Below are 242,500 nucleotides of genomic sequence, written 5' to 3'. Positions count from 1 at the left end.
ATCGTGCGTAAACGTATGCGACATTAAACTGATTGTAAGTTGAAATGTTTGTGTGTGCGTGTTTGTGTTTGTATATATATATATATATATATATATATATGTATGTGTGTGTATGTCTGTGTATGTCTGTGTGTGTACGTATGTATGTATAAGTATCTGTATATGTGTTTGTAAATGTATCTGTGTGTGTATGTCTGTGTATGTATGTATGTATAAGTATCTGTATATGTGTTTGTAAATGTATCTGTGTGTGTATGTCTGTGTATGTATGTATGTATGTATAAGTATCTGTATATGTGTTTGTAAATGTATCTGTGTGTGTATGTCTGTGTATGTATGTCTGTGTATGTATGTCTGTGTGTGTATGTCTGTGTATGTATGTATGTATAAGTATCTGTATATGTGTTTGTAAATGTATCTGTGTGTGTATGTCTGTGTATGTATGTATGTATGTATAAGTATCTGTATATGTGTTTGTAAATGTATCTGTGTGTGTATGTCTGTGTATGTATGTATGTGTATGTATGTCTGTGTGTGTATGTCTGTGTATGTATGTATGTATAAGTATCTGTATATGTGTTTGTAAATGTATCTGTGTGTGTATGTCTGTGTATGTATGTATGTATGTATAAGTATCTGTATATGTGTTTGTAAATGTATCTGTGTGTGTATGTCTGTGTATGTATGTCTGTGTATGTATGTCTGTGTGTGTATGTCTGTGTATGTATGTATGTATAAGTATCTGTATATGTGTTTGTAAATGTATCTGTGTGTGTATGTCTGTGTATGTATGTATGTATAAGTATCTGTATATGTGTTTGTAAATGTATCTGTGTGTGTATGTCTGTGTATGTATGTATGTATAAGTATCTGTATATGTGTTTGTAAATGTATCTGTGTGTGTATGTCTGTGTATGTATGTATGTATACATACATACCAGAGATCGGGCGATTACTTGACAAAAGCAATCGATTATGATTACTTTAGAATGTCACGATTACGATTACGATTACAAGATAATTGAAAGTAATCGATTACGATTGCGAATACATTGTCTAGCAATCATGATTACAATCATGATTACATTCCCACAAATCTACACAAATAATGAAATGATGTTACCACCATGAAGTGATGCATTTTATTTTACAACCATACCGATTTCATTCATTGAAAGACATAATGGATAATTTTGGATTATTTATTAAATTATTTCAAACATTTATAAACGTATGTATACTGCAGGGAGGGAATCAGTTTCCAAAACCGGATTTATTATTCTTAATTTTGGATTATTGACGAAAAGATACCCATAACCATAGGTATAATTATTGTATCAATGCATAACATATATATTTTGTTATATTATTGAAATAAGCCATAATTAGTAATTGCAAATTGTCTGATCACTATTACTTTTTTTATTGTTTGTAGAACGTATACCATTTAATACCATCCACAAATTAAAATATATACATATTTTTTTTTTTTTAAATCTATAAATGAAGAAATAAAGAACGAAAGAAAAGAACAAACAAGTAAATAAATAATTAAATTGATATCTGCATACATATACATGTGCACAAGTTGCTCATTGCATTTAATTGTTGACATTCTAAAAATGACTATTATTAATGAATCGATTTGCAGTCATGCTTGCTTTGTGCCATATTATAAGGATCCAAATGTATCGCTGAAAATGACAAGTATCTTGGTCTGGGTGTGTTTATTTTGGCATCATTAGATGCGCCACGTTTCGTAGAACATCTATTAAAATCAGCTTTCGGGAATTTTTATCAGACGTATTAATATTTTAAGCTATTTTAAAGGAAAATAAACCAAGGTTTCTCGGGATAGACTTCTTTCAACTGGATGTTTGCTTAATTAGTTATGTTATTTGTGGTTGTGTCTGCGACAGGGTGATTATGACTGCCCATGGAGTCAAGCTTGATACGACTGGCTGGCTTCCCCGTCTGCAGTCGTACCCACTAACAAAAGAACAGAAAGTTTGCCACGGTACCATTGGTGGACTTTCACACCTGTGACAAAACGATATATTGTCAAGCGTTTCTTAGTTGAATTCAGACCCGTGATAATGCTGTATATATGTAAATGTACATATATATATATATATATATATATATATATATATATATATATATATATATATATATATACAGTCAAACCTGCCTTCGCGGCCACCTCCATATGGCGGCCACCTGTCCATGGCGGCCACCCTGAGGTCCCCCCAATGAATTTTACTATATATTTTACCTCTATATGGCAACCACCTGCACCACGCGGCCAGCGGCCACACTTTTGTCATAAAAAAAGCGAAAATGAACCTGCTATCGCGGCCACAATTGTTTTTTAGTGCAAGTTATAAAGAAATGTCGGCAATCGTAAAAAAAAACGTAAGATGTTTTTGTTGATATAACCAATTGGCTTGATAAACAGCGGTCCTTTAAAGGTCGTCGGTCGCTTAGCTGTGTTCGTTAATTAACAAGTGTTTTTAATCTGGATTAACGGTGCGATGTACTAGTCATCGGCGGTGGTCATTAAACGCAAGATACGTGACTTCTTTAGCAAGTGAACATTAAAGGATAATCAGTGACTTTAATGCGCAGAACAGTGCTCCATTATTCTGTTTGTTAAATATTCTCTTTTTCACTTAATAAAATTTCATATCGATGATAATTTTTTGTCTTGTTTTTCATTACGTTTTTGCACATGTATATGCCTCCTTAATAGTTCTATTGCAACATACGTGTATTTTTTTTTTAAATTCGGACTTATATATGACCTGCATACGGCGGCCACCTCTCTATGGCGGCCACTTTTGTCATGTCCCACGAGTGGCCGCCATAGACAGGTTCGACTGTATATATATATATATATATATATATATATATATATATATATATATATATATATATATATATATATGTATGTATATATATGTGTGTGTGTGTGTGTGTGTGTGTGTGTGTGTGTGTGTGTGTGTGTGTGTATAATATACGTATTCAAACATGATGTACCCACGTGTGTGTTCCACGTGCCCTACGTACATACCTGTTCGCTAACCAATCGTCATGAATCATCAGTCAACAACATTATATTCATATACTATTAGGTATGAGGGGCGGGACGTAGCCCAATGATATTTAACGCTCGTCTGGTGCGTGGTCGGTCTAGGATCGATCCCCGTCGGTGGTGGCTATTTCTCGTTCGAGCCAGTGTACCATGACTGAGGCCAGTGTACAAAGGCCGTGGTATGTGGTATCATATCTGTGGAACTGGGCATATAAAAGATTCTTTGCTACTAATGGGAAATGTACCGGGTTTCCTCTCTGAGACAATATATATCAAAATTACCAAATGTTTGAAAATCCTGTACCCGATGATTAATAATTTTATGTGCAATAGTGGTGTCGTTAAACAGAACAAACTATTTTTTGTTTTGTTAGGTATGACTTTACCAGACAAACAAAGGCGTAAAAGAGATATTCAAGTTGACATTAAAGGTACTCTAAAGGTCGTTATTAGCGGTCTAGTTATGCATGGAAATTGCTGATATTTTCTACCAGGAACCTCGCCTTTAATCTGTTCATCCCATAATAACGGCCATGCATGTTCTATTAGCTACCAAGATTGTTACATCTGCAATAAATGTGGCCAATGTCTCATTTTGGTTTGGCTGCAACTTACGTCAAGAACGCAACATAGACACTGTATTTAAACCCGATACGGAATTAGTTCTGGTTAATTTAAAAGTTTGTCTAGCCGCTGACTTTAGAAAAAGGAATAATTGCTCAATAGATGTTAAGGATCAGCATTAATTTGATATGATCCCCTCACCCACAACTTAGGAATCTGCTAGACAAAATTACTCTTACGAAGTGCTATCAGTTTTTCTTTTCTTTCTTTTTTTTTTGGCTGAAATTTAAAATAAAGGTATTAGATTTTTTGCTAAAAGTTTAACCTTTCAATTGTGTTGATGGTTAATGGCGCATCAAGACAGTACCTCTCGATCAATTTGAAATGCAGGAAATTGAAAATTTTACGGATCCATTTAGAAAAGTCACTTCACCGTGCGTCCTCCGAATGATAGGCCTACTGATATCGTTATATATGTCTGTCTAAAATATCAGACCTGCATTTTGTGTATAGAATAGAGCATAATAGATGTTTAGCGACACCCCAACACGAAAAACAGTTCTATTTGATGAAAAAAGTGAAAAGGTTTTTAAAAGTTAGCGTTTTTGACACATGCAAGATTTGAAAACTTGATATGATCCTTCAGATACCAGTCCACTATTTGTTTGGGGGTCGGGGGGTGGGACTGAGTAGTTAATAGTCTAAAACTTCTTAAACGGTTAAGAAGAGAATTTTCTTTAAATTTTTATAAAAAAAATCCTGAGTTTTTTGTTTTGTTTTACGACTATACTAGATGATATTGATTTATTAATTATCGGTTATTAGATGTCAAATAATTGTTAATTTTGACATATACTAGCAGCACCATCCCAAACAGGATAAAACATACCACGGCCTTTGATATACCAGTCGTGGTACACTGGCTGGAACGAGAAATATCCCAATGGGCCCATCGACGGGGATCGATCCCAAACCGACCGCGCATCAAGCGAGCGCTTTACCACTGAGCTACGTCCCGCTATATATCAAGTCCGCGGTCTTACACACCATTGCATCTAGTCCTCTGATAAATGATTTTTTTTCCCCAACGCTGATCATAACAATCGTCAAGTTATTCTGTTTCATATTAATTCGGGTTGAATGGGCAGACTTTAGAAAGCCTGTTTATGTCGCGTGTAACTACGTACCTTTACAATGCTTAAACACCTGCGTTTAAGAAAACAGGTTTCGTAAATTAGACCCTATTATTTATGACTCGTCTGTTTAGCCATTGTATGTAGCTCACCGACAGAGCACTCGCCTGAAGTTCGATACGTCATAGGGCAGATCTCCCTCCGTGGATTAGGAATTTTTCCTGTCCCAACCATTGCTCCACAACTGGTATATCAAAGGTCATAAAAGATCCCTTACTGTTTAACAATAGGAGTAGCTTATGTTGCAGTGGCAGGTTTATCTTTCTTGAGAAAGTATCAAAATAAACATGTTTAAACATAGTCTATCGAATTTACAGGCTGTTTTAGATCTATATGTCAACACTTAAACACCTATGTTTAAGCAAAACGTGCTTCCAACATTCAGCCCAGTGTATTGTCTATCATACAGTGCAAGTTTCGCTTTTCTGAGCTAATCTTGTGAGTGGCAGTCCTCCTCCAGCAGAGTTGAACCATCCTGTTACCGATCTCCTAGGAGTGTCAGTTCTCTTAAGGACAAGCACCTGATAGTGGATCTCCTAGGAGAGTGGCAGTTCTCTTAAGGACAAGCACCTGATAGTGGATCAATAAGCAATCACAACTTTGCCTCACATCCTTTGGACTCTGCCTTGTGCAGAGATATAATTTTGATATTGGAATACCATTCTATTGTTCAGGTTTATGAATTGTTAAACTTTTATTTTCATTTTCCTTCATATTTGGCCATAGACACCCAAGCTAGCTGAACCGACAAATAATATAATTTAACCAATAACAAAAGCCCATGGTGTATTTACTATATTTATTTCAAATATTATGAACTTATTTTGAATCAACATTTCAGAGCAGATAAAACAAATATAGATGTACAGTATTTTAATACTTCCCATTCCCCACTCCATCCTTATAACATTAAAATATAGTAAACAATTATATTCTGCCATATAAACAATTAAAGTAGTTCGCCATTTTGATAACTCTAAGTTCGCCCTGAGACCAATAGGTGTAAAATTAGATCTGATTTGGATCTGAATATGGATTAATTCTGTCAATCACAACTGATTATTAAAGTACAGGGCTTACGCGCACAAATGATGTAATGAAAAAAACCCCAGTATTTGCTGAAACGTGTCCATTATTAAAATGCATATCTAATACTAATTAGTACACATTCTCAAATGATGATTATGCAGCTAAGTTTAAATTACGATAAAATAAATGGTCCATGTCAGCATAACATAAATGTATTGATTTTACACCAAAAATACATTTTAAAGACAAAATATATCACAGAAAACATTTTATTATATACAATATCTGACACCACTGTTACCATGAGACGAATATAAATATTAACAGATATTATGAAAACAATATACAACGGTGAGGTTTCATCCACAAAGAACTGGTAAATATATACTGATGGGCAGAAGAAAGGATGAGGACAACCAGAGTAGAAATGATTTTATATCAGACATGTCATCAATACCACACAATGTATGACATTAACTATAAAATGCATAATAACCACATTGCCTGCGAATGACCACTCCCCATTCTATTTTGAATCTGCAGGCTTACAGAAGAACAAACAACACAAGCATGTCTTTAGGAAACAGAATCTTATTATGAAGGTAGTGTTATGGTGGGTAGCAATATTTGTGGAATCTAGAAGATGGACAGTTGTCACTGAGGTCATCTTACAGGCATTAGATATCAAGCTCTTGCATCATCAAGACCTTCAAACACAAGCCAGGCCCATTTCTGCATGGATACACAGGATAGTTCAGAGGTTTAATTCACCAATCTCTTGCAAAATTGAGGTCCTGCAGTCCAGTGCAAAAACGGTCTGCAGGGATGTGATGTTACAATAGAACAGAATAGAATAGATGTTTAACGACACCCCAGCACAAAAAAATACACCAGCTATTGGGTGTTATACTATGGTAAATAGAATAGAATAGATGTTTAATGACGCCCCAGCAAGAAAAATACATCAGCTATTGGATGTCAAACTATGTGATGTTACAAGAGCTTGATGGATGGATAACATATTAACGTGCCTATATCCAATTAAGGTTCAATCAAATCTCTCCCAGGAACACTCTCTGACTACGCCAGTGACTGGGTCTTGGACATAAGAGGGGAAGGTGGGCAGAACTGGAAACGGGTAGAATTTTGGAATTGCAATTACTTGGTAGTGAAAAAGATAATATAATTTTTATTTTTTCAGAGAGCTCTAAAGCTTTGTGAATTAGGTCCAAGAACATTCGGCAAACTGACATCATCAATGTTTGACGGTGGTCCAGGTTGATCTCTACACATATTCCATACTGAACACGGTTGTAATCAGCTCGTCAGTATGTCCGACAAACCGACAAAAAAATCTTCCAGGTTTAAAAATTAACAGCTCGCCCAGGTTTGTTTTGTTTTGTTTAACACCACCACTAGAACACACTGATTTATTAATCATTGGCTATTGGATGTCAAACATTTGGTAATTTTGACATATAGTCTTAGTAGTGAGGGACCTTTATATGCACCATACATGCACATAGTACGGCCTTTGGTATACCAGTCATGGCTGGAATGAGAAATAGCCCAATGGGTCCACCGATGGGGATTGATCCTAGATTGACCACGTATGTGGCGACACCTTCACCACTTGGCTACGTCCCGCCCCTAACTGGCCCAACATGCATTACAGAAATTGTCATGTCATATGTACATGTTGTACTGCTATATTAAGTGATACCATGTCAATATTTTGTGGTTTCATTAAATGTTATACAAAAACATTGCTATTCTTTTTTAATCTATATTTTGTAAGTATGTTTTCTTTTGCCCATCAGTATGTACATGTACATGTATGCCATAATACAAGATTTATGTAATTTTATACATATTTAATGATCACTCAAATGTATTACATTAAAACAAACACGTAGTATTTTTTTAATGAAAATACTCTTTAGAGCAGAAAGATTAGATGTATTCCAATAATAAATTGGAGATGTTCTCACGATGAGGAATGACAGAAAAAACACCACAAAATAATTTCATTAAACTGTCAAAAGGTAGGAGCATTCGTCAACAATGATATAACCATAGACAGAGTAATGAGTAATTTTCTAAAGTGAATCACCATTTAAAATATGTATAAATTTTACTAGTTCATGGGATGGAACACAAGAGAAGTGTGTAACAAACCCTGGCACATTCTTTTTTACTCTTATGTACGAGATTCACATAATAAACGTTAAATATGCAATATTCTGATGATTCTAATATATAACAGTGTAAGGATTCTAAGATTATGGACGGACATAGTTCTGCAATGACTTTATGCATTGCCTTTTCAGACCATTGATAAAACTATGCTGGAGAAAATAGATTCTCTACGTATGAAATCTGTTGATGTGGTATTTCAAATTGTTTTTGGATTGGCTTGAAGTAAGTAGCAGCAGATATGGATTCTTATCACAGTGTCTTCTGTCTCATGGGAAAGTGTCTCCTCCTCCAAACTGAGTCGTGTCGTAGTCTTGTTCCTGGGATTAAATCAATAAAAATTAGTTACCATTCTTACAACTCAATATTTCAACCCGCAAACATGGACACCAAGTACATGTATGGTTGACCAACAAACCTGAAAGACATCTGGATAAAGTTTAAGTAGTGTGAAACTAGAGTGATGTTGAAATGGGGAAGTACCCTCGTAGAGTTTTTCTCCATAGCCTTTTTTTTTCAGACGTACGTGCATTTTTAGAATTATAAAAAAAATGCATTTTGTGGCATTACAAACACCAAGATGTATGGAAATTGATAATTTAAACAATAAACTGCAAGTGATGTCTAATTTCAATTATCAAAAACAGCACTTAATAGTGAAAAATATGTTGTGGTGTTTAAAAACTAGGTTCTGTCACTTATCAAAATTATCACAACTAGAGCTGCATATTTTAAAAGGTCCTGAGTGTGTTGCAACTACGGAAATATTTCTGACCAACAGAGACATCTTAATAACTAAAATTACATATTAATTAAATACATTATCTTGTTGGAAATAGCAGTTCTATATTCATGTTTTTGATTGTACTAATGTTTGTAATAGCTCAAATGTTGCTTTAGTCCTAAAAAAACAACAATTCCCTTCATGTCTGCAAAGCCTATAAAAGTCTGATGTCTGTGAATATGAGCTACAGTTCGGCAAACTAAGTCAAAATTACTCAAATAGCTCTAATTCTTTTCAATGAACCGTTCCAAATTATGCACCAAATTACCTCAGTTAAACTGTGTAATCTTTTGTAATCTTTTGTATTCATCGTATGGACATTGAAAATTGAATAGCACCACAAGTGCCCGTGCCCACTACCAACCCTGGTCGAGCTGCTGGTGCTCTCATGCACTTGCCAGCATGGGCAGTCCCTACTCCCACCCACCCCAAACCCTTTTCCTGTCCTGGTCTAAGGAACTGGCATGGGTCGACACTTGCGTTCATGACAGCCATGCGCTACAACAGCTTTCTATGAATGTGCACATTTAGCCTTATGACCTGACCTGATCTAATAGCACCTTGAGGCATCACCACCACAAAGTATCACTCAATTGGTTGATGTGGGGTAACGTGATGAAATACAGTAGTTTAACATTTTCCACAATATAAAAACCTGGCATGGTGTTACCTGATTGAGTTTCTTGAATTCCACCACTTGAGCGAAGATGTACTCCAGGATGTGTTTGGCATCACGGGAGTCCTGTGGGAGTTTGCTGGTCACCGCCAAGATGTCGCCGCACTCTCTCACATAGTACTCCAGGTCCTCGTCCGTACCTACAACACACATCACAAATACAACGTCAGTTCAATACAGGGCTTCAAATTAATTTTGCGGAATGAGAAGTAATTTTTTTGTATCAAATTTTATTCCAGAAGCAAATCCTATAACGTGAGAAGCAGTGCTAAAAATTGGTCTCAGAATTCTGAAAGCAAATCCTAGAATATGAGATGCAGTGCTAGAAATTAGTCTCAGAATTGTTTTTTTAATTAGACATACAGTGTAACTTTTATTAAACAGCAATGTGGAAGACTTGAGTCAAACACAGATAACATCGTGTGATTTATATTATGACTTGTCAAAGTGAGGATATATCAAGAATCCTGTCAAAATATATCAAAACAAACACTCTGAGAGTACTGCTAAAGCAATACATGTCCCCTACAAATTTTTATATCTCTGACAGGGAACATTTTGTTCAGTATCGCATCGCAATTTGCTATGCAAAAATAAAACTTTAAACAATAGTTGCTAATCAAGTTTCAGTTGATAAAAAATATCACTAATCAAGATCTTAAAAACAAAATGTTTCCTGTTCGAAGTGAAAAATGGGTAAATTGTTATGAAAGTCAAACCTGATCTGTGATAGTACACAGTAAAGCTAAGTTTAAGGGTCATATTTCTGTCATAAAAATGTGTAAATCACCATGAAAGTCAAACTTGATCTGTAATAGTACATGATGAAGCTATACATAAAATGTACCTCAATATAAAAAAGGCATTGTAAAAAAAAAACCATCCGAAAATTGTCAGACAGATGGATGGATGGAAAGGAAACCTATAGTCTACTCTAGTTTGACTGGTAGGGGACTAACAAGCCTTGTGGAATATGCAGCAACTATGACAATGGCTACCTGAGATTCTGAATTTACATTAAAGCCAATCATGCTAGGTCTCAGGCAGTGTAAACTATTTTTGGCTGTTGCAGCTTTTTTAACCATTCATTTTTCTTCATTGTAAGGCAAGAAAGAATGTAACGACGTCAATTGAGATGAGATATAATTTGCCTTAAGTCGAGAGCATCACTGACAGCACTTTTATGTAGCTGGATAAAAATTACTGAGGTAAAACTCCTCAATGATAGAAAAATGTATATACCTGATGTACATTATCTGCCAGTATTAACATCTGAAATATGTCATGACATACCACAAAATAACCTTTCAGTCATATTTACTGACTGCAAAAGACACTGTTTAAAACAAAAACGTTGTGGGTGAAAATTCTTAAGTTTGAGACCTGAATTAAATTACACATTTTTACAAATCCCACACATTTTTGGCAATGTTGGTGTTATAGCTAATTTTATTTCAAACAAAAAAGTATGTACATTAGAACTAAGGTTATCCAATGGAAATGACAGTAACTGCACTCAATAAAAGCCATGACCTACGGCAATTCATATCTCAGCCACAACAAATTCCTGTCAGTGCCGTCATTAAGTTTGAGTCTTGTGTTTCATATTTCAAACAATGACTTTTAAAATAATAGTCTGTAATATTTATGTACAAAGATTTGAACAAGACTGTCATAAAGGACTGATATCAATAATTAATGAAGACATACATTTGTTGGTTATCTGAGCTATTCTGACTTTCTCAGAAGAAAACTGTTCATCCAGATCAAAGAGTTCCAACGAAGGAGGATCTAACTCTTTGAAGTTCGGTGGGAAAACCTAAAACGATAAACAACAGAGGTCACTTCAACATTCTATTGGTATACGATAGCCAGGCAAGCCGCAAAGCAACGAGTCAGATTTACCTATAGATGCTTAATATTATGATGCTATATTACACTGGTATTTACTCAATAGCACCATACACTAGAGACAAGTATTGATAGTCTGTCTATATAAAAGGAAAATAATGTTTATTCAACGACACCCCAGCATTTAGTCTGAATTTGTGGAGATGGGATTTAGCTCAGTTCGTAGAGTGTTTGCCTGAAGTGCTTGGGTTGGATGTTCAAACCTCCTTGGTGGACTCATTGGGTTTTTATTCACATCCCAACCAGTGCCCCAAGACTGGTATATCAAAGGCCATGGTATGTGTTGTCATGTAGAGGGGAGTATTTATAAGAGAGCCTTTGCTGCTTATGGAAAAAATATATATAGCATGTTTCCTCTGATGATTACCTGTCAGAATTATCAATTCACAACTAATAGCTGAGGATTAGTAATCTGTGTGCTCTAGTGGTGTCGTTAGACAGCTTAAATAGCCGAGATGTACGGCAACGATAAGGTGCTTCAACCTTAGGTGCAACTAAAGACAATGCCACACAATACGAGTGCCTTGTATGGGAACAGTCAACTGGTGCTATGCAACAAGCTATTCTCATAGGAGGAACTCTTATTATGTGGCATCATCGTAAGAAAAAACAAACATTAAGCACCTAAGGAATTGTAACAATGTTTCAAGCACTGATAAATGTACCATTTAACTGGCAGTGTTCAATGATGAACCTAAGGTAACACACCACCATTAATTACTCCATACTCCAATACAATTTCTATGTGAGAATATATTCTGTGAAAAATACAACACTGTCGAGAGAAAAAGAAAGAAAGAAATGTTTTATTTAACGACACACTCAACACATTTTACTTATGGTTATATGGCATCAGACATATGGTTAAGGACCACACAGATATTGAGAGAGGAAACCCGCTGTCGCCACTTCATGGGCTACTCTTTCCAATTAGCAGTAAGGGATCTTTTATATGCACCATCCCACAGACAGGGTAGTACACACCACAGCCTTTGATATACAAGTCGTGGTGCACTGGCTGGAACGAGAAATAGCCCAATGGGCCCACCGACGGGGATCGATCCCACCACTGTTGTGAGGGTCATGTGACTACTAATTGTAGGGAGTGCTCTCAACTGACATGTATCATGTAAAAAATTAACATAGGTCAATCAAAACATTTTTCAATTAATGGCCCTATGCCCGACCACTGCCTAATGTTGCTGTTCCCATACAAGTGGCACCATACCACTTGCAGATTTGTTATCAGTTAGTACTACATATAACAAGTTACTTCACACCAATGGGTTATTTAAATACTACAGCGGTCAATCTACATGTAATTATCAAAGACAGATTTCAAAAAGCATGTCAGAATTTTGTAGTATTTGTTTTATGAGGAACTATTTCCTAAACCGAACTATATTAAGCTGCTACAGCAAATAACGACACAACGAATGGTGGCGTATTGCCTTAATTACCTGTCTTTTTGCAATGACAAACTTGCCAGAACATGTTAAAAAGATGATGAATTCAGACTTATTCTTTTGGATAAAACAAAATGTAACTTATCTCATCTCATTAAACATGATAACTCTCAGTTTATGCTGATGTTAAGATGAAAAGACATTTCTGTCAACCTGATAGAAGATATCGGTAACCTGAATGTACTGACGAAGTGAAAGAGAAACTTACCGCGGGTTGCAGGGGAGGTAATGGAGTTTCAAACTGGGGGGTTATTAACGTGAGACCTTCGTGTTTTACACCCAGCTGTTCAAAGGCTCTAAAATAGAACAGGGTCAAACTCATGACATAATCACACAATGAAATGAGTACTGCACAGAAGCAGAACAAGAATCATTAATTATTGTACTGTGGGATCTTTTCTTCTAGCAACTAACAAAAATAAACACTGATGTTACACGCTGATATTGACATCAACAAACTGTTATTAGTCAATGTTGTTGCTTTGTATTGGTTAACCATATTCTGTCAATGCAAATTGATGTTACTAGTATGTTTTTAGTGTCAATGCTGTATGGAATTGCTAGAGCAAGCTGACCATTTTTTTTTTTTTTCGAGTAAGTATGGGGAAGAGTGAAATTCTCAAATGCATTTCATATGTTTTGGTATAGCACACACCCACATCCACCCACACTGCCTCATACCCACCCACACATACACTAACACTGCCTCACATACACCCAAACCCATACACACAACCACACCTACACTGCCTCCCACACCCACCTACATACACACCTACACTTCCTCACACACTCCCACCTATACTGCCTCACACATCCACACTTCCTCACCCACACCCACAAAGACACACCTAAACTGCTTCTCACACCACACACACCTACACTGCCTCACCCATCCTCACACACACAAACACACACACACACACACACACACTGCCTCACCCACCCACACATCTACACCATCACACACACAGCTACACTGCTTCACCCACACAGACACACTCACACTGCCTCAGACAAACGCACAACACTGCACACAGATACACCCACACACAATACTCTACTATCACACAAATATACAATTAAATGTGAATCCCTTCAGAAAGACAGACAAAAGTGATACAGCGTTGAATTCCCGAAAGATGATCATGTGTTTATTTCAGATGTGTTTAAGTCTAAATGTGGTCAAATACAATCTCTGGGCATGGTTAACCACCTGCAATTATCATTAATTATTTAAAATATATATCATATGGCTGACCAAGAAATAAAATGCCTTTCATCAACTTGGACCAGATACTTGAAGTGACAGTAATGTGTTACAGAAGCATGACACTACAGACTATGACCTCATTACCACAAGTAGATGGAGTTAATACAATACTCTTAACCACAGGAATAATAAAACCAGACAAAATCACCGCTAAACAAAATGAATTATTTATAAGTGGAAATGAAAAATATAAATACAGTTAAACCTGTCCTAGCGGCCACCTGTAATCAGCAGTCACCTGACTTAAGTGGTCACATTTTTGCCTCCCAAATGATTTATAATGTAAATGCACCTGTAATAAGCGGTCACCTGTCTAACACGGTCAGCAGCCACCTAAATCGGATCCCAAATTGCTAAAATACCTGTATTAAGCGGCCACAGTAAATGTTTACTATTACCGTATTTGACCGGAAATAAGCCCAGGGGGCCAAGACAACTCATTGTGAGCTTAGCATGGGGTGGGCTTATTCCCAGACAAGGGGCCAGTTTTGTTGAAAAAAAATTTAATAATAATAATTAAAATAAATAACAATACTAGGAAGAAAAGAAAAAACGTTGAGTAGCACATCTATTAATTAGTGTTCCATTTGTTATTAATAAATAATAATTGTTTATTAAATTGTGGGTTTTTTACTAGTATCTAAACACACCTTCTATGTCACAATTACTTACCAGTGCTGTTTATTTACATCCAAAATTAATGCTGAGAAGACTTAAAACAACAGCAATTAACAACAAACTCAATAGCGTATACACACGTTTCTGACACAGGCAGCCAGCTTGCACTACAAAGAATTGTCAATCTAAGGTCATTGTTCTTAGCCAATCAGAATAAGGTATTTGCTTAATTAGCATTAACTGCGGACCCAGTGTGGTGGTAAAAAATAGACATTGGTTTTAATTTTAGTTCATACTTGGGCACTTCAGAGAAATACTGCAGGCATGAAATTGAAAACAATGTTACACACTGTTATTGTTAGACTGCTAAATCTCACTGGTGGTAAAATATTGTGTTACATTTGTGTTTAATTATCTGCAGGAGGTATGACCTTTTAAATTAACTTTGAGCAAACTTGCAATTTCATGTTATTTATAAGGTGACGAAGTTGGGGATGGGCTTATTTACGAATGAGGGCCTAATTTCTTAAATGCTATCAAAACGGAGGGGGGCTTATTCAAAGACATGGGCTTATTTCCGGTCAAATATGGTATATAAAAGAGATATTTTAACAACAGCTAATAACCGATCTCCACACCTTCAGGAATACTATATAGTACCCATTCAGTCAATTAAGAAAGTATGGCTCTGGAATGCATCTAACTGCCTCGATTGCTACAACTGACATTTGTTGATTCACTTACTATGACAATACACTGCATGAAGTAGGAATTAAATAATTAAATGGAAAAAGAAAACAAACTTGTTAAGAACGGTTAATTTAATACATTCCATTTGCATTATTTCTGAAGGAAAAAAGAAAGAAAAAAAAAATGTTTTATTTAACGACGCACTCAACACATTTTATTTACAGTTATATGGCGTCAGACATATGGTTAAGGACCACACAGATTTTGAGAGGAAACCCGCTGTCGCCACTACATGGGCTACTCTTTCCGATTAGCAGCAAGGGATCTTTCATTTGCGCTTCCCACAGGCAGGATAGCACAAACCATGGTCTTTGTTGAACCAGTTATGGATCACTGGTCGGTGCAAGTGGTTTACACCTACCCATTGAGCCTTGCGGAGCACTCACTCAGTATTTCTGAAGGAAAGTTGATTTATAGTCATCTGTGAAGCACACATCCGTAGATTAGCAGTACAGTTGGTAAAACAAGAAACTAAGTAGAAATGTTTTAAAGACTATATATGTGGCAACCTGTAATCAACGGACACCCGTCTACTCCCTTGTGTGACCGATTAAGACAGGTTTGACTGTATCAACTTATTACCTTGATTTCCCGTATATATGTCCATGCAAAATGAAGCCCATGGGCTTAAAACAGAAAATTTTACCGTAATTAACCCATAGCTTAAACTACAATACTATTTTCAACAGAAATTTCCCATAGGTTACCAAAAATGTCATATTACTATTAAAAATAGAAGAAGAAAAACTTTGTACGTCAAATGACAAATCTATAGCCTGTTAGGAACATACTTATCTGCCCTTGATTGGCATAGGGCTAAGTGGCCCCAATCAGCCACTAAATTATTTCCGGCGCGTTCACGCTCCAGTCGCTTACAACAAAGGCCCTTTGTTACTACTGCATTATGGAGTAGTCATCGACTTGTTCTTTTATTTTTTGACGTTAATAAAGTTTTCTAATACTAATATTCTTTGTCAGATTGTGTACAATATGTTTTGTCAGAAAATGTACAATATCTTTTGTTCTCAACAAAAATACTTATGAACACGTCTTGGGGAGACCAAGAAAAAGGGCTCATTGTTGATTGACTCGTTAAAACGGCATCTTAATAAAGTTTTGATATTTGCAAGTAATACGCATGTGTTTGTGTATATACCACTGTGTATGAACGGAAGTGTACATTAACGTGACTCAATGACTACCTGTAGATGTGATTTTCTGTACTGCTAGTTGCATTATTAACGATCGACTATCTACCTGTAATTATTAATATTATATGCACAACCATTAAGCATTCCATAGTATATATATATATATATTATATATATATATATATTCACTGGCATAGAAAGCTGGGGGGAGGCAAGGGGATTATATTTTGCTTTATAATAGTGTAAAAGTGTGTAAATATAAAAGTGTGCCCTCCACGTTTTGACACCTTCCTACACCACCAAAAGAAATGTTTTATTTAACGATGCACTCATAACATTTTATTTACGGTTATATGGCGTCTTACATATGGTTAACTCTTTCACCACGACAGGCTGGTATACCGGCTAGCGATATCCAGTGCCTCTCACCATGACAGGCCAGTTTAGTGGCTTGTAACACCTGTTCATATTTGGCGCCGAGTGACACGTCAATATTATGATTAGACAAAATCTCGCGCGACCATAGCTGCCATGTGACACACTGTAATGGCTGCGCCCATGTTCTAGCGAATTTTTTATGAGTTTTTCCAAGTTTATACTGATATTCTGACTGTAATTAAACATGAACCGAGGTGACGAAATTTCGTCTGTTGAAAACAATGGTTGCGATTCAGATGACGGGTTTTCCGATGATGAAATGTGGGATAATATGGACTTTGGTGCATTTCATTTAATCGAGATTGGCGATCGTGAACGAAATGTCATTCAACATGGCAATTTAGAAGAAAATGATACCGATGACGAGTTACAGTATGACTTGCCACTGTTTTACCACGCGTCTGAGTTTACTTGGACACATGAGCCATATTCGGTTATCTGCAGATCAACGTTTACTAAAAATCCGGGGCCCGTAAAAGTGTTTGACGTCAACACAAACGCCATAGAGTACTTTTCGCTATTTTATTCCCATACAGTGTATGAAAAAATTGTGTAATTTACCAACATGAATGCCAAAAAATAGCGTGATACAGATCCTGCTAACAATAAAGGTGTGTGGTAGGTTTCTGTTGATGAAATGAAAGCTTATTATGGCTTGTTAATTTTGCAAAAGCATTGTAAATATATTTTTAAAATTATAACTGGAATGTTAATTAATTAATTATCCAACAAGAAAAACATTTGTACTGTTGTTTTTTTAATTACCAGTCCTACCTACTCAAATAGGTGAGTAATATGCATATTTTACCTGTAATTACCAGATTTATACCTGTTGAATCTAACATTTTTAAAGTATTATTTTTTTATCTAGACAGCCGTCCATTCACCTTTCTGGAAATGTATAGCCTATAACTAAAATTAATGATAAAACAAGTAGTTTTATCCTTTAACAAACATGATCATAAATCTGCTATTTAAACTCAGTGTGCAGGGAAGGTCAAGGCTGTAAAACTTAGTGGTGAAAGAGTTAAGGACCACACAGATAGGAAACCCGCTGTTGCCACTTTATGGGCTACTCTTTTCGATTAGCAGCAAGGGATCTTTTATATGTACCATCCCACAGACAGGGTAGTACATACCACAACCTTTGATATACCAGTCATGGTACACTGGCTGGAACGAGAAATAGCCCAATGGGCCAACAGACGGGGATCAATCCCAGACCGACCATGCATTGAGCTATGTACCGTCCCTCCTACGCCACTGATATGTGTGTGTGTGCATGTGTGCGTGCATGCGTGCATGTGCGTGTGTGTATGTGTGTATGCATGTGTGTGTGTGCATGTGCGTGTGTGTGTAAGTGTGTGTGTGTGTGTGCGTGTGTGTGTGTGCATGTGTGTGTGCGTGTGTGTGTGCATGTCTGTGTGCATGTCTGTATGTGTCTGTGTGTGTCTGTGTGTGGGTGTGTGTGTCTGTGTGTGTGTCTGTGTGTATGCACATGTCCCCCCCCCCCCAGCCTTGCCTCCTTTGTACGCCACTGATATGCATGTGTGTGTGTATGTGTGCATATGCGTCGTGTGTGTCCCCCCCGCCTTTCGTACGCCACTGATATGCGTGTGTGTGTGTGTGTGTGTGTGTGTATGTGTGCATATGAGTGTGTGTCGTGTGTGTCCCCCCCGCCCTGCCTCCTTCCTACGCCACTGATATGCGTGTGTGTCGTGTGTGTCCCCCCTGCCTTGCTACCTTCCTACGCCACTGGTATATGTACATACCCTGTAGATAAAACGTTTTTTTAATGTGCGTGTTCATCTGGGTTATGTTTTTGGTTGTGCGTGTGTACTGGTGTGTAGGCTTGTTTTGTAGGCTATTGTTTATTTGGGGGTAGATTTGTTGTTGTTGTTACTGGGGTTTTCTTTGGGGGGGGGGGGGTAAAATTGTTGAGGGGGTTTTATTATTAAATATTAAGTTTTTTGTTTTGCCTACCACTTACACTTATAATCATGTATAGAACAATGTCTTCATTTAACCTTAAATAATCGGCATACAAGACTAACATAAATATGTTTACACAAATATTTTGATGTAAACAAAACAAGTACTGTTACTATAAATAGACGTTTTTAGGTTAAATTATATATTTAGCTGTCAAACAGGCGCGTATGCAGGAAATTGTGTAGAGGAAGTCTAGACTGGCTAGTGGGGTTTTTAGGGGAGGGGTCGGGTCATGCGTCGCCGGAAATACATTGAAAAAAATATATAGCACGTGGGGAAGGCGACTGTTCTGATCGGAATATTACATATAGTCTGCCCCATTCTCCTACTAAAATGTTGTTTTTGTAAATAATTGAAGTTTGGTTTGATGTAAAAATAAAAAATAAAATGTTTTGAAAATAACAAAAATATACTATTTTTGTGTGTAATTTAGAAAACAAGTGGCACAGAAATAAATAACTTGCAGTAAATTCCATAGTATGAAAAAATGCGTTCTCCGTGACGCACTATAAACATATGTTTCTATTATCTATTACAACTGTGTTACTGTTACACACAATTCATTAAAACTAAAGGTGTGTTTGTATGTTTAAATGAAATTATGATAATTAATGTGAGGCGAGATTGCAGCTTTGAATTTCTTTTTACAAATTTCCATGCAAGAAAACCAAAACAAAATCAGGGTGGGTGACAGCTCACTAGATTCATCTCTTATATTTAACACATGGTCAGTTATAACAAAATGCAATTTCATCAACTTAATTTTTACCTGTATCATTTTTTATTTTTAAAGCATAGGTAGGGACATTTATGATGCCAGGTAACATTTATACAGGTAACGCCTTTTTTCATACTATAAAATTTTCTACAAGTTATTTATTTCTGAGCCAATTATTTTCTAAATTGCACACAAAAATAGTGGGGGTTTTGTTATTTCCAAAACACTTCTACTTTTTGTCTTATGTCAAACCAAACTGAAATTATTTACAAAACATATATTTCTAGGAAGATGAGACGGACCGCAAGTAAATAACTCGATAATATGAAAATTGTATTGTGTTGGTTACTCGCTTTGTCAAGAATCCTTAGCTACTTTAAGAAAAACAAATACACAATAATGAAGTAAACGCACTGTATAATTAAAGGGACTGCCCTGAGTTTGCTGCCATTATATGCTGTTTTTCGATTATAAATATTTGTACAGACTAAAATTACACATATACTAAATAAAGATTCATGTTCAGAATATCAGTGTCCTGCATTCAATTTGCTTCTCAATGTTCTGCTGTTGGTCAGTAGTCCAAATAGGATTTGGACTCAATTTTGTACATACAAAAAAGTGCATATTGGAAAATAAAATGATGTATCTTATGCAGAAAAATATATTTAATATGTAATTATAATAATCAAAAGTACCTGTTAGTCAACAATATCTTAACAATAGCAGCAAACTGAGGAGTCCCATTAAAATAACATGACACGAACAGTTATACAAGTATTTAGGAGATAACCATATAGTTTTTAGATTTGCGGGTGCTATTGTCTATTTGATTCTGCAAATGTCATTTTGGATCGAAGGCGTTAGCCTGAGGTTAACAATGAATCATTATAATATAGGCATTGGAAGCACTACCCTGTTTCCTTTCCTCAATTATGAAACCGAGGCGACTAGAATGCATGTGTGCATTTCCCCTCCTAAACTGAAAGTCGAGTTAAAAACGGATGCCTCTGATAGTGAAACATATTTAGCTTGTGCTAAGGCTGTCATGGAACGATAAATATTATGTACTCTGTTACTATTCTCTAACTTGCACCTTTTGGCTTTATGATATTTTTTTTCTTTTCAACTTCTTAATTTAAACCATCGGCCTAATTTCAAATAAAAGTTATCTCTTCTCCAAGGTGGTATTTCCGGGGTTTAAATACTGAAAATCCTGGTAAGAAATGCTGACTCTACCACATTTTTTAACTGGGGACAATAAACTTTATCATAAAAAATAATAACAATTACAAAACAAAAAAACAACAAAAAACCCACTCAAACAAACAAAAGAACACACAGCACTTTTGCAATAAAACATTTTTAAGTAAATATTAAAAAGATGAATAAGAATGTTTCAGATGATCTTTACAGACAGAAGGTGGTGATGGTACTTCAATGTTCGAGATTATAGAAACGACTAATTTGATTTTAACAAAATGCATCATTATGTTAGCACACAACACCTACTTGATAGCCTTGGGCACGAGGCTGGTGTCGAGTTTGAAGAGTGAGTTGTCAAACAGTGTGGTGATGTCACGTGGGATGTCGTCACTCTCCTGGAGACACGTCTTCAGATCCTCCGCCAGTTTAGCAATGTCCGGCAGCTGGTTATAATCTCCTATCTGTGGAAGACAAAACAATGTTTGACAATACTTCACGCACTCCGCTAGGGGTGGGATCTAGCTTAATGGTAGTGCTCGCCTGAGGTGATTGGGTTGTAGGATTAAATCAACTCAGTAGAACCAACCCCTGGTTTTTTTCTCCCGTTCCTACCATGTCATAACTAGTATACCAAAGGTTGTGGTATGTGCTGTCATGTCCATAGGAAAGTGAAGATAAAAGATCCCATGATACTAATGGAAAAATGTAGTGGGTTTCTTCTAAAAAATATGTCAGAATAGCCAAATGTTTGACATCTATTACCCAATGATTAATAAATCAATGTGCTCTAGTGGTGTCATTAAACAAAATATCCTTTTATTTTCTGGAGCATGACAGGTGGAACTTCGCATTAACAGTTTAAAACTTATTGACGAAAAGGAAAATCTAGTAACCATTTCTGTAACCAGAGTACCAACACAAAACATTATTTACAATAACGAGTATAAGTGAATATTCCATTTCCTGCCCTCTCTGAAACATAACTACTACTAGTTATTTAACAAAGATTGTTATTCTTACCAAACATCATAACAGGCTGAGTCACTATGCATTTGTTTTTTTACTTTTGTCTTAAACAATTATTAATTGTGACTAGTTACTTCAAATCAGGAAAATAACTTGATGTAAATATCCCAGTTATTTTAATGGTACCAAGTGAGACAACACAACAATGTGTCATTGTATCCAAATCCATTCAGTGTTTGCTCAAGCAAATTATTTCCTTTTTGGTAGAGGCTCTTTTATATGTACAGTAAAACCTCTCAAAACTGGACCCTCTGTAAACCGGAATTCCCTCAAAACAAGACGTTTTTCACAGTCCCTTTTAAAATATCTGTAGAAAAGAAAACCTCTTATAACCGGATACCTCTAAAAGAGAACTTTTTACTTGGTTCCAAGGGTGTCCGGTTTAGATGAGTTTCCCTGTATATGTGTATGTATATTGTATATTGTGCTTCAGACAGGAACATAAATAGGGTTATCCATAGATTATTGGTGTCATAATTTTTATCATATTGAGCCAAATTTACAAAGCCTGTTTATTTCTCTCATGCATGTAACTACATACATTTATGATGATAAAATTTGGCCCATTACCTCAGGATCTTCTGCATCAATATTATTCAACTTGATTTCATCTGTTGTTAGATATCTTATTAAAACATCCTGAAACAACAACAATCTGAGAGGTTTTTATCATCATACATATATTTGTACAAACTCATACAAGGGAAATCTACAGACGTATTAACATTCAAATATTGTTAAACTGAATTAATGTTAAATTACAATTACCAAATTAAAGTTAATATGCTAAAAATAATGTACAAATGTGGGATATGTAGAAGGAGTACTATTCCATTTCTAATTTTAAAAAGTTCCATTTAAGATTTTTCCAATTTCTGGGTTCCCCTTCCCCTCCCCTCCAATTTCATAAAAAAACATTACTGGTTATATTAGTATCAAGTGGTAATCTTTCTACATATAATCTGAATTTCTTGCACAGAACAGACGCAGATTAATAAAGGTAAATCATGTTATCAAAGCAACAAGTCACAATAGTGCTTTAGACAAATGTTTTACTTTCATTAAAAAAAAAACAATAAATAAAATTTTAAATTGTTTTTTTAATTCTGCAGCAATACACTAGTCCATTTCAGTGACTAAAAATTCAGCAAATATCTGTCAGTGTTTACCAAACATTTATTGTGTTACAAAAATGTAATAAAACATTTGTTAGTAAAGTTGAGCCAATCGTACCAGTATTTTGCTATTTTCTTCCTTCTCCAGATATTGGTCACTGAACATGTGAGCGGATCCAAGCACAGCAATCTTACCCTGATTCGACTGCTGAAAAAATTATATGTAAAACACTAAATACGACAAAATAAGCATCTAAATTTATTAAACCCACTACATGTGTATCAGTCATTCAAAGTATTAATTACTATTATTGGGAAAAAACACAAACTATATGGATATAATTTTGACATTTGTCAGAAGCTACACTTATAAAAGAAGTCATTATTCTATTTCGAATTAATGTAAATTATAGAATTAATAATTATAATAAGGTTATGTGGTTTACACACTAATGATAACCACAGATCCAAGTGAACAAGACGGTAAAAACATTAATTTGCAACAGTGATCTACAAAGATCTTCTCGTCCAAATTTCTAAAATTCCTGCAATCTAATTTACACATGCTGGTAACCCTGTCATATATGTTATAAAGATTTTGTTAGTCAGACAGTTCGCTTGAATTTAAAGTTGCGCAACCGACATACAAAGAGCATGAAGATCATAACGAAATATATGCCCTATAAGATGATAAGTTGTTACTGTATACAGTCTTCACCATGAGCACATTCAAGGCAAGCTGTAGAAATGGTGCTCGGTGACCAATCAATGAAGCTTTTAATAAAATGTACTCAAATTTTTACTAAAAGGCAATGAATATGCCGCTCTCCTAAACACTTTCAGGTGAGTGTGGAGGAGTGATAACTCACATTTCCTGGTGAAGGCTGGTATACCAAATGTGTTCACAGGGTATGTGCATCCAAATCTCTTTTCGAAAACTTTGATTAAATGAGAAAAGCAGATACAAATTTCTGAGCACTTGCTAGCAAAATGTTACATTAATCTCTCACACCTGTAAACAGAATCTGGTAACTCTAACGAACCTTTGAGGTGTAGAAAGCACAGACTGGTCTGTTGAGTGGGAAACACACGCTGCCCGTCGATAACACAGCTGATGACGGCTTCATTACATTCAGTGTGGCGCCATACGGATATAAGAAACTCAATGCTCTACAACAAAAACACAAGTTTATACATGAATTATGAATGTATACATGATTGAATGCATGGATGGATGAATGGATGAAGAATGGATGGGATGAATGAATGAATGAATGAATGAATGAATGAATGGAGTAAACAAATGGGTGAACAGTAAACAAACAAAACCCAAGCATGAATCCAAAATTGGATATTTTAATAACCATCTGACTGAATTTAATAAGAGACATTCAACAGTACTCAAGCCTAACACAAAGGAAGCTACTGTCAATCTTGCAATGGTATGACATTGTACTTGCTTGCAGATAAGTCTATAACATCAACAAATTAAATTACAAGTAATATGCAATTTAACATTAAAACAATTTAAAGCTGAATATACATATAAAAATAACTTCAATTTACAGCACTGACCATAGTTAACAGACAGCAAATAATGTTTAGTTTACAAGAATTTACAAATTCTACAGCTATGTCTTACTGTGCATTGTTAGTGTCGTCGTCTCCACCGTAAGTTATGCCTTTACCCGCAGCCTGGCTGATGGCCCGGTTTAAAACTCCATTTGCTATCAACGCCTCTTTGGGGTGAAAATATTTGTAATAGGCGGTTCTCACAACAGCATCTACAAAACCAATCATTTCACATGAAGAATTTGCTTACATTAACTTTTCTGTACTTTTTGTTTTTAATCACAAAGGATAGCACATAGCACAAATTTCATAATGTAATACTAGTCATACTAAGGATAAATAAAGTTAACTCGACCAATTCATTCAAGAAAATAAAAATAAACATTTGTTTTGTTTAACAAAACCACTAGAGCACATTGATTTATTAATCATCGGCTACATTTTCCCATTAATTGTGAGGGATCTTTGATATGCACCATCCCATAGAAGGGATAGCACATACCAGGCTTTTGATATACCAATCATGGTGCACTGGCTGGAATGAAAAATATCCCAATGGAGCCACCGACAGGGATCGATGCCAGATCGACCGTGCATCACGCGAGCGGTTTACCTACCTTATGGTGAACTCAGAATTAACAAGCTGCCCTGCACCTACCACTATTGACAAACACACCAAACTCCTCGAGAAGAAAGTTGATGTTTGTGTTGAACCTGGTTTCACCGCCTTCTCCGATCAACACCATAACACTCCCACCCGATTCGATGTACCTCTTTATGGCTTCAAACTGAAAAACAAAATATCATCACATTCATTTCTGCTTTCTACTGTTGAAAAACAAAACAAATAACAAATCCCAATGAAACCCTTTAAACCAGACATCCATGGGACCAAGTAACAAGTCTGTTTCTTATGGGTATCAGGTTTAAACAGGTTATTTATTGTTCTGATTTTAAAACAGGGACCACAGTAAAAACATCTCTTTTTAAGGGAATTTACGGTTACAAAGTCCGGTTTTGACAGTTTTCACCGTCTTATAATTAACATTTAGAGCACTATTTGCTCCATGAAAAACCATAACATATAATCTCCATGACAAAGTGAATAAATAAATGATACATTATCTACCATACCTCAGAAGCAGTGAATTTATCCTGCGGACCACCAATTATCAGCATTCGTCCTTGCTGCAAACGGTCTTCTGTAATTTCATCTTTATTTCTAAAAATACATACTACATACTTAACTGATAATATTCAGTTCATACAAGTACCTATACACTGTAAAATGCTAATTTTATTCTATATATTCTATAAAATGTTGCCTATAGATCAGCTACGGTTTCAAAAAGTACAAGTTGCCATCTGAAAAAGGCAACAAATTAACCATTTACATTTACTAGTTTATTACATTTGACTTTTATATAACATCATGTTTTGCCATTGATGCAGCAAAACAACAGACATCGCTACTTAAAGGGAGCTATCACTCTCGCTCCCCATCATTCAGACTGAATCTAGTTCAATGAGAGTAATTTTTAACTCCCCTTAGCATGTAACTTTCTTTCTAAAAAAGATCAAAATTTCAGTGTTTAATGTGGTCATTTGCTCCCCATAATCTAAGTTAGGGGAGCAATTAATCACTCCCCTTAAGTTTCTTCAATGGTTAGGTCTGTGTGAAACTGTGTGCCCTACTTTTGAATAATACATTTATATGTACCTATGGAGCTAAATGTGAAGAGTTCAGGCACAAAACGCGATATAAACCATTTTCTTTCTAGTTTTTAGTTAAAGCCATTATTGTATGTCAGTAAGGGCTAATCGTAGGCCTGCTGGGTTTTTTTATATCAAAATGCGATATACGCCAATTTAAAAAATCACTTTTACTGAAAATGAAAAATGGATATATCGCGTTTTGCGCCTAAACTCTTCATGTATATATGTTCAAGTACATGTATCATTTTTCTCAAATGACAATAATTGCATTTTCTTTCCATCTACACACTTTATGCTAATGACTGGTCAAACTGTGGTTACAAATACAATTTAACAGTACACTATAAAAAGGCATACAGTGTGTACATAGTTGTTGTTTTTTGTTCATACTTGTATGAACCAAAAAATAATTACAATCAATCCTTAATTACACTCCAAACATTTACAGGTATAAGTGTACATAGATAAATCTAAAATGTGTTTAAACAGCTAAAGTAAGTGATCATAGATAAAACTAAAATGTGTTTAAACAGCTAAAGTAAGTGTGCATAGATAAAACTAAAATGTGTTTAAACAGCTAAAGTAAGTGTACATAGATAAATCTAAAATGTGTTTAAACAGCTAAAGTAAGTGATCATAGATAAAACTAAAATGTGTTTAAACAGCTAAAGTAAGTGTGCATAGATAAAACTAAAATGTGTTTAAACAGCTAAAGTAAGTGTACATAGATAAAACTAAAATGTGTTTAAACAGCTAAAGTAAGTCTTTAAACAGCTAAAGTAAGTGTACATAGATAAAACTAAAATGTGTTTAAACAGCTAAAGTAAGTGTGCATAGATAAAACTAAAATGTGTTTAAACAGCTAAAGTAAGTGTACATAGATAAAACTAAAATGTGTTTAAACAGCTAAAGTAAGTCTTTAAACAGCTAAAGTAAGTGTACATAGATAAAACTAAAATGTCTTTTAACAGCTAAAGTAAGTCTTTAAACAGCTAAAGTAAGTGTACATAGATAAAACTAAAATGTCTTTTAACAGCTAAAGTAAGTCTTTAAACAGCTAAAGTAAGTGTACATAGATAAAACTAAAATGTCTTTTAACAGCTAAAGTAAGTCTTTAAACAGCTAAAGTAAGTGTACATAGATAAAACTAAAATGTCTTTTAACAGCTAAAGTAAGTCTTTAAACAGCTAAAGTAAGTGTACATAGATAAAACTAAAATGTGTTTTAACAGCTAAAGTAAGTCTTTAAACAGCTAAAGTAAGTGTACATAGATAAAACTAAAATGTGTTTTAACAGCTAAAGTAAGTCTTTAAACAGCTAAAGTAAGTGTACATAGATAAAACTAAAATGTCTTTTAACAGCTAAAGTAAGTCTTTAAACAGCTAAAGTAAGTGTACATAGATAAAACTAAAATGTGTTTTAACAGCTAAAGTAAGTCTTTAAACAGCTAAAGTAAGTGTACATAGATAAAACTAAAATGTGTTTTAACAGCTAAAGTAAGTCTTTAAACAGCTAAAGTAAGTGTACATAGATAAAACTAAAATGTCTTTTAACAGCTAAAGTAAGTCTTTAAACAGCTAAAGTAAGTGTACATAGATAAAACTAAAATGTCTTTTAACAGCTAAAGTAAGTCTTTAAACAGCTAAAGTAAGTGTACATAGATAAAACTAAAATGTGTTTTAACAGCTAAAGTAAGTCTTTAAACAGCTAAAGTAAGTGTACATAGATAAAACTAAAATGTGTTTTAACAGCTAAAGTAAGTCTTTAAACAGCTAAAGTAAGTGTACATAGATAAAACTAAAATGTCTTTTAACAGCTAAAGTAAATCTTTAAACAGCTAAAGTAAGTGTACATAGATAAAACTAAAATGTGTTTTAACAGCTAAAGTAAGTCTTTAAACAGCTAAAGTAAGTGTACATAGATAAAACTAAAATGTGTTTAAACAGCTAAAGTAAGTGTACATAGATAAAACTAAAATGTGTTTTAACAGCTAAAGTAAGTCTTTAAACAGCTAAAGTAAGTGTACATAGATAAAACTAAAATGTCTTTTAACAGCTAAAGTAAGTCTTTAAACAGCTAAAGTAAGTGTACATAGATAAAACTAAAATGTCTTTTAACAGCTAAAGTAAGTCTTTAAACAGCTAAAGTAAGTGTACATAGATAAAACTAAAATGTGTTTAAACAGCTAAAGTAAGTGTACATAGATAAAACTAAAATGTGTTTAAACAGCTAAAGTAAGTCTTTAAACAGCTAAAGTAAGTGTGCATAGATAAAACTAAAATGTGTTTTAACAGCTAAAGTAAGTGTGCATAGATAAAACTAAAATGTGTTTAAACAGCTAAAGTAAGTCTTTAAACAGCTAAAGTAAGTGTGCATAGATAAAACTAAAATGTGTTTAAACAGCTAAAGTAAGTCTTTAAACAGCTAAAGTGTACATAGATAAAACTAAAATGTCTTTAAACAGCTAAAGTAAGTGTACATAGATAAAACTAAAATGTGTTTTAACAGCTAAAGTAAGTCTTTAAACAGCTAAAGTAAGTGTACATAGATAAAACTAAAATGTGTTTAAACAGCTAAAGTAAGTCTTTAAACAGCTAAAGTAAGTGTGCACAGATAAAACTAAAATGTGTTTAAACAGCTAAAGTAAGTGTGCATAGATAAAACTAAAATGTGTTTAAACAGCTAAAGTAAGTGTGCACAGATAAAACTAAAATGTGTTTAAACAGCTAAAGTAAGAGTGCATAGATAAAACTAAAATGTGTTTAAACAGCTAAAGTAAGTGTGCATAGATAAAACTAAAATGTGTTTAAACAGCTAAAGTAAGTGTGCCAAAAATAAAAATAAAATTGTGAAACATCTGAACATAGCCCAGTCCGGATTTTTTCACTTCCACATTTTTAATATACTGTGATAATGCATGTTTACTTCCGTCGCTGAACACGTGTAGACTCTGTCTGATGAACTGATCGCTAGCACATGCGAAGGAAAACAGCATAAAGTTCTTTAGTGTTAGTATTGTTTTATTATCATGTATGTACTTACAATCGTGTTCTTGATTTAAAGTTTTAAACAGCTTTTGTGTTTTGTGGTTTGTTCCGTGACCGGAGGGAGCACCGCTTTGTTACTACTAGCCTCGTACATCGGAAACTAATGTGGTATAGTTGAATGAGACTACATATTTTATTTTATTTTTGTCGGCCTTTATAAAAAGTTTATTTTCGCATGGAATATATTTTCATGAATTTCATTCACACGCGAAAAAACATTCCACGCGAAAATAAAGTATTATACAGTAAAACTAAAATGTATTTAAACAGCTAAAGTAAGTGTGCATAGATAAAACTAAAATGTGTTTAAACAGCTAAAGTAAGTGTGCAGAGATGAAACTAAAATGTGTTTAAACAGCTAAAGTAAGTGTGCACAGATGAAACTAAAATGTGTTTAAACAGCTAAAGTAAGTGTGCACAGATGAAACTAAAATGTGTTTAAACAGCTAAAGTAAGTGTGCATAGATGAAACTAAAATGTGTTTAAACAGCTAAAGTAAGTGTGCACAGATAAAATTAAAATGTGTTTAAACAGCTGAGGTAAGATTTGGTACATCAATTGTCTTTTTTCCATGTAATAATGTCATTAGAATGGTAGAAATTAATGAAGAGAAAATTTAGATCAAGTGAATACTCACGGGATTAATCTCCATGTTGATCGTAACTTTCTGTTGAGGACCTTAAAACCACTGGCAAGGGTGAACAACTCTCGTTTGGAAGCATTCACAATAATTGTATTTCTCTGAATTTTTTCCTCCATGTCCTACAAAGAAAAGAATTCCAAAAGTAATTATCAATTATTATGTCATAATGAAATTATTTAAAGTAATTAGCATATTGACTTTATTTAGTATTTAGTTCATACATGTACATAGCAGATACGTTATACTGAACACTAGAGGGTTACAAGAATCAGTTAACTGAATTCTTCTGATAAAACAGGAAGGAAGGAAGGAAATGTTTTATTTAATGATGCACTCAGCACATTTTATTTGCGGTTATATGGCGTCAGACATATGGTTAAGGACCACACAGATATTGAGAGAGGAAACCCGCTGTCGCCATTTCATGGGAAGGAAATGTTTTATTTAATGATGCACTCAGCACATTTTATTTGCGGTTATATGGCGTCAGACATATGGTTAAGGACCACACAGATATTGAGAGAGGAAACCCGCTGTCGCCATTTCATGGGTTTCTCTTTTCAATTAGCAGCAAGGGATCTTTCATATGCACCATCCCACAGACAGGATAGTACATACCACAGCCTTTGTTACACCAGTTGTGGAGCACTGGCTGGAATGAGAAATAGCTCAATGGGTCCAATGACGGGGATCAATCCTGGACCGACATCGCATCGACTAAAACTTACTTTAATATTACAGCTGGTCAATATAACGTCAGCATAATTTTAGTGATTAAATAATGATGTTGAAAATGACTTATAGCTGAAAATACTTTACACTATATATAAATTAGTAATGTTAGCCTTTGATCACAAATGGCTGTACTGTATGAAGAGCCTTAGCAAGTGTGACTTATTAAAAAGAAAAATGTGGATGTTCAACAATTATTACGTATTAAAGCGTTGTTTTTCGCTATTAAACCCATTTTTCACACATAAAATTGCACTTTACTTCCCGTTTATTATTTAGAATATACATTTCCATTCACCTGAAGTGTTTTTTGGTAATCCTGGTGTTTGTAATACCACAAAATGCATTTTTCGTATTTCTGAAAAACGGACGCACGTTTGAGAAAAAAACGTTGAGTAGACAAGGTCTAATCTATTTTTAGACGGGATATTTCCATTTCAATGTCACAGACGTTGGTACACCACGTGACAGTTATTATTTTGGTTCGGTTTGTTTTCTTGTGCACGGTTCGCGCAATCAACATCCGATTTGTTGTTGTTCATTTGTGAGATTTTTCTTCACAGTTCGTGAAAATTTTCAATAACAATAAAGTTCAGACAAGTAAGTATCTCAATACAATATGTTACAAACCCTTAAAACCAATAATTTTGCTAAGTCCTACGATATCTGGAGAGGGGATACAACCAGGACAGAACAGTTGGAACATGTCCAGGAGAGGTGAAAAGAACGCACCTCAAGTCTGTGAAATTTGTCGTGACGTAGGCATTATTGTGCTTCGAGCGACATCTACCGGTGACATCAGAATACAAACTTTCAAAATTATTTCAAGCAATTGGGACATGGGGATTCCCATGGTATTTATCGATATAAAACCTACTTTTTCACTCCATTTGATAAAAACGTGATCTAAGTGTGTTGCAGGTTTGTAGATTAACCAATTATAATTTATTTTCGCTGGATGGAACTAGGGTGTGCGGCTTTAATACAGAATACTGGCAATTTTTTGGAATTCTCATTCCATATATAAAAAATGAGTGGGGGAAGCAGATGGAGCAATTATAACCATCCAAATATCCATCTGGCTCTCAAACGACGAGTACTCAGGCTACCCGGTACACCTTCTTCTTAACTATTGATATAAACAGGGACCCTAATTCTAAAACTTACAATGGGGGAAGGTTCCAAGAGGATGGGGTTGGGGTTTTTTTTTTGGGGGGGGGGGGGGGTTTCATTTATAATAACACTGAGGTGCGGAATGTAGCCCAGTGGTAAAGCACTCGCTGATGTGCGGTCGGAGTAGGATGGATCCCCACCGGTGGGCCCATTGGGCTATTTCTTGTTCCAGCCAGTGCACCATAACTGGCATATCAAAAGCTGGTGTTACCCTGTCTGTGGGATGGCAGGGTTTCTGCCAGAAAGAAATTTTTGGGTATGGCGCTATGGAATTGAATATTTACAATGTGTGTGCTGAATGCCACTACACTTGACAGGGGGTATGGGGGGCCTCCCCCAGAAAGAAAATGGGTTAGGTGTAGGGTTAGGATTAAGAAAATCGGTAATGACAAGAGTCATTAATTTTGTCAAACGGTAAATTTAATTTTTAAAAATCTGCCAAAATATCTGAGTATGGCCCAATACCCATTTTACCCTCTGGCAGATACCCCAGATAGTGCATATAAAAGATCCCTTGCTACTAATAGAAAAATGGAGCGGGTTTCTTCTCTAAGACTATTTGTCAAAACTGCCAAATGTTTGACATCCAATAGTCAGTGATTAATAAAGCAATGTGCTCTAGTGGTGTCATTAATCAAAAACTCCTTTTTTTTACATTCTTTAACAGTGTTCTCACTGCTCCATTTAAGCAGCTAGGTAGCCTGACCTGTTCTGCTGCCATCCTTTGTTTATCTGTGCCCTTCTATTTTCCTGCATTGTACTATATTTTACAGCACCCACCTCCATTATTTCCAAATGAACACCTCCTAAAATTTTCACACAATATTTTAAAAAATCCATTAGGCTGCATACTTGATATCAAAGAAAACGAGCTGCAGTGTGTATGAAAGTGCAACTGACAAAAAAATTCAGTAGCTTATGACAGTTAACGTAACATAATTTAACAGTATTTTTAACAGCCACTAATTTATCCCATACCTGTATCCATTAGTATGTTTGATATACACAATAAATGTTATATTTTATTTGAGCAATGAAAATATTTTATTTTCATCGATTTGGGTCAAATTTGTCACGTGATCAGAACGGTCATTCTGTCTTTTGTGTCCACTAACTATCGTCTGATATTTTGTCCTTAATTGCAGATTTAATTCGCTGTAACTGATGATTTTTATCCTAACTGATGTTTTAGTAATTCTTTATAAAATATTTTTTAAATTTAATTTTGAGGGGGGATATCACCTCTTATAATTTTAAACAACGGAAGTGGTAGTGTTCATCACAGAGTTCAACACATCTGCTAGCCCAGCGCCTGGGGCTAGTGCTTTTTAACACAGGACTAAGGTTGATGAGTCACTTTTTGTACCCTTGTTTTGGCTTTGTACACAATAAATAAAGCATATCCAATGGTAATTTTTGTGTATGATGTATAAATTCAACAAAAGGTACTTTTTATATCTTTCATCTTTTAAAATTTAAACTTAATATTTTGTCCAGAATTATGCAAAATAAAAACACACCAACCTGTAAACAGTGTCATTTGCTGGTTATAGAATTTTGACAGGGGTCAAGGTCAGTAGACCAGTTTTTATTTTTAAGTGGCAAAGTATTGTAATAACACAGCTAATTTAGAATTTTTATGACGTCAGTATTCCAATGACGTGACTTTACATCTCCTTAAAATAACATTAAAATGGGTACATGACGTTTCCGTTTCAGAACACTGGAAAAATTCCAACGCAAAATTGCTATTGCGATTGTTTGTTTTTTTTAACATTATTAATGCACCTGGATGTGTTTGAAGAAAATCTTGTAAGTAAAAAAATGTACCATTTGCAAAATTTGAATTTCAAGTGAAATTACGGTGAAATATGTTATATTTATTGAAAGTGAAGCCAAAACAAGGGTGCGAAAAGTGACTGTCTTCGAACTTAGTGACAAATTTATCGTCAACGTCGCTAACTGTGTTATGCTTCAAACTCTGTTCAGTTTGTTTTCTCGTGCACGGATCAGGCAATCAACATCTGATTTGTTGTCGTCTGCTTGTCGTCCATTTGTGAGGTTTTTCTTTACAGTTCTATAACATTTTCATTAACAATAAAGTTTTGACAAGTAAGTACCTAAATACAAAACTTTAAAAACCCTTAAAACCATTGATTTTACTAAGTCGTTTTGTTTATTCCTTAAAATTACCGATATCGGGTCCACATGCCTCGTAGAAATACTTAAAATGGAGAAAGATGAATTACCATTCAGTGCGTGTCACATGATCTCACATGTGCCAGATCAACAATGCCAAATCACGGATCAGACCACGACGCTTGACAAACTGAATTTTTCCGTTTAAAAAAAAAAATTAAACTAAGTGTTCGTCAACTGTGCATAGTTAGGAAACATATATTTGTTTATGTAGTCGCCTTAAACATTTTAAAAGACAAACTGCACCTGCGTCAATACGATACTTTTTGCAAACACATGCGCCTGAACAGTTAGAAATGTTGCACTCTTTCCTGTTTACTCGAGGGTGCTTCACTTTTGTTCACTAAAGTCCAAATCAAAATGTTAACAACTACGAAAAATTGCTCTCCTACCTTTATTTTTCGTTAGATTTTACCCACATTTTGTCCATACAGAAATCTTGAAAAAACCATTACAATGACACATATTCCACATACTAGATAATAACCATGTCACCTATATCAACTTCGCCGAGGTCGCATAGGGCATAACGCATGTAATTTTGTGCCAGCTTCCATTTTGACTTTTTATGGAATATTCTCCAAGAGGGGTGAAAGGATATGACTTTATCTAACAACGTCATAACATGTTATGATAAAAAAGCAAACGTGATGACGTCATATATTAATATTATTATTATTTTTATTTTTATTTAACGATAACACTAGAGCAGTGTTCTCGCTGCTCCATTTAAGCTGGGCGCCCCGCCCCGCTATTCCATTTTGCCGCCCTCCTTTCACGTTCCCCGCCCTCCTTTATTTTTGAGCGCCCCTCTTTATTTTCCAACACCTATCTCTGCTATTTCCAAATGCACTTTTTTCCACACAAAAAACAAAGATCAGTCTGCACACTGGACATCAAAGGAAACAAGCCGCGTTGTGTACGAAAAAGCAATTGACGAAACATTTACGACAGTTACCGTAACGTAATTTAACAGTATTTTTAACAGCCTCTATTTTGTCCAATATCTGTATTCATTTGTATGTTTGATAGACACAATAAAAGTTATATTTTATGTAAGCAATGAAAACATTTTATTTTTTACAGATTCGGCAATCTCCGATTGAAAAAAAACCCCTCTTATTTGGCGCCAAAATTTGTCACGTGATCAGAACGGTCATTCTGTCTTTTGTTTCCACTAACTATCGTTTGATATTTTGTCCTCAGTTGCAGATATAATTGGTTGAAACTGATGATTTTTACTTTCTGTTATTCTGTTTATTGAGCAGTTCTTTATAAAATATTGTAAACTTTTAATTTTGAGGGGATATGAACGCTTATAAAAAACAATGGAAGTGGTAGTGCTTATCATTAAAATCATTTATCTTGAGTGCCAAATAATATATACATCGTCTTTACAAAAACTAAACTACTTTTTATCAGCTGGCGATAATATTTTATCACAGCGATCGATTCATTCGATGAAGATGGAAATAACAAAAATGTATCTGACATTAGGAGATCACTTTACAAACATCTTTATTGTTTTTCGTATATCTTGAAATCTTTATTAAAAATAATAATATTAAAACTTTGATCGGTCCAGCAAAACTGGAACTGCCCATGAATGTCAGACGGATATCATCTTCGGTTCAATTAAAAGACGAGGTTTTTTTTATGAACCCCTTTGCACTTTTTTATAGGCAAATAAAGGAGTATGTCTTTTCTCCAAGTCTACCAACACACAATAATATGGTAACTAAACTACTCCCCCCACTGCTACGTTGCTAGAGGTAATTGATTTTATATTAATTATGTCACATACTTTGGAGGCTTTCACCCCTTTTGAAGAGTATTCCATAAAATTTAAAAAATGACAGACGGCAGAAAACAGCTTGTATTTTGCCCTGTGCTATCTCAGCGAAGTCGATACTGGCAACATCGTTACAGTCCCATATGTGGAATCTGTGTCACTGTAATAGTTTTTTCACAACTTGTGTCTGGACAAAACTTGGGGTGAATGTAATGGTAATTAAAGGTAGGAGAGTAATTTATTGTAGTTGTTAACAATTTGGTTCGGACTTTAGAATGGACTTGTTTTATGCAGGCCTACTTTTTTCGCCAGTTTTTAATTCAGGACTTTAAAATGTCATATAATGCTAATACAGAAACCTGATGATAGAACCACCATAAAAATGAGCCCCCCCCCCCCCCCCCCCCACTTTGAAAATCCGGCCTGTTATGTAGACATTGTTGATTTTTAACATTAACTGACTACAGTCGATTTGGTTTCATGTATCGTAGCTGAAAAAAGTACCATAGCATTTCCGTAAATATTGCATTCATATTTTTATTGTTAGGTGAACGCAGTTTGGGACGTCGATAGTATGCAAAACCACTAACCCTGAAGAGTTCAACCCGTAGCCCTCTATTATCTATAAGACTATATCAAAGGCTCCAAGACTACCCCTGACCATTGAAAGGGGTTATGGGTCAAACTTATGCCAGCTAATCGTGGCCTATCCAGCTTAAAAGATCACAGAAGTAAAATAAAAATGGGAAGGTTTTCGATAGTTGTCAGCAACAGTTTTCTGAGTTTAGCCTTTTGCTTTAGTATGTCACTGTGTCGGCAAGACTGGCTGAATATGAGCGAAAAGCGTTGTTCTGCATAATTATTTCATTAGTAACAAGCATTTTAGGGATTTTAACTAAAAAACATATATTATCAACATATAAACAAAATATAATTTTACAAATAAGATGGATTATTATGTCAAGAAATGAAATAATACTTCAGCTCTCGGAGGCATCGTAGCTTCTGTAGAAACTATTTACCGGAAGTTAAGGGCAACCAATTTTGTAAAGCTTTAAGCCATTGGTCAATGGAGGTATATCATGCTACTTGGGAAACAACAAGCATATACTAATTTTCCGCAACAAGCGCAATGATAAATAATTTGATAGTCTTGACTAACGACCCATCTGTCTTGGGAGTGGGAGATGCAGTGGCGTAGGAAGGTCCCCCCCCCCCCCCAAAAAAAGGAAACTTCCGCTAACTTTGCTTGAATATAACTTGATGAAAACAAACTGGGGGAATAATTGTTATATATGCGTTTAAAGAGTGTTCCATGATGCATCGTTTGGTGCAAAAATCATGGCCATAGGTTAACAGAACCTGGGAGAAATTTTGACCAACTGTGGTAGGTGTCACGGGGATCCTATAATACCCGTAACTGAATAAAACACGATTATCCAAATATCTCTCCTAACTGTATATCTATTAGATCTCTCTGTAACGGGCAGTCCAATACCCGCGTGGCTCGGTTCTAGGTATGATCAGAGATAAGATCTTATATAAAGTATATAATATAGCACGTTTAGTTCACTAGAAAACACAACAAAACACAATACACTTTGGAATCTGTATTAACCTTACGCTGACAAATATATTTGCCGCAGTTAATTACTTACAACAACAATAATTATAACAACCCGGAACTAATCACTTAATTAGTTAATCACTAGGTGTCTAGTTTACACAATATTCTAATCACTTCACCGTGGTGCAACACACACACGTGTGATAATTGAGAAACGCTTCCAGGGGAACTTAATTAATAAAGGAATTACAACTCTATTCCTAACTGGTTAATTTTTAATTAACCCTTAACTACTCATTCAGTAACCTTGTAATACAGACTTAATACTGGTACCTATTACAATAAAGACAATAACCTACAGTTTACCTAGGTCCTCTAGGATAACTGGCTAAGCTTTAACTAGAAAATTAATTAATAATAAGTGCGTCATATCTAAACATGGATAAGAATTTGCTGGATAGGCCTACGCTCAGTGTAGTGGAGATTAAGCGAGCACGTAAGGCCGAATTAGTTGAAATCGCGGGTGAGCGAGAAATTGATTTAACATCAGCTAAAACCTTAGTTTTTGGTGATAGGCCTGTTATGGAAGACAGTGAGATTGTTCCAGAGATAGAGATAAATCAGTTAAGTGTGGAACAACAATTAGCTTTTAAAAAACTTGAGTACGAAAGAGAAGAACGTGCATTAGAGAGAGAGAGAGAGAGAGAGAGAGAGAGAGAGAGAGAGAGAGAGAGAGAGAGAGAGAGAGAGAGAGAGAGAGAGAAAAGAGGGATAGAGAGAAAGAAGATAGAGATAGAGAAGATAGAGATAGAGAAGAGAGAGAGAGAGGGAGAGAGAGAGAGAGAGAGAGAGAGAGAGAGAGAGAGAGAGAGAGAGAGAGAGAGAAGAGAGATAGAGAGAAAGAAGATAGAGATAGAGAAGATAGAGAGAGGGATAGAGAGAGAGAAAGAGAAGAGAGGGATAGAGAAGATAGAGATAGAGATAGAGAATTACAGTTAGCCAAATTAAAGGTGAAACATGAGTTAAAGTTGAATACTGAAAAAGTTAGACGAGAAGTAGGAAATGGGTTTAACATGTCGGAGGCTTATAGATCAGTGCCTGTATTTGACGACCAGGAGGTAGATATGTTCTTCCAACTCTTTGAACGGGACGCCAAGCAGCTAAATTGGCGTCAGTCTAAGTGGACATTGTTAGCCGTGAATACGTTTAAGGGGAAGGCTAGCGTAGCTTATAATTCAATGAGTGATGAGCGAGCAAGTCAGTACGACCTAGTTAAGGCTGCAGTGTTGAGGGCTTATGAATTACGACCTGAGGATTATCGTTTACGGTATAGCGAGTTGAGAAAAACGCAGGGTCAGTCTTATAGTGAGTTTGTGGCTACGAAGGCAGGGATGTTTGATAAATGGGTTGTTTCTCATCAGGTAGAGTCATATACCGAGTTACGGGAGTTGTTGATCTTACAGGACATTAAAAATGGATTACCAGTTAGCTTACGTATTCATTTAGAGGATCGTGATGTCAAAAGGATAGAGGAGGCAGGCATAGTGGCAGATGATTACGTGTTAATACACAAAGCTCAGGCAGTACAGGGTAGCTCTTTACAACAGAGTGATAAGAAGAAATTTCAGCCAGGTTTTTCCCGGGAAAGTAACTATCGGGGAGAGTCATCTAGTTGGTCAGCTAGTCAGGCAAGGAATGTACCTGGTGGGCAAAGTAAGGATAAACTTGCATTATCAGCCAATGCACGAACTTTCCGTCCACATTGCAGTTACTGTAAAAAGGATAACCATCTTGTAGGGGACTGTTTTAAAAGGAAACGCGATAATGCGCAAGTGGTCGGTTTAGTGAGGTCAGCTCCGTTAGCGAGAGAGTTATTGGTTAGTCCCATGGCAGAGAAAGTAAACCCGTATGTGTCCACTGGTATGGTTTGTGATGTGAAACAAGAATTGAGTCCTAAGGCAATATCAATCTATCGAGATACCGGGTGTAGTCAGTCACTGATCACATCAAAGTGTTTAGCTGGTATTGAAAATTCAGATACAGGACGTAGTTTGGCCTTAACCTCGGTTACTGGAGAAAATATGGTTGTCCGGTTACATAACGTTTTCTTGTGTTCGAAGTTTGTGACGGGACCAGTCATTATGGGTGTTGTGAAGGACTTGCCTGTTGAAAACATAGGAGTTTTGTTGGGTAATGATTTGACTAGTCAATGTTGTCAGCCGCTATGTGACCAATTGTTAATTGAAGACAGCCCTTTACCCATAGAAGAGTGAGGTTGACGAGACTAGATATCCTGCGTGTGTAATGACTAGGGCTATGGCCAGAAGAGTAACACGAGACCCAGAGGATATTTGTGATTTGTCTGATACGTGTGTGAGCCAAGAAATTGGAGTGGATGAGGTTATCAGTAAAATGGTATATAAGTCAACAGAGGAATTAAATGTGGTGGAACCTGTTGATCTCCCGCAGAGGGGAAATGAACCAGTTGTGTTTGATAGAGGGGGACTTAGCTTGTAATAGACAAGAGTTAATCCTAGAGCAGGGGGCTGATCCAAGTTTGTTGGCAGCTCGCACTACATTGTTAACTGAGGGTGAGATGGAGGATCAGATGTCAGGTTATTATATGGACAAGGAAGTATTAATGAATAAGAGTGTGGAGAAGGTTGTGCCTGATAGTGAGGAATGTGTGACAAAATGTAGAATTGTGGTGCCCTCTAAGTACCGTCCGTCATTGTTATTGTTAGCACATGAGGACGTGTTTGCTGGCCACTTAGGGCGGAATAAAACTCATAGTAAACTTGCCTTAGAGTTTTATTGGCAGGGAATGTTTGCAGATGTCAGTAAGCATTGTATGTCATGGCATGTGTGTCAGGTTGTGGGCAAACCAAATCAGCTAATTCCTCCCTATCCCCTGCAGAAGGTCCCCATAGTTGGGGAAGCCTTTTCAAAAGTGTTGATAGATGTCGTGGGGCCATTACCGAAAACGCGTTCAGGCAACCATTCTTGTTAACAATTATGTGCTTAACTACGCGTTTTCCAGAGGCGATTCCCTTAAGGAAGGTTACTGCGTCTGTTGTAACTAGTGCGCTGCTTAGGTACTTCACGTATACGGGTTTACCAGGTGAAATTCAAAGCGACCGGGGTACGAACTTTATGAGCAAGTTAATCCAGCAAGTACTGTCTATGTTAGATATACGACAGATTCGTTCTTCTGCATTCCACCCTGAGAGCCAGGGCGCAATAGAACGTTTCCACCAGAGCATGAAAAGTATGCTCCGCTGCCATTGTTTCGACAATAGTACTGACTGGGACCAGTCAATCCCTTTCATGTTGTTCGCAGCATGGAATGCTAAGCAAGAATCCCTAGGATTCACCCCATTTGAGTTGGTCTATGGGCATTCAGCCCGAGGCCCTCTCAAATTGATAAAAGATAGTTGGTTAGACAAGGATAATGCCGAAAACCTGCTGATTTATGTAGGGAGAGTTAGAGATAGGTTGTGGCAGGCGACCGAACTGGCTAGGAAGCATCTGAGCTATGCTCAGAGCAAAATAAAATCAGTGTTTGATAGGAAGGCGAAGAGTCGGGAATTTAAACCAGGGGATAAAGTGCTGCTGTACCTTCCCATTAAACGGGGTTCATTACAGAACAGGTATTTCGGTCCCTATGTTGTGCACAAACGGTTTAATGAGACAGGGTATGTGATAAACACTCCTGATAGGGTTAGGAAAAGTAGGCATTGTCATATCAATTTGCTAAAAGGTTATTTTGACAGACTGCCGATAGTTCGAGTGTTACCTGTCCAAATTGAGAGTCACTCAATTTCGTGATGACGTCAAGACTACAGATATCAAGTGAACCAACAGCCAGATTCTAGCAGACTTGAGTTCCTATCTACAGCACCTTGACAGCCCCCACCGAGCAAAGTTGACTACTGACAATGTTTCCATTTGTCAGGACATTCCAACGGTTACCAATACCTTAATCCAGGATGTGCGCTTGGAACCCAACGCTACACCGATTCGACAGCATGCCTATCGGATAAATCCTGTAAAACGTGCGGAACTGAAAAAGGAGATAGATTACATGTTGGAACACGATATTCTGGAACCATCAAACAGTCAGTGAGCATCACCTGTTATTCTGATTCAAAAGGGAGATAACAGTTTCTGGGTGTGTGCTGACCTACGTCGCGTGAATCAACTCATCAAGGCAGATGCCTACCCTCTACCCCGCCTTGACGATTGTATCGACCGAGTTGGACACGCTCAATACATCACCAAATTGGACCTACTGAAGGGTTTTTATGCCATTCTGTTAACGGATGAAGCTAAGGACATTCTGGCGATCATCACACCTGACGGCCTCTTCCAATTCCAAGTGATGCCGTTTGGTTTGAAGACTGCCCCTGCTGCCTTTCAAAGGATGATGAACCAGGTGTTATCAGATTTAGAAAACGTCAGTGTGTATCTGAACGATGTGGTGCTAGCCACCGACACTTGGGATGAACATTTAACCGGGTTACAACAAATATTCAGTCGCCTACAGAAAGCTAACTTGACTGTGAACCTGGGCAAATGTGAATTCGTGAAAGCTTCAGTGACCTACTTAGGTCATACTGTCGGACATGGTTGCGTCGCCTCACTGCAGGCCAAGACACTAAGCATCAGCCAGTACCCTGCACCGACCAACCGTCGTGAAGTTCGCCGGTTCCTTGGTATGGCCGGTTATTATCGTCGTTTCTGTGCTAAATTTGTGATGGTAGCGGCCCCCATCACATCGCTGCTAAAGAAGGAAACGAAGTTCTAGTGGTCAGATGAATGCGAGAAGTCATTCAACCGTCTCAAGCAGATGCTCTCCTCGTCTCCCGTGATGGCAGCACCAGACTACCGAATGCCTTTCAAGCTGGCTGTGGATGCCAGTGACGTGGGAGCTGGAGCTGTGCTGTTCCAAGAAGACGAAAATGGACTGGACCATCCTGTAAGTTTCTTCTCCAAAAAGTTTGACAAACACCGGGTGAACTATTCCACTATAGAGAAGGAAGCTTTGGCCATGGTACAAGCTCTGAAGCATTTTCAGATCTATGTGAAATCGGCAGTGCATCAAGTAGTTGTCTTTACGGACCATAATCCGCTTACTTTCATTCACAGAATGAAAGCCACCAACCAGAGACTTTTGAGATGGAGCCTTCTTCTGCAGGAATTCCCAATTACCACTGAACACATCAAGGGCACATCCAATGTAATCGCTGATGCCCTGTCCCGAAGTTCAACGTTATGATAATGTGTTGACATTCTTGATTTCTGTTTTGTTTTTATATATTTTATTGTATACCAGGGACTCAGAGACTCAGTGCGATTACTGGTAGTCACCTTATTACTATGTGTTATAAATGCCCGGATGCGTCGGTTAACGCACTTTTTGTTTTAATGTAGTATATTTCCCTATTCCTAGAGTCGAGGAAATATCCTTTTTGAGGTGGGGGTGTGTGACGGAACATGCTCTTAATTGTTTTTCGCCTGTGGCGATATTAATTGTTTTAGAGGGCCGTGTGCAGTCCCAATATGCACTTAGACTAGGTGGGCACTTTGTTACATAATACCTCCGCGCGACAGTGGTCGAGCTGTTTCCAATACACACCCAGATCAGGTGCGGAGGCCATGTGGCCAGTAGTTACGTTTACCTCCGCGAGTGCGGTTTTTACGACTGTGATTTTGGCGACTAGGCGACAGTAAGTCTGGCCATCTAAGAGAAAATTGCCGTCTTGGTCGTTGTGGAAATATCACTTGTAGGTATTCGGTACCGCGATGTGCCCCCAGGCGATATTCGGATTTTTTATAATAAATAGCTAGGATTTTTAGAGATATCGGGGAGAAACATATTGGAAGGCTACCAGGGAACGTTAGTCCGTTTGGACTGGTAAATATATATTTCTGCTCTGTTGTATAACCTTGATGTGATTGATGTGACTTTAAATATTTTAATACTGTATTATACCAATATTATTTAGACAGTGTTTCCGGTAAACTGACGAAGTAAATTGTAGGCTTCACTGTTCTAATTATTAAAGCTTAGCCAGTCATCCTAGAGGACCTAGGTAAACTGTAAGTTATTGTCTTTATTGTGATAGGTACTAGTATTAAGTCTGTATTACAAGGTTACTGAATGAGTAGTTAAGGGTTAATTAAAAATTAACCAGTTAGGAATAGAGTTGTAATTCCTTTATTAATTAAGTTCCCCTGGAAGCGTTTCTCAATTATCACACGTGTGGGTGTTGTGTCACGGTGAAGTGATTAGAATATTGTGTAAACTAGACACCTAGAGATTAACTAATTAAGTGATCAGTTCTGGGTTGTTATTATTTGTTGTTGTTAATTAACTACTGCGGTGGTACATTTGTCAGCGTAGTATTAATACAGATTCCAAAGTGTATTGTGTTTTTGTTGTGTTTTCTAGTGAACTAACGGGCTATATTATATATACTTTATATATAAGATCTTATCTCTGATCATACCTAGACGAGCCACTCGGGTTTTGAACTGCTCGATACAGAGAGATCTAATAGATATACAGTTAGGAGAGATATTTGGATAATCGTGTTTTATTCAGTTACGGGTATTATAGGATCCCCGTGACAACAGTATTAAAATATTTAAAGTCACATCAATCACATCAAGGTTTTACAACAGAGCAGAAAATATATAATTATCAAGTCCAGTCGGACTAACGTTCCCCGGGGCCGTCCAATATGTTTCTCCCTGATATCTCTAAACTCCTAGCTATTTATTACAAAAAACCGAATATCGCCTGGGGGCACATCGCGGTACCGAATACCTACAAGTGATATTTCCACAACGACCAAGACGGAAATTTTCTCTTAGATGGCCAGACTTACTGTCGCCTAGTCGCCAAAATCACAGTCGTAAAACCCGAACTCGCGGAGGTATACGTAACTACTGGCCACATGGCCTCCGCACTTGGTCTGGGTGTGTATTGGAAACAGCTCGACCACCGTCGCGCGGAGGTATTACGTAACAAAGTGCCCACCTAGTGTAAGTGCATATTGGGACTGCACACGGCCCTCTAAAACAATTAATATCGCCGCAGGCGAAAAGAAATTAAGTGCATGTTCCGTCACAGTATGGGTTAAAAATTAAAACAACCACTTAATAACGGGTATGGCCACCTCTTGAATTGACCACTGCAGTGCATCGCAGGCGCATAGAATTGACTAAAGTGTTGATTTCTGCCTGTGGAATATTGGTCCATTCCTGAATGAGCGCTTGACGAAGTTCGTTGACGTTAGCGGGTGGGTTGGGACGACGCCTCAATCGTCTGTCCAGACTATCCCAGACATGCTCGATGGGGTTGAGATCAGGACTTTTAGCGGGCCAGTCATCAATGAAATCAATGTTATTTGTCCTAAGAAAATTTACAGCGTCTCTAGCTGTATGAGAGGTGGCATTATCATGCTGAAAAACCGAAATGTTGGCGTTGTTATGGAACAGAGGAATGACGTGATGAGCGAGAATGTCATCGCGGTAAGGTTGAGCATTTAAATTGCCATCAATGACGACTAGTGGTGAACGATAACCACGGGCAATGGCTACCCAGACCATGACAGAACACCCACCCCCGAAACGATCTCGTTCAAGAACACAACAGTCAGCATAGCGTTCATTTCTCCTACGGTAGACGCGCACCCTGCCATCACCACGCTGTAAAGAAAATCTGGATTCATCCGAAAAAAGAACGGTATTCCAGCGTCGCCGTATCCAACGAGTGTGTACGTAAGGACGTCGTGCATGTAAACCGTTCTCCCGCAGATGATTACGAACAGTTTGCCCACTGATTCGGTTATTATGAAGCACAGGTGTGTTAGCGGCAGTAGCAGTGGCAGTTTGGAATCGATTGCGCAAATGCGTGTTCATGATATAGAGGTCTTGACCACGCGTTATAACACGCGGACGTCCACGACGTGGCAAGTCGTTGGTGCTTCCTGTCGTTCGAAATCGCTCGACTAGAACTCCCAACATGCCTTGCAACGTCTTCTGTCGACATGCCAGCATCAAGCATGCCAATCGCCCGTTCGCGTAAATTATTGGGTATTATTGGCATACTAAAAATGCTACAATGTAAAAAACGTTAATTTTTTTTACCAATTTTTAAGCGTTTTGTTCACTTGATAACAATGTCAGTAAGAGAAGTAAAACAAATTGACCAAATACTACACGGGACATGTCGAACCATGCATGCACGTGCAAATTGAATTTCACGTTGTCGACTATTAACAGTGCAAAAATAATCGATAAAATTCATGAATCCTGATAATACAGCTCAAGGCTAATACTACCTATATAATTTCATTACACAATGAATTCTTTAACACAACAAATACTATATGTACAAATCGGAAGTTTCTTTTTTTGTTCAGTATATATATATATATATATATATATGTAAACCATCGCTGCTGCTATTGGATCAAGAAAAGTGGGGGACATGCCCCCTCCCTCTTGCCCCTCCCTCCCCGCTTCCTACGCCAGTGAGATTTCATTTCATTTCAACTTATTTTCGTGCGTATTACCAATTAAGGTTCAAGCACGCTGTCCTGGGCACACATATCAGCTATCTGTGCTGTCTGTTGAGGACAGTGGGTTAGTTGGTTAGTGGTTAGTGAGAGAGAAGAGGGTGTGGCATTACACAGGCCTACCCATCGAGTCGCTAAAACTCGCAGCCTTATGTCCGAGACGTACCGGTCATGGACGTTTTCACCAGTACACCACGACAGCTATATATTATTACATGGATCCGTGTTTAGTGTGTGTCTTATTAACAGTGATAATTTACCCATGGATGACAGACTTTGGGAGAACAAGTTCTGTTCATACGCATTGATGTTCTTGGATAAAGCACAATTATTGCAAACTCTACTGGAAGATCCGTATGACATTATTATCATAACTAAGAGGTTTGTTTTACAAATTAATCATAAATTAATTACTGATGCATGTTAGAGTTAGAAATAATAACCTACGACCTTAGTGTTTCTAACAGAAAGAAAATTTTGGGTATGGCACTGTGGAATTGAGTGCAACCACAGTTAGTATGGGGGGCCTCCCCACGAAAGAAAATGGGTTACGTGTAGGGTTAAGGTTAAGAAAATTATACAGTAATGATAATAGTAATTAATGTTGTTAAAAAGTTAACTTTAAAAAAAATATATGCAAAAACAAATGTGAGTATGACGAAATATCCGTTTTACCTTTTGGCAGAAACCTTGGATCTATATTGTGACTTCTGTTATTCATTTCACATTCCGATAAAACAAACACACGGAAAAACTACACTGTGTTAATACCAACCATGCAACCAAACAAAGCTACAGGCCTCGTGGAATGTTTAACCAGCTCAACACCCAGTGATTTAAAAATATTTTTTTTTTAAAACAAAATTAACTAGTTACCAAAATTAAAGACTGACCAAAATTATCGCATTCTACTACGTTTTTGCTTATTACACAATCTCTATTAAAATTAATTGTATTAGCATGATGATCTGTTACTAAATACAAATAGCAGACATAATTTAATTTTTGATCCACAATTTAAACATTAAAAGTTGCGTTTCTGTCTAGATGAAAAATTATTACGTGCATCAAACTACTTGCAGGTTTGAAACAGAAATTATTGGCTGCTATAGATTGTATTATTCCACCTGACAGTTTTATCACACATTTTATTATGTGTAATGTAGTCTCTTTCAAATTATCTGTGTAAATTGTATATTATATTCTATTGTTAAAATGACAAAACAAAATTACCTACTATATAAAAGACAACTTAGAAAACATCTTTATCATGTCCGTTATTTAGGAAATAACCATATGGAGTTTTTAGATTTGCGGGTGTTATTGTCTATTTGATCCCGCCAATGTCACTTTTGACCGAAGACGTCATAATGCTAATACAGTTGTCAGTTTTTCATAAATCATATGTAATAAGCAAAACCATGGTGGGTGCAATTTTTATTAGCACTTTAAAAGCTAGATGCTAGTATCATATTTTGATTATGGAAAGGTGCGTATCAAAGCCTATTTAAAATAGGAATATGTCGTGTAGAGTATCATATTGTAACCTTCATCGATAGTACAACGATAACCATTGGCTGATTAATGCGAAAGTACCAAACTAAAAACAAAAGGTGTTTTATTGATAAATAGGGCTTAGTGTGTTACTACATTAACGCATGCAGTGTTGCATACTTTATAATTCATATACTGCAGTGACTCCTTAATTTTGTTATTTTAAATAACAGTATGATAACACTTGCAGGACGTAGGCCCACTATTACGAGAGTATTTAATTTCGAGATATTTAAGGGGTCAATAGGTTAAGCGGTCAGGAGATTTGTGGGTGTTTCAGCGTCACATGGGGAAGTTATTCACTTTGGTATTTCTTTATATATTTTCTAATAACTTCATATTTTGATTATCTCACACCATGCTTGTTCATTTAGTCTGTTTTGTTCCTTTGCAGGTACAAGTAATGAAAAATCTGAAACTTCTTTAGACTTTTGAAGTTTTCAAGTTCACAATAGATACTAAGAAGTTACTGAGATAATAATCTAATGTTGTATACTACCCACAAAACGTTTTAAGCAATTTGATTTTATTTTCGTCATAAATCATATTTCCAGATGTATGTAGAGTTATTATATCAGTAATTTATCATACATATATGCCTGTCCAAAAACACCCCAAAATGTTGGTACTATAAATTGAACAAGATTGGAGTTAACAGGTTAAGTTGGCCACCCTGAAAACACCTGTATGATTGATTGTTTTACGTGCCACGGTACACGTTACAATGAAAAAACCTGTATGATTGTTTTACGTACTGACAGTACATGTTACAATGAAAACACCTGTATGATTGTTTTATGTGCCACGGTACACGTTACAGCGAAAACACCTGTATGATTGTTTTACGTACTGACAGTACATGTTACAATGAAAACACCTGTATGATTGTTTTACGTGCAACAGTACACGTTACAACGAAAACACCTGTATGATTGTTTTACGTACTGACAGTACATGTTACAATGAAAACACCTGTATGATTGTTTTACGTGCCATGGTACACGTTACAATCAGCCACTTGTCATATCTGTACACTTGGTATCTCTATATAGACTGTAGACATGGTTGGACGCCATTTAACCAAGTGAGATGACTCAAGCAATAGGAATGGGAGCATGACCCAAAGAATTATATTAATTTGCATTATTGATGAAATAAGAGTGCTGCGTAAGATGTGGAATCATAGATTTGGTGAAAAGTAAATGCAATGTTTGCACAGTTCATCAGAAAAATAAGGTTATATTTAATTAACTCATCTTTCAGAATTTTGACTTGCATTTGCTGACCTGTAGGAATGATACCTGGAATGGTGTGGGTGGGGTTGGTGGGGGGCACAATTTCTAGTAAGGGGACCCCAGTCTTTTTTGCGGGGAGGCACAATAAACATTTGTATCATTATATATTATACAGAATACAAGTTACAACACAGACAATATTTTAAGGAGGGGACCAAGGGCAAAAGTGCACATGAGCTGATTCCCTGAAAATGGTACAATAAAACAAATTGTAAACCAATTGTTCAAAAGAATGGCAGCTTTATTTTTTTTTAGTTGGGTGACAGGTCCTCATGGGTCATGGTCCCATCTCTTGGATCTACAAAAAAGTTAAATTTTCTTCTTCATGTTTTTCCCCAGATGTATGTTTGAATTTTGGACGATGAGTACGATGTCACATGGTGGTTCTGGAGACGGGCTTGGTGACGCACCCATTGTTTCCATATCGGACACACAGACCTGGGAAAAAGATAAAAAATTTGTGGTAAGCGTATAATTATTACAGAGAGGTGAAACAGAACAGAATACTGCTTTACTTAATGACAGCCTAGCACAGTGTTTTAACAAGGTGTTTAATATGCATTTGCAGGCATTGTGGAAGCAAGTAGATATTTGGGGGGAGACTGAGATGGAGGGTGCAAAGCAAAGTGTCTCGGGGGTTTGCGGGTATGTTCCCCATAACATTTTGAAAACTAGATGTCCTGAAATGCAATTTCTTGCATTTACAAATAAAATTAATGTCTTTAAGATTTACTACCAATCATAGTTTTGATTCAGAATTAGCTCCCCAAGCCCCGCTCCGTGGTGCCAGGTTTGTAATATATTCAACAAAGTTAATTATGAAAAACCCATGGGTGTACAATTATTGCTTGCAGCACTGCTCAAAATTTACTCCAACAATGTTTACAAATCATCTGTGGTCAAAACTTGCTAACATAATATACCAAGGATTTATCCAGCATTTTTCACCAAGTCTCTTGGCTGATCGGATTGGGAAAATTAGCTCGATTTTAGTCATAATTGGGAATTTTGGGGGCCATTGAATTTATGCATATTGGTGTTTCTGCCAGAAAGAAATTTTGGAGTATGGCGCTATAGAATTGAATGCAACCAGAGTCAACAAGGGGTATGGAGGACCTCCTCCAGAGAGAAAATGGGTTAAGTTTAGGGTTAAGAAAATCATACAGTAATGATGAGAGTAATTAATTTTGTCAAAACGTTAATTTTAAAAAATAAATTTTTGGGTAATGGCGCCATACCAGTTTTACCCTTTGGCTGAAACCTATGTAATACTATTTAAAACATATAATTAATTATATTAATTTTTTTAATACATTGTTGTTAAATAAATAATAAATAAAATTCACCTATTTTTATTGTTCTTATTTTCAGTTACATACTAGAAAGTAAAAAATCCCCGACCACCACTTCAATATGTTCAAAGCACTTTATAATCACTATTAATAATTATTAACATGTAATTTGTAATATGTTCATTTACCAGTGCAAATAACATTAACTGTTCTAAATAAATTAATATATATTATTTAGTGTACTATTTAAAAATTCAAAACTGGTGGTTGCTAATATATAGAGGATATTCCCCGAGTGTCTTGTGATATCATAATTTATCAGCATGAGTTGATAAAAAGTATGAAATCTGAGGCTTGCCGAGGATTTTTATACTTTTATCAATGAGTGCTGATAAATTATGATATCACAAGACACAAGGGAGGTATTCTTTTTATCATCCATTAGCGACAATTGTAAACAATGTCAGTAACGTGGGTTGAATGTCACAATGTTTGGCAGCAGTAGACTCGTTAACTAGCAGAATGACAATGGCATGATGCCACTAATGATAGATTTAGCACTGAAACATACACAGTGGTGTAACAAAAGAAGCGATATCTCCTAGGAAAATATTGCAGGAGATATAACAAATTATAGTGCCAGCGACATCTCCTACAAAGCCTTTAATAGATGATAAACATATTTATTAAAAAAACAAAAACAAAAAAACATATTCACATTATTTAATTGTCTCAAATTGCAAGTGCTATCCTATTTTTTGCAGGAAAATAAAATATAAGGGAAGAAATTTTTTTGTATGTACTGTTTAAGAAGATCGATACATTGTTTAGATCAGTTTCATTACAAAATGTTAAAATTATCAGCAATGGAAACTAATTTGATGTACAGTACATGACTGATTTCTGTTTGCATTATGCCTACAGTGTGCTACTTAGAATAGACCTCTTTCACATTCCCATTGCACATGTGCGCGAGGAGTACCGTCCCTTGCTGAATTGGATGGTATCGAGGCTATATACAAATTGGGGGGGCATGATCGACAGTTGTCATGAGCATCGTGAGTAGCTTCGTAGGAGCTGTGAATCTCTAGCGACTAACGTACATATTTTGTATAAGCTGTTAAAATGGCTGCAAAAAACGGTCTACTAAAGTTTACATCAGAGTGGTTTAAGAACAAAAGCAGTGAAACATTAACTTAGACGAAGTCTCCGGAGCCGCTGTCAAGGGTATTTTAACAGCGCAAAATTAAAAGATTCATACAATAAAATTAACTTTAGTGGAATGTGTTTGCTACTTTTAACAATTAGAATTATAGTTAAATATTCACGCGGATTTACCAGTGATGCGGATTCTCCACATGTATCAGTATTTAAAATTTAATAAAATATGCCTCCCCTTCCCCCTAAAACAAACAACAAAACCCCTAACTTACATAGACCTTTATCACAGCTCCATTTTCCCCTTATCGTTTCATTAAAAAAAGACAGTCGTACAACTACTAATCAATGTTACATGTCCATCCACAAATTATTTATTTATGTGTCTATTTATTTATTTACTTATTTATTTATCTTATTTTATTTATTTATTATTTTATTTTATTTTCACTATCATTTATATCAGATACTAACTAACTAAGTGTTTTATTTAACGACGCACTCAACACATTTTATTTACGGTTATATGGCGTCAGACATATGGTTAAGGACCACACAGATTTTTTTTTTTTAGAGGAAACCCGCTGTCGCCACATAGGCTACTCTTTTTTACGACAGGCAGCAAGGGATCTTTTATTTGCGCTTCCCACAGGCAGGATAGCACAAACCATGGCCTTTGTTGAACCAGTTATGGATCACTGGTCGGTGCAAGTGGTTTACACCTACCCATTGAGCCTTGCGGAGCACTCACTCAGGGTTTGGAGTCGGTATCTGGATTAAAAATTCCATGCCTCGACTGGGATCCGAACCCAGTACCTACCAGCCTGTAGACCGATGGCCTTCCACGACGCCACCGAGGCCGGTATATATCAGATACATACAACTTCACTTGAAATAATATCTGATATTTATGAAGTTTTTAAACATATATGAGCTGTCACACGCGAAAACCTACAACTTAGCATGACATCAGAAACTGAGTAAACGCGGCTGTTTGCGTTGTTTGTTTTGAAGAATTTAGAAGATGACATCTTCTTTACATGAAGATCAGTTTGAAGTAAACATATATTTGTATGTACAATAGTATTTGGTTACTATTTTGTATTTTGTACCTGAGAACATTGGTCGAGATTGTTAGCGATACCATCAGTACTTTGATACACATTTACAAGCATAAGGAGAAGTCCTATATATTGATATGGTATGCAAGTATCACACGTTTTTATAACGTACATGATTATATATAACATAAAGTTCAGCAACTTTTCCAAAGTGGTAGACCCATGCAACCTGATACGATCCTAATTTGATGTTTGGTCTAACTTATGAATATTGTATATAACTTAGGCCCATAGCCAGCATGATTAGCGGGGTGGGAGGATTGAAATTTTATGTAAACGGAACTCATCAAATGCGAGTGCCAAAGGCGCGGAGCCGTAGACGGTGGGAAGAGGGTTTCGCCAGATTTATATATATATACATATATAGAACCCCTTGCTAAACAATGAGATGACACCGGTTACACTCGAGAATAATACACAAACTTTTGTTGCGAAATATACGTTAACAAGTTGCATTAAGTTGTGGTATGCATGTAAAATGGCCTGGTCACAGAGCCACGACAAGAAACTGTTTATTTTCAGTCGTACCAATGTATTTATAATAAATGATACATGGCATACTTCTTACATCCCACAAACAGGATAGCATACACAACGTCCTTTGATGGATCATTGGTTGGGACGGGAAATAATCAAACGGGCCCACTGAGGAGGATCGAACCTTCAGCAAATGGAACCTCAGACAGACATTCTTGCTATGTTATCCCGGTTATTTGGGGACATGGACTTTTATATGTAAAATCCGATTTTCTTTTCATTTGAGCGGAACTCTCAATCCTGCGTGGGGGGGATTGTCCAATACCCCGATCCTCCTCCTCTCCTCCCCCCCCCCCCCCCCCCCCCCCCCCCAGCTACGGGCCTGACATGGTACTGAATATGTTTGCTTCAAACATTCAAACGAAGTATCTTATGACTGGTTCCTTATGACTGCGCATAATAAACCCTCATGAGTTTATAATAAAGAGACCATCCTGAGTTTGTAGCTATATTATCATGCTGTCAGCTAGTCTAATATGTTATAGGCTAAATAACACTTATATCTTTCTTAGGTTAAATAATCTTGCTTCGAATTTAAATAGCTGTATATGCAATACAGTTACATTTCTGACCATTCTTAGGTTGGTAGCCCCACTTTTATAAACCCGGTTTAAAATATGACTGTGTCCCTCCACTACAGACTGTGCTCCCTCCCCTCCCCCAACTCCAGATATCATTCTTATGGGCCTGATTCTAATGTTTTATATACCATAGCTCAACTTTCATATGTATCATTTTATTTTATTCCAAATACCGAACAAAATTTTTAATAACTCCCGACAAGAATCCTGAATGTATTTATCTGTATAATGCTTTATAAATATTTAAATCATGTTAAATACAATGAATATCTGCATACATACACGCACGCACACATTAATATTATTTCAGCTTATATCCGATATGCCCCCCAACTTGTCCACATGTCTGTTTTTGCGAGATCTCGTGTGAGTTCGCGGTTTGCGTCCTCAAATTACCCCGCAACGGACACATGCGCAGTGGAATGTGAAAAAGGTCTATAGCAAATCATTGAGTACCAGTGTAAACAGCATGAAATAATTTTTGTCTGTTCAGCTTAGATGTGAATAAAATTAAATTGGTAAGTAGATTAATTTTTAGATTCTATATATTGACGATGATTAGATTTTGCTATTAGACAGGTGAATAATTGGGAATTTATAGCCAAGAAATTGGGAATTTTCTGTGACATATGTATTTGGATAGGTTCTGATGTTCGGTACCATACAACGCGTGGATAAATCGCTGTACTGCTATCAAAGACTATCAAAACGTCAACTGGCCCCCAATTAATTCTGTTGAGTATATAATTGTGACATTGGTTAAAAGAATTGGAGAGGAATCCTTCATTTATAATGTTGTATGTTATACATTACTCCTAATTAACACATGGATTTGTTTGGATGTGCTTTACTACAGATAGCATGCAGGTAGTACAGGGTTTTATCACCTATGTTTCTAGACTCTGATAATTGGCACTATTCCCCACCATTCCCCAAAAACTATGTCTTGGAGTAAAAAATTCCCAATCTGAATATAAATAAATCCCATTTTTATTATTATATAAAGATATATTTAGAAAATAATGTGTAACACTTGACAAACACTCCTTCCCTCCCCTATTAAATTATGTAATGCAAAATAAATATATTACTTTGAATAAATTAATACAAGTACATTAATATATAGTATTACTGTTTTAAATTCTAACTTAGCTTAATGAGATATTGTGTAAATGAAACTGAAAATTCCCAATTTTGTTAAAAAGGCTAAATTTCCCAAAGTCAAAGCCATTGGTGTCAAGTCAAATTTGAGAAATAAAACCCTGTACTTTGTACATACAATAATATTTGATACACAACAAATACTGGAACTTTTAAAATTTAAATTTAAATTTTGTTTTTCTAGTAGATGGTCATTGCAAACACCACTTCAGACTGAGTACCTCGATTTTTATCAGAATAAAAGACTCTAGAATTGTACATAGCCAACTTTAACCATTTGTGTTTAAATGGGTGAGACATAGCCAAGTGGTAAACACACGCTTGATGTGCGGTCGGTTTGGGATCGATCCCCATCAGTGGGTCCATTCGGCTATTTCTCATTCTAGCCAGTGCACACTATGACTGGTATATCAAAGGCTGTGGTTTGTGCTATTCTATCTGTGGGAGAGTACATATAAAAGATCCCTTGCTACCAATGGAAAAATATAGCGGGCATGTATGTCAGAATTACCAAATGTTTGACATCCAATAGCCAGTGATTAATAAAGCAGTGTTGTCTAGTGGTGTCATTAAACAACTCCCCCCCCCCCCCCCATTAAAACACTTGACAATATTCTAAATACTATACAGTGGTACCTATATCATGGTGTAAAAGTTCTTATAATATCCTCTCCTAGTGTTTACAGTGGTAACATACACCTGCGCCCATGACAGGCGTGTGCCCATGACAGATGTGCACTACAACAGATTGTTCTGAATTTGCATGTTAATTCCTATGACCTGACTTGACCTGACAATCACATAGCTTATTCGGGTAGGAGTAAACTTGAATATTATGCTGTAAACTCAAAACCTACATGTACAATTATGACTGTATTGATAGATACTGATTGTGTAAATGTATGTAATTCCATGTTGACTAAACTGATTATCTTATTTATAATGGTCACTGATTACTCCATGGTAAAACACCCACCTGAGGTCTCGATAGGTCATTGTCCATTTAACCGTATTAGACCCATTTATTACCAATTCAAGTGAAATACATGTAAACAATTATACTATGCTGTTTCTTAAAGGGATAGTAAACTCAAAGATGAGCCTTATGTGATGGAAAGATGCATACCCGAACCACCAACACATACTGACACTTTAAGCACTTAAAAATGCGTAATTTTAGAGTTAATAAAAAACCATGATTATTCCTGCTAACTGGGGGCAGCCATTTTGTTTTGTTTTCGTTGTGTCGGGAATTCTAGCTTGGGGTGAAGTAACATCAGCTCTGACCAACTCTTGTATGCTCAGTGTAAACAAACGCATTCATTTACGACAAGTCGCTTTGCTTTCATCAACTCATAAAACTAGATAAATGACTTGATAATATAATAAACTATTTAACTAAATATATTTCAGTTTGCATTAATAAAACGAAATGGGGTTATGGTATTTTTCTCTCTTAATAAAATCCAAAGGAAAACTGCATATTATTAGGCCTATTGGTAGGGTACTTTGGAGCAAAAACTACCACTCACGATACCCAAGTGATAATTTTTATTTCTTTGGGACTACATCATTATTGGTCAGTTTTGTGATTTTAGATGGGAAAGTCTACTTAATCAAGGGTTTTACAGAATTATTTACAGTAATAAACCAGGACGGCTGATAATGTCTATTACCATTTTAGGGGTGGCCGGTTATCCTACAATACCCTATGATCTTAATAAAACAGGCACATTTTTTGTGTGTGTCTTAGACACCGTGACTAGTGACCGTCCAAATATACATCTGCAAATCAGGAACCATAGGTACAGACCACATGGGTTAATGTACGGACAAAACATAATACAGTTTATTTTGAAACTTTGACAATGGTGGTTTATTTTGTATTGAAAAATAATATATACTTGGTACTGGCTTACTGGGATGGATATTATTACAGAACATTGCGATGCATCTGCAAAAATCAGGTATGTCTTGTTTCTTCAGTTCTAAGTATTACGTAACTACCAACTCGCCAGAGGGCGTATTCACAGGGATGGTACAAAATAGCTGCGCCTGTTATATATGGTGGCCGTCACATTTAACCGTTTTATTAATTAACTATAAGATTATACTTGTTGATATTAAGCAATAATGTGTATTATATATTGTTGAATATGCATACAAGTCCAAAAGCCTTGTGCGAGCATTCCTTTAAAGTAGGGTTCAAAATAGGAAGTAAATCATGGCCTGTTGTAATTAGTGTTTAAAACAGCAGGCTGGCCTACTGGAAATAAGATAGTATTTGGTGACAAGAGGGTTTAGGTTAGTGTGTGAAAAATTAGGATCTCTAAGATCTGTATTTTAAAGAATTATGAAATTAAAATATAACAGAAAAACTAGCTAAATAGCAGATGAGATAATTGTACTACATACATCTGTTTTCTCATTCCAACCAGGATACAACAACTGGTCAAAGGCTGTGGTATATGCTTTCCTGTCTGTGGGATAGTACATATTAAAAATTCCTTGCTATATTGGGAAAATGTAGAGGGTTTTCTATGATGACTACATCGCTCCAGCCAGTGCACCATGACTGGTAAATCAAAGGCCGTGGTATGTGCTATCCTGCATATAAAAGAGTAGCCCATGAAGTGGCGACAGCAGGTTTCCTCCCTCAATATCTGTGTGGTCCTTAACCACATGTCCGACGCCATCTAACCGTAAATAAAATATGTTGAGTGCATCGTTAAATAAACCATTTCCTCCTGATGACTACGTGTCAGAATGACCAAATGTTTAACATCCAATAGCCGATGATTAATTAATTAAAGTGCTCTAGTGGGGTCTCTTCGGGTAGCTTTAGTGGATGAATTTCTACTTCACATGCCAAGTTTAAAACATGGACTTCTTTTCACATTTCACAAACAGCTATTTTGAGTCCTGTTAGTCAGTGACCCTCAATCATTATTAGCAGTGGAAAATATGTCTATTTATTACATTTTAAAAGAAACATTACACGTTACGTACAATACATTCCTTAAAGTGTTAAATTTGGCAAATCAATGAGTTTCTTGTTCTTCTTGTGTTCACAGCATCTTCCAACGCAAGTTACGTAAAACAGAAAGGGTGCTCCTCAGAATCTAGCTAGGTTCATCATCCTCCTAATCACAATAACCTACCATAGGTGGTAATTAACAACAGGTATCTCTTGTTGTTGATCAGGAATGACAGTTACATTATATTTGATGGGTTTATCAGCAGGCCTCAGGATTTCAGATATTATTGAAAACACTTTACCATGCATATCGCCCTGCCTTTCCTTTAAATTCCACGTTGTGTATAATATATTATATATATATTTTTCCTTGCTCCATGCCCTAATGTTTTTTCTTAATCCAACCCATGTGCAAATAAACAATATGCAGGTATGGAAACCGATTTCAGGGTTAAAATATTCATTTCCTTCTGTTGTTTGTAGAGTGTAGCTTTCCCTTTTTGAGGGCAGTTTGAAGATGTTAAGACTGTTAGGACTGATTTTATAGTACCTGCTTAATCGGACTCGTGTTTGGGAGGTACTGGGTTCATGTCCCACCTGAAGCAATGTCGAGTGTTTCAGTTCAGTACCGACTCGGTACTGGGAATCAGATGACCTTTTGTGATTATCACTCAGTTTACACAAACCAATTAGTGATTGATTAATAATCTATCAAAATATACATCATGCTGTGGGGGTATTAAATCTTCTGCTTTTTGCCAATCAGGGTAGATATGTAGATTTTTTCGCAATTTAAAGGAAAGTAACCCTGTATTGTACTCACTTGTACTGGATCAGGAAACTTGTACTGGATTAATTGGTCAAAATGGTTCAAGTAAGTAATACAGTATATTGCCATGTGTTAGCTGACTCCTTGTGTTAGCCGACCTCTTAGTTTGACCCTAAATATCAAGTACAAAATCATCGGCCTTGTGTATAAGCCGAAGTCATCTTTTGTCCAGTTGTACGTTGTATTGATTTCAATAATACTGTCAACAAATAGACTTTGTGCTTTTCTTTTTCATTATATTTTTTTCCCTTTAATTATTAAAGACATGGTAATCGTTATCGCAATGCTAACGTCTTTCATATGCCATGCAAAAATAATTTAGCACTAATAAATCATAACAGGAAAATAAACAATTCACGCTGTAACAACATATCACTGCACATAAGTAATTAAATTATTCACTGGACAGCAACTAATAAAATCATTAAGGCATGTTTAATCCCTGTTTTCCCCCACACAGAAACAAACAACTCTTTGGTCCGTGACTGTTGTTCACACTAGGGCAGGATGACGAAATTGTGTGTTCCAATCAAATAAGAGCTTACGAAATGATATAGACAGAAGTGTCTGGAGTAAAGGAAAGCTAATATAAACTGATCGAGACTAAAAGTTTCTTTTTTGTTTAACAACACCACTAGAGCACATTGATTTATTAATCATCGGCTATTGGATGTCAAACATAATGTAATTTTGACAGTCACAGAGAGGAAACCCACTACATTTTTCCATTAGTAGCAAGGGATCTTTTATATGCACCATCCCACAGACAGGATAGCACATACCACAGCCTTTGTTATACTAGTCATGGATGCTCTGGCTGGATAAAGAAATAGCCCAATGGGCCCACCGATGGGAATCGATCCCAGTCTGACCCCGCATTAGGCGTGCGCTTTACCACTGGGCTACGTCCCACCTCTTGATCGAGTCTATAGTTCACTTATCATATGGTATGGTCATGTAACAATTGTGGGAGGTAATTATGGTATGGTCATGTAACAATTGTGGGAGGTAATTATGGTATGGTCATGTAACAATTGTGGGAGGTAATTATTGTCGTGAAATTCATGGTATGTTTTGTCAGTTGGTAATGCTAATAATGAGCTTAATTTATTTATGGCATTACTTTACAGTTTGCTCAGTCAGCTCCATGAATGGGAAAATCACTAAATGTATTGCCACGTACACCAAGTTTCAATCAGCTCCATGAATGGGAAAATCACTAAATGTATCGCCACGTACACCAAGTTTCAATCAGCTCCATGAATGGGAAAATCACTAAATGTATCGCCACGTACACCAAGTTTCAGTCAGCTCCATTAATCGGAAAATCACTAAATGTATCACCACGTACACCAAGTTTCAGTCAGCTCCATTAATCGGAAAATCACTAAATGTATCGCCACGTACACCAAGTTTCAGTCAGCTCCATTAATCAGAAAATCACTAAATGTAACGCCACGTACACCAAGTTTCAATCAGCTCCATTAATCGGAAAATCACTAAATGTAACGCCACGTACACCAAGTTTCAATCAGCTCCATTAATCGGAAAATCACTAAATGTATCGCCACGTACACCAAGTTTCAATCAGCTCCATTAATTGGAAAATCACTAAATGTATCGCCACGTACACCAAGTTTCAATCAGCTCCATTAATCGGAAAATCACTAAATGTATCGCCACGTACACCAAGTTTCAATCAGCTCCATGAATGGGAAAATCACTAAATGTATCGCCACGTACACCAAGTTTCAGTCAGCTCCATTAATCGGAAAATCACTAAATGTATCGCCACGTACACCAAGTTTCAGTCAGCTCCATTAATCGGAAAATTCAGTCATCTCCACGTATTTCAGTCGGAAAATCACTAAATGTATCGCCACGTACACCAAGTTTCAGTCAGCTCCATTAATCGGAAAATCACTAAATGTATCGCCACGTACACCAAGTTTCAATCAGCTCCATTAATCGGAAAATCACTAAATGTAACGCCACGTACACCAAGTTTCACCCACTTCACGGGTGCAATTATGGGTATTTTCCCTAAGTGTATGATGCCCTACCTGGGAATAATTACCCAGCAGGCACTGCAGGTTCCATGTACCCTACGCGTGGATGACAGCAGTCGTAGAGAGAATTCTATTAAGTAGTCCCATAGACAATCTGATTAAAATCAGCTCTACCGGTCTACCAGTAGATCTAACAGCATTGCGTGGACTCATCTATTAATTGTCGTGTGAGAGCCAGAAGGACGTAAGTGCATCAAAATGCATTTTTAAAAAGCCGAGATAATGAAGGAAAACTGTTTTTCAGTAGTTAAGATGTCAAATTTGTTTTAATGACAATGAAAGCTGAACATATTTATGATTTATTTGTATATTTACGGTATTTATAGCATATTAGGTGTTTTAGTTATTTGCTTAAATAGTTGTAGTTACGACATTTATTCATGATTAAAGTAAATGCGTCATTTACGACCAACAGTATATCAAGTAAATTTAAATATTTATTCTGAAAGAACCATCACTTCTAAAACATTTCAGTTTTGCAAATCATATATTTATTTTTAAAAAGGAGATAGCTTGAAAATAGAAAATATTTAGAAGCAAACATTCAAAAAGGAATAATAGTAAAAGTATGTATGAATAAAATCACCGCTTAAACAAAATATTACGTGAAAAAAGTTATTTTACTTTTGTTAATAATAATGCGATAAATAAAATGACCAATTGAACAAAATAATAATGTGAAAAAAACTACTCTTGACTCGTGAAATCCTTGTTTTTTTGTTTGACCCACCCCTGATTTTGTGTGACCGTACATGTATCTGGTCACATGGTAGTGCTCCATGTTCGTTGTTTGATGATGGTGCATCAGAATCAGACGACTTGTCTATACAAAACCTCTTTTTCTAGGCAAGTATTCGTTCCTGATGAGTCATCAGAAAAGCTGATGTCATGTTGTGTATAGTGTTCTTTCCGTTTTCTTTGCGCCATGGGAGTCCTTTTAAAGATAATTCCTGGTTCTGCTTCCTCAGGTTGTACTTCACTAGTTTCAAGATTACCTGGTTTACCAGCTAGTGCAATAAACAAACCAGAATAGTTAAGCAAACTGAAACTGGTATCCTTTAATTAAGAAACTATGTTTAGTAGCTTGTTGGTTTGGGATACATCGGTTTCAAGTGAAGCTCATTCAAAGGATATAGGGTTTACATTTCCAATGTACTCTCCGGGTTCTGTTGTGTGGTTCTGTTGTGTGTTGGGTGTACTCTCCGGGTTCTGTTGTGTGTTCAGTGATCTCTCCAGGTTCTGTTGTGTGTTGGGTGTACTCTCCGGGTTCTGTTGTTTGTTCAGTGATCTCTCCAGGTTCTGTTGTGTGTTGGGTGTACTCTCCGGGTTCTGTTGTGTGTTCAGTGATCTCTCCAGGTTCTGTTGTGTGTTGGGTGTACTCTCCGGGTTCTGTTGTGTGTCCAGTGATCTCTCCAGGTTCTGTTGTGTGTTAGGTGTACTCTCCAGGTTCTGTTGTGTGTCCAGTGATCTCTCCAGGTTCTGTTGTGTGTCCAGTGATCTCTCCGGGTTCTGTTGTGTGTTCAGTGCACACACCTGCCTACAACCCACTTTGCCTACAACCCACTTTGCCTACAGCCCACTTTGCCTACACCCATTTTGCCTACAACACAGTATGCCTACACTCAGTTTGCCTACAGTATGAAAAGGTGACATCCCTAGTTAATAGTGGGACAATCCCTATTATTTTGTGTCTCAAACTAATATAAAAACATTGTATTATATAAATAATTAAGATTATAATGAACATAAGTAATGTAATTAGGGCTTAGTTGCGCAAAGGTGATTTCATGCTCTTTATGGTGATTAGTATTAGTCCAATGGTCCCATACAGGATCTTTAATATGTGATCAAAGTTAATGGCCTCCATGATTCTTTGATATGGGATTAAAGTTAAAGTTTGTACAAAACATTTGTTTAATATTTGTGAGGTCATTTTAATAGTTTAATTGTTTTTGTTGTGTAATGTTAATCGTTTTTATAATAAAATATATGTTTGTCATATTATTTTGTCATGTTATTTTTATAGACAGCGTTGGTGGGACCATTCGGCTATTTCTCGTTCCAGCCAGTGCACCATGACTGGTATATCAAAGGCCGTGGTATGTACTACCCTGTCTGTGGTACGGTGCATATAAAAGATCCCTTGCTGCCAATCGAAAAGAGTAGCCCATGAAGTGGCGACAGCGGGTTTCCTCTCTCATTATCTGTGTGGTCCTTAACCATATGTGTTGAGTGCGTCGTTAAATAAAACATTCTTTCTTTCTTTTCTTTTTTTATAGACCGGGACCATATATGGAATGTTACACTTTTAAATGGGGATGACATCTTTTCATACTGGGTGTAGGCAAAGTAGGTTGTAGGCAAAATGGGAGGACACCGTTTTATTGTGTATTTGGTGATCTCCCCGGGTCCTATTGTGTGTCCAGTGATCTCTCCAGGTTATATTGTGTGTTCATTGATCTCCCCAGATTCTGCTGTGTGTCCAGTGATCTCTCCAGGTTCTGTTGTGTTTTCAGTGATCTCTTCAGGTTCTGTTGTATGTTCAGTGATCTCTCCAGGTTCTTTTGTGTGTTCAGTGATCTCTCCAAATTATGATGTGTGTTCAGTGATCTCTCCAGTTCTATTGTGTGTTCGGTGATCTCTCCAGGTTCTGTTATGAGTCCAGTGATCTTTCCAGGTTCTGTTGTGTTCAGTAATTTCTTCAGGTTCTACTGTGTTCAGATATCTCTCCAGGTTATGTATGATGTGTCTTCCGAGATCTTTCCAGGTTATGCATGATGTGTGTTCAGTGATATCTCCAGACTATGTTATGTGCAGTGTTCTCTCCGTGTTTTGTTGAGTGTTAAGTGATCAATCCTCCGGTTTCTGTTGTGTGTGCTAAATTATTTTCTGCATCTGTTGTGAGTGATATGTCATGTTCAAGTTCTCTTATGTGTGCTATGTCATGATCATGGTATGTTGTATGTGTGTTCTGTCATGTTCTTCTTCAGGTTCTGTTGTGTGTACTATGTCACGTTCAGGTTCTGTTGTGTGTGCCACGTCATGTTCATGTTTTGTTGTGAGTTCTCTACTATGTTCAGGTTCTGTTGATGTGCCACATTCTGTTGTGTATGCTATATATCATATTCAGGTCCTGTTGTGTGAGCCATGTTATGTTCATGTCCTGTTGTGTGTGCTTTGTCATGTTCATCTTATGTTGTGTGTGCCATGTCATGTTCAGCTTCTGTTGTGCATGCTGTGTTGTGCTAATGTTTTGGTGTGTGTGTTGTGTCATGTTCACGTTCAACATTCTGTTGCTTAGCTTAGTAACTGGTTTAACATGTCTATAGTCCATATACCACTATGGTTTCGAACATGCCTATCCTGAGTCCGGCCTCCAATAGGATGAGGGGTCTGACTCAGGAATGGGATATTCTGTTGCAAATATGTGTTAACTGTAAAGTTAATCAAAGTTCATAGATCTTGCTATCGTTTATGTTGAGGCCACATTCACTTTATTCGCCTTTTAACCTTACGTCTGATTGCACTGTCTTTTGTTACTGGACTTTGTCCTGGATAACTTAAAATGACGTTTGTATGTGCAATATTGTTAATCCATGCCTACATTAGGGCAATCATGTAGATCTTCAAAGGCAGCTGAAAGGCGGAACTTGATCACCGTAACATATAATTAAATATATGTACATCCAAAATCAGTGTGATTATGCTTGCACTTTGGTCGTATATGCCACATAGAACATTATTATGAATTAAAATTATATCTACAGATACAAATTACATGTTCGAAATTTTGCTTCAATTAAAAACACTTCAAAATAGATACATGTATTTGTTTTTCAAGAAAATTCACCAAAACATGTTTATTATTATAATTATGGTGCACATAAAATAGCAAACCATACAAATATTAATGTTACTGCAATTCTTATTTATATATACAGACACCATTCTTGTCTGTTGCCAAATGGTTCGGTGCATGCAGTACCAAATGTTTTTCTTAAATAGACCGGGCTCTCACAATGACAAAAGTCATATTATTTTTAGGATTCAAGCACATAAAAATATTGACATAATGTATGCTCTATTGTACTTCACATTTGTAATTTCTATCACAGACTGATAACAAAGAATACATATGTGTCGTATTTGGCACATACAACCTATGTCAGACATAATTATATAACAAACTGTATTTAAAAAGGGTGTATCTACCACACACGACCATAATGGACAGGAAGCAAATCGGAGGAAAGTCGTATGTGTCAGTTACGTCTATTTCCATGCAAATTGGTATCTGTGATTCACTTACGACCATTTAAATCCTGTATAAGTGATGCAATTAGAGACACAGCTACAATTTTTTTGTGACAATATGTAATCGGGGATGGCGATTCCGAATATGCAAAAATTACATTTTAGGTGGTATCTGCCACTTTTAGCTCTCACGCTACGAAATAACAATTTAAATATCGACCAATTTCACTTTGCCTTTTATAGCGTTATTCGGGAGCATACAAATTCTAAAAATATCGGGCGAGACTATGCAATAGGTGAACTTGTTGGTCTATTTCAGCATTAAAAAACAAGGGAAAAAGTACTGTAATAATCTCTGGATTGCATACTAGTACATGTATAAACAGATTTTATGGCCATACCATTACGGGGTAGTTTTTTCATCGTGAAATTTTTTTATATAAAATTTTATATTAAAATTAGTTTGATAATATAGCTCAGTGCTCTTATCCCAATTTCTTTGATTATTTATGATAACACATCTAGTTGTTTACAAACGTACGTGTGTTAACAATTTTAAGACATATGACTAGCTGCTCCTAGGTGATGACCAGGTGACCAATGCCATATGTCCAAAAAAAAAACAGCACGGTGGAAACTGACGACGTATAGTTAACCTGGCAATCATGTGTCTATGACACATAAGTCTGCTACAAGTGCAAAGGGTGGTAAATATATTTTAGTCAATAAAGATGTAAAATTTGCTTAAAACCTGGTTTTTGAGGATATGTAAGAAATAGAATAATACATTCGTGTCCGTTAGACACCATTTATCTCACAACTTGTTGTTTAGAAATGTATCAAACTCACTTTCGCTCATTAGATACATTGTAAAACAACTCGTTGTGAGATAAATGGTACATGTATCTAACGGCCACTCATGTAGTATTCTCTATGTATCTGTCTTGAATCCAGAACAAAATCCCCTCATGACAGAATCCTCTCCAGACCCCCACCCCCATAATTAAATCCAAGGGTTTTAGAATGTTTGTTGTGTATACTCTCATCCTGTTTTATTTTCATTTGATATACAGTGAAATCCATGAAAACAAAACACCACTATAGAGCATATTGATTAATTAATCGTTATTGGATGTCAAACATTTGGTCATTCTGACTCGTCGTCAGAGGAAACCCACTACATTTTCTTAATACAGCAAGGGATCTTTTATATACACTTTCCCACAGACAGGAAAGCACATACCACAGCCTTTGGCCAGTTGTGGTGCACTGGTTGGAACGAGAAATCCCGTCCCCTGAAAACATGACCCTTGAATTCCCTCATAACAGAACCTCTTTAACTCGGACATCTCTTAACAGGGATTTCTGTCCTGGGTCAGAAATCCCTGCTTCTTGTTATATCTGACTGTCTCCCTCTCCCACGTGGCGGGACGTAGCCCAGTAGTAAAGCACTCGCTCGATACATGGTCGGTCTGGGAACGATCCCTGTTGGTGGGCCCATTGGGCTATTTCTCGTTCCAGCCAGTGCACTACGACTGGTATGTCTGTCTGTGAGATGGTGCATATAAAAGATCCCTTGCTGCTAATAAAAAAGAGTATCCCATGAAGTGGGACAGCAGGTTTCCTCTCTCAATATCTGTGTGGTCCTTAACCATATGTCTGATGCCATATAACCATAATTAAAATGTGTTGAGTGTGTCGTTAAATAAAACATTTCTTTCTTTCTTTCTTTCCCTCCCCCACTTCCCTTTAAGATGATACTAGTTTTGCCACTGACTTGGCTGTTGTTATTCATGCTCTGATGTGACTCAGTCTTAGCAGACTGTTTGAACCTGGCTATTCTACAGTCAAACTCACATTACACTCAGATTGTCATTGCCATACTAAATAAAGACTTTGCCTTTATCTTACCAGCTTCTTGCTGCTGTCATATTAAATTAAGAATTTGCTGAGTTGGCGGTATTGATTCATCTCAATCTAGAAAGTCACAGGAATGATAATACTAATTGGGCAAATAGATCTGTCCACTCAAAGTAGTGAGAGGTATAGGAAAACTCAGTGCAAAAGAAAAACAAATAATTTTTGTAGAGTAACACCCCGGCACATTGTTTTAGTCAGTGGTCATCAGATGCCATGTAGCAGCACGGTTTCTTTTATATTCACATATGTTTTGATGTACCATGCATGGGAGAATGGTTAGAATGGAGTGGATCTAAACCTATGATCGAATACATTTCTGTCAAGGGCACTACTAGTATCGCTGAGCTACAAAATGTACACCTGATATCATCACTGTTTTAACAGTGATTCATGAGTGCATGCATTACAGATATATATATATATATATATATTCCACTGAGCTCTGTCTTGTGCAAGGTTTGGTTTATTATACCAGTCCATGGAGTGGCAGTCTTATAGTCAACCCAAGAAGGATTTAAGTACCTGTAAATTAAGGATATCCTTGAGAATGGCAGTCCTACAGTTGAACCAAGAAGGATTTAAGTACCTGTAAATTAAGGATCTCCTTTGAAGTGGCAGTCCTGTATATGTAATAGAAGAAATCATGACTGCAAAAAGACCCATTGACTCTGCCTTGTGCAGAGATATGGTTTTAATTGTGGAAAATGGTTTTGTCATTCAGATTTGGTTGTAAAATCTGTTATCTTGTATATTATGAGACTAGAAAAAAACTCTGACATCAAATCTTAGGTTTTGGTAGCTAAAAGAAAATGTTAACTTCAAAAGGTAATAAATTATACTTTCATGAACTCTACACCCCAAAAAATGTCATAGGCCTACTTGTGGCCTGGTTGCTGAAAAACTAAGCCTCTTTTTCAACCAGTGCTGCAGCACGAACTGTTTTAAATATTTATTTGACAAGACAGATTATTTCTTTTCACGTCAAAAGACAATTGCTGGAAAAATCGTAAAAACCTCTTCGATCAATGTTGCTTCAAACGTACTGTTCGTTCCATAATTGTTGACAAATCCTCAGTTCCAATGAAAATCAATAATATCTTGCACCGGCCTGTTAAAACTTGTTTGTCAAAGTGCGTGCTAACATCCTTTAAAGCTGAATTGATGTGAAGTCTGGTTATTTTTGATCCACAGTCGACAAAATGTACGTCTGAACTACTTGGTAATTCTTAGTTACCACGTCTCAATTGTCTGTCCTTTGGGATTGTTCAGCATTTCGACCTTTTCATGCCCACATTACTCATTTCAAAGTTATGGGTTTGTGGAAACAAGAGATAGTGGTGGTGAAAGAAAACCTACAGTAATAAATATTTCACCATTGTGATTCAATCTTCAGTCATAATCCATTGAGTGGGGCTATCTTAAAGAACTCTTTAGAGGACAGTCTTTATGATGATGTTCAATTCTCAGGATGTGATTTTTTTTCAGCTAATATATCTCTGATTTCAGCTGTTAAACATTTAAAATTACTTTTAGAAAGTAGAAATCTGAAATGCTGACAAGTCACTTTAAGTGTTATTTCACCTTGATGAACCTGTGGACTGGCCTCGGTGGTCTTGTAGTTAAGCCATCGGACATAAGGCTGGTAAGTACAAGGTTCGCAGCCCGATACCGGCTCCCACCCAGACTGACTTTTAACAACTCAGTGGATAGATGTAAAACCACTACACCCTCTTCTCTCACTAACCACTAACAACTAACTCACTGTCCTGGACAGACAGCCCACATAGCTGGGGTGTGTGCCCAGGACACAGCGTGGTTGAACCTTAATTGGATATAAGCACGAATATTAGGTTTTCTCCATACCAACCAGCTGGATTATCAAAGACTGGTATGTGCTGTCCTGTCTGTGCATATAAACTATTCCTTGTTGCTAATGAAAACAATGGGTTTTTTCTGAAGACCAAATAGCAGAATTTCAAAATGACATTCAACTACTGATGACAAATCAATCTGCTCTAGTGTTAATTGTCATTTTAAGTAAGTTTCAAATCAATCTGCTCTAGTGTTAATTGTCATTTTAAGTTTCATATCAATCTGCTCTAGTGTTAATTGTCATTTTAAGTAAGTTTCATATCAATCTGCTCTAGTGTTAATTGTCATTTTAAGTAAGTTTCATATCAATCGGCTCTAGTGTTAATTGTCATTTTAAGTAAGTTTCATATCAATCGGCTCTAGTGTTAATTGTCATTTTAAATAAGTTTCATATCAATCGGCTCTAGTGTTAATTGTCATTTTAAGTAAGTTTCATATCAATCTGCTCTAGTGTTAATTGTCATTTTAAGTAAGTTTCATATCAATTTAGGTTTAAGCTTTTAAAAACCGTTTGGGGCGGGATGTAGCCCAGTGGTAAAGTGCTCGCTTGATGTGTGGTTGGTCTAGGATCGATCCCCATTGATGGGCCCATTTCGCTATTTCTTGTTCCAGCCAGTGTGCCACAACTGATATATCAAAGGTTGTGGTATGTGTTATCCTGTCTGTGGGATGGTGCATATAAAAGTTCCCTTGCTACTAATGGAAAATGTAGCGGGTTTCCTCTGTAAGACTATATGTCGAAATGATCAGATGTTTGACATCCAATAGGTGATGAATCATAAAACACTGTGGATAAAAAAAAAAAACTTTAGCTCACGATTCCATACATTTGTAATTTAAGCAGTATACATTTCAAATGAAATTAAAGATTTAAAGATCACACAGTTAGCATGTGTATCACGTTTAATGTAGCTTACTCTGGTTTTAAACATAGCGTTAATCAATACATTTCTTTCACTTGGCAAGATGATTGGAACTGTGCGGTTGCGAACAAGCTTCGCTGTGTCAAGCCACTACGGGGAGAGTGGCAGTCCTCCTACAGGCAATGCAGGGTCTTGGGGTCATGCTCGCATCGGTCATACATACCGTACTTGACAGATTCATTCATTCTGAAAAAGGATCCTCCACCTCAATGTGAACATGGTCAGTGTATTCTGACAGTGTTCACATTTTGGTGGAGTGCAATCATCTAAAGCAAATTAGGAAAGATATGTTGAATTTCTTCATGATGTTGAATTTTATTGTAATACTGTATGTAATACTATTACAAAATATACTGAGAGAATGCATTAAGTGAACACTTGATATGAGTATTACAGACTAAATCTAAATCACTATTAGCATCACGATGTCTCTATAGAATACAAGTCCTTGTGGTTTGATGATCATCACCATGTCTCTATATAGAATACAAGTCCTTGTGGTTTGATGAGCATCAGGATGTCTCTATATAGGATACAAGTCCTTGTGGTTTGATGAGCATCACAATGTCTCTATATAGGATACAAGTCCTTGTGGTTTGATGAGCATCACGATGTCTCTATATAGAATACAAGTCCTTGTGGTTTGATGAGCATCACGATGTCTATATATGATACAAGTCCTTGTGGTTTGATGAGCATCATGATGTCTCTATATAGAATACAAGTCCTTGTGGTTTGATGAGCATCACGATGTCTCTATATAGAATACAAGTCCTTGTGGTTTGATGAGCATCACGATGTCTCTATATAGAATACAAGTCCTTGTGGTTTGATGAGCATCATGATGTCTATATATGATACAAGTCCTTGTGGTTTGATGAGCATCACAATGTCTCTATATAGAATACAAGTCCTTGTGGTTTGATGAGCATCATGATGTCTATATATGATACAAGTCCTTGTGGTTTGATGAGCATCACGATGTCTCTATATAGAATACAAGTCCTTGTGGTTTGATGAGCATCACAATGTCTCTATATAGGATACAAGTCCTTGTGGTTTGATGAGCATCACGATGTCTCTATATAGGATACAAGTCCTTGTGGTTTGATGAGCATCACGATGTCTCTATATAGAATACAAGTCCTTGTGGTTTGATGAGCATCACGATGTCTCTATATAGAATACAAGTCCTTGTGGTTTGATGATCATCACAATGTCTCTATATAGAATACAAGTCCTTGTGGTTTGATGAGCATCACAATGTCTCTATATAGGATACAAGTCCTTGTGGTTTGATGAGCATCACGATGTCTCTATATAGAATACAAGTCCTTGTGGTTTGATGAGCATCACGATGTCTCTATATAGAATACAAGTCCTTGTGGTTTGATGATCATCACGATGTCTCTATATAGAATACAAGTCCTTGTGGTTTGATGAGCATCACAATGTCTCTATATAGAATACAAGTCCTTGTGGTTTGATGAGCATCACGATGTCTCTATATAGGATACAAGTCCTTGTGGTTTGATGAGCATCACGATGTCTCTATATAGGATACAAGTCCTTGTGGTTTGATGAACATCACAATGTCTCTATATAGGATACAAGTCCTTGTGGTTTGATGATCATCACAATGTGTCTCTATATAGGATACAAGTCCTTGTGGTTTGATGAACATCACGATGTCTCTATATCGGATACATGTCCTTGTGGTTTGATGAGCATCACAATGTCTCTATATAGGATACAAGTCCTTGTGGTTTGATGATCATCACCATGTCTCTATATAGAATACAAGTCTTTGTGGTTTGATGATCATCACCATGTCTCTATATAGAATACAAGTCCTTGTGGTTTGATGAGCATCAGGATGTCTCTATATAGGATACAAGTCCTTGTGGTTTGATGAGCATCACGATGTCTCTATATAGAATACAAGTCCTTGTGGTTTGATGAGCATCACGATGTCTCTATATAGAATACAAGTCCTTGTGGCTTGATGATCATCACGATGTCTCTATATAGAATACAAGTCCTTGTGGTTTGATGAGCATCACGATGTCTCTATATAGAATACAAGTCCTTGTGGTTTGATGAGCATCACGATGTCTCTATATAGGATACAAGTCCTTGTGGTTTGATGAACATCACAATGTCTCTATATAGAATACAAGTCCTTGTGGTTTGATGATCATCACAATGTGTCTCTATATAGGATACAAGTCCTTGTGGTTTGATGAACATCACGATGTCTCTATATAGGATACAAGTCCTTGTGGTTTGATGAGCATCACAATGTCTCTATATAGGATACAAGTCCTTGTGGTTTAATGAGCATCACGATATCTATATAGGATACAAGTCCTTGTGGTTTGATGAGCATCACGATGTCTCTATATAGAATACAAGTCCTTGTGGTTTGATGAGCATCACGATATCTATATAGGATACAAGTCCTTGTGGTTTGATGAGCATCACGATATCTCTATATAGAATACAAGTCCTTGTGGTTTGATGAGCATCACGATGTCTCTATATAGGATACAAGTCCTTGTGGTTTGATGAGCATCACAATGTCTCTATATATAATACAAGTCCTTGTGGTTTGATGAGCATCACGATATCTCTATATATAATACAAATCCTTGTGGTTTGATGAGCATCACGATGTCTCTATATAGAATACAAATCCTTGTGGTTTGATGATCATCACCATGTCTCTATATAGAATACAAGTCCTTGTGGTTTGATGAGCATCACGATGTCTCTATATAGGATACAAGTCCTTGTGGTTTGATGATCATCACAATGTCTCTATATAGGATACAAGTCCTTGTGGTTTGATGATCATCACAATGTCTCTATATAGGATACAAGTCCTTGTGGTTTGATGAGCATCACGATGTCTCTATATAGGATACAAGTCCTTGTGGTTTAATGGAAACAATTGCTCTCGCTCATCTGCTTGTGCAAAACAATTTCCACCTGACCAAAACATTTATGTGTCTCTATATAGAATACAAGTCCTTGTGGTTTGATGATGTGAGGTTGAATTCTGAGGTTGAATGTCTGTGATGTGAGGTTGAATGTCAGTGAGGTTGAATGTCAGTGAGGTTGAATGTCCATAATGTGAGGTTGAATGTCGGTGATGTGAGGTTGAATGTCTGTGATGTTGAATGTCTGTGAGGTTGAATGTCAGTGAGGTTGAATGTCTGTGATGTGAGGTTGAATGTCAGTGAGGTTGAATGTCCATAATGTGAGGTTGAATGTCGGTGATGTGAGGTTGAATGTCTGTGAGGTTGAATGTCTGTGATGTTGGACTGAATGTCATTGGACTTTCTGGCACGTGACTAAGGATGAGGATTTTTGTTACAGTCATTCTTTGCTGTGAAGTGTTTGTATTATCCAGTATTGCTTTTTGTCAGTATTTGTAAGTGCATATTAAACAATTTACAGGGGTGCAGAAATGGAAAATATTTTACTGGTTTGCCAGACCAGAACCAACTAACATGTACTAGCCCGCCAGAAAATCTACTATAGTCTGCCAGCCTAACAATAAATTATTGTTTAACAATATTGTAACATACACTGTCTTCACTTCAAATGATATATTATTAAGGACACTTTGTACATATTTTGTAAGTGATCAACATGATGTGGCAAATGGAAACAAGCCCTCACACCTTGATTGACAAATCAATAAATAAAAAAATCAATATTCTAATAAAGATGAAAAAATTTCTTACATCTTTTATATAGATTTACAAAATTCAAATGACATCCCACAAGTAAGTAACAGTACAATCTATTTAAAACAAACCAGCAACATGCCTTTTACTATAAACGAACCATTTGATGTAATGAAAAAACCCACCCCAAACATTTTACAGTCAGTCAGAAAATGACAGATATTGCCTATCAGACTAATAGTTGCATTATTTTAACTTGTCCGTCAGACTTTTTACTTGCATTTGGCGAGTGGGCGAATACTTACTGTATCCCTGATTCAAAGAATTTCTGATCATATACATACAAATGTATAGTAAACAAGGTTTAACCTAGCTATACCAGTAACATAACCATAATATTCATGTCAAAACCCATTTGATATTTTACTTCATTAACCCGGTTAATATTGTTTTGTCAGTGGATCACTTATCTACAGGGTGTATACTACCAAATCAAATCCCATAGATGACAATAGTAACATATGTGGCTAAAACTCCTACCAGCAGTTTATCAATTAACATAAATGCCACAAATATATATACTACCACCCTTCACCCTTAGAGTGAATCAGAAAACATTGTGGGTGAAGCTGCACATTTCTGAGATAACGGGTAGCATCTACTTCAAGTTAGAAAAGTAAGTTGATATTTTCCATCATAAAAAACACTTGATGAATCATCTATGTATCACTTCTCTTATCTCTGATGAATGAATGTAACCCAGAAGAAAAAATCTCCTGCTATAAATTTTTTTATAAACTATGATTATGTCTACAACTATCAAAGTTGCAGCAGCCTGTGTTTCAGAGTTCATTGACTTAATTTGATCAATTCGCTTGTACCGTAAGCAATTTCTCTCTGTGTGTGCAGAGAACACCACCAGTTTTTAATTAATATTATCACAGGGTAATTGATGTTATCTGTCTTTTCTCATTGATGGCTTAAGTTATATTCAGTTTCTAAATTAGTATCCCTAACTGAACAGAAGACGGAATAATGGGCCAATAAAATCTATACACACGCAGACTGCACTGGCTGTAAATTGAGCTATCTGCAAGTGACAGTTGAGTCAAGTTGAACCTCTCTGTGTTACGGATGTACACTTACAGATGCAGCATCCACAGAATCACATAGCAATACAGCTGGTTTTACCAGGTTTTATGATTGTTTTCAACAAATTTGAGATTTTTCAAGTCTTCGTGAATTTTGTTTTATTCAGCTGTGGATAATTTATGCACAATTTTATCAGTGGAATACTAATTGTTTTAACCATTCCATATATCGGATAACAGATGTTATTGCAGTTAGCTACTTTGAGTTTGATATGTCTTGGACATTTTTGAATGCTTACAAATATTCTTTGAATTATAAGATTTTAAATGTTTTGGACATTAAAGCATCTTAAATCCCAGCTTTTCATGGAAAAAAATACCTGTAATTAAAGTTTTGAAGAGGATTTTCAAAAACAATTATGTTGGATTCCCATATTCTGAATACTGAATTTCACCTGAGGAATTCTCTTGGAAAACAGGCTAAATTCCAGGTTAATTGTCTTGAAAAAGTGCTTTATTTTTTCTCTGTAGTGAAATAATATTTCAAAACTAACATGTGTTGGGCTCATATATAAATATATTGTGAACAATCTAATTGTGTTCTCTAACATAATTGTACCTTGAAGACACATAACCTAATTTTGGCTGCAGTACGTTTCACTGACAAATCAGAATTGGCATTTTGATTTATTATTGGCAGATGAAGTGTTCTGAATGACTGGACCATGTGATATCTGTACGCAAAATAGACTCATAGCTTCTTCTTGAGTTGTGCTGTACAATAGACTTCAAATTCAAGCAGATCTCTAGAAGAAAGTACACAAATGTTTTTACAAATATCAAAAAAACATTTTTGTTTTAAAGATACTGGTAGTGCTAACATCCGAATAATCACAAACAAAGGATGCATAGAAGTGAATATTAGAAGCAAGAAAGAGTTACAAATTTAAAAGTGATATGTTTTAGGACAAAACATTTTTATAATGGACAAAAGTTCACCCTGTATTTATTTAAAGGTGGCATAACCTATTTTGGTATCGTTCTTTCAACATTTGTTTTGTGCAGTGCAATCATCAATTAGATACTCTCATCATCATTCTTTACTACCATCAGCCTTTATTTCACAGGGAAGTTTGCTTAAATATTGTGGTGAAAACTGGAACTATCTTGGAATTTGATTAGAGGTGTATTATATATGAATCTTGTTACATGATGCATTTACTTCACTTGTGAACACCGCAAACAGCTACGTCATAATGGAGCAGTGTATAAACTAACTAGGGTAATTAAACACGTTTTCTGTATTGGCAAGTACAGGTACACAGGTACATGTGTATATTCATATGGAGAAGAAAGAAGTTGTTTCTGAAAGTCTTTTCTGTATGTACATTACATCCATTTCAACTACTGTTATTCTGTTATATATTTTAGACCACTGTTTAACAAAACTTGCACTACATGTGACAGAGTCACAAACAAGTCATTCATGTTACATTCATGTGGAGCTGGAACCAGTTGTTTTTCAATGGCCATATAACATTGCCTATATCATAAGCTCTAAGACGTTTTTAATGGGCGATGTGCTTGTACGCACAACCATAAAACATCTATTTTAAGTGACACTGGCTGTCAAGAAAACTCGCCTCAAATCTACATCTTCTGTCATCTGAGTCTTCCTGTGTTCATTTTTTTTTTTGGTGTCACCACAAGCATGTCAGTTTTACAATGACAGAATAATGTCATACCTATACACAAACAACCTTGTGTAAACCCGCAGAGTGGAGAAACAGTTTCATATCATTGATCCTTTTATTCAGGAGAAATTGCTGCACAGTGAAAAACAAAACAAAATCAGCTGTGGGGAAAAATTATTTGGTTGCCATGGTTGTTTTTGTGTTACATTTAGTTGTTTAATTTGGTGACAAATATATTAGAGGAATTGAAATTCTGAGATCATCTGTGTATATTGTGATATTGATATATATTGATCATCACAAGTGTTTATTCTTGCGGATATACTTTTTTTCTTATTTCATGTGGAAAAAATTAATCGCCATTTGGTTACCACGCAACAGCCAAAACATTGCTTTGAGATGCAACCTAAAGGACTAAGTAACAAATGAAATATTTTTACTGTTATTATATATATGACTTGCAGGAGCCACTGACTGTCAACGGTTACCAAATTCTGCATATCATTAAAATGGATATGTTTTCTATTGCAAATGAATTATAATTATTATTTATGAACCATCTGAAATTAGAATCGGCTGGATTACACCAAAATATACTCAAGGACAAAAACGAACAAAATACCTCAATGCCTGTGACCTGTTTTATGTTATGATTAGTTTACTTGTTTTATTCATGGAAATATTCATTACATGAATTGCTTGCATGTATTTAAATGTACCTTAGGAATTTTCTTATTGTGAATATTCATTCATTAGCTTTGTAACTTGATATTGTGAAAGTTCACCTAATGAGTGGTTTTACTCATGTCAACTCACTGACTTTATGAAGGGGTAAAAAAAACGTTTCTCGTGACTTGTAAACAATAAGCAACTTGATTTGGTGCTTGCAAACAATAACTCATTGGCTTATTGTGGTGAAAAGTCTTACAGCCTCTATATCGAACATGTCGACATCATCATTTAAGAAAAAATTTAAAATTGAAAAGCCAAGAGAGCAGACAAAGACTGTGAAGCGGACGCTGTCAAAAGGCCAGTTTTCTAACATGTTGTCTCGGATTTTCCCTCTTCAGGTCTACAAGGTGGTTGTCAATGCAGACGGGAAGTCATGGTTCATCTTCAGGCGTTACAATGAATTCCATACACTCTTTGAAAAGGTAAGTCTGTCGTTCATTCTCTCTTTCTCTCTTTCTCTCTCTCTCTCTCTCTCTCTCTCTCTCTCTCTCTCTCTCTCTCTCTCTCTCTCTCTCTCTCTCCCACTCTCTCCTCTGTCTCTTTTCTCTCTTTCTCTATTTCTCTCTCTATCTTTCTTTCTCTCACCCTCACCTTTCTCTTTCTTTCTTTTTCTCTCTCACTCTCTTTTCTCTCTTTCCTCCCTTCAGGCAATGCAATAATTTCATACACTGTTTGAAAAGGCAAATCTGCATGTGAGTGTCATTTTGTTGCAAGATGAGGTACAAGGACTACATGATCTCTGTGTCTCTCCCCCTTTCTACCTCCCACTTTTGGCTTTGTTATTCTGTTTCTTGATGTCCATCGGTCCGTCCGTCCATCTGTCCGTCCGTCCATCTGTCTGTCCATCTGTCCGTACATCCATCCATCCATCCATCCATCCATCCATCCATCCATCCATCCAGTCACTCACACATCCAAAACCCATCTATCCATCCATCCATTCATTTCAGTTACTCACCCTGTCCCTGTCTCTCTCTCCCTCCTTCCTTCCCTCCCTCTCTCTATGTCTGCCTGCCTCTCTCTGTGTCTCTGTCTCTATCTGTCTCTCTGTCTCTGTCTCTCTGTCTCTGTCTCTGTCTCTCTCTCTCTCTCTCTCTCTCTCTCTCTCTCTCTCTCTCTCTCTCTCTCTCTCTCTCTCTCTCTCTCTCTCTCTCTCTCTCTCTCTCTCTCTCTCTCTCTGATTGGTGCCGTAATGCACTGTGTCTGATAGGCTTGGAGTGTTACAAAACAGCCAGCAAAATACGTCATTCCTTAATGTGATATGTGTTCGCAGGGAAACAGATCTGATTACATGCTGTTGCCCCCTTTTTTTTATCTCGCACCAGTGTATTTTTGGTTATTTATGTTGATTCAGAAGTACTCTGGTATTTATAGCATACCCATGTAATCTTATTATGATGTATTTCATTTCATTTCAACTTATTTTCATGCTTATATCCAGTTACGGTTCAAGCACTCAGTTCTGGGCACACACCTCAGCTATCTGGGCTGTCTGTCCAGGACAGTGGGTTGATTGTTAATTGGTTAGTGAGAGAGAGAAGAGGGTGTAGTGGCCTTATACCTACCCATATGAACTTGCTCTGGGTTGGAGCCGGTACCAGGCTGCGAACCCTGTACCTACCAGCCTGTAGTCCGATATCATTTATGTATGACTGTTCACAGCACTTTACACTTATACACTTAGTATAGCTATTGAACTTATAGATCCTACAGATGTCAATTTTTTTTTCATATACAGAAGTCTGCTTGTATTATACCCAGTACCAAACCTGGTGTCATTAAGCATTTATTCATTTTGTGTGCGGGATTTAGTTCAGTTGGTTGAGCACTCGTCTGAGGTGCTTGTACCACAGGATCAAACCACCTTGATGGATCCATTCAACTGATTGGGTAACAGGTTTTTTAATATTCCAACCAGTGCATATCAACTGGTCAATGGCTGTGGTACGTGCTGTCCTGTCTGTGGGAAAGTACATATAAAAGATCCTTTTTTGCTAATGGAAAAATGTAGCGGGTTTCCACTGATGACTACAAGTCATAATTACCAAATGTTTGATATCCAATAGCTGATGATTAACCAATGTGCTCTAGTGGTGTCATTAAACAAAAACAAACTTTCATTTAGTTTGAATACTGAATAAGCATGTTGATAAACAAAGAAAATCATGGTGTTCGCTCACTTGATGTTTGCTTCGTATTGTAATATACTAATAGTTAGTGCTCTTGTTTATTACTGTTACAAGAAGGTTACCGTACTAAGCTATTGAGATATTAATTTTACATGCCCTTGAAAGGTTCAGGGGTTCAAATGAATCCCATAAAAATATCAAAATCTTGTAAATTTGGTCCATTTTAAGATCTAAGTCATCCGTCCTTGGAATAAAGGAATACATGTCTTCTGTTGGAAGGTATACATAGCTAGCTGTTAACTGGATCCAGCTGATTGTGAAGCACTGTTAGATATAGAGAATACTACATGACCGGCTGTTAGATACCGTTCATCTTATAACGAGTTGTTTAAAAACATTTTTAAACAAGTTGTAAGATAAATGGTATCTAATGGACACGAATGTAGTATTCTATTTCTTACATATGTTAAGAAAAGAGATTTAAAATAAATTTAAACACCTTTTCCAACTAAAACCTATGTACAGCCTATATAGTGCTTAAAGTTAACTTGTGTATCACAGACAAGTCAATTTCAGGTTAACTTGTACATTACATCTAGTGATCAGTTTCTACAGTGCTTTTCCATTGGATGTATGGTATTGGTGACCTGGTCGTATAGGTGCAGCCAGTCGTATGTCTGTAAAATGTTATTGCACGTATCTGTTAACAAGTATGTGTTATCACAAATAACAAATAATGTTCTCAGCAGCAGATGTCTAAGAAATGACTGTTTCAGGAGGTTTGACTGTAGCCGAAATTACAGTGCATATTATATTTCAGTATTACACAGGCACGAATTTACAACCATGTATATTCCCACTCTGCCTTATCAATGTGTCCCTTACAGCTATAAATAACTTGATATTATTGTGTAGGCTGCTAGCTCTCATTCATTGTCTTAATCTGTGAGGATCCAGTGACACTGAGATCAGCCTCTTACAGACTCTGCTGTCTGGCAGGTAAAGGGTTAAAGGGCTGACCCAAAACGACCCACCGCTAATGAACATTAAGCCAGCCATGCTTGAGCAGCCCAAATGGTTGTGGATGAGTGCCATTGTTTAGATCACTGCGATCACTGCGTGGCCTGGTTGTTGAACCTACGACAGAATGTTTGGGAGTTTTGTACTAGGTGTAATAACCTCGGGGTCTAGCTGACTGTGTAATGACCTCGGGTTCTGACTGTGTAAGAACACTGCATGTAAAGTGTTAGCTATATACTTGGCTTCTATAGCTAGTCATCCTCCTGATATTCCTCTTGTGTGTTTCACACAATTGTTTTTGTTGCTCGGTGGACAACCACCTCCTGTGAGTGTAAAATATACAGGTGTGGTTCAAACTGCTGTACACTCTCACACTTGGCTGCCAGAGACATATTGCCAACAGTGTTCTGCTAAGTGTTATAGCGAACAGGTGTTTGGCTGTTACCAGAACAAGTGAGTATATATTTGTATTATACAATGTTGTATAACTGTTGTACTATATGGTGGGGTATTATCTGCTTGTAAATGACAACTCATTGTGACCTGTCTGACCTCCGCAGTGTCCGGTGTTATTATCAGTGTAACACCTGTAAGTAATCATTGTTTTCTGGGCCATCCTTAAAAACCACGTAACTCCACCCACTAACTTTGTACCTAGTCCACTGGTTGATCTTATCTTTAAAAAGTTAAAAGTATAGAAATTATGATATTTTCAGTTCCAGTGAACTTCTAGTTCTTCAAGTGGACAATTCATGGAATAACAATTGTCTATCTGAAGAAGTTCATTGGAACTGGAAACAGACGAATTATATTAATATAAACACACACACATATATATATATATACACAGTCAAACCTCGTTACAAGAGCCATTATTATTATTAAAAACAACAAATACACATACAGACATTAAATATGTTTTTAAAAACATCATTAAATATATTAAACAAGGCGCATTCACCTTCAGTCTAATCATTGCTTGGTTAAAGACATCTCCGATTGGTACCTGTTTCATTTACAAAGTATCATGAAAATAGAAGATTTTATTGTTCAAAGTTAATCCTTTAATTGGTTAACTAAAGGCTTATTTGCAAAAGCAATACATATATAGATTTTGCAGACATCAGTATCTCGGACAGCATGTGACACAGTCGGCTCACTACGAGATCAAGGATTCTAAGTGGCTGTGTATGTACTGCCAACGTCCTACCGTATCTGTGATTATGTAATGTCGTTGTAAAGAGGTGTTTTCAGACATTGGATGCACATTTGTTTCTAATTTGGTCTGTTGGTGTCAGAAGGTGTGAATTTCGGTGTAATGAACAGAATAACACCGATGTATGTTTGTTCCTGACAATTTGTGGTCGGATGGTGTAAATGTGGTAGTAACGACGGTCGTTGTAATGAGGTCTGACTGTATGTATATATATATATATATATATATATATATATATATATATATATACACACAAACACACATACATTTTAACATGTTTTAATTAATTTACTGTTTTCTGATTGGCTGAGATGGATTTGTGGTTTTATTGTGGAAGATTTGATTTTATTGGCAAATCATCAGATCCATTCTTACAAATATGTTGATTTAGAATACAGTATGGTCTGACATAAGTGGTTACTATAAACAGGTGGTTGTTATGTACAGGTAAAACAAACATACAGATATGAACATCTCTAGTTTAATACAAAACTACAACCGATACGTAATTGGCATGCATAAAAGTAACAAATATTATTATTATATAAATTTGGCCAACTTTCCTATTAAACTTCAAAAATTGCAGAAACCCAGTTATTTTGTAACAAAATATCAATTATTACTTGAAATTATTTCACCAAATTAAACTAAGTGCAAGAGCTACATGTAGTCATGAATAATCTCTATTACAATACACTGTAAATAGTTTTATTACTCAGTCTATTGTTCACCTTTTGTTAAGTTCATTGTCCTAGCATTAAATGATTTTCATCCCATGTATTGAAATGCATCAGGCTGGCAGTGGGCACGTACATTTAAGTAAATCATTGATTACTCGAGAGAAATGGTAAACCCATTGTGGTGGTATTTTATCACTAATTCAGTAGAGCAGTATTAGTATAACAATTTGTTAATGTGCAGTGGTTGACCAAACATCACTGATGATTGCTACAACCTGCTGACACAACCTGTGTGTATAGCTGCCATGTCTATCTGAATGTAACTGGACACGTCGGATATCAGTGTCAATATCAGTGTCAATATCAGATATCAGTGTCGATATCAGTGTCATCTATTAGATGACCGACAGTATGACAACACATCACAGAACTGAGAGGCAGTTAAGATAGAACAGCTGTTGACAAGTTATTTATCTAGTTAATTTTTATAAAATCTGAATTGTTCACATACATACAGCGTTCGAAATAAGCACTTGTCCCTTTGTTCTGACAAGTGAAAATCTATTTGGACAAGCAAAATGTACCTTAGTGGTTGTCCTGTGAACAAGTGAAAATGTACCTTAGTGGTTGTCCTGTGAACAAGTGAAAATGTACCTTAGTGGTTGTCCTGTGAACAAGTGAAAATATACCTTAGTGGTTGTCCTGTGAACAAGTGAAAATGTTCAGTGAAGTTTTATTTTGATCAGTCAAAAACATCGTCCTTGTACTTGAATAAAACAAATCATTTATGTGGACAAGTAAAAATATTGGCGGACAAGTAAATTTCTAGATTTATTTGTCCATTGGACTAGTAAAACATTCTGCTTATTTCTATCACTGACATATAGTTTTTCAATGTATCCATTCTTTATGACGTAAAACACAATACAGAGAATATTTTGTTTGAAACCTTTTGATAAGCGACGGTTGATTATCAGTTTTTTAGTGCATGAACCTTGATTGGATAAAGGCATGTAAATAAAATTACTTAGACTTGGTTATCAGTTGAAAACTGAGTAGCAACTATTTAACATTTTAGAATTATATGTAGCAATGTCTGAAACTTGAGTAGTGAATCATATGATATGGATATTCATATTTTCAAAACAGACTCAACTGCAACATTTGACCAAAAGCAATTTACTAGCCATCAGGCATGGCAATAGTAGTTACTTACTAACACAACATTGAATATCACTAGCCATGGGAGTGAGACTACCATAATCTAGAAGCCCTGATACTGAACAAAATATTCTCTACCATACTACTATTGCTGATTACTAAGGTGACTAATCTGTCCTTTTCTTACACAAACAAAACTTTTCTATATTAAAATTCATCCATTCATTTTGGTAAGAAAAAATAGTACTTGCTTACTGCATGTTAAGCATGTGGCTGTTACATACATGTGAAGACATTTTTAGACAGAAACCAACAAACTGGAAATGTGACTGTGTTGAAAGTTTTTCAATCAACTGGAAGTTTTTAAACCATAGAATTTTGAAATATGTTGTTTGTTTGTGTTATTATAATTTTTTCGGGGGGGGGGGGGTTTGGTTTTTTGTGTGGGTTTTTTCTTGTTTTTTTTAAAGCAGAAATTATATATAAATGTACAACTGAAAAACAACTGAGATGAAGTAATTTGCATGAGACTTGAGTTATAACAAACTATAATCTTTTTAATCTACGTTTGTCTGTTTATGGTTTCATCAATATTATTTACCGGCCTCGGTGGCATCGTGGTAGGCCATCGGTCTACAGGCTGGTAGGTACTGGGTTCGGGTCCCAGTTGAGGCATGGGATTTTTAATCCAGATACCGACTCCAAACCCTGAGTGAGTGCTCCGCAAGGCTCAATGGGTAGGTGTAAACCATTTGCACCGACCAGTGATCCATAACTGGTTCAACAAAGGCCATGGTTTGTGCTATCCTGCCTGTGGGAAGCGCAAATAAAAGATCCCTTGCTGCTAATTGGAAGAGTAGCCCATGTAGTGGCGACAGCGGGTTTCCTCTTCAAAATCTGTGTGGTCCTTAACCATATGTCTGACACCATATAACCGTAAATAAAATGTGTTGAGTGTGTTGTTAAAGGGACATTCCTGAGTTTTCTACAATGTTTAAGATGTTATCGACTAACAGAGACTTTTTAACAATTGTAATTAAATATCAAATATATTTTCCTGCATAAAATATTAGTGGCTGTATATTAAACATGTTTCTGATCGTTCTAATATTTGTACTGGGTTAAATTTCATTTTATTTCCTAAAATAATAAGACGAAATCCAGTTTGGGCTTCTTACAAATATTAAGACGACCAGAAACACAATGAATATACAGACACTGATGTTCTAAACAAGAAAATATATTTAATATGTAAGTTTAATCATAGAAATATTTTATTAGTCAGAAACATCTTACAATGTAGCAAACTTGGGAATGTCCCTTTAAATAAAACATTTCTTTCTTTCATCAATATTATGCCATACTTTGTATGGAATATCAGCTGGTAGCTTTAGTTACATAACTGTATTCATGTATTTCATTGTTGTATTGGATTAATAGTCTGTGTGTGTGGTTTTTATATTTATATATACATGTATATATATATATGTGTGTGTGTGTGTGTGTGTGTATGATGTATTCATGTATTTCATTGTTGTATTGGATTAATAGTCTGTGTGGGTTTTTTTTATATATTTGTATATACATGTGTGTGTGTGTGTGTGTGTGTGTGTGTGTGTGTGTGTGTGTGTGTGTGTGTGTGTGTGTGTGTGTGTATGTATGTATACATGTATATATGTATATAGTGAAACCCCTCTAAATCGGACACCGTTGTACCAAGACAAATGTCCAGTTTTAAGAGGGATCCAGTTTAGAGAGGTTAAGTTCTATCTTGGTTTTTAAAAAGGGACTCTGTAAAACATTTCGATTTGAGGGAATTCTGATTTATAGAGGGTCTGGTCTTGAAAGGTTTCACTGTATATAGTTTGTCAAATGTAGCTTTACATCACACTCTATATTATGTCAGAAAATAAAACACAGGCAGGCTGAGTGAACTGTAAAATTCCATTTAATAATAAATGACAGACAGACCACAATACAACAAGACATTTTTATGATTGAACCATTTCAAATGATAATTCTCACTCAACCATGGCAGGCTGTCTCATATCTGCACCAGAGTGAACAAAAGGGAGATAACTCTAGGCAAGTTTAAATTTGTTCACACTATTAATATAATGTGGATCAAGATTGCCATAAATACATTTATACACAATACATGTGTATTTATGCAGACCAAAAATAGCTAAATACCTCGAGAAATATGGCCAGTGGTTTTAAAGAGACTTTCTCTAGTTTACTGCCTTTGTAAGATGTTTCTGAATAATAGAGGCTTTGTAATGACTAAAAATACACTTTAAAAAAGAAAGGAAATATTTTATTTAATAATGCACTCAACACCTTTTATTTACAGTTATATGGTGTCAGAGACATGGTTAAGGACCACATAAATAATGAGAGAGGAAACCTGCTGTTGCAACTTCATAGGCTACTCTTTTTGATTAGCAGCAAGGGATCGTTTATATGCACCATCCCACAGACAGGGTAGTACATACCATGGCAGTCGTGGTGCACTGGCTGGAATGAGAAATAGCCCAATGGGCTTACTGACAGGGATCGACCCCACACCAATCGCGCATTGAGCGAGCACTGTACCACTGGGCTACATCCCACCCCTAAAGTTACACTTTAAGTTCATTATTTTGATTATAACATCAGCGTCTCTATATCCATTGTGCTTCTCATTGTCTTTATACATGCTTGTAGGAACTAAAACTACACTTTAAGTTCATTATTTTGATTATAACATCAGCGTCTCTATATCCATTGTGCTTCTCATTGTCTTTATACGTGCTTGTAGGAACTAAAACTACACTTTAAGTTCATTATTTTGATTATAACATCAGCGTCTCTATATCCATTGTGCTTCTCATTGTCTTTATACGTGCTTGTAGGAACTAAAACTACACTTTAAGTTCATTATTTTGATTATAACATCAGCGTCTCTATATCCATTGTGCTTCTCATTGTCTTTATACGTGCTTGTAGGAACTAAAACTACACTTTAAGTTCATTATTTTGATTATAACATCAGCGTCTCTATATCCATTGTGCTTCTCATTGTCTTTATACGTGCTTGTAGGAACTAAAACTACACTTTAAGTTCATTATTTTGATTATAACATCAGCGTCTCTATATCCATTGTGCTTCTCATTGTCTTTATACGTGCTTGTAGGAACTAAAACTACACTTTGAGTTCATTATTTTGATTATAACATCAGCGTCTCTATATCCATTGTGCTTCTCATTGTCTTTATACGTGCTTGTAGGAACTAAAACTACACTTTAAGTTCATTATTTTGATTATAACATCAGCGTCTCTATATCCATTGTGCTTCTCATTGTCTTTATACGTGCTTGTAGGAACTAAAACTACACTTTAAGTTCATTATTTTGATTATAACATCAGCGTCTCTATATCCATTGTGCTTCTCATTGTCTTTATACATGCTTGTAGGAACTAAAACTACACTTTAAGTTCATTATTTTGATTATAACATCAGCGTCTCTATATCCATTGTGCTTCTCATTGTCTTTACACATGCTTGTAGGAACTAAAACTACACTTTAAGTTCATTATTTTGATTATAACATCAGCGTCTCTATATCCATTGTGCTTCTCATTGTCTTTATACGTGCTTGTAGGAACTAAAACTACACTTTAAGTTCATTATTTTGATTATAACATCAGCGTCTCTATATCCATTGTGCTTCTCATTGTCTTTATACGTGCTTGTAGGAACTAAAACTACACTTTAAGTTCATTATTTTGATTATAACATCAGCGTCTCTATATCCATTGTGCTTCTCATTGTCTTTATACATGCTTGTAGGAACTAAAACTACACTTTAAGTTCATTATTTTGATTATAACATCAGCGTCTCTATATCCATTGTGCTTCTCATTGTCTTTATACATGCTTGTAGGAACTAAAACTACACTTTAAGTTCATTATTTTGATTATAACATCAGCGTCTCTATATCCATTGTGCTTCTCATTGTCTTTATACATGCTTGTAGGAACTAAAACTACACTTTAAGTTCATTATTTTGATTATAACATCAGCGTCTCTATATCCATTGTGCTTCTCATTGTCTTTATACGTGCTTGTAGGAACTAAAACTACACTTTAAGTTCATTATTTTGATTATAACATCAGCGTCTCTATATCCATTGTGCTTCTCATTGTCTTTATACATGCTTGTAGGAACTAAAACTACACTTTAAGTTCATTATTTTGATTATAACATCAGCGTCTCTATATCCATTGTGCTTCTCATTGTCTTTATACATGCTTGTAGGAACTAAAACTACACTTTAAGTTCATTATTTTGATTATAACATCAGCGTCTCTATATCCATTGTGCTTCTCATTGTCTTTATACATGCTTGTAGGAACTAAAACTACACTTTAAGTTCATTATTTTGATTATAACATCAGCGTCTCTATATCCATTGTGCTTCTCATTGTCTTTATACGTGCTTGTAGGAACTAAAACTACACTTTAAGTTCATTATTTTGATTATAACATCAGCGTCTCTATATCCATTGTGCTTCTCATTGTCTTTATACATGCTTGTAGGAACTAAAACGTCTTTTTATTTCCTAATAGGCCTATATATTTTTTCATATCATGTACGAAATTATTAGGGGAAAAAGTCTAGTTTAGGCCACTGCAAACATGATGACCAGAAATTCATTGAAAATTTGTTTTGTTTAACGACACCACTAGAACACATTGATTAAGTAATCATCAGCTATTGGATGTCAAACATTTGTTAATTTTGACATGTAGTCATCAGAGGAAACTTGCTACATTTTTTCTAATGCAGCAGTTAAGAGATCTTTTATTAGCACTTTCCCACAGACATACCACAGCCTTTGACCAATTGTGTTCCACTGGTTCGAACAAGAAAAACTGTAATGGATCCACCGAGGTGGTTCAATCCTGTGATGTAAGCATCTCAAGTGAGTACTCAACCAACTGATCTAAATCCTGCCCCAGAAACTCAATAAATAATTATTTACAAAAACAAACTAGAAAAACAACAACAAAGAAAGAAATTGCCACAAAAACAAAGAAAACAACCAATAAACAGAAAAGAATCCAGGGCTTAATAACTGGGATAATGAATTGTGATATTGAGTGAAGACATTTTTTATCTGTCAGTCACTTGTCATTTAAAGCCTTTGAGAATCAGGTGGGTTTTTTTTTTAACAAATGTGCTAATTTATTCTAAGAGCAAGAATGCATCCAGTAGTGTGTTATAATTATTTCCGGGGAGGTTTTTTTCTCTCTGGTTGGTGGCTAGATTTTATAATGACTACAGTAACTCGACTACTGCATACGGGTCTGGACATAGCCCAATGGTAAAACGCTTGCCTGATGTGCAGTTGGTCTAGGATCGATCCTCGTCAGTAGGCCCATCTAGCTATTTCTCGTTCCAGGCAGTGTGCCACATCTGGTGTAACAAAGGCTGTGGTATGTACTACCCTGCCTGTAGGATGATGCATATATTAGATCGCTTGCTGCTAATTGGAAAGAGCATTCCATTACTTGGTTGAGCAGTTGGTTTCGTCTCTCGTTATCTGTAAGGCCCTCAACCACATGTCCTTGGTTATATGTGATGAGTGCATCATTAAATAAAACATTTCTTTCTTCTGGTGCTGCCGAAGTTTCTACCAGTGGGTATGGTGGGTAAAATTATGTACTCTATATTATAATCTTGGAAATTAACAGATATAGTTTTTATAATTTTCTGATAAATGCAATTTAAAATTTGTCAAACCACATAAAATGTACTGGTCTAATTTCAAAACATTTCAAATCCATAGCCACCTAATAGGGGCACTTATGGTCTGTCTTGTTTTTATTACATATCCTCGTGTTATCATCTGGCATAAAGCCTGAAAGCATATATGTATAGATATACAATGCATATACATAGATATGGTATGTACCACCGACATATATGTATAGATATACAATGCATATACATAGATATGGTATGTACCACCGACATATATGTATAGATATACAATGCATATACATAGATATGGTATGTACCACCGACATATATGTATAGATATACAATGCATATACATAGATATGGTATGTACCACCGACATATATGTACAGATATACAATGCATATACATAGATATGGTATGTACAACCGACATAATAGTGTTCCACACGGGGTGGGACATAGCCCAGCAGTATAGCGCTTGCTTGATGCATGGTCAGTTTGGGATCGATCCCCATTGGTGGGCCCATTGGACTATTTCTCATCCCAGCCAGTGCACCATGACTTGTGTATCAAAGGCTGTGGTATGTGCTATCCTGTCTGTGGGATGGTGCATACTAAAGATCCCTTGCTACTAAAGGAAAAATGTAGCAGGTTTCCTCTCTGTGAGTATATGTCAAAATAACCAAATGTTTGACATCCAATAGCCGATGATTAATAAATCAATGTGCTCTAGTGGTGTCGTTAAACAAAACAAACTTGTTCCACACTAACTAGTGCTAGATCTAAGTACAATACGTCTTTGTTTTTTAACACAGGATTACCGATTGAGCCATAAACTAGTGTATACAGGTATGTGTCATATATCCACTTTCTGACAAAAGCTATTATAATTTTAAACAAGAGGGAACAGTTGCCACTCAGGGTTTTTTGAATAGTTCAGACATGGTCTTATTTAATGTTAGCTGTACTATGAACTTTGTCCCAGTGGGCATGCAAATGTTAGGTTTACTATGAACTTGGACCCAATAGGCATGCATTGAAAAAGATTTTAACTGATTTTCATTAAATTTTATTTGGTTAAAACAAATGGAATTTAGCTACACATTTCTCTACACATTTCACCAGTTACATGTTAAAACTGTTTTTTGTCCAGCTTAAATCCAAGGGATGGGTGTTCATTATGTTACTTATGTGGATTTCTTGGAGAAAGCAAATCTGGCAGTTTAAAGGAAACTATCACTTTCGCTCCCCATCACTCCCCTAGCTGAGAGTAATTCAAGAATAGTAATTGTTATCTCCTCTTAGCATGTGAATTTATATGGCATCAATATGGTAATATCTTAAATGGCTCCCCATAACCTAAGTTAGGGAAGCAATTAATCACTCCCCTTGAAAAAACTCATGTCGAAGTCTGAGAAAGTATGACTGAAAAAACTAAAATGTTTTGTTTAATGACACCACTACATTAAGTAATCATCAGCTATTGGATGTCAAACATTTGCTAATTCTGACATGTAGTTATCAGAGGAAATCTGCTACATTTTTCCATTAGTAGCAAGGGATATTTTATATGATCTTTCACACAGACAGGAAAGCACATACCACAGCCTTTGACAAATTGTGGTGTACTGGTTGGAATGAGAAAAAAACCAATCAGTTGAATGGATCCACCAAGGTGGTTAGATCCTGCAACATAAGCACCTCAGGCGAGCATTCAACTGACTGAACTAAATCCAACCCCATATGATTGCAAAGACATCCCGATTGAGATGTACCACTAGTGTTAACTTACAAACAGTTTTGTAAGCTTTATTCACTAAATGCTATAGTACAAGTAGGCTTTGTTAATCTCTTACAGCAGCTGAGTCCCTGTCATGTTGGATTCTCAGCCTGGGTGTGTCCTAGCAACATGCACCTGTTTGCACAGTGAATCCTCAGATCTGTGCCACTCCAACCAACAAGATGATGACCCCCTTAACGACACACATACCTACATGCACACTTGTATTTACTATTGGTAGAGTGTCAAACAATCAACATGGCAAGGGTCATTCATTCCTTTCCAAGAAGCACACAGAGTCTAACCAAATATTATGATGTAAATGTATGCTGATCAAGGCCAATATAAATGGATTTCACTGAGATGCAAATTATAGTGAAGTGCAACAATTCATCTGCCAGATATATAGAGAATAACTAGCTGATGACGTAGGATATCGACTTTATGCTGTGATATGGTAAGGGGCGGGATGTAGCCCAGTGGTAAAGTGCTCGCTTGATGTGCGGTCAGTTTCGAATTGATCCCTGTCGGTGGTCCCATTTGGCTATTTCTCATTCCAGCCAGTGCTCCACAACTGGTGTAACAAAGGCTTCGGTATGTACTATCCTGTCTGTGGGATGGTGCATATAAAAGATCCCTTATTTTGCATATAAAAGGTCCCTTGCTACTAAAAGAAAAAGTTGCGGGTTTCTGCTCTGTGACTGTCAAAATTACCATATGTTTGACATCCAGTAATCAATGTGCTCTAGTGGTGTCGATAAACAAAACAAACTTTTTGTCTGTAACCTGGTGCATATAAAAGATCCTTGCTGCTAATCGAAAAGAGTAGTGCATGAAGTGGCGACAGCGGGTTTCCTCTCTATATATCTGTATGGTCCTTACCATATATCTGACGCCATATAACCATAAATAAAATGTGTTGAGTGTTTCATTAAATAAAACATTTCTTTCCTTCCTTCTCCTTCCTGCTGAGTGGAATTTTTGATTTGGCCTAATCAGTTATTATCTTTATCCTACAGACTATAACAATTAAGGGAAAAGCTATTGTTTCTGTCATTTCAGCTACATTGTACAATGTCCCAGACATAAAATGAGTGATTTTGTAATGCGTGTGATGTCACATGAGTGATGTCCAAAAGTCATATTCTTCTACTATACGTATAGGACTTTGCTTTATCCGTCATCATAATCTGTCAATAGAAATACTGGTTGCAGGATAACTTATTATACGTGCAGGCTGCTCTTAGCACATGGATAAAATTGTCTTAATGTGTATTTTCAGGAAACAGTCTTACAATGACAGCAAACTCAGGACTTTACATTGAAAATTAAAGAAATAATAAACCTAAATTGTAATATTAACATTGGTTGAATTCCAGACCATGCATGATTACTATAACTATTCTATGAATTTTATTTGTATTATTAGTTTAAAGTGTTTTCCCGTCCCAACCAGCACCTCATTAATAGTATATCAAAAGTCATGCTATGTACTGTCCTATCTGTGGGAAAGTGCATATAGAAGATCTCTTGCTGCTAATGGAAAAATATAGCAGGTTTCCTCTCTAAGACTGTGTCAAAATCACCAAATGTTTGACGTCCAATAATTAATATATCAATAAGCTCTAGTGGTGCCGTTAAACAAAAGAAAACCACGAAAACCTTTCTATATAACTGATTCATAAATAGCTCCAATGAAAATGTGTGAACTGGTTTAATGAGACTGCTATTGTTATGATAAGAATGACCAAGTGAAACCTGACAGTCCTCTTTGTAACAGTCGCAGACACATCTTGAATAATTTTGTAAATTAATATGATGTGAGCTTTGTACCATTTATAACAGGGTTTTTAAATAGGATTCAGTCTGTAGAGGACAATTGTCCCATATATAGCCTGACCACAGGAGCTTGCTTCCTACAACACATGAGTGCATTACCTCATATATTAAACACATCACAGACATACAGGTACATACTTATATCAGAAATGTAATTTTTCAATTTCAATTACATCAGCTAGGATCGGAAATACTGAAAAATTACAATAAAGGGACATTCCTGAGTTTGCTGCATTGTAAGATGTTTCCGACTAATAAAATATTTGTACAATTAAACTTCATATTAAATATATTTTCTTGTTTAGAATATCAGTGTCTATACATTCAATGTGTTTCCAGTTGTCTTAATTTTTGTAAGAAGCCGAAACTGGATTTTGTAAATTTTGTATGGACGAAATTTGTTTTTTTTAATAAATAAAATGAAAATTAACCTAGGACAAATATTACAATGATCAGCAACACGTTTAATATACAGCCACTAAAATTCTAAACAAGAAGATATATTTGATATGTAAGTTTAATTGTGGAAACATTTTATTTGTCGATAACATCTTAAAAATTGCAGCAAACAGGAATGTCCCTTTAATTTAACTGTTTTATGAGGTAAAGTTTTTTGAGTTTTTAAAGGACATTTCATCTTTTGTTTTAAAATTGGTTTGATATCCCTGAGGAATAAATACTAATATGGTTTTCATTATGTGCTGTTCTGTCTGTTGGAAAAAATGCACACATGCTGCTGATAAAAAAAGCTGTAGTGAGTTTCCTCTAAGACTATATTATAATGTCAGAATTATCAATGTTTGACATCCAATAGCTGATGATTAATAAATCAGTAAGCTCTAGTGGTGTCATTAAACAAAAAAGCAAAACAAAAAACAAAAAAGCAAAACAAAAAACAAGAAAGAACCCTGGATTTATTTATATCAATGTGAATGGTAATTATTCTGTAGCTCTATAATTTTGTCATATTTATCACCAATAATCTATAAATCAAGTTTGTCAACATGCCGTTTCTGTAGGTTTTTAATCACCTGACTGAAATGGTCACAATACATCATACTGACCTGTCTGCCTTTAGTGGTAAACAAGTTGTGGATAAAAAGAGAAAAACCCAGATGGACTCATTTCACTGGGCAGCAGTTGTATGTTCTGTTGCCCCAGATATTTTTTATCATATTTACGACTAAGGTGAACTCAACTTGGTGTAGGGAACACATGTTGCCCTTGGTAGTAAACAAGTTGTGGATCGTAGATGTTCACTGTATGGATATTGTACACGTTCACTGTATGGATATTGTACACGTTCACTGTATTCAGGTGGGAGAAACACAAGTACACAGGTAGTAATAGGCATTTTCATTTATACTCATTTTCATGCTTATATCCAGTTAAGGTTCCTGCATGTTCCTGGCCATATACCTCAGCTATCTGGGTTGTCTGTCCAGGACAGTGGGTTAATTGTTAGTGTTTAGTGAGAGAGAAGTCTGTGTAGTGGTCTTACACTCACTCTGGGTGGGAGCCGGTACCAGGATGCCAACCCTGTACCTACCAGCCTAAAGTCTGATGGCTTAACCTCAACACCACTGAGGCCGATAGTCTGTTATCCTGGCTTTGTTTTATTATACATGTATGAGTTTGGACTTAAATGGTAGCAATCAATGTAGAATATATTGACCACATCTGTGCTTTCATGGTAAACAAGTTGTAGATCAGATTTTTGGGACAACCCTTCCCCACCCTCCCCCCATTTACTGTTAGACGTCTTCAGGGCAGTTTCTTTAAGTTTGACGTTTTTTGTGTGTACATTACTCACTCCAGCCAGTGCACCACGACTGGTACATCAAAGGCTGTAGTATGTGCTATCCTGTCTATTGGATAGTGCATATAAAAGATCCCTTGCTGTTAATCAAAAAGAGTAGCCCATGAAGTGGCGACAGCAGGTTTCCTCCTTCAATATCTGTGTGGTCCTTAATAATAATAAGTCCGATGCCATATAACAGTAAATAAAATGTGTTGAGTGCATCGTTAAATAAAACATTTCCTTCCTTTTATGTGTAGCTACATCTATATTTTATCACATGCATGTATATATGACTAAACTGTTTGTCTTTTCTGATTATTTATTTATTTAGTTTTTTTAAGTTTGGGAGATACTTATTATAGCCATCTTCTTTGGGGCTGTTTCACACACCTGTATATCAAAGCCATGGTATGTGCTATCCTGTCTATGAGATGGTGCATATAAAAGATCCCTTGCTACTAATGGAAAAAGGTAGTGGGTTTCCTCTCTAAGACTATATCTAAAAATTTAGCAAATGTTTGACATCCAATAGCCGATGATTAATAAATCAATGTGCTCTAGTAGTGCCATTAAACAAAACAAAGTTCTTCATTTTTCTTCTGTGGATTAGGCCAACCGTTTTGAAACCTTCTCAAACACCTTAAAACTGAGATGTACATGTATGTACTCAGCACAACATGTTTGAACTTTAATTGGACAGAAGCAGTCACGTTAGAGTGAAATTCAACTCATAATCATATTTGGTAATTATTGAAAAACATTGGCTTCAGTGTTTTAATATTATAAAAACATGGCAATACATTGCTTCCACAAGGAAGTCCTTATTATAGTATATATTTTAATACATGTACATGAAGTGTAGCAGTGTTGTTTGACTAATGATTTTTGCATTAACACATCTGGAAGTGTCATGCTGTATACCTGGTAAATGTGTGTGAGGATGAAGAGGGCATGGTTTGTTGATCGCCCAAGGCAGTCGATCTGTCCACTGACGGCCTGTTAACGTCATAGAACACTCCTTTATGTAGCCAAGTTGGCTTGAGTTCTGTGTCGCATTTTGGTCGGAGTTTCTGTCGCATGTGCTTCTGCGATGTTAAACTGAGATTCAGCATTGATTTCCCACACTCGATCTGTGTTTGTGTGCAGTTCGCAATTCTTGATCGTACTCTCGCCACAGAACAGTGAACTATTATACACTTTTATTTAACACTTGATTCCAAGTTCGCCGAGCAGATCTGTATGTTATTGTATGCTGTGTATTAAACTATATTCTAAACTATAGTCTACATGTATGTAGAGTTTTATGTTGCTGCAAAACAACGCAACAGGATGCTGTCAAGGTAAGCTAGTACAATTTGTGACAAATTAATGTCCTACCCAGAAGAAAAATATTCCGTGAATGTTTAATAAATCAGATTTTACTTTCTGTCAGTATTATCAGAGTGATTTATTTCTCGAGGTACCAGATAGATATACTACATGTCATCTAGGTATGTATATTCAGCTTTTTCTGTGCTTAAAGTACAACAGAAACCTAAGGTAAGAAATATACTATCATACTACTTGTGTTGGATATTTTTTGAGATATGAATTTCATAATTGTTTGTTACTTAAGTTACGAAGGAAAGCTGATAGTTTATGAGCATGCACATAATTTATGTCTAGACTCTATATCATAATGTGGCACCTTAATTGCGTTGAGAGTTGGAACTTCAGACTTTGTGACATCAGTGAGGAAAACGTACGTAAGAGCGTAAATAAGATACGAATAGAAAAACTAAGTTTTTTCCTTATATGTACAGCAGTGTTCTAGCCAGGAAGGAAGAAAGGAAATGGTTTACTTAATGACACACTCAACACATTTTATTTACGATTATATGGCATCGGACATACGGTTAAGGACCACACAGATATTAAGAGAGGAAACTTGCTGTCGCCACTTTATGGGCTACCCTTTTTGATTAGCAGCAAGGGATCTTTTATATGTACGGTAGTACCACCCCATAGACAGGATAGTACATACCATGGCATTTGATGCACCAGTCGTGGTGCACTGACTGGAACAAGAAATTGTTCTAGCCAGGAACTTGATAGTGCAGGATGCTTGTTTATTTGTAGGGATTTTAAATTTTTACTTATTTTATGACATTGTATTGTTGTTGTTTTTTATGAGAACTTCTTATTTTTGCATCAGTGCTTAATACTAAACAATTTTTTTAACACCCCCCACCCCCCGCAAAACAAAATCTAAAACTGAATTTAGTATTCATTAAGTTTGAATAATTGATTCTGGTTGTTGATTTGAGGGTAATACGTAAATTAATGTCTACTCTCTTCCATAGTATGGGTTACTCAGAAAAATAAATTTTAGAATCTCATTTCCTTTTTGGGTAATTAACCCATTACGTTCACGTAAATGATGTCCTAAATTTAATTCACAAATATAAAACAGGTTATGCAAAATTATATTTGCATGAGCAATGCGTGACCCAAACGGTTATTCTCGCAGTTTTGAGAAGCCTGAGTAAATACTCGTAAAGCTCTTGTTATAGGTTAATTGGCCATGCTGATCAGATATCTACACAGTGTGATGTGATGTACTTCCTTGTTCAGATCCGTTACACCAATTAACTGCAAATGATCAAGCTACGTTTTAGCCTCAATACCATTTGCTGTTAGCAGTTTTTTCGGACTAAATTTCGATACTATATTTATACCCATTACATTAGTGAAATGTGTGTTACCATAATTGTATTTCTGGCTGTGTAACGTACACAAATTCAATTAATGGTTAGGACATGGTAGATGGAGTGTGTAGCCTGGGATTGGTTTAATTATAATATATAACATAACTCAGACAGGGGTCTTACATTAATGATGGTGTTGACGAGATGTTCAGTGGAAGTATTCCGTTTTCAAATTAGTAACTCTTGTTCACTGGTAGATGTGTTCGTCTGTTCAACTATATCTCCCAACATGCAAGGTTGTTATATCCAGGACTATTCCACATTCCAAAAACAACACTATAGGCTATGGTCATGTCTGTATTTATCATCTTCTTTGTTTTTCCTTCCTTCCTAAAGTGAATAATTAAGTTTTAATTTAAATCTCAAATACACAATGTATATTAGTTTTATGAATCTAAAAGAGACAGAAAAGTTAACTTTGTTTGTGCTTTTTGGAAAGTAAATAATAATGCTTCTGATGGTTTGAAAAATGGTACTAAATGTTTCATTAGTAATTTTCTCATGTTTTGGTAAAGTAAAACAAACATTACACTTAATATTAATAGATATTAATGCTTGGCATGTCAGATCAAGTACAAAAAACCCCCAACCAGAAACAAGTAAGAAAGATCAATATGTCCCGATATTGATTTTGATAAATTAAGGGTATTGTTTTGAAATTTCATTATCTTGTAATTTGTTTTTGCCAGATTAAACGGATTTATCCTGACTCCAATCTAAAGCTTCCTGGAAAGAAGATATTTGGAAACCTCGACCCCGATTTCATCCGACACAGGCGCGAGGGACTGGACAACTTCATTCAGAAGTTAATCAGCACACCGAAGCTCTCACAGCAGTGAGTACCCATTTCTTTGTTCTGTCTGCATTGGTAATGGTATTGAGTCTCCAGTCACATTAGTAGTAATTGGATTTCTTCATTAAATAACACAGACCTTTCACAATCAGAGTGGGCTGTACAGTGTAGATCATTGCAGGTGAGGATCCAGGATAATTTGCAGGAGGTGGCGGGGGTCTACATTCAATTTCTGATATGGAAGTTGTGTATTAGTGGGAATAATCTTTGAAATAAGTGAAATATTTGTTTTTTATTGTGACCCCCACCCCTTGATCGACTGCTGTTATTGGGGTACAATATTATTTGGTATCAATCCTCCTTAGTGGAGTCAGTGGGTGATTCCCCATTTTACTTCCACCCTTTGCTTCACAACTGATAAAACAAGAAGTGTCTGGGAATGGGTGGATGTATGGACAGATGGACGGATGGATGGACGGACGGATGGATGGATGGGTGGATGTATGGATGGACGGACGGATGGACAGATGGATGGATGGACAGATGGATGGACGGACGGATGGACAGACAGATGGATGGATGGATGGACGGACGGACGGACGGGCGGGCGGGTGGATGTATGGATGGATGGATGGACGGACGGATGGACAGATGGACTGGCAGACGGATGGATTGATGGACAGATGGACTGGCAGACGGATGGATGGATGGACGGACGGATGGATGGATGGACAGATGGACTGGCAGACGGATGGATGGATGGACGGACGGATGGATGGATGGGTGGATGTATGGATGGATGGACTGGCAGACGGATGGATGGACGGACGGATGGATGGATGGATGGATGGACAGATGGATGGATGGACAGATGGATGGATGGACGGATGGATGGACGGATGGATGGATGGATGGATGGATGGATGGATGGATGGATGGATGGATGGATGGATGGATGGATGGATGGATGGATGGATGGATGGACGGATGGATGGATGGATGGACAGATGGATGGATGGATGGATGGGCAGTGCCACCATGACCTTATGTTTGTTATGTATGACACCTAATAGCTGGTGGTGGAATGTAGCCCAGTGGTAAAGCACTCGCTTGATGTGCTGTTGGTTTGGGATTGATCTGCGTCACAGGCCCTTTAGGGTATTTCTGGTATATCAAAGGCTGTGGTATGTGCTATCCTGTCTGTGGGATGGTGCATATAAAAAGATCCCTTGCTACTAATGTAAAAATGTAGCGGGATTCATCAGGACAGTCCCTAAGTTATTAAGCTGCCACCATGAAGCCATATAACCATATCACACATCCATGTGAATATATGTGTTTAAAACAAACTGCAAATTCTTTATCAAGTCTGCACATGACTCATTTGCAATGTACATGTATTTGATCAGTTTGGCAGGGCTTAGGTTTATGGGGTTTACATGGATCAAATAAAAAGCAATAACCATAAAACCAATATTTGTCACACTATGTACCACATGGGGATATACTGAAAGCTATTTTATAACCATATTTCACTTCCAACTGATAAAATGCCTCCACTTGAGGTCAAGTCGTAAACAAATATACTGCCAAGGTCTTCTCGAAAAACACTTGCCTTTCTGCATATAACCTGCCATTGTGCCAATCATTTTGGTATTACTGTAGATTGGCCTATATGACAATAAGCATTTTGTGTCTTTTTTTAATTAATTGTTATTTTTGAGGGTTTTTTAAAACATTTATTTCCTAGTTTCGTCTTCTTATTTTTTCATAAATACTGTACAATAAATGATTAAAAAAATATATGTGCACTGTATTATATAACAAAGACACCAATTACAGCATTTGTGGGTAATATAACAACAATCTAAAGATTTTTTAACAAATGGCCTAGATCTGTAAGTATAACACACACACACACACACACACACACACACACATGCATGCATTTACAATAGAGGTATTCAGCTTACATTTACATGCCATGTAACATGAATAATTGTGTTTAACCAGCTGCAAGCAGTGCATAATGATTATGTGAAAATGGTATCAGAGAGGATTAATTGAACATTTATAAAAGTTTGTGAAAACTGAGATAAAGCAAACAAATTATCAGCTGTTAGAATGTATAGATAAGCATGCATGCTTAACCTGTTCATGGTGGCTAAGCTACATAATGTAATATTTCAGTAATGAAAATAGGTAGAACCTCAGTATAAACTGGTTAATGTGACATCACATCAGGGCTCGAAATAGAAAGTAAAATATGGCCCGCTGTTATTTGTTTATTATAGTAGGCTGAAAGAAATATGTCCTGCTGAGATAAAATATGGCCTTGTGGAAATGAGACAGCAAGTATTGGACTCGAGTACTCAAGGGTCAAACTTGACCCGGACCCGAGTACGTGACACTTACACTCGATGATAATGAGACTAGAGAATAAAGTAAAATAGCATTATGCATCTTAATTCCAGCACTGAATATTGATGCCAAATCATGCCATTGTAGGCCTATTGCATTCCACACATTGGACTTTTGTTTTCCATCCATGTCTCACAACCCTATAAATGTAACCAGCGACAAGCATATAATATTATGGCAAAATGACATAAAAATTGAATTAAATAAGAGTGCTCTTCTTTGCACGGGTACTTGAGTCCCGAGAACGGACTCACGTCTTGCTGGACTTGGCCGGTGCCTGAGTACTCGAGTACTCGTGGAGACCCTAACAGCAAGGGGTGCATGAAGGGAGGGTTTGAGACAGTGTGTGCAAATTAAAACCTCTGAAATGTAGTTTAAAATTAAAGCATTATGGGAAAATGACCCGCTGTTTGATCAGAAGGTGAATTTCTGCTAGGTGTAAAAAAAAATTGACTGCTTTTCGATTTTTCACAGGCCACAACATATATGTATATTACAGGGATTGAACTTAAGAGATTGTTACCCACAGCACTTTTTTAAATTGCCGTGAGTGAAAGTGCCCGCCGACAGCAATTTTGAGCCTGCCTATGGCAATTTTGAGCCTGCCTATGGCTATTTTTTTAAAAGTAACTTTTACAACAAATAAATATGATTGAAAGGTTAGTTTGTTGCATGTAGACATATTTCAGATGTACAAATGTTTAAGTACTGGCAGATAATGTACACCAGATACATTAATTTTGCTGTTGTTGAGATGTTTTACCGACAACAGTAATTTGTTATCCAGCAGCACAAAAGTGCCATTGGTGATGCTTCCAACCCACGGCAAATTATATCTCAACGACAGCAATTGCTATCAGTGCCATCATTAAGTTCAAACCTGTATAATACAGCAACTTTACAAGGAGGAACTGGTACATTTTTTGTCATCTGTGCTTTTTTTAATGTTGGTGAATTAATAGAAAAAATTTAACATTTTGACCAACTTTCATTCAGAAGCCAAAGCTAATTAAAAAAAAAAAAGAGCAGTAGGTGTATCCAAAATAAAGTGAAAAACCCCCAAAACATTTTCACAAAAGTACATCTTGTCATATGTAAAATTCTGTAATAGTCAATCAACGTCTAACCCCCCTCCATCCCACCCCATCCCCACTCGCACCAAACCATTATCCATCCAATCAGGATCGAGAAACAGTTCAGTAAAAAAAATGAAATGCACTCACCCAATCAGCACCACATGACTGGCACAGCATAGGTCACCACCCACACTGCCTGGCCCATGGAATAGAATGCATTAAAAAAAACCTGCCACCCCCACCAAATGGAGATGGCCTAAGTGGTGACAGCATCCCTCCAAGACCACAGCTCTGTTCCAAAAAGCTATTTTAGCACTAAGATCACCTCATAATGTGCATACGGTGATTACACAGGGGCCATTGGGCTATTTCTCATTCCAGCCAGTGCTTGATATATTAAAGGCCGTGGTATGTGCTATCCTACCTATGGGATGGTGCATATAAAAGATCCCTTGCTACTAATGGAAAAATGTAGCAGGTTTCCTTTTTACGACTATATGTCAGAATTACTGAATGTTTGACATCCAACCACCAACGATTAATAAATCAACATGCTTTAGTGGTGTTATTAAATAAAACAAACTTCTACGGTAATTACACACTTTAGGTGATCTTATAGCTAAGATTGCTTCAAGGAACAGGGCACAGGTGCCAAAACAATCACACACCACACATGAAACTGCCACTGCATACAAATGCACCCAAGAGCTGTTGAACAGGTATCCCCCATTCCCAATCGAGTCGTGACACCATATAGTAAGAGCAGGATACTGTTATGAACTCTTGAGCCATGGTGCAGTTAAATATAAATCCCAGATATATTTATGTAATACTGATCTGTGCCTTGCCTAAATTGACAGGCCTGGTTGCGGAGTTAATGACCATCATCCATCAGGTGTGGGCATGCACATTAACCTAATTTTGTCCTCACAGAGTGACCTAGAACATAACACAGAGATGTACAGTCAAACTGATCAAACGTTCATTCATATGTAGTTGTTCATTCATACGTAGTTGCAATCAGTCTTAAAATCACAGATCCTGGTTTCACCCCTTGAAAATGGACACTAAGTTTGGTTAATCTACAAACCTGGATAAAGTTAAAATAAGAGTGAAACAAGAGTGTGACAAGGAAATACCCTCCAAAAATAGACAAGTGTTCATCTTCTCAGAGGTATGTGCATTTTTTATTTCAATCCTCTGAAGAAGTTTGAAGATTTGAAATGAAATGTTAGGATTTTAAGATAGATTGAAGACAATTTTAATATATTTTAAAGAATTATTTATATAAAGTATTGTGTGGTATTACAGACACATGATAAACAGAAATGCTTTGGGTATACGGAAATGGATAATCTTAACAATAGAATGTGAGTAATGTCTAATTTTAATTATCAAAAATGGTTCTAATAGTGAAATATGTACATCGTAGTGTTTAAAAACTAGTGTCAGTAACTTTAAGATGGCAGCTCGCTGTACTCCTGAATCCTCTAATCAAGCACGGATGAACCCATTTGTGGTAATAACCAGGCTAAATTAATGCATAACTGATGGTAAAAATAATGCTTATGTTATTTATAACATTTTGTTCTTCGATTATATATAAACCACATCGATTTATTAATCATCGGCTGTTGGATGTCAAACATTTGGCAGTTTTGACATATAGTCTTAAAGAGGAAACCCGCTACATTTTTCCATTAGTAGCAAGAGACCTTTTATATGCACCATTCCACAGACAGGATAGTACATACCACAGCCTTGGATATACCAGTCATGCTGCACTGGCTAGAGTGAGAAATAGCCTACTGGGCCCACTGATGGGGATCGATCCTAAATCGATCACGCATCAAGTGGCTGTTAGGTACCATTTATCTTATGAGTGGTCTCAAAATGTGAGTTTGGTACGTGTTTATACAAGGTGTTGTATGATAAACGGTCTCTTAACGGACACAAATTCAATGTAGTATTCTCTTTCTTATATTTCCTCAATAACCAGGTTTATAATAAATCTAAATGTTTTTTCCAACTAAAACTTGTTTATGGCCCTTTCACTTGAAATGAACTTAAATGCATCACAGGACAACCAGTTTCAGGTTAATTGATATGTCACAAAGCAATCAATGTTTTTTCATTGGATGGTGTATCAGTAGCTGCCAGGTCATTACCTAGGAGCAGCCAATCTTATGTCTTTAAATCGATATCACACATACATGTATAAACTAGTGTGTTACTAGTGTGTTTTTTCACAAATAATGAATGATTTTCTCACCAGTGGATGTATAAGAAATATATATGAGCATTTGCTGTAACCTTCCCTATCTTTTTGTTCATGGTATTTGGGAAAGCTGCCAGGTTTACGTGAAACAAGATTACTTTGTCACTCTTACCACAATTTAATTAAACCAATGCAGAGAAGTGTTTAATAATGTTATTGATACCAAAATAGACCGTGATCAAGGTTGGAAAATAAATAACATGTATTGCTATCCGATATGGTCAACACCTGCGGACTTAAGGCCGAAATAAAAAGATACACTGACAGCAGGCTAAGAGAAAATTAAACCCACTACTTGGAAAGAAAGAAAGAAAGAAATATTGTATTTAATGACTCACTCAGCACATTTTTTTATGGTTATATGGCGTTAAACATATGGTTAAGAACCACACAGATATTGAGAGAAGAAACCCGCTGTTGCCACTTCATGGGCTACTCTTTTTCAGTTAGCAGCAAGGGATCTTTTATTTGCACCATCCCACAGACAGGGTAGTACATACCACGGCCTTTGATATACCAGTCATGGTGCACTGACTGGAACGAGACCCACTACTTGGAGTAAACAACCCATGTCAATTTCAAAAATATGTTTAAGCAATACCATGTGTAGAATTTTAAAAAAGTAGATTTATGGGTTTTTTTAGTCATGTTTCACAGAACAGGGGTATTGGAAGCGGTACGGCCGTTTTGGCCCAGGAACATTTTTGTCTCTTCCTATGGCGCTCGCATAGAATAGATCTCATAATATATATTGCTTTCATGGCCGTACCAGCTTTTAATTGCTTCCAACGCTCCTGCAGAAAATATTGATAGTTTAAAATGTTTTACAGTGTTATTAAAAGTGTTTTTCCTTTCTAATTGTTATAATTTCCCCACTAACTCCCAATTTTGAAAGACACACAGTGGTGTAAAACATATGTATTCAGCACTCACACTGGACGACATTTTGTTTTAGTCAATTTTTGGATGTATAGAGTATTTCTTTGAAAATTACTCAAAAGAGATTAATTTAAAGAAAATGTATTAGCCAAAGTCTAAATGTTGTGGGTATTTCTAATGGTTATTCCAAGCTTGTGTCTGCTTTAAAAACATCATTTTGCAATAAAGGTAACTGGTGTATTTTTTAGTTAGTTAAATTTGTAGCTCAGAAACAAAATACTGGTAAACCCAGCAAAAATTTACTTTTTGATAACATGTGGCATGAATATACACTTTTGTTACCATACTGTTTTATTATCTTACTTTTGTCAAAAATTTGGTTAGCTGTTTGGAGAATTTTTTTTTTTAATATGTACCCAAGTTAATTATTATTTTTTTAAATATCCTAACAAATTACGATATTTAATAACATATATTTAAAAGGTTAATACTTCTCAAAGTAGCTTTTTGGTAAATTTGTTATTGAATTTATTTGGCAAATTGGATTTCATATTTTAATCAGCTATTTGTGGAATGAAAGCTATATTCATGTTAAAAATAAACATTGCTTAGCAACAACGTAACATTTTGCTTGTGAGGGAAGCATACTTTTTATCCATGGACTCTTAGCTGTAAGCTGTAAGTGCATGTATGATACATGCACAGCTATACTGTATCTTAAATTTGTTTTATGTTTTGCCCTACAGTTATATTGTACCAAGTGTGCTGATGTCATTCGATAGTATTTTATCACAGAAAAACACCACTTAACACACTGATATTAGATTAGAAACACAAACAGTTCAAATCCAGGAAGTTTAGGTTAGAGATATACAGTAAGTCAGAAAGTTTCACCAAGAAATATTGGCCAACAGTGAAAATGTCTTTGGAAAACATCTAAGTTAGCAAGGTAGGTGGGAAAACAATGTTCAGATGTATTATGAAGACAAGAAACTAAATGTGGAAGTTCGGGGGGGGGGGGGGGGGGGGGGGGGGGATATATGTAGCCCAGTTGTAAAAAGCTTGCTTGATGCATGGTTGGTCAGTGGGCCCTTTGAGTTATTTCTTGTTCCTGCCAGTGCACCACAACTGGTTTATCAAAGACCATGGTATGTGCTATGCTGTCTGTGGGATGATGTGTAAAAAAAGATCTCTTGCTACTAATGGAAAATGTAGCAGGTTTTCTCTCTAAGACTATATATGTCAACAATTTAAAAATGTTTGACAGTGTGCTCTAATGGTGTCATTAAGCAAAACTAAAATATTTAAACCTAATGTACATTTATACTAATGTTGCAAAAGAAGACAATTTAATTATCCAAATTAAACATACTGTGAATTGTGTCTGTTACTTAAGATTAAGATGATGTTTATGTTTACACAGAAGATACATTTTAAATATATTTTATGGCACAATATATTATTCTTTAAGGATCCTTCCTTAAAAATGCTAAAAACATATATTACACAATAAATAATTTTATAAACATAGTTTAAGAAAATAATATGATCGAAATCTGGCAAATGTTTTTGTTCTGCATGCCTAATCATTATTATAATTACAAACACACATGTAATGAAGCATGCATGCTCACACATGTATTCTGCAGACAGACAAACAGACAGACAGACAGATACACAGACAGACAGACAGAGACAGACGGACAGACAGACAGACAGACACACATACAGACAGACAGACAGACAGAGCAGACAGACAGACACACACACAGATAGACAGACACACAGACACAAACACACACACACACACACACACACACACACACACACACACACAGACAGACAGACACACAGACAGACAGAGACACACAGACAGACACACACACAAAATACATACACAAAAAATACCAAACAAAAAATTACACACCCTGAGCATATTTTATTGTCATTTGGTATATCTGTATGTATATCTGTACCTGATGATTCAAGATTATAACAGCACAATCACATTTGATGATTAAAATGTTTTTTTAATTTATTTTCTGCTTGCAAATTCCTGATTTTAAAAGGTTAATCAAGACAAATGTATTGATGTGACATTCAGCAATGAAAAGATGTCGGGTTTTTTCACCACTCCTAGATACACTTCATTTCGACCATTCTTGCCGTAATAAAGTTCTCCACTGTTTGTTAAGTAAAGAATAATAGTGCTCAGGACAAAAGTATTAAGAAATTTAATGTGTCTTCTATTTCAGGATGCACCAAATATTATTAACATTTCATTTTAGCGAAGAACGGTGACAATTTAGATTGAATGTTATTTTGTGTGGAACCATCAGCGAAGGAGATAGTATGACTCGGTTTGAAGTATTTCAAAATCAATATGCGTGTGTGTGTGAAAGATTCCCATGGTGACTGCATGCATGAATGATGTAAAAGAAAATTATTTTTAGAAAATCTTTAAAAAAAATATTTTTAAATCTTCAAAAAAAAAAAATGCATTCCAGTTGGTATGATTTGTTTAGGTTTTTTTTTTTCTATCCCAACCAGTGCATCATGACTGGTATATCAAAGGCCATGGTATGTGCAGTTCTGTCTGTGGGGAAGGTCATATAAAAGATCCCTTGTTGCTGATGGGGTGGGGTGGGGGTGGGTGGGGGGGGGAGGTAGCAGGTTTCCTCTAAGATTTTGAGTCAAACATTATCAAATGTTTGATATCAAATAGCTGATGATTAATAAATCAGTGAGCTCTAGTGGTGTTGTTAAACAAAACAAAACTTTTCAGTGCCCTGTCTTAAAAAATGAATAGTTGATATCCTGATACTTGGAAAATGCATTTACGAAAAAACCCTCATTTTGCAAATTGGAAGATGAAGCTTACCAGTATACTGTATAAGATAGGAGTTGTTTTGTTGTTTTTAGACCATTTACTACAAACACTGTACTATAACAGGGGCACTAGTGAGGGGAAGATTGATGAGCTACAATTTGGCAAACTAAGTCAAAATTACTCAAATAGCTCTGTTTCATTTTTGATGAACCATTCCAAATTATGCACCAGATTACCTCATGAAAACTGTGCAATCTGTATATTTTGGACGTAATCCTACGGGACATTCAAACTTCAATAGCACCACAATTTAAATATGCCCCCGTTCATTTCCAACCCTGGTTGGGCTGCTGGTGCTCTCTTGCACTTGCCAGCGTAGGCAATCCTCCCACCCACCCTAAACCCTTTCTTGTTGTGGACGGAGAAGCCAGTACACTGGTCCACAGCTGCACATGTGACAGGCGTGCACTTACTTTGCATGTGTACGTTAAGCCCTGTTACCTAACCTGGGGAAGATTGTAGGTAGGAGTTAGTGGTGCAAAGAAATCCCCTTTTGGTATTTTTTCACTTTTTTTTTTTCAGTTCGTTAGAGACTGAGAGGTTATTGTCTGTCCTGATTATTAAAAGGAGACTGTGAAAAAATATCTGGTTTTAGATGGTCTGTTTATACATGTGAGTGCATGAGTGAGTGAGTGAGTGAGTGAGTGAGTGAGTGTGTCTGTGTCTGTGTCTGTGTCTGTGTGTCATAAAACAAACATTTCTTTCCTTTCCTAATGGCCATTGATTAACAATGTGCTGAGGTGTCAATAAATAAACTTTCTTTTCCTTTCCTAATAGTCATTGATTAAACAATGTGCTGAGGTGTCATTAAACAAACATTGCTACAGTTTCTTAATAGTCAGTGATTATACAATGTGCTGAGGTGTCATTAAACAAACATTGCTACAGTTTCCTAATAGTCAGTGATTATACAATGTGCTGAGGTGTCATTAAACAAACATTGCTTTCCTTTCCTAATAGTCAAGTGATTATACAATGTGCTGGGGTGTCATTAAACAAACATTGCTTTCCTTTCCTAATAGTCAGTGATTATACAATGTGCTGGGGTGTCATTAAACAAACATTGCTACAGTTTCTTAATAGTCAGTGATTATACAATGTGCTGAGGTGTCATTAAACAAACATTGCTTTCCTTTCCTAATAGTCAGTGATTATACAATGTGCTGGGGTGTCATTAAACAAACCTTGCTTTCCTTTCCTAATAGTCAGTGATTAAACAATGTGCTGGGGTGTCATTAAACAAACATTGCTTTCCTTTCCTAATAGTCAGTGATTAAACAATGTGCTGGGGTGTCATTAAACAAACATTGCTTTCCTTTCCTAATAGTCAAGTGATTATACAATGTGCTGGGGTGTCATTAAACAAACATTGCTTTCCTTTCCTAATAGTCAGTGATTATACAATGTGCTGGGGTGTCATTAAACAAACATTGCTTTCCTTTCCTAATAGTCAGTGATTATACAATGTGCTGGGGTGTCATTAAACAAACATTGCTACAGTTTCTTAATAGTCAGTGATTATACAATGTGCTGAGGTGTCATTAAACAAACATTGCTACAGTTTCCTAATAGTCAGTGATTATACAATGTGCTGAGGTGTCATTAAACAAACATTGCTTTCCTTTCCTAATAGTCAAGTGATTATACAATGTGCTGGGGTGTCATTAAACAAACATTGCTTTCCTTTCCTAATAGTCAGTGATTATACAATGTGCTGGGGTGTCATTAAACAAACATTGCTTTCCTTTCCTAATAGTCAGTGATTAAACAATGTGCTGGGGTGTCATTAAACAAACATTGCTACAGTTTCCTAATAGTCAGTGATTATACAATGTGCTGAGGTGTCATTAAACAAACATTGCTTTCCTTTCCTAATAGTCAAGTGATTATACAATGTGCTGGGGTGTCATTAAACAAACATTGCTTTCCTTTCCTAATAGTCAGTGATTATACAATGTGCTGGGGTGTCATTAAACAAACATTGCTTTCCTTTCCTAATAGTCAGTGATTATACAATGTGCTGGGGTGTCATTAAACAAACCTTGCTACAGTTTCTTAATAGTCAGTGATTATACAATGTGCTGAGGTGTCATTAAACAAACATTGCTTTCCTTTCCTAATAGTCAGTGATTATACAATGTGCTGGGGTGTCATTAAACAAACATTGCTTTCCTTTCCTAATAGTCAGTGATTATACAATGTGCTGGGGTGTCATTAAACAAACATTGCTTTCCTTTCCTAATAGTCAGTGATTATACAATGTGCTGGGGTGTCATTAAACAAACATTGCTTTCCTTTCCTAATAGTCAGTGATTATACAATGTGCTGGGGTGTCATTAAACAAACATTGCTACAGTTTCTTAATAGTCAGTGATTATACAATGTGCTGAGGTGTCATTAAACAAACCTTGCTACAGTTTCTTAATAGTCAGTGATTATACAATGTGCTGGGGTGTCATTAAACAAACATTGCTTTCCTTTCCTAATAGTCAGTGATTATACAATGTGCTGGGGTGTCATTAAACAAACATTGCTTTCCTTTCCTAATAGTCAGTGATTATACAATGTGCTGGGGTGTCATTAAACAAACATTGCTACAGTTTCTTAATAGTCAGTGATTATACAATGTGCTGAGGTGTCATTAAACAAACATTGCTTTCCTTTCCTAATAGTCAGTGATTATACAATGTGCTGGGGTGTCATTAAACAAACCTTGCTTTCCTTTCCTAATAGTCAGTGATTAAACAATGTGCTGGGGTGTCATTAAACAAACATTGCTTTCCTTTCCTAATAGTCAGTGATTAAACAATGTGCTGGGGTGTCATTAAACAAACATTGCTTTCCTTTCCTAATAGTCAAGTGATTATACAATGTGCTGGGGTGTCATTAAACAAACATTGCTTTCCTTTCCTAATAGTCAGTGATTATACAATGTGCTGGGGTGTCATTAAACAAACATTGCTTTCCTTTCCTAATAGTCAGTGATTATACAATGTGCTGGGGTGTCATTAAACAAACATTGCTACAGTTTCTTAATAGTCAGTGATTATACAATGTGCTGAGGTGTCATTAAACAAACATTGCTACAGTTTCCTAATAGTCAGTGATTATACAATGTGCTGAGGTGTCATTAAACAAACATTGCTACAGTTTCCTAATAGTCAGTGATTATACAATGTGCTGAGGTGTCATTAAACAAACATTGCTACAGTTTCCTAATAGTCAGTGATTATACAATGTGCTGGGGTGTCATTAAACAAACATTGCTTTCCTTTCCTAATAGTCAGTGATTATACAATGTGCTGGGGTGTCATTAAACAAACATTGCTTTCCTTTCCTAATAGTCAGTGATTATACAATGTGCTGGGGTGTCATTAAACAAACATTGCTACAGTTTCTTAATAGTCAGTGATTATACAATGTGCTGAGGTGTCATTAAACAAACATTGCTACAGTTTCCTAATAGTCAGTGATTATACAATGTGCTGAGGTGTCATTAAACAAACATTGCTACAGTTTCCTAATAGTCAGTGATTATACAATGTGCTGGGGTGTCATTAAACAAACATTGCTACAGTTTCTTAATAGTCAGTGATTATACAATGTGCTGAGGTGTCATTAAACAAACATTGCTACAGTTTCCTAATAGTCAGTGATTATACAATGTGCTGAGGTGTCATTAAACAAACATTGCTTTCCTTTCCTAATAGTCAGTGATTATACAATGTGCTGGGGTGTCATTAAACAAACATTGCTTTCCTTTCCTAATAGTCAGTGATTATACAATGTGCTGGGGTGTCATTAAACAAACATTGCTACAGTTTCTTAATAGTCAGTGATTATACAATGTGCTGAGGTGTCATTAAACAAACATTGCTTTCCTTTCCTAATAGTCAGTGATTATACAATGTGCTGGGGTGTCATTAAACAAACCTTGCTTTCCTTTCCTAATAGTCAGTGATTAAACAATGTGCTGGGGTGTCATTAAACAAACATTGCTTTCCTTTCCTAATAGTCAGTGATTAAACAATGTGCTGGGGTGTCATTAAACAAACATTGCTTTCCTTTCCTAATAGTCAAGTGATTATACAATGTGCTGGGGTGTCATTAAACAAACATTGCTTTCCTTTCCTAATAGTCAGTGATTATACAATGTGCTGGGGTGTCATTAAACAAACATTGCTTTCCTTTCCTAATAGTCAGTGATTATACAATGTGCTGGGGTGTCATTAAACAAACATTGCTACAGTTTCTTAATAGTCAGTGATTATACAATGTGCTGAGGTGTCATTAAACAAACATTGCTACAGTTTCCTAATAGTCAGTGATTATACAATGTGCTGAGGTGTCATTAAACAAACATTGCTACAGTTTCCTAATAGTCAGTGATTATACAATGTGCTGAGGTGTCATTAAACAAACATTGCTACAGTTTCCTAATAGTCAGTGATTATACAATGTGCTGGGGTGTCATTAAACAAACATTGCTTTCCTTTCCTAATAGTCAGTGATTATACAATGTGCTGGGGTGTCATTAAACAAACATTGCTTTCCTTTCCTAATAGTCAGTGATTATACAATGTGCTGGGGTGTCATTAAACAAACATTGCTACAGTTTCTTAATAGTCAGTGATTATACAATGTGCTGAGGTGTCATTAAACAAACATTGCTACAGTTTCCTAATAGTCAGTGATTATACAATGTGCTGAGGTGTCATTAAACAAACATTGCTACAGTTTCCTAATAGTCAGTGATTATACCATGTGCTGGGGTGTCATTAAACAAACATTGCTACAGTTTCTTAATAGTCAGTGATTATACAATGTGCTGAGGTGTCATTAAACAAACATTGCTTTCCTTTCCTAATAGTCAGTGATTATACAATGTGCTGGGGTGTCATTAAACAAACATTGCTTTCCTTTCCTAATAGTCAGTGATTATACAATGTGCTGGGGTGTCATTAAACAAACATTGCTACAGTTTCTTAATAGTCAGTGATTATACAATGTGCTGAGGTGTCATTAAACAAACCTTGCTACAGTTTCTTAATAGTCAGTGATTATACAATGTGCTGAGGTGTCATTAAACAAACCTTGCTACAGTTTCTTAATAGCCACTGATTAAACAATGTGCTGAGGTGTCATTAAACAAACCTTGCTACAGTTTCTTAATAGCCACTGATTAAACAATGTGCTGAGGTGTCATTAAACAAACCTTGCTACAGTTTCTTAATAGCCACTGATTAAACAATGTGCTGAGGTGTCATTAAACAAACCTTGCTTTCCTTTCCTAATAGTCAGTGATTATACAATGTGCTGGGGTGTCATTAAACAAACATTGCTACAGTTTCTTAATAGTCAGTGATTATACAATGTGCTGAGGTGTCATTAAACAAACCTTGCTACAGTTTCTTAATAGCCACTGATTAAACAATGTGCTGAGGTGTCATTAAACAAACCTTGCTTTCCTTTCCTAATAGTCAGTGATTATACAATGTGCTGGGGTGTCATTAAACAAACCTTGCTTTCCTTTCCTAATAGTCAGTGATTATACAATGTGCTGGGGTGTCATTAAACAAACATTGCTACAGTTTCTTAATAGTCAGTGATTATACAATGTGCTGAGGTGTCATTAAACAAACCTTGCTACAGTTTCTTAATAGCCACTGATTAAACAATGTGCTGAGGTGTCATTAAACAAACCTTGCTACAGTTTCTTAATAGCCACTGATTAAACAATGTGCTGAGGTGTCATTAAACAAACCTTGCTTTCCTTTCCTAATAGTCAGTGATTATACAATGTGCTGGGGTGTCATTAAACAAACATTGCTTTCCTTTCCTAATAGTCAGTGATTATACAATGTGCTGGGGTGTCATTAAACAAACCTTGCTTTCCTTTCCTAATAGTCAAGTGATTATACAATGTGCTGGGGTGTCATTAAACAAACATTGCTTTCCTTTCCTAATAGTCAGTGATTATACAATGTGCTGGGGTGTCATTAAACAAACCTTGCTTTCCTTTCCTAATAGTCAGTGATTATACAATGTGCTGGGGTGTCATTAAACAAACATTGCTACAGTTTCTTAATAGTCAGTGATTATACAATGTGCTGAGGTGTCATTAAACAAACCTTGCTACAGTTTCTTAATAGCCACTGATTAAACAATGTGCTGAGGTGTCATCAAACAAACATTCCTTTCCTTTCCTAATAGTCAAGTGATTATACAATGTGCTGGGGTGTCATTAAACAAACCTTGCTTTCCTTTCCTAATAGTCAGTGATTATACAATGTGCTGGGGTGTCATTAAACAAACATTGCTACAGTTTCTTAATAGTCAGTGATTATACAATGTGCTGAGGTGTCATTAAACAAACCTTGCTACAGTTTCTTAATAGCCACTGATTAAACAATGTGCTGAGGTGTCATTAAACAAACCTTGCTACAGTTTCTTAATAGCCACTGATTAAACAATGTGCTGAGGTGTCATTAAACAAACCTTGCTTTCCTTTCCTAATAGTCAGTGATTATACAATGTGCTGGGGTGTCATTAAACAAACATTGCTTTCCTTTCCTAATAGTCAGTGATTATACAATGTGCTGGGGTGTCATTAAACAAACCTTGCTTTCCTTTCCTAATAGTCAAGTGATTATACAATGTGCTGGGGTGTCATTAAACAAACATTGCTTTCCTTTCCTAATAGTCAGTGATTATACAATGTGCTGGGGTGTCATTAAACAAACCTTGCTTTCCTTTCCTAATAGTCAGTGATTATACAATGTGCTGGGGTGTCATTAAACAAACATTGCTACAGTTTCTTAATAGTCAGTGATTATACAATGTGCTGAGGTGTCATTAAACAAACCTTGCTACAGTTTCTTAATAGCCACTGATTAAACAATGTGCTGAGGTGTCATCAAACAAACATTCCTTTCCTTTCCTAATAGTCAAGTGATTATACAATGTGCTGGGGTGTCATTAAACAAACATTGCTTTCCTTTCCTAATAGTCAGTGATTATACAATGTGCTGGGGTGTCATTAAACAAACCTTGCTACAGTTTCTTAATAGTCAGTGATTATACAATGTGCTGAGGTGTCATTAAACAAACCTTGCTACAGTTTCTTAATAGCCACTGATTAAACAATGTGCTGAGGTGTCATTAAACAAACCTTGCTACAGTTTCTTAATAGCCACTGATTAAACAATGTGCTGAGGTGTCATTAAACAAACCTTGCTACAGTTTCTTAATAGCCACTGATTAAACAATGTGCTGAGGTGTCATTAAACAAACCTTGCTTTCCTTTCCTAATAGTCAGTGATTATACAATGTGCTGGGGTGTCATTAAACAAACCTTGCTTTCCTTTCCTAATAGTCAGTGATTATACAATGTGCTGGGGTGTCATTAAACAAACATTGCTACAGTTTCTTAATAGTCAGTGATTATACAATGTGCTGAGGTGTCATTAAACAAACCTTGCTACAGTTTCTTAATAGCCACTGATTAAACAATGTGCTGAGGTGTCATTAAACAAACCTTGCTACAGTTTCTTAATAGCCACTGATTAAACAATGTGCTGAGGTGTCATTAAACAAACCTTGCTACAGTTTCTTAATAGCCACTGATTAAACAATGTGCTGAGGTGTCATTAAACAAACCTTGCTACAGTTTCTTAATAGTCAGTGATTATACAATGTGCTGAGGTGTCATTAAACAAACCTTGCTTTCCTTTCCTAATAGTCAGTGATTATACAATGTGCTGGGGTGTCATTAAACAAACCTTGCTACAGTTTCTTAATAGTCAGTGATTATACAATGTGCTGAGGTGTCATTAAACAAACCTTGCTACAGTTTCTTAATAGCCACTGATTAAACAATGTGCTGAGGTGTCATCAAACAAACATTCCTTTCCTTTCCTAATAGTCAAGTGATTATACAATGTGCTGGGGTGTCATTAAACAAACCTTGCTTTCCTTTCCTAATAGTCAGTGATTATACAATGTGCTGGGGTGTCATTAAACAAACCTTGCTACAGTTTCTTAATAGTCAGTGATTATACAATGTGCTGAGGTGTCATTAAACAAACCTTGCTACAGTTTCTTAATAGCCACTGATTAAACAATGTGCTGAGGTGTCATCAAACAAACATTCCTTTCCTTTCCGTGTACTGTGGCACTGACATCACAAGTCTGTCAGTGGAATCCTGCTGATGTGAGTTTCACAAACTGAGTATTAACAGTGTCATTGTTTCCTTTTCTTTATACACAGCCATGCTATATGGATATGCTCTGTAGGGATCCTCTTTGTCTAAATGTAGACTACAAAACAGCAGTAGTTTTACATTACCGTAAACATTCAAATATTTGTACACTTTGTAAAATAAAATACTAATGTTGTCTCAGTTTATTACAAATAATAAAACACATTTGTTCACTTTCTATAATGAAAACTAATCTATAGTATCACAATCATAAAATTAAATTGAAAAAAAGAGAAGAAAAAGACAGATTACAAGAATTTATTAATTAAGATATATGTTTCAGAAATTAAAATTTAAAACATATCTAAAAATTAAAATGCTTACTGCTTAACCATTGTGAAAGTGTTACATCAAATAGACCAAAAAGGATCTAAATTGATGTTGGACTACTTAAAATACATACATGTTTATGCAGGAAGTTAGTAGCATTTTAAAGTTAACACTGAAAAAAGCTACAAGTAGTACAAGTACATTGTGAATGACTTGGATGAAGTGAATACATAGGGTTTAGTTACCTCTTACCAAATTATACAATATGAGCTGAAGATCAGTTTGTGGACTATATTTTATAACACAGAAGAGCTTATTCACCAAAGGTCTAAGTTGAGAACTAACTTATTTAAGGAACACTGTTGTATTTTATTCAAATGGCATTGGAAAAACAAATTTGGCTGAAAACAAAATTTGCTGACTTGCTGAACAGTTAGTGTCATATACCTGCTTGAATTTGGTACACATGTGCTTGCATATATAGCACTGAGGTCATCTTTAATAAGCGGTTGATGGTTGACGAGTGCGGAGCAACTGACACGAAACTTGACAGTGGTGGATCATCCGAGTGTCATTGTCTTCAACCCGTGGGCTATGACCTCGGATATAGAGGTGATAAAAATATTGTAGGGAACAGTAAAAAGTTGTGGCTCTGGGCACCAGTCTCCCAGTTGAACTCCACTTGGCCTGGCGTCTCCGTGTTCTACCTGGTCACTCTCTGGCAGTGATTGATCCCCCAGGTCGACTTCTCTTACCTGCAAACTCCAGTGATGTGGAATCTGGAAAGATTGTGGATCAATTTGGGGTACTCACTATTTTTTGTTTATTTTTGACTGTTTGAGTGAGTATGTTATTTATTCATATCTGAAAATATAGACGGGAAATGCTTGCTGTGTGAATGTACATCACGACTCATGTACATTATAGGTTGATTACAATACTTTTATGTTACTTTAAGAATAATAGTATTATGGTATTTTTTTCTGTAATCAAGAGATTTTAGATTTTAGAAAAATTGTGGATCGGTTTTGGGACTGTATTTTGTTTTTAACTCTTTGGTATGTAGACCGGCCTCGGTGGTGACATGGTTAGGCCATCGGTCAACAGGCTGGTAGGTACTGGGTTCGGATCCCAGTTGAGGCATGGGATTTTTAATCCAGATACCGACTCCAAACCCTGAGTGAGTGCTCCATAACTGGTTCAACAAAGGCCATGGTTTGTGCTATCCTGCCTGTGGGAAGTGCAAATAAAAGATCCCTTGCTGCTAATCGGAAAGAGTAGCCCATGAAGTGGCGACAGTGGGTTTCCTCTCAAAATCTGTGTGGTCCTTAACCATATGTCTGACGCCATATAACCGTAAATAAAATGTGTTGAATGCGTCATTAAATAAAACATTTCTTTCTTTCTTTCTTTGGTATGTAGTTTATTTGTACCTGAAAATTTAACAGGTACTATAGTATATATATATGGATGCTGACTGCTTAGAAATCTAGAAAATATTACATGAGTAGCTGTTAGATACCATTTATTTTAAAGAGTTGTTTCAAAACATTTTTAATCAATAAGTGTATAAAATAAATTTTGTCTGATAGTCATAATGTAGTATTGTTTTTTTACACAACCTTAAAAACCAGCACTAAAACAAATTTAAACATCTTTTCTAACTAAAACTTATTTATCGTGCCTGTACTTGCAGTTAATTTACATATCACAGAGCAGGAATATACATCAGGTTTACTTGTAAACCACAGAGCAATCAATTTTGATTGTGCTTATTTCATTGGGTGGTATAGCTGTGGCAACTAGGTCCTCACCTAGGAGCAGCCAGCCGTATGTCTTTAAATTCGTATATCATAAATAACACACGGTGTTCTCACCAACAAGTTTGACCATGCACATACTATACCACTGTAGTTAGTTTTACATGTTTGGTACAAAGTTAAAAAGTCTGTTTTGTTTAACAACACCACTGGAGCACACTGATGTTTTTAATCATCAGCTATCGGATGTCAAATATTTGCTCGTAGTCTCGAGGTTAAAGTCTGTTTTGGTTAACAATACCACTGGAGCACACTGATGTTTTTAATCATCAGCTATTGGATGTCAGATATTTGCTCGTAGTCTCGAGGTTAAAGTCTGTTTTGTTTAACAACACCACTGGAGCACACTGATGTTTTTAATCATCAGCTATCGGATGTCAAATATTTGCTCGTAGTCTCGAGGTTAAAGTCTGTTTTGTTTAATGACACCACTGGAGCACACTGATGTTTTTAATCATCAGCTATTGGATGTCAAATATTTGCTCGTAGTCTCGAGGTTAAAGTCTGTTTTGTTTAATGACACCACTGGAGCACACTGATGTTTTTAATCATCAGCTATCGGATGTCAAATATTTGCTCGTAGTCTCGAGGTTAAAGTCTGTTTTGGTTAACAGCACCACTGGAGCACACTGATGTTTTTAATCATCAGCTATCGGATGTCAAATATTTGCTCGTAGTCTCGAGGTTAAAGTCTGTTTTGTTTAATGACACCACTGGAGCACACTGATGTTTTTAATCATCAGCTACTGGATGTCAAATATTTGCTCGTAGTCTCGAGGTTAAAGTCTGTTTTGTTTAACAACACCACTGGAGCACACTGATGTTTTTAATCATCAGCTATTGGATGTCAAATATTTGCTCGTAGTCTCGAGGTTAAAGTCTGTTTTGTTTAACAACACCACTGGAGCACACTGATGTTTTTAATCATCAGCTATTGGATGTCAAATATTTGCTCGTAGTCTCGACGTTAAAGTCTGTTTTGTTTAATGACACCACTGGAGCACACTGATGTTTTTAATCATCAGCTATCGGATGTCAAATATTTGCTCGTAGTCTCGAGGTTAAAGTCTGTTTTGTTTAACAACACCACTGGAGCACACTGATGTTTTTAATCATCAGCTATTGGATGTCAAATATTTGCTCGTAGTCTCGAGGTTAAAGTCTGTTTTGTTTAATGACACCACTGGAGCACTCTGATGTTTTTAATCATCAGATATTTGATGTCAAATATTTGCTCGTAGTCTCGAGGTTAAAGTCTCTTTTGTTTAATGACACCACTGGAGCACACTGATGTTTTTAATCATCAGCTATCGGATGTCAAATATTTGCTCGTAGTCTCGAGGTTAAAGTTTGTTTTGTTTAATGACACCACTGGAGCACACTGATGTTTTTAATCATCAGCTATTGGATGTCAAATATTTGCTCGTAGTCTCGAGGTTAAAGTCTGTTTTGTTTAACAACACCACTGGAGCACACTGATGTTTTTAATCATCAGCTATTGGATGTCAAATATTTGCTCGTAGTCTCGAGATTAAAGTCTGTTTTGTTTAACAACACCACTGGAGCACACTGATGTTTTTAATCATCAGCTATTGGATGTCAAATATTTGCTTGTAGTCTCGAGGTTAAAGTCTGTTTTGTTTAACAACACCACTGGAGCACACTGATGTTTTTAATCATCAGCTATTGGATGTCAAATATTTGCTCGTAGTCTCGAGATTAAAGTCTGTTTTGTTTACTGACACCACCAGAGTTCATTGATTTATTAATAATCAGCTACTGGATGTCAAATACATGTATTTGGTCATTCTGACATAATCATATTTGAAAAAGTGACATTTGTTGGTGTGGTATGTAGTGTTACTTGCCACTCACTCCACTCCTCCCCCACCCCACACACCCTTCAACCATTAACCAATTTAATGGAGTGCATGTTTCATGAGCAAAGACAAGTAGCTGTAGACGATAATACAAAAATGTTGAATTTCTGCACTTCTAGTTTCTTGATGTGCTGATGAACAGTTACATGTACAATCAGTTAGCTTTATATTTCATTTTTGTTTTCCCTGAAAAGATGAGATAGTTACTTTGTTGATGGTGATGACGTCAACCGTTGCATTTATCTCCTATTAAATTTTACATTACGGTCCATTTAAGTCCAAGATCAAAGCAGCTTGGTTTATAGATGCATCTGTGGGGCGGAGCATACCCCAGTGGTAAAGTGCTCACCAGGGCCTAATTCACTAAACTCTCGCAACTTTACGATCTCGCAGTGCAATGCTGAAGACTTGCTTTGTTGTCTAACAGAGCCTTAGAGACCTTTGTGAATTAGGCCCCTGATGTGCAGTCAATTCCCATCAGTGGGCCCATTGGGCTATTTCTCGTTCCATCCAATGCTCTATGGCTGGTATATCAAAGGCTGTAGTATATGCTATCCTGTCTATGGGATGGTGCATATAAAAGATCCCTTAATTGCTGCTAATGGAAAAATGTAGCAGGTTTCCTCTCTAAGACTACCTGTATATGACATCCAATAAATAAATTGGTGTGTTCTAGTGGTGTCATTAAACAAGACAATCTTTAACTGTGAATAGTAAATCTTAGTAGTTGGGTTGATGGCAGTGGTGTTGACAGTTAGTTCCAATGTTAAGCTTCACATTGAGGTGCATTTCTCATAAACTTTAAGTCCTTAGTAGATCAATGAAACTTGGTTTCTGTATGGTACTGTTACTTTCATAACTTATCCACGATTGATCATGATCATAAATAGTCAACTACTTTATTTATACATTAACGTCATGTTCAATATTTAATTCACAGAATTCACCATTTATGGTCGACGAGTTGGGCTGTGTTTCCTTGGAGATTATGCTCGAACATTTATTGGACATACATGACATCATCATCAGTACATCGTAGTGCATTGTCATCTGATTCACTGACTCACTGATCTCATATATTAGATCATTTTATTGCTTTACTTGTCACAAATATGGAATAACATTTTTCGTTTCTATTTCAAAATGCACCCTGCGGCCTTTAGTGTGAAAGGAATAGAAAAACATATTTAACATCACATTGTTTAATTGCCACACCTTAGGCAGTTAATTCTAATAAATATTTATGAGGTAAGTCCATATACTGTGAGACATGTTGTTAACGTTTATGGCCCACATCCAGGGTGTGTGATGAACCCACTGCTGTGTATGGGTACAGAGGTTTCACTTATCAGTTAGCTGGGTAGAACACTCGTCTGAGGTGCTTCAGTTGTAGGATTGAAACACACACACACCCACCCAGTGGATCCATTATCTATATGTAGTTAAGTTCTTTCCCATCACAACCTGAACCTAAAGAATGGTATATCGAAGGTTGTGATATATTCATTCCTATGCATCAAAGGCCGTGGTATGTGCTATTCTGTCAGTGGGATGGTGCATATAAAAGATCCCTTGCTACTAATGGAGAAATGTTGTAGATTTCATCTTTAAGACTGTAAAAATTACTAAATGTTTGACATCCAGTAGTCAACGATTAATAAATCAATGTGCTCTAGTGGTGTTGTTAAACAAAACAAACATTTTCATTCCTGTATGTGGGAAAGTGCAAATTAAAAAAAAGCCTTTTCTACTAATGTAGCTGGTTTTCTGTGAAGACTAAGAGTCATAATTACCAAATGTTTGACATCCAATAGCAGATGATTAATTAATTAATGTGCTCATGCTGTCATTTAAACAAAAAAACAAAAAAGTTAAGTTTCTTTATTGATTCACTAGCAGCAAAAGCTCTTTTTATAAGCTTCAGAAATACATGGGGGTCGAGAGTTCTGCAGATTATGCATTGCCCACCCCCACCCCAGTTGAAATGTAAATTAATATATCACTACCCCACGTCGCCCTCCCAGTTGTTGGCTAATTTGGGGCGGGATGTCGCCCAGTGGTAAAGAGTCACCTTGATGTGTGGTCGGTCTGGGATCGATACCCGTCGGTGGGCTCATTGGGCTATTTCTCATTCCAGCCAGTGCACCATGACTGGTATATCAAAGGCTGTGGTATGTGCTATCCTGTCTGTGGGATGGTGCATATAAAAGATCCCTTGCTACTAATGAACAAATGTAGTGGGTTTCCTCTCTAAGACTATATGTCAAATTACCAAATGTTTGACACCAAATAGCAGATGATAAATTAATCAGTGTGCTCTAGTAGTGTCTTTAAATAAAAATAAAATATTGATTAGCTAGCAGCAATAGGTTTTTCATAAGCAGCAGAAATGCATGGGGGTGGAGAAGTCTGATAATTATGCATTGCCCATCACCCCCCCCCCCCCCCCCCCCACCACCACCACCACCACCACCACCACCAGTTGAAAGGTAAATTAATAAATAAACTACCTCACCTCGTCCTCCCAGGTGTTAGTATTAATGATGATGCTTCATACCTCATTTCTGCACACACTTTCATGATTTTGATATGTTGTGAAGCAGTGACTCGAACACAGAATTACCCTCTTTGATGCCACTGATTGGATGAGTCTGACAATCTGGTGTCTTGATTAGTATTAGGAAACTGTCTGCTAATACATAATATCAAGAAGGTTTTGAATTACATGGCAGTATATATAAATTCATTAGCAGCCAGTTCCCATAACAAATCACTAGTTGGTTAAAAGATTGTGGCTGACAATATGTATTTATTTGTGGCATGTTCCTGGAAAATTATTTAATGATGGCATGTTTTTGGAAAAATATTATTTAATTGTGGCATGTTCTTGGAAAATATTTAATTGTGGCATATTAGAAAAAATCATTTAATTGTGGCATATGCTTGGAAAACATTGATCATTTAATTGTGGCATGTTCTTGGAAAACATTGATCATTTAACTGTGGTATATTCTTAGAAAAAATACCTCATGGGTGCTAGGAAGCTATTCAAGTATCATATATAGCCTAGTTAGTATGTGTTTACAGTGTGTATTGTGTGTAATGTACAATGTATATCCATAATTCATGAAAGTTATTAAACCGTTAATTGATAACATGCCAGGAAACAAGAACATAAGCCAACTACATAACTTATCAGGTTACATTGATTCAGTATCGCAATGCTATTCAAACTCGTTTGGTCATTGATGTGTGTAATCAAGTATATTAATATTGTACAATGAAAGCAGACATGATGCACATCTGTATTGTCAGTCGGTGCACCCATAGGACTAATTATCATTCCAGCCAGTGCACCACAACTGGTATATATCAAAGACCATGGTATGTGCTATTCTGTGTGTGAAATGGTACACATGAAAGATCCCTTGCTACTAATGGGAAAATGTAGTGGGTTTCCTCTCTAAGACTATATGTCAAAATTACCAAATGTTTCGCATCCAATAGCCGATGATTAATAAATCAATGTTCTCAAGTCAGCGCAAGCTGCTATTCGTAATCTGTGGTCATGCACTTATTTTAGGCAATCACTTTTCTATCTACCAAATTAATTCCCATGTTAAATTACTCCAGTTGGATCCCAAATCAATGAAAGACATGTATTAAGCTGCCACAGTGACTTTTCAGCTTCCTGTAAATGGAATATTTTATGCATCATCGACATGCAGGGATACCTATTCTAGGGGCTGGACATAGCCCAGTAATATAGCACTCACCTGATGTGTGGTCAGTCTAGGATCGATCCCCATTGGTGGGCCCATTAGACTATTTCTCAATCCGGCCAGTCATCCACAATTGATATAACAAACATTGTGGTATGTATTATCCTGTCTGTGGGATGCTGTATATAAAAGATATCTTGCTGCTGGTGGTAATCGGAAAGAGTAGCCCATTGCGCAGTGTCAGCAGGTTCCTCTCTCAGTATATGTGTGTTAGTTACTCATATGTCTGATGCCATATAATTAAAAATGTGTTGAGTGGATCATTAAATAAAACCTTCCATCCTTATTTTATTTATGGTTATATGGCGTCAGGCATATGGTCACACAGATATTGAGAGAGGAAACCCGCTACTCTGTGGAATGGTGTATATAAATAATCCCATGCTGCTATTCGAAAAAGAGTAGCCCATGAAGTGGCAGAGTAGCCCATGAAGTGGCACTTCATGGGCTACTCTTTTTCGATTAGCAGTATGGGATCTTTTATATACACCATTCTACAGACAGGATAGTACATACCATGGCCTTTGAAACACCATTTGTGAAGCACTGGCTGGAATGAGACTGTCCTTATTGTACCAGGTATAAACCACACATCTGGGGCATACAACTAATTACCTCTGAGTAAACTAAGCTTGGCATCTGTTGTTTATCTATATATTGACTGTAGATCTTGTAGTACAATAATCTATTATTTTTTTTAAAAAAATTTGTCACAATCGATTATACATGTATGGTACATAAACAGAGCCTTAGATATCACTAATCTGAACACAACATATGTGTGTTTTATTGTTCTGAGCATAGCGAGATCTTTAAGGAGCACATTAATCAAATTAATTGGGGATATGAATGGAAGTGATTTGAAGGGTTGTAGATATTCACAAATGCATTTTGAGTTATTTCAAACTAATGTAGGCATAATATTTCAGTAGAGGTTTAGTTGAAATTGTTTAGTAGTCGATATGTTTATAGTTATTTTGGGCACATTTTTGGGCATACATATTTTGGGCTCATTGTTTAACATTGTGACTTTAATGCAATCTAAAGCACTGATCAACATGCAATTGTGTTTATATATGCACTTTCAAATAAATAAGTGTTAATGCTTCATGCATTTTCTTTCTATATGTAATATGTTTTCTACACATAGTGCATATTTTTAGTGATATCTTTCACTCCCTCCATGTACCTCAAATATAATATCCATGGATTCATTCCTGCAATATAACTCCTATAAAATTCTAAAATGGTACACATTACGGTAATGTTTAGCTGGATATGGAACCATGCACAAATGTTACTTTTGCTTAATTTTTATTTTGTTAAGTGAATTAAATTCCTTGTTCTTTTATCAATCTTTGAAGCAAATCATGTTGAGACATGTTTGTGAAGGACTTATTTATGAAGGGCCTTTAGTAACATTTGTAACTTAATATTAAAACACCTGACCGAAACCTCCGCAGATATTACAATAGGTATTTAATTATTAAAGCTGCCATTCCTCTTCAATTGCTTGTTATTAGCCAACCATACCCAGCCACATGTAATGATGGTCAGTAGTCTCGTATACTCCGACTGAAGTGATATCCCAGTCAATTAGTGGTGCCATAATGATTGATACCAGTCTGCAGTCTCATCATTGGGTTCTCAGAGGTATAATTTACACTGGGATTCAATAATGTGTATATATTTTTAATTTAGTCAAGTTTCTGGCTAAATCCTGCTAAAGTGCACCATGACTGGTATATCAAAGGCTGTGGTATGTGCTATCCTGTCTATGAGATAGTGCATATAATAGATCCTTTGCTACTAATGGAAAAATGTAGGGGGTTTCCTTTCTTAGACTATATCTGTCACAACTGATAAATGTTTGACATCCAATAGCTCATGATTAATAAATCAAATGTACTGAGTTGTAGGAATTCCAGTTTAGAGGTGGTCTGGTGTTTAGAGGTTGTACAGTGTATTACATGGTGATAGGTCAAAACCTGGGTGGGACCCTCCGTCCATTATGTGTACTAAGCAGGCAGTGAGCAAAGTGAAATGTAGCTTTACTGCTGAGTCACACAACCGTGACGATCCAGCCATCTTCATTAGAATCAAATAAATGTGTAAAGGCTGGGACATACCGGTATGTATGCATACATACAGTTCATCAATGCAGATCAAGTGGAGAAATGAACCAAGTTAATGGAAATTAATGTACCCATGTGGACCATGTCTGTTAACTCTTGTTAAAGAGACCACCCACTAGGTAAGAATCACTTTATTGTGGCATGTTTTATTTCTAATTTAATATCTATACACACACACACACACACACACACACACACACACACACACACACACACACACACACACACACACACACACACACACACACACACACGCTCACGTACACACACACACATACACACACACACTCACATACACTCACACATACACACTCACACATACACACATACACACACACATACATACTCACACACACAGACACACATACACTCACATACACACACACACAGACACACATACACACAGATATATATATATACATGTATAATAGCCTGCTGTGTGTACAGTCACCTGTCATCTGTAGATTGTCGACCTACATGCCTGTTCAAATCACAGGAAAAATAGAAATATTTCTTTAATGACAACTGGGAACATTTTAAACGTATACATGTATAGAGAGAGAGACAGACAGAGAGACAGACAGAAAGACAGAGAGATCTACTGCCACCACATAGGCCATTCTTACTACAAATAAAGCAACAAGTTCTCTTTATGTGCATTTCCCCATGTACATGACAGTGTATACCACAGCCTTTGGTGTACAACTGTGTAAAATACTCCTTGCTGTGAGACAGTAGGAAAATAGACCATATAAAAGTAGTGGGTTTCCTCTTTTAACTATATAAAAAGAAACAGCTGCTTACCAGAAGGAACTGCTCATGTAATGGGCTTCTCCTGCCTGCGTGTGACCCAGAAAACATGTATGACATGTGATTACATAGAAGCATGAAAATATATCCTCCTCCTCATTTTCATTTGTTTACTAGCAACCCCTGCAATTGCCCACAGGAATCAGCAATGCCATGTAGATTACAATGGAGTTTTTAATTCTCCACAGCACATTTTGGCCTTTGACTATATTCAGTTGTTTTTCAACGGCATGTCTTTTTCGCCATTTTGTTAATCGCACGGGTTGTACTAGTATGCTTAATACCAAACCAAATCTGAGTTATTTCTATAGCCATTTGGGGTTTCACTTTTCAATCACTGTGCATCATCACTTGTACGGGTGTAGCAAGGTTCCAAAAAGTGTGTGTGTGGGAGGGTGGGGTGGGGGGGGGGGGGGGCACATACACACATATATATTTATCCTAAAACTTACTCATGATATCCATGTCATAAATCCATGTGATAATGTAGTGTATTAACCCAGTTAATAATGTTATGCAAATTTAAAAGTATATGCAAATTTGCAAGATCTCTAGTTGTCAATGGGTCATTTGTTTACAAGCCAAAAAGACCTGTATACCTCAGCGTAACATTTTCATAAGATTTTGTTACCAAATGTTTGATATCAGTAGCCGATGATTAATAAAATCAATGTGTGCTTGTGGTGTCATTAAACAAAACACAAAATGTAATATATAATTGAGTAGATCTATTCTAATTGCAAACTAACCATAACCCTGATCTGCATTTCTTTGGGTGTTCAGTGTAGTTAATAATTCAGTGTACTGTCTGGTGTTAATGTAATTTGTTGGCTCTGGTATTCTGGACATAATCCCCCATCATTACCACAACTCTCTTCCCCCCCCCCCTCCGCCACCTGGCATGGTGCTGATGAAACCATTCTCCTCCGAGTGTATTGTGTGATCACAGTAACAGACAGCTGTGTTAATTAGTTCTGTGTGGTATGGATAGTGTCTAATGTATGCAGGTGATGAACTCACATGTTTGAATGCATGCAACAGCTGAATTCTGTCTGATGTGATGTGCATGCAGAGCTTATTAAACCATTCTGTCAAAACATTATTTATATTTGGGGAATATTTTGCTTTCAGAATTTTAATCTGTGTACATGTATATAGCGATATTTCTAGTCAATTAAAAACTGGTTAGCAACTACTGTTTAATGTTTTAAAATTGTGTAGCCATCCCTGAAATTTGAGACCCAAATCGCAACGCAAAACTGAAGAAAATGTTCCCAGATGTTATGCTAGTGGTCTTTACTGGCACCTAAGTAGGTTATATTGGGAATTTAAAATAAATGGTTTGTATAATATGCAAAATTAGTAGATCTGAAGTGGTCTTTATTGCCAGGTGGCTGTTATATAATAATTTTATTGTAGAGACTTCTGTGTTCAACAATCTGTGGTCTTTAATTTCAACTTATTTTCATGCTAATATCCAATTAAAGTTCAAGCATTCTGTCCTGGGCATACACCTCAGCTATCTGGGCTGTCTGTCCAGGACAATGGGTTAGTTGGTTAGTGATTAGTGAGAGAGAAGAGGGTATAGTGGCCTCACACCTATCCATTGAGCCCTTAAGAACTCACTCTAGGTTGGAGCCGGTACCGGGTTGTGAACCCTGTACCTACCAGCCTATAGTCCGATGGCTTAACCACTGCGCTACTGAGGCCAATATCTGTGGTCTGATTAATTCACAGAGCTCTCTTAGGCTCTCTTAAGTAACATTACATCATCTTTGTAAGTGTTTTTGCATTGCAATGTAAAATGACAAAGTTGTGAGTTTAGTGAATTCAATTCTATGCATGTATAGTAGGACTTGTTATTTGATAGTGCCTTACTACCAAATCAAATCAAATACCATAGATGACAATAGTATCATGTGGCTAAAACTCCTACCTGCAGTGTATCAATCGACATAAACACCACAGATATAAATACTACCACCTCTCACCCTTAAAGGGACAGTCCCGAGTTTGCTGCATTGTAAGATGTTGCCGACTAATAAAATATTTGTACGATTAAACTTACATATTAAATATATTTTCTTGTTTAGAATATCAGTGTCTGTATATTTAATGTGTTTCTGGTTGTCTTAATATTTGTAAGAAGCCCAAACTGGATTTCGTCTTCAAAAAATTTCGTACGTACGAAAAAAGAACATTTTCGGAAATAAAACGAAATTTAACCCAGTACAAATATTAGAACAATCATAAACATGTTTAATATACAGCCACTAATATTTTATGCAGAAAAATATATTTGATATTTAATTACAATCGTTAAAGAGTCTCTGTTAGTCGATAACATCTTAAACATTGCAGCAAACTCAGGAATGTCCCTTTAAAGTTAATCGGAAAAAAATTGGGGGGGTCAAGTTGCTCATTTCAGAGAAAACAGATAGTGTCTATGACTACCCTAGTTCTGCACGAAATTTGAGTACTTTTGTTTGAAAGTACCCGATACATGTTTCAAGCACAAGGCTACTTGACACAGTCGTACTAGATGAAATAAAATTGCATACATTTTTTGTCCAGAACGAAACCTTTTTTTTACAAACAACACACTCACATTTATCACCAATCACAGGACTTGTGGTGTTAACTACTCTATCAAAAGTTGGGTGCACCTCGCACTTTGACCCAGCTGGAAGTTATCTGGTTTAGTACTACCAAGATATATCATTGCATGACCAATGTTTGAACACATGTTTGAACACATTTAAAGCCAAACAAAACTGCTTTGATAATAATTTCATTGAATCCAAGAAGGATAAAATACTTGTGCTATCTATAATGTAGATGCACTATGTCTGGAAGTTAATGTTGTGGAAAGTATCTAATTTCCATGCAGACATCAAGGAGAGTTTGTCACATTTATCTGAATTAGCCTCAGCTGAGGTTCTCCAGTTACACACATACCTTAGTTTTCCTTTCAAAGGTCAACACATGTAGAACCTGCAGCTAAAACATTTACTTTTGCATGTAGACTACTCAACATCCGCAAGGGATATTTAGAAAAACATATGTCAAATAAAGCAAATGTATTTATTGTGTTTGATGGATGACATATCTAACTGTAGTCATGCCTTACTGTGGTGATATATGGGACATCCAAACTGCATAGTTTTATTGGTCACCTGATGCACAAATTTAAGATGTGCATAAATTGTTTATCATGACATATATTTGTCATATCCCTAATGAAGGTTGAGTAATATATACTCACGGAAAAAAGTTCCTGTGCATCATTAAAATTTTAGTGAGACGTATATTTATAACAAATTTGAATATTGTGTTTTACATAGATGTACTATTTATCTGTCAAAAGTACAGTGATTCCCTCCTGTCTTCTGAACCAGAAATACAGTCTACACAATGCTTGGTGCGCCGTCGGTGACGATATAACAGAATAACGTATTGACGTCATGTCATGGTCGTACTTTGTGATCACCTAATCGGTTGCGTAAAGTTCTTCCACTGATTGGCCTTAACGCAGGGATGTATTGGGATGTTAAACTGGTCATTTCCAAATGATTCCACATGTGTACTCACTTGATATTGACGACTGGTTAACGTGATGTCACGTGTCGACTCACTAAACATGGAAGATCCCTAGTATTCCTAAACTGTCGAGAACATCTCCGCAGACACTGCATAGTGTTCTGATGAACACCAAAATGACTAGCAACCACGTTTGTGCCATTTTAACTGCAATCATGCCCATCTTTCGAAGAAGTTCATTTTCTTGGAGGTGTGGCATCACACTGACGATGATCAGATACCAACAAAAGTATTTTTCTGAGTCCAATGATAAGAAAAATGACGTCAAAGAGGAGCACGTGATCAATAATGCTAGTAATGCAACATATGATCACAAAGCATGAATAGCTCGTGCAATTGACTGGGCACTGCTGGGATATGGAAGGAAATGGTTACACGTTTATTTACTGATTTTTTTATGACCAGATTTCAAGTAAATTATACTCTATATGCAATTATTTGGTGCACAGGAACTTTTTTCCGCGAGTGTATATATATATATGTATATATATATATATATATATATGTATATATTTACATGTACAATGAAATTCCTCTAAACTGGACACCCTCGATACCAAGTAAAAAGTCCGGTTTTAAGAGGTATACAGTTTACAGAGGTTCTCTTCTGCACAGATATTTTAAAAGGCACCATAAAAAATGTCTGGTTTTGAGGGATTCCGGTTTACAGAGGGTCCGGTTTTGACAGGTTTCACTGTAGTTATTAAAAACGTTTGGTTTAACAGTATTGTTTGGTATTAAAAACCAGAAAACATTTTCCTGACTTTTAATTGAAAAATTAATTTGTGTATGTTTTAAAAATGAAATATGAATTTTACACATTATTTTATCAGCACCTACAATTATGTGTCAATCATTTGTAAATGTGACTCTTTAAAAGGAGGGGCGAGACGTAGCCCAGTGGTAAATCGCTCGCTTGATGCACGGTTGGTTTGGGATCGATCCCCATCTGTGGGCCCATTGCGCTATTTCTCGCTCTAGCCAGTACACCACGACTGGTACATCAAAGGCCGTGGTATGTGCTATCCTGTCTATGGGATGGTGCATATAAAAGATCCCTTATTCCAAGTCAAAAAGAGTAGCCCATGAAGTGGCGACAGTGGGTGTCCTCTCTCAATATCTCTGTGGTCCTTAACCATATGTTTGATGCCATATAATCGTAAATAAAATGTGTTGAGTGCATCGTTAAATAAGACATTTCCTTTCTTTAAAAGGAGAACAGACTCTTAAGCCATCTTCTATGTCTACATTAAGTACCTAGCACAGGTTTGACTGAATGTAAAAAGTGGGAATGAATGTGTGTTTGTGTATGCATGTGTGCACAATGTCATGCATGCATGCACTGCGTGTGTATGTTTGTGTGAGAGAGTTTGTGTGAATGTGTGTTAGCATAGGTTTGACTAAATGTAAAAAGTGTGGAATATATATGTTTGTATATGCATATATTATGTATCTTTGTGTGTATACAGATTTATACATATATGCATAATCCACAACATCCATAACAGTGTTTTGTATGCAAATAGGTTGAGTAGATTCATTTATGCATCTCTGTTCATGTGTGCATATGATCACTCTATGCATTATGGAGATCTCAACTGTCTAAAGTGACCACCTTTAATCCTATATACTGTAACTGCTCAGCATGGATTCCACTGTACTGCTTTAAACAGTTTACCATGCACATACAACCGATCATCAACACAAAGTTGAAGCAACTGTCTTGGCTTATTTATAGTTTTGACCAGTGGTTGACTTGTCATATCCATTTACAAATACAAATAGTAGCCTCTCTGTCACCTCAATCATCGTATCCTAACTATCGGTCCTCATCCTTTTGTTTACGAGGGAAACACACAGTTGACTCTCCCTGGGACTGTCATTCACTCAGTCACCATGTACGTCATTCACTCATTGTTCCAGGACATTAATAGATCGTTCTAGACCACTTGTTCAGGACAGTGGTCTGGTGAGGGCCTACGCACTGTTGTAGTATTTTGGGGAAAACATGTCAACGATCGAATAAAAAGTTCACTTTCTAGATATTTGGTCAGCAGTGATGAGTGTGATTGGTTCTTGTGTTTGTTGACATTATCAGCTATTGGAGAAATATACCTAATGTTTTTATTGTTTGACAAAAGCTGATAGTAATACATATTGATTTAATTTTCTGCTGGGATGGTTTGCTAAGCTGACTGTCTTGGTAAGTTGTCATTTATATATATTCTATATTGTATATAATCAATGACTTGATAAGCTGACTTGATCTTGGTAATTAAGTTGTAATTTATATTTATTCGATATTGTATATAATGAATTACTTGATAAGCTGACTTGATATTTGTAATTAACCCATAATGTACATTGCATGTATTTGTAGTTCTCAACCCTGACATCTTTGAAATTAATTTTTATTAGCAGAATATTAAGCTACAGTTACAACCTAGTTTAAGAAGCTTGTAATTTGTGCTTGGAAAGACTTATCAAAAATATTATAAACTTGTTATTATTAAAGGGACAGACCCTAGTTTTTAAACACTGAGGCATAGTTTCAACCCGTAAAAATTTGGTTAATTTACAAACCTGTAACAAATTTGGATACAACAGAGTGAAACAAGAGTCTGTGACATTGAAATACCATTAAAAATAGACTAAAACGCGACTCCGTAACAGTTACTTCTCAGACGCACGTGCATTTTTAAAAATATGAAAAAAAAAGCATTTTGTGATAATAGAAACACCAGGATAACCAGAAACACTTCAGTTGTACGGAAATGGTTAATCTAAATAATATAATATAAGTAATGTTTGATTTTAGTGATCATAAACGACTCTAATAGTGAAACATATGCTGTAGTGTTTAAAAACTAAGGTATGTCCCTTAAAAGATACTGACACTAGTTTGACATTTTTCTAAGTATGAACTTTTTCTGCTTTGCATAAAATGCACTTTGAACTACAGATACTATATTATGTAGAAATACAAATATGAGTAGAAACAATTTACAATGAATTTAAATTATAGCCAAAATATTTTACACTAACTATGAGTTCTGTGCATGTAAGAAGAATCAACATCTAGCTGTTTATTAAGTGAACAATCGACTGAAGAATTCCAAATATGCTAGTTATGGTGATTGTGTACTTGTAATAAAATTATTTAAAAAAACATAAAAATAAAAAAACCCACCAAAAAAACTGTTTAACCCATTTACCATAAGAAAACATCAGTTAAATTCACATACATGTGGGATGAATTCTGAGTTAGGAATGGACGTCCTGGTTGGTTGTGACGTAAGTGTTGTCAACTGTCAAATGCCATGTGAATTGTTGCAGAAGTTTTGAATCACATTAGTATACCTTCAGAGTGGAAGCTACAAAGCCTGATTTGTTTTAACATGTGTAACTAATTCAATCCCACATTACAAGAGTCCGATCGATGCGCGGTCAGTCTGGGATTAATCCCTTTCGGTGGGCCCATTGGGCTATTTCTCGTTCCAGCCAGTGCACCACGACTGGTATATCAAAGGCTGTGGTATGTACTACCCTGTCTGTGGGATGGTGCATATAAAAGATCCCTTGCTGCTAATCAAAAAGAGTAGCCCATGAAGTGGCGACAGCGAGTTTCCTCTCTCAGTATCTGTGTGGTCCTTAACCATATGTCTGACGCCATATAACCATAAATAAAATGTGTTGAGTGCGTCGTTAAATAAAATATTTCCTCTCCACATGACATCTTTGTACATGTATTATATACAGACATTACTACACTAACAGTGAATTAAATATAGGTATTCAATACCAAGTGTTCCATCATTTGTTTCTCTCAATACATTTTAAATACAGTGCTTAAACACCAGTGATTAAGAAGAACAGGCTGTGTAAATAGAGTCCTTTGCTTCTTTATTATAATAACAACTCACTATTGTGTTTTCTCGAGGCAGCAGACTTAAATATTGTATTAAAATTAAGATAAGAAAGGTGTGTAATAAAAACACAACGTTTTAAAATAGATTGTTCTCACTTCTTATTTATTGCACCTGTTTATTGAGCACAGGAATATACCACTTGACCGCTATATGGGCTCACAATATTTAATAACTTCAGAGAGTCATAATAAACTTAGTACAATAAATGAAAAAAAGAAAGTGAAAACAACCTACCGGGTATATGACTTTTTGTATATATTTACATGATCTTCAGTAAAGTTATTAGGTAGCTAGTGTTTACACTTTTATTAAAACATTGATGTTATATGGACAAAAACTTGTTGATGACTTTCTTGGTGTGTTTGTGTTTACATTTTAAAGAAATTACTGTTTACAAACTTGCTGTCACGGTAACTGATGACTGACATTATTTTGTATCTGATTGGTATACACAGTATGTTGTGTTTACACCACTGATGTATTGACCTTTGTCAAACGGGGTGGGTGAGGTTGGACTGAAGAATCTAGTTTAGTGGTAGAACACTCGCCTATGGTGCAGTGGTTATCGGATCGATCCACCTTTATGGCACCCACCCATTGTTGTTTTGGGGGTGGGTGAGGTTGGACTGAAGAATCTAGTTTAGTGGTAGAACACTCGCCTATGGTGCAGTGGTTATCGGATCGATCCACCTTTATGGCACCCACCCATTGTTGTTTTGGGGGTGGGTGAGGTTGGACTGAAGAATCTAGTTTAGTGGTAGAACACTCGCCTATGGTGCAGTGGTTATCGGATCGATCCACCTTTATGGCACCCACCCATTGTTGTTTTGGGGGTGGGTGAGGTTGGACTGAAGAATCTAGTTTAGTGGTAGAACACTCGCCTATGGTGCAGTGGTTATCGGATCGATCCACCTTTATGGCACCCACCCATTGTTGTTTTGGGGGTGGGTGAGGTTGGACTGAAGAATCTAGTTTAGTGGTAGAACACTCGCCTATGGTGCAGTGGTTATCGGATCGATCCACCTTTATGGCACCCACCCATTGTTGTTTTGGGGGTGGGTGAGGTTGGACTGAAGAATCTAGTTTAGTGGTAGAACACTCGCCTATGGTGCAGTGGTTATCGGATCGATCCACCTTTATGGCACCCACCCATTGTTGTTTTGGGGGTGGGTGAGGTTGGACTGAAGAATCTAGTTTAGTGGTAGAACACTCGCCTATGGTGCAGTGGTTATCGGATTGATCCACCTTGATGGCACCCACCCATTGTTGTTTTGGGGGTGGGTGAGGTTGGACTGAAGAATCTAGTTTAGTGGTAGAACACTCGCCTATGGTGCAGTGGTTATCGGATCGATCCACCTTGATGGCACCCACCCATTGTTGTTTTGGGGGTGGGTGAGGTTGGACTGAAGAATCTAGTTCAGTGGTAGAACACTCGCCTATGGTGCAGTGGTTATCGGATTGATCCACCTTGATGGCACCCACCCATTGTTGTTTTGGGGGTGGGTGAGGATGGAATTGAAGAATCTAGTTTAGTGGTAGAACACTCGCCTATGGTGCAATGGTTATCGTATCGATCCACCTTGATGGCACCCACCCATTGTTGTTTTGGGGGTGGGACGTAGTCCAGTGGTAAAGCGCTCACTTAATGCGCAGTCAGTCTGGGATTGATCCCCGTCGGTGGGCCCATTGGGTTATTTCTCATTCCAGCCAGTGCACCACGACTGGTTTATCAAAGGCCATGGTATGTGTTATCCTGTCTGTGGGATGGTGCATATAAAAGATCCATTGCTACTAATCGAAAAGTGTAGTCTATGAAGTGGTGACAGGGAGTTTCCTCTCTCAATATCTGTGTAGTCCTTAACCATATGTCCAATGCCATATAACCGTAAATAAAATGTGTTGAGTGTGTTGTTAAATAAAATATTTCCTTCATTCCTTCCTTCCACCCATTTTTGTTTGGTTTTGGTATTGTTGTATTATGCTCTCTCTCTCTATCTCTCTCTCTCTCTCTCTCTCTCTCTCTCTCTCTCTCTCTCTCTCTCTCTCTCTCTCTCTCTCTCTCTTTTTCTCCTTTTTTTTCTTTTTTTTAGCTTTTGTTTTTGTTTAATTTATTTTAATTAAAAAAAATTAATTTAACAAAATAAAAAAACAAATCTAATTTTTTTGTGCCACATGAAAGTGTATGGTTTTGTTTTGTCCTGTCTATGGGGAAAAAAATCCATATTAAAAATCCCTTGGTTCCGTCCACTAGAAGATTTCTTCAGGAGCAATCAAACCAAGTTAATTTCACAATAACCAAACAGATTAATTAGACACCAAATAGCTGAACTTGAGGAATGTACTGAGGGGTGTCATATATAAACATTATTTTACTTCATATAGCAGAAGCATAGTGGATGTTTAGATTTAGTTTTGGTAAAAATCATATTTTAATATTCTTAAGAATAGTTCACTATGCTTTGTATTCCATTATAGTATTATAACCAGGAAGCAAAGTGGATTTTAAGACGTCACTTCAATGAGACAAATGTTGCACAGTCATGATAAGTCATTAGAAGCAAAAAGGAAGAAGGATGTTATAAAGTGTGTAGGATGGTTTAATCATAATAGGCAATTGCCATGGGGTCCAGGAAAATGATAATTAATTTTATTTTACTTCTTATTCTATTTAATTTATTAAAATTTCATTTTGATGGGTGTTTTTTGTTTTTAATTATTATTATTTTTAATGTATTATTTTCATTTACCCAGTATCAACTCTATTTAAATAACATTTTAAGTTTTCAAGTTGAAGGCAGTTTGTGCCCATGCTTTCTTTGTTTTGTTTATTCCCTGATGAGCCAACTCCTTATAATTGAGGATTGTCTGAATGGGTGAAACCATTCACGCATAGGTTTGTGGGTGAATTGTTTTGTTCATACTCCGATGGACGTAAAAGAAATAACAGACCATCCTTATAATTAAATTTGAAACATACTTACAAATAATTAATAACAACACTAAAATTTCATAGTTTATTTTGAATTATTTCTTGGTTCATAAACAATAACACTCAAGAAGACAAAGTACCAATAAAAAGTGACGTCATCACATACGATGTTGTCTGACATTGCCATTTTTATGTTTATCAAGAAATCAACCAACACACATTGCTACAGCTAGACCAATGGCATGCCTTTATAAACTGTTAATTACTAATGATTATTATAACAGGAATTTAGTTGTATATATCATTAAGAAATTAAGTCTGTGGGATGCTGGTACTAAAAATAATGTTTATGTTTATCTAGAACTTAATTAACCTACATGTATGTTGCTACAGTAGGACCAATGGTATGCCTCTTACATTCTGATTTAATAATGATTATAACAGGAATTTAATTATATACATGTATATGATTAAAAACTGAAGTCTGTGGGATGCTGCATATAAAAGATCTCTTGCTACTAATAAAAAGGAATAGCCCATGGAGTGGTGGCAGCGGCTTTCATATATCATCTATTCAATTCCATTTTCGATCCCTGTCGGTGGCCCCATTGGGCTATTTCTCGTTCCAGCCAGTGCTCCATAACTGGTGTAACAAAGGCTGTGGTATGTACTCTCCTGTCTATGGGATGGTGTATATAAAAGATCCTTTGCTGCTAATTGAAAAGAATAGCCCATGAAGTGGTGACAGCGGGTTTCCTTTCTCAATATCTGTATGGTCCTTAGCCATATGTCTGACGCCATATAACCGTAAATAAAATGTTTTGAGTGCGTCGTTAAATAAAACATTTCCTTCCTTCAATTCCAGTTCAACTTATTATTATGCTGATATGCAATTAAGATTCAAGCACGCTGTCCTGAGCATACACCTCAGCTATCTGAGTTGTCTGTCCAGGACAGTGGGTTAGTGGTTACTTGTTGGTGAGAAAGAAGAGGGTGTACTCACTGAGTTGATAAGACACTCTCTGGGTGGGAGCCAGTACCAGGCTGTGAACCCTGTACCTACCAGCGTTATGTCTGATAGCTTAACCACAACACCACAAAGGCTGGTTATCATCTATTGTAAACTGATTGGAGTGTGTTCTGTATTGTGATTGGTTAATTACATTCTTTTTCCGGGATCAAATAGACAATAACACCCGGAAAGCTAATGGCATCATTAGAAAGTGACGTCATTAGCAAGTGACGTCATTAGCAATTGGAACAGGCAAAGTTGACGATTCAAGGGTCTACAGTTAGATTGTAGTCAGGTATTTTTTTCAAGAAATGCCAAATATACAGTTAATTCTGTAGAAACATGATTCAGTTTACAATGGACATAACCATATGGAGTTTTTAGATTTGCGGGTGTTATTGTCTATTTAATGCCCGCAAATGTTTCATTTTTTACCTCAGGGTAATGCCTTCAGTCAAAAATGACATTTGTGGGATCAAATAGACAATAACACCCACAAATCTAAAAACTCCATATGGTTATCTCCTAATAGATATGGTCTTTAACCATACATCTGATGCATTTCAACCATAAATAAATATGTGTTGTTAAATTATTTCTTTCTTGTATATGAAGTGTGCATTACCTTCAGCTGTCTGGCCTGTTGGTAATTTGTTTAGGAGTCAAATACATGTAGGTCAATTTCTTCTGTCATTCATAAATCTGCTACCTGTGTCACGTTGGTGAAGTATCTTATGAATAGTACAGTGAAACCACTCTAAACCAGACACCCATGGAACCAAGTAAAATGTCTGGTTTTAAGTGTTAACCAGTTTAAAGAGATTATGTTCTGTACCAATATTTATAAAAATAACCTTGAAAAATGGCAGGCTTTGGAGGAAATGTGGTTTACAGAGGGTCTGGTTTTATGGGGTTACACAGTGCTTGAAAAAGTCAGTGACAGTAGGGCATTCTGAAGGAATCTGGCCAAGCCCTGTTTCCATGGTTATTGGTTTGAATGAAAATGTCTACATTCTACTTTATTCAGCTGGCAGTTTGATTTGTTTGTCACAGGTCATTTGGTTAAAAATAATATTTCGCTGCTAGTGTACCAAGAACTACATACATGATTGGATTCACAACCATAGGGATGCACAATTTTGTAAGCTGTATTTTGTTTTATTTAAGAATTTTAACACAATTGATGTAAAAAAAATCTGAATATAAATGTACATGTATGTGAGATATATGTAATTTGGGATATGGGATGTGGCTATCATATAATTATCGTAAGTCCAGTATATATGTGATATAATATTTTTATTATTCAACTGTATTATGGTTGTAATGTTGTCCTTCATTTTAAAAGTGACTTGGCTTATTTCTTAAGTTAACCATGTATTATTGAGAAAACTCTGTAGTGAGTGAGTGAGTGAGTGTGAGTGTGAGTGTGAGTGTGTGTGTGTGTGTGTGTGAGTGAGTGCGTGTAAGAGAGAGCGAGAGAGAGAAATAGAGTGAGTGAGTGAGTATGTGGGGGTGGGGGGTATTTATGCCTCACCTAAACAAACATGTACATGCTACTTTTCTGTATGATGGCTTTAACTCGAGGACAAAGTCAACTTTTGTGTGTGATTTTTTTTTTCTGTTTTCTTTTTCATTTTCCTTCTTTTCATTTCTCTCTTTTTTTTCCATTTATCTCTAGTTAATTCTCTCAACTCCTAAATCAAAGAAACTTGGATCAATTATGTTTTTCTCCCTTTACACACCAGACCAGTTTATGGCAGGCCAGACATTTAATTTGGTGGATTTCTTGTTTAAATGAGTCATTTGCCTAACAGCTAGTTATTAAACGTTTCTTTAAAGTAGCCCAAAGTGCATTTAAAAGGTCTTGTTAGTGATAAAGAAAAACTCATATACATGTATAGAGAGAGAATGCTGTGTCAGCAGATGTCTTCAGTTATTGCAGCTGTGTGTATATATTCAATATTCTACTCCATGGGCATATAGAACTGTAAACTAGGTAGGCATACTTTGTTTTTGTTGCTTTCAGAGCTTATATAATATCAGTAAAGAAATTCTGCATATATGCATTTTGTTATACTCAGTATTACAATTTTGGTTTAAAGGCACATCCTGATTTAGCAGCCACTGTTTCTGAGTAACAGAGTCTTTTTAAGAACTAAATTTACAAGTTAAACACATTTTCAAGTTGAGAATATCAGTGTTTCTGGCCATTCTAATGTTTGTAGTAGCTAAAACTTCATTTTATTTCCTAAAATATATTTTTGTGTATATTGAGATTATTGGGAGATAAAAATCTCGTCTCGGATTCTAGAAACATTCAGGCGATCCGAAACACTTTGTATATACAGGCACTGATATTCTAAAGAAGAAACTTTATCCTCTATGCAGGGTTTGTAGTGGTTTTAAAGTCATTGAAAGTCTTTGAATTGTAATAAAAGTCTTTAAATTCTTGTATTGTGTTTGTTCTTTTATTTTATTATTAATTTTTCTCAGTCAACATCAGTACACTGACCTTCTTTCTGCTGGCGTAGCTACACAAATGTACATCATAGAACAATACTTTTACAGCTGCATGCACCTGATATTTTCCATTTACAAGGTTTAACCTGTCATGATGCATATAAAAAAAAGCCCAATATCATGCTATAGATAGCAACATAAACAAACTGATTTGGTATTTTTATCGCATTCTATTGTCTTTAACCACTGTGTAAAAGTCTTTGAAGTCTTTGAAGTCGGTAGGTAAAAGTCTTTGAAAGTCTTTGTTTGGTCTTTAAGGCTATGAACCCTGCATATGTAATTCCAGTGATTACAAATGCACTTTGAGTCGGGAACTTGTTACAAGTATAGCAACAGGCTGAGAGCATTGTCTTTGAGGGAACTGCCTGTACACAGGTAGATACATTAATGTTAATCACTCATTTAAAGTATATTTGTTTTCGTTACAGAGCTGAAGTGCGGACATTCCTGTCTCTAGACAACCCACGAAATGTGCAGGAACGAGTCACGTCGGATCATTTTGACGATTCAGACATGATGGTGAGTAATATAATAATAATAATAATAATAGATTTTTATTTCAGATCACTGATCCATAGAACACATTTAAACATCACATACAAAACTGATTACATAGTACACAGTAGCTTGTGCCAGCGATTTACACATACAGATTTGGCATACACACTTTTCTCTCATCCCTAGCCATGCAAGACAGACCCATTCCATGACGTCAGCCCATGCGGAATAAATCTGTCTTGCATGGGCTATGACGTCATTGAATTTAACATGGGGAGTATGACGTCATATCAGTGCGAGTTGGTTAGTTTTAGATTGATATTGTTTTATTAAAACCTTCATTATAAAAGCTATCTTGTTAATTTGTAGTGTTAAATTATATTTAACGTATGAAACAGACTCAGCAAATATGATAGTGTTGTTTATTCATGATAAAACGGTCAAATAAAGAAGTTACTTTTTCAGCCATCTTTGTTTGGTCATGTAAAATAATGATTTATTTATTGAATGGATGCTAGAAAAAGACTCCATCATATGTGGTTAGGTAGAATAGAAAAAGTACACCCTCAGTGGTGATAATTTCGACCCTGGGACGAGCCTTGCCGAGTCCCAGGGTCGAAATTTCCACCACCGAGTGTGTATTTTTTCTGTCCGACATGACCACATATGATGGAGTCTATTAGTACACTGCAGATGGGCAAGTAGGTCATTTGAGGTTGTTTCGATTCTGCTCTTCAGCGATTATGCTGTTGAGCAAAGTAAATTAAGTGCCAATTTTTTTTTTTTTAATATAACGTATTAAGTCACATTGAATCATTTTGTCGATTCAGACATAAAGATGGGTAGTGTAATGTGCTATAAACACTGTCTTGAGTTAATAAATTGCTACCATTATTAACATCTTTCTGACAAACAGCCTTTTTAACAAAAAAAATTATATATTAGATATTTAGTCATAGAAAGGAAACCTGCTAATTTTTTTCCATTTTAATAGCAAGGGATCTTATATATGCACCATCCCACAGACAGGATAGCACATACCATGGCCTTTGATATACCAGTCATGGTGCACTGACTAGAACGAGAAATAGCCCAATGGGCCCACCAATGGGGATCAATCCTAGATTGTGCATCAGGCGAGTCCTTTACCACTGGGCTACATTCCGTCATGACAAAAACCTGCCATTGATAAAAACCCTGACAGAGGGTAATCTATATAGAAGCTACGGCAATTGCTGTTGGTGCTGCCATGAGGTTTGACTCTGACACAGGTACAAAATGAGCTTAATATGTAAGCTCACAATGAGAGTTCAATGAGGAAACCTTGAATCATGATGCATGGTAATCATTGTCATAAGCAATCCATTTCTACATTAATTGGCTAACATGCAGAGCATGTTATACCTGTCAGTTCTGTAGTAAAGAGACAGTAATCAATGACACATGAAACCTCAGTTGTATACATGGTAAAAGAGAAATGATGAGTAATTTAGAAATTCATGGGGATGTTATATTTTAGATGTTTGGTAGAAGGTGATATAATGTATTTTTTTAAATTTGAAATAATTAGAAAAATAGTAGTTTCCGTTTCTATAACCTAGCTGTAGGTGTATGTACATGTAGTTTGTAGTACACACTTCTTTTAAACATGCATTAAAGTTTGTTTTCTTTAACAACACCACTAGAGCACATTGACATATATATAGTCTTAGAGAGGAAACCCGCTACATTTTTCCATTAATATATATCAAGGGATCTTTTATATGCACCATCCCACAGACAGGATAGCACATGCCACAGCTTTTGATATGTCAGTCGTGGTGCACTGGCTGGAATGAGAAATAACTGGGCTATATCCCACCCCTGTTAAACTTACTAACGTAGTATCATATATTTGTTGTTAGCTGCAGGTGTTGTTTTGAAAATATCAGTCTGCACTACCCTATGGATAAATACATGTAGATAGACCTGTAGATATAATATTATACGTCTGGCTGGAAGCAAGTCATATTTTATTTCCAATAATCCTTATTTTTATGCATATACATGTATATATATATATGTGTGTGTGTGTATATCTACATGTAGATGGCGTGGGTATTTGTGTTCCAGTTTCCCTCGAGGGTATTGTGTTGGCAACATATTTCATACTGCAGTAACCTACTGCTGTCATTATGCACGTCAAAAACAGTTTGTTATAATGGAAAAAGGAATATTCCCTTAACGGTATCCCCTGGGGTGCCATGAGTAACCGATTGCCCTTGTTTTACTCAAGGATTTTTTACATCTCAACCTGTTCCCCAAAGAGACGACTGATGCACTAAAGGCCTTGGTGTATAATGTTATTTTGGGGAGTTGGGTGGGTTTATTTTGTGGTTTTTTAATATTTTTAAAATTATTATTTATTTATTTAGTTAGTTATTTTGTTTATTGTTAAGTGCATGTAAAAGATCCCTGCTGTTTTCGTAGTAGGAATGACCTATGCGGTATCATTAGTTTCTTCTCTCTTCACTAAGTCTTGAAATAACCCAGCTCAAACTTAATGACAGCACCTACATGTATAAGCAATTGCTGTTCCAGCAGTATGAATTGTTGTTGATTCAAACCCTGAAATAACCATATGTTAGACATCAAATAATCATATGTACATTAAACTGTGCAGATGTGTCATTAAACAAAGACATGTATTCATTTCCTATCCTTTACAATATTCCATTGTATTATGTGTTGAGCAGTTATTAGTGTCTTGATCTTGTGTTTGAATGTTTGGAAATAGATATTTTCAAGTTTTAAACTCATAAGTACAACATGTGTTAATTGTTTTATTTGGATGTTTTCCAAGTAGGTTCTGTTAGAATGGTGAGCAACAACTGAATGGCATGCACCAACAAAATAAAAAACAAAGCCTCAACATTTTTTAGATTTTTAGGTCAATATGACCTACTTTTTATTCCAACAATGTTTACATCTTGTGCAAATATTTCTAATTAATTTTTTGCCTCATGTTCAGCCAGCTAATATTTCACTATTTGATTGATTCACGATATGGTCATTTTTTTATTTTACTGTGAAGCACATAAACCAATACAGCGAACATTTTTGTGCTCTGTCTGGCTGAACTCAGCCAAGATTTAAAAAATAAAAGCACATTTTAATGTCTTTCTTGCTACCTCACCAAATCACAATTTAGACATAATTCTTAAATATATTTTTAAGTTGTTTTTGGCCAAGTTTAGAAGATATAAAAATACCCATACTGGTAATAATAAAACAGCTAGTCAGTCCTGAATGAGTTGCTCATTTACATTTCTACTTTATGTTATTTGCTTGTAAAATAATTCACAGAAAACGTCACATACACTAAGAAAAGAAGAAGTTTTAGTTTGACTATGGCAATGACCGAATGTGTACTTATGCCCTCGGAGTTTATATATGTGACCTGTCACCTTTAGGTAGTCAGTGACCTCATGTGGAATATATATATGATGGTGGTCGGGAAGAGGTCAAGAGAAGACAACCTGAGGCTATAACAAGAACCCTAGTTAATTATATACAGACTGTAATATAGCCTCAAAATACTGGTATATATATTCTCAAAAGTGTAATGTTTGATAAATGAGTTTGCCGTGACATACACAACATGAATTTCCTTTGAAAAGGTCATCTTCGTTAAAGATTCATCAACCCATGTTTTTACCTGTACAATATTTTGGTGACTTACACATGTATGTCAAACGTACCTTGTTAAATGGAAGTTAAAGGTTTTTTTGCTGGGAATATATAATATTAATATCTGTATAATTTATAAAACATGTTTCATGCTGGGAATTAGATTAATTTCTGTACATCTGGCAAGTTTGTTTATTGTGGGCTTATTATGGAGTGGGGGTGGTTGGGTAAAGTTGTTTTGGCATTGTGCTTATTTTTTGTTGTATATAGCTATTTTGGAGCTGGGTTTTTTTTTTTTGGGGGGGAGGGGTTTAAGTGGGGGGAAGTTTTAATATACATATAAATATAAATATTTTTTTAATTAATATTTCTTTTTAAATATTTTGTGTCCCAATATTTGTGGGAACCCAAATTGGTTGGAATTGCTCTGGGAAAACTAATTATATATATATATACTAGTGGAAAAAAATAACTGTGTAACCTAAAAAATCTGATGAAAATAAAACCGCTCAATATTTTAGCCTGATGTTTTGTACATGTTACCAGTGAACGCACCGCCACACAATAGCTGGGTCAATGCCGTATTTGCACGTGCAGTTTTGCTTCTGGGACATGAACATGTTTTTCCCATTTTTTTCTCCCAACATGTTACTTTTCAAGTTTTTGTCGACTTTTCAACTGTCGGGTCATTGCATGCCAACCGGGGGTACAGAAAAGCAGGTTATTTCTGTTGAAAATTGTAGCAGAGCAATGCCCAGGCTAAACGAAAATGACCGCCTTCGCGCAATTGGCATGATCCAGGCTGGTATGCGCCATCACGCTGTCGCTACGCAATTTGGTGTACACATAAACAGTATTCAGGCTTTGTGGAGACGTTATCAACATGTTGGTAATATCAGAGACCAACAACGTGCAGGCCGTCCACGCGTGACGTCACGACAGCAGGACAACCACATCAGACTCGTGCACCTCAGGAATCGATTCCAAACGGCAAGTCTGACAGCGCGGACCATTCCTGGATTGCGTGCCATTAATCCCAGAACTGTACGGAATCGATTACGTGAACATGGTATCCGTCCGCGACGCCCGGCTGTCCGTTCAGTTTTTGCTAAGACGTCATCGTGTAGCACGTTTGGCTTGGTGTAGAAGACACTTGCACTTTAATCGCCGTGACTGGGTGGGTATACTGTTTACGGACGAGTCCAGGTTTCACTTGGACAGCAGTGACGGCCGTTCAAGAGTGTATCGTCGTGTTGGAGAACGTTTTAGTGACGCCTGTGTTGTGGAGCGACGTGCATTTGGCGGAGGCAGTGTCATGGTTTGGGGTGGCATCACGTCAACTGGACGAACACCTCTTGTGGTCATCGATGGCAATTTGAACGCTGTACGCTACCGTGACGACATTATTCAGGCTCACGTCATCCCATTTGTGCAAGGACAGTAACGTCACATCACGCTTCAGCATGACAATGCTAGACCTCACGTCGCCCGGGTGGTAATGGATTTTCTAGCACAGCAGAACATCGATGTGTTGCAGTGGCCTGCGGTCTCACCCGATCTTGCACCAATCGAGCACGTCTGGGATGAGATGCAACGTCGTGTACGTGCACTGCCTAACCAGCCGCTGACGTTGAGAGCGCTTGGTCAGACGTTAGTACAGATCTGGAACGGCATTCCCCACGCATTCTTCAACAATTTGGTAGGCTCTATGAGGCGACGGTGCCAGGCCTGCATCGACGCAAACGGTGGCCATACGCGCTATTAACTTTGTGAACTGTTTTTTTACCCCCCATGTCTTTCATCCCCAATACCGATGAAATGACGGATGCTGTGACATTTTAAATGAATTGACGTTTTGCTTAATTGCCTAATAAATAATGCTATATGATCACTTTATCGTTTCATGTCTTGAAATTATGTTTTTATCAACATGATAACCATACACAGTTACTTTTTTCCACTAGTATACTTACATTTGTTCAGGGGGGAAAAAAAGTTGATTCAGCAATTTACGCACACACAAAAAACCTAAAGAAATCTCCATTCATCCAATTAAATTGCTGTAAAGTGTGTGTATATATAAGGAAAAACAATTTAATTATTTTTTGACTCAGTTTATTGGTTAAAATACTGCCTGAATCAGCTGTTTGTTTAATGGGTACAGTCTACCTGTAAATCTGTCAGTGAATGCCGAAATGAAAAAAAATATTATTGTGACCCTGTCGTTCAGCTGTTGGTAAGTGAAAGATATATGTAGATTTACATGGAGTCACCCGGCTGGTAAAGTAATCTGTTACTGTCATCAAATATTCAGTCATATATGAACACCACCTGTCTCACAGACCATACAGTTTATAATACAATCATGGTAGTATGGCCACTTTATGTAGAGGTTGAAAATAAATACAGTGACATCCAGTTTTAAACATTCACAGATTGCATGAATTGTTAGTAATATTGGAAATTGAATTTGCATGAAGAAATAAATGTATATAAATTATTTTGAGAAAAGACTGATACCACCAGTATATGCAGAGTTGAGCTGTTTCAGTATTTCTGCAGTTCATGCTGGGTACTTCACACACACACTGTGTGAGGTCATAAGCTTGGGTCGACACATTTGTAACTGTGCTGATGAAGTTGGTGCCACTTTTACATGCATGTAATTTCAGGGTTTTAATTTGAATGTCTACATGTACAGATCAGTGGCCAAATTCACCAACCACTTGCAGCTTTGCGATTTCACAGTGCAGTGCAAAGAAAGAAAGAAAGAAAGAAAGAAATGTTTTATTTAACGACGCACTCAACACATTTTATTTACGGTTATATGGCGTCAGACATATGGTTACGGACCACACAGATTTTGAGAGGAAACCCGCTGTCGCCACTACATGGGCTACTCTTTCCGATTAGCAGCAAGGGATCTTTTATTTGCACTTCCCACAGGCAGGATAGCACAAACCATGGCCTTTGTTGAACCAGTTATGGATCACTGGTCGGTGCAAGTGGTTTACACCTACCCATTGAGCCTTGCGGAGCACTCACTCAGGGTTTGGAGTCGGTATCTGGATTAAAAATCCCATGCCTCGACTGGGATCCGAACCCAGTACCTACCAGCCTGTAGACCGATGGCCTAACCACGACGCCACCGAGGCCGGTGCAGTGCAAAGAGACCAACAAAGATAATGTGATGTTGCTAGTGAGCTATGTGAATTAGGCCTCAGAAAGATAATTTAATATATTTTATTTTTTTATTTTTTATTTACAGAACAGCAAAGATGCTAACCCAGTTAACCTGGGTCCAAGTGAAAAGCCAAGGTAAAGTGACATAATTCTACAGACATTGGTTTATTTATTATAATACTGAGATCTATAAATCTTTCTCATGTAGCACCCTTTGAGTATCAGTATCATTTTCATAATAGAAGAAAAAAACCTTTTAAAATTTCTACTATGATTTCAGTCCATTCTAACTATTCTCCACGTTTTTTCGACTTTTAGATAAGGAATAAATGAAATGGAAATCAAAAGGAGAAATAGGAAAGGGGGAAGTGGGGGGGGGGGGGGGGGAATAATAGATAAATTTTATGAAATTATTAATGGCTCAGAGGTTCTTTGATCAAGACTGGCTGACAGACAGATATAGACAGACACTGACAGACAGACAAACAGAAAGGCATACTGCAGATAATTAGAATAAAAAATACCACATACCACAAGCAAGTCTGTATGATGTGTTCATCTACATAAATGATTTATTGGCAAACCCGCTGTACATGTAATATTAATTCATTTTCTGTTTTTCAGCGTCCGTCCAAGTGATTTTGAGTTTTTAAAAGTCATTGGAAAAGGAAGTTTTGGCAAAGTCCTTCTAGCGAAACATCGAACGGAAGGAGAGGTTTATGCAATAAAGGTGCTGCAGAAACAGGCCATTATGAAGCGGAACGAGGCCAAACATATCATGGCTGAGCGAAATGTCTTGTTGAAGAATGTCAAGCACCCGTTTCTCGTTGGCCTGCATTATTCATTCCAGACAGCCGACAAGTTATACTTTGTGCTCGACTATGTCAATGGTGGAGAGGTGGGTTAATTTTTATTTTTATTATTTATATATATATATACATGTATATACATATATATATATTTTTTTTTTTTTTTTTTTTTTTTTTTTTTTTTTTTTAATTGGATTTTGATTTAAATATTTGTAATTTACTTTAAAAAATACTTCAAAATTGGTATGTTTTTTAAACTAAGTAAACAAAAGTGCAGGAACATTTTAAACATGTTTGTTTTAGAGCACACACATAGCTTACCTCATAGCTGAAAGGGGAGATAACTATAACAAACTATTTGTCTGTGTAAAGATATAACAAGGATCTCAGGAAAAGTGTTGATAAATGTAAATAATGAACAATTAAAACCAAAATATTAAAGTCGTAATTGTAGCCAGGGAAAATTATATTTGAAAACATATTGTAAAATTATACATAATTATATAAATTAATATGTCAAATGCAAAATCCTTTTCCTACCTTTTTAAAATGGTGCATTATGTGCTCACTAAAAGAATGGCCAAAATGTAATTGTTCAATTTAGTACTTATTTAGTGAATTTAATTCAAGGTTGAAGATAGATTGTTGTTATTACTGTTTGTTTTCAGCTGTTTTTCCATCTACAAAGAGAACGCTATTTCCCAGAACAACGTGCCAAATTTTATGCTGCCGAAATGGCAAGTGCAATAGGCTATTTACATTCCCTGAATATTATTTATAGGTAAGAAATTTGGTTATTAAAAAATAATAATAATTTGTACTTTAACATTCAATGAAATAAAATACTTACATTACACTTCATTTGAACATTTATTATTAAAAAAAAACTCATCGTTACCAAATACAAAATCAAGAACATGACCACATTAATGAACATTTTAAAACATATCCAGACATAAACAAAGCCATACTTCAAAATGACAAAGACAATGACCATAGTATTGTCATAAACATGTATATTGGTGTGACTACAGATATATATTTTATAATTTGGAATCAAATTTCATTTTTGTTTAAATCTTATTTTATTGGAATTGGAATTGATTGGTACTGTTTGATTTATGAGGTCATAATGAGGGTTTGCCAAAAAGTAGCTTAATTGTAGCATTTTTACATCGTGCAAAATGATGTTCCAGCAGGGATTAGATAGATCATAATGGCAGGAACTTAAAACTACTTTAATATGATTGGTCTTATATAAGTGGCATAGTGAAAATAAAACATCAGATTGTTTCTGGGTTCATATCCCAGTAGTGGCTCCACCACAGAGATAGTTTTACCTGCTCTAGAGAACCACTGCAATTGTTTCATTCCCTCGTTTTAACCCGATTTCCATGCTTATATCCAGTTACAGTTCAAGCGTGCTGTCCTGGGCACACACCTCAATTATCTGGACTGTCTGTCCAGGACAGTGAGTAGGTGATTAGTGAGAGATAAGTTAGTGTAGTGGCCTTACACCTACCAATTGAATTGATATGAACCCATTACCTACCTAGTTTTGTTATACTAGGATTGTTTGAGGACTGTCTGAAATTCAGTCTCGGTATGAGCAAATAAAGTGTATTAGCATCAGTCATTGACAGTACAGTAGTTAATACATCAAATTTAAATTCAGTAGGTGCTGATGTCACATCCTATACATGCTCCAAATTGCATAATGTTTCTTTGTGGCTAATATTTATTGTTGTTGTTTTGTTTTTTCAGAGATCTCAAACCAGAAAACATTTTACTGGATTCTCAGGTAATTAGGAGTTATTCTTTTATAGACAAACTGTTCGTAATGGTAATTTCTTGTTGCTTGATATTTGTTAGTCACATTAATGCATTTCATTGTAATATACTGATGAAAAGAAATAAGGGAATACATCAATTTGTAGACCAAAGCGTAGTAATGTCTATATTTCATACCAAGTTATAATGTGGGATTGAATGTCTGTAGTGTTGAATGTGCTGCCTATATGTTCCCAGTCAACTTCTGACAATATGAATTGATTTTTGATGCAGTCATTATTTCTTGTTGCTATCTGTGTGATCCTTTATTTCTTTCCATCAGTATATAATTGACTGGAGATGAGTTTTCTATTTCATATCTTGGCAAATTCTTGTTTCACTTTTGCGATTTTCCATTTTTACAGCATTTTTAACAAATGTTTCTGCTTTGTATCAGCTGATAATATTATACAAATAATGTGAATTCTCCTACACTTTCCGTTAGTGAAAGTGATGATGCATGGGATGTAGCTACATATCATTTTACAAACAGCACTGCAGGTTTCCCTGATAATGTTCACAGCAAACATTTAGTATAATCTAGTACGTGAAAAACTGAAATAATCAAATATTAAACAGATGTGTTTTTGTTGTAAATGTATGCATCTTTAAAAAAAAAAAAAAAGAGAAGGTATGAATCAAAGTGATCTACATTTATAGTTGAATGTCTGACGTGGTGATGCTCCAAGAAGACAGACAGTCTCTGAACTCCTGACAAACCTAAGTCCTCATGACAGTTTATCTGCTCTTACAGTGTGTGCTACAACTGTTTTATTACCCTTTTTGTTGAGTTGGCGTTTCTCCTTCCTCATATCTGTCTGTGGTCAGGGCTTTAGGTTGCATCAAAAGTCAAGGCCTTGAACATTGTGCCTAAAATATGTATGTCCAAAATAATCACTGCCAGAATTAATTACAAACATGCAAAACATAAAAACATTTTGTTTTTAAAAACCACTGAAATGTTAAGCTTTAATTATCCGGTAAAGTAAAGTAATCCACAACTGCTCAGCAGCTGTTAGTAATTTTACTGCATTGAAAAGACCTCACAGAACTCAGAACAGACCAAAAAAAAAAAAAACCCTGTTGAGTCTATATTAGTGGAAGGAAGGAGGGAAATGTTTTATTTAACGATGCACTCAACACATTTTATTTACAGTTATATGGCATCGGACATATGGTTAAGGACCACACAAATATTGAGAGAGTAAACTCGCTGTTGCCACTTCATGGGCTACTCTTTTCGATTAGCAGCAAGGGATCTTTTATATACACCATCCCACAGACAGGATAGTACATACCACAGCCTTTGTTACACCAGTGGTGGAGCATTGGCTGGAACAAGAAATAGCCCAATGGGCCCACCGACAGGAAATTGATCCTGGATGGAATCGATGGTGCATCAGGCGAGCGCTGTATCACTGAGCTACGCCACGCCCCTGTTTAAATTAGTGAGACCTAAAATCCTGGTGATATAACCATTGTTTTTCACATGTGTGTAATATAGCCTATTTCCCCTTATATTTGTATGTGATTATGTATCTGTAGATTGAATGGTTATTTTTAAATAACATGCACAAAAGGTTTAGTCAGATATCTTGTAATAACCACCTCATTTTCTAGATATCGTATGATCAACACCTGCTCTAGGAATTTATTAAATTAAATTCTGTTCACTGTACCATGCTAAGATTTGATAGTATTAGCATATAAATTATTGAATGATTGAATTTATGAATTGATTAATGATGGAATTAATTAGAGCTGAACTTACAAATTCTCTTTTTCTTAAATGCAGGTGATTAAGTGTTGTAAATACAGGTAGTTGCTTGCATGTAAGTCAAAAGCAGGCTTTATATAATTTGGCCCTTAATGTTTAAAGGGACATTCCTGAGTTTGCTGCAATTTTTAAGATGTTATCAACTTAACAGAGACTTTTTAACGATTGTAATTACATATCAAATATATTTTTCTGCATAAAATATTAGTGGCTGTATAGTAAACATGTTTCTGATTGTTCTAATAGTTGTACTAGGTTAAATTTCCTTTTATTTCCTAAAAAAAGATTTTCGTATGTACAAAATTATTTGAAGACAAAATCCAGTTTGGGCTTCTTACAAATATTAAGATGACCAGAAACACACTGAATATACAGACACTGATATTGTAAACAAGAAAATATATTTAATATCTTAAGTTTATTCGTAGAAATATTTTATTAGTCGGAAACATCTTGCAATGCAGCAAACTCAGGAATGTCCCTTTAAGAACACACCATCGTTAAAAAGAAAAACAAATTCTGCAGCTAGATAATTAGGGTAGTCCCACTCAAAGGAAAATTCAAGGAATTCAACTAAGTACAAAAAATGAGAACCTGGTACTTCTAAAAGATATAGATCTGTGTAAATTTGTAAAAAGCAGGATGTGATTACCATGCTCTAAGAAGATTTACATCTGACATGATTTACTTGTTATTTCAGGGACATGTAGTGCTGACTGATTTTGGCTTGTGTAAAGAAGGAATCGAGGGCATGGGCACCACATCTACTTTCTGTGGCACGCCTGAGGTAAATATCGGAAAATTAAATAAAGTACTGACCATAAGAGTTACTTATTTAAGCATTTTGAGAAATCCAACATTCAGTGTAGAATATCCAATCAACTGTATGTTCATGGGTTTTTTTAACATTGTTGAATGCTGGTTTGTTGATTGGTAACCTTGGTAAATATTAGTTCTGTGGTGGTTTTAAGGTCTTTGACATTAGTTCTCATATGGTTTCTGGTTCACATGAAGTAAATCTGAAGCTGCTACAAACACCAGCACATCTATAAACACACTGGTTTTGCCAAACTTGATAATCTAGCAAGATATTGTGGTAACATGTAATTTAAACACACTGGTCTTGCCAAACTTGATAATCTAGCAAGATATTGTGGTAACATGTAATTTAAACACACTGGTCTTGCCAAACTTGATAATCTAGCAAGATATTGTGGTAACATGTAATTTAAACACACTGGTCTTGCCAAACTTGATAATCTAGCAAGATATTGTGGTAACATGTAATTTAATGGCAAACAAAGCCTGTAGTAGCTGGAAGTATTTGCACTGCCTGACAACTACATGTATGGCTTCAGTCTTGATCCATTCTTGTTCCCGTCCCAATTATTGCCACCAGTGCCACTGCAATATGAAAGGCCATGACATATAATGTCCTGTCTGTGGGAAAGTGTACATAAACAATTCCTTGCTGCTAATGGAAAAGTGTAACAGTTTTCTCTGAATACAATTTGTCAGAATTATCAAATATTTGACATGTATCCAATAGCCAATGGTTAATTCAGCATCTTTACTTACCGTACATGCATGTATTTCGTTAATTAAATTTTAATCTTTGAAACCATCAGAAAATATATTTATTTAATCAGTGATGAAACTGTTATCGTGATTATAATTGTATCTTCTTACAAGAGTCGAAAGCATATTCACAATGTTGTGATTGTTTCCAGGAATTGTTGTCAGGTCCTTCATCTGTAGGAGGATTGCCACTCCACAAGATACTCTGTTTAACCACGTGACTTCCTGAAATACTGTATTTCTAAAAAAAAAAGAGTCTGCAATGTGCTTGTAAATATACTAGTATATTTTCCAAAGTACTGTATTTCTAATGAAATGTTTGTAATGTACCTGTCTATGTACATGTATTATTCTTTTGTGATATTTTCAGTACTTAGCCCCTGAAGTGTTGAGAAAGCAGCCCTATGACAAGACGGTAGACTGGTGGTGTCTGGGAGCCGTGCTCTACGAGATGATGTATGGGCTGGTACGTCCTAATCTCTTTTCATATTTTCTTAATCTTGGGCTGGTACGTCCTAATCTCTTTTCATATTTTCTTAATCTTGGGCTGGTACTTCGTAATCTCTTTTCATATTTTCTTAATGTGTTTAGTCAGACTGTTAAATTTTATGGTACAAAATAATTGGGATGATACTGCAGTATTTTGTTGTCATATCTTGTGAAATTGTATGTATCCCACCCATAATAATTACATTTAAAAATCCACCATTATGATACAAGGTCTTTACATGGGCTGGAAGGGCTGGTTGATGCATGTGGACACAAACATTAAACAAATTATTAAGTTAAAATTAAAATCCCCATCATAATGAATCTACTCTTTGCAAAAAATTGTTTTTTTTTTTACTATTGAAGGTCCACTTTTTCCCCTCAAAACATGGTCCCCCCTCCCCACTTAACCCCCAGTTGTAAATCCTGTGTACATGCTGTTTGTCTGCTGTCTGTAAGCATTTAAAAACTCAGTGACTTTCAGTGTCTTTACTTTCTGAATTCAACACCAGTTGTTTACAGACACATATATTATTACATACTGCGTTAAGAGAATTATGAATGAAACCATCTACATCTGTCACCTTTTTTTCTTCATTTCCTGGAGGATATTTCACCATGTCGTAATGTGAAAACTATTTCACTGTTGACGGTTTTTACCGTGTTAGTGATATACAAGAGCAGATGGGGATACATCGTAGCCGGAGGAAACGACTTGTCACAGCTCATTGTAGAGGTAGCTTCCATCTTGGCCAGGTCAGTGCAAACACTGGCAGTATTAAAATTCATTTACAGTTAGATCATAGACCTACTAACATTGGCATCCAAATTTAGCAAGGTCAGCTATTTTAATAGTATAATGTGTTTAATGTATGCTGACTTCCGTTGATAGTAGTGGGCAGGGTTAAATGGGTAGATGTTTTTCAACAGTCAGGAAAGGATAGGAATTGTTGTAAGTAGACAGCACATATTAAACTATGGCTATTAGGTGTCTATAATGTGTTTTTTCAAAGAGAGAGACAGACAGAGAGACAGAGAGAGAGTGACAGACATACAGACATACAGACAGACAGACAGAGAGAGAGAGGGGGAGGGAGGGGGGAGGAAGGTGATGACAGATAGAGTTTTTATATCACATGAGATTGTGTCAGTTATGGGGCAATGGTTGGAAAGAAAACACCTGATTCTAAGAAGGGTGATGACCTTATGACCCACCCAACCTAAGACAAGCTCTCTACCAGTCAGCTGCGACCCAGTCCTCTACAGTCATAATCTAGAGTCTTATTCCCCACCGACATAATAGATCAATTAGACTCACCTTGAAATAAAGTGCAGGGAATGATTCATTGCTTCCTCACTTAGACTATGGGAAGCCATTCAAAATGATGAAGAAAAAAAGGAAATAAAATGAAGTTGAAGCGACTACAAACATTAAGAAACACATTGGATATACAAAAACTGATATTTGGTGAAATATATAAATATGTATTTATTGTGTTAGTTTATTATTAAAAAGGCTTTATCAGTTAGAAATATCTTAACAAGGAAGGAAATGTTTTATTTAATAACACACTCAACATATTTTATTTCCGGATATATAGCATCAGACGTATGGAAGGAAGGAAGGAAATGTTTTATTTAATGATGCACTCAACACATTTTATTTACAGTTATATAGCATCAGACATATGGAAGGAAGGAAGGAAATGTTTTATTTAACGATGCACTCAACACATTTTATTTACAGTTATATAGCATCAGACATATGGAAGGAAGGAAATGTTTTATTTAACGACGCACTCAACACATTTTATTTACAGTTATATAGCATCAGACATATGGAAGGAAGGAAGGAAGGAAATGTTTTATTTAACGATGCACTCAACACATTTTATTTACAGTTATATAGCATCAGACATATGGAAGGAAGGAAGGAAGGAAATGTTTTATTTAACGACGCACTCAACACATTTTATTTACAGTTATATAGCATCAGACATATGGAAGGAAGGAAGGAAGGAAATGTTTTATTTAACGATGCACTCAACACATTTTATTTACAGTTATATAGCATCAGACATATGGAAGGAAGGAAATGTTTTATTTAACGACGCACTCAACACATTTTATTTACAGTTATATAGCATCAGACATATGGAAGGAAGGAAGGAAATGTTTCATTTAACGATGCACTCAACACATTTTATTTACAGTTATATAGCATCAGACATATGGAAGGAAGGAAGGAAATGTTTTATTTAACGACACACTCAACACATTTTATTTACAGTTATATAGCATCAGACATGGAAGGCAGGAAGGAAATGTTTTATTTAACGACGCACTCATCACATTTTATTTATGGTTATATGGTTAAGGACCACACAGATATTGAGAGAGGAAACCCACTGTCGCCACTTCATGGACTACTCTTGTCGATTGGCAGCAAGGGATCATTTATATGCACCATCCCATAGTCAGATATATGGTTAAGGAACACACATATTGAGAGAGGAACCTGCTGTTGCCACTTCATGAGCTACTCTATTCAGTTAGCAGAAAGGGATCTTGTATATGCACCATCCCATAGACAGGACTGCACATACCACGGCCTTTGATACACCAGTCGTGATGCACTGGTTGAAACGAGAAATAGCCCATGGACCCACCGACAGGGATCGATCGTAGACCGACATGCATCAAGCGAGCGCTTTACAACTGGGCTATGTCCTGCCAAACATCTTAATAATGCACTTAACAATGCGCTAGACTCGGCCTAGTATCTATAAAGGAATCGGACACATTTTCATAGCTGTACACTGGAAATGTCAATGACAGCAATATTTGTTTTAAGATACCTCTGTTGGATGTTCAATAATTATGTAACAATTTTAATAGGCATTGAAATATGTAAAAAAATTGTGACATGGTTTAGGTGCATTAATATATGTTTGTATAAGGTGGGCCTAACCAGGGCTTACATTTGAACACATTTTGGTTTAGTTAATTTTTTGAAATGTAGAGTATTGCCTTGAAATTTATTAAAACATGGTTAATTTAAAGGGACAGACCCTATACTAGTTTGTAAACACTAAGGCATATTTTTCACTATCAGAGCCGTTTATGATCTCTGAAACCAAACACTACTTACATGTTATTGTTTAGATTATCCATTTCTGTACAACTGAAGTGTTTCTGGTCATCCTGATGTTTCTAATGCCATAATCACATATCACAGTGTTAGATTGTTACATAACTGTGGATATTTAATGGGGGACATTGATAAAAATTATCTGGAATAAAGTGTCTGAGCAGTGTGCAGTGTGCCACCACATCTACAATGTTTAAAAACTCAGGTCTTTTATTAGCCAAACACTAAATTTTGTAGCCATTTTGTTATAAAAATTAGCAATTAGCTGATTTGTCAGTGTACAGAGTGAGCCCTGCCTAACTCATTATGACTCACATCTGGATTAATTTCAGTACTTAATTACTGACAGCATTGAGTTGCAATTCCTCTTTGTTTTGGTCATTAGTTGACAGTATTGATTTCTGTTTGTGTTTACATTCATTAATTAGTTGTAACTTTATACTTGCAGCCTCCGTTCTACAGTCGCGACACGGCCGAGATGTATGATAACATCCTCTTCAAACCGCTCCGACTAAGAACTAACGTCTCATACTTTGCAAGGCAGATTTTAGAGGGGGTAGGTCACCTACTGTTATACGTCTAAGTAACTTATTATCTCTTGTAAAAACGTCTAAGTAACTTATTATCTCTTGTAAAAGCCTGAGGAAATAATGTACAAAGCGGCGGCATCGACATTCAGTAAAACATTTTTTAAAATGTTTATCACATTGTCCCCATTCCTATCTCTTCTTTAAATTCCATCTCATTTGTTCCTGATCTGGCAGCTTGTCCTATCTTTCGACGTCTTTCACTGTCCACCTCCACATCCCAGTCCTTGTCTCTCCAACCATGACAGGTGCTTGTCATTGAAACTTAATAATAATGTGCAATAATTAACTCACAATTAAATATGTTACACAATTGCTTTAATGCAGGTGTGTGTGGTTTGAGTGATTTTTATGGAACCAATTTCATACCTGCACTTTTCTTGTTGAGGAATTGCATTAAGCTTCAAACTGGCATCAAAATAAGAACCATGTTGCTGTCTTGTAACTTTGAAAAGTTTTGTAATCGACAAGATATCATCTTTCGTTTATGATCTTTTCCCCTTGATTGTTTTCAGTATTATCAATTTTAATATTTAAACTAATTATTGAACTAATGCCGTATTTTACGTTACAGTTGTTGCAGAAAGAGAAGGACAGTCGACTTGGTGCCAAAAAAGATTTTCAAGAAATCAAAGGACATGACTTTTTTGAAAGTATATCATGGGACGATCTCTACGCAAGGAAAATAAAACCTCCATACAATCCAAATGTTGTAAGTACTGTTTTATAACAGCCATTTCAAATATACTTTTAATATATGTTCATCCAGAATAAATAATCTGGGGCCTAATTCACAAAGGTCTCTCAGGCTCTGCTAAACAACAAAGCATCCTCTTTGCAAGTCTTTTAGCATTGCACTGCAAGATCACAAAGTTGTGAGAGTTCAGTGAATTAGCCTCCTGGTTTGAGTGTCTTCGCATGATGCACCATTCTTTGATATACTGGCTGCCATCTGCAATCAAAGTGCATCTGTTGTGTGCCGACAAACATGCCAGGAAGTTAAGTTGATATGGGCATGTAAATGAGAGAAGTATTAAGTACTCCACCCTCATGCCTGAGAACCACTTCATTCTGCTGTTATATTACATGCAGAAGGAACTTCAAATCAATTAGTTATTTAAATACTACAAAGATCAGCCTACATATAATCATCAAAGAAAACATTTGAAAAGCATTTGAGTATTTTAAATGATTTTTTTGATGGAGACTTATTTCCTAAGCTGCTACACCAAGTAATCATGTGGTGTATGGGTTTTTTATGATATCACAGTGTTAGATTGTTATATAACTGTGAATATTTAGTGGGGGACATTGATGAAAATTATCTGGAATGAAGTGATAGTCTGAGCGGTGTGCAACGCATCACTACATCAACATTGTTACTAAGGGCACCGTCATGCTACCAAAGGGTTAAAATGAAAGAATCTTTGCTTAATTGTTTTGATAAAACTGCTCATTGATACATTCAGAGCGAGTTTACTAACATTACTTTTTTCTTCTTCTTTTCAGAGTGGACAATTAGATCTCAAACACTTTGACCCTGAATTTGTGAGAGAGCCCGTCCCAGGTAAGACTAAATGAGAATGTTCGCTGTTAGCAAAATGTATGCAATATGTATACAGCAGCTGATTTTGTGGGTAAAAAAAAGTTTCTTTTGTTTAACGACACCATTAGAGCACATTGATTTATTAATCATCAGGATGTCAAACATATGGTGACATAGTCTTAAAGGAAACCCACTATTAATTAGTAGATTTTTATATGCACCATCCCATAGACATAGACCTGCTGGTGCACTTACATAGCCCATTGTGCATATCGACGGAGATTCAACAATCACGCATTAGGCGGGCGCTTTACCACTGGGCTATGCCCCGCACCCTGTGGGTAGTAACAACTGAGCTCATTTTGATCAACAGCTGTTAGGTACAGCAGCTCTAACACAGCATTATTGTGACACTAAATTATTAAATAGATTTTACAGAATAGACCTGCTGCAACATTTCCATTCAAAAACACGTGTTAGTAACAACTGAGCTCATTTTGATCAACAGCTGTTAGGTACAGCAGCTCTAACACAGCATTATTGTGACACTAAATTATTAAATAGATTTTACAGAATAGACCTGCTGCAACATGTTTGCTTTTTCTTATTTTTCCATTCAAAAACATGTTTTTTTGACTCCAAATTTTCTCAGCCTGCACTAATTTGTCACCATGTTTAACACTGGTTTCCTGAATCCTGAATCCTGAATCCTGACCCCAAGACAAACATTTTGATATATCTCAACCTATGTTGAACTCCGGGTTGGACTATCTCGAAAACGTGGGGGCATTTTGGCTCTCTGCTGCTCCACTGTTAGACTACTTTAATTGATTAGGAGTAATGGGTACTTTATATACAGTGTACCAAATACCATCTCACCAAGTAAAAGTTCAAGACAGACAGCAGAAGGATATTGTATGGATTGATCAATGATGTACATTTATTCGAATCACCACTATGGATCCATTCAACTGATTATATTTTTCTCGTTCCAACCAGTGCACCACAACTGGTCAAAGGCTGTGGTATGTGCTTTCCTGTCTGTGTGAAAGTGCATATAAAAGATCCTTTGCTGCATTAAGAAAAATGAAGTGGGTTTTCTCTGATGATTACGAGTCAGAAATACCAAATATTTGACATCACTGATGATTAATTAATCAATGTGCTCTAGTGGTGTCTTTAAACAAAACAAACTTTTATTACCCATATGAACTCAAATATCTTGGGTAATTTGTTTTCTCTTTCAATAATTGCATTTAGTTTTTACAGGCATCAATTGGTTGACTGTTTGCTATGGCTCAAACTTCACTTTTATTCATTTAATGTTTACATTCATGAGTCAGATTACGCATACGTTATACGTTATACAAAAATCTACTGGAAAATTTGTTTTATCAACATGAAATGGTATATTTTTATGAGGAGCAGCTTTAATAGCATGCTAAAATAATTATTTTCTGATGCAACCACAGTTGTATTATTTTGTACGGTAAACATTTCACTGTAAAAAGAACGCCATTATGCTATGACGTCATTTAAATTATGCCATGTAATGAGTGCAAGGTTATGGATTTGTTATAGACAGCAGAGGAATTTTTACATTAAAAACTAATTAAAAGTGACAATGGGGAAAAAAGATAATAACCAATACAACTCGTACAGGGACTTACAGCCAATGATTAATAAATCAATACAACTCGTACAGGGACTTACAGCCAGTGATTAATAAATCAATACAACTCGTACAGGGACTTACAGCCAGTGATTAATAAATCAATACAACTCGTACAGGGACTTACAGCCAATGATTAATAAATCAATACAACTCGTACAGGGACTTACAGCCAATGATTAATAAATCAATACAACTCGTACAGGGACTTACAGCCAGTGATTAATAAATCAATACAACTCGTACAGGGACTTACAGCCAGTGATTAATAAATCAATACAACTCGTACAGGGACTTACAGCCAGTGATTAATAAATCAATACAACTCGTACAGGGACTTACAGCCAATGATTAATAAATCAATACAACTCGTACAGGGACTTACAGCCAATGATTAATAAATCAATACAACTCGTACAGGGACTTACAGCCAATGATTAATAAATCAATACAACTCGTACAGGGACTTACAGCCAATGATTAATAAATCAATACAACTCGTACAGGGACTTACAGCCAATGATTAATAAATCAATACAACTCGTACAGGGACTTACAGCCAATGATTAATAAATCAATACAACTCGTACAGGGACTTACAGCCAATGATTAATAAATCAATACAACTCGTACAGGGACTTACAGCCAATGATTAATAAATCAATGTGCTGTAGTGGTGTTTTAAAAAAAAAAAAACTTCAACTTTTAACAAGGAACAAACGAGTTATCTGCCCCTCAGGTTTACAACAGTCATTCACTCAGGACAGATCATTTGTTATTCCTCATCTAAGTATGTTTGTAGGTTTGTCTATGTCTGTATATGTATGTACAGTTGAGTCTCGGCTCGAGCGCCGTCGGTGCTCGAGAAAGTGTTCGACCCATCGACTAGTTCAACCTAACCATTTGACCAACAACGTGTAAGTGTAACTCGGGACTTTGTTTATAGTTCGAACATTGTGATATAATCGACATTTCCGAGTTCGACCCTATGAGATTCTACTGTATATAGTTCCATACACTTTATGATTGAGGAAACACCCTGGCTGTGCACCTGAGTAATGTAAAATGTTTTAATTTTCCAGCTTCTGTCGGTCGGTCCGTGGGGAGCTGTAAAATGGTTAGTGCTAGCGTTGTGGAGGCAGACGGCGTGTTCGAAGGATTCTCGTACGTCCCGCCGGCCGAAGACGCGTTTGGATGATCTCTGTGATGTGTAGACGAAAGACTGTGTACATATGTGTGTGTAAAATATGCAGCATTGAATGTGGACAAAACATTTCTCGGACATTTTGTCACTTGGGAGCAAAATGTCTGTTAGCATTATCTTGTCATGAGCAGTGAGAATCCCCTAGTCCTAATATATTGCACAATACAAACGGGTTTCAGTGTACTGTGACAACACACTGAGCATTATGAATGGTGTATACTGAGAGACAAGATCACTCAGTTACATTTGGTTGCTTTATGTGACTAAACTAAGTTTTCCTAAGTATATATATTATGAAAGAGAAAATCAAACTTTCAACAAAAATATCAGTCTATGTTTTAGTATATTTCTTGAATGAAAGGTACTTATATTAAGCTCTAAGCACAATGAAAATTAGCATTATATTAGCTTTGATTTGACAGTAAACTCTGCTATTTTCGTATATTCAAATGTGGTATTTTCTTTTTGTCCCTTGGTATAAAATGTACTGTAGGTATAAATAAGAGATACTGGCCTTGGTGGCACAGTGGTTAAGCCATCAGATAGATACTGGGTTCGCCTCCTGGCACCAGCTCCCAACCAGAGCAATGAATAAATGAATGTTTAATGAAACCCCAGCACGAAAAATACATCAGCTGTTGGGTGTCAATTTAATGACTCTGTGGGTAGGTGTAAGGCCATGACACTGTCTTCTCTCTCACTAATCACTAAATACTAACCACTGTCCTGGATAAACAGTCCAGATAGCTGAGGTTTGTGTCTAGGACAGCACGCTTGAACCTTAATTAACTATAAGCAAGAAAATATCTATAAATGAATGAAACCAAGAGGTACAGAGAAAGAGCTACTAATAAATGACTTGAAATGGTCTGATAAATTCATATACCTTGGGTCTTACATTTATTTTATAATCTAAACCTTTTATGGCCACATGTAAAATATAGCATTTCTGTTTTTATTTTATTTGTTCCTTTTTTCCCCTGTACATTTTATTTTTACTCCAGAAAAAAACAGTCTGACTTTGTCATATTTGTATTTGGTTTTTAATTTGCTTGTATGTAACGTTGTAGTTTATGTACGGTGTATGTTACAGTGAAAACAGCACAAAACAATCACCAATCAAAATATCACAGGCAAATTCCTCATAAAACATCAGTCCCCATTAGCTTCCTTTTAGGAAGGCTTTTAGTAGATGGGGAATGTTGTCAAGTGTAATACTGAATTTGCTTGTGTTGTGACTTTCTCTAGTCTTAATTTTGTGAATTATGACTCTCTTACAATTGTTTAGCAAAGATTTGCTTTTTTTCACAGAGACCACACATCTCGATCAATAATTGTAATACTGAATTTGCTTCTGTTACAAAGTTGTCTAGTCTTAATTATGTGAATTATGAAACACTTACAATTGTGTTGCAAAGATTTGCTTTTTTCTTCGAGACACATATTTTTATCAGTAATTGAAGTTAGTTTTAGAACAGGAAAGCACATGAAATATTTATTAAACCTGGCTCTATAGAGTTTAGCTTTAAAACATGAGATAGTGAATGCATACCAACAAAAATAGAAACGTTATGGTCAGATCACCAAGACAGTGTATGGAATTGTGGTATACAAACTACAAAAACAGGCACAGCACTTAAAATATACATAACTTATCACATATAAAGCATTTAAAATATACATAACTTATCACATACAAAGCACTTAAAATATACATAACTTATCACATACAAAGCACTTAAAATATACATAACTTATCACATACAAAGCATTTAAAATATACATAACTTATCACATACAAAGCACTTAAAATATACATAACTTATCACATACAAAGCACTTAAAATATACATAACTTATCACATACAAAGCATTTAAAATATACATAACTTATCACATACAAAGCACTTAAAATATACATAACTTATCACATACAAAGCATTTAAAATATACATAACTTATCACATACAAAGCACTTAAAATATACATAACTTATCACATACAAAGCACTTAAAATATACATAACTTATCACATACAAAGCATTTAAAATATACATAACTTATCACATACAAAGCACTTAAAATATACATAACTTATCACATACAAAGCACTTAAAATACTACAAACAGCCTTAAAGGGACAGACCCTAGTTTATAAACACTACAGCATATTTTTCATTATTAGAGCCGTTTAGGATCACTGAAATCAAACATTACTCGTATTCCATTCTTTAGATTATCCATTTCCGTAGAACCGAAGTGTTTCTGGTCATCCTGGTGTTTGTAGTACCAAAAATTGCATTTTTCATATTTTTAAAAACGCACATGCATCTGAGAAGTAGGGGTTTATTGATTCGAGTTCTAGACTATTTTTAAGGATATTTCATGTTTTAACATCATATACTCTGTAACTTTATCCAAATGAGTTACATGTTTGTAAATTAACTAAACTTAGTGTCCATTTTTACGGGTTAAAACTAGGGTTTGCACCTTTGAGAAAAAACATTATGATCACAGATACTTCAAGACAAAACTTTAAAATGTGTCAAACATTTGGAGGAATACATGTTGTATGTGTTGTATTCACCACTCTAATGAAAAAGCACTAGAATGCATAATGCCAAACCTGCACCATGACAGCTGTTAACACATGTTGTTAACAGCTGGTTGTTACACTATTAGTTCAAAGTCTAACTCAGTGGCAGTCTTAGCATTCATTAATCATGTTTGATTAAATTTATGTTAATGGCGAATAACAAATAATATATTCAATAAAAGAAATTAATTTTATTGAACATATGGGTAGTGCCCTATTTTCTCTACTTGAACTAACGTACACACTACAAATATAATAAAGGTATGGTATAATACATATGTGTACATATATTAGGTATGAATTAGCATCTATAAAGAAAGGCCCTTAAAGAATTAGGTTGTATTGTACATCGCCACCTACACTAGTGTTACAGTTATTTCCCTTGACTACCTTTTAATTGTAGTACCTGATAATGTTCATCATTTCATGGTCATATTTTAATTAAATTAAATGTTGATGTTTGATTGCAAGCTTCTTTTGTTTAGATATTTCTATGACTAGAATACATGCATATATATGTATATATATCTCAGGTCATGTAGCACATTACAAAGTGGTCAAAAGATTGCCGTCCCAACTGGTTTTTGCCGGTCAACATGGGCCGTGATATTTTTTAACCTGTCGGCCTGTTGGACCGACAATTATTTTACATTTATATTTACATATTAGTTTGAGTCAAACATGTTTTGTCTCACATGTTTTTAATCGAAGCTGGCAGAATTTGTAGCTTTCCGAAGCGATTATCTGGCATGAATTTTAATCAATTTTGACCCCTGCTATATTATGTTCATTATACACTGGCTGCTATCTTGAAACTACAAAGAACTAAACAAAATCACTTTTGACCAGTATTATTTATTTAATACCAATTATATTGGAATAAAAACAAACTAGTGTTCCTCAGTGCCTTTGCCATCAGTGGAATGTTTAGTTTTTTTCTGTTTTGTAATAATTTCTCAAATAGTAGACAAAATCTAATTATTCCTATTTTGTGTTTATCATTGTTTTTGATATTTTACACCAACATCAATAACTATACTATAACATACAAATTCATAATATTATTTCCATCTGAGTGTTTTAAAATTGTAAATTATAGACCATTAAAAATGTTAATTTACTTCTGGTAGACAACATTAACAGATTTAAAAAATAAAAAATAAATATGTTCTTTTTTAAATAAGTATGAAATACATCATAACTGGTCATTTTAATTTAGTGTATATACATGTATATTACACTCTGTATATAGAATGTAGTATCCACAATTATTTTGGGCTGTTGTTTTGTTGGGGTTTTTTTTCCTGTGTTGTCCTCTAGATTATGGAGAAAAGTCCATTTATCCGGATATGATAGTATATTAGATTTAGTTTCTAACTCCCCCAAAATACTTAATGTGACTGTCCTGATTTTGCAGCCATTGTGAAATGTTGTTTTGGTGAATCGAGCCGTTTAATTACAACATTATTTTAAATGTTCTTGTTTAGAATATATCAATGTGTCTATACGTAGCCTATTAGGAAATAAAACAAATATTAGGTACTACAAACATTAGGTCTATTAGAAACACATTAAATAAACAGACATTAATATTCTAAAAAAGAAAATGTGTTTAATATATAATTTTAGTTGTTAATAAGGTTCTGTTACTTGTAAATAGCAGGCATGGACAGTCTCTTTGAGTTTGTTTGAATCTTGATTAGCGGAATTAATATATTAGCCCAGACACTGGCAGACATCTAAATACTAATTAGTATTAATGATTACTTTGTGTAACTGGAATAATATATCATGCATATACAGTATGTGTAATCTTACTGAATGTTTTATTTACCGTATCTGTTATATTGTACGATATATGTGACCTTTTCTTCTTGGGGTAGGGTGGGGGGCAGCAGATCCTGCTGTACAGCTATCAGATCTGGCATTTTAAATGGGGATGATCATCCAAGTCATTCCGAGGCCTCCCTGTCAAACTTGCTATTAAAGGGGCTATCCTGAGTTTGGTGTCTTGTAAGATGTTTTTACATACTAAATATATTTTCTTGTTTAGATTCTAGAATATCAGTGTCTATATATTCAAAGTGTTTCTGATCGTCCTAATATTTTTATGTGAAGTAACCGAATAATTTTGTCTGAAAAAAAATATATCAGGAAATAAAATGAAGTTTGACCTAGTGCTAACATTAGAATGATCAGTAACACTTTGAAATTCAAAATTTTAATATACAACTAATATTTTATTTTTAAAAATATATATATTAAATTAATATCTATACATTCGTTAAAAAGTCTCTGTTGGTCGACAATCTCCGAAAACTCAGTGTAGTCATTTTAAATATCTGTCAAACAGTTGTGCAAAGAATATTGGTAGATGAATATCAAAACATTCCCTCTCCAAATAGGATAGAATTTGTACTGGGATATGTGGGAGTGTGGTAAGCATTATTAAGTGGTCTGTTAAGGCAGATTGCATCTTAATACAGATAGCAGGTTTCACTTATGTTTCATGGATTTTTGTTTATGCAGGGCTTGTAGATTATGGTAGCCTCACTCCCATGGCTAGTGATATTTAATGTTGGGCTAGTAAATAACTACTATTGCCATGCCCAACGGCTAGTGAATATTTTTGGTCAAATGTTGCAGTTGAGTCCATTTTGTAAATATGAATATCCTGCCCCCACCCCAACACCCTAATATTAGTGTTTTTAAGCTCTATCTCCAACTTTAGGTGACATATTTGATTATTACTAATATTATTTAGTAAAATTGTATTAACTTAAAGGAAAGTAGGGCTAGTGAATTTTTAATCGTAGCTAGTAAATGTGTTAAATCACTGATCCCATGGCTAATGGATTTTATAAACATTCTGTTGTGTGTTGTTTTTCTGTGTTGTGCAAAGATTTTTAAGCAGTTCATTATGATATCATTGTACACAGTGATATTTATTGTATAACAACTGTTTTTAAGTGATGCATTTTAAGAATCATTTATACAGCAATTATTGTATGTTGAAAAATTGTATAAATTTATTCAATTGAAAACAAATCATGCAACATGTTGCGTTGAAACTAATTCTGCATGATAACAAATACGACACAATTTTAGAATAGAACATCTGAAAATGTAATTGAATCCTCTCTATATTTTCTGTGGACTTAAGTTTATTTAATAGTTTTCTTAATCGGGGTTCATTGTTTGTATCCCATACATGCAGAGATGTTCCACTCTAAAGTTGTGTTGTGTTATTTAATATCAAACTGCCAGTATTGTGATAATCTATACATAAATGTACATAAAAATACATGCCCGTGTGGACAGCAAATAAAGCAATGTAAGATGAATGTAATTGTGCTATTGTTTATTAAAGTGATGACATAATGAAAGATGTTATATGAAATAAAAATGTACATATCTAACTTATTTGCGTATATTGTGAATTTGTCTTGGTGGATAAAAACTACAAAAATCTACTCTTCCTTTTATACACCCACCACTGACGGGTCGTATTATGGTATGGCATTGTCCATACAGTTTTCATTTCTGGAGCAGATCTTTCTTATTATTCATATAGGATCATCAAACCTTGCATTCAAGTACAACTTGGGATGATCATGCCGGTGTGTTGTGTACCATAACTAGGTCACTGCAAACTACTTTTGACGTGCATACTGTGTACCTCACCGGTATGGTACTCTTCTTTTTTCTTTCTTTCTTTTTTTATGTGTATATTTCAAATAAAATTACATTAAGATTTTTTTTTTTTTAAAGAAGATAGAATAAGTTGGTTAAAAGAGTATTTGTTGGTCTGTTTGAAGTCATTATAGTGCAGCAGGTATACTCCTATCACCCCCATTTGGATCACTGATCCATTTAAAATATTTGCAACAAAAATGTGCACATATTCTTATGTGCGTGTGCAGACAGTTGTGCATGGAGGAATAGTCTGTGGCAACCGAAGTTTATAAAGGGGGTCGGGCAATGCTTCCCAGGAATGGTTTTTTAAAGATAATTTGCTTGGAACATTGTGTGTTTTGACACCCAACCCCAGCCCACACTGAACACGCACTTAGTACTGTATTGGAAGCAGTGGATATACGCGTGCTGGAAATGTAATGGAAATACTCAGTTTGCTTGAGTGTGTGGGAGGGGGAGGAGGTTCAATCCCAAAACGTGTTTGTAATAACAGTAAACTGATTCATGAGTATATGTGCCATCACAGCTATATATATTCTATCGAACTCTGTCCTGTGCAAGTTTTGATTTTTAAATCTCAATCTCCTGGGGAGTGGCAGTCCTCAAGAGTCTTCGTGAATACTTTTTGACAAGAGCGACAACTAGCTCCGTATGCTCTAGATAATTCCAAAATTGATCCATTGCAGTAATTAAACTATTGCAACTGAATAATAATTATTGAAGGGGTCAGAATAACAGTATGTTTAACTCCATGTAATGCCAGAAAACGTAATATTGTGATTTTAATAATAATATCATGAATATTTCAAGTTTGTTGCAGGTAACCCATTCTTGAATTTAAATGATAAACACATACATGATTATATAAACATATTGCGATCTGTTATCACTTAATCACGCATAATTGTAGAAATATGTGACTCTTCTTGAATAATAATAAGTTCAACTCCACATGAAGTTAGAAAGAAAATTAGAGATTTAAAAAGTGTCCTTACTAATGTGTTAATATTACAAGTATTTTTTCACATTTACAAATTTGCGTTCAGAGCATGGGGAAAATGCCACCGTCACTGACAACGTCAGCAAAACGCTTGTCACAATATAGGCTACGTCTCAGCAACTGGTTAATTGTGGAAATAAAACATGCATTTTACTAATTGTTTTAAACATCCATCATAAGTTACATTTCATTTTAACAATGTTACACTTATACTACTTTTATTATTATTGTTATTAACGATAGCAATGTTTTTAGGGATTTATATGTAGTACGTGCTTCTTCTTTTTCTTTTTTATTTCGGGGTTGGGGGGGGGTTCTTTGGAGGTATATTGGGAAACAAATTAATTATCCTGTCATCAAGTGCCTCTTCATGGCTGTTTCAAAATGACCAACTGTTTGACATCCAATAGCCGATGATTAATCAATCAATGTGCTCTAATGGTGTCGTTCAACAAAACGCACGTTTTCAAACCTTGCTAGCCGTTTGGTCGAAAAATGTCGAACATATGTTAGTTGACGACATACTATTGATAGCGAAAGACACTTATTAAGTCCGTAGTTCAGTTTCTGTTTTACATTTAATTAGTAAAATATACCACTGGAGGGGTAAGAAAAACTGATTTAATTATGTCTTACCAACAAGGGGCGGGATTTAGCTTATGATAGGTTCAGACTCAACCGTCAAGACGAAGTTGGCCAACTGGACGGTTGCGTTGCAATTTCCACAACTGCCGATTTACGACGGGTGCACGCAGGTTAACAACTAATGGGTTATGCGATGAGAATTTAGTTGTGAGAGCGCTCAGATTATCAACTGAATAGTCGTAGAAGTCGTGACAGAAGAAAGTTGGCCAACTTTGTACTGGTTATTGGTAGTCTGATCCTAGCATTAGTCGATAGTGCGCTCGCCTGAGGTGCTTGGGTCGTAGGCTCGAACCACCTCGGTCTCTATCTTCTCCGACTGATTTTTTCCCGTCCCATCCGGGGCCTCACGCTTGATATATTAAAAGCAGTGATATGTGCCAATGGCGTAGCCAGCATGAGGCTGAAATTTCCCTAGATTTATTTTATTTTTCCCATGACACTATTTTATTTTATAGGTCTGGGTTTGCCTCGGCGAGTTTTCCTCTCTGGCTACGCCCAGTGTGCTGTCCTGTCTGTGAGAAAGTACATATAAATGTCCCGTTCAGCCAGCTAACGTTTCGCTATAGTTCGCGAACTATATGACTGGTTCCCGACGTGGACATTTGGTTTTTCTTCACGGTCCCGTTGAACTCGGACCAGATTCCTTCCTGTTAATGGAAAAATGTAGCGGGTGTTCTTCAAAACAATGTCAGAATTATAAAATGTTTGACATCAAACAGCATATGATTAATACATCAGTGTTCTCTAGTGGTGTCGTTAACCAAAACAAACTTTAATTTTTACCGACACCAGCTACAAATGGAATAAATGAACGGATGTTAAACGACACCACATCACACAAGCCACCACTCCCTGTCATGGACAGAACACTCTGGTGACGTCAGAGGTTGTTCACACGACAGGTGTGCTTGAACAGTTCTCTGATGGAAGCATGCCAAAAATTATCCACACACAAGCCACACAGATGAAAGGAACAAACAACAAATACAGTTTACCGTTGTGTTACAGTTTATTTATCTAAGAGATCTTGCAGTCATTCATTGGATCGATATCATAATACAAAAGTTAAAAACCAATTGTTATGCATATCTTAGACAAAGCATTAAAATATACACGATTCCTATATAAAAGTACTAATAGAGAAGACATTGCAATAATGTCTGCCTAGTTCTACTAAGCCTAGTCATTTTGATTAAGCACTACCAACAAATAAGGCACCTAGCAAATGTGAGATTATTGTCTATATGTTACACGGTTTAATGCATATTACACTGTTCAAATACATAGTATGTATAAGTATATATATTAAGAGATTCATCAAAACCATACGCACACAAAATAATATTGTTATCATCCTATGGTTATTACAAGTATAAGTTACAAAAAATAAAACAGGGCAATGTTCAAAATAAGTTAGCAAGTTGAAAGAATTTGGCAGTGTGTCATTGGAAGTGAATAAACCGGTAGCAGGCACATTCTTTTAAATGCTGTGGATTCGCCCAGAAGCGCAATGTGTCCCAAGTAGGCAGTCCATGTTTGTTTGTTTAAGTTTTTATTTATTTTATATTTTATATTATCCAATCCGTAGCGATACTTTTGATCAAGTTGGCATTTTCATATTTTAATAATGTCAGTCAAAGTCATATATCAATAACTTTGATAACCGTTTTGAAAAAAATAACAAAAGGTAAAAACTTTGACATTTCTATGCTAAATATTTTATAGAAACCTGTATCGTTGGTGTTATATTTTCCCGGGTGTTTTCAGTACTAATTTTTGGTTACAATAGTAACGATATGAAGTCAAATTATACGAATTAAAATAATATATCTTGTTATATTGTTTATTTGACATATTTGTTCTTCAGTTTATTATGAATTAATAATTTAGATTTATTCCTATCACATGATTATGCTCGTTTAGTATTTCTGCCATTTAACTAAATGTAGGCCAATAATATTTCAGAAACCATTGGCTCATTTGTGTTCCACATTGTATTTGATTTAATTACAGATGTATACTTGTCTATGTCAGTGTTAGACATTACGGCAGCAATACATGGCTAAGCGTTGGATTAATATGTTTATTATCTACACCCCCCCCCCCCCCCCCCCCCCCCCCCCCCCCCCCCCCCCCCCGCCCCCCCCCCCGATCAATGTTTTTATTTTTCTAACCAGGACCATCAGCAGACAGATTCCCAACCATAAACGTTCATTTCTTATTTTATACAATCTGGACCAGGAATCGAACACATAGCCTTTAATGTGGTGTATTGATGGTTTTTGGAATGCTGCACCTTTCCACTAGACGAAGTATTCACAAGACTGAGTGATAGTTTATTTTTAGCTTAATATACCGAGTTAGGATGTCTACTGTAGGATGAAGACACCATTAGAAACAAAACAAGAGCTAAAACTGTAAATAGTGCTAGAAGTGTATTTTAACAAATTAAATAAATATATATTAGTACTTATTAATTACTCCTAACGTTGCTCGTCTCGGTCTTATATATAGCTTAAATATATTTAGATAGCAAACAGTGTTATACGTACGTAATAAATACGGATCAGCGCAGTGCGGTGCTCCGAGTATCAACGGAGGAAACTACAACCATCGAACCAATACATCTGTTAACGTTTATCTACTACATTGAAAATAGTTCGCATTTCGTGGATTCAAATGTCTAATAAAAAACTAAACATTTATTACCAAGATTGAAAGAAAATTGTTATCTCTTAAATGTTAACGATTCAAGATAGATGGATGAATGAAGAATAGCTAAGCTGAGGATTATTTAAGGGCATTAATTCAAAATGTATGTCAAGACTTCCTAAATGAATAAAACGACTATCCTAATCAGAGCAGAACAATTCTCTTAAGAATTAATATAAACGAATAAAAAAAATTATTATTCAAGCTTTAATTTACGAGGTTTGACCTGTGTAGACAATGTCCCAAATTATGCCTACCCAGACCCAAAAGATTGACCTATTAGCCCCGAGTCGAATCCACAGTATTTGCAGATGTCCTATACGTCACTCAGAATGCATGATAGATAGAAGTACATCGTCTAGTCCAATCCACACTGATGAACGGAAATGTTAGTGTGATTTTCCGCCATTTTGCTTGTATTAGAACACTTTCCTGGAATTAATGATTTCTTTTCCTTTTATCCTTTTTGTACTGAGGTATGATGTGTAGTTTGTCATTTGAACACCACAAATATCCACAAATAGCACCAAAGAACTCGTGTCAGCTGTCGGTAAACATCTTGTGAAGATACGTCATGGTGATAAGACTGCCGATTTTCAATGCACAATCTTTTACACTGTAATTTTGTCATGTTCAGTCTACCTCAAGCAAATACCAGCCAAAAAATGAAAACTAATCTATGATCGCCAACTTGTTTTTTTTTTCTCATGTAATATGGTGGCATTATTTTTATTTGTCTGTTTGTAGTTTCGTGTACCACCGATAACTTTGCCTACACATCTTCCATCATATCACCTGGTTAAAATAATGCCTTTTTATATACTTTTTTTAATTTATTTTTTTATCACAAATGAATGTTGGAAGGGAAACAACTCTCATCATAATTCCCAGGTATTATTCTACACGCAGCACCTGTAAATACAGCCTAGTGAAACTCGCGTTATTCACGTGATAATTTCGGCTCACAATGCTGTTAAGACTTCGCAAAAGAATCAACATCATGAGGAACCTCAAATACAACACAAAACCTTGTGGCTCCCTGTAGCAGTGATACGCAATAACAAAACGTTCAGAAATGAGAATGATAATGACATGCAAGTGAGTAAAATAACCCCGCTGGCTAGACTGCTCACTCACCCCGATGATTGGCTGACGCCTCATGAATATGTATTTTCGAGGTGAAGTGGCCAGTGTGCCACCCGAAGTGAAATTATCTATTCTAGAACAACAAAGAAACTAGAACTTTAAAAAGAAAAATCTACCAAGAGATTCGGTAACTGGAATTAAAATAGCATGCAATTAGTGAACAGACATTGTATCTGAGGTAGAACACAGAACAGTAAAGAAACGTGGTAATTCGAAATAAAAAGAAGAACACATTAAGGAGAGACTGGTAAGTACAAAAGTAACATGTTAAAATATTATTCTGTCTACTCCAGAAAAAGGGTAAAAAAAAGAAGAGTAAAATTAATGAACCAGTTGAAAATACTAGTATAGAAAAATAAAAAGAAGCATTCGAAATGACGGGTGAAAATAAACATACGAAAGACTTGCGGCTACAGGTGCGTGTTAGTTTTATCACATTTTTTATTAACAGGTTTGTGGAGTTTTTAAGGTCCCTTGACATTGCTTCTTCTTTGCTGATATATATAATTAGGCGCGGCTGCCGGTCCGTAATTGCAGTATTCACAGTATCCCGGAGGGCCAGGTCGACCTCGGACTCCGCGTGGCCCGTGCATCCCGTGAACCCCTGGAGGGCCTCGTTCACCTGGCCGACCCATGACGCCTTCACCTGGAGGCCCTGGTGGTCCTGAAAGTGTCACAAAAACAAAACCCTGCAGTTTAGCATCTTCAGGTTACTTTCCTGATGATTTTAACAGTTTAATTCCTTGGATTTTAGCTAGTGTTTTCCCTAGAAATTTTGAAATACATGATTGACTAAAACACTTTTGGGCCATTTTCACCATTTTCAGGGCACATTTTTTTTTATTAAAGACAAAACATTTATTGAAATAAAAATAAATATACTTAATGTGTTTGCATTAATAAATGAATGACAAAAATATAACAGAAATTTTGTATCAACTAATAATACATTTTCTGAGTGTTTTATTAGGCAATTTTAAAGTTAATTGTTGAAAAAAGCTTGTTTAATCTGATGGCAGCATGGGTGCTGATTAAGGCATCACCATGCTAAAACAAGCTAGGGAAAACGCTATAAACATTAACAGCTGTTGCATACAAACCCTGTTTGGGATTTCTAGTCCATTATAATCAGGGGCGTCATTACTGAACCTCATTAATGTAGTGTATTGAAAATATATTAGTTATAAATACAACATATAGCTAACAATAATATCCCCAAACGCCAAAATAAATGCAATAACCTTTCTATTATTATTCCAAATTATAAACGATCAAACCCAACCACCTCATCAACAATTCAACTTCTCTGATGGCGTTCATGCCAAGAAGCAGCTAGTTATATAAAACAGATTTGGGGTTCATGCTATAGTGGTCGAAATACAGCCAGGGAATCGTCACATCCTAATTGGTTAATCTTCTAACTGGAAAGAAACAGTCAAATGAGAAATACCTGACAATCCTTGTGCTCCGGGGCGTCCATCTTTGCCCTTACCAATTGGTCCACGATCTCCTTTTGTACCATGTAAGCCTGTTTTGAGAATAGAGTGAGAAACGTTTGAAGCAATGACGTAACCTAGATTAATGTTCTAACATAACATATAGCTGGTCTACTGGAAGAATAATTTGTTTGTTTTCCATTAATTTTGTAGTTCATCTTTTTACTACTATTGATCAGTAATCTACAAAAAACCAAAGGACTACAACCTTCTGTTTTTGAATTGAATCCTTCTACATCCTATGCATTTAGTAGTGCCGTACCTTGTGCAACTAACATCGAGAGGCAGTTATCACAGTAGCTAGATAAATAGGTACGTTTAAACTAAAATAAACCAACAATTTAAGATTCCGTGGGATAGGCAACAGCCCATCCTTCCCCCATCCCGCTAGATACGGCCCTGCATGGTTTGACAATGCTTAACATAGTTGAAAATCCCAGATATTGCGATATTCTCTTCAGTTAGAAGGGAAACTATTAAGATCTCCAATATGTCCTAAATATAAAGCTGAGCCAATTTGTTTTGTCTTTGACAGGTGTTGCCGTGGGATCGTTAGGAAAAAGGAAGTTGGGAAATCTAAGAAGCATCTAGAGCAGATAAGTACAAGCTGCAGTGAAACAAAAAGCTGAGATGGCAAATACTGAGTGGAGATAGAAAGACTAGGCAATACAAGCCCAGCACTGTCTGGTGGAAAGGCTTCGTCAATGGCCTGTAATTCATAAAGGACACTGTGTGCCAGGCTTATATGTTGTTGAATTCCCCATAATTTTCAACTACTTCATTCCAGAACTTGTGTGAGTGTGGTCTACACCATTTCCCCTGCAACCTTTCGAAACAGAACTGGTTAGGTCATAGGTTTTAACGTGCACATTCAGAACAAGCTGTTGTAGCACACGCCTATCATGGGTGCATATGTCGACTTTCGCCGGCTCCTCTGTCCAGGACAGGTATTTCGAAACATTTGATTGAAGTGTTATATTACTAAGGTGGTCCATGGATTTATTTCAACAAATAAATAAAGGTAATGATACTGTACATGATTGGTTCCCAGATATTATTTCACATGCAGCACTTGTATACAGCTTAGTGAAGGTTACTTGAATTACTAATAATACTAGTTAATATACAAAAAATATACATAATAAGACATTAGGCCATCGACCATGACAAAGCCTGGAGGACCAGAATAAAGTCTTAACATACGCATGAGATTAAATCAGACTAGCAACAGAACTAAACTATTCACATAAATTGCAGCCCTCATATGACATTTCATATTGTTTTGAATATATTTCGTATTGGGGATAATAATTAAAGTACATCCAGCTGCTAAGTACAAATTACCCATGGTGCCTGGTGGTCCCATGGGACCTGGCATCCCTGGAAGTCCCATGAATCCTCTTTCTCCTTGAGGACCTGGTGGTCCACGTTCACCTGTGAAGAAGATAAAATCGTTTTACACTGATGAAAAATCAATATAACTGAATGACACAATTACATCTTTAAGGAAATACTGTGGCATCTAGAATGTGGCGAGAGAGGTTTCTAGGGGGGAGCACAGCCATGCTCCACCTGAAAATGTATTTAAAATAAGAAAATGGATCTTTAAGCAGGGAGTTTCGACACCCGGACCCAGTCCCCTGCACACACACCTGCTGTATCTTATAACGGTAAAAACAATAAAATAACTCTAAAAAAAAAGAGTCGCAGATATTTACAATTTGAGATCTTGTATACAATGTAACAATACTCTAAAACTAAACGTAATTATAAAGATGTTTTGCTCAGTGAATTAACAATATCATCTTACAACATAATCTAACAAACTGTGTGTTTCTGCATTGGATTTGTTTCAGTGTAATCATCATGGTGCCTTGTTTCACATTCAACAATATGTGAGCTCCAACGTTCCCTGTAATAACTCCATATCACTTGCTACTGATTGTCCAGTTCAAAATAGTCCGTGAAAACCTATCCAACAACAGCCTTATGAGGTCACCATACTTAATAATCCTTCTAATTCAAGTCATCCCCATTAATCGGCCTTCATCTTTGACTGATCAACCAACACAAACCTGTCACTTTGACTAATTACATTTATTTGCGGGATCTATATCATAGGCGTACGAGCTCCCATTTGTGTAGAGGGTGGGGGGGGGGGGGGGGGGGAGGGAAGCGTAGGCTGGGTTTGCCTGAATTAAACGAAAGTGCCTGAATCTAGATAACAAATTGTTTTCATATTAGCATTACTGCCAAACAGCTATATAGGGTCGAAAACGAATCACTAAGCATTTTTGAATGGATTACAACAAATTGTGCGGGTAGAATGATGGAAATACATGGTATAAAGTTATCAGGTTAGCACATTTTGCCGAATATCTCTATCGTTTTGCCTGAATTTGAAGATTTGCTTCAGCACTAGGGAGCCCCCTTCCCCATCCCTGTCTCGTACACTTATGATCTGTATTATGTAACTCCTAGCTGCCCCATGATAACAAGTTGGTTCTTATGAGACTACGTTACCTAGTAATCCCATTTTCCCTGGAGGTCCTTGTCTGCCAGTCTTTCCATAACCAGGGGGTCCTGGAGGTCCTCTGAGATCAGCTATTAGATCTTCCAACTGGTCTACAAGACGACATATGCATGGATAAGTAGATGTGAATGGATGTGTAGTTGTCGTTGATTGTATATAACAAAATGTTTATGTATATATTCATCCTATGCCGTTGTGCAACGGCCCGAGTATAAGTAAAGTCTTGTCTTGACATGATTCATGGAAACTATGTATACAGTATTATGTGATATCCATTGGTAAAGAAATAGACAGGATTATATATTAGCAATATAGAAGTTCCCTGTACATAGATATTCGTATACAGATCGACAGCAAAATTAGTAGCTAGATGAATGGATGAATGTGTCGTGAATGGGTGGGTGAATGGAGATGTTTAAAATACACGTGTACACGTGTATACTGAAAGTTAGGGATGGCGATAAAAATACAAAGATATAAATTAGCGACATATTAACATATAGATAAACAGACTATAAAGACAGAATACCTCTTAATATCATAGTGCATAGTTCTCTCATCTCTTGTTCAGATATACTTCTTCCCTGCGTAACACACATCAAAACATAAATTATTCCATTAAATCAGCAATAGACACGTGATCTCAAATGAGACAGAACATGATATATAATGAAGCCCTATTAGTTCATGTTTTGTATCCAAGTCTTCAAGATCTATCATCAAGAACAGGTTCAGTATCACCTGATTAGTTTCAAGGCTAAGTTCCTTATCAGATGGTTATCACGCGAATGAAATATAAATACTATGAAGATCAAGATACTGTTCCCAATTGGTGACATTTTCACTAGTGTACAACCCGCATGCTAGGGAGGAAATATTGGCACTTGTGTATACTGCAAATTAAAAAGGGGATAAAATATTGCATGCAAAATAGACAGCTTTTATGTACCCTGTAGAAGAGAGGAAGGGGGTGGCATAACCAAAGAGATTCTTTATACACTAGTTATAGAAATATTAATGATTGTGAATGGCTTCTGACATTACATTCCATAGTAAACGTATACACAGAAAACACGTTAGCTTCCTGAATATATAAAAATAATAATGTTTGAATATATAAGGGGACAACGACATGATTGTGTGGCAAAGCATATACTGTTGACATGACTTCGCATCGAAGTGTACAAAATGGTTTCTGTGTGTGAGAGAGATTTTATATTACTAACTGGAACTCCTGGCATCCCTGGCTGTCCTGGTTGTCCTCTCAGTCCTCTTCGTCCTGAAGGTCCTGGGGGACCAGACAGTCCTGGAACACCTGGTTGTCCTGGAGGTCCTGATGGTCCTCGTTCACCGTTAGCGCCGCGTTCTCCAGGCTAGAAGAGGAAGAGAAGCAACGTACATCTAAAACAATGATTGAATGTGTTTTGTACTGGCATCCCTAGCAACTTGGTAGCGTGGTGTATCATAGGTAAGTGGCATCAACAGGTTACTGATGACTGGCTGATTGAATGAATGGATGTTTAACGACACCCCAGCACGAAAAATACATCAGCTATTGGGTGTCAAACTAGGTCAATTACTGATGACTGAAAAATGCATGAACAATTCTGAAGTGTAGCAAAACAAGGCTTGATAACTGTAGCCTTGTAATAATTGTAATTTGATACACATTAATTTTAATGTTAAGGTAAAATTACGATATGTATTCTGAACGAAAGGAGAAGAATGCTTGTCTGGTGACATCCGAGCACATTTTAAACTATGGCTATTTGGTGTCTAATATAGCATTTTCTACACTTGGTGAAAAAAGGAAACCAGCTGCCGCGATATAGACGTGTCATACCATACAGCTGCAAAGAATCTTTTATATGCATTTTCCCATAGACCAAAGAGTACATATAATGACCAGTGGGGAACTAGTCAGGATGGGAAACAACTACATGCCCACCAGGGACATATGCTTATATGACTCATTACACAACAGAATAGAATAGATGTTTAACGATACCCCAGCACACACAAAGCAACAAAAAACATCAGTTATTGGGTGTCAAACTATGGTAAAGCAAAAATGAAGTGATAAACCTCAATATAAAAATTCAATAGGTAATATTACACAAAAGATAACCGCTCTGCCACAAAGCTATATATGCTAGATTTATCATTTTCCAACCGAATGTCATAACCTTTCACGTTCGCGTGACTCACGTCATTCGTGTACTTACCTGTTTTGACACACAATAGCCAATTTGTGTGCTTGTGTGTCGTTAAACATTCATTCATTCATCCCTGGCTGGTGAATCTATTAACTGCTATACAATGTGTGTGTGTGCTTTATTATTACAAATGATATGACCTTCTTTTACTATTCCTGATAAATAAATCAAATAGCGAAATATCTCCTTTCATTACCGACAACATCGTGGTAACGACAACGTTAAGTGTAATGTTAAACGAAAGCTACTGGTGATAAAATGTTGAGTTTTGGATTAAGGAAAGAGAAGGGATGTAAAACTATCAGTATTTAGTCTACCCCACAGTACAGGCTAGTTATTCCTTAACAACATTATTATTATTCTGATTTTTTTTTTTAGAACAAATAAACAAAGCTGTAAAAAACACATGGAGTTAAAAAATCTGTTACATATTTAGTGGCAGACTAAGAGCTGGAGCATAAGTGGTCCATTTATTAATTTGAACACTGATGCCAAGAATCCGTCATTTTGTATCTAAACTTTAAAGAAAGCCGTCGACCCCAACCCTTCCCAATGAGGATGAACAGTTACTGTAGTAAGTCAATCCTGACAGCGTTTGTGCGTGTAACGATATAACCTGACCCAGTATGGCTCTACATAGCAATCTGAAAACTTATCATTAAGTGTGTTTTAAAAAACATCTATATGTGTTTTTAAGTAGGTCTGTTAGATTATCTTGTTGCAATCTGTGATAAGGAGGGGGGTAAAATCAAGTAAATCAACTCATGAATGTCATTGTAACATCACTCAAGCAATATTTCCATTTAGCAAACAAATTGTATGTTTTAAAATAGTTATGGACATTCCAGTAGCGTTTTATTCAAATATAGAAGGGCCCCCTAGTGAGACAAAGATAAATGTTTCGGGAGGAACATGGCACAGAGTCATCACTCTACGCTGAATGTATTTATACATTTAAACTGTTTGAGTATTTCACTGAGCTACATGTACTTACCATACTGCTTTGCGGATAAATGGGGTATTTTACAATTATAATACCAATCATTATATTAAATTAAATGTATAGATGTTTGTTATATTGTGCTATTACAAACCTAGAACACAAATAGACCCATGAATTTTTATTTTCTACATTGTAATTCATAAAGGGTTGCATTGCATAAAGGGTTGTAGAAAATAATGTGTATTAAAAATGTTACCAATTATACTCAAGCTATGTGGGTATAAAGCAAATATAAATGTGGCGAATAGTTTTCATGGAATAAACTCTTTAAAAAAGAAGTACTTACCATACCAACCGAACCTCGCTGGCCTTGCGGTCCCTAAAACACAGTGGAAACATAATTAATAAACTCATCTTCTGTTAGAACAGTTGACAGTTTTCACTTTGGTTCTAAACTAATGAAAACGGGTTACATGTATATCAAAACGTTACCATTCCAAACGTGAAATTGTTATCAGTTTATATTCACATGAATCACATAAGCGCTTTATAAATTATACACTGATGGCAAGAAACGAGGGATCACAGCAACACGAACAGGTAAGGGTCACTCTAACCCAAACCCTCATCAGTAGTATTCAGGACGTTAACAATGTCACTGACAGTCAATCCTACATGACATCTTTGCACTTTATAAAGACACTATATAGGACGGTAATAGTGATTGAAGTGGGGTCTACAAAAACACGTGTTACCGTTCGCGTTCTTAAATATGACTAAAGGTTGTACACTGTGTTCCCATAGCACTGGACGACGGTTTTCTAACTATTTCAAGTTTGTAGCTTTAAAATCACGTCTTTCACTTTCAACATAATATTACACCATTTCTAATATAGAGGATATTTCATGTTTTTTGTCAAATATGATTTATATCTCATCGAGTGAAATTTGTAATCATATCTCATGAGTCGCACTTGCGCAACGAGTGCGATATGATTGTAAACTTCACGAGATAAGATATAAATCATATTTGACAACAACAAAAAAATATGAAATTTCCTATTTGTTAGATAACGTTTGGCAATTTACCTTTATTTGTAAAATGCCAGCAGCAAAATAGTTCCGGCTTTTTAACAGTGAAGATAACACTTTCTACAGTGACGATAACACATTTTAGAGTGAAATAGTGAAATGTTCACTCCAAAATGTGTTATCGTCACTGAGTGACTGATAACACCTTTATTTCCCTGATATTTTAAAATATTTCACTAAATGTTATATAATAAATGTCTTTGTCAGAATGTTGAAAAGATTATTATTACAGTTTACTGAGCACTTGGAAATTAAGTTGTGCATATTTCACATATTTCCCTCCAATATTTGCTGGAACGACGTAAACCTCAAAGCGACCTTCTGACAAGACAATAATAGTGTGTCTTTATTTTTAAACGTGTCTTCCTCTCAGTTCCTTATTTACAAACAGGCAAGCCATGCAACATGTTCTTATTTTGAAACTATCGAATGTTTCAAATGTAATCGTGTCCACATCAAACTTTCCGGCGTATACCCTCCACCTCTAATTATGGTGTGTTACGTCCAAGCAGATTTGCTCATACTACCAAGTTTCAAGTATAAGCATAAAGAGATGTGTTGTGAATATTTCTGTAAATGCTGCATATAATATGTACCTTTACGGTAAATGTTATAAAAGCGGTTTCTTTATTATCTCATAAGTCCTATTGAAATCTGTATTTATAAACTTTAGCCTTTACGATTTTGTATGCATTTGTTCTTCACCATATCTGCAATGGGCACCAATCACCATTCTGTTATTTTAAGCTTCTACTATATATGGCATGGACAGCAGACAAAATCAGCAATGTGGTTTGAAAACAATGAAACAAAGCCAAACATCATAGCTTCAATTGCTGGTGGTTATGTAACATCTAGATTTCAATATATACTAGTATTTCTCGATGTCACTGATACTCTCTGTATGCCACTGGAACCCCATGGTGCTTACATCACTGTTTATTTTAATGTAAACACATGAATCATAAATAATTGTTATTATCTATTTATGCATGTTTAAGTAGGTGACTAGACTGATATATATATATTTGGCTCTAGACTATCAATTTCGTCCCCGTCTGATCCATGTCAATATATGTTAAGTGCTAACTATGTCGATATGCCTGCACTGCACCCTTGATTACACCCAAATATTTACTCAAAGACAAAAGACAGATTAACAAAGATGTCGACTGTCAAAGTTGATCATAATCAATCTTTATGAAGTTGTTAATTCTTTGGTCTTTGCAGCAACGGTAGATGAACTGCTTTAGGTGTATTTATTACACATAATCTGGCTTTAAAAGGTACTGTCAAACGTCGCGCATTCAACACCGAGCTAATAATACAGCCTTGTCTAAGACAAGCGCTGACAAGAAATATACCGCAGACTGAGAGGTATCGCCGATAAAGATCGGATCGCCGTGTTGCACACTCCACAGCGATATCCATATACCAGTGTCAGATCTCGTCGTTCGTCGAGTCGCCCACCTGACGAAGAAGACCAAACCGCAACCGCTGAACAATCGGAGGTGATTTTTATCATCATGTTTTATGACATTAACGATGTTCTTGCGTGAACTAATCTGACGAATGAATGCATCGGCGTTAGACGGCTCCGAGAACTTGATGAAATGCACAAACTATTCATTATTCACAAGTCAGCAGTATTTTCTCTGGTTTTCCCATCATGCATAACCCACGGTATAATCTTTCTTCTTTGTTTGTCATCTTAAAAATGGCATAAACGAGCCCGGTACAAATATACCAAAACGTAAGACTTAATTTAATTTTTGAAATATAGTTTCGTTGGAACTAAGCAAAATTTGACAAATTTGTATTTTTTAATTTTAAAATAAATGATTAGCGACATAATCAGTATTTATTTCAACAAGTATAATTATCCAGCAACGTATAATGAGCTGTCCATAGATGTTTGCTTAGAAGAGAGGTACGTAGTTCGTGAGAAAGAACTCAGTATAGTAGCCCTCCACTTGTAATATGAATAGAACCTGAAACGTGGTAACCTAACCGGGGGAATGACTATAGTACTGTCGGAAATAGAATAAAAATGATTTTCATGGATTATTTCTTACATATTAAACAGACAAGTAAATATTTTGTAAATATCTATTTAAATATAGTATACCTAATTTAGCATTTACTTGTTTTGGCTCTCATTGATGCACAAGGTGGTGTTTACTCTTGAAATTAAAAGAAATATGTCCTACACAGGTGATTTGGGCACTTTATTGGAACAGACTATAACACATTTTGGTCAACATGTGTCAATTTCATTGCTATTTCAATATCTGAGGGACCGTTTCTGAGTTTCTGATGACGGTTTACCCCTATTCCTCTCCAAAACAAAATATTTGTAGACATTTATAAGTAACTTTTGAGCAAAACTGTCGAGAACCATTTTGAGTTTGTGATCTATTATACCGGTATTAAAGGTGCTATCTCAAAGTTGCATAATGACAGCTATTGCAAATCATGTTTTTATTAAATTTTGCTGTAACATTTAAAGACTACACCTTTAACTATATGCCCATAAATGATTTTAGGAAATAATTTTATCTACTAGTAGAAAATACATTTTTATTGGAAAATCTTTATCACAAAAAGATATAGCACCTTTAAGTCGTTGCAAGATTGTGTACATTTAATGTACTAATATTGAATTTATATTCACTAAATATGCTGGTCATAATTAATAATTTATGCTGCAATTCAAATTAATCAGTTAACTTGCAGTTTTAAATTAAAAGTTTGTTCAAGGGTAGTAGATAAAATTATTTCCTAAAATCATTTATGGGCATTTAAAGGTGTAGTCTTTAAATGTTACAGCAAAATTAGTAAAATAGCAATGAAATTGACACATGTTGACCAAAATGTGTTATAGTCTGTTCCAATAAAGTGCCCAAATCACCTGTGTACGGACATATTTCTTTTAATTTCAAGAGTAAACACCACCTTGTGCATCAATGAGAGCCAAAACAAGTAAATGCTAAATTAGGTATACTATATTTAAATAGATATTTACAAAATATTTACTTGTCAGTTTAATATGAAAGAAATAATTGACGAAAATCATTTTTATTCTATTTCCGACACTACTTTAGACCATCGAAGCCGATGCAGTAAAACAATAATTTTATTTTCGCTAGTCTTCTGCTTATTCTCAAAGGAGTTTTTAAAACCGATGTCCTTGGAGCACGAATTAGATAGCCAGATAACACGTCCAGGATTACGGAGATTACAGGTTCGTGAAATCGAGAGCGATATCGGAGTAGTGTCCTATTATGTCCTTGGCAAACAGGACACTCACTCTGAGATGGACTGGTAACGGAATATAAATTCAACACAAAGAAGTCTTAAAACTGATGGCTTAATATCTATGCCACAGAACTCGCTGCAATAAAACAGCAATACTACAAACAGTGGATTTTAAAATAAATAAATTACTAACTATTGATGCAATAAATAATAGAATAACAGCACTTACGTTTAAGACTTTAAATTACTTGAAATACAACGAACATAAACGGCATCAATGCATACAGTTTAAAAGTGAGTTTAGTAATATACGTAATAAAACACCGTCATCGTGTTTTCATATATTTTAATTACTGTCAAATACTTTAATTTCGTGGCTTAAACTTTCGTGGTTTTGTTATTAAAAACCCAACAAAATTCGTTGAGTGCTTAAATTCGTGGATCGAACAGATAGCATCCTATAAATTCGTATTATATGTGTACATGTATAATATTTCCGTTGTATTCTTAAATTCGTCGACCACACTTGTCCATGAATTACACGAAAATAGGCCACCACGAATACACGTTATTTCACAGGAGTGACTTACTGGAGGTCCTATGGGGCCCGGTCCGCCGCTAGAGTATCCAGCTGCATATTCCTGAAATGTGTAGAAATAGACAGCAGTCATTAGCACCACAACACCATAACTCCACACACTACTGAGTTAAGTAGACTGAAGGATCATTATCACTGAATTGTTCCACTGTATTTGTAGAAAATCCAGAAATGCAACACAGTAATTGCTTTGATGTAAGCAAATAAGTTCATACATACATGTATCATGTGATTTTATAAAGGACAGATAACATTAATTTTGAACTATGCCAAATAAAATATAATATTGCAAATCATAAAGAGCTCAGTCTTAACTTAAGCATGTCACGGTATATACAACACACATTATTTAAAATATACATTATTAACTACTAATTGTAATAGTAATATTGCAATAACAACTGATATTCAAATGAAATGTACCTGTTATTCAAAACGGATTGATAACAAAATCTTGGGTATTGGGTGTTGACGGACTTGAGCAGTAATGTAATAGAAGTGAAACGTTAACTACTATTAAAAACAGAAGTACTAATTTCAAGCTTTGTCTGACCCCTTACTATTATATTGAAGCAACCTTCTACTAAACAAAACACGATTTCAAACATTTTCGTTTTAATATCTGCGTGATTGTACAATTAATTCGAAAGCCATTCCCTGCATTCAACTGCAAAAAAGCCATTTGGTCGCATAAAACAAATTATTATTCGTTTATTTTGGCGTCATATTTAAATAAAAAAACCCAAAATGAGTCATACATTCAGTTGTAAAAAAAAGCATTGTTTAGAAGGGCATGACAGGTTAGTATTAAAGTGCATTTGTTCCTTTCTGAGGTAATTGGTGGGGTGTACGTTGTCATATTAGTGAGCAATGCATTTAGCTCGTACTCATTTCAGTACAATCCAAATTCATTTAACCTGTTACTTCTGAAACATAAACACTTTACAGTCAGCTTTTGGGTTTTGGATTTTGTGTGTGTGGTTTTTTGTTTTGTTTTTGTGGGTTTTTTGCTGTAACTAGATAAAATTAGAGTTTGTTTTGTTTAACAACACCACTAGAGCACATTGATTTATTAATCATCGGCTATTGAATGTTAAATATTTGGTAATTTTTTGACATATAGTCTTACAGTGGACACCAACTACATTTTTCCATTAGTACCAAGGGATATTATATGTGCACTATCCCACAGACAGGATAGCACATGCCACGGCCTTTGATATACCAGTTGTGATGCACTGGCTGGAAAGAGAAATAGTCCTATGGGACCATCGACGAGGATCGATCCCAGACTGACTACGCATCAGGCGAGTGCTCAACCACTGGCCTACGTCCCGACCCTTCTGTAATTAGAAGCTATAGAGAAATGTTTCATTAAATTATAAAATAATATTTTGATATATCGATCTCAAGGCCGAATACATATGAAACAAAAAAAGCAATTATGATAGAAATTGCTTAATAGTACGCTACTTTCACACACCAGCTATGTGTTGCATTGGTAAACGTATCATATTAATTAATTAACTTTGATAGTTTTTGTATATATTAACTTTCGTGGCTTAATCTGGTAAAGTATCAAGTATTGTGTTTACACAAGATTTGTTCATAAGATGTTGAAAGTAAAACGACTAACTGGCAAGAATTTTCAGAATATACCGTTTCTGTAAAACACCCCAATTATACATATAACTATTAGTATTTAATATATATATATATATATATTTCTAGTGAAATATTAATCATTTATTGTACACAACAAAATCAGACATGTAGGCTTATAAATATTTTGTCTAAAGAAAACGTCAAGAAATGGATGGGATTGCAAAACTAACTGAAAACAAAACAAAAAATATATAGTAACTGAGCACATTTGTATAATCAAAAGAATTAAAAACCAAAGAAACTGAGCAGATAGACTGTGTTAGATGACAGAGGGGGAAAATACTATAGATAACGAAAGCTGTGTAACCATAACGGACGTATGGTTGTATGTTACATAGAGCTAGTGGAAAAAATTTAGACAACTAAAAATGAAGATTGAAATGAAAAATAAAATGGATGACAACTTAATATAGTTTAAACCAGTCTGTTTCTGTTCCTATTGAAAAACAGAATGTAAAATTACCAAACGCAATTGTTGATCTAGTAAAAGTATATCAAATTATTCTTGGAATTAATTTATAATCATTCAGGCCATAAGCATGCGAGAAGGGGTGCAATTGCCTCTTAGTGCTGGAGCAAATCCCCAAATTCGGGCAAAAGCGATAGAGATATTCGAGCAAAATGTGCTAACTTGAGGCGTTTTTACCATATATTTCCATTATTTTACCCACCAAATTAGTTATAACCTATTTTAAAATGCGTAGTAATTCGTTTGCAACCCTATATAGCTGTTTTGCAGTAATGCTAATATGAAGAAAAAAGGTTGTTACTCAGATTCGGGCATTTTCATTTAATTCGGGCAAAAACAACCCAGCCTGCCCCCGCCCCACCCCGTACAAAACTGGGAGCCCGTATGCCTGTTATTCCGGTTGCCGTTATATTTAACTTAATTTATTTTCATTTGCACTGTTGAATGTAGTCCTACGCGAATAACAGACTGGTTTAAACAAACCTAGTAGTATCAGTACAAATATCAAACCCTTCAACATACATCACATAGGTTGGTCTAATACGCGGAGTCAAAGGTTTACACCAGTATATATTTGACCATTAATTATTTCGTCGTTATTTAAAAAAGGAAGCCAGGACGACACACCATTAAATTCCTCGTAATGTTTAAATACTTCGATTTATCTCAGCAGTTGTGTCTGTGTGCCCTACACCACACATTTACAATTCCAAAATATTGGATCGAAATGTTTAAAAATACTAGGGCATTCCTTGAAACGATTTTAACACTCATGTAAAGGTAATGGCGCCGTGTATTTAACGCTCTAATAATGTTCTTCATCAATTCATGAAATGAGCTATACACACCAAACGTTTATTAGGAAGAGAATATTCAGTCCGTGCGTTAGGCCGTCCGCTATGACGTAGGTCGAAGGGTCCCTAAATATCTACAGGACGGAAGATGTCACACCCTATTTGCTGCGCATGCGTACATACCTCGTGATGGCCGGACTAGACATACAAAACAATAAATGATGTGATGAAAAGATAAGACCAAAATAACGATGCATACGAAACATCCAACAAGTTAATATTTCAGTTGTTTCTATTGGAAACAACTACGACAAAACCAAAACTAATTCGATAAAACCACAAACATGTCTGTCATAAAAATTAAGGATTCAAAGCGAAGTTTCTGTTTCCTTTTTGGACGTTTTTCATGGGGTGTCCTTAAAACCCTGTCATAAAAACATTAAAGAGAACTAGAAAACTGTAAAACAAGTTCTGTTTTGTTCTAGATTAAAGTACAAATTTCATTTTCCATTCACGAAACCAAGAAACAGAGTAATGGTATTGTATCGTTACAAAACATTATTGAACTTGGTCTGTGCATCCAATGAAATGAATGGATCAAGCTGTCTGTTTGATTGTATGTCTGTAAAGCAAACGAGCAAAAAATAAAGCATGAAACATCTTCAATGAAATGTGTGTATTTCAGCCATCCATTGATGTATTATTAAGAGAGGGGCTGTTTGCTTAACCCTATCTTTTTATACTATATTGCCGGGGGTAAAATAAGGTGGCCACTTATGTCAAGACGTTGTTGAACTGAGGTAACAGTTCTAATAGATTTGACTTAATAGAAATAAAATGCGATTTATATACTTTATAGATATACCTTGGTTTTGTTTGACTATTTTATAACAATGGTAATAACAAAATAACCATGTAAACATAATAACGGGGAAAAGCCCAGACAGATGATTAAGAATGTGGAATTACTTACAGTGTTTCCTTTCTCTCCCGGAGGTCCAGAGGAACCCTGCAAAGAATAGGACATGCATACGAGTATTATTAGTTTTATTGATTTTGGATTATTGGTTTATTTGAGTATAAAACAAACTATCCTACAGGTTATGATCTCAAGATGTGTAGTACCTTAGTGGCTAAAGTGAGAAAAATTAAAGTGATCATTCTGTATCGATAAATAATAAACGTATTTTATACTAGATGATAAGGACTGCAATGACTAGAAGATCACGGTATATAAAGTGATATGCCTTACATCGATGACGATTTCGAGTGTTCGATTAATGTTGCTTAATGTGAGATGTGAGGTGTTTTACTTTTCTTTCGATGCCTAAATATTACAAAAAGTGCATACATTTGATATAAGCAGACTGCCGTGACATTTGTAAGTCAAGGTATAATATATTAATATATTATTGTAGACCACACTGCCTTTGCAACAAATATAAAAGCCAAAATCATCTCTTCAATCGACGGTCATCGGTCACGTCCCACACCTACGGCAATTCATATTGCAACGACGACAATTACCATCGGTGTCGTCGTTAAGTTTGAGCCCTGTAATAAGTTTTTTTTAAACTTAATAATCAATTAAAATTCAACACATACTTCCCATTACTGCAATTTTCAGTGCGCTGTTCGGGGCAACAGTAATCGAATACTCGAAACACTCGCTCTACGACTTAACACTTTGTACACCGTGAAGACACGCATTATGATCGAAGCCAAATATGACATGAAAGGAGCTGACAAACCCTGATTTTATCTCACACGCGTGTAACTACATACATTTACAATGCTTAAACGTGTAGGAAAAACCGTTTGAATTGTACGAAGTTAATCTCTGTTAACATTAGAATCAAACAATGATACTTTAATGACAGCCATACCGGTGGGCCGGGTGGTCCTGGCGGCCCCATGTGGCCCAAGGCACCGGGTATTCCCGCAGGTCCTTGAGGTCCCTATTAAAACAAACGAGGAATTAACGCATGCTTAATATTTAAAACATCGGATATCAAAGAACGATAAGTATGAAAGTCACTTGAGATATAAATATATGGATGGATGGACGGATAGATAGATTGATAGATATGTTGAGAGAGAGAGAGAGAGAGAGAGAGAGAGAGAGAGAGAGAGAGAGAGAGAGAGAGAGAGAGAGAGAGAGAGAGAGAGAGAGAGAGAGAAAAAGACAGACAGAGAGAGGACGACAGAGAGACAGACTGAGGCAGAGGCAGAGAGAGCGGCAGAGAGAGAGAGAGAGAGAGAGAGAGAGAGAGAGAGAGAGAGAGAGAGAGAGACCAAAAAAGACAGACAGAGAGAGGACGACAGAGAGACAGACTGAGGCAGAGGCAGAGAGAGCGGCAGAGAGAGAGAGAGAGAGAGAGAGAGAGAGAGAGAGAGAGAGAGAGAGAGAGAGAGAGAGAGAGAAAGAGAGAGAGAGAGAGAGGACGACAGAGAGACAGACTGAGGCAGAGGCAGAGAGAGCGGCAGAGAGAGAGAGAGAGAGAGAGAGAGAGAGAGAGAGAGAGAGAGAGAGAGAGAGAGAGAGAGAGAGAGAGAGAGAGAGAGAGCGCATAACGCTATTCTCTTATTCTTTCCGACAACAAACACCCACCAAGTAAATCATTCAATCATTTAACAATAATTAATAAATTAAGCTTATCGTATATGAAACTAACAAGGTAATTAAGTCTGCAGCAATTTCTGAAAAATGTTTTTGAGACTATTAATATTCAAACTCATAAACCCCTTTGATCTTTGAACCGAATCAACTTTTGATCCAGTAGCCGGTTTCTTCAGAAGCAACTTTCACACCTGGGGCGTGACATTTCTCTGGTACCGATAACCAGAACTGGTCTTAACAGTGGTAAGTTTCCGAGACTAATCGACTACATCCCTATAACGAGTAATCCAGACACCTCAGGCAAACCACCTTTACGGAAAGAACAGACATGAAGGTGTTGTTTACGGCACCCCAGTCTAATGCAAAGTTAAAGAGTTTGTTCTGTTATATGACACGACTAGAGCACTGATTTATTAGTCCTCGGAAGGCGCGTGTTTAGGGGGAAGGTTTCTGGGATCGAACCCACCTCCTCACCACCACCTACCAAAATTCTCGCATACGCGCCCTCATCGGCTACCGGGTGTTAAATACTGGATAATGTTTTATTCATATTCTTAGAGGAAACCCGCTATATTTTTTCCATTTAAACAGCAAAGGAACTTTTATATGCACTGCCACCCAGAGCTAGCTTTAACGACTCAATGGGTAAGGTGTAAGACCACTACACCCTCTTCTCTCTCACTAACCACTAACAATTAACCTACTGTCCTGGACAGACAACCCAGATAGCTTAGGTGTGTGCCTGGGACATCGTGCTTGAACTTTAATTGGATATATGCACGAAAATAAGTTGAAATGAAATGAAATTGTATTCACTTTCCCACAGACATGACATCACATACTGCTGCCTTTGATATAGCAGTCGTGGTGCACTGGGAAAAAACACCCAAGCCGAGAATGGGTCCACCGACGTGGTTCAACCCTACGACGTAAGCACCACAGGCGAACGCTCGCTCCACCGACGTGGTTCAACCCTACGACGTAAGCACCACAGGCGAACGCTCGCTCCACCGACTGAGATAGACGCCGCCCCAAGCAAATGGTAAAACTTGTAGCAAAACTTTGTTCTTGTTTCACGACACCACTTGAGCACATTGATTTATTTATCATCGGCTATTGGATGTAAAACATTTGGTAATTTTGACATATAGTCTTAGAGAGGGGCGGATTTATAAGGGGGCAAAGGGGGCAATTGCCTCGGGCCCACTCCCCTGCCAGAAGGCACCCCCTCCCCCCGACTAAGGACTTCCTTTATAAAAAATGTAATAATTATAAAATTAATTCATTTTATTATTTGTCATGTAATATAATTTCTAATTTCAAGGTCTAAATCGGGCCCTGGTCTTAGAGACGACACCCGCACCTATAGGCAAGATAGCACATCACGACCGTCGATATATCAGTCCTCATGTGTAGCAATTGCCCTAGATATGTCCCTGTCGCCACCTGTACAATTATTACTAATTATCAGTAATAAGCTTTTTTATAATTATTTTCCATTGTACCCACATACATGGGGTGGGTGTAGCTCAGTCGGTAGAACACTGGCCTGGAATAATAGGTCGTAGGATCGAAACTCGTCGACGGAACCATTGGATTTTCCCCGTCCCATACAGTGCCCAAACGACTGGTATATCAAAAGCATTGGTATGTACTGCCCTGTGTGTGAAAGTGTAAAATATTCCTTGCTGTTAATGGTCAACGTGTTGCTGGTTTCCTCTAAAGTTTGACATCCAATGGCCGTTTATTAATTAAACACTGTGCTCTAGTGGTGTGGTTAAACAAAGCAAACATTAACCGCAGACAGGATACAATAGTTCCACTATTTCTCGCTCCAGCCAGTGCACCACGACTGGTATATCAAAGGCCGTGGTATGTGCTATCCTGTCTATGGGATAGTGCATATAAAAAATCTCTTGCTGCTATATAACCGTAAACAATAGATGTGTTGAATGCGTCGTTAAATAAACCATTTCCTTCCTTCCAGTATGGGCGGGACGTAGCCCACGGGTAAAGCGCTCGCTCGATGCGCGGTCGGTCTGAGATCGATTCTTCTTCGGTGGGCCCATTGGGCTATTTCTCGTTCAAGCCAATGCACCAAGACTGGTATATCAAAGGCCGTTGTATGTACTATTCTGTCTATGAGATGGTGTATATAAAAGATCCCTTGCTGCAAATCGAAAAGAGTAGTCCATGAAGTGGCGACAGCGGGTTTCCTCCCTCAAATATCTGTGGTCTTTAAGGTTGGACTATACTAAATAAAATCCCACAGGCGACCAAGTTAACGTTTGTGTTTAAAAACACTATATGCAATATATCAACCAAACTATGACCTATAAATATCAGTACTACAACCTCAAAGTATTAACTGCAGAAAATGGTTCCTTTCATGGCTCATTTTCGGTATAACCACATGTTTCTACAACAACCTTAGTTTCGCACAAAATTTGAGTACTTTTTTTTACAGGTACCCCATACAGGTTCCAAGCATAAGACTACTTGACACAGTGGTACTAGATGAAATAAAATTGCAATTTTTTTTAGCCCAGATGAAACTCATTGCTTTTACAACCAACACACTCACATTTATAACCAATCACAGGACTTGTGGTGTTAACTTCTCTATCAAAAGTTCACTCTACCTCGAACTTTGACCCAGTCGGAAATTATTTGGTTTAGTGCTACCGTAACCATATGTCAGACGCCATATAACCGTAAACAAAATGTGTTGAGTGTGTCGTTAAATTAACCATTTCCTTCCTTCCAATATTTCCAGCTAATGCGAGAGAGGGACATAATCCAATAGCATAAAGCACTAGTTTTACGTTCCGTGGGTTATACCCCAGTATTTAGTGCATCGCATCAGTGGTATATTAAATATCGTTGTAGCAGCAGACATGGCGGCTATAAGTTTCTTCCTTAACATTTTAAATCAAAGGTCACAACTGACATCTAATAACCGCCGTTTAAACATTTATTGTAACGCTAAAAAAAACCTCTTGTATTATTGCATGTACACACAACGGAAAGGAGTGGAACAAAACGGGTGGGTGGGGGGGGGGGGTGGGGGGGGGGGTAGGGATGATTCAAATACAAGACTTAGTATGGAAACGGGCATGAGAACACAAATGCGCGCACTCACGCACACGTGCGCGCAAACAATACGCTTTTTCCCCTACTAGTTTACACATAAATATAAAAATCTGGCTTGTGCCCCTCCCCTTCACTAGACACTCTGCCACCCTCCACCAGACACGCTGCTCCCCCTACATCCTCCACTAGACACTTCCCCTCCAATGAAGAAGACTGCCCCTCCTCTCAACTCTAGGTGTCGTTCCTACGGGACTGCTAGTTATTATAAAACATGTTCAGTAATTTCATCTTCTATAAGAGCTAAGAAACATGGCGTTGCAGGACCTCGCTTAATAACTATAAACGTATCTCAGTTAAATGGTAAAAAACACATGTAATAAGATATAAAGTGCACTACAAAACCATCAAAAAAGAGAGAGAGAGAGAGAAAAAGTACAAAACCAACTCCACCCAAACCAGAAATAGCGAAATCTTGAACCATGATTTCGTTATCTCCTGATTGCTTTTACATCAATTCACAGTTAATAGGTTTGGGAATAGAAAGAAGAAGAAAAACTCAAAACATGGTCAAAAGCAGCCGTGGGTTATAACGCCTTAACCTTTCGGGTTGCTTGACATACATGTCAGAATGTTGTAGAATATTGACTTGGACATCAGAATCATGTCATAGATTTGACTTTAGCCAAAGGAGAAATTCGTATAACCGTACATGCCACACATACAGGTGCTTGTTTTCTTCGGATACGATGGAATAGGGGATTGAGTAGGCGCGTGGCTTAGTTAGGAAGACGGGAGATCAGCTATATTCCCAATTACGACCGTTAATTTGGACAGTGGGTTAATGATGACAATAGAGTACCTGCTCATCCTCCCACTATTTGTTTTTAATTAACGTAAAAGCCAATGACGAATCATCGCTTCTTGTCCAGAAAGGGGCGAGACGTAGCCCAGTGGTATAGCGCTTGCTCGATGCACGGTGGGTGTGGGATCGATCCCCGTCGGTGGGCTCATTGGGCTATTTCTCGTTCCAGCCAGTGCACCACGGCTGGTATATCAAAGGCCGTGGTATGTACTACCCTGTCTGTGGGATGGTGCATATAAAAGACCCCTTGCTGCTGATCGAAAAGCGTAGCCCATGAAGTGGCGATAGCGGGTTTCCTCTGTCAATATCTGTGTGGTCCTTAACCATATATCCGAAGCCATATAACCGTATATATAATGTGTTCAGTGCGTCGTTAAATAAAAAACATTTCTTTCTTTCTTTCTTGTCCAGAAACAATATTGAGACTGACCCGGACACTCTGTTATGATAGTTGTTATTGGTATCAAGCCAAGGTATTAAACTGACAGTATATTAATGAGTATCGTGCTAGGCCTGTTATCTAAACTGCATTCATTCAAAAATAAAAAAATAAATAAAAAACATTTACAATTGGAGCCCATCCAAGATCATGTTTGGTCTACCATTTATCTAATGACCCATACTGATTCATTTAAATTACGTTTAAAGGAAGGAAGGAAATGTTTTATTTAACGACGCACTCAACACATTTTATTTACGGTTATATGGCGTCGGACATATGGTTAAGGACCGCACATATATTGAGAAAAAAAAGAAAGAAAGAAAGAAATGTTTTATTTAACGACGCACTCAACACATTATATATACGGTTATATGGCTTCGGATATATGGTTAAGGACCACACAGATATTGACAGAGGAAACCCGCTGTCGCCACTTCGTGGGCTACTCTTTTTTCGATTAGTAGTAAGGGATCTTTTATATGCACCATCCGACAGATAGGATAGCACATACCACAGCCTTTGTTACACCAGTTGTGGAGTACTGGCTGGAACGAGAAATAGCCCAATGGGCCTACTGACGGGAATCGATCCTAGATCGATCGCGCATCAGTCGAGCGCTTTTCCACTGAGATACGTCTAACACCTAATCCAAACAATATACTGGTACTAAGATGATAAGCAGCAGATATTTGGTCAACGTCATCGTCCGACATTACACCACCACCCACACAACCTAGACTCTTTAGCAAGGCACTAAAGTTAGAGTTAAAATTTGTTTTGTTTAATAATAACACTAGAAAACACTGATTTATTAATCATCGGCTATTGGGTGTTAAACATTTGGTAATTGTGACACATGATCTACATTTTTCCATAAGTAGCAAGGGATCTTTTATATGCACCACTCACAAAGAGGATAGCACCTACCACGGTTTTTAATATACCAGTTGTGTATCAGGCGAGCGTTCTACCACTGGGCTACGTCTCACCCCTCAACAAGGGACGAGCTCTAGCACAGTAGCAGAACGCTTGGTCTAGGTGCGACAGTTTTTTCCCGTTCCAAGCAATGTCCTCTGACTGATATATCTATATATATATATATGTGTCTCCTGTCTAGAAAACTGTGTATCGAGTAGCTATTGCCAACATTCGAAATGAGAAGCCAAGAGCGGATCCAGGGGTTACAGAGGGGCGACCCTTTTATTTCGCTGACGTAAAAAAAGAAGCATGTAAAGACCCCTCTTACCATGCCCGCCCCCCCCCCCCCCCCCAACCACCTTTACTAACATCTGGATCCGAGCCTTTAGCCTGTGTGTCTAACATGAATAGTTCAATTTAGACTGTACATTTAAAATGTACATGGAAAAGTTCCTACACAGAATTTAAAGCCCCTGGATTAACAGATTTACAGATGTATTTGCTTGCTCTGTAAACTGCTGACAAGTATATTGTCTATTTTTACCGCAAAGTAAAGTGCGTCAAGAATAAAAGTCCCTACACCTCAGTACAAAGATATATACAGCGAAACCCCTCTAAATCGGACATCCTTGGAACCAAGACAAATGTCCGATTTTAAGAGGGATCCGGTTTAGAGAGGTTAAGTACTGTCCTGGTTTTTAAAAAGGGACTCTGTAAAACGTCTGGTTTTAAGGGAATTCCGGTTACAGAGGGTCCGGTCTGGGGAGGTTTCACTGTATATATATTAGAAGTATGTCTCTCTGTTTTCTCTTTCTTTTTTTTTTCTTTTTCAGTGGTCTTCTTTTCCAAAGGTTAACGAAAATAGTTCACTTCTGAAAGCCAGTCTAGTTGATTAATTGAAAAGGAAGCAAAGTGTAGCAGCGGATGGTAAAAACAGACGTCAAGGTAAGCGATGCAGTTCGCTTGAAAGAAAAGAATGCCTTGCCCCTTTAATGACGGGTTGTAACACTGACAGACTTGATAGAATCCTAACACAGCTGTTGGAGGTTTGGATATGTTACGAAAGTTAAAAACCCTCCGAAACTATAATAACATTTGTCAGCCGCTCTTTAGAAATGCATCATTCTCAAATAGACGTCTGTGGTTCTTCCACTCACTGCACTGTCCTCGAGCTCATAACTGTGTTTGGTTTATTGCTCAAAAGTAAGACATGACTTTCAAATGGCTTTAAAAAAAACCCGATGGCTTGTGGCGTACAGCTCGATAGGGAGTAGGTTGCAGTACATGGAAAATACTTCCACCGACTACATCATTATCGGAACCCCGCATTTTGCTCACAATCATGATAATTAAAAACAGAAAAGCTAGATTTACAATTTTTACCACAATAATCCTAAAAACATCTAATATTCAAAAACTGAATAGGCAAGATGCTTCCTCATCCAAAATAACTTTTAAAGTGTTTTTATGGCTCACGTTCAAGAGGTGTAAACGTTTGCAAACTGGTACACAAAGTAGTCATTTGGTCTAACGTTGAGCGTAAAAGCCAATTTAGCAGTTATATTGTGGGATAGGCAGGGCTCTCTGTGTGTGTGGGGGGGGGGGGGGGGGGAGTGCGGGAGGTGGACAGTGTTAACGTAATATATCGACGTTTCCCAAAACACTGTCTCACCATAATGATAATAAGGGATGCTCCCAGATACAGGACAGCACATACCACAACCTTTGAGATACTAATGGTGTGGAAATAATTAAAACAGGATAGTTTCTTCTGAAAAAAAAAAGTTTTCCATTCAACACTCCATTAGATTATTCTCAAAAGCAAAGTTCGTTTTGCTTTACCTTTCTTACCAAGCCCTCCACCAAACCCTCACCTTCGCTGATGGGGGGCCAACGAAATGAAAAACAGATATACTGGGTCGTCCTAATACATGACACAAAACGTAGTGCATCTGATAAATTTGCCCGATTTTCAGCTGTTTTCTTTCTTACTTTAAATTTTTTTTTAAATCTGCCAGATCATCAAGTTTAATTTGCATCATCAGGATGTTGATGACGGTGGTGGTCTGTCGTCTGGTACGCCTGTGAACAGCATAGCTTTTATTACTATTATCGATGTACGTGCGTCTATAAACACTGGCGCCAACATTCCTGGCCGATCCTCTTTAACGATTCCTTATGCAAAGTACTTTTGCCAGGAATTTACAATGCGGTAAACTAGATAATGTAGCAAATATACATGCACTTTTAAGTGGCTGTTCTGGCAGAAATAAAACACATGTCCTTGATGAATCTAACAATCGTAGAAGACCAATTTAAATCTGATAAAGAGGTTTGGCTGCATAAGCACATTTTCACACAACTTCTGAAAGCACACACACATACATATACGCGCGCACACACACAAACACAAACGCGCACACACACACACGCGCGCGTATACATACATAAATACATACATATATACAAATGCGATATAAAAAAAGACAAATGAGTTGAATCCGTTTTATAGCTTAATTAAAAGGAGAAAAAACATATAGTCGTATGGAGTGACAGTAGATTAAAAAATATGTTTCACTTATTTATTTATTTATTTATTTATTTATTTTTGTTTGTCTTGCTTTGTATTCTTGTAGGTTTATATATTTTTTTCAATTTAATTTAATTTGATTTAATTTGATTTAATTTTATTTATTTATCTATCTATTTCTGACGAGGTGATTGCATTTTAGAGCTACTGTGCACAAAAATCTATTTACGATCTCATATTTGGAGTTTCAACTAAGAGAAATAAGTTACATTTTGCACCTTAAATTAACATGTACACATTTATGTATATAGTGATTATTATTACTATTATTTTATTTATTTATTTATTTATTAAATTTAAGGCGGGAGTGCTGGGACCCCTTCTAAACATAAATAGTACTCACCGGTCTCCCATCCGTCCCTGGCGGGCCTCTTTGTCCGTCCCTGCCTCTCTCCCCTGGTGCGCCCTTAAAATAGAAATAACGCACACGCTGGTGAGTCTGGGCACGTGAAAGTGCTGTACCAGCGTACAGCAAAACAAGCAGCTGCAACGATAAAACTTGCGTCATGATGTCATACGAGCGTCATAGTCCGTCAATAAATCCTGACTGGGCGACGGGTACGGACCGAGTGTGGTTCTGCGGGGTTATGTCACGGATTTTGCTGAGTTGTCTGGTAAGGCACACAGCACGGTTCGGGTTACGAGAAACGGTAACTCATTGACAAGCAGCAAAGGAATACGCGCATGGCGTGAAACCAACACCCAACCGCACTGCTCAATTGCTCGGCAATATACAAGACCTCTTGTCGATTTTTATCTATGTAATGTACCGAGTCTAACCATGTGTAAAAAGAATATAGGAGCACAAATATCATCTTTTTTCCTTCTGTCTTTCTTTTCTCAACTCTGTTTTAGGTATTAAAAATCCCCACTATGTTACATTCCTACACTTTACCAGAAAGTTCCCGGAGTCTGTAATTCCATAATTAATTTGCTACAGCAAATAATGTTGTTTCTTATGTAAGACAAAAAAAATGTAGAGAGAAAAAAAAGATAAGGAAAATTCAAGCACAGCCAAAACAAGGTTGTAATGAATTACATTTACTTCAAACATGTTTTGTTATTTTATACAGGTAAAGAAAACATAACTCGGGCGTTATCCTTGCCAACCGAAATTAAACGACAGATGTGTGTCCTAAGCCAAACATGCACACAGTCTGTTTAATCACTTTACCTAAAGTATACTTAGCAACAAAACAAACGCGAATGTTTTAAAGATATATATATTTATGATAAAATTAATTCACTAAACAGACTGCCAAAATGGGCTTTAAATGTTCACAACATATTGATAATTTTAATAGACACAAAACACTAATGGCTTTGAAACTGAATAATTGTAAATAAATTAAAGAATACTCAATTGGTCTTTGCGTTTCTTAGTTGTTCAGTGTAGTATGGCCGTTTATCTTGCATTTACCTACCATGTGCCGAACGTTATAATAATTCGGAGTAAAATTATTTTCCCCATTTCCTTGTGTGTCATGATAAAAACATTGTCAAACGACTGTAATTTGTTGATGTTCCAGAACATAATACATAATGTATATTATTTTGTAATTTAAATGTTTGTAACCTTAACTTTCCGTGTAAAACTGAAGATGTATTTTACTTGGTTATTAACAGTACAATGTGGCGTAACTTTTTCTATTTACTTGACCATGCATGCTATCGGTCAAGCGATATCTGCAACACGTACTTATCTATAATGAATCGATTTTTGGGGACAATTTAAAGTGGCCATGTCACTTTTTAACAATTTATCATTTACTACGTAAAACTGAAGTACATCTATCCCTTTAGAAACTAGTACGTTACCCATTTGAACATTTTGCCATTAAAATTTAGAAATGTATATTCTATACATCATTTACAGAATTACAATTACAAATAAATTAAGGGCATATTAACTAGGTCGAAACAATGTATTAATTATGGAGATGTTTGCCGTAATTTCAAAACCATTTCCTTTGATTCGCTATTAGCTGAACACCGTGACTGTATATACGCTCCACGGTAGTAGTTCTTTTCCTGGACTCATCGCCAGTGGCTTGCCAAGACGACACGAATACAAAACATGCTCGACTATTATCTATATTATAATTTCCATCTGTGTCAGTACAAAAATGTGAAATACTGTACTTTAAAAGGGAATACATTCCTGAAATCCTGAGTTTGATAAACTGATAAAAGAGATCTTTAAATCACTCTCACATCGTACGAAATGGGATTATGATAATGAGGTGGCCAAATCACGCGGACCTTGTCATTTAATAATAATACAGGTAGACAAACTACATTTTTAGGTTTCCAAGCGTATCGAGGTTACTTTCAAGAATTGGGACATATTTCGCAAAGCATCGTGAACCTAGTGTTGACCATAAACGCAAATCTACGACTAAACCACACTTCGTATTAATACTAACAGTACAACTAATATAGTTTGAAATATCACGGCCGTAGCTAGGTGGAGGTTTTTTTAGTGGGGGGGGGGGGGGGGGGGGGGGGGTGAGGCAGATGAATTCTTGAAATGAATGAACATGGAAAGCGCAAGACACTATGGGGTCTGGAGGCATGCATGACCCCCAGGAAATTGTGAAATCTAGAGGCTCTGAAACAACATTTTGCAGCCATTTTAGGGAGGTTATATACTTAGAACGTCAATATCAATAACCAGTAATTTATTTATTTATTTATTATATATATTTTGGGGGGTTAGGGGAGGGGACATGCCCCCCACCAATTTCCCCCTGCTAACTACGGCTCAGAGTATATGTATTTTATTCCATCCTTAGAATGCTCCATCTTATGCAGTGACGGGTGTTTTTTTTTTTGCGTCAAGCAGATGCCAAACACATGTAAACGCACGGCAGAAATAACTGGTAGTCGCACTCGAAAACTTAAGATGTTAAAATGTTGGCTCCTGTTTAATGTTTAGGCTTATAGTTTTTTTCCCCCATAAAGTTATCGTTGTTTTACGAAGCAACAAGATTTAGCATGTTATGCAAGTTTCGAAAAGAAAAAAAGAAAAGAAAAAGAAAAAAGAAGACATTTTTATGCGTTACAGTAATATATAATGCTGAACAAAATGTATAAATTAAAATGTGTTTTATTTCTCGATATAGAACCTTCTATCAGATAATTTCAAAAAAGTAAAGTTTGTTTTATTTAACGACGCCGCTAGAGCACATTGATTTTTTATCTTATCATCGGCTATTGGACGTCAAACATATGGTCATTCTGACACTGTTCTTAGAGGAAACCCGCTGTCGCCACATAGGCTACTCTTTTTACGACACGCAGCAAGGGATCTTTTATTTGCGCTTCCCACAGGCAGGATAGCACAAACCATGGCCTTTGTTGAATCAGTTATGGATCACTGGTCGGTGCAAGTGGTTTACACCTACCCATTGAGCCTTGCGGAGCACTCACTCAGGGTTTGGAGTCGGTATCTGGATTAAAAATCCCATGCCTCGACTGGGATCCGAACCCAGTACCTACCAGCCTGTAGACCGATGGCCTGCCACGACGCCACCGAGGCCGGTAGATAATTTCAAATGCACGTCAGACTTTTGGAATTGTCCATACACCTACTAATGAAAAGACAGTTTGGTATATATTTCTAAAAAATAAATATATATATATACTTAATTCACAACCAGTGTTCAGATGTGTTAATCCCAATATGGAGTACTTTAAATAGTGAGTAGATTGAGGCGTTTTGCAGCACATACCTTCTTTCCTGATGTTCCCGGCACACCTGGAGTTCCTGCAAACCCTGGTGTCCCCTAAAATGAGAAGAAAAACGTGTATCATTTTTCGTGAATGGTCATAAAAATGTGGTAGAGATGGTGTAATCGGCACATATTAAGACAAATTAATGAAAAAAGGCACTTGTTACACACTCATATGAAAGATACCATAGTTTTACACCCAATAGCTGATGTATTTGTCGTGCTGCGGTGTCGTTTTCCAAAATGTCCTTCCTCATAAATCAGTTGCTCTTGCTATAAAGACCAGTTTACATCAAGCTATGTACTGCATGTCTGTGTTTTCACGCTATCCTACCTTACTAAACAGTTGCTCTTGCTATAAAGACCCGTTTTACACCTAGCTATGTTCTGCTATTCTATGTTTCGACGCTGTCCTACCTTACAAAACAGTTGCTCTTGATATAAATACCATTTTACACCAAGCTATGTTCTGCATTTCTGTGTTTCGACGCAGTTCTGCCTTACAAAACTGTCGCTCTTGCAATAAAGACCAGTTTACATCAAGCTATGTTCTCCGTTTCTGTGTTTGCACGCTGTCCTAACATACAAAACAGTTGCTCTTGATATAAAGACCATTTTACACCAAGCTATGTTCTGCATTTTTGTGTTTCGACGCAGTTCTGCCTTACAAAACAGTTGCTCTTGCTGTAAAGACCAGTTTACACCAAGCTATGTTCTGCATTTCTGTGTTTCGACGCAGTCCTGCCTTATAAAACGGTCGCTCTTGTTATAGACCAGTTTACATCAAGCTATGTTCTGTTATTCTGTGTTTCGATGCAGTTCTGCCTTACAAAACAGTCGCTCTTGCTATAAAGACCAGTTTACACCTAGCTATGTTCTGCTATTCTATGTTTCGACGCAGTTCTGGCTTACAAAACAGTCGCTCTTGCTATAAAGACCAGTTTACACCTAGCTATGTTCTGCTATTCTGTTTCGAAGCAGTTCTGACTTACAAAACAGTCGCTCTTCTATAAAGACCAGTTCACACCTAACTATGTTCTGCTATTCTATGTTTCGACGCAGTTCTGGCTTACAAAACAGTCGCTCTTGCTATAAAGACCAGTTTACACCTAGCTATGTTCTGCCATTCTATGTTTCGACGCTGTCCTACCTTACAAAACAGTCGCTCTTGCTATAAAGACCAGTTTACACCTAGCTATGTTCTGCTATTCTATGTTTAGACGCAGTTCTGACTTACAAAACAGTCGCTCTTTCTATAAAGACCAGTTCACACCTAGCTATCTTCTGCCATTCTATGTTTCGACGCTGTCCTACCTTACAAAACAGTTGCTCTTGATATAAAGACCAGTTTACACCAAGCTATGCTCTGTGTTTCTATGTTTCCACGCTGTCCTACCTTACAAAACAGTCGCTTTTACTATAGACCAGTTTACACCAAGCTCTATTCTGTATTCTATGTTTCGAGACCAGTTTACACCAAGCTCTATTCTGTATTGCTGTGTTTCCACGCTGTTTACCTTACAAAACAGTCGCTCTTGCTATAAAGACCAGTTTACACCAAGCTATATTCTGTATTGCTGTGTTTCCACGCTGTCCTACCTTACGAAACAGTCGCTCTTGATATAAAGACCAGTTTACACCAAGATATATTCTGTATTGCTGTGTTTCCACGCTGTCCTACCTTACGAAACAGTCGCTCTTGATATAAAGACCAGTTTACACCAAGCTATATTCTGTATTGCTGTGTTTCCACGCTGTCCTACCTTACAAAACAGTCGCTCTTGCTATAAAGACCAGTTTACACCAAGCTATATTCTATATTGCTGTGTTTCCACGCTGTCCTACCTTACAAAACAGTCGCTCTTGCTATAAAGACCAGTTTACACCAAACTGTATTCTGTATTGCTGTGTTTCCACGCTGTCCTACCTTACAAAACAGTCGCTCTTGCTATAAAGACCAGTTTACACCAAGCTATATTCTGTATTGCTGTGTTTCCACGCTGTCCTACCTTACAAAACAGTCGCTCCTGATATAAAGACCAGTTTACACCAAGATATATTCTGTATTGCTGTGTTTCCACGCTGTCCTACCTTACGAAACAGTCGCTCTTGATATAAAGACCAGTTTACACCAAGCTATATTCTGTATTGCTGTGTTTCCACGCTGTCCTACCTTACAAAACAGTCGCTCTTGCTATAAAGACCAGTTTACACCAAGCTATATTCTATATTGCTGTGTTTCCACGCTGTCCTACCTTACAAAACAGTCGCTCTTGCTATAAAACCAGTTTACACCAAGCTGTATTCTGTATTGCTGTGTTTCCACGCTGTCCTACCTTACAAAACAGTCGCTCTTGCTATAAAGACCAGTTTACACCAAGCTATATTCTGTATTGCTGTGTTTCCACGCTGTCCTACCTTACAAAACAGTCGCTCTTGCTATAAAGACCAGTTTACACCAAGCTATATTCTATATTGCTGTGTTTCCACGCTGTCCTACCTTACAAAACAGTCGCTCTTGCTATAAAGACCAGTTTACACCAAGCTATATGCTATATTGCTGTGTTCCACGCTGTCCTACCTTACAAAACAGTCGCTCTTGCTATAAAGACCAGTTACATGCTATATGCTACTTTAACCCAGTGCCCCTTGAGACTGCCATTATTTGCTTTACGTACCTGCTTTTCTATAATTAGCTTACCCGGTCAGCATAGTGTTTATGTCTGGATTATATTAGTATATGTTCACACTAAATAACACTTAAATTAAATAAGCAATTTTCAAACAGCAAACTTGCAGCTGCGATAATTTGTTAGACGTATGTCAAATTCTTGGATGTGTATAGAATTACGTTTTACTGTTCGAGCGAAAGATGTGAAATTCGTTTCGGAAGAGGTGCGGGAGGAGATAACCGGCCCAAGAGAGACATCCGGCTCAAGAGAGACATCCATACGTCTGTTGACTTAAATGCATAGTTTCGAGGATTACAAGGTGTGTTGATGTCTAATACTGGATTATAAATAAAAATTGTATTCACTTAAAAAACTAAATATCGCTGCTTTGCCGCTAATCAAATTACATCAAGCTATAGCAAAGAATATTCTATATAAATATCACTACCAAATACAATGGATTTGAAATACACTTTAGATGTATCTTATTCTTCAGGGCGGGGCCTAGCCCAGTGGTAAAGCGCTCACTTGATGCGCGGTCATCTTGGGATGGATATAGTATATTAAAGGTCGTGATATGTTCTATCCTATACGTCGAATACTGCATATTAAAGACCCCTTGCTACTAATGGAAAACTGTAGCGGGTTTCCTCTCTAAGATTATATGTCACAATTACGACATGTATGACATCCAATAGCCTGTTTTATTTAACGACGCACTCAACACATTGTATTTACGGTTATATGGCGTCAGTCATATGGTTAATCCCCACACAGATATTAAGAGAGGAAACCGCTGTCGCCACTTCATGGGCTACTCTTTTCGATTAGCAGCAAGGGATCTTTTATATGCATAATGCCACAGACAGGGTAGTACATACCACGACCTTTGATATACCAGTCGTGGTGCACTGGCTGGAACGAGAAATAGCCCAATGGGCCCACCGACGGAGATCGATCTCAGACCGATCGCGCATCGAACGAGCGCTTTACCACTGGGCTACGTTCCGCCCCAACTGCCGGAAAAGTGCACGTGGACCAACTGTCAATGAGGCATAACAATGTGTGTGTGGGGGGGGGGGGGGGGGGGAAAAAGAGAGAAAAACGGGGCAATTGTTTAGGTGAGGAGACGGGTTCCCTGGGCCCCCTGGATCCGACTCTGATTAGCTTGTGAGCCACAATAATAGTTAACACGAAGTCGGGCAACTAGCAATCTTTATATTCCGAATGGCGTAAGTTGGTAACATTGTCGACATGGTGGTAGGCACCGATTCCCACAGCGTAGCTCAAAGATAACCTTGTCTTCAAAGAGATGTGTACACCTGCACTTGAATATACGTACAGCTATAGCGGTAATCTGATGTAGCAAGCAGATACACCCACGAATTAGACATTCAATTAAAATATACCTCCATAGCTCCTTAACCGATATATATATATATATATATTTATTTATTTATTTATTTAGGCATACATGTTTTAGGAGGGATGGAAAGATATGTAATTTAAAAAACCCCAAAAGAAACCCCCAAAACGTGCTTTCTTTTCGTATTTTTAATAATTTTAAAATGTGAAAACCAAGACTTTAGACACAACCCGTTCTGGTTGCCAGTGGTTAGACTCCTGTCTGTCGTACAATAGAGAGATCAGGAATTTTGTCTCAACTATATACATGTAGTACGTACGGCCACTATAATGTCAATTTAGACGTCCTGTGCTGCACATGTGCAGGACATCAGATATATAGATTTCGTAATGCAAGTGTAGTTATGAAAAATGTGTTGTGCAATTGCAGAAATGTAAATACAGACTTCATTTGCAGAACTGTAACCGTTATATAGACTTCTATTTGAAAAACTGTTGTACAGACTTCTATTTGCAAAACTATTACTAGTATGCAAAACGTATTTGCAGAACTGTCATACACACTTCTATTTGAAAAACTGTAACTGACATACAGACTCCTATTTGCAGAACTATAACCATTATATAGACTTCTATTTGCAGAATTGTAACCGTTATATAGACTTGTATTTGCAGAACTATAACCATTATATAGACTTCTATTTGCAGAATTGTAACCGTTATATAGACTTGTATTTGCAGAACTGTAACCGTTACATAGACTTCTATTTGCAGAACTGTAACCGTTACATAGACTTCTATTTGCAGAACTGTAACCGTTACATAGATTTCTATTTGCAGAACTGTAACCGTTACATAGACTTCTATTTGCAGAACTGTAACCGTTACATAGACTTCTATTTGCAGAACTGTAACCGTTACATAGACTTCTATTTGCAGAACTGTAACCGTTACATAGACTTCTATTTGCAGAACTATAACAGTTATATAGACCTCTATTTGCAGAACTATAACCGTTATATAGACTTCTATTTGCAGAACTGTAACCGTTATATAGACTTCTATTTGCAGAACTATAACAGTTATATAGACCTCTATTTGCAGAACTATAACAGTTATATAGACTTCTATTTGCAGAACTATAACAGTTATATAGACTTCTATTTGCAGAACTGTAACCGTTATATAGACTTCTATTTGCAGAACTTTAACCGTTATATAGACTTCTATTGCAGAACTATAACAGTTATATAGACTTCTATTTGCAGAACTATAACAGTTATATAGACTTCTATTTGCAGAACTATAACAGTTATATAGACTTCTATTTGCAGAACTGTAACCGTTATATAGACTTCTATTTGCAGAACTTTAACCGTTATATAGACTTCTATTGCAGAACTATAACAGTTATATAGACTTCTATTGCAGAACTATAACAGTTATATAGACTTCTATTTGCAGAACTTTAACCGTTATATAGACTTATATTGCAGAACTATAACAGTTATATAGACTTCTATTGCAGAACTATAACAGTTATATAGACTTCTATTTGCAGAACTTTAACCGTTATATAGACTTCTATTGCAGAACTGTAACCGTTATATAGACTTCTATTTGCAGAACTATAACAGTTATATAGACTTCTATTGCAGAACTTTAACCGTTATATAGACTTCTATTGCAGAACTATAACCGTTATATAGACTTCTATTTGCAGAACTATAACAGTTATATAGACTTCTATTTGCAGAACTATAACAGTTATATAGACTTCTATTGCAGAACTATAACAGTTATATAGACTTCTATTTGCAGAACTTTAACCGTTATATAGACTTCTATTGCAGAACTATAACAGTTATATAGACTTCTATTGCAGAACTATAACAGTTATATAGACTTATATTGCAGAACTATAACAGTTATATAGACTTCTATTGCAGAACTATAACAGTTATATAGACTTCTATTTGCAGAACTTTAACCGTTATATAGACTTCTATTGCAGAACTGTAACCGTTATATAGACTTCTATTTGCAGAACTATAACAGTTATATAGACTTCTATTGCAGAACTTTAACCGTTATATAGACTTCTATTGCAGAACTATAACCGTTATATAGACTTCTATTTGCAGAACTATAACAGTTATATAGACTTCTATTTGCAGAACTATAACAGTTATATAGACTTCTATTGCAGAACTATAACAGTTATATAGACTTCTATTTGCAGAACTTTAACCGTTATATAGACTTCTATTGCAGAACTATAACAGTTATATAGACTTCTATTGCAGAACTATAACAGTTATATAGACTTCTATTTGCAGAACTATAACAGTTATATAGACTTCTATTGCAGAACTATAACAGTTATATAGACTTCTATTTGCAGAACTTTAACCGTTATATAGACTTCTATTGCAGAACTATAACAGTTATATAGACTTCTATTTGCAGAACTATAACCGTTATATAGACTTCTATTTGTAGAACTATAACAGTTATATAGACTTCTATTTGCAGAACTGTAACCGTTATATAGACTTCTATTGCAGAACTATAACAGTTATATAGACTTCTATTTGTAGAACTATAACAGTTATATAGACTTCTATTTGCAGAACTTTAACCGTTATATAGACTTCTATTGCAGAACTATAACAGTTATATAGACTTCTATTTGCAGAACTATAACAGTTATATAGACTTCTATTTGCAGAACTATAACCGTTATATAGACTTCTATTTGTAGAACTATAACAGTTATATAGACTTCTATTTGCAGAACTATAACAGTTATATAGACCTCTATTTGCAGAACTATAACCGTTATATAGACTTCTATTTGCAGAACTGTAACCGTTATATAGACTTCTATTGCAGAACTATAACAGTTATATAGACTTCTATTTGCAGAACTATAACAGTTATATAGACTTCTATTTGCAGAACTGTAACCGTTATATAGACTTCTATTGCAGAACTATAACAGTTATATAGACTTCTATTTGTAGAACTATAACAGTTATATAGACTTCTATTTGCAGAACTATAACAGTTATATAGACCTCTATTTGCAGAACTATAACCGTTATATAGACTTCTATTTGCAGAACTGTAACCGTTATATAGACTTCTATTGCAGAACTATAACAGTTATATAGACTTCTATTTGCAGAACTATAACAGTTATATAGACTTCTATTTGCAGAACTGTAACCGTTATATAGACTTCTATTGCAGAACTATAACAGTTATATAGACTTCTATTTGTAGAACTATAACAGTTATATAGACTTCTATTTGCAGAACTTTAACCGTTATATAGACTTCTATTGCAGAACTATAACAGTTATATAGACTTCTATTTGCAGAACTATAACAGTTATATAGACTTCTATTTGCAGAACTGTAACCGTTATATAGACTTCTATTGCAGAACTATAACAGTTATATAGACTTCTATTTGCAGAACTATAACCGTTATATAGACTTCTATTTGTAGAACTATAACAGTTATATAGACTTCTATTTGCAGAACTGTAACCGTTATATAGACTTCTATTGCAGAACTATAACAGTTATATAGACTTCTATTTGCAGAACTGTAACCGTTATATAGACTTCTATTGCAGAACTATAACAGTTATATAGACTTGTATTTGCAGAACTATAACCGTTATATAGACTTCTATTTGTAGAACTGTAACAGTTATATAGACTTCTATTTGCAGAACTGTAACCGTTACATAGACTTCTATTTGCAGAACTGTAACAGTTACATATACTTCTATTTGCAGAACTGTAACCGTTATATAGACTTCTATTTGCAGAACTGTAACAGTTACATAGACTTCTATTTGCAGAACTATAACCGTTACATAGACTTCTATTTGCAGAACTATAACAGTTATATAGACTTCTATTTGCAGAACTGTAACAGTTACATAGACTTCTATTTGCAGAACTATAACCGTTACATAGACTTCTATTTGCAGAACTGTAACCGTTACATAGATTTCTATTTGCAGAACTGTAACCGTTATATAGACTCCTATTTGCAGAACTGTAACAGTTATATAGACTTCTATTTGCAGAACTGTAACCGTTACATAGATTTCTATTTGCAGAACTGTTATACAGACAACTATTTGCAGAACTGTAACTGTGTATAGACTTATATTTACAGAACTGTCCTGCAGACTTCTATCTGCAAAACCTTTGAACAGATTTCACAGCTATATAGGAAAACACTTTATAGATTTTGTTAACTCTGAAATACTTTATTTTCTTGGTTTTGCTAAAATACACATTTCGTCGGGTACTTAAATTCGTGGACCACTACGAAGTAATTTCATAGTATGTTGCAACTGAGGAACAGCTATATAGACTTCGTCTGTTGTGCATGTTTAGGATATTTTTGTCTATGTGCATTCGGAGTTAGCTATGCAGACTTTATTCTGCTGTGCATATACAAGAGATTAGTTTCACAGGGTTTGTTTGCTGTTCACTGCTTTTGACAAATACTAAAACCAAAATATTATGCACCTGTATCAGTTTTTTGTTTTGTGTTTTGCGGGGGTTTTGTTTGTTGTTTGTTTTTTTGTGGGTTCTGGTTTGTGTGTTTTTGTGTGTCGTTGTTTTGAGTGTGTGTTGTCGGGTCTTTTAAACGTCATAACTAGCACTGCTTACCGGAAGACCTCGCATTCCCATCATGCCTTGCTCTCCTCTATCTCCAGGCATTCCCTGGTAAATGGAAATAGACAATGAGTTAAGAAGTTACGAACAATTTGTAGTCAACACCTCATCTCTTTACCACCATACAATAAAGTGAAATAGGTAATTCTGCTAAGTCAATAAAAAGCCATGTTCGCTATAAGTGATGATTAATGTTTTTGTTAAAACAAATGATTTATTAATTTATATCTGTCGATGACATGATGATGCTATAGGTGTCAGAAGGTGGTAGCAACTGAGGTGGCTAATTACACAACGTTTTGCCTTTCATCTGAGAGACTGCATTATCTTACGAGTTGGGAGGATAGTATAAGTCGTCCCCGCATCTAACGCCTATGATGATGTTGATGACAATTGCTGGATGATTAATATGATGGTGCTGGTACAGAATGTAGCACTTGATTCTCCAGTCGATGACATGTTTACATTATAGGATGACGAAAATTATAATTTATGTTTGTGCTTAAATTTTAGATGCAAGCACCCTGCCACGTGAACGTACCCTACACCCCTCCCCTTCTCATAGTTCTGTTTGTCTTGTCTCTGATTGTTTACTGCGAACAACAGTGGATTACAAATAATATTGTGGGTAAAATGATGGAAATACATGGTGAAAAGGGTTCAGACCAGCTTATGTGCTCTCTCTCTCTCTCTCTCTCTCTCTCTCTCTCTCTCTCTCTCTCTCTCTCTCTCTCTCTCTCTCTCTCTCTCTCTCTCTCTTAGTTTCTGGTATGACTTTTTTCTGGTATGAATTTTATCTTATTCAGTAAATCACGTCTTTTATTTTGTCGAGTATTCACATAACGTCTGTATGCAGAAAGAAACTAAGACAAGTGTACGCCCCGTGACATCGATGTCGGTAAACCCATCCCGAACGGCGAGTTTTTCCACGCAGATAAACTATATTTCAGATAAATATCATGACACACAAATGTGGCTTTTATCACTAAAAGGGTACGGGGGGCTGATTAACAACAAAGCGTAGTGATACAGACGTCTGTGGCGCATAGTGCAAGATAGGTCCAACCACCCGGCGGTCAGTCTATTTTACAGATAATGGCGACCTGATAAAAAACTAACAAGATCAATACAATATCTTGTGTGTTAAGACGGGGACATGGCATCAAGCTGCGGTTGGTTTGTCAAGACGACACAATAGGGGAAGAGACTTTAAAGAGGTGGCGATATTAACGATGAATTAAACACAGTAACGGTGCCAGGTGATGGATTACTCCTCGACATGACTGCAGTAAACGCATATAGCACTTTGTAGTCGAGATAATAATGCACGCTGACGAACTCTTATCCATATTCATATTGACGTCTGTTGATGTAAAATATGTATTTTATTAACAAATAACGAGGACCGTGGCTCTACCAGGCCTAGACTCGTTAAGCAGTGGCCACTGGGGTGGGATGGGGGATGGCGTATGTTCTGACGAGGGCTCCAGTAGATTGAAAGGGTTTTGCGACTATCGTAATCGGGTATCCTCTCGCCCTGCCACAACACATAAACAGGACATGGACAGGGGACATTCGAACTACGACCGTCGGGTTTCGTCCACAACAGACGAATTGTTTTTGAAAAGCGCACCTTTGTATTAAGGGCCTTTTTTTGTGTTTACTCACCACTCAGAAAATAAAATCTTATTTCAACCAAGTACATATAGACAGGACTTGGTCTGGCAATCGCCAAATTCGCCAAGAGTGAATTTTAAAAACAACTGACGAATATTACTTTAGTTTGGCGAAATAATTCCATATAATAGTTGATTAATAATTAGAAAATAACTGGGTTTCTGCATTTTTGAAAATTTAATAGATAGTTTGGTCCGTCCCCCCCCCCCCCCCCCACCCCCGCTATCCTTGATAGTGAAGAAATTGCAGCAGGCTATAAGGCATAGACTATTGATTACGATGCCTCTTGTCTCATCCATGGGATTAATAATGAGAAAGAAGTACTTTTGGGTTGCGTACCAATATGTAAGAAGGAAACAAAAACATCTAATATCATCGTTAGTAATAACAATTCTGTTTGTACGTTTTTTTCACATTCATCAATATTTTCATTATGTTTCTGTAAATAAAAAGAAAAAAAGCATAAATAACTTATTATTATTAATTTAAAAATTAAATACATTTTAATCTATACTTACGGGTGTTCCGGGAAATCCCGGTTCACCTTGTCCTCCTGGCTTGCCCTACAATTAAGAAACAAAATAACAAGAAAACGTAACGTCTATTCCATTGTTATATTAATCATTATTTTATACATATAGATTTCTTTTAAAGAACTCAATTTTAAACAATCAAAGTTTATTTTAATGTTTGAAAACAAGAGTTTTATTAAAACAACACCAGTGAAGAAAATTATCTAAGGAACTAAATGTATCGATACTTAACAAAATATTTGTCTTAAAAAAGAAAGTGAAAAAAGAACGATAAAAAAAGAAGAAGAATGCGTGTTATGCATATTCGTAATATAAGTAATTTTGCATCAGAATCAGAATAATGCTTATTAATGCTGATTGAACAGAATGAAAAGCCTTGCAACTATTCCTCCACACGTTTCAAGTTCGTCAGTTCATGACGATTATGTCATCCGTGATGAAATCAGAAAGAAAATCACGTCTAGACAAGATAACAGCGCCGCTCCCTTAACAGGGTTTCACAAATTTGACAAGTCAGCAAATACAGCCTTAGATCATTCTCCTTTTTTCCCTTCTTTTTTCCTTTTTTTTAAATTTTGTTTCGGTTTTGCAATGGTGTGTGGTCGCTTTTGATGTTACCACACACAGTAGCGGTTAGCATGTCAATTTTACAGGTAACTCAATACAAGTCTGTGAACTTGTCAAATAGTTTTAACAGGCTAAATGACAGCTATATTATACATTTGACAGTCTGTTCAAACGAGTGCTCCAGAGGCATTTGTGTTTTGGTCAATTTAAGGAACATTTAGGTGCTTTTGTTTCTATTCACTAAACGATTTCTGTTTGAGGTTTTAAAAAATGTTATCTTACTACATAAAAAATTATCTCTCTTTATTTTGTGATATCTAAAACTCGCCCAAAAAACCAAGATAAATAATATCTTAAGTGGCTTGTACAAAAAATATAATTGTTTTGGTTTATTTTTTTACTTTTGAACTGCCAGTTTTCAATCAAAATATTACAAATTAGAATAATTTCAATGCGTTAACGTGTATTAAATATCTAAGGTTTGTTTTAAAAAAACCCACACGAATTATTTGTTTTCCAACACCTAAGCTTCAAGTCCGTTGTGTTTTCGATATGCTAGTATACGTTTTTGCTTCACAGACCCAAATGTGCCGATCTTTATATTGCGTACTTGTTCAATGTTGTTTTACTATACACTCGTTTAATATATTTTGCAATTAAACAGCGTGTCGTGTTTGTTAATTGAACATACTAATTAATGACGCACGGAATACTCACGGCAAGTCCTGGATCTCCGTCCGGTCCCCTCGATCCCATAGACCCCTTCAGACCCTGGTAAATCAATAAAATCAATTAGTTTGTGAATATATATCAACATCAAGTTTGCTTAAATCCGTTTCCCACCCAAAGATCAAAATAAGCAAAAAGTCAGTTTTAACTGTCTCAACTATTTATACGAAAATGATATCTCCCCACAACTAGATCATGCTTTATTATCAATGTTCATCAATATTTACATTTAGTGACACCCCTCACCTCCCTCCCTCAACTCTCTCTCTCCCTCCAATCTCTCTCTCTCTCTCTCTCTCTCTCTCTCTCTCTCTCTCTCTCTCTCTCTCTCTCTCTCTCTCTGGTGACCTTGGGTTTTTTTAGTTTGTTTTAGTTGTTTTTTGTGTTTTTATTGTTGCAGGTTTTTTTTCTTTTTGTAGGTGTGTCAGACAGTTGTTTGTTTTACGCTGTACACCTCGATGTCAGTTAAGTTAATATCAAACATACCGGGTCTCCTTTGGCACCAGGTCGACCTCGGGGCCCGGGCAATCCAGGTGGTCCCTATTGACAGTGAAGAAAACAACGACAATATTACAGTGAACTGTCAAACTGACGTTTAGTGCAGGTATAGGTGCAAATCACAGTATACTGTGCTACAAGCAAGTACTACATGGAGCGTGTAGGTGCAGTCGGGTAACATACAGTGTAGCTGTGTGGTTTGTCTAAAATTGAACTACCAAATGAAAGTGTTGAACTCGCGAATCGTTTTGCTACCAGAACAGTTTTAAAACTTAGCTCTCGTCTGTTTTGAAACCCTTACTTAGGTCATAATAAATGATTACATAACTGATTAATAATACACGCCTGTTAAATGACATAACAGCATTTCAGATGTAGCGGAAAACAGATGAATTTTTAAAGAATTAATTATAACATGCAGTGACGGGTGTTTTCCCAAAACTGTTCAGGGAGCAAAACGAATCACAATACTAAGGCATCTTTTGTTTTCAGTGGAGAAGCAAGTTTGAAAAATTGCATCATTACATCGATACCAAACGTTGACATTTACTGAAGCTATTTATTTCGCAAGGCTCCAAAAAAAAAAAAAGACAAAATAAGACCAAAAAAAGATAAAAAGATATTCTATTTTACTAAATAGCAAAATTAGCATGGTTGTCTAATGTGCGTATGTCAATGAAACCAACATTAAATAATGTTTTGTTCTTTCACCATAAACACTAATTTTTTTGAAAATCGGCAAACGCCAATAAATAGAGAAACTAAGCACAATGTTCACATATACAAGTTATATGACAAACTATCATAGATATACATGTAGGCTTACGACAATTAGATGTTATCTGCTGGGCATTCATATAAAAATTGGCCATGAATACAATTACTAGATTAGTTCTGCGCTTTGGCGTAAAGGTTCGCTGGCTTGCCATCAAACAATTACTATATAGATATGAACAAAATGAATCCCATTCAATTAGTCTGGACTGTATCTCGCATGCACTTATTTTTATCTTACTGTTTATACGTGCGGATAAGTCTGGCGTGTTCTGTGAGGTAAAAACTAACAGTTTCCACAACCGAACAGTGCAGTATCCAGAGTACAAAAGGGGCGAGACGTAGCCCAGTAATAAAGCGCTCGCCTGATACGCGGTCTATCTAGGATCGTTCCTCGTCAGAGAACCCATTGGGCTATTTCTCGTTCTAGCCAGTGTTCAAAAAACGTTTGTAACAGAGGTCGTGGTAAGTGCTATCCTGTCTGTGGGGTGGTGCATATAATAGACCTTTTGCCGCTAATGCTAATCGAAAAAATAGCCCATTGCGTAGCGGCTGCGGGTATCCTTTCTTATTATCTTATTATCAGACATATGGTTAAGGATCACAGGTATTGAAGGAGGAAACCCTCTGTCGCCACTTCATGGGCTACTCTTTTCGATTGGCAGCAAGGGATCTTTTATATGCACCATCCAAAAGACAGGATAGCACATACCACGGCCTTTGATGTACCAGTCGTGGTGCACTGGCTGGAGCGAGAAATAGCCCAATGGGCCCACCGACGGGGATCGATATCAAACCGACCGCGCATCAAGCGAGCGCTTTACCACTGGTCTACGTCTCGCCCCCTCTAGTGTACAAAATGTCCTATATTTGATACCACACGACCTTTAGTCTGCTCATCTCCGAGTTCACCCATGTCACTAAACGTACACCCCGATGGCTAGTATCAACGGCACAAGAAGAAACCCGATTCTCCTATCGCCAACCCGCTCTCTTTGTATTTCGCATATATGGATATCGTCGGGTTTCGTCGTGAGACGGTTGTATTGGTCTTAAGCATGTAAGTGTATCGTCATGAGTGAACTTAAAAATGATCCAACAAAAAGTCTGTAGCGTCAAATTTAAGAAACTATAAGTATTTTAAACATAATACTTGGCGACCGTTTGGTTGTGGAATTTTACAAGTTCAACACTATGGCCCGACTTTACAAAGCCTGGTGTTTACTTACCGCATGTAACTACAATGCTTAAATACCCGCGTTTAAGAAAAACAGGCTTCGTAAGTTCGTAAAATGTTTCCCTATGGAACGTGTGAGCGATGTGGAATTTTGGAATTTCCACGCGTTTAGATCATACATCAATGCGCAAAACGTAGCTTGTGAGGGTCGAATCCAGGATTTTGTAAAGAGGGGGGGGGGGGGGGGGGGGGGGGGGGTGTGTTACAAAATTGTCGAAAGCTAATAAGCCGAAATCCCAGAGGATCCTGGGGCATGCTCCCGGAAAATTTTGAAATAAATATGCTCAGAGATATATATTTTGGACAATTTAGTTACTCAGTGGATGACGTTTTAGGAAAAAAGTAATTGAATTGGGTACTTAAACGGACGGGAGGCTGGGTGGGGGTGGGGGGTGGGGGTGGGGGGGGGGGGGGGGGGGGGGGGGGTTAAGTGCTAGATCCTTCCTCTAATGGTTGTCCAGGCTTATTGAATGAGATGGTATGAAATAACGAAACCCCACTCACCTTTAGCCCATGAACCCAGCTCTATCACGTGATTAAATGAAATGAAATGAAGATGATTGCTGCGGCTTGCGATTTAGTGACATCAGTAAAAAGTTTTACGATCAATTACTATGTTTCAAGCATGATTTGTTTGTCGAAGCATTTCAAACAAATATTAAGGCAAATGATCAATTTGAGGAATTTAACCTAACAAAAAAAACCCAACATCACAAGGTGCCATTAGTAATACACCAAAAAATAGCATGGCATATAACTGCCAATCAAAGCAACGCACAAGATGTTATAACGGTTCCAAATATGGACAAGTACTACTCCAGGGATTTTTTTAGTGGTGCTTCACGAGTCACGTGATATATCCTAAAGTCACGTGGCATAGCGTAAACAGCGAAGATCCGGCAACGCAAACTAGCGCGGCTGAAATACAAAATATACTGAAATTATATGTCCCAAATCCAAGGTACAAAATAAATGTTTCTACAAAAGCATCAGTTATATTTTCACACTAAATCTTCTATTAGGTATAAAATTCAGTGCATTTCCCTTTTCCAAGCCAGTTCTCCATACCAATCCGTATTAAGAACTGCTTTTAATTATAAAATAAATATCAAATATTCAAAAGGTGGTTTTTGGCCCACATCCAGTGGGAATGTGAGGGTGAATACGCACCCCATCTTAAAATATCATATTCAAAAATATAGTCATCATTTTCCATTTTTATGTGCAGGCTTTCTGAGATACTGTTTTTATTTTTGCACGTTAAATATTTATTTCCAAAAGACCATTCTCTTTAGAAAAATGTACCCTCTATTTTAATTCTGGCTACGGGCCTGGAATGGATAGTGAACGCTCTAAACTACGGCTGTGCAAGGTTTTAAAAATTCTATGTGCAGCCATGCATAAAAATCTGACGGAGTAGTACTTGGAATTTCTGTACAACATCACCCCATACCAGTTCACCCTTCGGGGAGACGAGACCGGGGTTGCCAGGTCGGCCGGGCGGACCCTGTAGAAAACAAGAAAAGAAAACGTATTGTGTGTTAGTAAAGAATGTCTGATAGGTACGTAGCTTTAATAATATGAAACAAAATTAATAATAAGAAATTGTTTAAATTTTATAAAGAAAATAAGTAAGTATATAAGTTTGTAAGTGAATGAATGGATGGATAGATGAATGAATGAATGAATGGATGGATGGACAAATAAATGAACTGACGAATAAATGAAGCATGTACATTATAACCTGGCTTTTTTTAAAGTAAACAAAAAATTTAAAAATTATATTGACAAAAAAGTGACTGCTGGTACTTTTGTAAATTTCGTACTTACTTCTTTCATAATAAAATAATTATCATTGAATTAAACAAAACAATCCAAACAATAATGGAATGGGATGAAATACATGCACTACAAATATACCATCTCATAATTATATACATAATAGGGAATATAAAATACTTACACGTGGAAAAAACATACAATCATTATTTCAAACATTTATATATAACATATTAAAAAACTGTGTATACAAGAATGCATAGAAGATATAAATAAATAAATATCATAATATAAAATGATACAAATAATTGATGACATATTTATTACTGACATGGTTATTCAAACATTTAACACTGTCATTCCTTTGATAAACATAGAGCTGCTCTGCACTATTTTTTTCTCATGACATTCCATGGCATTAACATGAAAATAAAATCATTATTCTGTTAAAGGGACATTCTCGAGTTTGCTGCATTGTACGATGTTTCCGACTAATAAAACATGTATACGATTAAACTTACATATTAAATATATTTTCTTATTTAGAATATCAGTGTCTGTATATTCAATGTGTTTCTGATCGTCTTAATATTTGTAAAAAGCCCAAACTGGATTTTGTCTTCAAATAATTTCGTACGTACGAAAAAACATATTTTAGGAAATAAAATGAAATTTACGCTAGTACAAATATTAGAACGACCAAAAACACGTTTAATGTACAGCCACTGATATGTTATGCAGGAAAATATATTTGATATGTAATTACAATCGTTAAAAAGTCTCTGTTAGTCGATAACATCTGAAAAATTGCAGCAAACTCAGGAATGTCCCTTGAAAAAATGAGAAAAATATATGGAAAAGATGGTGTTTACGAACAGTAGTAATATACTTATTGAACTGACGTTTAATTTAGAGTGCAATGTTCACACATTCACAGTAATTAAATGCATCAAAATCACCTTTGTCTTGAAACTATGGACTAATCTACTGATGTGCAGAAATGCATGTTAAAAGTAAGAATGGTTATTATTAGCCAGTAACACCGTACGGTTTTGAACAGATAAGACGAACAAGTACGTGTAACATGAAAACAGAAATAAACTGTAGTGAGTGAGAGAGAGAGAGAGAGAGAGAGAGAGAGAGAGAGAGAGAGAGAGAGAGAGAGAGAGAGAGAGAGAGAGAGAGAGAGAGAGGGGGAGGGAGAGAAACACACAGCAACACAGAGAGAGAGACGGGGGGGGGAGAGAAAGAGGGGTGAGGGAGGGAGGGGTTAGAGAGATTATAGCAATCAAAAGACTAAAAGTAAAATGTGTATGCATGATATGCACAATTAATTGCATTTGAAACAGAAATATAAAGATGAAACGACGAAATAGAGAAAACGTTCAGTGCTATGTAAAGATCATTGCAAATAACAGATATTTATAATTATGAAGAATAAAGCCAGTTTATATACTTGTGCAGTAACAGAAACCATGCATATTCTCTCGCTAGACTGGTTTTTGTGCCTAAAATTCGATGAATGTGATATGACGTTAAACTGTTCGCGAGCGTTCGGCCTCCTGAACAAAAAAAGAAACTTCCGATTTGCACATATAGTATTTGTTGTGTTAAAGAATTCATTGTGTAATGAAATTATATAGGTAGTATTAGCCTTGAGCTGTATTATCAGGATTCATGAATTTTATCGATTATTTTTGCACTGTTAATCGTCGACAACGTGAAATTCAATTTGTACGTGCATGCATGGTTCGACATGTCCCGTGTAGTATTCGGTCAATTTGTTTTACTTGTCTTACTGACATTGTTGTCAAGTGAACGAAAACGCTTCAAAATTTGTAAAAAAATTAACGTTTTTTACATTGTAGCATTTTTAGTATGCCAAGAATACCCAATAATTTACGCGAACGGGCGATTGGCATGCTTGATGCTGGCATATCGACAGAAGACGTTGCAAGGCATATTGGGAGTTCTAGTCGAGCGATACGAAATCTTCGCGTAAGATTTCGAACGACAGGAAGCACCAACGACTTGCCACGTCGTGGACGTCCGCGTGTTACAACGCGTGATCAAGACCGTTATATCATGAACACGCATTTGCGCAATCGATTCCAATCTGCCACTGCTACTGCTGCTAACACACCTGGGCTTCATAATAACCGAATCAGTGGGCAAACTGTTCGTAATCGTCTGCGGGAGAACGGTTTACATGCACGACGTCCTTACGTCGGATGCGTTTTAACGCAACGTCATCGTCTAAATCATCTTAATTGGGCACGTGTACACACTCGTTGGATACGGCGACGCTGGAATACCGTTCTTTTTTCGGATGAATCCAGATTTTCTTTACAACGTGGTGATGGCAGGGTGCGCGTCTACCGTAGGAGAAATGAACGCTATGCTGACTGTTGTGTACTTGAACGAGATCGTTTCGGGGATGGGGGTTGTGTCATGGTCTGGGCAGCCATTGCCCTTGGTGATCGTTCACCACTAGTCGTCATTGATGGCAATTTAAATGCTCAACGTTACCGCGATGACATTCTCGCTCATCACGTCATTCCTCTGTTCCATAACAACGCCAACATCTCGATTTTTCAGCATGATAATGCCACCTCTCATACAGCTAGAGACACTGTAAATTTCCTTAGGACAAATAACATTGATTTCATTGATGACTGGCCTGCTAAAAGTCCTGATCTCAACCCCATCGAGCATGTCTGGGATAGTATGGACAGACGATTGGGGCGTCGTCCCAACCCACCCGCTAACGTCAACGAACTTCGTCAAGCGCTCATTCAGGAATGGAACAATATTCCACAAGCACAAATCAACACTTTAATCAGTTCTATGCGCCTGCGATGCACTGCAGTGGTCAATTCAAGAGGTGGTCATACCCGTTATTAAGTGGGGTTTTTTTTTTTTTTTAACCCCTACCACACTTGGTCAAACTTTTTCCCAGTTTCTGTTAACCAATGGCCATGATATTTGCACCAACTTTTTTTTAAAAGGTGAAGAATTTATTTTATTTTTTAGCGTAACAAATGTTATGTGAGTAGTTGAAAATTACGTCTTCGTGTTCTGTCTTATAGGTGATTTCAAATGTTTATTTTCCCCCATCCCAGGTGATCTTTTCTATAACCCTTTTACAAACTGCGATATATATAGAGAGCTGATATTCTATTAAAAAATAAAAGTAGACCATTTCAACGTAAAGCGAATTCAGTGCAGATATAGTATACATGTACATTAACATCATGCAGTGTGCCACGACAAAACAGTCTGAAGAAATCAGATCAAAAAACCCAAAACAGCGTATAGAGAAGAAACGAAAAAAGAAAACGAAATAGTCAATTGCAGTGTCGAATAAATATTTTCATTGCAATCAAGTACATGTTTAAAGTGAGCAATCAAAAATACGCAGAACAAAGCGCAGTGATACATTAACATATAAAACGTAGTGCGAGAAAGAAACAGCAAAAGTGTGAAGCTTTTCGATTTCTCACATACCGGGTCCCCTCTTTCGCCCTTAGCTCCTGATTTCCCAAGGTCACCCTGTGGGCCCTGAATGGGATTGAAAACATCAAAATTGCTAAACAGTCTATATCACAAAGCTACATCTGGCTCCTTAACTGATAAACTGGATTATGCTTTCGGTTAAAATTCTAAAGTCTCAACCTTAAGTGTACCTTACGCAAAATAACATATAGTCATTAGAGACAAAGAGAATATTAAAATAATAAAAAAACTGACATATTATGGTTTGGTAGTTAATTCCTGAATCAGTAAACATGGTATATCTGCATATTTTGACGTTCCAACATATTAAAAATCAAATCTATCATATTAGTATTAACACTAACTTTGAAATACGGGTTTCATAACAAAGTCCAGTGTGTATACTTTATAACACACTATTACGTCTATGAATAAAAACAATATTTGCGTTTTGCTTTGTTTAACTATTTACTTTAAACGACATGAACGATACATATTTTAAAGATTTACATAGCGTATGTCATGAATTTGAAACGTGTTGAAAGCTTATGATAGCAGACCTGTTCATTTCATAGGAAAACAAATATATAATCGCTTACAGATCTATTATCTCATATTTCTATATCAGATTCTCACCGTTGGTCCTTGAGGCCCTGCTACACCCGGCTTCCCCCTTTGTCCGGTACCGCCCTGAAATACACAACATGTGTTTGACTCTGATGTCATCATAGGGGTGGGGTGGGGGCGGATCATAGTGCAGTGGTAAAGCGCACGCCTGATGCGCGGTCGGTCTAGGATCGATCCCAGTCTGTTTGCCCATTGAATTATTTCTCGTTCCAGCCAGTGCACCACGAATGGTATATCAAAGGCCGTGGTATATGCTGTCCTGTCTGGGATGATGCATATAAAAAATCCCTTGCTACTGATGGAAAAATGTATCGGGTTTCCTCTCTATGACTGTGTCACCTGTGTCATCTGAGCGCACCCATCGTAGGTTGGGAGTGGGGGGAATTATAACGCGACTGTTGAGTTGACCAACTTCGTCGTGACCGTTGATAGTCTGAACCTAGCATTAGGGAACATCGCATTGTGTTTTTGAAACAAAATCATCGCGCTGTAAGATCGTAAAGTTAGGAGAGAGTTTAGTGAATTAGCCCCTGTTCAATATTTGTTTAAAATTGAAGTAATGTAAACTTCGTGCCGTCTCGATGAACGGATATATATGAAACTGATTGGGCTTTGGGTTGGTAAAGAAAACAGTACTGCATAGGAATTATATCTAATATTAGCAAAACAACAACAACAACAACAAACAAACAAATAAGAAAACAATTTAGGCTTAAAATAATTGAACAGGACTTTAGTATTGTTCTATCTAAAGTTAACAACTTGTACGTTTGCTAGAAATGTCCATATCTATATACACAACAATGAAAACGTTTAATAAAAAAGAAAGATGATTACATATATATGTTTTGTAAAACAGATAAATAGGAAACAAATAACAACCAATGTATACATCACTGCAATTATAAAACGAATTAGTTAAAAAACGAAATGAAACCAGTGTTATGAAAAAGACCAAGAGACATACCCTGTTTCCTTTCAAGCCTCTTTGACCACGTTGTCCAGGTCCGCCTTGTTCGCCCTGTCAAAAATAATAATGATGATTATAATGATCATCATCATCAACCTAAATGTCAAAATTCGCATTAAAGGTAAAACAATGATTTAGGATAATAATATAGTGCACGTGATTAGGACCCTTTTCTTATTAACCGAAATTCGGTGCAATTTTCTTATTAACCGAAATTCGGTTAATTGTGAATACTGCTATAAACATATCATACATGTACAAATGAAATGAGCTGAAATAAGAATAATTTCAAATGAATACGGTTGTATAATAATCGACAAAGTTAACATCACCTGTTTTGTATGACTATATGACTAACATTTATCATAGTGCAGGTCTACTTGTAATTAAATATGTTTAAGCTATAAGTATTTAAAGAAAATCTAAATACTAAATAAGTTAATGTAAGTATCTGCAAACTGCTGGCTTCTGTTTACAGTTGATATTTAACGATCTCATTAACAAACGTTCATCTCTATCATCTTTGAAGAAACACACGCCAAAATCAAATATATTTCGCTGTACCCTAAACTATGTCTACTTTGAAAAAACCCTTCAACAAAACGAAAAACAATTTAAAAAACAATAGCAAACACCCCCTAAAAATATATATGAAAAGCACACACACACCCAACTCCCTACACAAGTCCCGAAGACGAAAAACCAACAATTGTCCCGTGTAACCAACTAATCATATCAGGTATAAACCTGGGCGGAATTTACAAAGTCTACATATATTTACAAAGGTTAAACATCAGTGTTTAAGAACAAAAAACCCAGCTTCGTAAATTCAGCCCGAAAGAAGGTCGGATGTTGGAAATATTTATGGGGGAACCAAATGAGAAAAGGGTACATAAACCATTTCGTAGAAAGGGCAAACCAATGAAAACTGTATAAAAATCCAAACAAACAAAAACCAGAACGAAGGCACTTAAATATATTTATGTGTGGAGTGCCTTGGTACCCCCTTAGATCCGCCCTTGTGAAATGTTTGTGTGTGACTACATCTCACCTTGTGTCCATCCTTACCAGGTTCACCAGACACTCCGGGACTTCCGCGTTCACCCTGGAAACAAACAACGTGCGACAGTTTTCATATAAATACAAACTCACACACGCTAATTCGCTTTCTGGCATTTTCATATAAATAATTTTACAAAAACAATCGGCAGTGATCGGAAGTAGAAAACAAATGTCCGATGTACAGGGGGAAAGAGGTGCATCTGAAGACGATAATGTCCCTTTAACAATGGTACTTGATCGAACATCATCACAAAAGAGGTACATCTGAAGACGATAATGCCCCTTTAACAATGGTATGTCATGAAAAATCATCACAAAAGAGATGCATCTGAAGACGATAATGTCCCTTTAACTATGGTACTTCATCAAAAATCATCACAAAAGAGGTGCATCTGAAGACGATAATGCCCCTTTAACTATGGTGCTTCATCAAAAATCATCACAAAAGAGGTGCATCTGAAGACGATAATGTCCCTTTAACTATGGTACTTCATCAAAAGTCATCACAAAAGAGATGCATCTGAAGACGACAATGTCCCTTTAACAATGGTACTTCATCAAAAATCATCACAAAAGAGGTACATCTGAAGACGATAATGTCCCTTTAACAATGGTATGTCATCAAAAATCATTACAAAAGAGGTGCATCTTCAGACGATAATGCCCCTTTAACAATGGTACTTCATCAAAAATCATCACAAAAGAGGTACATCTGAAGACGATAATGCCCCTTTAACAATGGTACTTCATCAAAAATCATCACAAAAGAGGTGCATCTGAAGACGATAATGTCCCTTTAACAATGGTACCTCATCAAAAATTATTACAAAAGAGGTGCATCTGAAGACGATAATGTCCCTTTAATAATGGTATGTCATCAAAAATCATCACAATGTGACATATTTTATCTTGATCTTACGATTTACTGACGCTGAAATTTACGTTCGCTAATCGGATTATTTCTTGGGTTTATTTTCGTGGGGTATTTTTTCTTTGCTATCGGGTCTATTTGTGAAATTAAGACAACCACAGGATATTGAAAAAAAACACTACCAGTTGAAGATTGACTCCAGTAAATACTTCCACGTTCAACTTCATACCAATATGAAAAGAAAATAATATTCTCTTTATTATTGAATACCGGCCTCGGTGGTATCGTGGTTAAGCCATCGGACATAAGGCTGATAGGTATTGGATTCGCAGCCCGGTACCGGCTCCCACCCAGAGCGAGTTTTAACGACTTAATGGGTAGGTGTAAGACCACTACACCCTCCATTCTCTCACTAACTACTAACGACTAACCCTCTATCCTGGACAGACAGCCCAGATAGCTGAGGTGTGTGCCCATAATAGTGTGCTTGAATCTTAATTGGATATAAGCAAGAAAATAAGTTGAATATTATTGAATACGTTTGAATTATTAATTTTGCTAACGTTTTATTTTCTTTTTTCACATTTTCATTGGGGTTCTTTTTTCTCACAAATACCTATTGCTGAAACGTTCCGGCAAAATATAGTTTCAGAATTGCAGTGAGACAGAGTGGTGACGTGGCTAAAAAAAATTATTTCAATTTGTGGAGATATGAACACAAAACTATAAATTGTATTCATTAGTACTGCTATAACATATATAGACAGAATTAACAAAAATGATAACGATTTATTAAAAAAAAATCTTTACACCAAGGATGCCTGTGCACCCGGTTAAAACCCTGACCTATAAAGTCATGGTAAACCTACTTTGGTCCCTTTAGCTCCAGTGTTTCCGTATTCTCCCTTAGATCCCTGAAAATAATATAAAACAGATTACACATAATATATACATATAACACTGACGACAATATAGCGTTTGTATCTCTAAACTGTGAAAGCAGTATATGTATGTTAAAAGTCATATTGATCAGTGTAACACAACATGGCTTTATTCAATAATTCACCGGTAGATGCACCTAACCAGGAGTGGGAATGTTAAACAATTATCTTCGACAAATTCAGGGCCATAGCTAGCAACTGCCCCCTTGCCCCTCCCCCCGAAAAAAAACAGGAAAAATATATAGAAACTTAAAGAAAATTCTCTTCTTAAGCGTTTAAGGAGTTTCAGACCATTAACTACTCAGCTGCCACCCCCCCCCCCCCAACAAAAAATTCTAACTACGGCCCTGCAATTCATACAGAAATCTTACCTTGAGTCCCACTCTACCTGGAATACCTGGGGGTCCTGGCGGTCCTTGGGGTCCCTGCAAATATATGAATAACAGATTTGTTTCATGGTAGATACAAAGTATTTCTGTCGTGAAAAACAGGGCATCCATATAGATCACGTATACATGCATATACACCACACAAACATGAATATACATATATACGTACATACAAACACTGACACATACATAAACACGTGTCCAAAGACACGTGCAAATCACATACACACAAGCATATGCACAAAAACACGTATACACAAATACAACTTATAAAATACATCATATGCCGTCCGTCCGTCCGTCCGTCCGTCCGTCTTTCCATCCACACTTACGACCTAATAGTTCTGCTACACATACTCAGATAGAAAGTGAGTGAGAGAGTGAGTGAGAGATAGATCGAGATGTAGAGAGAAGGGTAAAGAAAGATAGAGACAGACCGACACACAGAGAGAGAGAGAGAGAGAGAGAGAGAGAGAGAGAGAGAGAGAGAGAGAGAGAGAGAGAGAGAGAGAGAGAGAAAGAAAGAGAAAGATTCTTTAAATATCTATCTGTATACGGTCTTCATATCAGTTTCAAGTTTAAGTGATGAAAAGATAAACAAAACAAAACAAAAAAAAACTAAACAGACAAAACTCATACTTACCGGTAATGGACTTATTTCATTGGTTTCTAACGATCGTCCAGGCGTACCCTGAAAAACGAATATTGACAAACTCTTACAGTTACAGTTATTAAGCTTCCGGTAGTCAATAAAATAACTTAACGGCCTTAAAGTCAAAATATTCCTCAAGTCACATTTTGTTTAATGTGAAACAATATTCAAATTGATAACAAAAGTAACAGAGAAGATTTACCAATTTAAGTTAATTCTTAAATGTTTAAAGCAACTTGCTGAATAACTTAATTCTATAACAATAACAGTCAAGTATTTTCTTTGTTGTTACGTCCATTGCTATATATCTTATGTTTATTATTGTTCATTGTACACCGTATGCAGTTATATGTATTTTGTGTCCACTTGTAACAGTGGCTGTCAAGTATTAGTGTGTCATGCTAGATAAGAGTAAAGACTCAGTAAATTGTTAGTTGCATGACAGTGAACTTACGACCGGCTGGTAGGTACTGGGTTCGAATCCCGGTACAGGCTCCCACCCAGAGCAAGTTTAATAACCCAAAGGGTAGGTTTAAGGCCACTACATCGGCTTCTCTCTGACTAACCACTAACTACTAACCACTAATCCACTGTCCTGGACAGAAAACCCAGATAGCTGAGGTGTGTGTGCTCAGGACAGTGTGCTTGAACCTTAATTGGATACAAGCACGAAAATAATCATAATTGAAATGAGTTCACTTACCTCTTTTCCAGGCAATCCAGGGGGTCCGGGGGGTCCTGGCTGTCCAGGCTTACCATCGACGCCCTGGTTTGAAAACAAACAATATTGGAATTTCGATACATTTTAATACAGCATACACTAGTATATATACACAATGTATAATAAATAGAGGATAATAAACGAGTTACCAGTTATTATCAAATTTATGTCCCGAGTGAAATAATTTTCTGAAAATTATTTCACGAGGGACATACATTTTATAACTGGTACCGAGTTTGTTATTCTATTTATTACCTCAGCTATTTTTTCTCTAAAAGCCTTTATTTTCGACGCACATGCACGAAGGCCAACCTGTATCTAGGAACGATGTAAACCACTTTACGCACTGTTCTGAGAATTACTATAACGTTGTATTTTAATCACGTTCATAGATAATTTTAAAAAGCACAAGTTCTCTTTATTCTGCTTCCAAATCTATAATGAATTGCATTAAAATTACATTTTGTTATTAATGTAACACCAAAAACAGAGATCCGTAAAGGCAAACTCTTTAAACTACATGACGTCATTTTGTGTGTTTGTCAAATCGTGATGACGTCATATTTAGTACCGACAAAGTCATTGGTTTGTAAGCGTCAAATTGTCCAATAGTATTGTTCCTTAGACCAATGCAGAATATTTCTCACTGAGAAAATATGGAAAATATTTCCCCTGTTATGAGTGACCGCCGGGGTAATAATATAAAATAAGAAATAAATCTATCACATATTTTATTAGTACATAGTTTCAAGTTAATAAAAATAAAGCCTACAGTACATGATAAAAAGACAAACTGGCTAACTGTTAAATAAAGTGTGGGGAAATGTGTGAAGAATTAGTAGAAAAATGGAGAAATAATTCAACTAAAACGGGAAAGTTTGAGTTTGCCTAAAGCAAACGAGCTGAACCCCCAAAGGGCACCCCCTCACCCCGACAATGTATTTAAACAGTATAGAGATTAGCATGATGCAAATATACATTCCAAGGACAATAACCGCGCCATTTAAAACTCGAGGACATAGCGAATGAGTTATCTCCCTTTTCATAAAGACCTAAAAAAAAAAAAAAAATTGTATAGTAATTTACACAATTAATGCTAATAAGGACATCGTTAATAAAATCTAAGCATATATAATAACACGCAAGGCCTTTTTAACAGTTTTCGATCGTTCTGACGGTTTCTACTCTGTTGATCAGAACTCACGATAGCCTTATTTGTACTTGTTCGATGCCGCATTTCGCTATCAGTTCCAGTGGACTGCCGTACACGGCGGCCGTGTATATAACATCGGCTATTGAGTGCTGGCCCTCTACAATGCGATTTTTGTGGGTGGGTGGTGGTGGTGGAGAACCCATGGGTTACATCTAGTTAGCCGTTATATATTTAATTTATGAACTGTATGTGATATTATAATATAACGCTAACATGCAAGTCAATATATTCTTCAACACGGTTCACCAGGTGATGTACTTGTCGGAATCTGTCGATAGACAAAATGGCTGCCTCCATGACATTATACGAGCGGTAGGGTCCCCACGAGTACTCGGGCACAGGTCGAGTCCAGCAAGAATCAGAGTCCGTTCACAGGACTCGAGTACCCATACAAGTGGGGCAATGTAGAACACTAATTTCAGCAGTAACTAATTAGCAACAAAAGTTACACAATAATTGTATGATCATGAGCTAGTTCCTCTTTTTAATCTGGCCGCTCGTCCGTCACAATACTGAACATATCAAGCGGTTTCTAAATGCAGTACAATGGCATGATTTAGCATTCATGTTTAGTGCTGGAATTAAGATACATAATGCTATTTTACTTTATTTGTTAGTCTCATTATCATCAAGTAAGTGTCGGGTACTCGGGTTCGGGTCGAGTTATAATGTTGGACTCGTGGAGGCTCTAACGAGCGATGCACATGTCCTTATTTTGACCGTTAGAAATAAACCTGTATAATGTTTTTAGTATTCCATGAGAGTGTTCGGATCAAGAAAATTGTGCAGACCTCTCCACTCGAGGACGAAAATGTACTGGGTTATATAAATAAAGGTTAAAATATGGCTTGTGCCCTCCTCTATCTCTAGATAGCAGTCCTACGTGACTGTTGTGTCTATAATATATAATGTATTTTTGATAGCACTGAGCCCCAAAGACGTGAATGGACAACTCTTTATTAAACAGGAAAACTCACCGGAAACCCGCGTCGACCCGGATCGCCGTCCACTCCTGGTTTACCCCTGTCACCCTGAAATAATAATTAAAGAATTAATAACAGATTAAATCAAAAGTTATGATAACGTTTAGTTTGTTGTTGTAGCCAGTTTCCTTGCATATAACATTTAGTGTTTTGTTACTGGTTTTCCATTTAAATAAAATAAATAAAAGTATACTGTTTGAATTTCAAGCTAAATAATACGAAATAACATGCTACACGGAAATCGTCAATGGTAACAAATTGACACAAACGCACCACACACAAAATATCTTTTACAAATAATTCAGCAGAAGGCCTGTCTGTCTGTCTCGGTCTCTTTGCTTTAGCTTACTCTCTTGTTCTCTGTCTGTCTGTCTGTCTGTCTCGGTCTCTTTGCTTTAGCTTACTCTCTTGTTCTCTGTCTGTCTGTCTGCCTGTCTGTCTCGGTCTCTTTGCTTTAGCTTACTCTCTTGTTCTCTGTCTGTCTGACTGTCTGTCTCGGTCTCTTTGCTTTAGCTTACTCTCTTGTTCTCTGTCTGTCTGTCTGTCTGTCTGTCTATCTCGGTCTCTTTGCTTTAGCTTACTCTCTTGTTCTCTGTCTGTCTGTCTGTCTCGGTCTCTTTGCTTTAGCTTACTCTCTTGTTCTCTGTCTGTCTGACTGTCTGTCTGTCTCGGTCTCTTTGCTTTAGCTTACTCTCTTGTTCTCTGTCTGTCTGTCTGTCTGTCTGTCTCGGTCTCTTTGCTTTAGCTTACTCTCTTGTTCTCTGTCTGTCTGTCTGTCTGTCTGTCTCGGTCTCTTTGCTTTAGCTTACTCTCTTGTTCTCTGTCTGTCTGTCTGTCTGTCTCGGTCTCTTTGCTTTAGCTTACTCTCTTGTTCTCTGTCTGTCTGTCTGTGTGTCTGTCTCGGTCTCTTTGCTTTAGCTTACTCTCTTGTTCTCTGTCTGTCTGTCTGTCTGTCTGTCTCGGTCTCTTTGCTTTAGCTTACTCTCTTGTTCTCTGTCTGTCTGTCTGTCTGTCTCGGTCTCTTTGCTTTAGCTTACTCTCTTGTTCTCTGTCTGTCTGTCTGTCTGTCTGTCTCGGTCTCTTTGCTTTAGCTTACTCTCTTGTTCTCTGTCTGTCTGTCTCGGTCTCTTTGCTTTAGCTTACTCTCTTGTTCTCTGTCTGTCTGTCTGTCTCGGTCTCTTTGCTTTAGCTTACTCTCTTGTTCTCTGTCTGTCTGTCTGTCTGTCTCGGTCTCTTTGCTTTAGCTTACTCTCTTGTTCTGTCTGTCTGTCTGTCTGTCTCGGTCTCTTTGCTTTAGCTTACTCTCTTGTTCTCTGTCTGTCTGTCTGTCTGTCTGTCTGTCTGTCTCGGTCTCTTTGCTTTAGCTTACTCTCTTGTTCTCTGTCTGTCTGTCTGTCTGTCTGTCTCGGTCTCTTTGCTTTAGCTTACTCTCTTGTTCTCTGTCTGACTGTCTGTCTCGGTCTCATTGCTTTAGCTTACTCTCTTGTTCTCTGTCTGTCTGTCTGTCTGTCTGTCTGTCTCGGTCTCTTTGCTTTAGCTTATTCTCTTGTTCTCTGTCTGTCTGTCTGTCTGTCTCGGTCTCTTTGCTTTAGCTTACTCTCTTGTTCTCTGTCTGTCTGTCTGGTCTGTCTCGGTCTCTTTGCTTTAGCTTACTCTCTTGTTCTCTGTCTGTCTGTCTGTCTCTATCTCCCTATCTATCTTGCCCGCCCCTCTTTCTCAATCTGTCTTCCTTTATTTGTCTGTCTGTATGTCTCCCGCCCCCCCCCCCCCCTCTCTCTCTCTCTCTCTCTCTCTCTCTCTCTCTCTCTCTCTCTCTCTCTCTCTCTCTCTCTGTTTCTGTCTATTTCTCCCCCCCTCTCTCTCTCTCTCTCTCTCTCTGTTTCTCTGTCTATGTGTGTTTCTCTCCCTCCCTCCCTCCTCTCTCTCTCTCTCTCTCTCTCTCTCTCTCTCTCTCTCTCTCTCTCTCTCTCTCTCTCTCTCTCTCTCTCTCTATATATATATATATATATATATATATATATATATCTTTCCGTCTGGAATTTATTGATCTCGATGTCAATTCGTACCTTTTCACCAGACCTTCCGTCGTCACCTCGTCGACCTGACGGGCCCCGCGGTCCCTGAAAACAAGAAATATGAACACGTGTATGTAAACACTGGACCACTTCACCTGAGATATCGGTTCACGTTTACAGGGAGTGACTTAACATTTCACATTTATATTTAGGATTTTAAATACATGTTACTTTTACTAATTATAGTTCCTATAATTACTAACAACTGACAAAGCAAATGCAAATCAAAATTGGATGTTTGATGAAAGTACCATTCAATTTTGTTATAGGTAGAATACAATCATTTTTAACTTCTGAAATAAATTTATATTTTATATACATGTAAATACTATACTAAAAATGCGTAAATTGCGACAAAAGCATTAGTTTAACATTTTTTTTATTTCATACATGCTAAATTGATATTTAATGTGTATATTTTACGAAACGTTTTATTGTATTATTTTATTCTTTGCATCTAAGAAAACAAACTGAGGAAGAGCGCCTAGAAGTTATTTGCTGAACACATTATCCACAAATAGGTAAATAATCATGGATTCTTACCACCTGTCCAGGAGGTCCCCGCTCCCCTTGTTCACCCTTGGAACCTTTTGACTACAGAAGAAAAACAAAGTAACGCAATTAATATTAGTGTTAAATATAACTGTTTTTGATACGTGGCTTTAACAAAAACATTTATATTAGAAGAACAAAATACATTTAAACATTCTAAAACACAGTTTGGTTTAATACTAAATGTTTCCGATGATATTTCTGATATAAACTATAAATATAAACAATATTTTACACATGTGATTATATACTGAAGAAAAACAATTCCAGTTCTTTTTTATACATTGTCAGTATTCATCATATTCTTTTAAATGGTCTAAAATACCTTCGGAAAAGGAAAAAGGCATTACAACCATACTGATATCATACAGCATTATGAATTTGATAGCCCTATGCATCCGAGACTCGGCGATATTCGTAATTCTTCGTAATATTCACGAAGGTGTTTGTCCACCTTATGTGATCCTGTTATTAGAACATCCGACATGTAAACACTTTAGCGAACTAATGGCATACAAACTAGTATATAAATATATAGCAAGTACGTTCTTGTTTAACATTTCTTTACGATACCATAACCAGTTTTTCGTCTATCTGTACCTCACCCACATTCTCCCATTTTCAACTCGCTCATATTTCATACCAATATTCCAGTCAGAACATACTCCACCCCGTCCTTTCTCAAAATCGTGGATCCGCCCCTATGTTTGATATCTCAAACATATTTACCAAACCCTCGCTCAGTATAAGATCTACCAACACCTGGATTAATCCAAGAAGTACCCACATCCCGTCCTACATCAAAATCCTGGATCCGCCCCCGTGTTTGATATCTCAAACATATCTACCACACCTCGCTCAGTATACGATCTACCAACACCTGGATTAATCCAAGAAGTACCTACTACTTGTCCAGCTGAGCCTGGAGGTCCGGGTCTGCCGTCATTTCCAGGAAGTCCTGTTATACCACGAATACCCTGAACCGAAAGATAAGTACTCAATAGAAAACATATTAATAGAAACATACCTAAAAATATCAGTGAAGTAATAGTGATATCCGTCAAAAGTGTCATAAGACTCAAAATAACCTGCTATGTACGACATAGTTGCAGATAATAAAAATCCACATTGAGCTACTATAAATGTTAGAAGGAAGGAAGGAAGGAAATGTTTTATTTAACGACGCACTCAACACATTTATTTACGGTTATATGGCGTCGAACATATGGTTAAGGACCATACAGGTATTGAGAGAGGAAACCCGCTGTTGCCACTTCATGGGCTACTCTTTTCGATTAGCAGCAAGGGATCTTTTATATGCATAATCCCACAGACAGGATAGTACATACCACGGCCTTTGTTACACCAGTTGTGGAGCACTAGCTGGAACGAGAAATAGCCCAATGGGTCCACCGACGGGGATCGATCCCAGACCGACTGCGCATCAAGCGAACGCTTTACCACTGGGCTACGTCCCACCCCATAAATGTTAGAAATGCTCTGAATATAAAGATTGTATTTGTATATATTGTAATTATAATATTTGTCAACAAGACTCTTAGACTATGTTTAACACCAAGGTCACTGCACATGTAGGTATGGTACAGCAGCAATAGGAAACATCGAGAATGTGTGTGTCTGTGTGTGGGTAACTAAATAGCTACTGACCTGATCACCCTTGTCTCCTTTAGGGCCCACAGGCCCCTCACCACCCTTGGAGCCCTTAAAAATAAACATATACATGGCGAATCAATTCCGTTAATATAACATTTCTGTGAATATCTTTATTTAGAAAACTACTAATACTTAAAGCATCCGTCAAAATTGTAAGTACTAAAGTCCTGGGATTACCTTCTGAGTTTCATTACCAATTAATCCAACACCGAGAAACATGCTTTGGAATCATGATCCTGTTATATTTGATGATATTAAACAGAATTAATAGTCATTTTAGAAACGTATCCTAAAAACATACTTAAAGAAGTTGTTAACAAACCCCACAAGAATCATAGTCACGGTTTAATGTCGCTAGTAAGAGTAACAGTGACACAACTGAACAAGACGTCCTCCTTGCAGTGTGTTCACAAGATCTTACCGTCCTGCCGCTAATTCCTCGTCGACCTGGCAACCCCTGTACTCCAGGTGGACCCTGCAAGGCAAAGTATACCACATAATATCAGCAGTCTACGTTCTGTATCAATTGCTTTATTTATGATATTTTTCAGCTTTTAAAGATGGAATCTCAAGTACAGTTTTAATATTTAAACTTTTTTTTTACCCCGTAGCTTATAGCACCATTCTTCTATTATATAAGAATCTTTCTGCACCCTAGATCACAGTCATAGGCAGTTATAATGAAATCGACGTATGCAGAATTCCCTTTAACAAAAGGCGTGTATCGTGCGCGGAAAAATAATCTTGTGGCCCAGCTTTTTGGGGGAAAACATCTTCATTCACATATATAAATGAAGAAATGTCTTGTTTTAAACTAGATAACTTGGTCTAGTGGATAAGCTGCTGGACAATCAAGCTGATGACAGTGGTTCAAATCCCGTCAAAGCTGGCTCACACATTATTTCATCTTTCACATATATCACCCTCTGCCTATTATTCTCATTATCTTAATATATAAAACTTTCCAATATATACATATATATATAAATATATATATATATATATATATATATATATATATATATATATATATATATATATATATATATATATATAGAAATGCTCATTAGTTGCATTATTTGTAATTGATATATATATATTAAAGGCGAATAATGCAACTAATGAGCATTTCTTATAGGTGATGATGATAAGAAGAGAAAACACAATATTCATAATGTTTGCGTTGAAAGTATTAATACTTATAATGCTATTGGTGTCTGTTGTTACTTGTCTTGGTTATGATGGTACAGGCTTCACGATAACACTGATGTTCAGTCCGATGAACAAGGTAATTAAGAGGAACAACACAGTGATGTTGATGATGTTGCTGATGGCGATAGTGATATGGAGGGGGGAATATGGAGTGTCACATTTCATCTACGGATCTAAAGGGATTGATGGGGATGCACACACCTTGAATTTCGAAGAACTCAAAACTCCAGAGTATAACAAAACAGAACAATATAATGGATTTATTTCGTTCTCGTTGAGGAAATATCATTCTAAGGTGGGTGTTTCTGAGTAAGACTGCTAATGCACGTTAGTGCTCTTTTAAAGTTGCACCCCAACCCTAGATAAATCCTGCAACCCCCTGCATTTAAGTACATGTAGGCTGATGTTTTATAGTATATATATAATGTCTGTAATGTCTACCTACACGTGTAACTTACTTCACTGCCTTGCACTCCTGGGGGTCCCACATCGCCTTTAGGTCCACGCCTTCCCTGAAAACATTGGAAACACAGAATCATCACTTAGAAATTAGCTTACAAAATCAGAACAATACCAAATTTTTTTTTTTAAATAATTAAATCGTATGTGTTTTAATACTTCAGTCGCAATTAAATTTTATAGAAGAAAGGAAGAATATTCAGTGACAATTCAACATGTGTAATGATCTACTATTAAATTTCAAAACACATGAAAATTACCATATGTGGTCTAAAGACAAAACAACAACGATCTTAAATAGACCAGCAGCAGAGAACAGGAAACACGTTTAAAGATTGTTTTGTTTAACGACACTGCTTGAGCACATTGATTAATTAATCATCGGCTATTGGATGTCCAACATTTGATAATTCTGACACGTAGTCGTCAGAGGAAACCCGCTACATTTTTCCTATTGCAGCAAGGAATCTTTTATATGTACTTTCCGACAGACAGGGAAGCACATACCACGGCCTTTGAGCAATTGTGGTGTACTGGTTGAAACAAGAAAAAAACTCCAATCAGTTGAATGCATCCACCAAGGTGGTTTGATCCTGCGACGCAAGCACTTCAAGCGAGCACTCAACTGACTAAGCTAAATCCCTCCCCCATATGTGGTCTAGAAACAAAACAACAATGGACCTTTGATAGACCAGCTGCGGACGACTGGACAGAAACGTGATCAACACAACAATGGACCTTTGATAGACCAGCTGCGGACGACTGGACAGAAACGTGATCAACACAACAATGGACCTTTGATAGACCAGCTGCGGACGACTGGACAGAAACGTGATCAACACAACGGATCAGTCCTATGACCATTCTCTCAAAACCACGTGTAGAATTATATGTTCTGTTTTAAACAAGTTAAACATTATCAGAAATTACGTACGTCAGACCCATCCTTCCCGTCGTTTCCTGGCAACCCTGGCGTACCAATTGGTCCTGGAGGACCGGGGAATCCTTGCGTTCCTTCAGTACCAGGAGGCCCAGGTTGTCCCTAAAATGAAATGTCACACGAAATATGCTTTTGTTACAAAATACAGAAATCCGAAAGGAATTCAGTTATATGTATTTATTTATTTATTTACTTGTTTATTTATTTATTTGTTTATTTGTTTATTTTAATTATATGGCTTTGTATCATTCCTTGACTATGTATGCCTACACCCAACTCCCCCCCCCCCCCCCCAGCCTAACTAAACAAAACATACATTTAAAAAGGTCAAACTGTTGCGTTGAGATCGTTTCCTATTTAGAAATTCTGCAGAAACAAAGGGGTTCTGAATGTGTCCCACCACCACCCCCGAGATGTAAATACCTCAATACAACCCCAGAGTATAAAATTTAATAATAATAATAATAATAATATAATAATAATAATAATTTACCGATCATGTGTGCAAACGTGTAAAAGAATTAACTTGAAGATTATTCTACACAGCTAATTAAATACAATTATCGTTGGTCCAGCTATATCCTTGTTTATGGTAGATATTTGGAGGCTATATCTTCTATATACATTGCATCACTGACCAAACTGATAGCTGATGCTATTCCATATGTTGAACTTTCGCATACTTTTTTTCATCTCTTTAATGAAAACGTTGCACATTGTTTCATCGTATTAGATGAACTGACGGATTTGACAGCTGGCGGTTGCCATGGGTGGGGCAGGATATGATCACCTTTGGCGAATACCTAATACCATCACTATTCTTGACTGTTTCATGAGTGTATGTTATGACGGCTGTATGTATTCCAATGAGTTCTGTTCTATGCTAGGTTTGATTTGGTAAACTAGTCTGGGAGTGGCAGTCTTCTTTCAGCGGTGCAGGAAAGGTATACTGTCTAGTAACTGATCTCCTCTGGAGTGGATGTGATCACGTCCTTCCATAGATGAGGCACTAGACATATATACTCTTCAATAAAGTAGGGGAACTCTAATAATGATAATTTACAACTGTCAAAATTGTAAGGTATATTAGCTGTGGGGAATGGTTATATGATAATACTGAATTAATTGGGCAAACATTACAACCGGTAGTTCAGAATTACAGTAGGTTTATGATCTTGAAGGACGATTGGGGTCAGAAGTGAAATTTGAAAGTTGACGTTTTTTAATCAGTAAATCACACATTCAAACAATAAACATGACTAAAAACAAAACAAGAACAACTGTATGATCAACAGAATGAAAAAGATTGACAGAAATAATGTTGCACAGTGATTAATCGACCTTCTTGGAAATTGTCAAAATCGAGAATGACACCCTACGCACGTGTACGGGGCAACTGCGTGGTGCATGTGCAAACTATGGAATGTGTTTCGGTGTGTTGATACACAGACTTGAATGTTCTTTACTAGGATGTCTGTGGTCAGAGCGTATGTTCTGTCTAATGGTTGATATTAACATTAATATTTCAGGTTCCCCTACTGTTTTTGAAGAGTATATTTATGGAATCAACCACTATTTTGCTAAATGTCCATGCAATTCTATATTGTGCAGACATAAGGTCTTGATCGCGGTCAACGGTTTTGTCGTTCAGATTAATTCGCGGACACTGTCATGGGTTTCCGAGTCGTATAACGGTATATACTTACGATGGTGCCGTTATATCCTCGAGGGCCTCGGGGGCATTTCACATCACAGGCTGGCTTTTCCTGTGGAAACAAAAATAAATCCAAATTCATTTATACACAGTTAAACTGATGTTTCAGTGTATAATAAAGATAAATTAACGATCACAAGACTAAATATCGGTATTGACAACATGAATGATCAGTAACATGAAAAATATTAGGAACTGAAATTCATACATGATCCGAAGTACTTTAAATGTGAACAAATTACTAATTATTCTCGAAATTTATAACTATAGTCCGTCCCATCCTACAAACAAATGTTGTTGTTTTTTTGTAAATAATTTCAGTTTGCTTTGACGTAAGAAAAAAGTAAAAGTGTTTTGGAAATAACAAAAACAAAATTGTGTGCAATTTAGAAAACAATCGTCTCAGAAATAAATAACTTGTAGTAAATTCCATAGTATGAAAAAGTTTTCCCTATGGGGCGGACTATAAATATATGTTGCTGTTCTTTCTTATGTTGTTTTTATTAATTTAAAAACGAATGTTTTTAATTTATTATCCACAAATTTGGTTTAGAACTGGTTCAGGACCAAAACACACGGATGGGTAAAATAAAATAGATTTTGAGTAATTGAAAGTAAAAGCAAATTTGGTTTAATAGATTAGATCATGCGAAAACAATGTTAAGTTTGGTGTTAAGAGTTCCACACTCAGGCTTTATGTTGCAAACACGATCATTCTTGTTAAAAGAAGACATCGACAAGATAAATATTCATCAGGTCTCGAAATACGACAACTTGGGGTGAACAAAAATATACCCTGATTGTGGCTCCAGGAGATCGATTTTTCGATCATCGAAAATTCATATTACTATATAAATTCGACATTCTATTTTGGTTTTTCACACTTTAAAAAAAACGAGAACAGAAAATCACTATTTCGTAATTTCGATGAGGCGATCGACAGGCGAACGATTGGTTTGATCACCTCATATTTCGAGGCCTGAGATACACGAGTTTCGAAATACACTGGTTCCTAGACGGTTGTTACGCTTAGATTGCTTCCTCATCCATCTTGATTATGTCGTGAATAAAAGAGAAAAGAAACAGTCTATGTTAGAGCAAGCGACATGCATTGAGGTTTACTGACGCAAAGCAAGCAGCGCCCTCTGCTTAACTCTACCTGCTCGAGCGGTTTTTTCCTCCGTCGCGGCCGTGGCTGGGGAAATACAAGACGTCAAGATTATATAAAAATGAGCATGCAAAATAAAACGAAAGCCCATTAGCTGAGGAATCACAGGTCTAAGCAAGTATCAAATTGTTGGGTGAGGATGAGGGTGACGTTCCTCAGGGAAGAAGGTCCCCGAAGAGTAAATTATTTCGAAGTGTTGGCTTCGTGGTGGGAAGGAGGCAGGATATTCAGGATAATAAATATGAGGCATGTTCAGGAGAGTAAACGATCGCAGTTACTCGTTAGACTGGTTTTTGCGCCTAACGTTGGATGAATGTGATATGATAGAAAACGATGGTACCAGTGAATTTTTTTTTATCGTGAGCGCTTGACCTCCTGAACACGCGCCAGTGGTGAAATGCAGTATTGAGACAGGAAAGTACGGTTGTTATGTAAGGTTAAAAAATGTGAGTCTAAAGAATTGTACAATTAACTATTGGAATCTGTTTTCCGAGGCGATGGTTTGTTCGTCTGGTGTCTAAAACCTTGACTGTGCCGCTGTATAGAGGTCACAACCACCTTATCTAGGATAGCATTTGGAAGAAAAAGGCACAGGCAAGTTACGAACTTCATCCTTGGATAAGACACTCGCTCCCCACCCCCCACCCCCACCAAAAAAACACAAAAAACACACACACAAAAAAACCCAAACAAAAACAAACAAACAAACAAACAAAAAAACAACAAAACAAC

At 36.4% G+C, this 242,500-nt stretch overlaps 3 protein-coding genes and 1 long non-coding RNA gene across 13 annotated transcripts in view; 1 reads left to right on the top strand and 3 right to left on the bottom strand.

The window, feature by feature from the left end:
• Positions 1 to 5,636: 5,636 nt before the first annotated feature.
• On the bottom strand, positions 5,637 to 37,118 carry LOC121374952 (intraflagellar transport protein 52 homolog). 4 transcript variants are annotated; one of them, XM_041502096.1, is made up of 13 exons: positions 37,054 to 37,118; positions 30,173 to 30,297; positions 25,907 to 25,994; positions 25,431 to 25,560; positions 24,843 to 24,984; positions 24,244 to 24,370; positions 23,319 to 23,408; positions 22,656 to 22,724; positions 21,366 to 21,520; positions 13,122 to 13,209; positions 11,247 to 11,355; positions 9,531 to 9,676; positions 5,637 to 8,396 (listed from the first exon to the last, which is right to left on the bottom strand). In XM_041502096.1, the coding sequence occupies exons 1-13, from the start codon at positions 37,069 to 37,071 to the stop codon at positions 8,346 to 8,348; spliced, it is 1,338 nt and encodes a 445-aa protein (XP_041358030.1). In that variant the 5' UTR covers positions 37,072 to 37,118; the 3' UTR covers positions 5,637 to 8,345. The 4 variants fall into 4 exon arrangements, with proteins under 4 accessions (XP_041358030.1, XP_041358031.1, XP_041358032.1 ...); XM_041502097.1 differs by having other exon boundaries at positions 23,319 to 23,405; XM_041502098.1 differs by lacking the exon at positions 37,054 to 37,118 and adding an exon at positions 37,015 to 37,033.
• A 10,842-nt stretch (positions 37,119 to 47,960) lies between these two features.
• LOC121375322 (serine/threonine-protein kinase Sgk1-like) lies at positions 47,961 to 164,151 on the top strand. 2 transcript variants are annotated; one of them, XM_041502719.1, is made up of 15 exons: positions 47,961 to 48,090; positions 49,418 to 49,541; positions 77,323 to 77,406; positions 97,800 to 97,945; positions 140,827 to 140,917; positions 147,834 to 147,883; positions 148,373 to 148,646; positions 149,226 to 149,338; positions 150,322 to 150,358; positions 152,865 to 152,951; positions 154,113 to 154,208; positions 157,831 to 157,938; positions 158,544 to 158,681; positions 159,479 to 159,536; positions 162,270 to 164,151. In XM_041502719.1, the coding sequence occupies exons 2-15, from the start codon at positions 49,422 to 49,424 to the stop codon at positions 162,383 to 162,385; spliced, it is 1,518 nt and encodes a 505-aa protein (XP_041358653.1). In that variant the 5' UTR covers positions 47,961 to 48,090; positions 49,418 to 49,421; the 3' UTR covers positions 162,386 to 164,151. The 2 variants fall into 2 exon arrangements, with proteins under 2 accessions (XP_041358653.1, XP_041358652.1); XM_041502718.1 differs by lacking the exon at positions 47,961 to 48,090 and having other exon boundaries at positions 49,404 to 49,541.
• LOC121375323 lies at positions 115,959 to 123,653 on the bottom strand. Its single transcript, XR_005958302.1, has 3 exons — positions 123,455 to 123,653; positions 122,189 to 122,370; positions 115,959 to 116,757 (listed from the first exon to the last, which is right to left on the bottom strand). It is a non-coding gene; the product is annotated as an uncharacterized LOC121375323 (long non-coding RNA).
• Positions 164,152 to 171,318: 7,167 nt separating the features above from the next.
• LOC121376402 (collagen alpha-1(IX) chain-like) overlaps positions 171,319 to 242,500 on the bottom strand; it is a 195,163-nt gene continuing 123,981 nt past the window's right edge. For 2 of the 6 annotated variants that reach the window (XM_041504261.1, XM_041504262.1), the window contains exons 9-43: positions 241,760 to 241,795; positions 240,593 to 240,652; positions 238,881 to 238,988; positions 237,946 to 237,999; positions 236,697 to 236,750; positions 236,270 to 236,323; positions 235,507 to 235,578; positions 234,593 to 234,643; positions 234,041 to 234,094; positions 231,969 to 232,022; positions 229,761 to 229,823; positions 229,049 to 229,096; positions 228,388 to 228,441; positions 227,945 to 227,989; positions 226,194 to 226,247; positions 225,140 to 225,193; positions 224,182 to 224,235; positions 223,558 to 223,611; positions 219,695 to 219,778; positions 216,249 to 216,302; positions 215,751 to 215,804; positions 214,452 to 214,496; positions 212,251 to 212,304; positions 203,510 to 203,563; positions 200,119 to 200,181; positions 191,137 to 191,208; positions 190,224 to 190,259; positions 186,315 to 186,365; positions 181,721 to 181,753; positions 179,442 to 179,588; positions 178,745 to 178,799; positions 178,206 to 178,307; positions 177,027 to 177,116; positions 175,637 to 175,714; positions 171,319 to 174,850 (exon numbers count right to left, since the gene is read on the bottom strand). In XM_041504261.1, coding sequence (XP_041360195.1) covers positions 174,651 to 174,850; positions 175,637 to 175,714; positions 177,027 to 177,116; positions 178,206 to 178,307; positions 178,745 to 178,799; positions 179,442 to 179,588; positions 181,721 to 181,753; positions 186,315 to 186,365; positions 190,224 to 190,259; positions 191,137 to 191,208; positions 200,119 to 200,181; positions 203,510 to 203,563; positions 212,251 to 212,304; positions 214,452 to 214,496; positions 215,751 to 215,804; positions 216,249 to 216,302; positions 219,695 to 219,778; positions 223,558 to 223,611; positions 224,182 to 224,235; positions 225,140 to 225,193; positions 226,194 to 226,247; positions 227,945 to 227,989; positions 228,388 to 228,441; positions 229,049 to 229,096; positions 229,761 to 229,823; positions 231,969 to 232,022; positions 234,041 to 234,094; positions 234,593 to 234,643; positions 235,507 to 235,578; positions 236,270 to 236,323; positions 236,697 to 236,750; positions 237,946 to 237,999; positions 238,881 to 238,988; positions 240,593 to 240,652; positions 241,760 to 241,795 — 2,295 coding nt within the window. In that variant the 3' untranslated portion in view covers positions 171,319 to 174,650. The remainder of the gene's footprint in view (positions 174,851 to 175,636; positions 175,715 to 177,026; positions 177,117 to 178,205; positions 178,308 to 178,744; positions 178,800 to 179,441; positions 179,589 to 181,720; positions 181,754 to 186,314; positions 186,366 to 190,223; positions 190,260 to 191,136; positions 191,209 to 200,118; positions 200,182 to 203,509; positions 203,564 to 212,250; positions 212,305 to 214,451; positions 214,497 to 215,750; positions 215,805 to 216,248; positions 216,303 to 219,694; positions 219,779 to 223,557; positions 223,612 to 224,181; positions 224,236 to 225,139; positions 225,194 to 226,193; positions 226,248 to 227,944; positions 227,990 to 228,387; positions 228,442 to 229,048; positions 229,097 to 229,760; positions 229,824 to 231,968; positions 232,023 to 234,040; positions 234,095 to 234,592; positions 234,644 to 235,506; positions 235,579 to 236,269; positions 236,324 to 236,696; positions 236,751 to 237,945; positions 238,000 to 238,880; positions 238,989 to 240,592; positions 240,653 to 241,759; positions 241,796 to 242,500) is intronic. The other 4 variants (XM_041504263.1, XM_041504265.1, XM_041504266.1 and 1 more) reach the window with 4 other exon arrangements.

This window comes from Gigantopelta aegis, chromosome 6 (genome assembly GCF_016097555.1).
Source record: "Gigantopelta aegis isolate Gae_Host chromosome 6, Gae_host_genome, whole genome shotgun sequence".
NCBI lineage: Eukaryota > Metazoa > Mollusca > Gastropoda > Neomphalida > Peltospiridae > Gigantopelta > Gigantopelta aegis.
The sequence above is the reverse complement of the archived record's forward strand: the minus strand, read 5'-3'. Positions and strand labels throughout refer to the sequence as shown.

Excerpts from the sequence above, each read along its gene's own strand:
- LOC121375322 (XM_041502718.1), top strand. The coding sequence starts at position 49,404 with ATGTTTTTCCCCAGATGTATGTTTGAATTTTGGACGATGAGTACGATG. Across the intron at positions 140,918-147,833 it reads TTGACGATTCAGACATGATG|AACAGCAAAGATGCTAACCC; the intron begins GTGAGTAATATA and ends TTTTATTTACAG. Across the intron at positions 147,884-148,372 it reads GGTCCAAGTGAAAAGCCAAG|CGTCCGTCCAAGTGATTTTG; the intron begins GTAAAGTGACAT and ends TCTGTTTTTCAG.
- LOC121374952 (XM_041502096.1), bottom strand. Across the intron at positions 24,371-24,842 it reads GACGACACTAACAATGCACA|AGCATTGAGTTTCTTATATC; the intron begins GTAAGACATAGC and ends TTTTTGTTGTAG. Across the intron at positions 9,677-11,246 it reads AGCTCAGATAACCAACAAAT|GTACGGACGAGGACCTGGAG; the intron begins GTATGTCTTCAT and ends TGTGTGTTGTAG.